At 37.9% G+C, this 244256-nt stretch overlaps 3 protein-coding genes and 1 long non-coding RNA gene across 5 annotated transcripts; all 4 read left to right on the forward strand.

Moving 5' to 3' along the window:
- Positions 1-9060: 9060 nt before the first annotated feature.
- Positions 9061-42201, forward strand: RNF125 (ring finger protein 125). Of its 2 annotated transcripts, none has more exons than XM_072604484.1 (6): positions 9061-9149; positions 18261-18414; positions 23908-23999; positions 26385-26475; positions 38284-38391; positions 41989-42201. In XM_072604484.1, the coding sequence occupies exons 1-6, from the start codon at positions 9076-9078 to the stop codon at positions 42073-42075; spliced, it is 606 nt and encodes a 201-aa protein (XP_072460585.1). In that variant the 5' UTR covers positions 9061-9075; the 3' UTR covers positions 42076-42201. The 2 variants fall into 2 exon arrangements, with proteins under 2 accessions (XP_072460585.1, XP_072460584.1); XM_072604483.1 differs by lacking the exon at positions 9061-9149 and adding an exon at positions 9211-9481.
- A 37920-nt stretch (positions 42202-80121) lies between these two features.
- Positions 80122-131217, forward strand: RNF138 (ring finger protein 138). The gene is given in 9 exon segments (XM_072604485.1): positions 80122-80221; positions 80224-80298; positions 80301-80484; positions 107372-107537; positions 108639-108754; positions 116284-116340; positions 117276-117387; positions 122244-122351; positions 128714-131217. Coding segments are annotated over 9 exon segments (972 nt in total). The 5' UTR covers positions 80122-80136; the 3' UTR covers positions 128783-131217.
- Positions 122358-125876, forward strand: LOC140501182 (uncharacterized). The gene is made up of 2 exons (XR_011966083.1): positions 122358-124575; positions 125115-125876. It is a non-coding gene; the product is annotated as an uncharacterized lncRNA (long non-coding RNA).
- Positions 131218-153948: 22731 nt separating the features above from the next.
- On the forward strand, positions 153949-238380 carry LOC140501183 (meprin A subunit beta-like). The gene is made up of 19 exons (XM_072604486.1): positions 153949-156482; positions 162102-162213; positions 175854-176017; positions 178171-178215; positions 182794-182876; positions 187127-187145; positions 188254-188304; positions 188393-188436; positions 189951-190026; positions 197160-197277; positions 200544-200722; positions 205517-205735; positions 207019-207171; positions 210699-210914; positions 213402-213842; positions 225199-225384; positions 227692-227827; positions 230794-230998; positions 236856-238380. The coding sequence occupies exons 5-19, from the start codon at positions 182814-182816 to the stop codon at positions 236871-236873; spliced, it is 2124 nt and encodes a 707-aa protein (XP_072460587.1). The 5' UTR covers positions 153949-156482; positions 162102-162213; positions 175854-176017; positions 178171-178215; positions 182794-182813; the 3' UTR covers positions 236874-238380.
- Positions 238381-244256: the final 5876 nt, after the last annotated feature.

Genomic DNA, 244256 nt, shown 5'->3' on the forward strand with positions numbered 1-244256 from the left:
GACAATGAGCTTCCTAGTGTTGACCTGAAAACTTGGTTAGAGAAAAGGCAACATGGCTAAATGCATACATTTTATGATTTAATTAATTAATTGATCAATTCCCCATAAAGAAAACAGTTACATAGCACTATGGAGTCAGAGGTGACTCTGACTATCTAGTACAGAAATCATCTGTCTTAAGTACATTTTGCCATGAGAAAGAAACTCTCCTAATTAAGCAAATCATAAATTCAGTAAGACAGGACAATTAGCAAAGCAATGTTAGTCAGGCCTTGAGATTCCAAGCTGGGTAAGCATATGTCTCGGTGATAAGGAAAGAAACCCCACCACTAGTAAGTGGCAGGCTTCCTCCCTTAAACAGATAATTGACATAGGAAAGGGTAAACAATGTTCAATAGAAATTATGATCTAAGATGTCTATATTTTCTTTATCATTAATACGCCATAACATAGTATATGTCTATAGATCAAAGGAAAGTCCCATTATTCAAGATATAGTGTCTTAGGTTAAAGGTCTCCTTAAGGAGTGTAGAGTCGGCCTTGGCTGGCTTTTGCTGACATAGGAAGAGGCACTCTCTGAGTTTACTTCAGAGAGAACAGAGATTATTCCAAAATTTTATATTAAACATTATCACTAGTTAGCTGAGGAGTCAGATAACTCATCAACTAGAACTGAGTATGTATACAAAAGCCTCCTCAATTGGCCCGGTTTCTTTTATTTTTCCTTCCTGATAGGTGAGGCAAAACTGGGGAGAAGCAAGAAGGTGCACTTCCCAACCCTGAGTTTGTTCTTCTCTAATCTTATTTGAATGAGCATTCCAAGAGAGGAGTGTCCAGACACTGGAGAGACCCATCAGTGCTGTTAGAGGTTTCTTCAGCAACTGGAGTCCATAGCAGTCATTCAGTCTGATCATGGCAGGAGACAGAGAACTCTCTGCAGACTGAGGATCCCCCCGCACCCCAAGGGTTCAGGACCCCTCATGATTGACAGACACAAACAAACAGAGATAGAAACTCCTTTGCCCTTAAGATCCAGAGGGAAGAAGGAGTCAGTGGCCCTCTGGGGACCCAACCTACTAAAGTGAGTGGGAGTTACAAGAATGACCCCTGAGGGAATGCTACATGACTCATTTCCGTGAGAAAAGAAAAGTAGGTGGATCCGAGAGATCAGCCCAGACAGGTGCAGAACATTAATTAGATGCATCTGTGTTAGGTTTTACCTGGTACAGGGAACTGGAATTTGGTGGGAGTTGCAAAAGGAAGTACGATTTTGGTTTAGTATGAAACGGTTCTTACAGATGAATCAATCACTCAACAAATTAGAATTTTTTTCCTGATTTTCCTAGTTGCTAGTGATCTGAAATTACATTATACTTATTTGGGTATTTGTGATATTCAATTAAAAGAAAATCTTCGTTCAGGCCTTGTCCTCAATAATGAAGCAAACTCGGAGAGAATTAAAAGGAGCTAATAAAGCATCCTCAGTGCTGAGCTAGAGTGCTGGGCCTGAAAGCAGAAAGACTCACTTTCCTGAGCCCAAAGCTAGCCTGGACACTTATTATCTGTGTAACCCTGGGTAAGTCACTTAACCCTGTTTGCCTCACTTCTTTGCCTCAACTATAAAATGATCTGGAGAAGGAAATGGCAAATCACTAAGGTGTGTTTGTCAAGAAAACCCCACAGGGCCACGATAAATTGGATGTGAAAGAGAAGGCCTGAATAACTAAGCGTAGAGAGCAATGAGGCAACCTTTCAAATCATCCACTGGTTTTCCTCAGCTCCTCCCCCATGGCCAAAATAGTAGGGAAATGAGATTAGAGATAAGGGAGTTGGGATGAAAGTGAATGTGACTACGTGCCGACTAAAAGGCAAAACCTAGGACTAGCGGGGTGGGATCAAAGCATTTGCTGTCTGTTCCAACAATCTCATTGATGTTTATCCAGAAAACTAGCAATACTGGAAAGCACCAGGTCACTTGGACTGACTCTGCACAAATTTTAACACTTACAATAGATTGTAAACATCTTGAGGGCAAGGATTATTTTGCTTTTGTCTTTTTTTATGTCTAGTGCCTTAAAGACAGTAATCCTTAATAAATCTTTTTTGCATTACTAAATTTAATTTTAAAACCTTTAAATGATGAAATAATTTAGAACCAAGAGGCAGATCTAGTTAGAAAAGGAGTTAAGTTTTACCTTAAAAAAAAAAAGAAACAACTTAATCTTTCTTTACCTAGGGGAGGATATCAAACTGCTGAAGAAGACGTAGAGAAGGTTGAGAACCGGAATACTGAGACAAGATCAGACATGATAACTAAAGATATCACTCTGTCTTTATAATTCAATGTTATGGTGCTTGAGAAAATGAATGCACAACTTGGCGGAAGGAGTGGCAGATGGGCATAGATGAATCTCACTCTGGAGAAATGGACAAACAAGGTTTGAATACACATTTATACACCCAAAACAGTTTGTATTGTATAGGAATATATCTTTTGGGGTAGAGGACAGATTAAAGAAGGAAGATAATGCCAATGGGGAAAAAGCCACAAGCAAAACAAGCTTCTTATTCCTGAATAAGAAATTAAAAGACAAGAAAAAAAAAGCAAAGAACTAGGATCTAAGGAGGTACCTTAGATTGCCTATTAGATAACTGGGGAATGACAAAACAAATTGTATGGGGATGTAATATAATATTATTGCACCAAATGAAATGATGAAACAGCTCATTTCAGAAACTCCTGGGTAGTATCCATTTGATATAGAGTGAGTGAAATGAGCAGAACTGGAAGAATAATTAATATAAAGACAAGACTGTAAAGAAAAACAAACTGTAAAAGATCTAAAACCTCTGATCAAAATTATTGATCAATCACATTTCCAGAAGACTTCTGAAGGAGCATTTACTCTCTTCCTGATAGAAAAGTGATTGATATAGACATGTTTTAGTGAATGTCCAGTCCATGCATTCATTTTGCTTGATCACATGTATTTGTTACAAGGAATTTTTTTTCCCCTTTCTTACTCTCAAGTAATTGGGGAACTAGTATTCAGGGGGGAATTAGCCCCCCAAAAGGACCCTTGTAACATTTTCCAAAATGTATAGAAGAGAACAGAAGGAAGGTCAGGAGGAAGCCCAGGAAAGCAGGCCAGTTTTTAAAATATTGTGTAGAATTTACATTATATTACATTTACATACTATTTTTTAATTTTTATTTTTCAACATTCATTTCCACAAAATTTTGAGTTACAAATTTTCTCCCCATCTCTCCCCTCCCCCCATCCCCAAATGCCATGCATTCTGATTACCCCTTCATACTGTTTAAAAAAAAAAATAGTGTACAATGGAGATTCATGGTTTCCCATAAAATCCTCTTTTATGTATTCTGCTGTATGTATGGGAATACACTTTTTGATGTTTGAGTGCAGAATAAAAAAGATAAAATTAAAAAACAACTCAATGTTATGTTTTTGTACATTATTTTTGTTTTATTTCACTTTTGCTTTAATTTTTAGTAAAACTTTTTAAAATGCCAAATAGGCCTGAAATCAATTCAATCTCATCTGACAAATATTTATTAATATTGCCAACTATAAGCAAGGTGCTCTGAGTCTTTGTGTGTGTTTGCTCCGTTTAAAAAAAAATTTTTGTTTCACCTCCAAATTCTTTCCCTTCTATCTCGCTCCCCCTCATTGAGAAAGCAAGAAAACAAAATCTATTACACATGTGCATGGTCAAAGCAAATTCCCACATTAGCAATGTCCAAAAAATAGGCCTCTATCTGCACCCTGAGGCCATTGCCTCTATCTGAAGTCCACCTCTCTAGGTGAAGATGGGCAGCATACATCATCATAAATCCTCTGGAATTGTGTTGATCAGAGTTCTTAAGTCTTTCAAAGTTGTTTGCCTTCCTACTATAATTATTATATAAACTGTTCTCCTGTTTCTTCTCCCTTCACTTTGCATCATTTCGCATAATTCTCAAATTTCTCTGAAACCATCCCCTTCATCATTTCTTATAGCACAATAGCCTTCCATTATATTCACATACGACAACTTGTTCAGTCATTCCACAGCTGGGAGTGGAAAACTCCCTCAGGTTCCACATTTGAGTCTTAAAGGGAGGTAGGGATTCTAAGACGCAGTGGTGTAGAGGTAAAGAGTTCCAGGTCTGGGAGACATCCAGTGCAAAGACAAAAAGGCAACAGAAGGGATGGCTTATATGGGAAACAAGAAGGCCCATTTTTCTGAAACATAAAGTAGGTGACAAGGAGAACTGTAAAATCAAGACTAGAAAGAGGGAGTAGAGTCCATTAAAATAAAGAAAGAGTTCTTTCAAACTCCAGACCAAGTCAGGGAATTTGGGTACAATGGCTCTGGAAACCCCCTTAAAATTTTCCTTGAATTTTCCTACTAGATCAAGTCTCTGGCATTCACCTGAGGCTATAATCCTCTCAACTGGCCTTTCATGGTCGGGAAGCCTAAGCTCCCAGTTCTAATTACCCCTAACCTTCCTAGCCCTTCATTGTCTGTTACTTCTGGCTACTTCCACCCTTGATCCTATCTAGACTTCATTCTTCCTTAGCCATGGGGTCCAGGTCCCTGGTGTTCCAGGCCCTTCTCTGTTACTTCACAGTTATCCCAGCCTATTGGCCATTCCCATCAAGATCGTCCCCAAAATAAAAAAAAACAAAACAAAACATTTAAAAATTAAATCTATTTTTCCATGAGCAAAGATTTATTTTCTCTCCTACTGCTATTAAAACAAATACTAAAATAAAAACAAAACTCTTCTAACAAAAAAAAAAAAAAAAAAAGATCGTCCCCAGACCTCTCCTCCAGGCACTCCAGACTACTTGGCCCCTCCTAGATCCCTCCCAAAGTCTTTCTCCTTTCCATTGAAAGTGCTCAGATTCAATCTGACCAGCTTTCATTAACAAGTCAAAGAATGAGTTTCCTTAAGAGTCCGGATAATGTGGCTGATTTTTAGAATCATGCCAACCTTGGACAGCGCTTTAACAAACCTTGTTTTTATTTGACTGAAAGAAAGTTTGGGTCAAATTCATTTGGGCAGGACTTGAGTGTTGCTATTTCGGGGTCCCAGTCCCTTTAAACTTCAACAGGTAAGCTGATAAGGTTGGGAAAAAGAAAAACAAGAAAATTTGGCTTGGGGATATGCTGTAAAAGTTTTTCATGGCCTTACAAGGACTTATTTTATTTTATTTTTAGAGGCTAATCCATTTCCAAGTAAAAAATACGGTTTGACCTCAGGAGGAATAGGGAGAGTAGATGGTTTGGGAACTTTGGGACAATGAATCTCCCCTATAAAGTTCCACTGGTGAAATTCATCCATCAGAAAAATGCATGAGCAGAAAAAGAAAAGCAGACAAAAAACATTTTAGTCACTTGGCAAGAACAAGGGATGACTAGATTCAATGACATTCACAACATGGATAGATAAAGATGGATTGCCTTTTAGGCAGATGGATGAGAATACAGATCTATTGGAGTATTTGAGAGATTTAACAGTTTGTATCTTCACTGCTTTTGGTCAGAATTCTTTATTAAAAGACAAACCCTGTCAAGTTGGGGTAACATCTTAAACTAGCATTCTACTACCTACTGCGCTGACAGTTTGCCCTTTAGTAAGCAATGCCTCTTAGACATGGGATAGAGACACAAATCAATCTGAAATCAAGAGCCCAGAGGCAGAAAAGAAAGGTGGGAAGGAAAACTTGTATGAATGATGCAAAAAAGACTTCACTTGGAAGCATAACCAGGAGAACAATGTATATCATAACAATACTGTAAAGATAATCAGCTTTGAAAGACTTAGGAACTTTGATCAACACAATGAGCAACCTCAACTCTAAAGGATGAAGAAACAAGTTCTCCATGACCACACGCACGCAAGCACGCACGCACGCATGCATACACACACTGACTTTGTTCTTCTTGCCTTGTCAATGGGTGGGAGAGGGAGAAGGGAGGGGAGAATTCAGATCTTCTCTCCCAAAGATGGAAGCCAGAAGTCTTCACCAACTCTACCCCTCAGATGGGCATGAAGCATTGAGTATTCAGTCTCCACAGATGAACCCCATATAAATGGGCTTTGAGATTTGTGTTACATACATAAATAAGTATAATGCAAAATAATTTTGAAAGGGAATTGGGAAACTCAGAGAAAACTTCACAGAAGAGAAAGCACCAGAGGTACACCCTAAAGAAATACAAGGATTCTAAGAGGTAGAGGTAACAATGGTATGTGGTCCAGGTATGGTGGGAGGCAGGGCTGGATAGAGGAAGAAATGCTGGAGATGAAAGGAAAAAACAGTCCAGTTTGGCTGGGACAGAATTTGTGAAGGGGAATCATATGAAATAAGGCAGAAAAGACAGGTTTGATACAGACTGTGGAGAACCTAAAATGCCAGACCAGGAAATTGTATTTTGTCCTATAGGTGATGGAAAGCCATTGAACATATTTGGCCAGAAGTGACATCTTCAGATCTATGCTTTAGGAACATTATTTTGACAATTGTGTGGAAGATAGATTGGAGAGAGGAGAGGCTAAAAGCAGGGAGATCAATTAGGAGGCCATCATAATAGTACAAACAAAACACAATGAAGTCTTGAACTAGAGTAGTGGTCTTGTAGTTAAAGAGAAGGGGAGAGATGCAAAATATGTATCATCTGGGGGGTTTGATTAACTACAAACTCAATATACTTCAACAGTGTGATGTGGCAATCAAAAAGTCCATATGCTCTTTTTTTTTTAACTAGGTCTGTGATTTCCTCCATATGGGGAATTCCTGGCGGCCTCCACCAGTGCAGGCCTCCACCTACCCTACAACTCATTGTTTGGAGAGTTGTTGGTACACTGAGAAGTTAAAGTGACTTGAGGAAGATCATATATCTAGTGTGCATTAAGTATCATAGGAAGGACTTTAACCTGTTTTCCCAACTGACTCTGAAGCTACCTCTATCTACTACCCCAGGTGTGTGCTGGAACAGGCTCTTGAGAGTTGGAGGTTAAATTTTCAGGATGGGTTAGTTCATACTCAAATAGGAAATGGGCAAATGCTACAAATCAAAGCTAGATTTATTACTGTATTGATAGACTAGACTTAAGAAAACGAAGGAGAAAGTTATAACCATAGAGATTACACTTCAAAGTGTGCCTTTCATATTTTTCCCCCCAGAGTCAGCTGTTTAACATTGGTGAGTGCACCCCTGACTATACCACACTACCTTCCAGGGTCAGAACCTTTTTGAGAGATACTTCTTATAAAGCAAATGCCTTCAAGCAGGTTTATAATTTAAACTATTAATTAACTAATTGTAATGAGATATCTGGCTGCTTTAAAAGATACATGTTCCAGCATGTGGGATGTGGTATTATACTGTACTCTGCACTGATCACACATCATCAGGATTGTGTTCAGTTGGTTCTTGGAGACACATTTTAGGAAGGGCAGTGAAAACTGGAGATCAATCCAGAGGAGGATGGCTAGGATCAAGCAAGCAAACAAGACTCTATGAAGGAAGAAAACAAGCCTTACTCTCAAGGAGTCTACATTCTAGGGAAGTGTTAGTGGGGAGGGAACAGAAAAGAAAGTAGATCTCTAAGCTCATGGATCAAGGGAGCTCTAGGTAAGAAACTGGTGACTTTGCACAGCCCTCCCTCACTTAAATCCAATTCATTTGCATGTCCTGGCATCATCTCCCTGATGTTATGGTCCTCATGGAGAAACAGCAACAGAAGCAGCAGAGCACTGAGAAGTTGTGATTTGTTAGGGTCATTGAGACAATATGTGTCAGAAGGACTCCAAAGCCTTAGCCCATACGGACCACTGCGGCCACGTTTTTACCAATGTAGTCAAGTAATATTGAATAATATTGATGATGAAAAGGAGGAGGAAAGAGAGGAGGAGAAAAATCACTCATAAAATGGTATCTATGTGTAAGGCACTGTGCTAAGTGCTTTACAAATATGCTATTTTGATCCTCACAGCAACCTTGGGAGGTAGGTACTATCATTAAACCTACTTCACAGTTAAAGAAATTGAGGCACAGAGGTTAAATAACTTTCCAGCCTCACAGCTAGTATCTGGGACTGAGTTTGAATTCAGAACTTCCTGACTCCAGGCTTAGAGTCCTATTCCACTGTGACACTTAGCAGCCTCATGTATGTATGTGTGTGTTCTCTGGAGAAGAGAATCAGTCAATAGGTAGCTAGCTTTTATTTAATACCTATTATGTGCCAGACACTGTGCTAAATATACATATTATTTCATTTTAATTAGGCCCGATATAGGGGGAAATATCCTAACAGTTGGATTCAAAAGTAAAACAGAATGCCCTGGGAGGGGTAGATTCCCCCTTATTTGGAGGTTTCCAAATATATAGTTGTCCGTTTGATGGCTGTTTTATAGACGGGGTTCTTGTTTAGACAGACTAGGATCAATATGATTGTCCTCTTTAAATTTATCCATTACTCCTGCAGATCTGATTCAAGAAAATTTACAGAACATACAAGGGAAGGTGCTAAGTGCTGAAAATACAGCCCCTCTTCACCCCCTTCACATCAGTCCCTGCCCTCAAGTAAGGAGCACTTTACTGTGCAGTTAATGTCGTTATTAAGAACTGTATTATATATGGTTCTTATATTTTAGGCCTTATAATAAATATCTCAGTTAGTTGCAGTCTACCCTGATAGATCCCATCTAGACTCTAAATTACTAATACCTGTCATGGTTTTGAACTCCAGTTTCAGGAGTATTAGAACAATTAACTGCTAAAAATTGTTTGCCTCAACCCCCCACAGTGGTTAAGGACTGTATGCAAACACCCTGAACTTTGCTTGAATAGGGTTCCTGATGTATTGAACAGAGTAATGGCAAGTAGAAACCCGAAGGTTAAAAAAAGCTTCACATCCCTCCTTCCTCTTGGTTTGGGAGAGGAAGACCTAACAGTGGGCAGCTGCTATTCCTCTGTGCGGTTCGGGTTTCAGGTTTCAAGCCTCCTGGGAGCGGACGACACTGCAGTGCTCGCGGCTGCGGCCGCCGTCTCCTCCCCATGGTTGGGGGTAGCTGGAGGAAGAGGATAACTTCTGACTGGCGGAGTTACTGGCGAAAGTCTCGGCTTGGAAGGTTAGAAGGGGCGGGGGTTGGCTCCGGAGAGCAGGACTGTGGGGGCAGGGAGGCGGCGATCCCAGCTGGGCTGGGACTTCCTTCCTTAACCGCAGGACAACAAAACAATTGAAGCGAAGGCACCCAGCTTAGCAGCAGCTGTCCGGGCTGGAGAGGAGGCAGGCGATGGGTTCCGCGCTGAGCAGTGACAGCGGCCGAGCAGCCCCGGCTGCCAGGGCCACCCCGTCCGCCCTGCCCGGGAGGGGCGAAGTGGAGCTGCCGGTCACCTCCTTTGATTGTTCGGTCTGCCTCGAAGTGCTGCATCAGCCCGTACGGACCCGCTGCGGCCACGTGTAAGTGAGGGGGAGCGGCCCGGGGTGCGAGATCGCTGTGGCCGGTGCCCGCCGGGCCAGAAAGAAGCCAGGTGGAAGAAAGAAGGGGTCTGTCCTAGGTCAGTGGAGAGCATTAAGAGCTGTAACTTAGTAAAGCCGCGTTCTGCGATGGGGAGCTTCTGCTGGAGGTGTGGTATTGTAAAACCGGGACCCGGCGGGCCTCGGCTGCGGGAAAGTGCCTTGTCTGAAGGTGGCACAAAGATTGGGAGAAAGAGGGCGAGCCAGATCGACTACTTGCTGCGTCTCAGTCAAATCTGAGCGCTCTGAGGACGTTAGCGGGTCGGTGACCAGTCCGGTCCCGCTAGACGGTGCTCCGGGGCTAGCCAGGATGCTCGCGGTAGCTACTCAGCCCAGCCCCGGGTGCGCGCTCGGTTCTGGGTCCGCATGGAGTTGCCGGTGTCTTCTGGACCCCCCAGGGCAACCGTCTATCTAGGGCCAAGCCTAACTAGACCTTGCAAGTAGGAAGTGGCTGGCTGAGGCCAAGCGCAGTTCTCCAAGTAAACAGAGCCGGGCTGGCGCTGTGCCTCCCTGGGCCCCCGACACCCAGACGGGTCGCGTTTTGTTGGGGCTGCGCACGTGTCCTGAAACGCCCCCAGCGCTTCCTCCTGTGGCGAAAACCACTGACGGAGCAGACCCCAGCCCCCGCCGCTGTCCCCCCCTCCCTCCTGCCGAAGGTGAAGTTACCGGAGTTGTAGCGCCCGGGTGTCTCGCTTTGCTACTTTGTTAAAGTTAGGCTGCGGTTAGTTTCGAGTTTGGGAGCTGGCGTAAACAAAAGACCTCCTGCTGGGGATGAGTCTTTTTAAAGGAAACTACCAAGAGCCTGAAAGGTCAAGGTCTTCTAGCAGTAAAGAGAAAAAATATGATTAATGGGAAGTAGGGGTTAAATGGTGGGTTTTTTCAAACCACTTACTCCGACTGAGCTTTATATAAGTCAGTTGTTCTACATGATTTCTAATTCCTTAATGGGTAATCTAAATAAGTGTATATATGCATATGTAAGCATATGTGTGTATATCTATATCTATGTGTCTTATATCTTGCTTCAGTCGTTACAAAAAGCTTTACAGATATCCCCCTCTATCTTCGGTACAACCCAGGAACGGAGATGCTGTTATTATCCCCCTTTTACAGATGAGGAAGCTGAGACGAGAGGGATGGAGGTTTAGTGATTTGCCGAGGGTCACACAGTCGGTAAGCCAGCGTCACGTTTGAAGTCGGGTCGTCCTGACTCTAGGCACTGCGCCACCTAGCCGCCCAGATCGGAAATGCAGGTTAGAAGTTCTTGGCCTTTAGTAGGCTGTTTAGCGGAAAGTAGGTGGCATAGTGGATAGAGCACCCGGCGTAGAGTTCAGATTTGACTTCAAACATTTCCTAGTAGCCCTGGACAAATAACTTAATCCTGTTTCTCCTTCAGTTTCCTCATCTGCAAAATGAGCTGGAGAAGGAAATGGCGAATCACTCAAATATCTTTGCTTAAAAGAAACTTCCAAATGGGGTAATGAGTCAGACACCACCGAACAACAGGAATTAGTGGCCAGCTCACTTGGTTTGGAGCCAGAGAGTGTGACTTCAAATCCTGGCTCTATGCAACCTTGGGCAAATCACTGCATCTCAAATTCTTCATCTGTATGGTGAGGGGACCTTCTAAGGTCAATCTCTTCCAGCTCTAAACTTATGATCCCTACTGGTGCTTAGATGCACACAGCTCAGCAGTTGTGCCAAGTATATTATTTGATTCTACCATCCAAACTCCACTATCACATTCAATCAGAGAGCATTAATTTTAAGGGCCGTGCCCTGGGAACACAAAGAAGGATGAAAACATACTCTGGCCGTTTGTTTTAGCTAGAGGGGTATATGCAACCAACTGATCTTGCCACATAAAGGTCTCCAGATTGGATAGGAACTGTGGGGTGGGAGTGGGAGTGGGCTGTATTCTAGTCCAGCCCATTCCTCACAAGAATCCTCTCTTCAACTAGATGTAGCCTTTCCTTGAAAATCTAGTGAGGAAAAACCCCAATCCATTTTGGGATATCTTAACTTAGCTCAAGTCACTGTGGGTTTCTTTGCCACACCCACCCATTGCTTCAGTTATGATGGTATGAGATGTTTTTGTTTTTAATGAATCTAATCTTTTTTTAAAATAATTTACTTTTTTAGCACAAGCAATGGGTGGAGAAGAGGGGGAGAAGTGCTTACTAATTACCTAAAGATCAAGGAAGTTTTCATGGAGTAGCTGGCATTTAAATTGGGCTTAAGACTATGGATAGCAGTTTACCTTGGGAAGAGGCAAGGGGGAAAGCATTCTAACTTCAGGAAACACAGCCTGAAAAATAGATGCGAAAATGGAAAATTGGAGAAGAGTGTAGAAGAAGACAGACTGATTTAATTTGGCCTATTATTGAACTGATAATTTCTAAGCAAAGTTATGATATGATGTAGATAGAGATATGTAGAATTAAATTACTTTTTAAAGGGCATGTTCCATAGAGTATTTGATTTGTAAACACAGAAGTATTTGAAATCTCTGCTCCCTCCTCCCTCCTCCAACTTATAAAAACAGGCTGAAGAGATTCCCAGGGTTTGGCCTGTAGATATAGTAAGAATCTTTTTCACCTTTGTATATGGTGTCATGGGCATGTATTCCTGAAATACTAGAAATATTATGCTTTCAGCTTGGGGGGAGTAGGGGTGGTAGTAGTTAAAAGTTGTATAGTATATTGAAAGTATGTTTATTGTGAAATGCCATCTTTAACCATAATTGAGATATAACTATTTCCTGATGCCAATATTCTATTTGTGATGGGAAATTCTTCATCACTAGTAGGGTGAAACCCATTTAGAAATCTTAAGAGAGTTACCTGAGACTCTAAGACCGACCCCCAAATGATTTGCCCAAGGTAACATCACAGGTAGTATCTAAAGCTTTTAATTATAATTATAGCTGGCATTTATGTTTGCCTTATGATTTGTACTTTACAAGTACCTTACTTTGCCCTTAGAGCAACCCGTGGAGGCAAGTGCTATTATTATCCCTATTTTAGAGATGAGAAAACTGAGGTTGAGTGACTTGCCCAGGGTCACATAGCTAATAAGTGTCTGAAACCAGATTTGAACTGGTCTACCTAACCCCAAATACAGCACTCTTATCCACTGAACCACCTAGTAGCCACAGTTCTTACTCATCTCACGTGTTCTTGGGCAAATTTATGTATAAAAAATGAGATAATGAGCAATAAAAGATAACTTTTTTACGAGACTGAATTTGTGGGGTTTTTTTAATACTTTCAAATGTATTATATGTAAATGATCCATCTAGGCTTGGAGGTTACCTTTTGGACTGGATTGAGTAAACTTGGAACTTCCATAGATGTTACCTAACTGCCCATTATTATCCTGTTTTTTTGAATGACTGGATTGTGTAAAGCTTCACTTTTGGCAGTATTTCTCTTTTGTTGGTGGTGTTTTACTTGAAAAGGTACTTTCAAATTGCAAGATTCTTGCTGATTCCTTTGTAAAATGTTCATTTTTTTTGTTTAGTTTTTCTCTTTGTTCTATTCTGGTTGGGAGGAAGCCAAGCAACTGGAAAAAGTCATAAAACTGCCCACTACCCCCGGCACAATTTTCCTTCCAATCAGCTTTCCCATCCTTTGTTTTGACAAATTTGTGCTCATTGTTCTGGTTTTGAACAGAATTTCCATATCCCTCCTTTTGGCAAACTTATTTGGTTCCTTTCCACTTTAAAAAAAATTTTTCACCAGAATGAACAACTGCTTCTGCTGCCTAAAAGAGGTGGTTTCTTAAACTTAGCTTTAACTTAACTTAAAACAGAAAGTATAGAAGTGCAAATGAGACTTTTCTTTCTTTTGTTAATCTTTTTTGTTATCCATCCAAATCTGGTCAAAGTTGGTTGTTTCTTACTTGGGGTGCAAAGAGGAAATGGATATTAAATTTCTACTGGTGGCTATGAGGCAAGTCCATTGTTGTAACGAAGGCCTGTCCTAGTCTACAGCTGCATTGGCTTTTATTGTTTGAGGGGAGGAATGGTGACCAGCACCCTGCTACCATGTCGTTATGCTTCCTTGGACTCATTCTTTGTCTGGAGAAATTTGTCCCTAATCCAGTGCTCCTCCTTTGACTCTCTGTGAACCTCAGTGGGCTTTAGATCCCCCACTCAAATTTTCCTGCCTAGGTCCCTGATTTATTTATTGTGGATTTCTGACTTTTACCTTTACATTTCTTCATAGTTCCTCATTTAATCCTCAGAATGGAGCATTTTGCTTGTTGGCTCATCAGGTAACCCCCAGCACATCCAGATCTCCTTCTGCTAAAAATAAAACATCTGATACATTTTTGGCTTGTTTTCAAAGCAAGCATTGAGAATGGCTGTTAAGGGCCTGATTCTGCTCAATAAAGAGAAGATTGCTGATAAAGTGAAAGTGGTGAGAACATTGAGAGAAAATGAATGTGCTGTCATAGGGTTATTAATAACAAAGGGAAAGTTGAAAACACAGCCTAAATTTTAGGAGACTCGGTTTCAAAGAGTTCAGAGAAAAGATAGGTAGGCTCTCATAACCTGAGATACTTAAAAAAAAAAGTTGAATCAAGAAGGATGACAAGCTTTAAGAAAAAAATTCTGGGGATACAGAATTCTCTGAGGTTCAGCTTGTATTTGAATAACCCTTCTGAAATGCTCTCCCTGCCCCCTCCCGCAGCCGTTCCCCCTTCCCAATCTGTTGTTATCTAGCTACTGCTTGTAAACTCTTAGTGATAGGGAACTCATTGCCAACCAAAGCAGCACATTCTACTTTGGTAGGCTTCTAATTGTTTGGGAAGTTTTTACTCCTATCCATCCTGAATCTGCCTTTCTGCAACTTTCAGTCATTGCTCCTAATTCTGCCCTCCTGGGACAGAGCCCAGCTAGTTGAATTCCTCCTCTTTCAAGTACTTATTTATCAGCTTCTCTTCTCAAGGCTGAATGTCCAAGTCTTGATTCATCTTGCTTTGACAGTCCACTAAAATTCTCAAATCATTTTCATGTGAATTTTTATCTACCTGAACTTCCATCTCATATTTCTGAAATGGATTTTTTAACCCAAATATAGGACTAAATGTTCATCTGATTAAATTTTCATCATGACAAACTTGTCCCAAAGAAGAGAGATGAGCAGACACCTTTCACCTCCCCCCCAGTTCCTGTGCAAAGGTGGGAACACTGCAGATATTGTTGGATTTTTTTCAGTGTATTGACCTGGTTCGTTGATTCCCCCCCCCATCCTCTTCCTCTTAAATTTTTTTATGTGGAAAAATTAATAACATCATTTTTAAAAATTTAACTTTTTGTTTTAAGTTTTCATCATTCACTTCCATGAGATTTTGAGTTCTAAATTTTCTCCTCCTCCTTGCCCCCTCCTTTCCAAGATAGCATACAATCTGATGTATACATATACATTCATATTAAATGCAATAATCTCATTTTTAGTTCAGCTGGAAGTATTAAGATATCAATAATTCTCTGGTCTCAAAACCCTTTCCAGATGTGTCTCCTTAGATAAAGTTAAGAACAAAAGACCATTTCTTAAGGAAATAGATTAAGGGTAGAAATTAATCCAGATATGAGAAGACACCTCTCCCCACCACCTTTTGTAGATTGGAGATTCAAGCATTACATATACTTTCAGATGGTTTTGAAATACTGCTCAGTTTTGTAGAAAAAAATTTTCTTCCTGTTTTTAAAAATTACTCATTATATAGAATGGTTCTCTGGGATAAAAGAAGAGAAAGATTTCTGGGGAAAATTTAGGCAGTGCAGAAGCAAGATATTAATAAAATTTATGTTTAAAATATAGAAGATGAAAAAAATAACATTGCCTTCTTAAATCTCCCAAAGTGGGCTATTTAATCATCTAAGAAAAGTCTCCCCTTTCCTTATTTTCAGAAGCCTACGGCCCACCCTTCTCCTTTCAGAAAGGATTATGATATTGATATTAACTTACATAGTACTGTTTACAAAAAGAAGTTTCCTTTCAACCTTTGAGGCTAATGGTCCAGGAAGAAACGCAGTAATCACAATTGCCAGGCAACTGTTCTGAAATGTTAACCTCCAAACTGTATTTTAACCTTGTGGTTTTATTTTATAAGACTGCTATAAATGATACCTCCAACTCTCTTGATAGGAGGGACATTTCCAAGAACATAGGACTATTCCAGTTTGGAAAGCTCTCTTTCTCCTCCTCCCCCCCAGCTGGAAATGCTTAGATATTAGAATAATGATAAATTAAACAAATCTGTTTTTGACAGACTTGTGCCTAAAATGCAAGGTGTGATATCGGTGTTTTCTTCTTTTGATGATTTTAAAGTCTGGATCTCTGGAAAGGAAGAGACTTGGGGAAATTTAGGTGATATTAAAAAAATTAATAAAAATTTACTCAAAAGAAAAAAAGTCATCATAGACTCAGTCCATTCTTTTAGCCTGTTAAGATACTTTTGGATACCAATTTTGTCATCCAAAATGTTAGCTACCCTATTCAGTCTCATGTTGTTCACACATTTTATAAGCATATCATCTATTTCATCTAAATCATTAAATATCTTGAGTAGCACAGGTCCAAGAAGAAATGGCTAAGGCACTCTGCTAATGTCTGGCTTGACATTGATCTGTTGATCATTATTCTTTCAGTTTTGTTATTCCAATCAATTAACAAGCATTTATGAAACGCCTGTTGTGTGCCAGGCAGTGTGCTAAGCAGCCTGGACATAAGTGCAAAAATTGAAACAATTCTCTAGGGAATTTTACACACACACACACACACACACACACACACACACACACACACACACACTCTTACAAAATAGATACAAAGTAATTTAGAGGAATGAGCGAAAACATAATGTAGAAAGAAGGTAGCACTTGAGTTGAGCCATGAAGCTGAACCCTTGAAAAAGAATGAACACAATTAGAGTCTAAGAGGCAGGAATGAGGATGAAGATGGGCATTGTAGGGATGGGGCTTAGCCAATTTGAAGGTACAGAAGTGGGATACAGAATATCATGTGTAAGGAATGATAAAAATGTCAGTTTGGCAGGAAGAGTGTGTATAATAGGAGGTAATAGGGAATAAGACTGGAAAAGTAGCATGGGCCCAGATCAGTAAGGGTTTAAATGTCAAGCAGATGAGTTTATAATTGATCACAGAGGTAACTAAAACAAAAAACCAACAACATTATTAGGGGTTATGCAATAGGGAAGCTATTGAGCTGTGGAAAAATCATTTTATGATTTTCTGTGGAGGATGGATCTGAGACTTGACTCACAGAGACCTAGTAGGAGGCTATTGTTACAGTACAGAGGAGAGGGGATAAGGATCTGAACAAGGGCCATGGCTATGTGAGTAGAGAGAAGTGAACAGATAGGAGAGATGTTGCGAAAGTAAATAAGACAAGATTTGGCAACCCAGTGGTTATAGGAGTTGGATGACAACATGGTACCCAGACTTGATGACTTAGAGTAGCAGTCATCCCTTAAATAATGTATTCTAGAATTTTGCCAGGAATTGTGTTGTCAAGCTCAGTGGACCACAGTTGGAAGAATCTACCTTTCTATTTTTGAAAATCCAGGTAACAACAAGGAAAATGACCTTTAAAAATATCTATGTTGGTCTTATATTGCCAAAGATTAACCCAGTATGTAATTCCAAAAATGGTATAGATTCTGTTCCTCTCTACAGGGTAGTTTAAGATGCATCATGCCATGCATTCTAAATTATATATCTGGTATATAATAGAAAAAGGGGCTGGACTTTGAGTTAGGAGAGACTATGAAATATATAGCTATTACCTACAATCATCTATATATAATGTGTACTATAAATTATATATGCCTACTTGTTATATAGTTATAGCTATCTATCTATATGTGAGACACTTTACAAACTTAACTTTAAAAAGGCTATGCAAATATCAACTGTCATTCATAAGTGGATCTAAATTTTATATTCTTTCACTGTTTAGTAATGTGATAAGATTTTCTATTCATTTATTCCTTGATTCTAAGACTTCAACAAGGGTTACTATTAAATATTAAATCTGGGTAAATATTTCTTTAAAACATTTTAATAGAGATTATTTTATTAGCTTACTTTATGATTTGGGGCACAACTAATTAAAAGAATTATATTATCTATTTAAGTCACTGTCAGTAAGCGTTTATTAAGCACTTACTATAGGCCACACACTGTGCTAAATACTGGACATACAAATAAAAGCAAATAGATAGGTCCTGCCTTCAAAGAGCTTATGTTCTGTAATGGGGAACTTTTTATTTATTTATTGTAGTGTTCATGGTATTAGGGGCTTACATTTTCTCATACCCAAAATAAAAACCCACAGAGTAAGGAGACATCTCGCTACCTAATGTCTTGGGTGAAGAGAAGAGAGAAAAGTTAAGTCGCAATGAAATAGCTTTGGTGTTAAAGCTCCCCATTTGACTGTATTTCTTTTTGACCCTAGTCTGTGCCTACTCTTGGCTTTTCATTCAGTTTATACTTAATGGAGTCTAAGAGATGTTAGGGTTGGCAGGGTTGGCAGAAGAGGATATTTTCTTCCTGGGAGTCTAAAATGCTATGTGAAACTTTTAATTTGTGAGTCTAAGAGTTTGGAAAAAAATAAAAGACTGCTGTAATTGTGAAAACTTTTCCAAGCCTTTTGAAGAAAGTGATATGTTTTGGTTTGTTTGGGGATAGATTCTGCCGTTCCTGTATTTCTACAAGCCTAAGGAACAGTAAGTGGACATGTCCTTATTGCCGGGCATATCTTCCTTCTGAAGGAGTTCCTGCAACTGATATAGTGAAGAAAATGAAAGCAATATACCAGAACTGCACAGAGTGTAACACTCAGGTATGTATCATAGAATAATTCCTAGCTAAGTACTTCCCAGGTGTCCTTTACATAACTCCTTATGTTTCCCCAGATCTCACTCTAACCTCCTTATTTCTGTTGAAGACACTACCATTCTTCCAGTTTTCCAAGCCAACTTTACCTGTCCTTATAACCTACGTCCAATCAATTGCCAAGTCTTAATTCCACCTCCACAATAGATTCACATCTCTAGTCATATGACCACAACTTCAGTTGCCACCCTCATTGTCTCTGACCTGGACTTTTGCAACAGTCTCCTAAATAGTATCTCCACTTCTGGTCACTCCCATCTCCATTTCATACTCCACACAGCTGTGAAACCAGCATTCTCAAAGCAGAGCTTCAGTCATTCCACTCCCCGCATCAAGAAAGGGCAATGTCTTCTTTTTATCTCTAGGAAATAAGACACACTCCTCTATGTGTGGCCACTTAAAACTTTTCACAGTTTGGCTTTATCTTATCTTTCCAGATGTATTGATTGCACATTACTACCCTTCATCTACTCTGTCTTGTAACCAAACTAGCCTATTTGCTCTTTCTCATACATGAATTCTGTCTCTTCCTTTCATATTTTTGCACATCTCAGGCTTGGAATGCTTCTTTCCTAACTGCTAATGATTAGCCTACCTTCAAAACTTACCTCATGTTACCTCCTACCCCAGGCCTTTCCACATTCTCCTATTGGCTAATGCTTTTCCTATCTCTCCCCCAAAACCATTTTGATAATAACATATGTGTGTACATACATATTATACATACTCATTTGTGTTTATCAACTTCTTTGTCATTTATTCAAGTAGAATATAAGCTTCCTGAGGTATGGACTATTTAGCTTTGTGTCACAGTGTTGGACACATAGTATTTGTTTAATAAGTGTTCATTGAATTGAATCCTTCTCAGTTTCTCCAAGCCACCTGGATTAAAACTGAAATCTCCTAGCCCAGATGAAGTATACCCTCTAGTACAAGTGTGATTGCCAAGTCACTGTTAGTGCTACTTGAAAGATCTGAGAGAAAGGGAAGAGAACTAAGGAAGGGCAAATGTTCCAGTTAAAAAAAAAAAGATAGAGGATAGAGTGGGCAATCTATAAGCCAGTAAGCTTGACTGATGGTTTGGGAACACATGGAAAAGGAAGCAGTGACATAAAGAGCAAGCATGGCTTTATCAAGAACAGGTCATGCCAGACTAACCTTATTTCCATTTTTGACAGGATTACTAATTTGGTAGATCAGGCATATGGTATAGATATTATTTATCTAGATTTTAGCAAAGTATTTGGTAAATATCATATTTTTCTTACAAAAAAAGATGGAGAGATATGGGCTAGACCAGAAGTGCCAAATTTGTGGTTCTCCCATATCCAGAATCAGATTAAAGTGTAATTAGGAAATTTTTAATAAAATAAAAATACAGTACAATACAAAATGCTAATTTGTGGTTTTCTAAGTTAACATGCAACCCTCAGGGAGTTTTTTCTGTATGAGTTGGACTCCTTCGGGCTAGACAATCATGAAATCTGGTGAATTTGAATTGGTTAAATAGACGGACCCAAAAAGTAGCTATCAATGATTCTGCATCAGCATAGCAATAGGTCTCTGACCGAAAGCCCCAGAGATATCTGTGCTTTTACCTTTTAGTATTTAACATTTTTATCAGTAGTTTGAATAAAGGCACAAATGGTGTACTTAATAGATTTACTGATGACACAAAACTGGGAGGAATTGCTAACAAATTGGATGACAGCAAAGATCCCAAAAGATCTTGACAAGCTGGAGCACTGAGGTGAATCTAATATGATGAATTTAAAACCGTATACTTGGGTTCAAAACATAAATTTTACAAGTATAAAATGGAAGAAGCATAATTAGGCAACAGTTGGGAAAAGCCCAGGAGGTTTTAGTGGACTACAAGCCCACTATGAGCTTGTCAGCAGTGTGATATTGGTGATCTGGGGCTACGTTATGAAAGATTATAGTTTCCAGGAATAAGAAGGTGTTAGTTTGCTATACTCTGCCCTAATAGATATACCATATGGATATCATATTTAGGAAGGACATTGATAAGCTGGAGAACAGCTGGAGGAGGGCTGCTAGAATGGTGAAGATCCTTGAGTCCTTGTCATATGATTATCTGTTGAAGGAACTAAAGTGAGGGGTGGGGATTAGTTAACCTGAAAAGAGAAGACTCATGGCACAGTAGGATAGCTATCTTCAAGAATGTGAAGGACAGCCATATGGAAGAGATGAGAGATTTGGTAGAAGTTGCAAAGAGGAAAATTGGGGCTTAATGTTGGAAAAAATTCCATATTGCTGCTAAAGTAATTTTTCTAAATTACAGGATTGTCCATGTCATTTCTCAACTCAGTAAACTCTAAAGGTTGTATATTTCCACTAGAATCAAATATAAATTTTGACTTTGACTTTCTAAACCCTTTATAACCTAACTCTAACTTACCTTTCCAGCTGTATGTGTGTGCTCACTCTATAGTCCAGCCAAACTGGCCTCCTTAATGTTCCTCACACATGCTACTTCATCTCCAGCCTCCATACCTTTGCACTGGCTTTGAAATGCACTCCTCTGTAAGCTTCACCCCTTGTAATACCTTATTTATTTCAAAACTCAATTCAAGTGCCATATTCTTCATGAAGTGTTTCCTGATTCCCCTACTGTCCCCATCCACTTAGGAGTGCTGGAGTCAGTTTCAACCGCTTTAAATTCAACTGGTTGTTAACCTATCAGCGTGAGCGTTTATACTTTCATTTCTCCAACCACCACCTGGACATTTCCAGTTGTGTGCTGTCACACTTTTAAAATCAGCAAATCAGGGCTTGGTTTCTTCTTCTGTTGATTATCTAGACTTAAGAAAATGATGGGGACAATGGTAATAATGCAGAATAAACTTAGAAATATGTCACGAGCACATTTCCCCCCAGAGAGCCAGCTGTTAGACGCTGACCAGAATGCCCCTGCCTCCCTCCCAGCAAGCGACCTTTTATTTATTTTGTATGTATTCTGCATCCATTTAGAGAGCACAGGTTTTCTCCCTGCTTAGCCTAGAAACTCCTTGAGGCCTCACTTTTGCCTCTATATCCCTAACGGGTAATAGTGACTGGCATATAGTAGGTGGTTGATAAATACTTTGAGAAAAATATTTAATGTGTGCCTCTGTTTTTACATGTTGTCTTACCAGATAGAACATAATTTTTGGGGGGGAACTGATGGTTTCCTTTCTGTCTTTCTATCCCTGGCACCTAGCACGGTGCCTAGCACATAGTAGTAGCTTAATAAATACTTGTTGATTGATAACAATTAGCTGTCCCAAATTGGAATGCTTCCAGGTGGCCGCTGAGATCCATACTGCTTCTGAAATTCTGCGATTCTGTGAGCTTCCTCGTTCTTTCTTCTCTGCTTTTCGACCATGGGAAGGTTTCCCAATCTTGAAGAAAAACCTTTACTCAACCTTAAGAAATTATTATAGATTTAAAATTTTACATGAAGTAGTTAGCATTTAATAAGATAGAGGCAACTAAAGTTTTAAAAAAGCAAGCAAAAAACTAATGCTTTTGATTTCATTTTGCAGGCTCATAGATTTATTATTTTTTGAATTTTTTTATTTATTTCATTAAATATTTCCCAGTTACATGTAGAAAAGATTTTAACTTTGATTTAAAAAAATTTTTGAGTTTCAAATTTTCGCCCTCTCTTTCGCTCCCTCCCCACTCCTTGAGAAAGTAAGCAATTTGATACTGATTATATAGGTCCATACTAGCCATGTTACAAAAGAAAACAGAATTTTAAAGAGGGAGAAAAATAAAGTTCTGATAAGTATGCTTCAGTTTACATTCAGAGTTCATCAGTTCTCTCTCTGGAGGTGGATAGCATTTTTCATCATGAGTCCTTTGGAATTGTCTTGGATCCTTGTTTTAATGATCATAGATTTAGAAGTAGAAGGGATGTTAGAAGTGATCTAGTTCTCTCTCAAAGAGATTAAGTGATTTACCCAAGCTCATACAGTCAGAAAGGTCAGAGGTGGGATTTAAACCCAGATCCTCTAATATTACATTCAACATGCTGTCTGCTTATACCATTTTCATTCATCTGAAGTTTCTCTTTTCCCCCCTCCCCATCACTCATCTCTTTGTATTCCTGTCTTTCCATTTTTATTTTTATTTTTTTTTGCATAGTGCAGTGAAGTTTTAATACCATTGTCCTTTGTGTTCTAATTTTGTAAGAGAAGAATTGAGGGGTATTGAGGTATATGGTTGGGTGTTGAATGTTCTAAAGTATATATCTGTTTTAAGGCAAGCAGATTCTCCCCTTCATACCTCCCCTGCTTTTATAGCCATCTCTAAGATGGATATTGAGAAAGCATGAATCTGTTTTGTCTTTATCATCTCTTTAATTCAGCCTTGTCCGGAAACTGCAACATCCTTTGACATCATGGATTTGGGGTTTGAGGTTTAAATTCTGTAGCTTTGACGAAAGAAAACACAGAATCAGCCCGTCCCTATACCACAGCTTTGTGTACAAAGTTTCCTTTGACATAAGATGTTATCAGTATCTAATGAGACATTTATCCAAATTTGTGTTATGTAACACCTCCCTTGCAGTTAGATTGCTAAATATCCGTAATAAAAAATATTCTTTATTGTTGATGGGTGCATATGTAACATACTAACCATTTTTTGAGTATAATCTTAATGGAGTTATGGCACATGTTGTGAATTCATATGATGATAATGAGCATGTTTTGAACCCACCTTATTTCTATCTTGCCCAGGAGTACACACACAAAGTTTCTGTCCACTTATTATAGCCCATTCCCAAATTTCACTAGCTTTAAAAATCTGTTCTTGGATAATGAAATCAGAAAAAATATAAAATGACTACATAATTTATTAAACTTCAAGTGACATATGAACAAGTCAAAGTAGTACATTGAGCATCAGGCCATTCTAATTTTTAAGCGAAGTTTTCAAAATTTTGGTAGTATATTAACTCAGATTATACTTTGCATTCTTTTAAAGACCTGGCCTCAAAGTAGTTCATCGAGTTCAGTCAATTCATGGAGCTCAAAAGGGCCATGGAGATAATTTAGTCCAGGGGTGGGGAACCTGTGGACTTGAGGCTACATGTGGACTTCTAGATCCTCAAGTGCAGCCTTTTGACTGAATCCAAATTTTTCTGTAAAGGCTGCAGGTTCCACACCTCTGATTTAGTCCAACCCTCCATTTTACAAAGGAAATGGGGGCTCAGACAAGCAAATGACTCATCCATTGTCATGTAGCCAGACAGCTGCAGAATTGAGATTCAAACCCAGATCTGATGCCCAAAGCTTTGTGCTTTCTACTCTACTGGATGACTTCTTATGAGGCAAAATGAAGACAGTCACAAATTGGGCAGAAAGAACATGATCTGTAGGAAATTACTTTCAATAATGGACTTATTTAAAAATCTATTTTTTTAATGTAGGTATGTCTCAGTGAAATGAGAGCTCATATAAGGACTTGTCAGAAATATATAGAGAAATATGGACCACTTCAAGAGCTTGGAGAAGTAACAAGGTAAAATGTTGCAGAAATATGAAGCTTATTAATGAATGTTATATTTATGAAGATTTTAATGAACTTAATTTTTAAAATTTCAAATCTTTATTTTTAAAATGTTATGGCAATTTGCATTCTGTTAAGTAAGCCTCACTTTCCTCATCCATAAAATGATACCTGTAGGAGCTTCTCCTTTGGGAAGATAGATGGCTCAGTGGATAGAGTGCCATGTCTGGAGTCAGGAAGACCTGAGTTCAAATTTGCCCTTGGATACTGACTAGCTCTGTGACCCTGAGCAAGTCACTTAACCCTGTTTGCCTCAGTTTCCTCATCTGTAAAATGGAGAAGGAAATGGCAAACTACTCCAGTATCTTCGCCAAGAAAATGCCAGAAAGGGGTCATAAGAGTCAGACACGACTGAAAACATCAACAACAAAAGTCTTTGTGGGGTTGTTGAAAAGTTCAATGAAATTATGCAAAGTAAAACTTAAGGAGTTATATGAATGTTGGGCAGTATTACTAGCAAGTAACTATAATGTTTGCTGTTAGTAATCATTTGATTTAAGTTTTGGTGGGGAAGAGAAAGGAAAAAGAATTGATATAGCACTTACTGGGTTTCAGGCTCTGTGCTAAGTGCTTTATAAATACTGCCTCATCAGATCCTCACAGCAGCCTTACAAGGCATCTGTCATGATTAACCTCATTATACAGTTAAGGAAACAGGCAACCTAAGTGTCCAGGGTAGGGTCACACATATTTGAACTCAGTTCTTGCTGACTTCAGGCCTAGAGCTCTATCCGCTGTGCCACCTAGCTGCCAGGGTCCCGCATCTAACAAATTTTGTAGACTCCCTTGTAGGATTGTAGAGATTGGATCTATTTCCCGCCTTGGTTTATACAAGAGGAAGATGTTACATTGAGGAAGAACCAGAAATAGAATGCAGAACTGAATCTTCTGACTAAACATATATTTTAACCCAGAGTTTAATCTTGCAGATCATAGTTTAAAATTTCTTCTTCTCTTCTCCTAATGTCCTCATTTCCCTAGACACCTCTCTTACACTTTGCTTCCTTTTCATAGAAAAGCCTGGGAAGTGGTTGGTATCCTAGATGCCATACAGTACTCTTAATATTAGGGAAATACTTATTCCTATTGGAACATTTTCCCTTCAGGCAATTTTTTGGCAGTTGAGATGGTAATTAACTGTAGTATAGTTTTCAATGAAAATCCATCTCTTTACTGTGTTAATTGGAAGAATGGTTTAGAGTCTGTCAGAATAATTGAAAACCCTGAACTCTTTCACCATTAAGGAAGTGGTACAAACCATAAACCTTCTGTGCATATTATGCTCTGTTGAGAAGTCATGAAGCAGTGAAGTCAGAACATTAACTCAGCTCCTTTTTTGATCCCACTCATACCACCTAGGGAATTTAGCTGAGTTCTGGTTTTAAGAAAAGCTAAGCTTACAATACTCAGAAATTTAAGAGTGATTATTTGCATTACAATGGATACTTCCCTTTACAAAATGACTCGCCTTTGGATTTATTTAAATAACAAAAACCTTTATTCATTTTACAGAAATTTACTCTATCTTTTCAACAATGTAACAGTCTTGTTAAAGAATGAATTCTGTGTACGGCAGGGCATGGTAGCTGCCAGTTTTAGCATTCGGAAACTGAAGTAAATTGAATTTCACTTCTTAATGAATTAATAATAAACTAAATGAGTTTTTAGAATAAAAGTACATTTTGTCTGCATACCACCTATGAAATTCTGATAAATCAACAGGGATAGATTGCTAAAAATGGACATGTTTTGAGAACAGTGTACTTTTGTAGCATAAAGAATATTAAGTCCCTTCTTGAGGAGAGGGGTTAGGGTTCCCTCTTTGGTGTCTGGTTTTGTGCCCTGCTGCCATTTGGAATGTGGTCACTGTATTCTCTAAGTCTTGATCCATATTATTCATTATATATTTAAATAATGATGATATAATTTTAATTTTCCATGTGAAGGAATAATCCAGAATTTATCATGGAATATTTGGGTCAGGGAAAGGTAACTCAGCTAAATAGTATTGGGGAGGTGGTGGGGTGCATTGCTGGGTTTTGGGGAGATAATCCATATATAAACAGCACTTTTCTTCTTGGCAGATTAAAATACTTTAACTGTATTTCCTTATTTTCTGCTCAAAATGCCTATGGAAAATTTAGGAAAGAAATTTCATCATGTCTATTTTGCAGATGGAAGAACTGAGTTACTTTAAAGTTTAAGTGATTGATCAGTGGTAATATCAAATCAATGAAAGGGCTGGGACTAGATCCCAGATTGACTGATGATGCCAGGTTACTTTGCTGTTTCTATTTGTCACCACTACATTATAACTGTATTTATATCTTATTCCAGATGCGTGTGTCCATTTTGTGAGAAAGAGTTGGATGAAGATAATTTGCTGAACCACTGTCTCACTTATCACAGATCAGAAAGGAGACCAGTGGTATGTTGTGGAGTTTTTTTGTTGTTGTTCTTTTATATACTTATAATATCTAAATAGAAGACAACTATTAGCAGATTCATTAATGAGGGTTGTTTTGTGATTTTTTTTTGTGGTGAGGGGCTGTCTATAACTGATTTCACTGGTGTGAGGAGCTCTAGGTGTAGAAACACAAATCACTCATGCAATGCAGATCAATAGCTGCTGTGCCATTTGTAATCTTAGACTCCTTCCTGAGGCATTGAAAGTGTTCACGAGACCAGTATGCATCAGAAGCAAGATTTGAACCAAGGTCTTCCTGACCTTTTGATAGGCGCTCTGTCCCACTGAGTCATGCTGATTGCCATATTTAATTATTGGCTTAAACAAAATTCTGTGCACGATTACTATCCGTACAGTGTGTCCTGCATGAGCCCGGACCTCTATTAGGAGAAAATTCATTCTTAATCTGAGTAATAAACTAAGAAAGTCTCAGTACAAGTAAGTTATTTCACTTAATAATTGACATATAAATGGGACCCTGATTAATTATTTGCTAATAGCTATTCTATTTAATCGAAGACACGGTTCCTTTTGAGGAACAAATTTCTTTTTGGTTAAAGATGTAGGTAATCCAAAGGAGTATGGTTATGTTAGTTGTGAGAGCACATGTAGTGCAGATCTAACTTTCATATGCAAACATCCATCGAACTCCCATTTCTTCAGTCTTTTAACATAGAATCTAACAGGGCAGCTAGGTGGCTTAGTAACGAGCACTAATTCTGGAGTTAGGAAGACTAGAGTTCAGATCTGGTATCAGACCTGGTCAAGCCCCTTACTCTCTGTTTATCCTAATCCACTTGATGGCAGATCACTTCAATATCTTTTCCAAGGAAACCCCACAAACAGTAAGGTCCCAGGGGGTCATCAAGACTTGGTCATGACTAACCAACAACATAGAGTCTGAAGACATATTTATCTTGTCAAAAGGCCTATATTCCCTTTTTTTTTTTTTAAAGGAGCATATTTTAGCATTTTTTAACTTGAGGGTGACTTTTCTCTACATGAAGAATTGGTTAGTCACAAATCTGTGCTCTATTATCTTGACAGGTCATCTCTATGCTTCCTTCATAAAAAGGCTTAATTATAACAACATTTTTAAAAAGTTATACAGCTAGAAAAATAGTTTTAAAATTTCCTTAGATATCATCTTACACCTTTCAGATTGGCTAAAATCAATTGCCCTTCAATTGAGAAATGGCTAATCAAGTTATAGTATATGATTGTGACATAAGAAATAATGAGCTAATTGATATTAGAAAAACATGGAAAGACTTGTACCTATGAAGGAAAATGCTGTCCACTTCCAGAAAAAGAACTGACAAAAGAAATACGTATAGTATAGTGTATGGTCTTGTGTGTGCAAGTGTATAATTGAGTGTATATGTGTGTGTGTATTTTCATGTTTAATTACAGCCTTCTCTAGTGCAGAGTGGGGAGGAAGGGAGGAAAAATAATAAAAAGTGCACAGGAGGGAACAAAAAAAAACTTAGAAGGAAGCACCGAAAATCTGGGTAGCTTTGAAAACAATGTGTAGTATTACGTAATTTTTTAAAGAAAATAAACAGTTTGAAATGGAAATTTATGGTTGCGTATTGAGTCCTTTCATGTTCTGCTGTGCACATGTACTTTTTTCTCTCTCATTTTATATTTATGTTTAAAATGAATTTTTTAAAAAATTTTCCTATAAGAGTTTCCAAAAACAAAATGTGGTGGAAAAGGAGCTATAACTTTCTTATATCTTCAAAAGACTTGCTGTCATGACTCCTCCATCCACCAGAACACTCAGATATTTGAGAGATGAGTTGTCTTCTTTGAAGGGTGCTAGTGCAGGGGAATTAAGCTTAGAAAGCTTTATGATGAAAGAGCTCTCAGTTTCCTGAGCAGTATGGTAGCTGGGAAAGAGGACTGCATTTGGAGCCATAGAAGCTAGGTCAAATCCGGCTTCTGCCATTTTTAACTGTGCAACCTTGGACTAATCCCTTTAACTCTTTAGGCCTCAGCTTCCTCATGTGTAGAATGAAGGGGTCATATTAGACTCTTAAGGTAGTTTCCAAAGTTATAGCTATGTATAATCCTGGTGTACTTGAAGGAATGTTGAGTATGTAATGTGTTAAAACAATTTCATTCAAAATTCACAGGTTTGGCTCAAAGAATTAGTATTCAAATTACTGAAAGAAGCCAGAAACAATTCTTAGAGGGTAATGGACCTTAGAAATAGAGCTCAAAGAGACCATAGAGCCCACCCAATCCAATCCTCTCATTTTACAGATGAAAAAAATGACATGAAGAGGTTAAGTGATTTGTTCAGTCATGCAGCTAGTTAATATCTGAGGCAAGATTTGAATTCAGATCATTATATGATGAGCCTTGCACTCTATCCACCACTCCACATTGCCTCAATTCAGATGGAATTGTGAAACTATCTTTGAGAAAAATTTGGTGTTAGGTGTTATTACAGTTTTAACTCCAAATATATTTGTGAAGTTATTCTTTTATTTTAACATTTAGAGCTTACCTCTTTTTCAGAGTGACTATAATATGACATGGATGTGTTTTGGAGGAGGGAATGTTAATTGAGAATCCTAGTTTTGTATCTAGAGAAGTTACAGTCAAGATAATGGTTTTGGAAACAGATTACAAGCAATTGAATGATTCCAGAGCACTGAGAGTGAAGCCTGCTACCACCTTTGAGAGAGGCAGTTGATGGTCTGAAGATGCAGAATGAGACATAAATCTTTAGACAAGGCCACTAGGGGATTTTGTCTTGCTTGACTATATACATTTGATACCAGTGGTTTGTATTATTTTTTGTTCAGTTGGGAAAGAGGTTGAAAGAAGAGGGAAATAGAGATAGAATTTTCCTTCACTGAAAGAGAGGAGAATAAGGCAGGAGGAATCAAGCAGGGCAAGCAAGGATAGCTTTGAAACTTACATGTTGAATTTATTATATACTTAAAAAGAAGAGCAAGGTCTGATTAATAAAGACTTGCAGGTTGGTGCATAATCCTTTCCTATGCTTATGTATATGGAAATGCCCATATAGAATTTTAAAAAATGAAAGTGAAAATAAAGTGAAGGCAGTAGCAATAGTAATAATAACTAGCATTTATATTGTATTTTAAGGTTTGCAAAGCATTTTGTCAACAATATCTCACTTTAACCTCAACACAATAATCCTGGAAGGTAAGTGCTAGTAGTATCCCCATTTAGCAGATGAAAGAACATGAGGCAGACAGATCATAAGTGACTTAATTGCCCAGGGTCACGCAGCTAGGAAGTGTTGGGTCAGGTTTGAACTTGAGTCTTCCTGACTCCAGGTCCAGCATTCTAGTATGAATAGATTTTTCTTGTTTCTTTTTAGAGTTTTATGGATGTCTTTTTACATCATGCTCATTTCTGAAAATATCTCTCCCCTATATTGCAACCCATGTTATTACAGACTTTTCAAAAGTTACCCATTATTTCCTATTACTTCAGTTAATTGAGAGGGGAACTATGGTCTCATCTCTTCTTCAGGACCAAACCTAATCATTATAATTTCACACAATTTGGTTTCATTTTATTGTTTTTTCTGTTTACATTGTTGTACTCATCTTGTTTCTTGCTTATCTTTACTTGGCATCAATTCATATGAATCTTCTGGTGAATTCTTTGACTTTCTCACAGTCATCTTTTCAAACAAAATAATAATATTTCATTACATCCATGTACCAGTATTTGGTCAGCCATCCTCCAGTCAGCAAATACCTACTTTGCTTCCAATTCTTGACTAACACAAAGAATTCCCTTTCAGCAATTTTCAGGGTATAAGTTTGTATCTATTTGATTTCCTGCATTTGTGATTTGGAACAATATTTCATAGGATTGTTGATAGTTTGCATTTCTTTTTTGAAGAACTGTTCCCTTTGACCACATTAATTATGGAATGGCTTTTGGTCATATAATTTGTATTTGTTCTTATACATCTTAGATATCAGACCTTAATTCAAATATACTTGATGCTGAGATTTTTGCCTCATCAACAGTTTTTCTTATCCTAGTTTCTGTATTCCTTTCTCCTGTATTATCATCCAGATCTTATCTTTACAGACCATAGTTTCATCATAAAGCTCATGAGAAGGGATTCTGGACCACTAATAAAGGAAAAATGGAACTTGAAGTACTAGGTTTTTGTCATTGTTTCTAGGTAAATCATCCATATCCAAGTTTCCTAAATAGATGGTCAAATAATTTTATAGAGTCTATAACATATTGCCTATTCATGATAAGGGTCTCCATCCCACCCCTGCCATTGATTTTATTTACCCATTTAAAAGGATGAATGGCCTCTTGAGGAATCTTAAAAGAACCCAGCATCAGAGAACAGAATAGTTCCAGGATTCTTACACAGAGTTGCTGCCTTATTTTTGCCTGGTGTATTTGATTATATAGAACATTAGGAATTTAACTTGTTACCCCTGCCTTAAAGTCATGTACTCATTTTATATACACTTATATATGCCAAGGGACACTATGGTTTTTTCACCTTTTCTGTTTTGTTTACTTGAGTTCCCATAGTTACTGCTACAGTGATTTCTGGATTGGAATAATTTTGCAGTAATATTGTACTGTCATGTTGCAGCCTGCTCACTCCTTCCCTTAATGGGACCTAATGCCATTTCTGGGTATGAAGAAATATGACTGTTCGCGCTAAACAACCATGAGTAGTGTAACTACACTCTCATGTACTTTCAGTAAACAGAGTTAATACATTCTTCTCCCTGGAACCTTCATAGATGTCATAGAATTGCTGTTTTAGAACCTACTGAAGGGTTAGTCAGAAAGGGTCTGACAGTTTCTTCTCTCCTACTCAGTAAACTCTAGTCCCTGTCAATGACCTCTAGTCTCAAGCATACTTGTTATTTAAATAATCTGGCCCCTTACTATCTGTTTAGTCTTCTTAAACGTTACTCCTCTTCCATGTACTCTACAAGCTAGCCATATGGCCTCCTTGCTGTTCCTTACTGGCTACCCTCCATCTCCCATCTGCTTGCCTTTGCACTGTCTATCCCTCATGCCTGGAATCTACTCTCTACTCACCTCTACATCTTAGAATCTCCAATTTCCTTTAAAACTTGGCTTATGCACCAACTTTTCCATGAAGTCCCCAGCTTCTGGTGCCCTCCTGCCCCAAACTACCTTGTACTTACTTTGCATGTATTCTATAATGCTAGGTGGTGTAGTAGACAGAGTGCTGGGCCTGGGATCAGGAAGACTCCTCTTCATGATTTCAAATCCAGCCTCAGACACTTCCTTGCTGTGTGATCCTGAACAAGTCACTTAACCCTGTTTGCCTCATTTCTTCCTCTGTAAAATGAGCTGGAGAAGGAAATGGCAAATGGTTCCCACAATCTTTGCCAAGGAAACCCTACATAAGGCCACAAAGTCAGGCATGACTGCAACAACAACATTCTGTAATATGTATCGAACATGCAAACGTTGATGTCTCTTGCATTAGGATAAATGCTCTTTGGCGACAGCAATGGTTTTGCTTTTGTCTTCATATCCCCAGCAATTGGCACAATACCTGGCTTATATTAGTAAGCACTTAATAAATGCGTGTTTATTGACTAGTTACATTACATAGAGATTTTGCTTCCTCCTAGAAACAAACTAAACAGAAGGCCTACCTTAGAAGCATTCTGGGTTCCTAAGCATCTCCAAACATGTCATATTAAAATAACTCATCACCCTTGCCTGATCCAGGATGAGCATATTTTTTGAGTTTAGAGATTTCATTGAAAGGTTGTCCCAGAGATTTTGGTTTCATGAATGTATTCAACGTAGGAGGGCATTGCTGAATTGCACTATTTGTCTCAAAACTATAATTTGGGGGATTTCTTAAATGATATGCTATGAGATCAACTTATGTGATATTCATGAGGAAGCCCTTTAGGAGGGCTTCTTGAGGTAATAAAATTTGACATAAATAATGGCCAAAGACCAAGTCCTAAGCATCCCACAGAAGTTAAGGGAGCAACTTCTCATTTGACCCGTTGCCAAGCACAACTTCTCATTTGATAAACATATTAGCAGGTCCAATCAGATGTCTACTTTTCAACATCTATCACTCAGTCCATCAACAAGAGTTTATTACATACCTATGTTCCAGGACCTAGGAATACAGAAACAAAAATAAAACAGTCCTGTCTTTAAGAAGCTTATATTTTATTGAAAGGAAGTAATATGTACACATTCAATTCAGTTCAATTCATTAAACATTTATTAAGCAACACGACTTTGTGCCATGCACTGGGGATCAAAAAGAGACAGAAGATAGTCCCTGCCCTCAAGGAGCTTGACATATAATGAGGGAGACAATATGCAAACCAATTTATTCCAAGTCAGCTATACACAGGATGAATAATTAACGGAGGGAAGGCACTAGAATTAAGAGGAGTTGGGGAAGGCATCCTGTAGGAAGTGGGATTTTTTTGTTGGGTCTTAAAGGTAGCCAAGGAGTTCAGTCATTGAAGCAGAGGAGGAAGAGTGTTCCAGGCCATGCAGACAGCCAGAGAGACTTCCCAGAGCCAAGAAATGGGGTGTCTTGTTAGTGGAACAGCTAGGAGGCCAGTATCGCTACATTGAAGAGTACCCATTGGGGAAGGGAAATAAGAAGTGAGAAAACTGGAAGGGTAGGAGGGAGCTAAGTTATGAAGGGCTTTGAATGCCAAATAATGCACTTTGCATTTGATCCTGGAGGCAATGGGAAATCACTGGAATTTATTGAGTAGAGGGGTGATAGGATCAGACTTGCATTTTCTAAGCAAATAGAGAATATATATAAAATAAACACAAGCCAGCTAAAATGACTGCCTGACAGGAAGGTAGACTGCCCAGTTAGCCAAAAAACTAAAATTTAAACCATCCCAAATGATGATCAAGAAATCCAATGAGAAACTATTTCTTCCACCCCAGAACTGGAGAATAAGTCAGCCAGAGGCCTAGAGTAATAGGAAAAGGGGCCCTGCCAGCAAAGTCAGTGCAGGAAAGCCTCTCAGCCCAACCAAATACAGGCCCAGGGGCACATGTAGCCTGCAAGGTTTTGGATCCAGAGACAGCAAGAGTGGAGGGCTCCCATGAGGAACCACCGAGGTAGTCAGAAGTCCTAAGGGTTGGGATTTGGAAACCCTATGAAGCAGCTCAGTGTGCAGCAAACAGCATAGTGTAGAAGTGCTTAGAGCAGGGCTGATATCTTGGGCCCAAGGGGTTGGAGGTCTCTAACACTCTTTTCTGAATTACCAAAGAGGACCTTGAAAATCTTGCATCAGGGAACCCAAAAGATTAAGAAAGGCTGACTCTGGGAGGTGGATGTCAGAATAGGAACCAGATGACCTAAGATGAGTCCACGCAGGGCTGACCACTATTCCCAAAAGGGAAGTAGGAGTCAGAGCATGGCCCTGGCATAAAAACTTAGTTTAGGAACTAAAGCTAAACTGAAAAGGACACTGACTGGTTATAGATGTAGAAATCTCTAAACAGAAGAAACAAGTAACCCCAAAACTGTAATCAGATATACAAAGGGGCAAAGAAGATTTTGCACAAAGACCATATGAATACATAGAAGGAATGGAGTAAGGGAAAAAATTTTTTTATGAAGTAAAAGCTCTGGAGGAAAGAATTAGAAGGATAAATAGTTTAAAAGAGGAGGTAGGAAACATTAACCAAGAAGTGGACTCCCTAGAAATCGATGACTCCATGAAACAACCAGAAATATTAAAACAAAATTAAGATATTTAGAAAATGTAAGATGCATGATATTCAAACAACTGATCTAGAAAGTATGTCAAGGAAAAATAAGTATCATTGAATTTGTTTGTGGGAAGATGATGATATGCTAGGATATAAAAATCCCTTGCAAACACTCCAGTGAAGCTAAAATAAACAACAAAATCATCTAAAAATAAAATACTTCTCTATAAACTCCTCTATCCAGGCCAGGGATCCACAGAAGACCCCTAGGATCCAATGGAGACCCTGAAATTGACAGGCTGAAGTAGACAGGAAGAAACCTGGAAGGGCAGGTGGGGAGAGGTGCTACAGGGAAAGGATACTACTAAAAAAAGCTTGACTAATAATAAAAAAATCAACCCCCCTACTGAATAATAGAAAAATGAAAAACGATAGGAGAGATTAGTAAAATAGAAACCTAAAAAACATTGATTTGATAAATAGAATTAGGAACTCATTCTTCGAAAAAACTCTAATAATATAGATAAATATTTAACTATTGAGATTTTTTTTTGAAAGAGGAACACCAACTTATTTGTATCAAAAATAGAAAAGGAGAACTCATTGCAATTAAAGAGTGAATAAAGGAAATTATAAAAAAAATATTCTGCCCATTTATGTATTAGCAAAACCAATAACTTAGAGGAAATAGATGAATACTTACAAATATCTAAAATATCCAGATTTTTAAAAGAAAGAAAGAAACAAGCTCTTTAAATAACTGAACATCAGAAAAAGAAATTGAACAAAACATAAGTGAACTCCCAAAGGGGGAAAAATACTCCAGGAACAGATGGATTGCAAGTGAATCATACAATTCCAAGAACAATGAATTCTACTACTTAAACTGTTTGCAGTGATTAGGAGAAAAAAGGATAATTCTTCCAATCCCTTTCTAGTATACAAATATATTAATACTTAAACCAGAGAAAGACAAAACAGAAAGAAAAGCAACAGGCCAATATCATTCATGAAAATTGATACCAACATTTTAAATATTAACACATAGACTATAACAGAGATTGGCAAACTGTGACCTAAGGGCCAAATCTAGCCTTCTGCCTGATTTTTTACAGCCCATAAGCTAAGATTGGTTTTTATATTTAAAAAAAAAAAATTTTATTTTCATGTGAACCATATAAAAGTAGATGGTGGGGCAAGCTCTATTTTTGAGGGCTTGAAAAGAGGAAAGAGAAGGGACGATAAAAAAAATTTGCTAGTAGAGAAAGGAAGAAGGAGAAGGAATTTTCTATTTCTTATCTTTGGGGGCTATGAGGGAGAGAGAATAAGTGTGTAGAGTAGACATTTAGATAAATCTCACTTTTATCTAATATGGACAGAGGAGGATATTACTTACAGAGTTTGGTGTAGAAATATTTTAAACTCAATAGAAAAACACATGGGGATGGGACAGGTAAAGAGGGAGGATAATACTGCAGAAGGAATAGTCACTAGCAAAACAGACTTTATTTTTTCCCCCACATACACACACTTAATAGTATTTTTTTTTCCAATTACATGTAAAGATAGTTTTCAACATTCACTTTTGTAAGATTTTGAAGGGTGACATGGTGTAGGAAGGAAGGGGCAGGGTGAAGAAAGACTGGCATCTAGGTGAATCAGGAAAACCTTTCTGTAGGAGGTAGTTCTTGAGCTGATCTTTAAAGGAATCTAGGAATTCTATAAGGAGAAAGTGAAAATGAAATGATTCAAGACAAAGCATAGACACAGAATGTTGTGTCCTAGGAACAACAAGTAGCCTGGTTTGTCTACATCTTAGAGGGTATAAAAAAGACTAATGTGTAATGAGTGTGGATAGGTTGGTTGGTGCTAGATTTGTGTAGGGTTCTAAATGCGAAACACAGGAGCCATGAATTTGAGTGACTAGAATGATAATGGTGGTCTTGACCCATATGGCTCAGTTAGGAAGAGAATAGTTAGGAAGTGGGGTGAGTTTTAGAGGAACAGTTATTGAATTCTGTTTCAGATACATTGAAAACCTCTGGGACATCAAATTCAAAATGTCCAGTGGACAATATGTTATGGTGGATGTAAAACTTGGGAGTAGATTTATCAGTTTGGAAGTCTTCTACATAGAAATACTGATTGAATACTTGGGCCCATGAAATCACCCACAGTGAAGGAGGAGAGGGGTAGAGGGAGGATAGAAAGGTGACTAGGACAACTAATCATAGATCACTTCAAATAGGGTGGTTCCTACTCAGCCTGTTCAGTGTAGCATCAGCACCCTATTTGCAGGATCAGAGATATAGCTTAAGATTCTCCAATAAAGAGGGCCAGTTGGAGAGAGTTTCCTATTCAGAATCTTTCAGAGCAAACCTTATAATTGCTTACCAGATGATCTTTACTAGTCACATGACATCAAAATTCCTCTATTGTGTGGCATAAAAAAGATCAATTGCAAGATTCCTCAAGAAACTTCCGAATTTTCAATAGTATTTATAAATGGTTCCAAGTTCAAGATAAAATTCAGCTCCTGATGTGGTATGTCAGTAATCGAAACATAGTATCCCCAAGATTTTTTCATAGGGTCTGTTACTAAAGTTATTGAGTCTATAATACATTATTAATGATTAAAACCTAGCCCATCCAATATTTCTTGACAGTGCTTTAAATTTAGGTGAAAATGTTCAATATGGTTCACAAACAAGTTTCTTTGAATGTGGAGGTGATTCAGATCTACCCCAATAATGATAGGATTAGCATCACTAGACACTAGTGTCCCGGGTATTTATGCCATATCATTAGAACAGAGCAGCTGTAAGAAGTTGTCAGTAGATTCTCCCAGAGTCAGTGTCGTTTCATCATGCCCCGTCAGTGTAACTACACTCTCATCTACTTTCAGTAAGCAGAGTTAATAATATGTTCTTCTCCCTGGAATCTTCACTGATGTCATAGAATTGCTGTTTTAGAACCTACTGAAGGGTTAATCTGGACTGACAATTTCTTTTCTCCTACTCAGTAAATTCTCCCTTAGGAGACCTTGTCGGTTAGGGGGTTGCCTCCCTTAAGGGACTGCCACCTCCTTTAAGGAGGAGCCTGGTTGGTGTGTTACCTGGAATAAATGTCTTTACTTGGGGTAAAAATAAACAAGTTCATTACATTATGAATGTGTGGCCTAGAGTAAGAGTGGAAAGAAGGCAAAACAAGTACATACATACCCAGTAGAGCAAAAGGAGAAAAAACAATAGCCAAAGGAATTGGAAATTCAGGTACCTGTAGGGAAAAAAAGTAGCAAAATGAAAGGTTTTCTGAAAGAACTTGAAAGAAAAGAGGAAAAAGAAGAGAAGAAACACATAAAGAGAAAAAGAGCAAGAGAAGAATGTTATGGAAATAAAATGAAAAGAAGGTAGGAAAAGAGGAGGGATAGAATTGGGAGGCAAGGAGACAGAAGTGGGTGGCAGAGAGGCAAGATGTACATAACATTTTTCTGAAATACTAATCTAACCTACCAGGAATTTTGTTGTCCGTTCCCTCAACCCTTCACCATCAAAAAAAAAAAATTAGCAAGTTTGAGTTTTATTCTTTTGCTGTAAAATGTTCAAAGGAAAGGCAACTTGAAGTTATAATAACAACTTGAATTTAGGAAGTGTTTTAAGATTTGCAAAGTGCTTTTTTTCCACACACTCATCTGAGGTAAGTAGTAGAAATTTGATTATTTCTGTCTTATAGGACACCCTATCTATTTTTGTTTAGAACCAGAAAGCCTTTCTGTTACAGTATTTTCAGATACGAACTCTTCACTCCCTCGTCTCTCCGTCATCACTTGCTAACTGCCCATGGTGGGGTAATTAAGTGTGACGTTCGTTGAGGCATAACTGAAATGGACATGCTGTTCTGATATCAAAAATCATAAATAAAGTGATCCCAAAATAGACTCAGAATTAAAGTACATTTTGTTAGACAGTTTCATGTTTCTCAAGCCTTGCACAAATGGCTATTTCATTTCCCAATATTGCCTTCTGTGTTTATTTACAGTTCTGTCCACTTTGTCATTTTATACCTAATGGCGATTCAAGCAGCTCCAGTGACAGTTTGATCCGGCACCTGCAAATCAGACACACAATGTTTTATGATGAATTCATTGTAAGTAAACAACCTCATCTTTTTTTCTTAAATTGTTATGGTAATTAATTCTTTTTTTTTTCTAAGTCAGGCAAACAAAATTCAGGGAAGAAAATGATTTGAAGTCGTAGAAGCTAGTATTTACTGGGACCTTATGAAAACATTTCATCCCCAAATATTTTAGCTGGGCAAGAGCTTCCTTTTTGTTTTTTTTAAAGGTTGCAAAGAGGCTTACAGGTTTCCTCATATATGAAATGGAAATATTCATAGCATCTGCTTCACAAGGTTGTTGTGGGGATCAAATGAGATGACACGTAAACTGCTTTGTATACTTTAAATCCTAATGTAAATGCTAGTTATTTTTGCAAATATTATTATCTCATCTTATTTTTCTAATCACCTCATTTTTTAATTAAAATTAATAAATATATTCTTTTAAAAGATTTCCTTCATTTTCCAACGATTTCCCACTTTTCCTCTACCAGTAGAACTCTCCTTCATAATAAAGTAAATCTAAACAAAATAAATCAACGTTGGTCATATCTGATGATATACTATGTACCTTGTTCTATAGCCCACCACTTCCCTGGTGAAGGGAGGAAAGCCCGTTTTCACTAACAGTTCGCTGAAGTCAGAATTAGTTCCTACATTCTAAGATTGCTGTCATTTTCCTTAAACATCATTGTGGTCATTGTGTGAATAATTGTTCTAGTTTTGTTCACTTTGCTCAATATTAGTTCATACAAGTCTTCCCAAGTTTCCCTGAATTCTTTATGTTTTTAACTGCGTAATAATGTTCCACAAAATTAATATATATTAGTTTGTTCAGCAATTTTCCAATCGTTGGTTACCAGTTTTGTTTCCAACTCTTCACGTATCATGAAAAATGCTGTGAAACTGTGGTTTCTTCTGGTTGGTCACTCCACTAATGCAGACCAGAACCCTTCTGAGCCTTACCAAGACTTCACGGGGTGCAAGAATTCATTGTTGATGAACTTTCTAGTTTTAAGAGGATAGAATGCATACTTCATCATCAAGCCAGCATATTTAGCCTTTCTGGTAGGAACCCCCAGAACTTACATTGTTCTGGCAAACCGTGGAATAAATCAAGGTCATTTGTACGCCGAGATTAGGCATGAACAGGACTTTCACAGAGGTGTAGAAGTATAATATTAAGCACAATAATTAGCAATATTGGACAATGGTTGTTCTCCAAAACAGGGGAAGGGGGGGAATATCCCTTTCCAACTTAGATAAAATCAGAGGTGAAAATAATTCACTGTATGACAGAATAACATTTTTCAAAAGAAAAAATAAATACATGTATGTAGCACTCTAGTCCCTCAGTTGGGGACTGGTAGGTGGTAGAGTGGATAGAGTGCTGGACCTAAGGTCAGGAAGACCTGCCTTCAAATCTGGCCTCAGATAATGGCTGTGTGATCCTGAGCAAGTCATATAACCCCATTTGCATCAGTTTCCTCATCTGTAAAATGATCTGGAGAAGGAAAAACACTCCAGTTATCTTTGCCAAGAAAACACCAAATGGGATCATGAAGAGTGAGACACAACAACCCCACAATATGTCTCTTCTTTTTTTAATGATGATATGATTATGTTTTCTTATGAAATTAAAGTCAGAGTTATAGTTATCAAGTCTGGTGAGAAAGCTTATTGTGTTCTAGTCATTTAAAATAATAAAGGTAACTTTATCTGCTACGCATTAGCCTAGCATTTTGTCCCTTATCTTAATGGAACACAAAATTGACTTCATTTCATCTTATAGTTGCAAACATCCAAAATACTAAGATTTGAGATGATAGAACCAAAATTAGTTATTAGTACAATTCTATATTCTTTAGGCATATATACATATATATATAGAGAGAGAGAGAGAGGGAGAGAGGGAGGGAGTAAAGGAGGGAGGGAGGGAGAAAGAGAGAGAGAGAGAGAGAGTCTTCTTCATCAGTAATGGAAACAAGAAGCCCAAAGTAAATAGGATCTTTCTAATTCTGCCTAGACACATAGAGTATTGTGTGCAGTTTAGATATGAAGAAAATACTTATAGCAGAATTAATATATTTAGATAGAAAAACCAGTTTGATTTTCCCTTAAATATAGGAAATAATAACAGCTTGTGTGTATGTGTGTGCACTTGTATGTAACATAGCACCTACTGTGTGCCAGACCCTACTAAGTGCTTTACAAATATTAACTCAGTTGACCCTCACAACAACCTGGGGAGGTAGTTGCTATTATTATCACCCCTATTTGACAGCTGAGGTAACTGAAGCAAACAGAGGTTGTGATTTGCCCATTGTCACACAACTGGTAATTGTCTAAGATTTGAACTCAGGTCTTCTGCCTCTACACCCAGGTTTCTATCCACTATGCCACATAGCTGTTAGGGGAATTCTAAAAGTAGATTTATATATATAATTTTTCAAAAGATAATGTCAATGTAAAATCTATCCTCGTGTAATCTCCAAGTTAAAATTTTGATTTTTGCTCCCTTACCATTGTCATTTTAGAGTTTTATCTTTTTCTAGGCTTTCAGATCTACTTATTATAATTATCCATATATTTTGCAAAAGGAATAGACAACAAGGATGAGATATGGATGTATAGTATACCCAAATCTTAGGAAGGGATTCAATGGAAAGGCCTGGGATTACTGAAAGAAGTATGTAATATAAGAGAAATTGAACAAGGCAAATCATTTGTCTCTGTGGGATTACTGGATAGAGCGTAAGGCCCACTTCATTTTGGCACAGAATGCTACAAGCCTAGAATGCGAGTGAGCTCCAGTTAGCCTCCTTGGTTCCAAGGTTCAGAATGGGTATGTGTGTATGTACAGGGGTGTGTGTGTGTGTGTGTGTGTGTGTGTGTGTGTGTGTGTATTTGTGTAAATACATCTGTACATATATACATATTTATTATGCTTGCACACATTCTTTTTTTGTTTTTTAACTAGTGGATTAGCAAGGACTAGCCTTGGAGTAAGGCAGACCTGGGTTCAAACTCTGCTCTGATGCATACCTTCTTTTTAATCATGAGTCATTTAACCTCTAGTGAAGAGTCAGCTGTCTGAAGATTATGGGTGCTATCAGTGGGAGGAGTTTCCAGACTAAGAAAGTCAAACATTGAGACCCAAAACATTATTTTGTGTTTTCACTTGTGGATTTTAATTGAGATCTTTTGGCAGCTGATGAACCCCTGGACTTCAGTTTGGGGGTCACTGACTTAATAGAATTCATTTCCAGCTTTGACTCATAATAGGGCATATGTAGAGCTTGGGAGATTGTTTTCTTTTGAAATTGGTGACAGTAAGGCAACACAAAATAACATTCAGTAGTACAGCTGAGAGCCAGCAAATCATATTCCAGCTTCTGCCTGGTCCCATTGATTGACTTAGTGCATAAGTCACATACACAAATGTATGTGGAACCCAGTGAGGTCTTATTGGCTGCTAATTGGCTTGATAATGATTATGTCTGTCACTCTGAATTGATAGTATTCACAGGACAGATGGGATGAATTTAGAATTGAAAGGCAAAGCTATTTTTTAAATACCCAGTAACTGTCATTTTGCTTATCTAAAAGTATCTTTCTCTATTACAGGACTTTAATATATTAGAGGAAGCTCTGATCCGAAGAGTCCTAGATCGGTCGCTTTTAGAATATATGAGTCATTCAAACAGCACCTAATTCTACGCGTAAGAGGAAAGGTTTTCTATGGATTCCTTTGCACAGTACGTTAAGATGCTGCTTTGACAATTAAAGGGGAATCTTCAGCCTTTAAAAAAAAAAAGCACAGCTGTAACAAACCTTTAATGTTTGTATGTGTCTTTATTGTGTTTATCTGGAAATTTAAAAACCATTATCCCTTTGGTGATTTATAACCATATTCTCCTGTCGAGATTTTCTGATACTTAGTAATAACAATTATCTATATCAACCAGGAGGTTTAGGGTGTGTAGCAGTAGAGGGCATGCTTGAGGGATGAGTTCTTGTTGGGAAATCAGACAGATTTTGGGGGGGACAGTGCCATAGATTAATAATAAACTATAAGACTGACAGTAATAAACATCAGATTGCTATATATAAAAAGAGAATATGAATCAACAACTTGTGGATATTTAAGAAGAACCTGGAAATAGTTTCCATGCTTAATATTCTAGCTTATAAAATACTATTATGAATATGTAATTTGATGGAAATGAGGAAAGGAAATATTGTGGTAGTTGATAATATCCTTTTAACTAAGTTGTATGCTGTTACTTAGTATTGTAACAAATACTGTAATAGGAATGTATTCTTAATGCTTTCATTTTAAAAAATATGTCTACCACAAGCAGAATATTTTTTCAAATACTGGCAGTTAATTTTAATTACTAAGAGATTTCTATAATGTAAAGAAGTTCCAAAATATTACAGCCTGACATTTTACATGTAAAAATAACCTTTGACCATAGAATTTCTTGATGCAAAGCTCTTAAGGATTGATTTTTCAACTAAAATGGTATATGGAACTATGCAAACAATCCACTTAACTCCTGAGGCTAAGTTTTAGTTCAGTAATTCTAATCAGGAGTGGACCTTTCTGTTTATTCCTTTTGTACAAGGGCTATTTATAGTATGGAAACTGGAAAAAGAAAGGACTATCATTTCTTTAGAGTTCTGGTTACTATTTTCCCATCACCTTTAGACCTAATACATATTTGAAAATATTGGAAGAATATGTAGGAACTAAGGAATATAGAGAAATGAAATCCAGGAAATCCAAAATGTTCATTTGGGGAAATTAATTTTTCTTTACTAAAGAGCCTAGTTGACTTTTACAACCTCTATCTTTTCTTTTATGTAGAAGTATTATTAAGATAGATTGTAGAAAGAAAAGAAAGGATTCTGAGTTATCCAAAACTGGATAATTAGTTTTAAATCTAATTAGCTTAGGAGAAAACTTAGAGATGATCCAATTAAACCCCCAATTTTTACACAAGGGGAAATAGACACAGAAAAGTGACATGATCTGCCTAAGGTTATGTACCTCCTTATCTTTCTTTCATACCACTCTTATTAAGAAAGAAAAGACCAGTATTTTCTAGTATTGACTAGACTGCTTTCTAAGTTTTTAAGTTGTCACATCTGTAAAATGGGGGTTAAAAAAGTATTAAACGATACCTTCCCTGCCTACCTCATAAACCATTGGGAGGATCAAATGAGAGGATGCATGTGAAGGTGCTATAAACTATAAAGCACTAGACCAATGCAAACTGTCATTAATTTGGACTAGTGGTGAGGTCATCCTCAGACTTAACAAAAATGTTAAAGCTCAAATTTTTAATTACATCAAAGTTTTTAAAAAAGATAACCTTATAAGCAATATATTTAAGCTTAAATATATTATTTTAAAACCTCCCACATCTAAATTCTGCCTCAGATCCCTTTTTGTAATGTTTTTCCTCTATGATCACAGATTAGGAACTATTTATCAATGAGCCTTCTGTGTTATGTAATGAACTCTGATTTAGCAGAGTCTAAAATTCTAGAGTTTCACACCAAATTAACTACAAACAGACAATTTGTTAAGTCAGCATTAAAGTGACTTTAAAAATGAGAACAATAACAAAAAAATGTCCCTTGTTAACTCAGTACCCTTCCAGCTGCCCAATGTGCAATCCAGAAGAGAAAACTCTTCTTATCTGTTTCTTTCAAGAATCAGATTATCCCACCCCTATGAAAAAGCTTTGGATGGGATAAAAATTCTCTGAGCTTATGTCAGCCTGATTGTGACAACCTAAATTATGGGTTGGAGGTATAGGTTGAGTATGAATGAGTAACAGAGATAGGTCTAGAATTTCAGCTTCCCAGGTCTTGTCCAGATTCACAGAGTCACACTGCTCTGATGGAAATGAAGCTTACCATCATAGATCCAGGAGGCAAATAAACTTATTGTTACTGATGTTAATGAAGGGTGATAACAATGTGGTTTGTGTCCATAAAGATAGAGGTGCTAAGAAGTCTTAAGAGACCTACGCTTGTTTCATTCCTCAACAACAAAATCTGTAATTGTCAGAATTTAAAAGTTAACAATTATTGATTGATTTTCTTTTGTAAAGATGTCTTATTATGAGCAACAAAGGATGGCAGGACCATTGCTTTTGTTTAAAGAGTCTATTCATAAATGCTGACCTTCAATAAATGGTCTTCCTAAACCTAACCTGATTTTTGTGTTCTCATTCAGAAACATCTACAACATAAATTCCTATAACTTAAAGTGACCACAACTGGAGACCTTGCATACGTAACAGCTCAGTGGAAAAGGGTGGGAAGGAAATGAGGAGTTAGTAAAGAATGAACTTGGTCATCTAAGATGATTTGTTGCTTTATTACATATAGCTCTCAAGATTTTCCCCTGACCTCTGTCTGCAATCCTCCCAGAGACTCCCCTATAGAATCTCGGATAACATAGCTATTACTTCCAACCTCACGTCTTTCTTTTCGTTGTTTGGTACCCTAAAGGGGGGAGTATATTTTTCCTCTCTCCCCTAGAATATCTTCATGTTGTTTTATCCTTCATTCTTGAAGACTAGAGAACAAGTTATCATCTGCTGTTACCAGCCTGAAAACTACTTAGAGAAAGAGAACCTTGAGGTCCTATGGTCATAGAAAATTAAGCATTTATTAAGTTTCTGCTAGTACCAGGCCCCGTGTTAATGTGTTCTTCCCTCCTCGGTGCACCATTCATTAATTTATTATAATTACATAACATTAAAGTTTCCAAGCAATTCCTCTTAGTTAATATTGTTAAAATGATGTATGCATATTTTTTGCTCTGTTTACTTCAGTCTGCATCAGATCATGTCTTCTCATGCTTCTCTGAATTCTTCAAATTCATTGCTTCTTATAGCACCCAATATTCCACTATATATTCATGTACTAAAATTTGTGTAATCACTCCCCATTTAATGAGCACCTGTATTATTTCAAGTTCTGTGCAATCCCAAGAAGTGAACTATATCTCTCGAAGATACTTGCAGTGCACTCTGCAGACATTAGCTCATTTGATCCTTTAATTTTCCCACTATGCTGTGAAATGAGTGTTTTTATTCTTCCCATTTTAAAGTTGAAAGAACTGATCAAATAACATATAAGTGTCTGAGGTTAGATTAGGATGACCAAAGGACCTTGGAAATAACCTTTTCTAACCCTTTTGTTTTTTTTCTTTTCAATTTATCGATACATTTTATTTTGACACTTCCCAACAAACACCTTAAGCAAATGTCCTTAAAAAAAAATTCCATGAGTTTATAAATTAACAGAAAGATCCTTTAACTTTGACATTATAGTACTAACATTGATCTTGTATTTAACCTGAATCTTGCTGTCTCCTTATTTCTGTTGTAGTAGTCAATATGTAAATTTCCCTTCGGGTTTTCTTGTCTCTGCTGTATTATAATATGTACATCTTCCCATGTTCCTCTGCATTATTCCTGAGTAGAAGTATTTTATTACGTTTATATGGCCATAATTTGTTCATCTGTTCTGTAACTGTATGGTATATATTTAGTTTCCACGTTTTTGTCATCATAAGTAACGCTATTGAGAGAAATAATTATGTTTCTCTTATATCTAATAACCAAATTTTTCCTTTCTGTTTTCCTCATTCAGGGACCAGTGCTTATAGGTCAGTCAGTCTCTGAAGGACTGGGCTGATAGTGAGATTGGCCTAATTCTCCAGGTACATTCTCCTCAATTTTGGGCAAGACAGCACCCAGCTAGGAGAGTTTATTTCTAATTAAAGTGTAAAGAGGATCTAATCTAGGGGAATTTGCAACCTTAAAAACTTTAGGTTCACAACCTTGAAACCCCCACCCCCCAATCCCAGCTCCACTGGAAATGGATTCTTTTTTCTTGGGTGCTTAGAGATGCTGGAGGCCTGAGTCTCATGATAAATCACCATTTCAACAGAAGTAGCTGAAGACTTTTAGTGCACCCCCTCATTCAAAAAGGAGCACCCATCCATTGATTGATCACAGATCAGGGTTGATGTCCCCTGTCGAGGACACCCACTTTTTCCAAAGGTATTTAAGTATTTGATAAGCTCCATGGTCCTCTTTGGTTACTAAGAGAGACCCATGATATTTGATAGTCTGATACATTGATTGTTAAGTACCCAGAACCTCTGTCTCTCAGGCTTTTCATTTGTCTCACTACTGTGAACATTTTTGGTCATATGAGATTTTTCTTGATATCAATAACCCCCTTGCAGTTGCTTTATTTTAATGATGGAGTACAGGCTCAGGAAACCCCCTTGAACTCTCCTTCCCACTTGTCCAGTTGCCTCTAAGTATTTCCCACCCTTGATCCAATCAAAATACCTATGCCCAAATCTGTTACCCTTAAAACTGGCCTAATCTTCCATTGTCTGTTCCCATCTAGACCTCTTCCCTAAACCCCTCCCCCCTCCTGTTACCCCTGACTACTTGGAGAGAAGAGAGGAGGGGAGGGGAGGGAAGAGGCAGCTAGGTGGTACAATGAATGGAGTACAGAGCTTGACAGTTGGGAAGATTCAATTTCATGAGTTCAAATCTGGCTTCAGATGCAACCCTGTTTGGTTCTGTTCCTCATTTGTAAATTAAGCTAGAAAAGGAAATGTCAAACCACCCATCCAGTGGTAAGAGATAATGGAGGGCCAGGCTAGGCTAAGTGAGAAGGTTCAAGGAGGTCCCCAGAGTCTGTACCCTATCGCTAGGGCCCTTGTTTTGGGGAAATGTCCAGGACCTCCAACCTTCATTCTCTTCCTGACTCTGCTTTTGATTTTTCTAGACTTCAATATTGTTCTGATCCTCTCTCCAAATACCTTCCCACAGCCACTTTTCAGCTCCCTTTTATGTGTTTGTCTTCTGCTACATTAGAATGCAAAAGTGCTTGAGGGAAAAAAAATTGTCTTTCTTTTCCCTTATATTTGTATTCATAGCACTTAGCACTGTGCCTAAAACATAGTAAAGCTTATTAATAAATGCTTGTTGCCTTGCTACATCTAGCTGTTGTTCTGTAGTTTTCAATCATGTTCAATTTGTGACCCCATTTGGGGTTTTCTTGGCAAAGATACTGGAGTGGTTTATCATGTCCTTCTCCAGTTCATTTTACAGATGAGGAAATAGAGGCAAACAGTTTAAGTGATTTACCCAGTCACAAAGTTAAGCTAGTAAGTGTCTTGAGGCCAGATTTGAACTTAGGACTCTTATCTATTGCATCACCTAACTGCACACTGTGCCTTAGTATTATACTAGTTAATGTTTATACATATATACACATACACAATATAATGTTAAGGAATTTCATGGATAGATTCTACATCGTTTTTCTAAACTTGCTAATGGAAGGGCAAGTCTAACTTTTTCTCAAAAAGAGTAAGATAAAATCATTTCTTCCCCCACCCTCATCCTGAAATACCCGGTTCCACTCAATAAAATGGGGGAAGCAGAAAAGAGGATAGTTTCTATCCTTTTGTTATTGGCAAAATTCTCCTCTCTGAGCTCATGTGGTTGGTAACTGTTGCCAAATATATACTTACTACAATGCAGAAATTCTAGTAGTAAAAACCTAAATTTTACTTTTATGCTACAGCATAAATTCAAGCTTCAGAGAAAAACTGAACAATTGTGAGGATTCTGACAATGTACCTTATAGATAAAATTATGTTAGAATGACAGAGAAATAATTCTTTATCATATTGCAATCTTTTTTAGGCCATCATTTTTTAAATTAATTTATTTTTACTAGTCAATATTCACTTTTATAAGATTTCGAGGTCTAAATTTTCCCTTTCCCCCTCCCCAAATCAGCAAGCAATCTAACATAGCTTATACATGTACAATCATATTAAATATATTTCCACATTAGTCATGTTGTGAAAGAATCAGAACAAAAGGGGAAAACCATAAGAAAAAAAAGAGAAAGAAAATAGTATTCACCAAGATCTCTATTTTTTTTCTTTTCCTCATCTCACATAAATCAGATATGTTCTGCCACTATTTCCTCTTTCACCATATAAAGAAGTGGTTCTTTTTCCCACCAAAGCAAATCACTCTACATGCAACCTTAAGTCTGTTTTATCCCAATTCAAGCAATTATCCTCTTTATCATCCCCACCCCATAAATAGCCTTTAACCTCTTCCTGTCTGGTGGATGTTTTTTTGCTGCCTACAAATATATTCCTTTTTCTCCAATCATTAAAAAAAACAAACAAAACCAACCCATACTTGATACAGTCATCCCCTTAAACTATCATTTTATATCTCTTTCCTTTTATGATTACAATCCCTGAAAATGCCATCTACAGTTATGGTCTTTAATTCCTCCTAATCTGACTTCCAAACTATTGCCCTGAAAGTATTCTCCTGAAAATTATCAATGATCGCTTAATTCTCAAAACTGTGGCCTTTCTTATTCCTCATCCTTTTTGACCTTTCTTTGACCCTGTTGTTCATCCTCTTCACCTGCATATTATATCTCCTCTCTCCAAATTGTTTTTTTGTTGTTTGTTTTTGAGACTAGATCTCCCTCTCCCATGCAGGCTAGAAGTATGGTAGCCATTCACATAAGTGTCAACCTGCTTTATTTTTCCCCAGCCTGACAGCTGGTGGCCATCTGCTTACTGGGGCTCATTATATTGCTACTGGACTTGGCAGAGGTGTATTTGACTTTAGCCCTAGTGCAACTCTGACCTCCACAATTCGGTGGATCCGCCTGTCTCAGCCTCCTCTGCAATGAGGACTACAGGCAGGGGCCACCATGCCTACCTTTTCTCTAGGTTTTTGCAATTCTGCTCATTCCTGGTTCTCTTCCTATCTGTAAGATTGGTTGTTTTTGGTTTTTTTTTTCCAGTCTCCTTTGCTAGGTCTTCCTCTGGGAATATGTAGTTAGTAGGTCACACCAACCAACTATGGGTGTCCCAAGGTTCTGTCCTAGGTCTTTTTCTTTTCTCTTGCTATATTATCACATTCTGATTGGTCCAATTATCATCTTTATATAGATGATTCTTAGATCTGTTTTGTAAATCATAATTTCTCTCCTGACCTCTAGCCTCCCATCAACAGGTGCTTGTTAGACATCTCAAAGTGAATGTCGTATAGCTAGATAACACAAACTCAACATGTACAAAACAACAGTCATTTGTCCCAAAACTGTTTCTACTTCTTAATTCTTTTATTACTATCAAGGATAGCATCATCATGCAGGCTCCCAATTTTAATGCTCACTCACACCCAACACATGGAGTCTGTGGCCAAGTCTAGTCATTGCTACCTTCACAGCATCTCCCATATATGTCCTCTTCTCTCCTCTTATAGCCATATCCTGGGACAAGTCCTTATCACCTCTCCTTAGTCTCCCTGCTTCAAGTTTCCACTTCCAGTCTATCTGCTCATACAGCTAGTGTCTAAGGCAAGACTTTAACTTTATTCTTCCTGAGTTTCCTCAGAAAGTGAGTTCACTTAAAAAAAAAAGTTGAGTTCACTCACTCAATTCACTTATTCCACTTTATTCAGTTGCCAAAGGAATCTTAAAGTGCAGGTCTGATCAAGTCACCCCCTCAATAAACTCCAATGACTGACTCCCTATTACTTCCAGTACCAAATGTAAAATCTTCTATTTGTCTTTTAAAGACTTTTGCAATCTACCCCGTCTCACCTTTCTGGTCTCCTTTGTCAGGATGCCCATGCCAAGACCACTTCTCTCTTTTTTACTATTAGTGACGAGGTTGAGGGGTGATGGGGAACCCCAAAATACCAACAGTGCGGGTCATGCTCGAATGAATTCGACTCAAGCCTTCTTAAAGCCAAAGAAAAGAAAGTTTATTAAAGATTCCGCAAATTGGGTTGCCTCTTAAGGAGCCTAAGCATTTGTAATGCTTGTATTCACAAGCGGGCCAGATACAATCCCAGCTAGACAGAGTCTGAGCTGGATTGAATCTGAGCGCCTGCATGGAGGCAAGATGGAACTTAAATACAGAAAAGAGTATAGGAGGGATCTGGGGTGGGGGGTGGGGGTGTCTGGTAGTCCAGGGTGATGGGAGGAGGGGTTTAGGAAGGGTCTGGAGGGGAAGTCCAAGGAGGGAATCCCAGGAGGGTCCAAGGCTGGAAACAGCTGGAAGCTATCAGGAGATATCAGACAATGGAGGGTTTGGGTGGGAAGCAGGTGAGGCAATCCAGCGATCTTGATTGGGGCAGTATGGGAATGAATACAGATCTTGATGAGCTTCCAGAGACTGCCAGAACAAATGGGAAGACTAGATTTGAGTAAGAAAGGCCAGATTAAGTGGGAAGATTCAAGGGGAGCTCAAGGAGGCTCCCAGAGTCTGAACCCCATCATTAGGAGACAAGCTGTTTTTCAGAACTAAGGCCCAGCAAGCAAGCTGTGCCTTAGCTTGGCATAACAACAATTCTTTGTGCTCCCCCTCTGGATGATCTCACCCTCTGGATGAACATTGCTGCAACTAGATCACAGACCTAATGGTTCCCTGAGCTCAAGCAAGCACCAACAGGCCCAGACACATGACTTTTTGTCACTATACAACCTTGCCTCTCTGTGGCTGTTATGCCTCACTACTGTTGCTACACAATACTTTGATTCTTTCTCTAGCCACAAATATATAAATCAAAGTTTAGCCCCACTGCTATGGGTTTCCTACTAGAGGAGGCCCTGACACATGTATCTAACTTCTCTACCCCAGTGGAATAAAGAAAGCTTTTTATTTATGTGTGAGTTCTTTGGTATTTTTAGAGTTAACAGTGGTGGCCAAACCACTGTGACTCTTTGGTCCTTTGTTACCAGAGTGGATACCTTATTTTCCTCCCCTCCACTCAGCACAGGTCTCCTTGATGTTCTTTACTGGACATTCCCAGTCCCACTTCTCTTCTTTTTTACTGGCTAATCCTCTTATCTGGAGTACTCTCCAGATTCCCAGGCTTCCTTCAAGAAAGACTCAACTCAAATCCCACCTTCAGCAAGTAGGCTTTCCTTTTAACTGCTGGTGCCTTCCCTTTATATACCTTGTATCTCATGTAGAAGTGAATTTGTCCTTCAGCTTTCTAATTATCCAGGTAGCCAAGAAGGGCTGTATGAGGACTGGCTGTATTAGCTAAGATTAGCTAAGATACCAAGAGTAAACCCAGCTGGAACCTCATATGCGCTTTGAAGCAGATCCTCAACCATTTGGTAGTTTATAAATCTTCAAGAGACATTTTTATCTACAGAGACTCCCCTAATTGTTGGTTATGAAGCTTTTGGACATATCTTGTTTTACACCCTCTTATCTTATTATCTATGCATAAGCCTTGAACTGTGGGCATTCTGGGTCACTGTTCAGATACCTGAAACTCCTCCTAGATCTTCCTACCCCTCCCTTTGGGGATGGGGCTTACTGACATTCCTTTCTAGGATTTCCTGCCTTTCTCCCTAAAATTCTCTGCATTCCTTTGTTTAAAAAGTAAATAGCCTCTCCCCATCTATTACTCGGCATCCTGTTCAGCACTGACTGAATAGTTCCTATGCTCGTTTTTTCTTCCCTGCTTAATAAAGAGAGATCTAAATTCCCTAAAGAGAGCTTCTGCCTTAGTTTTCACTATAAAGTTGTTTTCACTTGTTTCTCCCTTTAGAATGTGAGTTCCTTGAGAGCAGGGATTGGATTTTTGCCTCCTGGGCGTCAACTTTCTCCTTTGTAAAATAAGGGCTTTGAACCAGATTGCTGAATGGAAAATTCTTCATTTGGCTTTCACCCTGATTAGGCAAAACTCTGGACTAAGAGAATTAAAGGAATTTTATTATAAGTACTTCAGGGTAGCAAAACATAGACTGGCTAATCACTGCAGATCAGCAATGGCTTCAAGGTAGGGACAGTTCTTATAGAAATAATGTTAAGATAATGCAAATTTGTCCCCTTCTGCAAAAGAGGTGGGGCCCTTGAATCTCAGTACTCAACAATTCAACAGCTTGCTGGTTTGGGTACTGACAAAGAGCAGATGATACAAAACTACAAACTTGGAGTATCCTTCTCCACCAACACTGGTAAGCAAGGCTGGGAATAATGGGGAGCTGAGTCAACATAACTTTCAACAAAGATGATTTTTCTAAGGTTCTTTTTCCTAAGATTTTATTTCTTAAACTGCTAATCCCAGCACTAAGCTCATGTTAGATGCTAAATAAATACTTCATTGATAAACATGAAATGAGGAAACTGAGGCTCAGAGAGAATGCGTGATTTGCCTAAATTAATTAAAAGTAGTATGTAGCAGAGCCAGATCTTGAACCTGCGTCCTCTGATTCCAAAGCCAGTATTCTTTCCATTATAGCATGCAAACATATCCATTTTCTTCCTTACAAAACAAAACAACAGTCTTCAGTTTGTTCCCAAGTCTTGCAAAGCACCAAGGCTTAGAGGCAAAAGCAAAAATAAAACCATTCTAATTACTATCACTGATTTGTAGCTTTACTGGGCCTGGTGCCCAGAAAGGGAGAATTTAGAAGTGGTCATTTTCATAGTCTAAAAATGCTCATTTGGATTCTGTCTTGGAGGACTAGGAGTGCCCTTTCCTGAAATCTTTCATTTTATAATTTTTCTAAAGCACATAATTATTCTCTACCCAAATGAAAGTATCTTAAAGAGGGAATGATGGGGTTCAGACTCTGGGAACTTCTTGAATTCTCCTTGAATCTTCCCACTTAACCTGGCTTTTCATACTCAAATTGAATTCTACTTTAATCTCCCCACTTAACCTCACCTTTCATACTCAAATCTGTGGCCATCATCTGTTACCTTTTGATTGCCCCATCTGCTTCCCATCCAAACCCTCCATTGTCTGATATCTCCTGATTGCCTCTGGCTGTTTCCAACCTTTGCTCCCCAAGACCCTCCCTAAACCCCTCCTCCCATCACCCTACACTCCCTCCTATGGTCTTTTTCTGTACTTAGTTCCATCTTGCCTCCATGAAGGGGCTCAGATTCAATCCAGCTCAGACTCTGCCTAGCCGGAATTCTATCTGGCCTGCTTACAAATACAACTCTTACAAATGCTCAGGCTCCTTAAGAGCCCATCCAAGATGGCGAATCTTTAATAAACTTTGTTTTCTTTGGCTTTAAGAAGGCTTGAGTTGAATTCATTAGAGCAGGACCCTGCGTGTTGGTATTTTGGGGCCCCCAGCACCCCTAAACCTTGTCAGGAATGCAAATCACTAAATGATATGTTTGAGCTAGTGTATACTAATGACACTGTCCTAGAAGATGGGAGATTTAGATTTTATTTCTAACTCCATTTATAGTTTTGATGGGGTAAAGACTCTGGGAACCCCCCTTAAACTCTCCCTGAATCTTCCCACTTAATCTGGCTTTTGTGCCCAAATCTGTGACTTTTAACCTAGCCTAGTCCTCCATTGTCTGTCCCCATTAAGACCGTCCCTAAACCCTTCCTCTGGTTACACCAGACTACTTGGCCACTCCTAGTTCCTTCCCACAGTCTTTCTGTATAGAAGATCTTCTTGTCTCCATGAAGGATGAATCTCCAGATTCAATTTAACTCAGATTCTATCTGGCCTCCTTGTCAGTACAAGCATTGCAAATACTTAGGTTCCCTAAGAGTCTACCTAATATGGCAGGCAGATCTTTAATAAACTTTGTTTTTCTTTGGTTGAAAGAAGGCTTGGGATTGGGGGGTGGAGCCAAGATGGTGGAGAAGAAAAACACACATACTCTAGCTCTTCTCCCACAGCCCATAAAATACTTGTAAAAAAATGACTCTAAACAAATTCTAGAGTAGCAGAAGCCACAAAATGACAGAGTGAAAGAATTTCAGTCCAAGGTAGCCTGGAAGGCTGACAGGAAAGGTCTATTGCATGAAGTGCAGAGCGGAGTGCAGCTCACAGAGCCCAGCCCAGCCTTGGCCAAGGCACCTGCAGGAACAGCACAGGAACAGGCCTCAGGGGTGGAATCCCCAGCAACAGCTGCAATTCTCAGATCCCTCAATCCACAAATGCCAAAGATAGCTTCAAAGGTCAGTGAGAAAGCTTTTTCACCTGAGTGAGAAAGGAGCAGGATCCTCCCCTAACCCCAGCCCCAGGCAGCAGTGGCAGCAGCTGTGGCAGTAGCAACAGTGTCCATTTTTGGAGCCCTTGGCCTAAAGCCCCTGGGGGCACTGAGTCACTGATCTGGGTCTCAGCCCTGAGTAGTGTCCAGGGGTGAGGAAGAGTGCTGGCTGGTGAGGTGGAGCTGGTGGAAGCTCTTGAAAGGGAATTCTACTTGCAGATCCTGGGCAGAAAAGCTTTGGTAGCTCCCAGACCAGAGCACAGGCCAGGAGAGGAGTAAACTCCTCTCCCTTGATTGTGCCACTTTAGAGGAACTGAGAACTTAGCCCCCCCTCTTGGCAAAGGACTCAAAAGTCAAGTAACTGGCTGGGAAAATGCCCAAAAAAGGGAAAAAAAATAAGACTATAGAAGGTTACTTTCTAGGTGAACAGGTATTTTCTCCCATCCTTTTGGATGAGGAAGAACAATGCTTACCATCAGGGGAAGACATAAAAGTCAAGGCTTCTGCATCCCAAATCTCCAAAATAAATATGCAATGATCTCCAGCCATGGAAGAGCTCAAAAAGGATTTTGAAAATTAAGTAAGAAAGGTGGAGGAAAGATTGGGAAGAGAAATGAGAGCCATTCAAAAAAACCATGAGAAGTGAGTCAACAGCTTGCTAAAGGAGACCCAAAAAAATGCTGAAGAAAATAACACCTTTAAAAATAAGCTAACTCAATTGGCAAAAGAGGTCCAAAAAGCCAATGGGGAGAAGAATACTTAAAAAAAAAAACAGATGGGGATAAGGGAAGGGAGGGGTGTTAGAAGGGAGGACAGATTTGGGGAAGGGGTAATCAGAATGCATGGAGTTTTGGGGTGGAGGGAGGGGTGAGATGGGGAGAAAATTTGGAACTCAAAGTCTTGTGGAAATGAATATTGAAAACCAAAAATAAATAAACATTAAAAAAATTAAAAATAAATTTGAAAAATGGAAAAAGAAGATTTGGGTCAAATTCATTCAGGCAAGACCTGGAGTGTTGGTATTTTGGGGTCTCAAGCACCCCAAACCTCAACATATGGTTCCCTGACCTCAACAGTTCATTCCATGATCTTGATTAAGCCAATGAATGTATCAGTAACCTCCATGAAATGAGGTGATGAATCCTCACACCTGCCTGTGGCTCAGTTGTACTCTCTCCATCCATGCTTAAGTCTGTGAGAAAGCTGCTAAATATACAGTGGGGTCAGGCAGGGCAATAAGCATTTATTAAATCCTTCAGGCTCTGTGGTAAGCATTCTGCATACACAAGGGAGCAAAAAAAAAAAAAAAAAGACAGGCAAACCTCAAGGAGTTTACATGCTAATAGGAAAAACAACATGAAAAATGTGCCAGGCCTAGAGGCCTGTGGGCTACCTGAGTCTTCTTACCTCACCTCCCGAGGTCTTCGGTTGGCCAAACCGGATACTCGTATGAGAGAAAGGACGTTCCAGAGTCAAACAAGGGTTGAGCTTTATTTCAGGGTCTCGGTTACAAGTGCAGGGGATTTCTTCCTTAGGAGGGATAGAAGAATCTCCCAAGGAGGCAAAGATCTTACAATAAGAGATTGGAAGTAGAAGTACAAGCGGGGAGAGAGGGGGAGGGGAGAGAAGGAGAAGAGGAAAAGCGGAGCCTTGTGTCCTCTTTGGCTCCTCACGTGCTAAGAGCTTTCAGGCTTCCCTGATCCTACTTAACTCTCCAGCAGCATAGTTTGCATCTAAATACCGTGCTGTTAGGTAACTAGGTGTGCTCCAATCCGGGACAATCTCGAGGGCGGGGAGATCTCTCTCCCATCACGTTTCTCACGGGAAGAGGCAGAAATACATGAGATAGCTCGGTTCACCTCGATTCCCAGCCGTTTCCTGGGGGGGTCTCGTGAGAGCTCTAAGATTTAGAAGTTCCCACCTTTACCCGCCCCAGACTGTCCACACGGAATTGAGCTTCCAACCCCAACAAAAATGGAGTTGAAAAGAGAGTCGGGAATGAGCATACTTTCCAGGGTGCCATGGTTTTGAAATCCAGAAAGAAGCCTGGCTAGCTTCAGCCTCTCCACAAAATAGAAGTTCCAGGAGATACTTAAAGGGAGAAGGGGGCCAGCCTGATGGAGGGATGTAAACTCCAGAAAAAGGAAGCTCCTCAAACAGAGGGGGGTTACTGGATGACACAGCAGATAAGGCATAGTTTTAAAGTCCAGTAAATTATGGAGTATGTTGTCAGTCATGTTCTACTCCTCATGATCCCCTTTGGGGTTTTTTTGGCAAAGATATTGGAATGGTTCGCTATTTCCTTCTCCAGTTCATTTTACAGACGAGGAATTGAGGCAAACAAGGTTAAATGGCATACCCAAGGTCACATAGCTACTAAGTCTGAGATTTGAAATCAGGAAGATGAATCTTCTCCAAAGGTATCTTTCAGGAAAGGGGAGCTAGGGATGGGGAAGATATACTTCCAAGATCCTAACAAGTCTGGGTGCTGCTAGATCTCTGGCAGTGGCTGAGATGGAGAAGAAGGTAACCAATGATGACATGCTTTTAAAGTTACTGAAAAGCTCCCCTGGCAAAAACAATTAATTCCTACCAGATGCCCAATTCATGAAAGTCATTAAATATTTATTTTTTTGGGGTGTCCATTTTTATTCTAGTAGATCCCTCAATCAAAATGAAAATAGTCCTGGAAGAACAAATTATTAAGCCAACTTCAATCACTAACTCTTTAGCATGAATTAATTTTCTTGAGAGTTATGAAGACTAGGAACCTAAGGAAATGGGACTTAGGAGGACAAATACTGACGGAAGGAATGGGCTAGAGAAAGGTCCTAAGAGTTACTGCTTGAGAGGACAGACATTAGGTAAACATCCAAGGGAGGCTTATTGAAGGACTGACTGAAAATTTTACTTAGAGGCATGAAGGTCAAAAGCTGTCCACTCCACAACTTTGACTCAGAATAAAACTAACATGAAACATTTTCAAATAGATTTTCCTCCACCAAATTGGTGAGAAAAGAAATGCCTAATTTTGCTCAGATTTTTCTTTCTTACTGTGTCTAAAATAATCCTAGCTGAAATTATCCTACTAGAGGAAAGGCAAGAGTCTTCAGTGTATACAAGAGATGTTATAAAGGTAGAATCTACAGGACTTGGAAATAAATTGAATTGGGGCAATGGGGGAGTGAGAGAGAGTGAGGAGTTGAAGATGATACCTAGGTTGTGAATCTGAATGACTAGGAAGATGGTGGTACCTCCAATAATAATAGGAATGAGTTCAACTTTGGACATGTTGATTTTAAGCTAGCCAGAGGACATTCATTTCTAGATATCCAATAGGCAGTTGGAGATATGAGATTGGAAGTAAGTATAGAGATTATGGCTTACAAGTAGATGTGATAATCCTCAGCATAGAGATAATTATTGAATCAATGAGAGCAGGTGAAATAGTATAGAAGGAGAAAAGACGAGAGACAGGACAGAGGTTTAACCCAAGATTAGTGGGTGTCACTGAATGAGGACCAAGCAAAGGAGACTGAGGAGTGGCTAAACAGATAGTTAGAATATGTGTGTATATAATATTTACATGTAAATATTACATATATACACATCACATTGTGTATTTATAGGAATATGTAGCTATATGTTAGTGTTAGTATAATATATGTATACATATACCATATGTTATGTGCCATTGCCATATATCAGTATAATATACGTATATGTATGTGTGGATATTTTTATTGTATCCTTCAGAAAACTTATTATTATACTGTTTAATGTATATAGAGCTTGTTTGAACCTAGAATGTTGTCTTGACCTCAGTAACTCTTCAGGAATGTTAGAGATGCTACAAGAAATTTTGAGTTCCCCCAGTTCTTAAATTCACCCAAACAAAACATTCTTGTTTTGAGTCTACTCAGATTTGTGCTTTTCATTCCCTTTGTATTTTTGCTGAACCCACATTTTATTGAATGTTCACATTTACTGATTTTCATCTCAAACTATCTTGCTTTTAAGCTGTCTTAGAAAAATTATTTAGCTGTATGGTTCATGTTATGGGGAAGAGAAAGTGGGAAAGGACTCATCTTACTCTTCTCTACCAAACAACCTAATAAATTTCTTTCTAACAGTATTTTAGATTTTGAGGTTTGTTCTCAGGAACAACAATATGGTGTAAAAAGTTGGATTTCCTAGTGAGTACCCTGAGTTAAACCAAAGACTGAGACCACAGAAGCTGAGTAAGTCTCTGTGATTTTAGGACTGAGCAGGAAAAGGACATGACCAACACAGGATCACATCAAACACAAGAAGAACCTGGTGAGTCCCCTTACCAGGCTCTGGTTGGACACAGTCCAGGCCTGGACTCTGAGCGTCCAGAAAATTAATGTTCTATGCTTGACTTTAGTCTTGTGAAAGACTCAGCTGAGGTTCTAATTAGCCCAGGCTGTTCTAATTGTCCAAATGTGTAATCCCTTTGACTTGATCATTCAAGGGCTTGGTAAACAGTGGCTAAATTTTTTTTGTTTAAAATTAGGTTGATTTGGTCCTTTGGTAGAACTTTGTCCTTTACTCTTTCTCTTTCTGTTACTGTTTGGTAGCTGCCCATATATCCTGGTGAATGTGGGCATTGGTTCTATACTCATTCAGTTAGGATGAATTTAGGTTAGTGAGGGAAACTTTTATTTATCAGGAAATGAGATGGGCTTTGACAGGGGCTTCCACTTCAGAAGTTCTCTTGTTTACTTTGAAGAAGACATCTCCTGGAAAATAAAAGAAACATATAAGGCAATCATTTTAATTTAAAATAAAAAATTTACATTTCTAGTCAACTTGACTTTCCTCTCTTCTTTCTTCTCTGTCTAGCTCCAAATCTATCTTTTTACACTTAATTACACATTAGTCTTCTTTACATGCTTGATGTTCCAGCTAACTGCCCTCCTTGCTGTTTCCTGAATGAGGCATTCTCATTTCCCGCCTCCATGCCTTTGCACAGACTCTGAATCTCCCTCTTCACCTCTGCCTTCCTGAATTCCTAGCTTCCTTCAAAGGTCAGCTCAAATGTAATCTCCTAGGAAGCCAGATAACCTGATCCTTGACATTGCTAGTGTTCTCTCCCAAGAAACTACTAGGTCTGTATTTTGTATTTCTTTGGTATTTGTTTCCTTGCCCTTCCTCCACAATGTATGTAAAGTCCTAGATGACAGGAGCTGTTTTTATATTTGTTTTTCAAATGTCAGCACTCGGTGCCTACATCACTTAATAAATACTTGCTGAATAAAATGGTCAGAAAATGAAGACAAAAGAATCTATTTTGCTGTCATTGCAGATTGCTTCTCCTTCATTGAGACAAAGGAAGATTAGCTAGTCCTTCCTGACCTGTTCTTGGGCTGAATATCCTCTGTCTGAATATCCTTGGTATGGATATATTTAGTGTACATAGGGAAAGTTCTTCTTGGGCACTGGGAGCCCTAGAATATGTTTGGAAGAATCCCATGAAGCATACTCTCTTGGCTCAGCTCCCACTGGAGCCATTCCTCCTTTTAGGGCTGGAGGCCAGAGGTTTTGCATAAATATTGTGTTGCCAGCCCCAGCTCACATTTATAATCATCATTTGCATAACTATGGCTTCTGTAAAGCCTTCAAACACAAGAGCACCCAAAGCAAAAACTGATATCCAGAAGAACAATTATCCTGGCAGTCTCTCAGGGCTGATGGCTCAGGGAGCTGTAGACATACTGCTCTTTTATGTTGAATTATCTGTTCTTCACACTGGAACTGAACTGAAGGTGAAATGATCTGTTGGTCTTTTGAGGGACACAACTCCAAGCTTTGTTAGACGTCTAGAAATTCTGTTTACACTGCTGTAAGTCTTTCCCTAGTTCTCTACAACCTCCCATTCTCTACAGAAGACAACTCGGGATAATTTTTTTAATGATAACATAAGAGACCTCTGCATTAATAGTTCTGTGACATTTTATCACAACATATGCAGAGACATACAGATGTATGTCTTTGCATACGTTGTGTTTGCCCTTCATTCTCGAAGACGACTGTGACATCAAGATGATGACATGACTTGCAGTTGACTTTAATTTGAGTGAGGGAGGGCTGTGCAAGGTCACCAGCCTCACTTTCTTCTCCTGAGTCATCTGGGTCCAGTGGCCTGATATTCATCAGGATGTCTGGAGATGACCCAGGATGCAGTGTGAGACCCTGATCCTTTCAGGCTAAGTCTTATCACATTCTCAATTTCAGTGAGATACCATGTTTTGCATGACTACACATAACCTATATTGAACTGCTTACCTTCTCAATGAGGGGGTGTTGAGGAGGGAGAAAACTTGGAGCTCAAGAGTTTTAAAAACAAATGTTAAAAATTGTTTTTACATGTAACTAGGGAAAAAAATTAAAATTTAATTTGAAAAAGATTCAATAGACTGAGCATTAACTTGTCAAAAGTGAGGGAAAGTATTGTTAGATGTTCTCAAAGATCACGATACAGTAATTAATATGTATATATGTAATAGGGGTCTAGCATTATGGATCCCATATGTCTAATGCATCTTCCCCACATGCAGAGGCTTGGACCCTGCTTCTGGGTAAATCACGATGATATACAAAGGGAGAGTCTTGGAGAGACTGTGGATCATGATTGGACATTCTACAACTGGTTCTAGTTGGTTAACCATGTAGTTAAAAGGAGCTTTTAAAAACAAAAACTCATTTATTTTTCCCCTTCCCAAGACAGCATGTAATTTGATATAGGCTATACATGTATGATTATATTAAACCTTTCCACATTGGTCATGTTGCGAAAGAAGAATCAGAAGCCTTTTTCCATTGCTTGTCTACTCAGAACTGTTGGCATCTTCAAAAAAGAGCCTGAGTCAGCTCCAGCATGGCTTCATTTAAGACTGGGGGAAATCCAAGATTCTTCTTGGGAATCTGATGAGAGATCATTTGGTAAGGAGAAAAGCCTTAGGGCCTTCTTCTCGGTTTTGAGGTCATTTGGCCCCAGGGAAATAGGCCTTATTCTTGTCCTTATTCCTTTAGTCTGTTCTTTTCTGTTCTAGGTGTAGGGAGTCATCCTGATTTATATCTTGCTACCCTACCCAGATGGTTCTGGAGGAGAGAGTGAGGCTGGTAACTTTGCACAGCCCTCTCTCACTTAAATGCAACTCACTTGCAAGTCACTGGTCTAGATTCTCTATAGGAAGGAAGGGCAAACAACAAAGTAGAGGGAGAGGAAACTTGGGTGGGAGACTGTCACACCATCTGGGAGTCAGTATCTAAGCTGGATCTTACAGAGAGCCCAGTATAAATGTCCTAAGAAGCACAGAGTAGTTTTTAGGAGCATCTTTCTAGACTCACACCAGCAAAAGCTGAAATGAGAGCTTATTTAGCAGTATTGGGTATGAATTTGATGGGAGTGATGCTATCTGTGTCGGAACTGAGTTAAGCTTTGAGCCTACTGTTGTCCCAGGGATTGAGGTAGTATAGAGAAGAGTATGTTCTGGATATATTAGAGGTGGGAGAGGGGGTGAAGAGATGTTTGTACCTATATTCTTACTATGTATCTTTTTAGTGAAAAATTCCTTTGTAAAAGACAATTGATGTAAAGTGGTTAAATGAAATTGCAGTGCTAGTCATTGTGTCCCTTACAAATGGGGAAATAAAGCCAGTGGGAGCTTGATTTTATAGACAGTAGAGATTCCCTAACCCCTCAGGATTATCTCAGGAAATCTGAAAGGAGCTTACTTGGCTCTGGGGGAAAAAGTCAGAGCATGCGTTTTATATACATAAACACACATGTTCAAACATACATATTATCTATCTATATTTATATCTATATCTATCTATCTATCTATCCATCCATCCATCCATCCATCCATCTATCCATCTGTCTATCCATCTACATACATTGGTTAATTTTTTAAAAAATCAATCTTGTTCAGTAATATTTTAATGAATTCCATCAGATTACTCTAACCAGAGATTTAAGAGTTCTATTCTATAGTTAAATTGGAAGAGTAAATTGTAAAAAATAAGAAAATATGTAAGAATATAATCTCAAAGATCATTTTCTTTAAGATAATCTTGGATCTATTAGTACTTCCCCCCAAATATTTACAAACTAAGGTAGAACATTTGAAAATTTTTCTTTATCCATCATAATATTTGGCTAACTTTTTGAAATATATTTCATGGAAGGAAAGATTCAGTAGTTTTATCTATAAGGATATTTAAATGAAATACTTTATAAGAAATATTTGCCATAAAAAGGCAATATTTGGCAGTAGAAAATTATCATTCCAATCAATCAATAAACATTTATTCTATATTTACTTAATAACTTTAAATGAGTACAAATTAGGACCGTTTGTTTTGACTTATCTAAGTTATTTATTTATCACTAAAGACTGTTACCACATAAAAGTCAAATTTAAATACTTTTGAGAATGGGAATCATATAAAATAATTAGATACAAACTTCATTCTTAATTTGATTTTTGGTGAAAGGAGTGAGAGAGTGATCAGGAGCTCTAAGAAAGGCAGAATAGACATCTTTAGCCTCTCCTTTCCCCTTGCCTCCCCCCTGCCAAGAGGGGAAGTAAGAGGTTAAGGATAGAGGATACTACTCTGCTCTATTTAGAGGGAGGGGGTACTGGGTTAGAAGTATATCTGTCTGGTCCCTTAAATATTGTTAACTTAGGAAATATGATTGTGTTCCATCTAACTTTTGATCTCTTTATTATTTTGGGAGGAAGGAGGATCCCAAATTCTATACCCAAGGTTTGACTCCTTCCCCACCTAATACTAGTTCCACAATGAACATACATAGCAAATAGCAAAAAAGCCCATTTATCCAAAGCATAGCAAAACAGAAATCAGAGAAGGTATATATAGGAGAATACATACCAGTCAATGTAGGATGAGAGAGTTCTCCCATTGGGATCAAGATAACTCAATAAAGACAGAGGGTCCTGGATTTCACCCAGGGGGAATCTCTCTGAAGTCTTTCCAGTAGCAAGCTGGAGAGGGTCATAATGGGGACTGTTAGCTCCTCTTATGTCTTCTTAGTGTCTTCTTTAACAATTGAAAATGGGGTTGACCTCTTCCATTTTCTTTCTCAAAGCTGGAAGCCATTTTGAGGCTACATTTGAAGAAGACTCTCCTTTAGAGAGTGCCAAAGGGGGACTCCCACTTGAAGAGTCCCCAAAGTGGGGACTGGCTGAGACCTAAAGTTCTTGCTTCTCATCAACTCTGCCCCACTCTTTTGTATTGATAATGCATTTTTGCTGATTGTTAATATAATTTTTTGCTTGATTTGAAGATCTTTCCCATCCATTAATAGGCCCATGTGACCTGCTTAAATCACATGGAAGCCTAAGTCACATGTGATGGGAGAAGCTTGCTAGACAGGTGGAACAGGAAGGGTAGAATAGGAAGAGGTAGAGCTAGAGCAGAACTGACAAGTTAGTCAGAGAGCAATCAGATATGGAAAAGGCAGCTGGCTAGCATGAGTGAGAGCTTGTTTGTGATTTATTTAAGGGAGCTGATTTGTGGGAAGCCTAACAGAGGGAAGGTTTGGGGATGGTATTTCCCTCTGCATTGTTATTGTATAGAGAGTTCTTTATTACTATGATGGATTTGACTTTCTGGTGTCTGAATAAATGTTTTGGTTCTGTCTTCCACGTAGAGAGCCTGTTGTATTTTGAGATTTGGAATTGTGTGGGCATATTCATGGCCCCCGTAGGCACTGTGAATATTGTGTTGGTGCTACATCTTTATATAGGGTAGGGACTTCATCTCCACCATTAAAGAGAGAGCTCCGTACGAATGGACTTTGGAACAAGGGTTTTATTTTATTTACATGAATTACATTTTTATTGTAATATGCTATATTTATTTGGAATATATTATTACATTTATACAAATATACTTGCAGTTGATACTGTTACCAGCTAATCCCTATAAGTCAAGGATGGAATGTCAGTTTTCTGGTTGTGTCATTTCTATTTTAATTATATTCTTTAAATGATGCTGTTGTGATGAAATTGTTACTCTTACTACAAATGTGATTATAAAGCCATGTAAGGTTTGAAAAAAATTTAAAAAGCTAACAGTTTTTTAATTTAAAAAATGATCTAGTGAAATCTTTTATTTGTGCTGTAACCAAAGATCAAAAATCTTAAATATAAAACACAAGAATGAGAAGTGTTATTTTAGATTAATATTGAGGAAGTGAAAAATACCATGCCTTGGTAAATTCTTCTTTCACTTTTAGGTATGTGGTAAGCAACATTTGCATTGGAGTTAGAAGATTTGTTTGAAATCTGGCATTATCATTTATTAGTTATGTTAATAGATAATTTACTTAACTTCTCTGAACTCCCATTTTCTTATCTGTAAAATAAGCCTCCTAATACTTATATGAATTTCCTTATGCATTCTTGGGAGGATTGTAGCATTTAGAGGTGAATTCAGAGGTGAATTAGATTCTGTGCTTTTTTCATAATCAATTCAGCAATCTAATTTTTTAAACATGTTATCAATATTGGGGCAGCGAAGTTAGAATTTAGATTATTCACTGGAAAGTGAAATCCTACTATACTCTGCCCTGGTCAGACCCCATCAACATGACTGTAGTTAATTGTGGGCTGGTTGATTGGTTGTTGTCCTTTGTTCTTGAAGGGGACCAAAATGACATCACTATATTGGAGTCAAGATATAGTGTGTTCAGCTATGACTGATCAGACCAATATGACGAGGCACAAACATTTGGAGTAGAGATGTCTCTAAATTTGCACATCTCACATTTCTTTTGAGTTACTGCAATTCTGCTTTGCTCATAGAGCACAGTGCCTTCTTTGATGTAGACATGCCATTCTGGGTAGTCCTTTGCCAGCATCTCCTATGTCAAGCAATCAATTCCAAGCTTCTCCAGAGAGAACTTGAGAATGTCCAAGATAAAATGGTATGGGTGATGTCTTTTGATTTGTGTATCAATTGAATTTAAGTGAGGCAGTATTGGCCTCATTCTCTCTTCCAGAGTCATCATAGTCTAGAAAAAGCAAGATAAAGTCAAGACAACTGGTGATGACATGGGATGCAGTGGCTGACCTTGGTGTCTCTGATGTCTAGCCAAACTCTAAGCACTCCATAGAACCTGCTTCAGCCACCTGCATTGCTGTTGGAACAAATTGTTTTCATCTGCTCATTCTATTGGGGAAGTTTTTCCATGCTTTGGGTGGACACCCCACTAACTCACAGAAGGGTCTGAGATCCCTAGGTTACCCTCAATCTGGTTTTTCCTGTCTGCTAAAATGTTTACCGAGGATGAGGTCACTGCAGCTACTTGGAGCTGCAGGTGACAGTTGGGTGAATCAGATGGACACCAAAGGTGGAAAGCAGCTCTGAAAAGGGTTTGGCAGCCCTCGGACCAGAGGTACTAGTCTTCCTTGAATACATCCTATACCTCAATTTGTTGTGGGCACCATGGTTTATAAGAAAGGATATTGATAAATTACTAAAGGTCTCTGACTCTATGCTAGTTGTTGTTGGTGGTTGTCCTTCGTTCTTGAAGAGGACCAAAATGACATCACTAAGCTAGAGTCAAGTTTCAATGTGTCTGACTATGGTTGACCAGACCAATATGAGCTTGGAATGCTCTACTACAGGTCTGGCACAAACAATCTGTGTGAACATTTGGGGTAGATACTCTAAATTTGCGCACCCTGCGTTTCCTTTGAGCTGTTTCAATTCTGCTTTGCTCAAAGATCACGGAACCTCCTCTGATGTGGGCATGCAATGCTGAGCGGTCCTGTGCCAGTGTTTCCCATATTACACAATCAATTTCAAAGTTCTTAAGCGAAACTTTGAGAGTGTCTTTGTATCACTTCGTCGGACCACCAGGTGAATACTTGCTTTGTGTGAGTTCTCCATAAAACAGTCTTTTTGGCAAGTGTACATTTTGCACTCAAACAACATGGCCAGCTCATTTGAGTTGTGCTGTCTGAAGCAGAGTGTGAATTCTTGGTATTTTATTTCAAGTGCAGACCTAAGTGTCTGGGAGCAGGTGATCTTCAGAATCTTTCTAAGACAATTCAAATGGAAGCAACTCAGTTTCCTGGCATGGCATTGATAGACTGTCCAGGTTTCACAGGCATACAGCAATGAAATCAGCACAACACATCTGTAGACCTTCAGTTTGGTAGTCAGTCTAATACCTCTTCTTTCCCATACTTTCCTTCAGAGCCTTGAAAACACAGAGTTAACTCTGGCAATTCGTGCATCACTCTATCAATGTGTACATACATCCCTGGAAAGTACACTACCAAGGTAAATGAACTTATCCACAGCACTCAAAACTTCTCCATTTGTTGTAACCGATGATTCCATGTATGGATGGTGTGGTGGTGGCTGATGGAACACCTGTGTTTTCTAGGTGTTTATTGTTAGGTCAAAATTTGCACAAGCCAAAGAGAATTGATTCATACTTTGTTGCATCTCAGCTTCAGAGGCTGCATTGGGTGCACAATCATCTGCAAACAGAAAATCATGCACCAACACTCCTTCCACTTTGGTCTTGGCTTGTAGCCTTTTCAAGTTGAAGAATTTACCATTAGTGTGGTAGGTGACCTTAATGAGGTGTTCATCCTCATTGAAAGCATTTGACAATATGGGTGAAAACACACACAAACAAAGCCAATGCAACCAAGATTAGGAGGGAAGCAGAAAACTGGGAAAGAATCTTTACAACTAATGTCTGTGATAAAGGCCTCATTTCTAAAATATATAGAGAACTGAATCAAATTTACAAGAATACAAGTCACTCCCTAATTGATAAATTGTCAGAGAATCTGAATAGCAGTTTTCAGAGGAAGAAATTAAAGCTATCCATAGTCATATGAAAAAATGCTCTAAATCACTATTGATTAGAGAGATGCAAAGCAAAACAACTCTGAGGTACCACATCACATCTATCAGACTGGCTAACACAACAAAACAGGAAAATGATACATATTAGAGAAGATGTGGGAGAATTGGAACACTAATTCATTGTTGGTGGAGTTGTGAACTTATCCAGCCATTCTGGAGAGCAATTTGGAACTATACCCAAAGCGTTATAAAAATGTGCATACCCTTTGATCCAGCAATATTGCTTCTAGGGCTGTGTCCCAAAGAGGCTGCAAAAATGGGGAAAGGACCCACGTGTACAAAAATATTTTTGTGGTGGCCAAGAACTGGAAATTGAGGGAATGCTCATCAATTGGGGAATGGCTGAACAAGTTGTGGTATATGGATGTAATAGAATACTATTATGCTATAAGAAATGATGAACAGGAGGACTTCAGAAAAACCTGGAAAGAGTTATATGAACTGATGCTGAGTGAAATGAGCAGAACCAGGAGAACATTATACATAGTAATAGCCACAGTGTGTGAGGACTGTATCTGATAAATTTAGCCCTTCACAACAATGGAAGGACCTAAAACATTTTTAAAGGACTCATGATGCAAAATGTCATCCACATCTAGAGAAAGAACTATAGAGTCAGAATGCAGAATGAAGGAGACTGTTTTCCCTTTTGTTATGTTTTGGTTTGTTTCTTCTCATGGTTTCTCCCATTCATTTTAATTCTTCTATGCAACATGACTAATGTGAAAATGTGTTTAATAAGAATGTGTGTGTAGAACTCATATAAGATTGCATGCCATATTGGGGAGGGAGTGAAGAGGGAGGGAGAGAAAATTTAAAACTTATAGAAGTGATTGTTGAAAACTGAAAACAAATAAATTGATTATTTTTAAAAACGGCTGAAAACATCATGCTAAAAAGCATGGGAGCAAGCATACAGCTTTGTTTCACAATGCACGAGAGCATTGTCCATTATCTAGAACCCAGGCAAAATGCCATCATGAAACTGACGTATAATGCTGATGAACTTCTCCAGGCAACCAAATTTTGATATAATTTTCCATAAGCCCTCATGACTAACAGTATCAAAGGCCCTGGTCAGCTCTACAAACACTGTATACAGATCTCTGTTCTACTCCTGGCATTTCTCCTGAAGTTGTCAGGCAGCAAATACCATATCAACTGTTCCTCCACCCTTTCTGAAGCCACACTGGCTCTCAGGTAGATGACCATCTTCCAAGTGAAGGATCAGCCTATTAAAGAGGACTCTGGCAAGAACCTTGCCAGCAATGACTAAGAGACCCATCCTGTAATTGTCACAGGACAATCTATCTATTTCCTTTACCTTTATAGAGGACAATAGAGGCATCCTTGAACTCTTGGGGGATAACCTCTACTTGCCACATAACCTGGAAAATTTCAGTCAGCTTTTGTATGAGCAATGGACCCCTTACCTTATAAATCTCAGCTGGAATAGAATCAGCACCAAGTGCTTGCCACATGAAAGGAGCCTGGTGGGCCTCAAAACCTCTTCTTCAGTGAGAGCTTCAGCTAGGGAGGGACTGACTTCAACCTGAGGTAAACGGTCAATGGCCTCAACATTGATTGATGATGGTCTATTGACAACACTATAGAAGTGTTCAGCCCATCTTTCTAGGATCATATCCTTATCAGTAATCAATGTGACTCCATCAGCACTGAGTAGTTGAGATGCACCATAGGTCTTTGGCTCATAAACAGCTTTCAGGGCATTATAAAAGTGCTTTGGATTGTTACTATCAGCATAAAACTGAATTTTATCTGCCTTCTTACAGAGCAAAGAATCTTGCATCTCTCTAAGCTTTGCTTGTATTTTACTTCTGATGGAATTAAATGCTGCCTTCTTACAGATGAATGAACTATCCTGGTGGTAAATCCTGTGGAGTTCTCATTTTTCATTTAGCAGCTTCTGAACTTCCCCATCATTTTCATCAAACCAGTCTTGGTGTTTGTGAGTGTTCTGACCCAGATGAACAAATGCAGTGCTGTATACCAGATCTCTGAAAGCTGCCCACTCCTTTTCTGCTCCATTGTTGCCGACTGTGTGTTGGCTCAACTTTCCCTCCAAATTAGCAACAAACCATTCCCGCTCAGAGAAGAGCCCTCATTTTTTGACATTAATTCTTCTGGTAGTTATTTTGCTTGGGAGAGGCACTTTTGTTGAATGCAAACGTTTAGCTTGGAAAGGATAAGTCTATGATCAGTCCAGCACTCTGCACCACACATTGCCTTTGTCACTCTTACATCCTGTCTGTCTCTTCTCCTTATAATCACATAGTCTATTAAATACTATTGTTTGCTGTGGGGGTACTGCTGTGAAGTTTTATTGTGTTTAGGTAAATGGAAGACAGTGTTGGTGATGAGGACATGAGATGCACAAGTTTTCAGTAGTAAATGACCATTGCTGTTGTTGTTTCCAACTCCATTCCTTCTTAGGACTACCTGCCAAGTCTGGCAGTCTGAGCCTACTCTAGCATTAAAGTCACCTAGAATTATAAGCTTGTCTCCTTTTGGCACATTAATGATAAGGGACTCCAGGTCTTCATAAAATTTTTCTTTAACCTCATCAGGGTTCATCATGGTGGGAGCATAGGCACTGATGATGGTGGCATGGAGTTTTCCTGCAAGTGGCAATCACATTGTCATGAGCCTATTGCTTACTCCTTTTAGCAGGCATACCAGCTTGTTGACTAGATTTGTTTTGATTGCAAAACCTACATCAACTTCACCTTCACTGCAGCCACTCCAGAAAAATGTCTATCAAGCTCCAACTTCAGTAAGCTGGCTTTCATTTGCCAGCCTTGTTTCACTCAGGGCTGCTATTTGGATGTGATATTTTACTGAGCTCTCTTGCAACAAGACCTCTTCATCTTTCAGGTCTACTGGATTTTGTGTTGTCTATAAGTGTGTGCATGTTCCATGTTCCCATTGTGAGTGGAATCATCTTTGTAGACATTTTTGTACATTTTTTTGGGTTTTGACCACAGAGCAGGAGTCCCTGGCTGTCAGTGGTGATCAGGCCAGGACTGGGTAAGCAGGCAATTTTTAGGGCACCTTTTCTAGCCCCTTCCTCACACCAGATGGTGAGGCTTAGATACTCAGATACTCAGGGGGCTGCTGAATCCCACTGCTGATTCCAGTGAGAAACGACCCTATGTACTGGGCTGCCTGCATGCAAGATTGTGACTACAGTTCCCAATGTATCTGCACTTGCTAATTTGTCACTTGCCTGTTGCCACAGGACTTTGAGATAGACATAATAGTAAAATGGTATGGGTGATGTCTTTTGATTTGTAAATAAATTGGATTTAAGTGAGGCAGAGTTGCACAAAGTTTCCAGCCTCTCTCTCTCCTCCAAAGTCATCACAGTCCAGTGGCAGGATAGTATCAAGACCACTGGTGATGGTTCAAGATGCAATGGATGACCTTGGCATCTTCCATGTCTGACCAAGCTCTAAGAGCGCCAAAGCATCTATTTCATTGGAACAAATTGTTCTCCTCTACCTATTCCACCAGGAGAAGTCTTCACATGCTTGGGAGAGATACTCCCCTAACTCACCAGTGAGTTTGAGACCCCTTGGTTACCATCAGCCTGGTTTAGCCTGTCTGCTGAAATAGTTTCATGGGGTGTGACCTCTGTGCATGCTACAGCTTCTTGGAGCTACAAGTGAGAGTTGGGTGGAACAGGTGGACACCAGAGGTGGAAAGCATCCCTGAAAAGGGCTTGGCAGTTATCACACCTGAGGTACCAGTTCCCCCTGAACACATCCTACACCACAATGCCAGTTGATGATCTGTTGAAGGAACTGGGCATCTGTACCCTGAAGAAAAGAAGGCTCAAAGAGGACATGATAGATGTCTTAAAGTATTTGACATGCTGGCATATCAAAGAGCAGTTACGCTTGTTCTATTTGGCCCCGGAATGCAGAACCAATAACAATGAGAATTTGGAAAGATAATATTTTAGGCTTGATGTCATGAAAACAAGCAAACTTTTCAACAATTAGACCTATCTGAAAGTGAAAGGGGTTGCTTTAGGATATAATGGGTTTCCTTTCATTAGTGCTCTTTAGGCAAAGGCTGAATGAACATTTATTGGTTGGATATATTATAGTGAGAATTTCTTTTCGAGTATGGGTTAGATAAAGTGACTGCTGAATTTTCCTCTAATTTTGAAATTCTGTGATTCTATTAAGAACCTGTTATGTGTTAGGGACTATTCTAGGCAATGAATATACAGAGGAAAGTAAAAACAAACAAACGAAAAGTTAAAAGGGGCTACGTTGTCAAAGGTTTTATGTTTTATATTTGGATCTGGAAGTAATAAGGAGCCACTGGAGTTTATGGAAGGAAGAGGATTTATATAGTCATATCTCCACTTTAGGAAAATCATTTTGGCAGGTGAAGGGAAGATGTATTGTGTGTGTGTTCAACCTTCATTGTTGAAGAAGACCATGCCATCAGAGAAATAATGACATGACTTGCACTTGACTTTTGTTTTGAGTGAGGGAGGGCTGTGCAGGTCACCAGCCTCACTTCTCCTCCACAGCCATCTGAATCCAGTGACCAGTTATTCACCAGGATGACTGGAGATGACCCAGGATGAGGCAATTGGGGTTAAGTGACTTGCCCAAGGTCATACAGCTAGTGAATGTCAAGTGTCTGAGGTGAGATTTGAACTCAGGTCCTCCTGACTCTTGCACTGGTGCTCTATCCATTGCACTACCAAGAGTAGAGAGAGAGCTAAGGCAAGCAGATCAACCATAAAGTTCTTGTAAATAGTCCAAGTGTGAGACAATGAGAGCCTGGGAATATATTTGAAAAATGTTGCAAAACTAGAAAGGACAAAACGTAACTACAGATAGAATATGTTAAAAAAAAAAAACTTCATTTTTTAGTCCAACTGAAAATTGTAAACAGATAATTTTTTTTCAGCTTAAAATTCTTTCAGATTTTTCCTTTTAGGAAGGTGTGTAAAAGATCAAGAAAAAGCATTAAAATTCTAGGAAATGGATCAAGGTTGAATACCAAATTTAACTCTTTGTAGTTAAACTCATTGCCTCCCTTCCCCTCTGAAGTGAAGAAATATTTATTAAGCACCTACTATGTAGCACTGGGTATACAAAGAAAGGGGGAAAATGTCCCTGAAGTGGTAAGTACCAAGGAATGTTCTCTTTTCTATTTGAGGCTGAAGATACTGATCACAGGAAAGAAGCCAGTCCCTTAAGAGGAGTGGTCAAGGTAGGAAACAATCAGTCTAGAAAAACGTGAAGAACCTTCTCAGCTGTCTGGCTTTTCAAATACAACTGAAAAGGTGGGAGGTGGGGAGGGGAGGGGAATGGAACATGAAGATACCTGGATAAAGTCATACTGTTTTAGTCTGTAAAGTTCGAAGCACAGATGGGAATGAAGGTTGGCCTGTATGAGCTTCTCTGCAAAATGGAGGCTCTGAGAGGAATTCACCAATGTGAAAAGAGGGTCAGCATGGTGGACTGACATTCCATAGTGAGAAAGCCCCAGGAGCTATTGGAGGTATTGAGGTAAGGTTATAATAAAGGCATGGTGCTGAAGTTATCAGAAACAGCCAGAACAAGTGAGGGGTTTTTAAGGATGAAGGAGATGAGGATATTTGTAGGCATCATAGGACCTAGCAGATAAGGTAAGACTGAAGATGTGAATGGGGATGAGAGAGAGTGAGTAATCTGCTGGAAAAGACAAGAATGGATGGGACCAAATGTGTATGATAAGAAGAGTTTGCTTGGCAAGGAGAAGGGTCATCCCTTTTTGTGCGACAGGGAGGAAGGAGAAAATGGGGAAGATGTATGACTGATGTGAGATGAAGAGGGCAAGAAAAGGACCTTTTGGTGAATGGCAATTTTTTTTATTGGTGAGAAATAAGGCAAGGTCTTTAGTTGAGAAGGAAATGGGAGAGAGAATTGGGGTGAGGCCTGAGAAGAGATGAGAATGTTTGGAACAGCCTTTGGTTAGGGAGGTGAAAAAATTACCTTGCTGCAGTGAGGGCCCAGTTAAGATTATGTAACATAAATTTGTAGTGGATTCAATCAGCAGTTTATTTTTTCCATCCTCTTTCAGCAGCATGAAAATAGGAGAAAAGAAGGCAGATATTGGGTAGAATACAAGGTTGAAATTTTTAGAAAAACATAGTTAGCAACAGGACCAGGAGGAAAAGGATTTGAATTGAGAGGATTGTGTAGATTTTAATTAATTTACGACTAAGTGTTCAAGAGAGGGAAGGGAGGACATTGTAGCCAGAGCAGGGGTAACAGTCTATAAAATAACAATAGGTAGAAAGATGCCATGGTGTGGGTGAAGAAAAAAGTTAGGAGTCATAAGGCACAGGGAAAGTTGGAAGATAAAAGATAATTATCAGATAAAGGAATTTTGGAGTTCCTGAACATATATATGGAAAACTTACAGATGATCATAAGGTCAAGGGTGTGATGAGGCAAAGGGAAGAAGCAGTTACTAAGTGTTTTCTGTGTGCCAGACATCATGCTAAGTACTTTACAGATATGTCTTATTTGTTCATCTCTATGTGTAGTTGAGGTGGAGTGGAGGAGTAGGGCATGAGAACTGAAGAAAATGAAGAACTAGGTGTAATAGGCAAGGACCCCGGCATACACAGGAGGGCCTGCTGTACAGGTTCTTAGATCTGCTTTTCTAAAAGGAAAGCAACTTTTGAGGGGTCAGCAATCTACTTTAATCAAGCATATATATCATACACTTAGTTCAGGGGAAAAAGTCATCACCCTGAACTTCAGAGAAAAAAAGATCAACAGACATGGCTTTCTCTGTCTGACCATAATCAATACACACAGTTACCAGAGAAAGAAGCACCAACATCTGGGTTTTCAAGGGGGAAGGTGGGCCCTTCATGGTTGCCTAGACTCCTCTGGCTAAACAAACACTTCCAATGAGGCCCAAAGTAAAACCTCACCTCAGAGTATTTACACACTGTTCAGAGCTGGAGGGCAGGAACTACTGACCCAGTGCCTTAGTAGAAATTAACAAAAGATACTTGAGGCCTATTAATGCCCTGGAAGGATCTAATTAACATTATACTAGGTTAGAATATTTGAGATAGTTTCAATGTATTATGCTGAAGTACCCTAGTTGTGATGAACGGAAAGACTGTTTGCCAAACACTCAACTCTTTCTGGAAGAAAGGGAATGTCTTGAGAACTGATAAATGATAACCAGGATCTGGATTGGGTGATAAATTTGAATAGTGCTGACCTCAAAGGAGGAAGTTATTGAATGGTGGTTGTAACGGGAGGTTCTGGAAGTGGCAACTGGGAGCTATTTTCCAATTCTCCTATCATGACCAGTGAGGGGTGAGGGGAATGAGGAAATATGCAAACTGTACTAGACAGAGTAGACTAGGAGTTTCATCAATAGAGAGTCATGTCTCAGGAAATGCCAGAACAAGGAGGTTTAAGATATGTATTAAACTAATTATGAAGCAGGCATTCCAGAAAATGCAGTGGAAGGAGAAGATAGATTTGGACTGAGATATTGCAGGGGTAGGGTTGAGGGAAATGGGAGTAAAGGAATTGGTAAAGGATGGAGAATGGATTTTGTATATTGGTAACTGGGTGTTCAGAATCACAGGCATGTAAAGGCATGACAATATGCTAACCATTGAGGACAGGCAAATCTCATTCATGGCTAGAGAGGTGCCAACTTAGAAAAGCAGGTGATTATCCTGTTCAAGGCCCTTGTTGACCTGAAAGTTTGGTTAACAAAAGGCAAACAGGCTAAATGCATATAGTTCATTCCCTTGAAGTTAGCGGTCACATGATCATATGCAGCCAGAAAACTTCTAACTGATACAAGAACGACCAGGCTTAAATCTGTTTAGGACAATCCAACGTGGTCTGTGTCCTTCAAATTTATGGTCCCCATGAGTGATTAACTAGAGCATGAGAAAGGAAATTCTTAATTACATAGGTTGTAAATACAATAACAGAGTTGACAAAGTTTCAATTGAAATTACGACCTAGGATATCTGTGTTTCTTTACCATTAACATGCTGTAGCATAGTATATGTCCACAAAATATTAAGATATGGAAAAAGTCCCATTATTCAAGATAGTGTTTTGGGTTAAGTGTCTCATAAGGAATGCTAAGTCAACTCCATCTGGCTTTGTTGACATAGGAAGAGGTATTCTCTGAGTTTATTTCAGAGAACAAAGAGACTGTTAGATCCAGGCTCTTCTTAATTCAAGCTCTGGCCCTTATTAATAGTCCAAAATTTACATAAAATGATTATCACCCTCCATCAAGATCCAGTCTTGGGGAGTGTGTCCTGAGTAGGAGGAAATTCTGACCTGGGGGACAATGCTGGGTAGGCAGTAAATGCTTAATAAATACTTTTTCATTCATTCATTCCTTTATTGAACAGTGATCTTCTTACCAAATCGAGTGTTTTCTTCTGATCCTGTTCTTTTTAAAAAATCAATTTTATTTTCAGCTCCAAGTACTATCCCTCCCACCTCTTCTCCCCCACTTTGAGAAAGCAAAAAAAACAAAACCCATTACAAACATATGTAGTTAAGCAAAAAAAAAAAAAAATCCTTATATTATCCATGTGCAAACAAAAAATAACAACCTGCATTCTGAGTCTGTCACCTTCATCTGGAGGTAGGTAGCATGTTTCATCATTCATCCTTTGGAACTGTGATTGGTTATTGTGTTCATCAGAATTGTAAGACTTTTAAAGTTGCTTATTTTTACAAATTGTTGTTACTGTATAAATTGTGGTCCTGGTTCTGCTTACTCCACTGTTCATCCTTCTTTCTAGGTTTCTCTGAAACCATATCTTTCATTATTTCTTATAGTATTTCATTATATTCATATGTCATAATTACTTCAGATTGTACTTTTTCAACTGCTTCTTTGTCTTTTCCCAGACTTTGCTTCACCTAAATGTATTTCTTTGCTCTTGGTTTCTCTCTCCCTCTCCCACACAGAACATACATGCTTTAACCTGTGATGTTGGTAATTTCTAGAGGCTATGTGACTTTAGATCAATGACTTCACTTTTTCAGGTTTCAATTTCCTTGTTTACAAAATGAGGGCCTGAACCCCTTTGTTAGTTTGGTGAAGGCTTTGAACCCTTTCTTGGAATGTTTTTAAACACATAAAACAAAATATCTAAGATCAAAAAAAAGAAACCAATTACATTAAAATTGTTATTAAAATATTTTTTGTTTTAAAAACAAATTCATAAATACTAGGTTAAGAATTGTGGTTTCATGGTGTGTTGTGGCAGCACCATCTCAAAGAATTGAGTTACACTACTTCTATTCCAAGTACAGGCATTAATTAAGGATTGAGGCCACTTAGAACTGGGCTAGGTTCTAAGAGGAACCAGCAATTTAGTAAGACAACACTGGCAAGTTTATAGTGGACACACAATAGAAATTATGAATGTTAAGAGGCAGGAGGGATTGTTAAGGGATTAGGTAATGGGAAGGGGTCCCTTCTATGGTTCAGTGGTCAAACATCCTGGCCATGCTGCCCTCCGATTGGCTACCTATTGTGGTCCTGTCTTGGTCAAGATGGATGATGTGATTGTGGTTAAGTACAAGTATGCACCTGTTCAAATACGTGAATTGGATCTGGGGGCAGTGGCTAGCTAGGGGCAGTGACCGTATTGAATCTGGGGCCCTGTGGTGTGGTTAAAGCCAGATTATGTGATTAAATCAGGACATGCCTGTTATTCAGTGGGACCCACAAGGAAGCTGGAATATTGGGGCAGGGGGCAGCTTCATTAGGATTCCATCAGAATTCTCTGTATTAGAAGATCTTTAAAGACCCTTCTAGCTTTATATATATATTGGCATCTTAAGATGCCAAATCTCCAATCCTGATCTCCTCCTGAGCATCCACTCCCCCATCTCTAATTGCTTTCAGAGAACTTCTGTGTGGATGTACCAATGTCCTCCACTATGCCATCAACCACCAGCCCCATGGTATAGTGGTGTGGAAAGAATAATGGTCCCTCAGGAGAGCTAGGTTTGAATTTTAGCTCTGCTGCTACCTGACTAGATTAGCTCAGGAAAATTATCCATACCTCTGGACCTCAAGCTCCTCATTCAAAACAGGAGAGAAGAGAGTCAGGCTAGATGATTTTCAAGTTCCTTCCACTGATAAAGTTATATCCTCTTTGCTCTGTTATTGCTACACTTGTAGAGATGGTCTCTATTTGATGTCATAGAGGCAGTTACTTTCCATATTTTAGAGAAATAATTGTGACCTGTAGCAATCGTATACCTCTTAGGCGATAAAAGCTGAACAAACAGAATCATAATCTCACCCATTCCCTAAGGAAACAGACGCTATAGATAAACTAAAGAGTCACAGATTAAACTACCTTTAGATGGTTAGCCATGGGGTGGAAGGAGAGGAGAAATTTCCATGCCTCAAAGAGAGTTAATTAAGCCAGCTGGTTTACATAATTCTCAATTGCATTTGTACTAAGCAAGGGAGAATACTGGGGAAGTTTAAATTACTTTCATGCATCTTTAAGGCCGCTTCCACCCTCAGGTTTCCACATTTTTCAGGGAGAATCCCTCACACTTTCATGGCATCATTCAAACTTTTGCAAGTTTAGAGCGGAGGTGTCAAGCAGGGGGCCTGTGGGCCTGCCGTATTCCAAGGTGCAGCCTGAATCAGATTAAAATGTAACCGGGAAATGTTTAACAAAATTAAAAAATGCAACATAGAAAACACTGCATTTTAGACACATCCAAACGCAGTCCACAGGGATCCTTATGTACGGATAAGCGATTTCCATTTCTGAGTTTGACACCACTATCTAAGGACCCCCAATTTCAGGGCTTTGTCTAATTTCCTATTTATCCTGCACGTACGTCGCTTTGTAGGTATTTGTGTGTGGTCTTCCTCAACGGACGGTAAGCTCCGTTAGGGCAAAGACTGTCTTTTGTTTCTTTCTGTACCCCCAGCTTGGAACAGTGCCTGGAGCTTAGCAGGTGCTCAAAAAGGTGCACTGATCGATGAATCTGGTCTAAATCTTTCTTCCTCGCAGGTAACAGCCCGTTTAAAGAAGGAAGCCTTCTTTGGCTGTAGGCTACTCTCCCGGTTCCTCCCCCCGTCAGGTTCCTGGTTCTTGCTCTGCTCGGCCTGGCAGATCCCAAAGCAACCTAACCGAGGCGCAAGGGACTTTCTTAAGCACCCCGAGGCCTCGCGTGGTAGACTGTCACCTACACACAAGCAGCCGTGGAGGCGGGCTGCGTCCTTAGGGCTCTGGAATCCTCGGCCCGCACGTAGGTTCCAAAGCGCTTCTCCCGGCTCCGCCCCCTGGGGTGCACCCCGGGCCAAGGGGAGCGCCTCTTCCTGCTGCATCAGGAGAGAGGGTCTTCCCTCCGATGCCCTTCTTCTCGGGGCTTGCTATGAACTGAAGAAAGGGGAGGCTCAAAAGCAGCTCCAGAGTGTGTTTACTATGTCACAACCTGCTGCACAGCCAAACAAGGGGGTTGCCATGGAAGCCCTGCCGGGGGTCTCCCCCTCATTCCCCCTTCCCAGCCCCTGCTTTCTTTCCCGTCCTTGCCCTCCGGACAGCGGCCCCACAGGCAAGCAGCAGGCAAGGGGCAGAGCCATGGGAGAGCCGCCGGCGGGGGGCGGGGGAGCCGTGTGCATCATGAGCTTGGGGACGTCCCTCCTGCAGGGTCGGTGAGCGGCGGAGACGCAGCCCTCCCTGCTTTCGCCTCTTTCCTAGCCTCGGCGGTAGCGGCAGGAGGAGAAGCAGCGGCAGCCCAGGTCCGGGCCGCGCCTCCGGAGAGAAGTGACGGGAAGGGAGCGCCGGCCGGCCCCGCCACCCCTGCTCCCGGCCTCCTAAGTCAGTGTCTTCAGCTGCAGGCCCCGAAGAGCCGAGGCGGCCGGGGGCGTCGGGGGCGGGGGGTGGGACGATGGAGGTGGGGGGGCGATGGAGGAGGAGGAGGTGGCGGGGGAGGGTGGAAAAAAGCGGGGTTGGAGGGAGAAGGTGAGCCCGAGAACGGGGGATAAAAGGACTGAGGGGGGACTTTGCAGGGAGGGGGTGGGAAGAGAGAGCTGGAAGAGAGAATGGGGGAGGAGCAGCAGCAGGAGCCGCAGCCGGAGGAGGAGGAGCGGCGGCCACGCTAATTAGCCAGGTACCGGGCGGGGCGAGAGAGGCTCCCGGGCGAGGTGGCTCACAGCCCGCGGGGGCAGGAGCAGGCCGGGGGCGGGGAGGAGGAGGAGGAGAAAAGGGGGGAGAAGAGCCCAAATGAGCCCCTCCCTCTGCCCCGGGGCGGCGTGGGGGAGGGTGGCTTCCGCCCGGGGAGGCGGGGGCTGTGCGGAAGAGCAGGACCCCGCGGTTTCCCGGCGCCCCCTGCCCCAACAGAGGGAGACCGCGCGAAAGCGAAAGTGAAACCCTTCCTCCCGCTCCCCTCCTGCTTCCGCTCCCCAGGCCGGGCCGGGTCGGGCCGAGCCGCGCGGACCGAACTAGCCGCGGAGCAGCCCAGGTAAGGCCGGCTCGCGAGGGCCTCTCCCTCCCCCTCCTTCTCTTCCCCGCGGGGCCGGGACCCGGCTGGGGGAGGGGCGGGGTGGATCCCCGGGCTGGGCCCCTCCCCCAGCCGGCCGGGGAGGTGGTTGTGTTTATATGGGATGGGGGAGGGGTCCCGTCCTCATCATAATCATCAGCCCCAGCAACAGACATGGGGCTAGCGGCGGTGACTGCTGCGCCCGCCCCCTCCCCCACGACTCCTTCCCCAGGGCCCACCTCTTCTTCCTCCTACTCCTTCTCCCCCTTCCCCGCCCCCCCCTTCCTGGCGCGAGCCGCTTCCTGACGCCGCCGCCGCTTCCCTCTCCCCCTCCCCCTCCCCTCGGTGCGCGCAGGGAGCCAGGCCCGGGGCCGCCGCCGTCGCCATCGCCGCCTCCCGCCAGCCCCGCATCATGGCCGAGACGCTCTCCACCGCCACGTCCTACACCGAAGACGACTTCTACTGCCCGGTCTGTCAGGAGGTGTTCAAGACCCCGGTGCGGACCGCGGCCTGTCAGCACGTGTGAGTAATTGCGCGCCCCGGGCTCCTCCCCCTCCTCCCCGGGCCCCGGGCCCCGAGCCCGAGCGCCGGCGGCACGCACCCGCCGCTGCGGACCCGGGGGTGCTCCTCGCGGCGTGGAACGGGGCGACCTTCCGCCTCCCTCGGGTGGCCCCCGGGACTGTGGGACCCCAGGCTCGCGGCGCGGGGCCGCTGGCTTCCTTCCCCTGCCCGGTCCTTGGAGGGGCGGTGGGCGGCGAGGTTTGGATCTCCATTAGAGGCGGTGGTGCAGGGGCTCCCATTCTCAAGGAAGGGGGGCGGGGCCCTAAGGGCCCCCCAGCCACCTTTGTGGGTGCCCCCCCTTGGGTGGCTGGCTGGTGTGGAATGGTTTTTTTAATGGAATCTTCGGAGGGCATGGCCATTTTTTCATTCTTCACACCAAAAAAACTGATAGTTTTGTCGCTGCCTAGGGTTGCGGTAGCAGTTCTTCCCCTTGGTTCCAACCCCTGTGGTTTCCATTTTGTCTTGTTTGTGAAGTGAGGGAGAGAAAAAAGGCAGCCGTGTCTGAAATGTTGGGGAATGTGACCTTAGGGAATTGCAGTCCGGGAAGAAGCTTTGTCTGGAGCTTCTTGAATGGAGGGGGTGTGCTGGTGGGTGGGAGGAGGACCCTTCTAGCCACTGCTCCTGCCCTCTTGGGGACCCAGAAACCTGGGCTGGAGCTGAGGAAGGGCCGAGAGCATCTAGAGCTCGAGGGTAGAGGTAGAAGGGGCCTTAGAACGTGCCTGGGTCTCGCCCCTCCCCCTCCCCCGTTTCTCATAGGACACCCAGGCCCAGGAAGGCTGGGACTTGGGGCCCGGGTAGTGTGAGCGGTGGGGAGCGGAGCGTGGGTCCGGACGCGCGCTCCTGGTCTGGACGAACCTCCCCGCTCAGCGCCCTCAGCCTCCTGTTCCTCACTTGTAAGTAGGGGGGTGGTTCTGGATGTCTCGAGGTTCCTTCCAGTTCTGGAGCTAGGATCCTAGCCCAGTCCTTAATTTTTTTCCTTTGAGTAGGATGTCTGATACCTCTTGTAGGCCACTACAAAAACGCATGTGACACCTATTCGTTTGTAATTCAGTCTTAGAGTTGTAAGGATGATGAAACTATTGAGAGTAAAGAAAGGAATATGGATGGCAGAGGAATTAACCTTATTTAATAACTTTCTTTTATCAACTGAAACAATCCCAGGGTCTTTTAAAAAAAAGTTCACCTCATCTTGGACAACCTTAGTTCAAGGGTTGTGAACTTGAAATAAACTTTCAGTGTAATTTTCTTTATGTTACGTGTTTTTTTATACATTTCAAGACATTCTGAGAATGGGTTTCATCTTCCAAAGGGAGTCCATGACGAAAAAAAATTAAGAGCTTCTTGCCTGGCGGATCTTGTTGGTTCTGGAATCTGGTAGACCTGCATTTGAGACTTAAAAGTGCCTTTGGGTTAGTCACTTAAGATTTCAACCTGTGCCAACTCCAAGACATAAATAGGTTTTTGTTGTATCTCTGCTTCCCGTTGAAGCATCTGACCATCTTTGCTACCAGGGGCTAGGAACTAGGCCTTTTTTGAGGATTAAAAATGCAGAGCTAAGAAACCACTTTGTTTCAGTTTCATTGAAATATGGGATTCCCTTTAGAGGAATGCCTTGTTTATTATTTGATTTAAGGCTCTCTAAGTACTTTTGAAAGGAAAAAAAGTCATATGCAGCACAGTTTTATTTCTATTGCTTCTACTATTGCTTTCAAATGAAATTTTTATTTTTCTATTATGTTAATTATATCATTATGTAGTATATTATTTATATTAATTAATATTTATAATTCTATTTAATACTGCCTTTCCATTTTCTCCTCTTAGGCATTTCCACCTCCATGATTTTACAAAGACTTGAAAACAAAGCAACTACTAGCTTTATACTTTAGCAGTAGGCTTTCATTTTTTTTTTATTTTGTATATTTTTAATTTATTCATCTTTTTATTCATCTTATCTTTATATCACATTCATTTTTTCTTTTTCCTTCTATTCAGTGAGCTGTCCCTTTAGCAAAATAGTTCAGAAGAAAGGAAAAAAAGCAAATTCAGTAGAACTAACTACAGTATGTTGAATGTGTTTGACAATATATAAATTTTGTCCCCATAGTGTCTTCCACGTCTGCATTGAAGGGAAAAGGAGATTGAGTTTACAATTTCACGATGTATGAATTTTGCCCATAACATAAGTGTTGATGTTCAAGCACAACAGATTTTAAATAGAATTCTGTTTGTATACACTTCTCAATACAAGTGTTTTTGAATGGTTGCTTATTTACCCTACTGAGATTACTGAACCCTTTAAATTTCAAAGCTTGAGAAGTCAGTATCCTTACCATCACTCATCTTCTGAGAAGTATAGCCCCTATATGCTGAACTCCTTTAACTTTTCTCTTGGCTTGTCTGAAGAAGTGTGGTGCTATAATGTTCTTTAAAGACATACTATCCAGTCATAGGATATAGGAAGATAAAAAAATGCAAGATTTATTTCTTATTTTTTAAATCTAAAATCATATTTTATATTTATATGTAAATATATAACAAAATACAAAATTTTAAAAATAAATTTATTCAGATTTTTAGATTTTTTATTCAGAACTTAAACACCCAATAAATTGAACATATGCATAGTAGAACAGAAAGGATTGTACATAAAGTTACGAATCTATTATACATGACTTCCTTTTCAAGTATATAATATTCAACGTGTAACTTTCAAAGCTGTCTTGTTCATGATCCTTCTGTTCTCTTTGGGGGGGAGGGGAAATCCCTGTCTCTAGCCTCATATCCTCCCTCTTAAACAAAATGAAAAAAAAATGAAAAAAAATAGAATTTTGTAACAAATGTGAATAGTTAAGCAAAACAAAATTGCACATGGCCATATCTGAAAATGTATGCTTTGTTCCGTATTTGAGTCCTTTACCACTTTGTCATTGGATAGCAAGCTTTTTCCGACTGTCCTGTGGAAATTGTGTCATTATGTTTGATGATTGTTCAAGTCTTTCAAAGTTATTTGTCTTTAAATGTTATTATTGTATACATTGTTCTTGTTCCCACTTTATTTAGCATCAGTTCCTGTAAATCTTCCCAGGGGTCTCTGAAACCATTCCTTTCCTCTCATTTAGAGCAATAACATTCCTTTACATTCATATACCAAAATACATTCATCCATTCCCAAACTGATGGATTCCCCTTTAGTTTTCAGTTATTTACCACCACAAAAAGGGCTCTTATAAGTTTTTTTTTTGGATTCTTTTTATTTTTCTTTGTTATTTTTGAGGTATGGGCCCAGTTGTAGCATCCTTGGGTCAAAGAATAGGTATATATAGTTCAGTGACTTTTTGGCCAAACTTCCATTTTTTTCCCGCATAACTCCACAGTGTATTACTTTTGTTTATTTTCCCTCAGGCTTTCTGATAATTGCCATTTTTCTTTTCTGCCATCTGATGGAAATGAGGAGGAACTTCTGAGTTTTAGTTTGCATTTCTGTAGTGATATAGAGCACTTTTTTTCTTGTGGTTGTTGACAGCTTGAATTTCTTGACTATGTGTTGAGGAATGGCTCTTGTTCTTAGGAATTTGAATCAGTTTCTTAGGTAAGTCATTGAAACTTCCTACAAAGATTTTTTCCCCCAGTTACCTGTTTCTCTGCTGATTTTAACTGCATTAGTTTTGTTTGTGCAAAATCTTTGATTTCATTTATTTGTTTATTTATTTATTTTTGTAGCCATTGGGAGCTTTATTGATGCAAAAGCAGTGGGCCTGAGATTTAGCCAGGAGCTAAACAAAGGCAGTGACACAGGAAAAGGACTAGACTCATATAGGATGAATTTAGGGTTTCCTTATAGGGGTTGGAGACCTAGGGTAACTCTTACAAGATAAAGGCACAGGGTGAGGACTGTGAATGACACAAGATAAGGAAATCCCATTCCCCAGGATGAGGGTTGGGGACAGGGAATTGTATGATAAGGAGAAGTTTTGTGGTAAGGGGAGACTAGGGTACCTTCAGGTTAGAAAATAAACCAGGGACTTCACAAAGTCAACCCTTAATATTGTATTCATATCATTTCTCCACTCAACCACTAGGTAGGAGAATTCTTTTGGGGGAAAAGAGGCGAAGGTCATTGTCTTCAGTAGCTGCTTCCTGCTGAACAGGGGCTGAGAGTCCACTTCAGGGTCCAGAATAGGTTGATTGGGGTGGTGATCAGTGTGGAGTGCAGAATTGCAGTGCCATCTGAGTCCAGGGTGGAGAGAGGCAAGCCACTCGGGGTCATCAAGAGAAGGGGTTGGTATCCTAAAAGTTGCTCATCTGCTCAGTTCATTTTGATCTTTGGAACTCCTTATACCAGAGGTATTGATGGGGTTCAGATTCTGGGAGCCTCAGTGAGCTGCCCTTGAATCTTATCACTTAATCTGGCCTTGCTTACTCAAATCTAGTCTTCCCATTTGTTCCGGCAGTCTCTGGAAGCCCATGGGTTTTTCATTAACATTCTGCCTAGGTCTCTGTTGCAAAATCTTTGAGATAATGTAATCAAAATTCTCCACTTTTTCTTCTGTAGTCATCTCTATCCCATATTTCAACATGAACCTTTCATTTCTCTATCCATAGTTAACAAGAATTTATTAATTGCTTACTGTATGCCAGGGACTATGCTAAGGTCTGGGGTTGCAAAGACAGTCCTTGCCATGAAACTCACAATCTAATGGGGATGGTGGGAAAGGTATTTGAATTGCTTCTCCAATTTATTTGTGACATGACCTTGTCATATATTCATTTGGAGTTTATTTTGGTGTGAGATGTTTTAAGTCTACCAGGGTTCTTAACCTGGTGCCCATTTTTTTTTTTTTACTATTTTGATAACTATTTTTATATATTTAATATATTTAAAAACATTCTGAGGAGTCCATAGCTCTTATTGAGAAAGGGGTCCATGACGCAAAAGAGCATCTTGCTCTATATCAAATTTTTGCCAAACTGCTTTCCAGTTTCCTCGGTAGTTTTTGTCAAATTGTCAATCCTTATCTCAGTAGTTGGGGCCTTTGGGTTTAATTGTACACTAGGCTACTGTGTTCATTTGGTTTTATATGTGATGTTCAATAATGTTTTTTAGACCTCTCCATTTTTAGACCAGTTTTAATGATACATTGCTTTGTAGTGTGGTTTGAGAAGTGGGTATTGCTCCGCCTCACTTTTTTTCTCTTGAGTTATTTGACCTTTTGTTTCTCTAGATGAAGTTATTTTTTTCTAGTACTATAAAATAATCCTTTATTATTTTGGCAAAGGCATTGAATACATAAATTAAGTAAAAATTGTCATTTTAAAAATTAATTGGCTCTGTTTATTCATAAATGGTGTTTCTCCAGTTTTAGATCTGCCTTTATAATTTTATTTTTTCATTCTGAACTTAAAATAATTAAAAAAATTAATTTCTGTATCCACAGAACCAAAAAAAAGGATTGTATATGATGCTTCAAATCTTCATTTCATATTGCCCTTTTAGAAAAGTAATAAATTTAACTTTATTTTCAAAACCATCTTGTTTGTGCTTCCTTCTATTCAGAGCTTTATTTTAAAAAAATTTCAGTGACCCATCTTTTTTTTTTTTTTTTGCTTCAATGTTGCTAACTACCTTGAAAGCCCCTCCTTCTGAATTAAAAACTGAGAGTAAAAGGGAACAAAAGTCCTTGTAACAAATGAGCACAATCCAGCAAAACATATTAGAAAATGCATGTTTCTTTATATACTTTGGACTGTCTCACCTCTGCCAGGAGGTGTATGTAACATTCTTCATCAAAAGTCCTCTGGAAATATATTTGGTCTTTGCATTTATTAGAGTTCTTAAGTCTTTTAAAAGTTGTTTTTCATTATGGTGTAATCCTTAAGTAAATTGTGTTTTGATTCTGCTCACTTCCACCCTTCATCCTTTCATACTACTAAAGACTCTCCAAAATTGTCTCTTAATTACATTCATATGCCACAATTAGTTCAGCCGTTCCCCAATTTGTGATATGATCTCCCCTCTCCTCCCCTTCTTCCCCTCTCCTCTACTCTATTCTCTTCTCCTCCCTTCCCCTACCCTGCCCTTTTAATACATTCTCTGGATCAAGAAATTGGTTTTTGTTTCAGTTATTCCTTCTCTAGCATTATTGATCCTCTTGACTCCCCTGCCCCCCAGTCCTTATCCTATCCATCCACCTTCTTTCTTTGTTGAGTCTGATGGATCCCTCGTGGGAAGTTGTCTGTTTTTGATTCCCCTTAGTCTGAAGAGTGAGGTTCATCTTATGTTCTTCCATGTTTTTGTGCATGTTTCCTTTCATGCGTGCCAATATTGAGAAATAGTCTCCACTTTTTCCTCTTTTATGCATTTCTTTTGCTCTCCCTTCTCTTTTTCCTCTTCAGACTCTCAGAACAAAAGCAAAGCCAGCCCCAGAATCCTCCCTTATTCTTAATATTCTTTGAAGACATCAGTGTTCTGAAGGGGTACTTGTTTCTTCTCTCCTTGTTAGAATGTCGGCACTGCATCATCATACATGTCCTTTCAGTTGCTCAAATAAATTTACTATTCTAGGTTTCTTTTTATTTATGCTTCTATTTAAAGTTCCTACTCAGCTTTTTTTTTTTTTTGTCAGAAATGCAAGTCCTCTATGCCTTTAAAAGTCCATTGTACTTTCGATTCTGGTAGAGTGCATTTGTAACTAAAAATCTCATAATAAAAACCATAGGGATTCTGGGGGGAAAACTTCATCAGTGATGCCCCAAAAGAGATAGTAACCTAATAAAAAACAGCACAGTTTAAAACTTATTAAACAGTTCAGAAATACATAGTAGTGAATAAATAGTAGTGAAGTCTGTGGCCTTGGACTCTGCTCTGGCTGTGCCTGTGCTCCTAGCAGTTGGATTGGGTTGGCAAAATTGATGTCTGCATGGTAGAGGGAGTTAACCTCAGTGACTCTGAGATTCTGCCTGTGGTACCTTGAAAAAACCTGAAGTTTTCTTGTGGAAAGTGGGCTTTGGAAGGGTTGCAACTTGTGAGTTATTATGAAATGGTGGAAGGAGGATTATCTGTAATCAGATAAAGTTGTAATTTCAAATATGAGTAGGTATAGCTCTTTTTCCTCTTTTTTTGAACAGGGTACACATGGGATTCTATTCAGTGACCTGCAGATTTCTGATCAGCTGTTTTCTCATGGAAAAAATTTACATTATGCTTTTATTCCCTAATATTACATTGGAGAACAAATTCACATTTTCAGAGTAAATATTATAGCAGAACTTCACTGTATTCCACTTTGCAGGGTAAAATATTTTTGGTTGTTTAACTTTATATCTTGCCTTTTAGAATATTCTATACCAAGATTGCTTGATTAATATATCATAGAAGCTATCAGATTTTGATCTTGGTGGTGGTTCCTTAATACTTGAACCTAGTTCCTTGCAGTATTTTTACTTTGCAGGAGGATTTCTACATTTTGCTTATGACATTCCTGGGACTTTTCTTTCGTTAACCAGACCAGAACCAGTTTCTAATCTGTGGTGGCCAGAGCTGAACAAAGCAGGGTAGAGATAGGAGAGTCAGGAATCAAATAGAAGTTTAATTGCAATATGGGAAACAGGTTTGCAAATTGAAGTTCTCCTTGGAAGGATGACTTTTAGCTTGTGATAGGGGTAGGGTTTTTATGCATGAAACCACAAAAAGGCGGGATCCAACATAGTCATTCTTAGGTCTAGAGTAAACAGTTCTCATGGCAGGCCCACATTGTGGGCATTTTGGGGACAATGCAGGCATTCTTGGATCCTGTGGGAATAGGCTCTAAATTATTAGAATCTTCAAACCTTGTGATTCTTTCAAGTCTTTAGGGACATTGAGCCTTGTGTACTTTCAGTGGGTAAAGAACCAGAGTTAGGGTGGCAGGAACCAAGTGCAGCACCTGGTTCTGTTCAGTTAGCGGTTACAAGCACAAGAATTGTTCAGAGTGTCTGGAGATGTGATTGATTGCTTTCTGCTGCAGCGCTTTGGCTGTAACTCCAGCTTTCAGGCCAGAATCTCCTGGGTAATAGGAGGGCTCCAAGAAATCTAAATAGTTATTGATTAATATGAAAATCATAAATCCCTCAGTGAACATACCTGGTGCTGGTCAAAGCAATACACATTTTGTCCCCAGTGAGATCATCTAGAGGGTGAGTGCAGAGGATTGTTGTTATGCCAAGTCCAGGGCATGGCTTGCTTGCTGGGCCTTAGCTCTGGAAAACAAGGTGTCTCTTAATATCTTGACACTTTTTAAGAATCTTTCTGTGAGGTGATTGGTGGGTTCCTTTTATCTTTACTTTCCCTGCTGATTTAATAGATCTGGACACTTCATTTATGATATCTTGAAATATGATGTCTAGGTTTTTTTTTAAATCATGGTTTTTAGGGAGGTCTAATTACTAAAGTAGATATCTCTCCTTGACCCTTTTACCCCCTGTATTTTCAATATTTTGGTTTTGTTGTAAATTTTCTTCCTCTCAGGGTATCAATTGATTTGTTTGCTATATTTTAGTATTGAGGGAGTGCTTACTTGGTAAAATTTGCCATTTTCTTTTTAAGTTACTTAATCTCCTTCCAGTTCTTTCCTCCATAACTTTTGTTTCATCTTTTATCTCTTCATTAATTTTTTTTTTATTTAACTTTTAACATTTATTTTCACAAAATTTTGGGTTACAAATTTTCTCCCCTTTTATCCCCTCCCCCCCCCCAAACCCAAGCATTCTGCTCTCTCTTCTATCCTCCCTCTCTGCCCTTGTCTCTGTCTTCTCTTTTGTCCTGTAGGGCCAGATAGCTTTCTTTACCCCTTAACCTGTATTTCTTATTTCCTAGTGGTAAGAACATTACAGTTGATCCTAACACTTTGAGTTCCAACTTTTTTAGCTCCCTCCCTCTCCACCCCTTCCCTTTGGAAGACAAGCAATTCAATATAGGCCAAATCTGTGTAGTTTTGCAAATGATTTCCATACTAGTTGTGTTGTATAGGACTAACTATATTTCCCTCCATCCTATCCTGTCCCCCATTACTTCTATTCTCTTATGATCCTTTCCCTCCCCATGAGTGTCGACCTCAGATTGCATTCTCCTCCCCATGCCCTCCCCTCCATCCTCCCCCCCACCCTGCTTGTGCCCTTGTCCCCCTCTCTCCTGTATTTGTGAGATAGGTTTTCCTATCAAAATGAGTGTGCTTTTTATTCTTTCCTTTAGTGGAATGTGATGAGAGTAGACCTCATGTTTTTCTCTCGCCTCCCCTCTTTATCCCTCCACTAATAAGTCTTTTGCTTGCCTCTTTTATGAGAGATGATTTGCCCCATTCAATTTCTCCCTTTCTCCTCCCAATATTTCTCTCTCACTGCTTGATTTCATTTTTTTTTTATTAAGATATGATCCCATCCTCTTCAATTCACTCTGTGCACTCTGTCTCTATGTATGTGTGCGTGTGTGCATGTGTGTGTGTGTGTACTCCCACCCAGTACCCAGATACTGAAATGTTTCAAGAGGTACAAATATTGTCTTTCCATGTAGGAATGTAAACAGTTCAACTTTAGTAAGTCCCTTATGACTTCTCTTTGCTGTTCACCTTTTCATGGTTCTCTTCATTCTTGTGTTTGAAAGTCAAATTTTCTTTTCAGCTCTGGTCTTTTCATCAAGAAAATTTGAAAATCCTCTATTTCATTGAAAGACCATTTTTTCTCCTGAAGTATTATACTCAGTTTTGCTGGGTAGGTGATTCTTGGTTTTAGTCCTAGTTCCTTTGACTTCTGGAATATCCTATTCCATTCCCTTCGATCCCTTAATGTAGAGGGTGCTAGATCTTGTGTTATCCTGATTGTATTTCCACAATACTTGAATTGTTTCTTTCTAGCTGCTTGCAATATTTTCTCTTTGACCTGGGAATTCTGGAATTTGGCCACAATGTTCCTAGGAGTTTCTCTTTTTGGATCTCTTTCATGCAGTGTTCTGTGGATTCCTTGAACATTTATTTTGCCCTCTGGTTCTAGAATCTCAGGGCAGTTTTCCTTGATAATTTCATGGAAGATGATGTCTAGGCTCTTCTTTTGATCATGGTTTTCAGGTAGTCCCAGAATTTTTACATTGTCTCTCCTGAATCTATTTTCCAGGTCAGTTGTTTTTCCAATGAGATATTTCACATTATCTTCCATTTTTCCAATCTTCTCGCTATGTTCTGTGATATCTGTCTTTCTCATAAAGTCCTTAGCGTCCATCTGTGCCATTCTAGTTTTGAAAGAACTATTTTCTTCAGTGAGCTTTTGAATCTCCTTTTCCATTTGGCTAATTCTGCTTTTGAAAGCATTCTTCTCCTCATTGGCTTTTTGAACCTCTTTTGCCAATTGAGTTAGGCTAGTTTTCAAGGTGTTAATTTCTTCAACATTTTTTTGGTTCTCCTTTAGCAGGGAGCTGATCTGCTTTTCATGCTTCTCTTTCATCCCTCTCATTTCTCTTCCCAGCTTTTCCTCCACCTCTCTAACTTGATTTTCAAAATTCTTTTTGAGCTCTTCCATGGCCTGAGCCCATTGGGTGGGCTGGGACACAGAAGCCTTGATTTCTGTGTCTTTGCCTGATGGTAAGCATTGTTCTTCCTCATCAGAAAGGAAGGGAGGAAATGTCTGTTCTCCAAGAAAGTAGCCTTCAGTAGTTTTATTTCTTTTCCCTTTTCTGGGCATTCTCCCCAGCCAGTGACTTGATCTCTGAATATTCTCCTCACACCCACCTGGCCTCCTGGTCCTCCCAGCCAGTGTTTGGGGACTGAGATTCAAATGCTGCTTCCCGACTTAGGGCTTTTGGCGGGGGCAGGGCTGCTATTCAGTGTGAGAATTAAGTTCAGGTGGTCAGGTTGGGGCAGGGCTGCCTCTCAGGCTCAGTTCCCTCAGGGGGTTTATGCATAGACCTTCCACAATGGATCCAGGCTCCCACCAGCCCCTGGTCTGCAGCTGCCTCTCAGCTTCTACCTCCTGGGGGGGGGGGCTGAATCATGGGGGCACCCCACTCCCCTCTCCACCCGCCAAAGAGACTCTCACCAACCCCCGTCACCTGTGGGCGGAGGGACTTGTGCGGCCGCTGGAGATCCCGTCCCTGAAGCCTGCTAGGGTCTGTTTCTCTTGGTGCCGCGGCCGCCGCAGGTCTGCGCTGGGCTCCGCGTCTGCAGCTTGACGGACCTTTTGCGAGAGGTTTGCAGGTCCCTCTGTGGGTGGAGGGACTCGCGTGGCCGCTGGAGATCCCGTCCCATCCGCTCGGATCTTTTCCTCACGGTGTCGCGGCCGCTGCAGGGCTGCCCTCTGCTCCCAGTCCCGGCGCCCGCAGCGCGAAGGACCCCCCGCGAGAGGTTTGCAGTTGCAGGTCTCTCTGGAACACAAATCTCCCTCGCTCCAATATTCCGCGGCCTCTGGGTGCAGAATTCACCGGGAGTTGGTCCCTTCTAGCTGTTCTGTGGGTTGTGGGTTCGGAGCTATGTGTATGTGAGTCTTTCTATTCCGCCATCTTGGCTCCGCCCCTTCTTCATTAATTTTAATCCTTGTAGAAAATTCATCATTCCCTTTGAGACTCTGCGGTTGTTATGGGCTTAAAACTACCTACTTTTTAGGAATCTCTAGATCTTTGATAAAATAGAGATCCCTAAATGTATGCTGATTGATGCCTATGTTTTATTTCTTTCTCCAATCTTATTTCTTGAATTGGATCTTTGTGCCTGTTTTCTTTACATGTTCATACAAAAATCCTTTTTTTCTTTTTAGAAGAGGTGTTCAACTTGATTTGATCTTTCTCTGTGTACCCCAGTACCTTTGTTAACTTCTACTTCCTGGGGTTAGACCATTTTGTTAGTTTCAGATTCAGGTGCATGTTCTTCAGGGCCCCTTTGGCATCTCAGAACAGTGCTTAGGGACCTTGGGCTCCCTGATTATTTTTGCTAGCTGCCATTTCCTCTTGTGAATTATCATCCTTGTGCTTCCTCTGCTCTTGATGCAACTGGACTGGCTTGCAGGTTTTACATGTCTTTGACCTGTCCCTCCGTATGCTTGGATGCTCCTGGCTTGTTTATCTCCATTGCTGATCCATCTCATTAAGGGAGTGTGTGGCACATATGGTAAAAAGTACTGGATTTGGAGTGAGAGGACATGAGTTATATATGCCTGGCCCTGACTTAGGATCATAGACTGAAAGCTGGAATTTAAGCAGTCAATAATTCCAGTTCCCTCAATTGACAGATGAGATCTCACAGATTAAGTAATTAGTGGAGTTGAGATTTGAGCTCAACCTGTTTCCTTATCCATGCTTCTTCTGAATTACTTATATGATCTTGATCAAGACACTTCTCAGGGCCACCCTATTTTAAAAAGGAGAGATGTGGACTAGGTAATCTAAAATCCCTTCTAGTTATAATGGTGGTAGCTAAGTCACTTTATCTCTGTGGACATTGGTCTTCTTGCCTTCAAAATGACGTCACTTGTTGAGATGACTGTGCATTTCTCTCTAATCTCTACTTAGAAAGCATGAAAATAAGGGTTTATTTAAGTCTTTATTTCTGCTCTCACTACCCCTCTCCCACTTTTTTTTGGGGGTAAAAGTCAGTATTTCTTCAACAGTGGAAGAAGTGTGTGTGATACAGTTCTGAAGTTGAAGAAAATTTTTTTGAAAGGGGAAGTGGGAATAACAATATCAGAGGTCAAATAATGTGGAAATGTAATTGCTGTTCACTGTAAATATAAGGAATATCTGTCTAGTTTAGCTGTCTTAGTACAAAGAAATTTAGCTTCTCTATGGTATTTTGGGATGTTTATAGCTCTAGTTAGCATAGCACAGTGTCTTGTACATAGGAATAGCTTAGTAAATATTTCATTGATTTTTTTTGTCTTGTTTGGGGCATGTATCTTTGGGAAGATTAAGGCATTTTATTAGTAGCAGCCAAATAAAGGTAAGATGCTGTTCCAACCAATGGTGGAGACTTTGTTTCTCCAAAGCACTTCGTGCTTATATGAGTGGCTTATTCTACTTGATTATTTAACAACCAGCAAAGTACCAATTTGAGTATCATCTGTGACTTCAGTGACCTGATGGGAATCCTATGGACAACTTCAGTTACCAAGTAAGACTCAAGGGTAAATGGGGGATGGTTTTCTATACTAGTTATTATATTCAAGCACTTATGTATAGAAGGGTAGGTAGGAAAATTTTGGAGGTAAATTATTCACTTCCTCATCCTAGATAGATCAATTATTCATCAAGTATTTAAGCTACTATGTGGTAGGCCTTGTGCTAGACCTGTGGAGATAAAAGTATGAAGAATGAAATGATCCTTATTAGAAATGAACTTGCATGCTAAAATGCAATGCTGCAACTATCTAGTTATTTGCTTTGGTACCCATATCTCCTCTATTAGATTATAAAAGGATAATCTGCGTTTTAGTAGGCATTACTCAAGTGCTTGAATTGAATCTAAATAAAACAAAAACAAAATGTGAAATAAGAATTATAGACTTTTAAAATTTTAATTTAATGTAAAACTTTATTGAGTTGGTTAATTAGTTGAAATTATTTTGGGACAGTTAACTATAGGAGTAATCTAGGATTAAACAATGTCTTGAAGCTGTACTAGACCTAGATGTTTTTGTTCTCCTTGTCATGCATTTGTAAGCTTAGCGTAACGCGACCAGTATGGGTTTGGCTGTAGTATGGGGATGTTATGTCTGTTTTGGTAACTCAGAATTCCGGGTCTGCTAGGTGGCACAGTGGATAGAGTACCAGTCCTGGATTCAGAAAGACTCATCTTTCTGAGTTCAAATCTGGCTTCAGACTCTTATTAGCTGTGTGACCTTGGGCAAATCACTTAATCCTTTTTGACTCAGTTTTCTCATCTTTAAATGAGCTGGAAAAGGAAATGGCAAACCATTCCATTATCTTTGCCAAGAAAACCCCAGTGGGGTCATGGAGAATTGGACGTGACTGAAACGACTGAACAATTCAAAAATCAGTATTAGAGATAGGTTGAACCTTAATTTACCTTTCATTTACCACTCACTAGATTAGTCCAAGGTCACCAGGCAGTTTGACCAGTTTAGAGTAATAATCTTACTTGCTATATTATATATCCCACATCAGTTTTGGTGATAGTAATAACAGTAGCCCCTTGTCCACTGGCTAGGCATTAAGGAATTGCAGATTTCTTTCCCAGGCTACACTTTCTTTCCCGGATAATAATAGGGCTTTTGAGAAAGGGGCTAAACCATATTTCCTTAATTGGAGAGAAAACTGTAAGAGAAGAGCAGAAACACTTAAAAGTTTCTTGGTAATTTGAGATGTACTCTAGAGGGTTAGGTGTCAGCCAATAACTGACAACAACAGTGTTGTAGCTTGTTTGTAGTAGTAGCTGCATCCTCTATTATGGGCTCATTCATGACCAAGAGGATTGAAGACTTGAAAAAATGTTGTTCATATCAGTAGCTTGGGAGAATTTTACCTTTTTTTTAACTCTCCAAAAATTGGAATTCCTTATTATTGTTGTTGTCATTGACATTATCAACCAATCAGAAAAACTGGGACTGTAGGCAAAGATCTAGTGTTTCCTTAATCTGACTATAGGTACCATTCCAGGAGCTCAAAAAATTTCTTACAGAAGAGTCTTAATAAAGTTCATACACAAGGGAAATAAGGCCTAGAATCTCCGATAAATATACCCTGTTCAACAGATGTTTCCAAGGCATGAACTTTTACAGTCCTAGGTGATTTTTTTTCCTAATATCTTTTCTAAAATGTGACACCTAGAACTGGACAATAATATAATACAAATGTAATCTGGCCAGGGCAAAGTTCTATGTGATCATCACCTCTCTACCCTGGATTCTAATACATCTTGATATAATCTAAGATTGCATTAACTTTCTTGGCTGCTGTATTGTGTTGTTGATTGCCATTAGAGTGCAATCCACTAAAACTCCAACTTTTTTTTTTTTTTAGCTGAACTAGACTGTCTAGACACCCCTTTCTTTTGAAGTTGATTTTTTAAAAACCCAAATACAAATTTCTAAATTTAGTAGATAAATGTGATTTTAATAGATTCAGCCCAGTGATGATGATGTTAAGCAGTACTTACATAGTGCTTAATGGTTTGCAAAGGGCTTTACAAATAACTTATTTGATCTTCACAATAACTCTAGGAGATAGGTGCTATTATCCCCATTTTAGAGATGAGGAAATTAAGGGAGAAAAGTTTTTTGATTTACTGAGAGTTATACATTTAGTAAGTGTCAGAGACTTAATTTGAACTTGGGTCTTCCTGACTCTACTTCCTGACTAATAGAGTTGTCTTCTGTTTCACTTAGCTGCCTCAATATCCAACTCATCAACATCTATTTGAGTTATGAATCTGTCATAGTGTGTGTTAACTGTTCTTCCCAACTTTGTGTCTAAGGTAAATTTGATAACTATTCTGTCTCTTCCAAGTTGTCAGAACCTTTAATGACTACTCTTTTGTTCAACTAGTTCCCAGTGTATCTGAGTTATCAATCTTTTTTTCCCCTCTTCAAGTTTTCTAACACTATTCATTTGTCTGTTTTATCCCTGTAATAAGCCTTAGCTTGCTTCTTAAATTGAAATTATTTTGTGTCTGTTAATACTTTTACATAGTAGATACTTTATAATGTTTGTTGAATTGAATTGATACAGACCCATAGGATCACCTTGTTCTTTTGGAGGTGCAGAAGACAAAACTAATTTGGTTCCAGAAGCATTCCCTCAGAGGGAAATAAACCAACATACTTTTCTTTCTGGGTTTTGTATGTGCTCCTTCATGGACACATACTTTAAATAACTTCCTAACGAGGTTTGGGAGATAGTAGTTGGGTAATATGTCACCTAGTAAAAATGAATTTTTAGGTGGTGAAAGATATTTAATGTATGATTGCTCAACTACTATTAATGATTGTAGGAGAGGCTTCCTGGGACTAGAGAGAGCCATATGTCCCAATTTTGAAAAGGGAAAACAGCATGAAGTTCTTCACCTGTAGACTAGTGAGCTTGATGTTAATTCCTGGAAAAATTCATAATTTCAATACTCCATCTATTTGGGGTTCTACCCCCACTGACAGGACAGCACAACCTTTTTACTACCTGGGAGATTGTCTTTAGAGTTATTTCTGAATAATTCATCACCCCATAGCTTGTGTGATGATTATTTCTTTCCCAATTTAGCTAATCTGGTCCTTGGCTGACAGATAGTAAAACATTGCCAAGTTCATACTTGAAACATTTTTAACTGGAAAGACCTGGCAGAGCCTTGCAGTTTTGGAGGGGGTGTACTTAAGCTATTTCCAAACTAGGAGGAGGCATCTGAGTAGAATTTTAATGGAGGGAAAATTTTTAAGATCGGTTATAAAATAGTGGGAGACTTAGATCATAGACGACCAGCAGTGTGTTCTTTATAAAAACATATCGTGGCAAACTAATCTATTATTTTTGACAGGATTGCTAAGACCTGGGATTAGGGAAATATTATAGACCTATCATACTTGAATATATTAGCAAGGTATTTGAGTTGGTCACAGCAACTTTATGGAGATGAAGAAACAAAAATAAATTTTAGATAATTTCAGAATAAGTTGAACAACTATTAAAAAAGAATGTTAATTGAATGTCAACTTTGAGGGAGGTCTCTAGTGGAATACTTCAGGATTTTTGCTTGGCTTTATTTCTCTTTAGTAGTATTAAAATTTTCATTCTCTTGAATGAAGATATACATGACATACTTAGCAAGTTGGTGGGTGTTATAAAGCTTGGAATGACAAGTGGATTAAAAAAAATTGACAGGTTGTGATGGTGGGTCAAACCTAAACATAAGAAAATGTAATTATGTAGTTTCTTTGTACAACCTAGGCAAAAGAATTGAGAAGATATGATTAGATAGCAGTTCATATGAGAAAAGGTCTGATTGTATTGGAAGGATTGTCATAATGGGAAAATGGTTAGACTTACTGTTTTACTCTGTAGGACAGAACTAGGATCCATAGGTAGAAGTTACAGGGAGGCATATTTATGTTTAGTTAAGATAAGGAAGAATGAATTACCTAACAATTAAAGCTATAAAAAATGGTAGTAATGAGTTTTCCCTCATCACTGGAGGTATACAGGTGTAGGTTTTGCATGTAGGTAGCATATGATGAATGGTTATAGAATAAATGAATGATTGATAAAAAGATTCATGAATGAATTTAAGCTAACTGAAATATCAGTGAGTCAGGTAAGAGTTGGAGGATATGAACCTCTAATCTCCCTTCTAGCCTTAAAATTCTAAGGATTCTCTGACAGTGGGGGATGTTGGTTTTAGGATGCTCCGCCTACCTGAGAGGGAAATGGGCAGGAAATGATGGATGTTTAGATGTAGCTGTTGCTGTGATGTAGGCAGGAAGTGGCTGTTTTCTGGTATCCTGCAGAACCAATAACTGTGAAAGTTTTCAGGCAGATAATAAGAATCCCAGTAGCATCTAATCAGTGTGATGTGAAATGTTTCTGTTCCTAGTATATCTTAATCTTTTGGCTTTAAATACCTTTGACCTTAAGGGTAAGTAAGATGGGTGAAAATGCACACTGACCAATCATTTTTTCTATGCTAATGGAAGAAAAAGCCCATTTCTTTCTCGGTCAGCTGACATTTATTAAGTGTCTACTGTCTGCTAGGCACTGTGCTAAATGCTGGGGAATGCAAAGACAGATAAAAAGATAGCCATTGCTCTCAAGTTTTCAGTCTTACAAACCACGTTGTACACAAACAAGATATTTACAGGATAAATTGGAGATAATCAAAAGAGAGGGAAGGCAACTAGACTAGATTAAGAAGAGTAGGGAAAGGTTTCTTTCAGAAGGTGATATTTTAGCTGATGTTTGAAAGAAGCCAGAGAAGTTAGGAGATGAAAGAGAAAGAGAGTTTTAGGCATAGGGACAAGTGAAAATCCAGAAATCAGGAGATGGAGTGTCTAGTGTGTGAAACAGCTTGGAGGCCAGTGTCACTGGTTATGGAGGGGCTTTAAAAGACAACCAGCCTCCATTATCTTTGACCACACAATTTCTCTTAAAGGTCAGTCACTAACCAAGCATAAGTATTTAACATGTTCTGTTTCCTGGAGATAAAAGAGAAAAATAAAATGTCTGTGATAGGGAGCCTACATTTTTACACCCATAAATATATACCAAATAAATACAAGATATTTTGGGGGAGAGGAGGGAATTGATTCTCCCTTAGAATTTGGAGGGGAGATTAGAAGTCCATCTCATATAAACCTGACACATGAATCACCTCTGTAACAATAATTTTACTCACTCTGCAATCAGTCATTATGTGCCACTATGTGCAAAGAGAGGTTTGTAGGAAGTGTTGGTGTGGAAGATTAGGGAAGACATATTTTGTAGGAGATCGTAATTGAGCCAACCCTTTGGGAAAGAATTTCAACCATAGGGGACTGTGTGTGGAATATAGTGTGTACTGGAAATGTCAAGAAGGCCAAATTTGACTATAGCTTAGAGGGAATGGTAATGTATAACCAGCCTGGAAAAAACAGATTGGAGCCAGGTTGTAAAGGGCATGATGAATAAGAGACAAAGTTGTTGTGATCAGTGCTTTTTTGTTCTATTGCTCTATAGGAGTACAGACAGGTTATATTCCAAATAACTTAGGGAGAAAAATAATCTTGGTCCCTACTTTTTAAAAGTTTTAAAGTGGTATGTCCTTTGGCAACACAAGGAATAATTCTCAAGTCTCCTTCACTTGGGAAGATAATTTCTAGAAACAGTGAAAGGGAACAGAGAAAGTAAGGAAAGCGAGTTTATTGTTTACCTATGTGAAGATAGAATTGGCAAGTTGTCCTCAGTTTTTTCCTAGTGATCACATTATGTGCTTAGATTCAGACTTTCATGTTTGGAAATTTCCATTGGATGTCGTCTTTAATTTTGTCGAATACTCAAACTCTCATTGTTTTCTCTTTCAAACAAGTAACTTTGACACCGTGTTTACTGCCAGTGCTACCACCATTATTCTAACACTTTGCCTGGCATTCTTCCTTGAGAACCTATTGAATTATTAAAAATCTTTGTTAATTTGAGGTTGCTTGATTCTCTCAGTTGAGATTCCCTCAATCCATTTGTAGCATTTAAGGCCTTTCCTCATTGGCCAATCAGCATGCTATTTATTCATTCATTTATTTATAGTTTTAAAAAATTAAATTTACTTTTTCAAATGATGATCCTTCTTTCTAATCCATCTCCTTCTACCTCTCTACCCCTGAATTGAGAAAGAAAATTCCCAGTTATAAGCAGGTAATAGTCAGGCAGAACAAATGCCCACATTATCCATGTCCCTAAAAATTTGTCTCTATTTCTAATTTTTAATTGCATTTATTAGAAGGGGGACAAGTAGCTTAGTTCATCATGAGTCCTTTGGAATCTCCTTTGCAATTATGCTTGGTCATTGTGTTGGTCAGAATTCCTAAGACTTTAAAAATTTTCTTTATGAAAATATTGTTATTGTATAAATTGTTCTTTGTGTTGTGCTTACTTTTTCATCAGTTCACATAAATCCTATCAGTGTTCCCTGAAAGCATCCTTTGATTTCTATCAGCTCAACAGTATTTCATCACATTCATGTACCACAAATTGTTCAGCTATTTCCCAATTCGTGGTTGCCCTTACATTTTCCCATTTTTTGCCACCTTCAAATAGAGCTACTATAAATATTTCTGTATACGTGAGTCCTTTTCCTCTTTGTTCTCCTCAGGACATAAACCCAACAGTGGTGTCTCTGGGTCAGAGTATATACAGTTTAATAGCTTTTGAGGCATGATGCCAAATTGCTTTTGAGAATGGCTGGACCAGTCCACAGCTCTACCAATAGTACATCACTATAACTCTTTTCCCACAGCTTCTCCATTATTTATTTGCCATTTTCCTTTTTTGTCAGCTTTGTCAATCAGATTAGTGTGATGTGGAACCCCCAGAGCTTTTTCAGTTTTTAATTAATCATCATTAGTCAGCATGCATTTGTTATGGGCTAGGTACTAGGAATGGAGATATAAAAATTAAGAGATCCTTACACTTGAGAAACTTACATTCTACTAAGGGGATGAATCATGTTCAAAGAGATGTAAATATATGACAATACATATATATGTACATATACATGTACGTATATATATATATGCATATACATATGTACACACACACACACACACACACTCTGGTATGTGTTTGGATGTGTTGATTTTGAGATGCATATAGGACACCCGTGAAAGTTATCAAGCCAGCAGCTGCAATGAATGCAGTGTTTATTAAGTACTTACTATATGTAAAGCTCTTGTGCTAAGCACTGGCAATAGAAATAGACAAGTAATATGGTCCCTGTCTCAAAGAACTCATGTTCTAATGGGGAAGACAACTCATGGAAAGTTTCAGTTGTCTCCTTTTGAATGTCATTGTCACTAGTAAAACCTGTTATGAATTTGTGATGTTGAATCGTTTGACAGTGAAAATTAATTTCTTTTTTGTAGTCTTCAAATGATGGGCTGGAGCATTTCCAGGAGCATTTAGTACCAGGCTTGGCATCTCCACAGGGTTTGTTTCCCAGAATGATGGCTATAGACACTGTCCTGGAAGCAGTTGCTGTTCCCAAGATTTTGGGGTTCAGGGTTTTGGGCTGTTTCCATCATGGTCTGAGGGATGGTGAACAAGCTAAATAGGTGGTGGTTTGACTTGGCTGGGCACATGATACTTCCTGTCTCCCCTTCAATATTGTCTTGCTGCTTCAGCCAGGCTGCCTGCCTGGCCTATAGTTGTTTGGTGGAAATGGCAGGACCCTTTTCATAGGAGCTGCCTCCCAGGTAAAGATTATTAGAGCTGTGGAACTCTGGAGTTTGGGAAGAGAGGTGAGGGTTAGAAGCTATTTGCCTTGAGATATCAGGTAATTCCATGGGAGGCTGATACAATCACCAAGAAAGATGATGGTGATATCCCTCTTTCCCTTTTTAGAAATTCTTATCTTTTTACTCCACAATTTAGCTTTTTCTCCTTAAGTCATACAAATCTTTTTTTCTTTCTTTTTTTGAGCTTTTATCATTTTTAGGCTTTCACATTCATTTTTGTAAGATTTTGAGTTTCTCCCCCCTTCTCTTCCCTTCCTTTCCCCAAGAAAGCTAGCAGTCTGATAATAGCTTATACTTGTATAGTCATGTTAAACGTGTTTCCATATTAGTCATGTTGTGAAAGAAGAATCAGAACAAAAGGGAAAAACCACAAGAAAAAGTGAAAGTAGTATGCGTTCGTACTCCATTGTTCTTTCTCTGGATGTGGATCATGAGTGTTTGGGAATTGTCTTAGACCATTGTGTTGCTGAGAATAGCTAAGTCTATCAAAGTTGGTCATTGTACAAGGTTCCTGTAAAGTTACTATGAACAGTGTTCTCCTGATTCTGCTCACTTCACTCAACATCATTTCATTTAAGTCTTTCCAGGTTTTTCTGAAATCTGTCTGCTCATCATTTCTTATAGCACAGTAGCATTCCATTGCATTCATATGCCACAACTTGGTCAGCCATTCTCTAATTGATGGGCCTTCACTCAATTTCCAATTCTTTGCCACCTCAAGAAGAACTGCTGTAAATATTTTTGTACGTGTGAGTCCTTTTCCCTTTTTCAAAATTATTAATTTACTTTCAGTTTTTTTTGAGGTTTTGAAGTTTATTTTTTTAAATGAATTTGTTTTCAATTTTCTACAATCACTTACATAAGTCTTAGATTTTTCTCCCCCTCTCCCCAAGATGACATGCAGTCTTATATGGTTTCTGCACATACATTCTTACTAAACACATTTTCGCATTAGTCATGTTGCATAGAAGAATTAAAATGAATGGGAGAAACCATGAGAAGAAACAAACCACAACAAAACTTAACACGAGAAAATACTGTACTTCATTCTGTGTTCTTATTCTATAGTTTTTTCCTCTGGATATGGATGGCATTTTGCATCTAGAGTTCTTTGGAAATGTTATAGGTCCTTGCATAAACAGTCTGATAAGACTGATAACACTGGCTGTTATTGTGTATAATGTTCTGATTTTGCTCATTTCACTCAGTATCAGTTCATTTGTCTTTCCAGGTTTTTCTGAACTCTGTCATTTCTTATAGCACAATAGTATTTCATTACATTCATATACCACAACTTGTTCAGCTATTCTCCAGTTAATGGACATTCCCTGGATTTCCAGTTCTTGGCCACCACAGAAAAGAGCTGCTGTAAATATTTTTGTTCATGTAGGTCCTTTTCCCATTTTTATGATCTCTTTGGGTTAGAGCCCTAGAAGCGATGTTGCTGGGTCAAAGGATATGCACATTTTTATAGCCCTTTGGGCGTAGTTCCAAATTGCTCTCTAGAGTGGTTGGATCAGCTTACAGCTCCACCACCAATGAATTAGTGTTCCAACTCTCCCACATCTTCTTCCTGTTTTGTCATGTTAGGCAATCTGATAGATGTGATGTGGTACCTCAAAGTTGTTTTAATTTGCATTTCTCTAATCAATAGTGATTTTTAGAGCATTTTATCATATGACTATAGGTAGCTTTAATTTCTTCCTCTGAAAACTGCTTATTTATATCCTTTGACCATTTATCAATTGGGTAATGACTTGTATTCTTATAAATTTGACTCTGCTCTCTATATGTTTCAGAAATGAGACCTTTATCAGAGACACTGGTTATAAAAAATTTTTTCCCTGTTTTCTGCTTTCCTCCTAATCCTGATTGCATTGGCTTTGTTTGTGCAAAAACTTTTCAATTTAATGTAATCAAAATTTTCCATTTCTTCATAAATCTGATAGGTAAATTGTTCTTGGCTCTCCCACTTTGCTTATAGTATCAGCCTTTCTATCTACATTGTTTACCCATTTTGACTTTATTTTGGCATATGGTATAAGATGTTGATGGATGCCTAGTTTCTGCCATACTGTTTTCCCAGCAGTTTTTGTCAGATAATGAGTTTTTATCCCAGAAACTGAGGTCTTTGGGTTTATCAAACAGTAAATTATAATCATTGACTACTGTGTCTTGTATACCCAAGCTATTCCACTGATTGACCACTCCATTTCTTAACCAGTACCAAGTAGTTTTGATGATTGCTGTTTTTATAGTACAATTTAAGATCTGGTATGGCTAGGCCACTTTCCCTATCATTTTTTTCCATCAGTTCCCTTGATATTGTGGACTTTTTGTTCTTCCAGATGAATTTTGTTATTTTTTCTAGCTCTGTAAAATAATTTTTTGGTAGCGTCTCTTATAACATTTAAAAAAAAAAACATTCACTGTGTCTGAATATATGAAATAATAAGTGACATTAAAATTGTACACATTCCTTTACTCTTTACAGTTAAGCTCATAGAAGTTTTCTTAAAACTATATTGCAGAGGTAGGTAGTTAGAAGCACCATCTTTTTTTTTTTTTTTTTTAAAACAGATGAGGAACCAGGTTCAGAGATGCTGTCATTTGCCCTTTGGTACTAGGCTGATAAGTGCCAGAGACATGAAAGATGTTCTGAATCTGTTATATCACATTGCTCTCTTACCTATTCCATTATACCACAGTTTTGAATATACATTGTTTTGTCTCCCTTCTATGTCTTTATATAAAATTTGAGTGTGATATCTCTGATCCCAATGTCATTATCCTTCCCATGTTCCTTTCTGCGTAGAAATGAAAATTATTGAATTATCAGTTAATATTTAATTAATAGAAAAAGACATGAAGCTTTCATTCACCTGAAAGTTTTACACCCTTTCATATATATCTGTGAAATGTTTACATATATTTGTGTGTTTACTCTCACAGAGATCAAATTTTAGGGATTCATTTTATATTTGGGTACCTTGTATTTGAATCATTATGCTATTTTGACAGTTTGTAGGTAGTACAGAAAATAAATATTATAAGGAATGATAATGAATCAGAAATTCTTACTGGGGGTCATATTGATCTTAAATTGATCAATATTTCTTTAACCAGGGTCTGGGAAAATAATTTTTGCATTTTGTAACTAAATTTTTCTTGACTTTGAATACCTAATTTCACTTCTGGGATTAATTGGTATTATTGTTTTGGTAATCATTTTATGCTGTTTTGTTTAACAGCAAAAAATGAGCTTGATTATTCCATAGTCTTAAGTTTCCCTGGATTTCTCCTTTAAACAGATGACTCCCAAATTCATATATCCAATTCTAATTGAGTTCCAGTGGTCATCTGCCTTTTCTAGTAGTTCAAATCTGTTGTTGCATAGGCATTTCAAGTTCAACATGTGCAAAACTGAATTCTTTCCCCTTCCTGATACCTTTCCTGTTTCAGCCATGGGCAATATCATCCTTTTCTAGTCTTCTCTAGGTTCACAAACTGAATATTATCCTTGACCCTTTTCTTTAACCTACGTCTTCAATCAGTTGCCAAATCTTGTCTCCCTTTATAGTGTTTCTTGATGTTGTCTTTGCCCTTTTCCTAGAGCCACCAGCCTAATTCTCATCACTTTTCAGCCTGGAGTGTTAAAATAGCCTCATTTGACCCTGTCTCAAGTCTGAACTTTTTTCCAGTTCATCCTCCATAGCTGCCAAAGTGATTTTCTTAAAGTGCATGTTACCATGTCACACCTCTACATAATAAACTACAGTGGCTTCTCATTGTCCTAGTTTACTTTTTAGAACCTTGTACAAGCTGATTTCAACCTACCTTTCTAATTTTATTATATTACTCTTTTCCTGGCTCTTTTCCTGGACATTGTGATCCAGCCAAACTGTCTTTCTTGCTGTTTTTCACACATCACACTCCATCTTGTCTCTGTACCTTTGCAAAGGCTGGTCTCCTTGTCTGAAATGCATTCCCACTTCACCTCATCTTAGAATCCCTTGCTTTCTGTAAAACTCTGCTCAGGTGACATCTTCTACATGAAACCTTTTCTGTCCCTGTTTTCCCCTCTCTTTTCCCCTCCTCCCCCAATTGTTTTTTTTTTTCTATATATTTATTGTGTATATACCTCCTGGTGATTATCTTCTGTAGGATACAGATTCCTTGAGGGTATTGTCTTTATGTTCCCAGCATCTAGTCAGGTGCCATGTATGTAGGTGCTTAACAAATATTCATTAATTGGTATTTTGAAGATTATCTCAACACAACTCTGGGTTCCATGTGGCAAAAATGCACACATGGAAATAATAGAAGATAAGTCTCCACTGCCCCTTACATTCTTTATATACCTAGACTTTAGTGTTTTCCAAATATGGGATAAAAGCATAAGTATATGATCTATGTAGTAATTTTAAAATAGAAATTAGATGATGGAAGAGGAAGGAAATTTTGGTGATTAGTTATTCCGAGCTTCTCCTACCATCCCATCTCTGACCTTTTTTATTTTTATATATATATATATATATATATATATATATATATATATATATATAGTCTGTTTAAAAACAAAAGAATTTTTATATTTTTTGGTAGGGGTAGAAGGAAGTCACTGGAGTTTTAGTGAGTGCACGAGTACATGTGGTCAGAATTTCTCTCTTATAGTTGTAGAGGATGAATTGGAGTGGGGAGACTGTGTAAGTAGACTCAAGTAAGGTAACATGAAAAATGTGTAGAGTTTGAAATGGATGGGTTTTGGCAGTTTGATGGGTTAAGTGAAGTTAGGAGATAGAGGAATTAATCGTAAAGAAAGCTGTGAGTATAAGAACTTGCAAGTCCAGAATGGTGATGCTTCCTTCCATAGAATAAGGAAGTTCACTGGTGGGGAGGCATGGGGGTGGCTTGGAAAATTACTGAGTTCTGTTTAGGATATATTGCCTTTTAGATATCTAAGGCTGGTTGTATAGATCTGTGAATTATCTCCATACATTTGGAAGATATTTTAGAGATAATACAGTTCAGTCTCATTGTTTTACCACTGAGGAAAATTGACAGATCCCCCATGGAAAAGTGACTTCTTTCCTAGGTCATCTACATATATCCTGTTACTCCTGAAATGCTTTTTTAATTATAATGAAACTTTAATTGGCCAGAATTCTCAAATAGTGGGTATTTTGATTAATTTCAAGTAAACAAACTGTATTCCAACCATAAGAGGACCTTGCAGTGTGCCTTAAGGGATTTCTTTTTCAAACAAAGTTTAGAGTATGGGATAAGAATAAATGTATTATAAATCCTATGGCACATGTGTAAAAGTTGATTAAAAGAAAATCCAACCATCCTATATCCCTGGAATGAGTTTATTTTGTTGAACTTGCCTACTTGTTGCTTTCTTCCCAAATGAATAGACAGACAGTGGTGTAACAGCGTGTTGGACTTGGAGACAGTAAAACTTGGGTTTGAATCCTGCCCCAAAAACAAATTAGATGTATGACCATCAGCAAATCACTTAATCTTTCCGAGTCTCAGCTCATCAATTTGTGAAGTAATTATAATGCCTGTAATACCTATCCCCCATGGTATTAACATGATCTTCAAATGAGGTAATGTGTAGGGAAAGTGCTTTACAACTCTTGAAGTGACATAAATTTCAGCTATTGTTATTAATTGGGATATATACATGCTGCAGTGATGAATCTGGTACTGGTTAAACTTGAATGAATCTGTTGAACACTTTTACATAAATAAACTCATTCTAGTTTTTAAAAGTGAATTAGAATATAATAAATGGTAAAATTAAATGGCATAAAATATTTATAACTATTCATATCTTTAACATACAGGATGATGACAAACATTTTATCCATTCACTAGATGATTTATTACTTAACTTTTGCTTTAGTTTTTGTAGAAAATGTTTCCTGACTGCTATGAGAGAAAGTGGAATACACTGTCCCCTCTGTCGTGGAAATGTAACTAGAAGAGAGCGAGCATGTCCTGAGCGGGCCTTAGACATTGAAAATGTCATGAGGAAATTTTCTGGTAGCTGCAGATGCTGTGCAAAACAGGTAGAGTAAAATAAGCTGTATTTGATATTTGAAAGTCAAGTTTTCTACCCTAGATGATAGAGAATTTTCATTTGAACTCATTTATTTTCTGAGACATAATTTGATACTTTATTGATGGTTTATTTTTATTATGATAGTATTGTTACAACTTTATAGGTTAATATCAGAGTCTTAAAAGTTAGAAGGGCCCTCAGGCCATCTAGAACACCCCCCCACCCCCCCAATTTCGTTTTATAGATGAGCAAACTGAAGATTGGAGAAATTGTGACTTGAACAAGATCTTGACAAGTTATACGTGGAGTTAAGGAATCATAGTATGAGAAGAAATTCCAGTTGCTCACTTACAACAATGACAAAATATTTGACAACATTAACAACTAGCTTTATTATTTATTGCTTTCTTGCTCATCATAGAAAACCCTAAAGTTTCAGTCATATGGAAAATGAAATAATAGAGAATTATGATAATGTATCTATGGACCCATTACAAACATTGCTTTATTTTAGTTGATGAATTTCATGAACAAAACCAGATTCTATTTCATGCCTTTATCCAAGTCAGATATACCACTCCACCTTTCTGAGAGAGTTGTATAACTGATGGAGAAATAGAGTGAAGCTAGGTACACTTGAAAGATGCTGGTTCCACTTCTCATTGCTGAAATGAAAAATGTGTATGCTGTTAACCTGACAGCTTTCATTTTTCAATCTCTACATTGATAGTAGAAGACTAAGAAAAAACTTGATGGTGTTAAGTAGTAATGTAGGTAATATGCAACTAATAATTCTTGAAGCTACTATATTAATAGTTAAGATATAGTAATGGCAACAAAATACATTTAAAATTATTAGTAAAATGTTTTGGTAATTATAATGCTAGCATTTGGCATTGTTGATATTTTACTCATGCTTAGTATGTTCAGCAGTTGGAAAGAAGGAACCATTTTTAACAGTTAAATTTCAATAGGGGAAGAATTCTTTTAATTTGGTCGGAGTGTTTATGTTTATCTTCACCTTTTGCTTAACTATTATGCCCGGAACTGTTTTTTTCTTGTGGGAGATTTGTTTCAAATGCAAAATTGTTTTGGATTTCATTTACAGATAAAATTTTATCGCATGAGACATCATTATAAATCTTGTAAGAAGTATCAGGATGAGTATGGTGTGTCCTCCATCATTCCAAACTTTCAGATCTCTCAAGATTCAGTAGGGAATAGGTAAATAATTTTTGTTTATTTAAAAGTAGCTAATGTATTATAATTTGGTAACTACTTAGATGAAAGTAGAAGTAAAGTAAAATCTGAAACTCAGATTTTTAAAGTAATAGTATGGAAATTGTTTTAAATAAATTGCTATAAATTGGCTAGGGAAATGACTTCAGAATTATATTTGGCATACATATGTAGATTAAATTATGGCCCTCAATGTTATAGCATGCATCTGGAGCATAGTTGATTTTAAAAAGTCTATAGACTTTTGAACTTAGAGCTTTTGCTCAGGAAGTAGTTAGACTTATTTCTGTTCCTGGCATTACAACTGATTTGTTTTGTGACATATGGTAAAATAAAATGCCCTTTTTGTTTGTCAAGTTGGAATCAAATATCATCTTTCTTTTATAAAATTCCTTATTAAAGGAATGAAACCAATGAGTTGTATATTGATTAAACTTTACATATAAGCTAATTAACATATTGGTGATATAAATATTCTTCCAGTGTTAGAAAATTTTATGTAGATTTTGACTTGGTGAAAATTCTTAATTATTACATTATTAAGACCCCATGTTTTATTTCTATAATTGGGATTAATGTTTATGAGTCTGGAGCTCAGTCTTTTTACACAGTGCCAATTTTGAGTAGGTATACATTGGAAAAATTTTAGAAAAAAATTGAGTTTTATAATAGAGAATTGAAAAGGACATAGTTCATATAGTCTTGTTCTCTCATTTGATACATTAGGAAACTAAAGCTCAGACAGGATGAATGCCTTTTTAGCATGAGTACTAGGATCATAGAACTGGAAGAGAGCTTGAAGTTCATTCCGCTTAACTTTGTTCATCTCACATATGATGAAATTGTGGCTCAGAGAGGTTAAGTGTTGTTTCTACGCTTACTTAGATAGTAGGGGTGGCAGAACTAAGGTTAGAACTTAGGTCCAGTGATTTTGAATTCAGCATTACAAATTCTGTATGGTTTTTACTGTACCACTCTGCCTGTAAGAAGTGCTGATTTCAGTCTCAAACTCTTTGGGTTATATTTGATGTAACTAGTGATGAATTTTTTTTTATTAATGCTTTAGTAGATTAAAAAAGACCCATATACAGAGGTCTAGGTTTCAGGTCTAGTGTGTAAAATGATGCTGGTGTTCAGAAGGGCAGGAGAAGCTGGACAGAGGCAGCAGGCAGATGGTTGGATGGCTGGATGGAAACTGAAAGCTGGTCTAACAAGTAGGTGTAGTAATCTAAGTGGGCTACTGAATCACCAAGGAACCATGGTTGGCCCTGGGGGTTAGGTGGGAGCTCCAAAGTTGAGTAGATTAATTTCACGAGGTATGGGGAATTCTTGTATGCTCAGGTTGAGAGTCTAAGGTCTCTTATGGAGAAAGGGTACTGGATAACACAGGTAGGAACACTTTCAGAGGTGGCAGGTAAATAGTGAGAATGATCTGGGTAGATGATTGGTTGGGATGTGAAGTTCAGTACATATTTCTGAACATGCCATGATATCTTTACAAAAATTGATCATTTGGTTAAACATCATAAACATATCAAAAGTCAGAAATAATAAAATACAGCCATTAGGGGCACAGTAAAAACAGTAATATATAAAGGAAATGTGACCAAAAGAGTAGTACACATGAATGAAGAATAAATAAACACATTATGAATAATGAGTGAGTTGCAGATTAAATTGTAGAGATGAAAAATAACTTAAATCATGAAAATGAGGCAGCATATCAAAACTTAGAGGATACAATTAATGGCAATCTTCAGAGGAAGTTATGTGTCTCTGAAAACTTAACAAAATAGAAAAAAATCTAAATGAAATGAGCATGTAGTAAAACTGACTAGAAAATACATTAGCAAACCTAAAAACAAGTGTAAAAAAGACGTTTTGGGTGTTAGGTAAGTAAAAAACAACCTTGAAAAACCCGTAGAATTGATAAACAACTGATTCTTTGAAAAGATTAGCAAAATAAATAAATCCTTATCTGACCTGATCAAGTAAAAGATAGGAAAATAAAATGATCGTCATATAAAATAAGTCATTAAAATTTGTAATGGAAGGAATAAATAAAATAAACTTCCACAAAACTGGGAGCTCAGAGGAAGTTGATGACTTTACAAAATATATAAATCTGTTGCCATGTTAACAGAACAATAATTAGAAATTCCTAAGCAGCCAGATTTGAGAAAAAAAAGTCGAAGCAGACATAAGTGAATTAAGAAAAACCCATAGGCTGTTTGAATTTTTGGTGAATTCTGTCAAACATTTAAAGAGTAATTTATACTTAAACCACAAAAATTATTCTTGGGAAATAGAGGCACTGTACTAAATATCTTTTATAAAACAGATACGATCCTGGTACCAAACCAAGGAGGGAGACAAAGTAGAGAAAAATAACTATACAACTGTGTCACTAATCCTTGTTGATGCAGAAATATAAATGAAATCACAGGAGATCACAGCAACATATCAAGAAAATAACTTCCTACGATCAAGTTGGATTAGTACCAAGATCTTAACGGTAGTGCAGTTTTAAGGAAAATTAGCATAATTAATCATATAAATGATCACAAGATTATTTCACTACGTGTGGAAAGAACCTCTGACAAAATATATCACTCATTTATATTGACAATTCTAAAAAGTGTAGGTGTGGAAGAGATCTTTTTATATGATGAAAAACATACGTTCAAAATGAAGACTTAGCTTTGTTTGCAGCAAAGAAACACTGGAAGCTTTCCCAGTACAAACAGGAGCAAAGTAAGGATCTCCTATCTCCAGTATTATTTTTTTCATAGTTCGAGAAATAGTAGCTATAGCTTTCTTAGTAAGGTACTGACATCATAGTATACAATCTAAATCTTGTTGACTTTAATTGTTGTGTTTTTTACGTTGTTGTAGTCATGAAGTATTTGGTGATTCTTACTATGCATTTCCTCATTCCACACCACCTCAGAATCTTTAATAGAGGTCATTCTTTAAGGCACAAGTTTATAGTATTTTTATGTTTCACAGTTTAGACATTCCTAGTCTTTGGACACAGTTCATTTTCATCTTTTTGAATCATAAATAATACTGCTATGAATATTTTTGTGCTTATGGTCTTTCTTTGATTTTATTTAAATTCTTTGGGATAGAAACCCAGCAGTGAGACAGCAGGATCAAAGGCATATGAACACCTTAGTAATTTTTCATGCATAATTTTAAGGTTACTTTTTTTAAAAGCCCAGTAACTCCCTGCCCTAATTTTAAAGTAAATGTTACTTGATGCTTTACCTCCTTATGTAACTCATTTCAATACTCTTCCCCACCCTTACTCCCTTTTTCTTTTTGACAAAGAAAAATAAGCAAAACAAGTAGGGCCAATCTCAAATAATAGACAGTATTTTGCTGTCTGGGTTCCTTGTTGTTTTTTCAGTTCTTGAGAATTCATCTTTCTTTTTGTGATTTTTTTTTTTAGTTTACCTTGTTGTATTCTTTGTGTATATGATTTTTTTTTTGTTCTGCCCATTTAGTTCTGCATTTGTTCACCTAAGTCTTCCCATGTTTCTGATTTGCTCGTAACATTTCTTGCTTCATAATAATATTCCAGTATATTTATATACATATATTTTTCAAATATTTCCCATATTATGAGACTTTATTTGTACTTAATTGCTACCACAAAGAATGGGCAGTTAGATGGCACAATGGAGAGAGTGCCAGATCTGGAATCAGGAAAACTTTTCTTCGTGAATTAAAATTTGGCCTCAAAAACTTAGCTGTGTGACCCTGGGCAGGTCACTTCCCTGTGTTTGCTTCAGTTTCCTCATTTGTAAAATGAGTTGGAGAAGGAAATGGCAAACATTCCATATCTTCTCCAAGAAAACTCCACATAGGGGTTGTGAAGAGTCAGACATGACTGAAAAAAAATGAACAACAAACACAAATCCATGGGACAAGTGAGATCATTAAATAGGTCAAAAGGTGTATAGATTATGTAGTCGCTTTTTGCATAATTACAAATTGAAATTTGGAACAATTGAGCCTCTTCAAAACTCTATACCAATGTGCTTTATTGTGGTTGGCTCCCAGTAGCCTCTCCAATATCAGTTGTTTAGTTTTTTGTAATCTTTACAAATTTGCGTTTAATGATGTATGAAACTTTAAGGTTCTTTTAATTTCCATTTTCTTGTCATGATTTTGAGCATTTTTTCATTTATATAGTTTACAGTTTTATCTTTTGGTAGGTTTGTTTTTGGAGGTTTGTTTTCAGATTTTGGAAAATTTGCTTTAAAATACTGCAGCACTCTTAAGAATATTGGTATAAAAGTTTAATTTTTCGTTTTAGTATTTGTCAACTTTTTGTATTTTAAAATTATTTAGTTACATTTTTTTTGAAATTAGACCATGAAAGAAAAGTTGAAGCAGATTTGGAATTTTCCGTGTCTGGGAAGGGACTAGTCTGAAATTTATAGAATTTCCAAAGAAAGAAATTATTAAACAAATTTCATATTGTAAGCAGGAATTCAGGATGATAATTTAATACTACCTCACAATTATATTGTGCTATAAGATTTATGAAATAGCCCCTATGATGATATTTGCTTGCTATAAATGCTTAAGTATTTCCAGGTTAAGTAATTTGCCCATTCCACGCAGTTAGGATTTGAACCTCCACGTCTTGTGGTGCCATAGCTACTCTGCCACCCTGTATCAGAAAACTTAAAATTTACCGAAAGAAAACAGGGAAGAGACTTTTCAAGTAATCCCAAGGCCTTAGTACAGTCAGATTATGTACATTTAATATGTTCGTTCAGAATTTTTCTTAATAATAATTATAATTACAACTCACATTTATATAGTGCTTTTAGGTTTTCAAAGCACTTTACTCACAACAACCCTGTCAGGTAGGTAGACAACCCATATCTAAGTGGAAGGACCACTGGCCTTAGAGTCAGCACACCTGAGTTGTAGCCTGGGTTCTGCCGATAACTTGATGTATAACCTTGGGTAAGTCAGTTAACTTTTATTTTTTTAAAAATATTTTTATTGCCGCCCTTAAAACAACAACACTGATGAACATTACTGTCACCAACCAGACTAACGCAACTGATTTTAGAAAGGGGGGTTAATTCATATTGAAAAAATAATTTATTGTTTGCCTTGGATAAATTGACCATGCCCACTTTAAATGATTTTGTCTGAAGTCTAAAAGACAAAAGCTGACTTTGAAAAATATTAATTTTTGTTACTATTGGAGATCTTCAGGCTTAGAATCTCAACTGTAGAACATTCAACTCTAGTTCACACAGAAAAAGGAGAACTTGAATTATAGCTTGCCAAGAAAATCAACATTTTCTGCACTCCCCTTTTATATTATTTCTCTTCATGCATTTGGGTTTAAAGGAAATTGGGAGGGGAAGGAAGTGTCTTTTTAACTCAATTCAAATAACATTTTATAAGGGAAAAATAATTAGATTTTGAAAGAATATTGAGTACATATCATTTGGGTGGGAGTTACAAGAGAAGTATAAGATGTAGTCCCTACCCTCTTGAGAACTTACGGTCTTATTAGGGAGATGAATTACATGGGTAAAATAATTAGAGAAATACACATGGCAGTATGTTTTCCCTTTATATCCCCAGTACCCAGTACAATATCTTGTATTTAATAAACTTTGTTGATGAATTAAATATTACCAAGAGCCCAGCATGTAGCAGCCATCTTGAATTATAAATAGTCAAGCAGGGGAAAGATTCAGTTCAACCTTATCTGTCTGTTAGATGCAGAGATTCCATGAGATCTAATCCCTGCCCTCCTTTAGTTTATAATCTAGCAGGAGGATATTACATTTGCACATAATTATAGCATAAAATAGAACTCAGAGGTACACTATAGTTTTTAAAATGCTTTCCTCACAGCAATCATACATTGTAAGTCTTATATATCCACTTTTTACAAATAAGGAAATTTAGGTTTTACAGTTAAATGGACTTGCTTATGGTTGAATGCATGTCTTCTGAATTTGATACAAGTGTCCATGAATAAAATAAGTCTAAACCTCCAGCCATTTGAAGTTTCTCCATTTATTGGCCCCATTTTCCTATTCTTATCCCCTATAGCTAACTTCCCAGCTGTATTCTCTACTGTGTTCAAGTCAGCCTTGTCTCTTTTTTTCTATAAACATTCCATATTATTTTTTTCTCTTTCCATATATTTCCTCCCTTTCCCATTTGTTCTCCTCCAGCTCTCCACATAATCTTTGCTGTTCTACTATTCAGATTTTAGCAATTCTTTAAGACCTTCTTCAAGTTCTGTCTGTTCCCTGATTTTTTTCCCCCAATAAGTACATTGTATACTTTTGTACAGAAAAGATTCTAAGGGAGACCTCATGTGACCTGAGGAAGGGAATCTCATGCTCAGAAGTTCATATGATTATCTTAATCAGTGTTGGTCACCCTAATTGTTAAAAGCTTCATGAAAGAAGTGGAACTTGAGATGAGTCTTGAAGAGTAGGAAATGAACATGGAGTGTTTGAGGGACAGCAGGAGACTGACTCAAAGCAGAAGCTATGTTGGGGAGTTGTTCTAGGTAAGTGTAGGAAAGGGAGGCCATATCATGGAGAAAAGAGTCTTTGAATAGCAAAGAGCAAAAGTTTATACGTTAGTTGGAAGTCAGAAGATATGTGTTCAAATTTTGGCTCTAGAATTTTATGAGCCATGGGACTGGCCAAGTCACTTAACCTCTCAACTTTATTTTCCTCCTCTGTAAAATATGGATAATAATACTTGCATTACCTAATTCATAAGGTTGTTATAAAGAGATCATTTGGAAAACAGTAAAAGTATATCAACATGTAAGCTGCCATTGTGGGTTTTTGAGTAGAAGGAGTGACCTGAAGAAAGCTGTGTTTTTGGAAGGTTATTCTGGCACTAGTATGGAAGACATTTGTAAGGAAGCCCAGTTAAACCGTTATTTTGGTCCAGGCATGAGGTAATGAAGACTTGGATGAGCTAATGGAAATGAGAATGGAGAGGAGTGAGGACTTACAAACACATTTTGAATGAGATAAGAAGAAAAAGTATGCATTGCCATAAAAATACTTTAAATCTTAACCTACAGGTTGCTAATGTTGACATTCACAAAGTTTTATTTTTCTCAACTTTCAGAGGAAAAAATCATATTCTTTTATTTTACTCTTGAGTAGTGCGAATGGGCACCTGATTTTAAAACATCAGGTATCTGATTTCATTATTTTTGTATTTTTTAACTATAAGCATAAATGAGCCATTCCTCCCACTCCAGTGATATATTTTTATTAAAGCAAGTGGCTAAAGACCTTTGCTGTCTTTCTTGTTGGTTCAAGTTACTAAACTATTTTTTTAATTAACATTCTGAAGTCCAAAGTTTCCATTCTCATTCAGGCTCTTCTACTCAGTAAGTCAAAATAATGAGGTTTTCCTGTACTTTGAGATTTTAATTTGACCACTTAAAGCAATTAATTTTGTACTTAATTTTCTCCCATGCTTTTCTTAAGTAATAGGAGTGAGACATCTACGTCTGATAATACAGAGACTTATCAAGGAGATGCAAGGTAATATTTTTAAAAAATAGATATTTTTTTCGTAAGTGGTATCTGTTTTTTTACTAAATAATGACATTATTTTTGATTGGATTAAAAATTTTAAGCCATAGTTTACCTGAAATATTTAGAGTAATTATTTTACATTGATAATTTAACTTTTAAGTTTTTTGATCCCTGTATATCAATGATATGTATATGAATACCTAGTTTGAACCATATATTATTAGTAAATAGGTTGTATAAATTGCCAGTGAGAGGGAGGTGACAGTGTAAGATTGCAGGAGAACTGACTTTTGACAGTGTAGTTGATGACAACTACCAATATGTTAACCTTTTAAAATAGGTTTTTTTTCATCCCTTGGACAATTTAGTATCCTTGCTAACTAATTCAGAGAGCATAGGAGTTTGTTATAGTTTCTAGCAGTGAACTTTTTCTTGAGGAAATTAATGTCCCTAGTAACTTTGTTTCATTTTGAGCATGAAGGAAAGCTTTTAATCAGAACATACTAAATTTAAACATCAGGGAAGTCATGTAATTATGGCAAAATGGCTAACTATAGCCAAAGTATTACAATATAAAATGGAAAGATCCGATAATTTATTTCTTGGTGTTTAGAATGAATCTGTTTAATCTAACACTGTTGTCTTTTAAAAGATAAATATTGGTATCTTTTGTTTTTACATTGCCATTCCAAATATATACCTTCTTACTTCTTGACTCACTTCTTTTATTTCTTGGAATAAAATTAATAAACCCAACCAACATATCAGACTTAGTTTACATATCAGCTTAGTATGGCATTGAATACAATATTTCATACTAATTGTCCTCTGCCTCTATAAAAAATGGAGGTAAGTATATTTTCTTAACTCTTCTCTAGAACTAAATTTCTTGGTTATTATCATTAGATGTTGTTTAGTTTCTTAACATTATTGTCTTGCAGTTCTACTAGGCATCCCACATTTAAGTGTCCCTTGTGTCAAGAAGCAAACTTTACAAGACAACGTTTACTGGATCATTGTAATAATAGTCACCTCTTTCAGATAGTCCCTGTGGTAAGTATGTTTGAGGCAGTTTGAGTCTTAATTAATTCTTAAAGTTTACAAAAAGAAAATAATAATAAAGTGCCATTTACTTCACTTGTCTTTATCATTGTTGATTCAGTCTTTTATACACATACACATTTCTTTCTACCATAACATTTAGGTATACTACCATAAGGTTGTTTTTTAAAATATTGTTTGTTTTTATGTTTTTCTTAAAACTATGCTTACAATTGAGTTTTTTATTTTTAATTAGGTAAAACAGTATTCCTGCCTCAAGAGTTTTTAATGGCATTTCAAGCGTCGTTCATTCCTATTATAAAATAAGGACTATTTTGCGGATACAGTAGAATGGGGTGGTGGAAGGAAAAGGCAGAAACAATAGATATATCTGTCCTCTCCTTACCATTCTCAGTGTCTTCACCCTAGTTAGTTAATGCTGTTATCACATATTGGGTAGGCTAATTCACTTTCCACCTAACCAGGCCTCCCTATTTTTACCATTTCTGTCCTCCAATCCATTCTCCCCACAGCTGCCAAATCCATCCTCCTGATTCATTGATCCCTCAATTGTTCAGGTACCTCCATGGTTCCCAATTGTCTTGAGAACAAAATCCCTTAATCTGACATTTTAGGGTTTTTACGGTCAAGCTCCAACCTACTTATGTATCTAGATCTTTTTACCACTCGATCAACAAGCATTTGTTAATTCTATAAAACATAAAGTTAATAATCTCTGCCCTCCAGGGATTTATTCTCTTGATAGTGGAGAAAATTTGTGTATATTCAAGATAGTTACAGAGTAGCCTTAAAGCAGTCACTTATAGCTAGTTGTCCCTTGAGTTTAGTCTTGAAATAATCCGTTGATTCTAAGAGGTGGCGGTAAGGAGGCAAAGCATCCCAATCATGGGGCATCGCTTCTTTGTAAGAGCAGGGGGACAAGAGAGGAAGATAGCATCATTGTAAAGGCAAGGAGATGATGAAGTATTTATATGTGAGGACAACAAATATTCTAATGTAACTAGAATAATCCATGGAGGGTAGTAATGTGTAAGAGTAGTAGAAAGGTAGGTGCCGGGTTTAAATGCCCAAGAGAGTATTTGATGTTATTGGTAATACAGAGTCACTGAAGTTTATTCAGTAGCCATGTGACTTTGGTCATAGCTGCACTTCAGTAAAATTACTTTGGTGTCTGGATTGAGGTGAGTAGAGACATGAGGACAGCAGAACGAATAGAAGGCTGTTGCAGTATTTTGCAGGTAGGAGGCAATGAAAACCTGAACTGGAGTGGTGGCTGTGTTAATGGAAAGAAGGAAATGTATAGGACAAAAGTGGAGGTAGAGATGGCAAGATTTGAAAATGTGTGACATAAATGAGTAGGGAGTTAAGACTGAGGTTGCGCATCTGCATGACTAGAAACATGTTTGCGACCTTGACCATGAATAAAAAAATAGAACTGTTCTGGATTTGAATGCAATGACTCCAAACCCAGCACTCTTTTCATGCCTAAATCTAGTTCTAGTTCCATGCTTGCAAAGTAAACCAGACTAGTAATAATGATGCATAAAATGAATTTATATTGTGTTTGATGTGTACTCGTTTTATTACAATCAGCAGTTGAAGTAAAATGATCCCTTTTAATCTAGAAGTATATATGGATTCCAAATTTTCTCTAATTCTTCCCTCTGTTCCTACTCAGTTTTTAAAATCTTTATGTTCTCATACAATTTTATATTCTTCAAATGTACTTGCTCCTTTTATTACATAAAGTTTTATAGATATTTTATAATCATCCTTACTATGCTGTAATTGAAGATGTCTTATTTGTTAGTATTTTGCCTAGGACAACTGAATTACAAATAGTAAATACATGCCGAATGAATATTGGAGCCAGTTGGAGTGGTAGAAGTTTGAGGGTTTTCTTTTTTTTGAATTAGTCTTATTTTTTGAATTATGAAACACTTTGTAATAAATATGCTTTACTCAAGCAAAACAAATTCCCACATTGGCCATTTTCACAAAATATATCTCATTCTATAAATTGCCTTACAAAATGGTTGAACCAATTCATAATGTCACCAGCATTTCATTTGCCAGTGTTGGGGAGTGAGATAGTACCCAGAGTTATTATTAGTGACTTGGAGCACTTTTTCATATGGCTGTTCGTAGCTCTCATAATTTGAGAGCTTCCTGCTCATATCCTTTGACAGTTTCTCTGTTGAGGAATGGCTCTTGTTTTAAAATATTTTGAATTCATTCCCTAGACATTTTGAATATCAAATCTTTATCAGAAGAACCTGTCCTAGTTACTATTTTCTCTCTTAACATTTTTCCCCACTTAGGAGTAGGTACCCCAGTACCCCTGGACCCAGCAGTGTCACTAGTAGATGTGTTCTAAGATTAAAAAGAGGGAAAAGGATGTATGTGTATAAAAATACTTATAGTAGCTCTTTTTGTGGTGGCAAAGAATTGGAATTTGAGGGAATATCTATCAAATGGGGAATGGCTGAACAAGATTTGCTTTGTGATTATGTTAGAATACTATTGTGCTATAGGAAATTATGACCAGGATGCTCTTAGAAAAATCTGTCAAGACTTGTGTGAACGGATGCAAAGTGACGTGAGCAGAACCAGGAGAACATTGTACACAGTAACCAGAATATTGTATGATGATCAACTGTGAATGACTTAGCTATTCTCAGCAGTATAATGCTCCAAGACAATTCCAAAGGACTTAGGATGAAGAATGCTGTACACTTCCAGAGAAGGAAATGGTGGAGTCTAAATGTAGATTGAAGCATACTTTTTAAACTTTTTTTTTCTTGGTTTTTTGTCTGCTTTCATAACATGGATAATTTAGAAATATGTTTTGCGTGACTGCAACTGTAAAATCTATATCAAGTTGCTTGTCTTCCCAGGGAGGATGGAGGGGAGGGAGGGAACTCAAACTTTTAAAAAATGTTATTTTTACATATAATTGGAAAAAAGTTATAAAAAATTTTTAAGAAGGGGTGAAAAGGAAGGAAGTGATCAATACTAGTAATTCATACCTGGAGCAGTTTTCTTCTTTATGATTGTCCCCTTCTCGTGCAATTTTTCCCCCTTTATTAATTTGCTCTTCAACATCTACCCGCTGAAGCTGAAGTTAGCTTTAGCTTAAAGTTATTCCTTCCTCAGTATTATCATCCCCTTTACTCTCCTAAAGAGCTTTGCCTATTTCCTTGTTGAGTTTATGTGTTTCTTCATTAGATTCTCACTCTGTATGTTTTCAGCTTATCCAATTTAGATGAGTGAGGTTACCCCTCTCCTTTCTTCTATGTTTGCATAGTCTTCTTTCTCAATCCGGGTAATGGGAAATGTGTTCCACCTACTTCTTCCTTCCTCCTACATGAATGTATCATTTTAATCTTCACCCTTTTTCCTAGAGCCAGTTCACCCATAGATCTTCTCATTGTCTTATTTTTGAAGATATTACAATTCTGAAGGGTCATTTGTTTTCCCCTCTTTATAAGAATGTTAGCATTTAATCATTCTGTATCCTCTTCCAGTTCAAATACATTTATTTATCTTTCTAGGTTCAAATTTCTATTCAGCTCTTACCTTTTAATTAGGAATGCTTGAAAGTTGTGTGTTCTCTTAAAGGTCCATCATCCTTCCCCCCCCCCCCCCCCGCCTTTTTTTTTAACATTATATTTATCTTTGTGGAACACATTTCTTTGTGATTGTAGTTAAGTAAGCCTGTTTTGCTTCCTGATATATTGTATTCTTGTTTATAGAAGGTGCTAGGTCTTGTGGAATAGTTTGACTGTGATTCTTTGGTACTCTTTATTTCTGGTGGCTTGTAGTTTTCTTACTTTGACATGAAAGCACTCTGGATTTTGGCTAAAATGTTCTTGAGGCTTGCCATCTCTCCTCAGACTCTAGCTATTATGACCCTGGGTAAGTCACTTTGGTCTTTCTCAGTTCTATAAAATGGGAATAATAATAGCCTGTACCTTACAAGATTGTTGTGTAGATCACATGAGTTACTTTTTAAAGCTCTTTGCAAATCTTAAAGAGCTATGTAAATAATAGTTATTACTTCTGTCAAAGTCACTATCATCTTTCTAGTAAGAGAGAAGGAAAGAAGCAATTTATTAAGGCCCTATGTATCAGACACTGTCCTAAGTGTTAGTCTTCTGTGTTTGTAACTTTGGCAATACCTTGACCTCAACATTTCTCACTCCACAAAACCAATTAGTTGCCAAGTCTTGCTTTGTATTTTTTAATGATGTGTTACTGAGTGTGCCAAAAGTCTTAGAGGAGCTTCAAGCTTTAGCAGTTTGAAACTTTTGGGACACCCTGTATATTTTGATATGTACGTCTCCCCCATTAGAATGTAAGTTTTTGGTGAGTAGGGATTATTCCTTTAAAAAAAATTTTTTTTAAACTTAGATTCCTGGCACATAAACAGTAAAATGACTCATCATTGTCCCTGGCACATAGTAGGCCCTTAATAAATATTTGTTGATTGATTCATTGTTTGATTTGTTGGTTAGTGCTTACTCACTGGATGTGTGATCTACTATAGGATAATTCTTTTCATGGGAATATTGTAAAGGAAGTGGTTCCTGTTCCAAGTAGCTGGTAGGATAGGTGATGATTCCTTATATCTTTTTCAACTCAGATTCTATGATTGTACTAAAGTAGAAGTATAAAATGGATGGTTGGGAAGTGAGCCAATGGAATTTGGTTGTAAAAAGTATTAACTGTGTTTTAGCATTGTTATTCAGGTGTCAGGTAAGTGGACAGAGTAATACCATTGTTAACAGTGTGCGAGTATTCATTTTCATGATTGGATTTAATTCTGTTATATGTTTCTCTTTTAGACGTGTCCTATTTGTGTGTCTCTTCCATGGGGAGATCCTAGCCAGATTACTAGAAATTTTGTTAGCCATCTAAATCAAAGACATCAGTTTGATTATGGAGAATTTGTGGTAAGTTTTTTCTTCAAAAGTAATAAAATTCACTCTTAAGAAAATTAGATGAATATTTTCTATCTGAATTATATGTTTTGAGTAAACTGTTGTGACAGTGATGCTATGGAGCCCTTATTTTGACTTTTAAAAATAAACCTTATATAGAAAGTGACAGAGGCCCAGTTTCATCTGTTTTTTGCAGGTGGTGATTATATTGTATTAGATATAAAAATCACCTACAAATTGGTGGAATATTATTCTTTTTTATCAAGAAAGATCTCAAGGCCTTCAGGATTTAAATATGCAACTGATGAACAAATTTGGTAGATAATTCTTTTTTCAAATCTAGTAATCCCACATAAATAGTATACTTTCTAAAATGACAAAGCTTATCTTGTGTGTCTAAGACAAATGTCTCTTAAGGGAGACTTGGCTTTAGTTTTGGTGAGAACTGAGATATTCAAGTAGTATAGAAGAGCAGATCTGTATCTTGAGTAAAATTTTACTCCTCTTGTTAATGCGGTTAGTAGTAATTAATAGTTATTCTCCAAATTTAAATTTGAGATACAAAATTAAAATGTGCAAAGGAATATTTTTAGAGAAATTAAGTTACGTTTATTCTGCTAAATACAAAAGGTTTTTCAATTCAACAGCCTTTAAAATGGCCACAGTCTTAGCTGGTATCTCTGCTAACTTATAAAGGATTGGTAATTGATGATTAATTCCTTAATTGTATGTGAATGTAAAAAAAAGATTCCTTTTGAAATGTACAGTAGATCTTTAGAATAACATTTTTTTTCTGCCTTTTAAAAATCAGTAAAATTTCATGGAGTAGTGGAGTTAAAAATAGAACTATAAGGTAATCATCTTGATTTGATCAACACTTAGTGGATTTATAGTGAGAAGACTTAAGTTTGAATTTTTTCTCTTTTCTTTACCTTCATGAGCAAATCATGGAACCATCTCTGGACCTCAGTTTTCTTATTTATAAAATGGATTTGAAAAAAATTTTCATATAGGTCACTTGCAATTCAATTCAAAATCCTATAGAAGTTGAAGCAGTGCAGTTTTCACTTATTCATATGAACAGTAAATGGAAATTATAATCCTTATTAAAAAAGACACCTATCAAAATTAATTCATATTCATTCATCAAACATTTATTCACCCTCCACATTTGTTCAGTAAGAAACAGGTAATATTCGAAACACTTGGAGTATTAAGCTAAAATTAAACAGTCTGTGGTCTGGTCCTCCTGGAACTTATAATCTACTATTATGGTTAGAGCACATTACACAAACAAATACAGAGTTCTTTGAGGGTAATGTTAAGAACTGATAGCTAGGGGAGATTTGGGGAAGACTTCATGGGGGAGGTGACAACTGATCCTTGAAGAAAGATACATATATATTAGGAGGAGAGGAAGAAGATAGTGACTTGGTAAAAATGCAAGAAGATAGAAGAAGAAATGTTGAATTCAGGGAACAACTTGTAGTGTGTATGGGTGGTGATGGTGGTGGTGGTGTAGTGCAGTAATATGAAATATGGTTGGAAAGATAAATGGGAGCTAGATTGTGGAGAACCTTAAATTCCAGACTGAGGAATTTATCTTTTACCTTCAAGGCAATAAGGAGCCACACAAAGTTGTTCTTGTTTTTGAATATTTCTCTTGCTCCTCCTCCCCCCCATTACATGTAAAAATAGTTTTTGACATTGGTTTTTTAAAAATTTGAGTTCCAAATTCTCTTCCCTCTCTCTTCACTCTCCCTGAGATGGCAAGCACTTTGATAATGGTTCAGTCATGCAAAACACATTTCCATATTAGTCATGTGAAAGAAAACACTGGCCAAAAAAACCCCAATTCACAAAAATAAATAAAGTGAAAAATAGTAAGCTTTTATCTGCATTCAAACTCCATAAGTTCTTTCTTTGGAGATGAATAGTGTTTTTCATAATGAGTCTTTTGTGATTATCTTGGATTGTCAGATTGCTGAGAATAGCTAAGTCGTTCACAGTTGATCATTGTACAGTATTGTTGTTACTGTTTACAACATTCTCCTGATTCTGCTCACTTCATTTTGCATCATTTTGTAATTCCAGGTTTTTTTGAGAACATCCTGGTCATCATTTCTTATAGCACAATAGTATTCCATCACAACCATAAAGCACAACTTGTTCAGCCCTTCCCCATTTGATGGACATCCTCTCAGTATCCAAAAAAAGAGCTGCTATAACTATTTTGGTACAAATGGGTCCTTCCCTCTTCTGCCTCTTCCTTTTATTTTTGATCCCTTTCATATATAGGCGTAGTATTGTTGGATCAAAGAATACGCACATTTTGATTGTCTTTGGGCATAATTCCAAATTGCTATCTAGAATTGTTGGATCAATTCACAACTCCACCATCAGTGCATTAGTGTCCCAGTTTTCCCACATCCCCTCTAGCATTTATCATTTTCCTTTTCTGTTATATCAGCCAATCTGATAAGTGTCAGATGGTACCTCAGTTGTTTTAATTTGCATTTCTCTACTCAGGTAGTAATTTAGAGCATTTTTACCTTCCTGTAGATAGTTTTGACTTCATCTGAAAACTGCCCATTCATATTCTTTGATCACTTATCAATTGGAGAATGACTTGTATTTTTATAAATTTGATTGAATTCTCTATATATTTGAGACATTTTTGTAAAAAATTTTCCCCAGCTTTCTGCTTTTCCTTCTAATTTTGATTGTATTGATTTTGTTTATACTGGTTTTTTTGATCTATGAAATGACATGAAGACCTGCCTCAGACTGTTTTTGCACCTATGTGAAGGTTTGATCAAAGAGGAGAGAGACTAGGAGCACAAAGACCAAACAACTAACTGATATATGAATCCAGGTGAAAGGTGAAGCTGTTCTTAAGTTAAGATATTAACTTACACAAAATGAATGTGAGAGATGTTTGCAGGTGAATTGGTAGGGCTTGACAACTGATTGGATATGGGGGTGAGAGAGAAAGGAAAGAGTCAAGGTTAAGTAAAAAAATCACTGAATGTGGTATCTAAGATTTAGGTTCATAACTCTGCTACTTATACTACTAGTTACTAGTGTAACCTTGGACAAGTGAGTTTTCCTTTCTGGACCTTACTTTCCTTATCTCCATGATGATGATTTAGGTGATCTTTAAGGTAATTTCCCATTCTTTGTATACCTGTGACTCCAAAGTTCTGAACTTGGTGACTAAGAGGTTAGTCCTTGATAGATGTTTGAGGAGGGGTGAGATTAGGAAGAAAACTCAGTGAGTTGAGCTGCCATTATTAATGCCCATTTGAAGATGTCTAGCAGGCAATTGACAGCGTGGGGCTTGAGTTCTTTTTGCAAGAGTAGGGGCTGAATATGTAGATTTGAGAGTCATTTGGTTAAAAATAATTAAAACCATGAGAACTGATGAAATTGCTTGAGGATAGAATGAAGGGATAACAAGGCCCTGAAAACTTTCTTGGTATGGATACTTACACTTAATGTGTGGGAAATGGATGAATAATGAAACAGCAAACAAAACTGAAGAGATTAAGAAAAGAGTGGCTAGGCAGGAGGAAAACCAGCTTTATTAGTGTTATGGAAGCCAGTGGAGGATGATATTAAGGAGGAAGGAGGTAGCCTAGTATTGACTCAAGTTGCAGCGTGATCAAGAAGAATGAGGACTGAGGAAAGGGATGTATTTTTAGCAGTTTATATTACTAAGAGAATAGTTTGAGTAGAATGGGTGAGGGTCACAAACCACATTTTCAAGGGGGTTGATAAATGTGCATTGGTGTCACTGAAGTGGTGGGAGACATTGAGAGAAGGGCAATGAAAGGATCAAAGAATGATAGATAGGCTTGTAGTTGGAAAGGACCTCAGGACATCACCTTGTTCATCCCCTTCATCTATAAATGAGGAAGCCAAGGTCTAGAGGTTTGACTTGTCTGCTGTCACATAGGTTGTGGTAATTGTAAGAGGTTTTACTTGAACTCAAGTCTTCTGAACTGATGTTCAGAAGCTGATGTACTTTCCACTATACTGGGAATTTGAAATAGAAACTTGAAAAGATGGTGAGGTCAGAGGAAGACTTTCTAAAGAAAGGAGATCATATAGTTTTCAGAACGTATCTGGTTAACTAGTAGTATCTTTAGAATAAGGATATATTTGCCGTTTAAAATTGAGTAATTCATAGGATCATGAAATTGTAGCTAGAAGGGAGGGCCCTTAGGAAATTGTTTATCCAGCCCTCTCAGTTTTATACATGAAGAAACTGAGACCCTGAAAAAGGTAAAGGGACTTGCCAAAGCCACACAGATAGAGTTAGAAATATAACTGGAATTCCATCTTGAAAATCAGAGCTTTCTCCACTTCACTATGGTCTTTTAAGAATAAGTTCTGTTATGTGAATGGAATGGAATAGTATTATTTCATAAGAAATGATGAGCAGTCAGATTACAGAAAAACCTGGATTTACATGAACTGATGACAAGTGAAATGAGCAGAACCAGGAGAACATTTGTACACAGTACCAGCAACATTATGGGGATGACTAGCTTTGATAGACTTAGTTCTTCTCATTGATGCTGTGATCTAAGATGGTTCAGAAGACTAAAGATGGAAAATGCCATCCACATTCAGAGAAAGAACTGTAGAGTCTGAATGCAGACTGAAGCATACGACTTTCTCTTTTCCGTTTGCTTTTTTTCTTGTGTTTTTTCCCTTCTGTTCTGATTCTTCTTTACAACATGACTATTGTATAATAGGATTGTACATGTACAGCCTATATCATATTACATGCTGTCTTGGGGTGGGGGAGGAGAGCAAAGGAGAAAATTTAGGACTCAATCTTTAAAGTGAACGTTGAAAACTAAAAATAAATGAATCAGTAAAATTTAAAAAAACAAAAAAAACCCCATTCAATATGCCATTGCTCTTAGATGGTTTTGTAGGTGTAACTAAATCTTTTTATCAGATGTTACGTTTTTAACTACTGTCAACTATTAAATAAATTTTCAATATCTAAAAGTATAAAAAGCTGCTACAAATGCTTAATAAAAACTAAATATATAGTATACTAAATAAATAATATATAGTTTTCAAGGCCATCATCTGTTTATCTTTTCTCTTGAATTATTGAACAGTTAAACTCTGCCCATTTGATAAAATAGGTATTATTGATAAAATTAGTATAATTTAAAGATAATTAAAGAGTAACAGATACGTGTTCCACATATGTAAATTCAAATCTTAAGCTGGTATATGATTGTGAAGCTATTTGATAAGTGAGCACTTCAAAGTAAGCAATTTCATTAAAGATCTTTCCCCAGTAGTTATTTCCAGACTGTGAGTTACTTGAGCAAGTTTTATTTTTTATTTTCTGCCTTTCTTTGTATCTGCAGGGATTAGCAGAGTGCCTCATACGTAATAGGCACTTAATAAGTATTAGTTGACTTAACTTTTTATTATATTTCGAAATGTTGTAACAGAAATGGTAATAGTATATATAACTCTGATGGCCGAAACATTTAAAGCTACATGTGGCAAAACTAGAATATATTTGCTTTTACTTATCTGACAAAATAATATAGTGAAATTTTATAATCAAGTGTGTTTACTGTTTAGTTATGAAAGTTAAAAAAAATTCAAACTTTACCAGCTTCAAAAATAAACATTGCTTTCTTTTTTTAATAGAAAATTTTTATGGTTTACATTTATATTTTTGTTACATTTTTTCAAATTACATGTTACATGTAAAAATAATTTTTAACTTTTTTTTAACATTTTGTGTTCCATATTTTCCCATCCTGCCTCTCCTCCCTGAGACAGCTACTAATTAGATACTGCTTAGACTTGTGCAGTCATGCAAACAAAACATTTTCATATTAGCCATGTTGCAAAAGAAAACACAGTCCAAAAAAACCCAAGAAAATTAAAATTGAAAAAGTATCCTTTGATTTTCATTTAGGCGCCATCAATAACATTCTTATTTCTATGTGATAAACTAGTTGAATTTAAATAATTTCTTTTTACACTAGAAATGATTTTTTAAAAATTAAAACATTTTTTAAAAAGTGTAAATTTCAGTCTTGCAAATATTGGGTATTTTACTGGTGTAATTTGATAATTTTGTAGAAGATAATGACTAAAATTCATTGATAAAGAATAGAAAATAAAGACTGGAGTAATGAACCAAATGTAATTTTATTTGTGAAAGATAAAATTTGCCCTCTTCCATCAAAGCTAAATACTGGTGTATTTATTTAGCTGAATTTGACTAGCATTAAAAATCCTTATATAGTTTGAATTGTACAGTTGAATTATGCCTAAACGATGCTTTTCTTATTTTAAGCTCCAGTTTTTCTTTTTTTCTTTAGAATCTTCAGTTAGATGAGGAAACACAGTATCAGACTGCTGTTGAAGAATCTTATCAAGTAAACTTCTGAAGGTTGTAGTCATCTGCATTTTCTATCTGCAAGTGCCATCTTTGAGGGAAAAGCTACGTGAACTCACGTTTCAGTAACCCGATGTGTATATTAATAAAAAGGAATTCAGTCTACTCTTTTGTTTTTATTGTAAAACAAGGATAGACTTTGAGAAACATTGTCTTTTCATCCTTGAAAAATGGAGGTTATAGTATTACGTAAAGCATAGAAAGGAACTTCCATGTGGTGATGGTAAAAAATGGAGTCGGCTGATGTAAATGTTGTACCTTATTCTTTTCTATGTTAAGCTTTCTTGAATTTGTCATTTCTCAATTTTTAATTTGATGCAGTTTTTCCACTTTATTCATTGTGCAGTAAATAATAGTAACAATTTTTTTAAATGGATTAAACCCTTATAAATCTGAGCCAGTTATTATTACTACTATCAAAATGGAAATTTTGAGAATTAAATGGAAAGGCATCTTTTTGTGTGATTTGTAGCTGAAAAATTAATCTTAAAATTATATTTATAGATTTTAGTATTTTGAAGAGTAGTGAGATTTCTTTAGTAATATTAACACTTAAAGAAAGGAAGGTGAATGTTGCCAATCTGTTTCCTTATGTTAAAAATGTGGAGTATTGCATAGCTGTGTGACTTCCTTTTTGTCATTGGGAAGAAATTATATGCTATTATCAGAGGAAAATTAAGTTTTATTTCTGTGGAAGACAGTTAAAAGTGGGATGCCCTAATATTTAACTGTCAATGACCATTAACACTGAAGAAAGTTACTTGAGCAACCCTTGGTCCCAGAATTTTAATAGTAGTGATTCTCTAAGTAGTTTAAGACAGCAGTGAGTTTAATGGAACTTTTTTTGAGTTGATGGTATTACATGCTGGTAAACAGGTATTTAAATGAGGTATATCCTCTTCTATGTATATAAGAAATTTTCTTTTATTCATAAAGGCTAAGGTGTATGCTATATATTTTTGGCACTTTTGCAGGTGATATACATGCACCGTTATCTGCTAGATATGAAAAAAATGAAAAAGCAATATGGAGGTCAAAGGGTTTTTATTGAATTAGTTAAGTATTGTCACCAAAATTTCCAAAAACCCACTCAGAAACCAAATGCTAGGTTGTCCAGTTGGCTGCTAATACTTTTTTGTGGGAGATGGAGGAGGGGGTGAGGTCACATGCATGTGTAGCACTCATGGTTTATGTCATAAGGAGTAAGTGAGACTAAAGCAACTAAATTAAGCCAGAAAGTCTGTCTCAGGACTTTGTAGTGACAGAATTACTTTTTGCGTTTTTTTTTTTTTCTTTTTTTGCTTGTTGGGAGTGAGTGCTAGCACATGCATAATAAGTTATCTTGCACTGGAAGGCCTAAATCACAGAATTAGGATAAAGAGTGGACTCTGACATTCCATGCTAATATGTATACTGTTTACGCTATCTTAACAGCAGAAAATGGAAACCTCAAAAGTAGTTTGCTGCTAATATACATATTGTGTAAAAAAAAGTCTATTTTGATTTTGTTAAAACCCTCAATGTTAACTTTTCTACAGTGAACATTTCTTAACTGATTTAATAAAGATGTTAATTTTGGAAGTGGTATTTTGTAAAAAAAAAATTTTTCAGTCAAACAGAAGTAACTTAATCAATGGGTGTCCGCAATAATCACATAGAAAGCCATACACGTAAATGAGCATAGCCTCTGTTCAGTCATTCCAAAGAGAGAAAGTTAACGACATACTTGAACATTATCATTTTGCTTATGTACCCTTGGAATTACAATTATAGTTTTTAAAAAAGACTGACATAAATTTTTTTTCCCAGTTTAAAGCAATAAGTTTAATAGTTGAATAATTTAAATATATCAAAGTAATTAGAGACTCGGAGAACTTTTAAGGCCAGCTGGCTGTGGTGTATAAGTTGGCTGGTAGTTTTATTTGATAGAATTGCCTTTTGAAGCACTGTAGCCTTTTAGTTTGTGACTAAGTTAAATATCTGTAATGCTTGAGGTGACCTTGTCTCTTTTTATATCAATAAGACTTTTACATAAACACAGTGTTAATGTTTTATGTTTCTATTTGACAATACAGAGCTAATAATATCACTACCCTAGAAGGTTTATTCAGGTACAGAATCCCTGGGTATAGAACAGAAATTCTAAGACTGGGAATAAGGGGACTGAAGCAATCAGAAATCATAGTTTCAGAATGCCTTCCATTTGTTAATGAATTAAGGAAGGACTGGGGCTAATGGGTTTACAGTATAAGTTCAGGATGGAAGTTTTTACTTGAGTTAGGGGGAGGGGGGACACAAATGTTTAAATTTCACCATACCACTTAGGAAAACCATCTTCTTCAACTAATTACGTTGTATGTTGTAAAACACACTGTCTTATTTGAGATGTATGATTTATTTTTCAATTAAAAGCTTTTCCCCCTTCTATTCTGGTGTTCATTGAATCTTGTTTAGAGACAAAAATGGCAAAGCAACAGCTTCTGTAACCATCCTTAAAAGAAGTCAAAAAGATAAAATTTCTTTTTTTCCTTAAGAGAAGTTAATAGCCATAATGCCTCCATGAAACTGGATTTAATTAAAAAACCAAACTCAAAGGACTCATTCTTTCTCTCTCTCTCCCTCTCTAGCAGATTTGGAAAATCAGCCACTTTTATATGAAGAAATTATCTTTAAGATGTGAGGGCATGAGGAGAGTATTTTGCCTAATACAGTGTGATTCTCACATTGGAAGCTCAGTAAATATTTCTTGATTACTGTCCTTTTTTATTATTATTTTGCTTTCAGTGTTCTACAGTCACTTCCATATATTAGATTTTTCCCTTCCCTCCCCGCCTTCTCCCCTACCTCCCCACCCCCTCTCTGAGACAGCGTACAATTTTATATAGGTTCTACACATACATTCCTTTTAAATACATTTTCACCTTAGTCATGTTGCATAGAAGAATTAAAATGAATGGGAGAAATAAAAGAAACCAAAAGAAAATGATCTGCTTCATTCTGCAATAGAGTTCATAGTTCTTTCCCTGGATGTGGAAGGCATTTGGCCTTAAGAGACGATTGGGAATTATTTTAAGTCCTTGCATTGCAATGTAGTTATAAGTCTATCAGAAAAATTCCTCGCACACTGGTAGTTGCTGTGTACAAAGCTCTCCTGGTTCTGCTTCTTAAACTCAGCATCAGTTCATATAAGTCTTTCCAGGCCTCTCTGAAGTCTCATCATTTCTTATAGCACAATAGTACTCCATTACATTCATGCAGCACAATTTATTCAGCCATTGCCCAATTGATGGGCATCCCCTTGATTTCCAGTTTTTGGCCACCACAAAGAGAGCTGCTATAAATATTTTTGTGCATGTGGGACCTGGGACCCTTTCCCATTTTTATGATTTCTTGGGGATACAGTCCTAGAAGCGGTATTGCTGGGTCAAAGGGAATGTTCGTTTTTGTAGCCCCTTTGGGTGTAGTTCCAAATTGCTTTCCAGAATGATTGAATCAGCTCACAGCTCCACCAACAACGAATTAGTGTTCCAACTCTCCCACATCTTCTGCAACATTTATCATCTTCCTTTTCATGTTAGCCAATCTGATAGATGTGATGTGATGTCAGTTCTGATTTGCATCTCTAATGTGTAGTGATTTAGAACATTTTTCATATGACTAGGTGGCTTTAATTTCTTCTTCTGAGATTACTGTCCTTAATAAGTTCTTTGGGAGAAACCCTTAAGGCTAGTTGTAAATAGTATGCAAATCAGCCTCTGATCTTATCATTGGGCCTTATACACAGAATTTCTGAAGTGTTCCTGCCATAACTTAAAATGATTATAATTTTCACTGTTCCATAAGCATGGAAATACGCATATACATTGTAATGAATTTTCAGTAAGATTGGCCTTAGGAATCTGTTTGACTTGACTGGATACTTTCAGGGGGCACTTATTTTTCTTTCATGTTTGGGCTCTTGTTTGAAGATCTTAACAGATAAAAGACTGTTCTTCCTCAACTGCTTAGATCTTAAATGTGGTTTACATTTACATTTCCTTAAGAGGAAGGGGGACTCTGTCTTAGGATCCGTAAGTCTTTTGAAAAAGGTATAGAAATCAAATTAACTGTTCATATTTGGTTTTATAACCCTTATGCCTAGTTCGTGCATGTTGACAAATTGAAATTAAATGAATCGAATTGAAATGTAGCTTGGTGGAGTTGACGTAGTCTTAGATTTATAATCAAAGGCCTTGGGTTAAAACCCCATGTGGTATTATTTACTACTTACATGGTTGGGAGCAAGTCCCATCTTCTCTCTGAGTTTGTTTCGGTTGGTCATGTCGTAAAAATGTTCACTTTTAAAATTCAGGTGGAACTAATAAAGGTTTTAAGAAAGTTGAGATAATGAAGGATAGAGGAGATTACAAAATACACAATATTTACTGCGTATAACTAAATTGTTCATCAAAATCAGGACAAGAGAAATTATAAAATGGGAAAAGTATGTTAGTTATCAATGATAAAAATCCAAAGTATGCAGGAAATTGTCTCAAAGGTGTAGTACCAGGGGCTAGACCTGAAAATGTGGTCAAATGACATGAAAAGGTTTTTTTTTTTTAATTAAAAAAAAAATTTAGTTTTCAGCATTCATTTCTACAAGATTTTCAGTTCCAAATTTTCTCCCCATCTTTCCCCTCCCCCCATCCTGAAATAGCATGCATTCTGATTTCCCAGTCTGACTTTCCTTCATTACCCACCACTCTTATCCACTCCACCCTTACTTGTAGGGCAAGATAGATTTCTGTACCTCATTACCTGTCTTATTTCCCAGTTGCATTTAAAAACATTTTTTAAATATTTGTTTTATAAACTTTGAGTTCCAAATCTTCTCCCTTCTACCCCCAATCTCCCTCATCAAGAAGGCAAACAATGCAATATCGGTTATATGTGTGTAGTTATGCAAAGGACTTCCATAATAGTCATGTTGTGAAAGACTATATTTCACTCCATCCTATCCTGCCCCTGATTATTCTATTTTCTCTTGACCCTGTCCATTTTCTTTTTTTTAATTTAATTTTATTATTATTATTTTTAATGTTTTACAATCGCTGCCATAAAATTAAGATTTTATCCCCCCCACACCTACCCCCGTCCCTCCCCACGACAGCATACAATTCTGTATAGGTTCTACATATACTTTCCTATTGAGTACGTTTTCATTATAGTCATGCTATGTAGTCGAACTAAAATAAATGGAAGAAATCATATAACAAATCAAAACATGATACACAAAAACACACACACACAAACATGATCTGCCACATTCTGTGAATGACTTCCATATTTCTTTCTCTGAGTGTGGAAGGCATTTTGCCTTAGAAAACCACCATTGGGAATTTTTTTTTTTAATAAGTTCTTGCGTTATTACGAAATTCCAAGTCTGCCAGAAAAAACTCTCACACACTGTGGTTGTTGCTGTGCACAAAGTTCTCCTGGTTCTGCTCCTTTCACTCAGCATCAGATCATATAAGTCCTTCCAGGCCTCTCTGAAGTCTTCTTGTTCATCATTTCTTATGGTGCAATAGTACTCCATTAAATTCATATACCATAATTTATTCAGCCATTCTGCAATTGATGGGCATCCCCTTTGACTTCCAGTTTTTGGCAACTACAAAGAGTGCTGCTATAAATATTTTTGTACATATGGGACCCTTTCCCATTTTTATGATCTCTTGGGGATACAGTCCTAGTAGTGATATTGCTGGGTCAAAGGGTATGCACATGTTTGTAGCCCTTTGGGCATAGTTCCAAATTGCTCTCCAGAATGGTTGGATAAGCTCACAGCTCCACCAACAATGAGTGTTCCAACTTTCCCACATCCTCTCCAGCATTTATTATTTTCTTGTTCTGTCATGTTTGTCTATCTTATAGGTGTGATGTGGTACCTCAGAGTTGTTTTGATTTGCATCTCTCTAATCAATAGTGATTTAGAGCATTTTTTCATGTGATTATAGATATCTTTAATTTCTTCCTCTGAAAATTGCCTCTTCATATCCTTTGACCATTTATCAGTTGGGGAATGACTTGTATAGTTATACATTTGAGTCAGTTCTCTATATATTCTAGAAATGAGGCCTTTATCCCTGAGCTTAGCCATAAAAATTCTTTCCCAATTTACTACATCCCTCCGAATTTTGGTTGCATTGGGTTTGGTTGTGCAAAAACTTTTCAGTTTAATGTAATCAAAATTATCCATCTTGCATTTCATAATATTTTCTATCTCTTCTTTAGTAAAAAATTCTTCCCTTCTCCATAAATCTGATAAATACACTATTCCTTGCTCCTCCAGTTTATTCATGGTATCAATCTTTATACCTAAAACATGTACCCATTTGGACTTTATTCTTGTGTACGGTGTCAGGCATGGGTCTATACCTAATTTTCGCCACACTCTTATTCAGTTTTCCCAGCAATTTTTGTCGAACAGTGAGTTCTTATCCCAGAAGCTGAGGTCCTTGGGTTGATCAAACAGGAGATTGGTACATTCCTTGCCTACTGTGTCTTGAGTGCCAAGTCTATTCCACTTGTCTACCTCTCTGTTTCTTAGCCAATACCAAGTGGTTTTGATAATTGCTGCTTTATGGTACAATCTGAGATCTGGTAGAGTTAGGCCACCTTCCCAAGCATTTCTTTTCATTAGTCCCTTTGATATTCTGGACCTTTTGTTCTTCCAAATGAATTTTGATATTATTTTATCCAGCTCTAGAAAATAATTATCTGATAGTTTAATTGGTATAGCACTAAATAAGTAAATTAATTTAGGTATTGTCATTTTTATTATATTAGCACAGCCTACCCATGAGCAACTGATGTTTTTCCACTTACTTAAATCTGACTTTATTTGTGCAAAAAGTGTCTTGTAATTGTGTTCATATAATCCCTGTGTTTGTTTTGGCAGGTAAACTCCTAAGTATTTTATAGTGTCTGCCCTAGCTTTAAGTGGGATTTCTCTTTCTATCTCTTGCTGTTGGACTTTGTTGCTAATATATAGGAATGCAGATTTGTGTGGGTTTATTTTGTAACCTGCAACTTTGCCAAAGTTGTTTATTATTTCAAGTAGTTTTTTACTTGAATCTCTGGGATTCTCTAAGTAAATCATCATATCATCTGCAAAGAGTGATAACTTAGTTTATTCTTTGGCTATTCTTATTCCTTGAATATCTTTATCTTGTCTAATTGCTACAGCTAACATTTCTAGTACCATATTGAATAATAGTGGTGATAATGGACATCCTTGTTTCACCCCTGATCTTATTGGGAATGCATCTAGCTTATCCCCATTGCATATAATGCTTGCTGAAGGTTTTAGATAGATACTGCTTATTATTTCATGGAAAGTTCCTTTTATTCCTATGTTCTCCAGTGTTTTTAATAGGAATGGGTGTTGCATTTTGTCAGACCCTGTCCATTTTCAAGTGTTTGCTTCTGACTATCCCCTTCTCCAATCTGCCCTCCCTCTCCCCTACCCCCTGTTCCACTTGTCCTCTTCCGTCTTTCCTGTAAGATACCCAATTGAGTGTGTATGTAATTGTCTCCTTAACCCAAATCTGATGAGAGTAAAGTTCACTCATTCCCTCTCACCTCCTCCATCTTCCCCTCCATTGTAAAAGCTTTTTCTTGCCTCTTTTATGTGAGATAATTTACCCCATTCTATCTCTCCCTTAATCCTCCTAATATATTCTTCTCTCACCCCTTTATTTTTTTAGATACCCATTCATATTCAACTCATCCTGCTGTGAGGTGTGCTTTTGGTAATGGACAGGTTTGCTACATTGATCAGTTATGTGGTCTACTTACAGGTTATGGATAGAAAGCCATTATGCTGGATGGTTTAGGCAAGTGAATCACTCAGTGGTCATACTGGCTTCTATAATGGTCTTGAATGTTGCTGGACTGGGCCAGGAAGGCTACTTTGGTGCCAAACAGATGCTACTCAAGCTATTCCCTTGACCTTGGTCACTTGGTTTCGCAGACTCAGAAATTCTTCAATTCAGTTGAATAAACTTGTTTCTATGGTGTGCATGACTTGGGCCAAAAATAAAATAATCTTTTCCTCCAAGGAGTTCTATAAATCCAAGAGTCTACATTTTTTTTACTGAAGGATGGATGGATGGATGCAATTTGTGCGCAGATAAGAAAATATGAGGTACTGTGAGCAGGAAGAGAACATTAAGAAGCGGTAAGACCAGGAGGGGTCTCGTGGAAGAGGTGATAACTGAATTGAACCTTGAAAGAAGAAAATAAGGATTCTGGGAGTTAGTGATGAGTGCATCTCTGCCATAGGGTTAAGTTGAGGATGCTTGTGCAAATTCTCAGAGGTAGGAGTTGAATTAGAGAATATGTAGATAGTTGAATTTGGCTAGAACTTAGAATTTATGAGTGGAGTAATATAAAATAAGCCTGTAAATATGGTGTAATGGTAACTTAAGGTTAATGGTGGGTGGAGGAAAGAGTTAAAGATCTTCCCCGCCCATTAATAGGACTCCATATCTTTTGCTAATTTCTGTTGAGGCACTGGGTCAGACGGTCCTGCCCTCCAGCTCTGAAAAGTGTATAAATACTCTGAGGTGAGGTTTTACTTTGAGGTTTATTCATCGGAAGTGTCTGTTTGGCCAGATGAGACTCTGAGTAGCTGCTAAGGAGCCCCCCAGATTTGAAAACCCAGATGTTGGTGCTTCTTTCTCTGATAACTGTGTATGTAATGGTCAGAGAGTTGGATCTCTCTGTTGATCTGTGATGTGTGTATTGCTTATGGTCAGGTAGTTGGAAGCCCTGTCAGTTTTTATTTTTCTGTTTTTTCTCTGAAGTTCAGGGTGCTGACTTTGCCCCTGAACTAAGTGAACAATATATGTGCTTATTTAAAGTGATTGTTGACTCCTCAAAAGCTGCTTTCCTTTTAGAAAAGCAGATCTAAGAACCTACACAACAGGCCCTCCTGTGTATGCCGGGGTGCTTATTGTTACATATGGCTGGAGTCAGATTGTGTAAAATCTTAAACGGAAGCCTGAGGAATATGTATTCCATCTGAGCAAAGATAGGACTCTACAGAGGACTTTTGAGCAAGGGATTGACATGGCCACACATACTACAGGAATATTATTTTGGGTCGCTGTGTGGAAGGTAGAGATGATTGAAGAGACCGTAGAGTGGAAGCAGGGAGACTAATTAAGAGGTTATTATAATAGTCCAGGAAAGAGATAATGAAAGCATTAACCAGAGTGTGAGTGGAGAGGAGACTGATGTTACGGAAATAAAATCATTAAGACATGGCAACTAATTGTGCAGGTGAAGAAGAGAGAAGAGTAAAGGATGGCTCTGAAGTTCCAAACTTGTATTATGGAAGGATCTTACAGCTCTTAATAGAAATAAGGAAGTCGAGAGGATGCATATGTTTAGAGGGAAAGGTGTTGAGTTCCATTTTGGACTAACGCACCACCTTCCAAAATAACTCTTCTTTTGTACATATATGTATTGGTTGGTTGGTTATTGTTCTTCATTCTCAAAGAGGACTAAAATGACATCACTGATAAAGTCAAGTTTCAGTGTGTCTGACTGTGGCTGATCAGACCAAGACAAGCTCAGAATGCTGTACCACAGATTGGGCACAAATAGTCCATGTGAACATTTGGGATGGATACTCTAAATTTGCGCATCCTGCATTTCCTTTGAGCTGTTTCAGTTCTGCTTTGCTCAGAGAGCACAGCACCTTCTGTGATGTGAGTACACCATGCTGAGTGGTTCTCTGCCAATGTCTCTCATGTTACACAATCAATTCCAAAGTATTTGAGAGAGACCTTGAGAGTGTCCTTGTATCTCTTCTTCTGACCACCATGTGATCACCTGCCCCATGTGAATTCCCATAAAATAGTCTTTTTGGCAAGTGTACATTTTGCATTCAAACAACGTGACCAGCCCATCAGAGTTGCACTCTCTGAAGCATAGTTTGAATGCTTGGCATTTTAGTGCAAGTAAGGACCTCAGTGTCTGGTACCTTATCCTGCCAGGTGATCTTCAGAATCTTTCTAAGACAGTTTAAATGGAAGCGATTCAATTTCCTAGCGTGGTGCTGGTAGACTGTCCATGTTTCACAGGCATACAACAATGAGGTCAGCACAATGGTTCTGTAGACCTTCAGTTTGGTAGTCAGTCTAATATCTCTTTTCTCCCATACTTTCCTTCAGAGCCTCCCAAACACTGAGCTAGTTATGACTATATATGTGTGTATGTGTGTGTGTGTGTGTGTGTGTGTATATGTCCATTTTATCTTTCCCCTGTGTATATATATATATGTCCATTATATCTTTCCCCTGTATTACATTACATTCTCATGTACGTTCCTTGAGGGCAATGACTGTTTTATTTCTATTTTTGTCCCCAGTGCTTGGTCCAGTACCTGACATGTTATGGGATCTTAATAAGTATTCATTGATTATAGTAGAATTTTAATATGATTAGATACACCCCTAGACATCACATTCTCAATCTACAGGATCTACAGATAAACTAAAGCTTAATATATAACCTCTATAGAATGAATCAATTTAATAAAGATAAAAGAAGGAAAATGCAGTGAACATGGTGGCTTTCCTATGCCCAACTTCTTGGATTTAAAAATTTTTTTTTTTATTTTTTGCCTTTTGCTTTGGTGAGTGCCCTGGGAATTTAAAAGGGACCTCTGATTGGGGGTTTTGGGGACTTTGAGAAGAAAAAGGAAGAAAACTGAAATTGAAACAAAAATATAGTGGACAGCTCAGTTCTTTCCTTAGCACAAACGAAAAAAGATCATTTGGAAGAATAAGAAGGTTAATTGGGAACAACATCTGGTTCTTTCTCATATCACCTGCTTCCTTGTTTTTCTGATGTCCAGGTTCTAACCCATGGCCTCTTTTCCTACCTGGCATTTCCTTCTTTTTGAATTTTCCTGGAACCTACAATTGTAGGCCTTTCCTAAATTAGGCTTAGCTTTATAATAGATGCCATATCAGAAACTTCCATTTATCATGTCCATAACTCAAAGGTGGGAAACTAATGAAACTGAGCAAGACACCACCTCTCTAAAAGACTACGTTATCTCTAAAAATACCTCTTAAGGATTTCTGAGCTGCTCTGGTGTATGGAATGATGATTCACCCAGAAATCCTATCTACTAGATCCAAGAGGAGTGTTGATAATCGAATTTCCTATCTCCTCATTTTCAAAGTTCTGGGGTCATCATTGGCAGTGTAACTTCCCTGTATATCCTCTTCTCATTTTGGAGAAATTATTTGCCACTGTAGTTGAGAAACACTGTGCAATGGCACTAATGTGGTACATGTTGGTCTAGTTTTGAAGGTATTTACTTGCCACCTGGGTTAGGGAACAGGTGCTGCTCTAGAGACTTGTCTCTGCCTTCCACCTCCCAGTCTTCAGTGACTCCAATTACTCAAACAGGGCTTTTCCTTAATTATACCAAATAAAAGGATGTATTGCTTTCAGTACTGACTGGCTCATCTAATTTTCTTTCACAGTCCCCTTTTTAAGTCCCAACATGGGACCAATAAAGAGGAAGAAGGCAATGAGTTTGTCAGGCATGTTGCGCAACACAATAAAGTAGATTGGCTAAGACTGTTACTTAGTGTGACCTGAGTTACAAAGAATTGTTTTCCTAGACATATGGTCTCCACATTGAAGCACATACTGGATTTGATTTTGAAAAGCAAAAAAGTGTTCCCCTAGCAGAAATTCGTCATCAACTTTTTGAAGTTTATGAAAAAAATGTTTTCAGTAAACAAATTGTATTGAAGTGGTATTCAAGTTAGTGAATGTTTGCCTGGGAATCATATGTCTAAGAGAGGGGCCTCTGCTGCTACGTAAGATCAACAGATATAGCCAACTTAAGTATCATATGATGCACAACATCAGGAATTTGTCTTGTGAACAAACCTCTTCCTTTTATTAAGAAAGAGACACTGGAACATGGATAAAGACCAAAGGAAGTCTTTATTATAATGGATGAGTCGCCATAGAGATTTCAGTGGCGCTAAAATTAATGCCAACTATTCAATATTTTAAGAGTTTACTGTTTCTTCAGCAGGAGTATTCCCTTTGACCCATCTACACTTTATGAGATAGTCTTAATAAGTTGCTCTGGTTGGAAAAGTAATAACCTAGCATCTATCTTAGTGTTGATGAGCCTTTCTGACCTTAACCTAGGATGGCTGTTGAATGACAGACACTTGGGTCTATTGCAAGAGGCTTTGCTTAAAGCTTCCTTATTAGTTGGACTTGTTAAAGCTTGTAATCTATTGATTTCAACTCCAGCACCTAAAGTCACCTCAACATGACGAGGCATGCCTTTACCTAGTAGATGCTTATAAAGATTTGTTGAATTCAATAGAATTAGAGAGTGTGAGGAAAAGCAGATACTTATATTATGCACTTCATTTTAACTGTCTTTGTTATAATGGGATTGTCCAAATCCAAGCCACTGTTGCTGTTATAGGGTCCTGGAAATTTTGCCTCTGTAAACCTCAGTTTATTCATTGTGAAATTGGACTAGATTATCTCAGGTATCCCTTCTGTTCTAAATCCTAACTATTCAATGACTCTAAACATTTTGATACTTTTAAGAAATCAGGAAACTTTATTAAACTATGAGAGAGAAAACTTTTTCTTCATTCAAATCCTAATGCCTCATCAGATGCCTCATCTGAAGACATGCAGTTGGAGCCTGAGTACTGGTATATTCTTTCAAACTTGAAAAGTTTTAATTTATTCTAGTGATTTAGACTAACAAGTACATTCAGAGAGGCTTTTCACCAGAACTGACCATTAATCAGAGGATTAATTTTTTTTTTGGCCATAAAAATTTGTGAAGATTTCCATCAAGGCATAGAAAGGCTGTGGCCAGCATTAGTGGAAGGAGTATCCATGTATAAGAATTAAGAATGAACATAAGTGAATAATGAGCATGGGGGAGCTGACCCCCAGGGAGGGGAATAAATGAAGAGAGTCTTTCACTTTGTAAATTCTCATCCACTACTATCTTACTGAGGGATAGCAGTAGGTGTAGGGGAACGACAACATGTACACTGACATAAAAAGCCAAATGGAGTTTCATATAGTGCACATATAAAATACCTTTCTTCCCCACCAGGCCTAGGCTGGCTTGCAAAACATCTTCTTTTATGTCTTAGAGAGACTTTTTATTCATTTCAAATTACTAATATCTGTCTTGGCTTATCCTGTCTCCTGTAAATTAACTTAGAATTGACTAAGCAGTCTGATTTCAGGGTGATTATAAGGTTTCCTGAATGGGCAATTGACACTCTGCCATTCATGTTTTATATTAGAGGATAGATGTGTCTCCCACTTTTGAATTTCCCATTCTTCCCAAATATCCATCACTTTGGCTAACATCAAATATGCAACAAAGGTTAGTAATAACTATTTTCTTTTTTTTTAAATTTTTAAATTTTAAATTTTTATCACAGAAAACAATTCCAACTTTTGGTCAGGTGATACTTCTCTTAAAGAATTTACAATATAGACCATAAATGAATTTTTTTTTTTTAACATTAACCAACTGAGACACAAATAATAACTATGTATGCTAACTTCACAAGCCCTTGACCTGATTGTCTCCACGCTAAGAATTAAAGGACCTTAACTTATTGTTGTTGGTCTAAAGTCCTAAGCCTAATAGCTTAATTTTAGACTTACCCTCAGATGTTCCCCTACCAACAATCTATAATTTAATGGATCTGATATTAAGCTTACAAACCTTTTGACTATAGGAAATTGCCACTAGGAGTAGGGACATTGCAGGGAAACAATATCTCCCCAACTTCATGCCAATTTCAGGCAGGAGTGGATTCTCAACTTGCATTCGGTCAGGCTTAAAGTCTGCCAGGTGTCAGTGGGGAAATTGAGTCAGGAGAATCCTACCTCAGCCCAGGATGAACAGCCACTCTCCCACCGTTCCCATGAGATCACCTTTTGCAGTTCATACCAGCATCTAACAGGCTTACTGGCATTATGGATTGGAGGCTCAAACTGCCTTTCTTGCTATCCATACCTGGAATTAGACTTAGAAGAACAGTCACTTAATAGTCCCATAGAATCTTTTTTTTTTTTTTAATTTCACTTTTAACATTCATTTTCACAGAATTTTTGGGCTCCAAATTTTCTCCCCCCTTGTCCCCTCCCCCCCCAAACCACCGAGCATTCTAATTGCCCCCATCCCCACTCTGCTTTCTTCTCCATCATTCCTCTCTGCCCTTGTCTCCATCCTCTCCTCTGTCCTGTTGGGCCAAATAACTTTCTGTACCCTTTTACCTGTATTTCTTATTTCCTGGCGGCAAGAACAGTACTTGACAGTTATTCCTAAAACTTTGAGTTCCAACTTCCTTTCCTCCCTCCCTCCCCAACCCCTCCCTTTGGAAGGCAAGCAATTCAATATCGGCCAAATCTGTGTAGTTTTGCAAATGACTTCCATAATAGTCGTGTTATATAAGACTAACTATATTTCCCTCCATCCTATCCTGCTTCCAATTACTTCTATTCTCTCTTTTGATCCTGTCCCTCCCTGTGAGTGTCGACCTCAAATTGTACCCTCCTCCCCATGCCCTCCCTTCCATCATCCCCCCCACCCTGTTTATCCCCTTGTCCCCTACCTTCCTGTATTGTAAGATAGGTTTTCATACCAAAATGAGTGTGCATTTTATTCCTTCCTTTAGTGGAATGTGATGAGAGTAAGCTTCATGTTTTTCTCTCACCTCCCCTCTTTTCCCCCCAAACTAAAAAAAAATCTTTTACTTGCCTCTTTTATGGAGATAATTTGCCCCATTCCATTTCTCCCTTTCTCCTCCCATATATTTCTCTCTCACTGCTTGATTTCATTTTTTTTTAAAGATATGATCGCATCCTATTCAATTCACTCTGCGTACTCTGTCTCTATGAGTGTGTGCGTGTGCATGTGTGTGTGTGTAATCCCACCAAGTACCCAGATACTGAATAGTTTCAAGAATTACTAATATTGTCTTTCCATGTAGGAATGTAAACAGTTCAACTTTTATAAGTCCCTTATGACTTCTCTTTGCTGTTTACCTTTTAATACTTCTCTTCATTCTTGTGTTTGAAAGTCAAATTTTCTTTTCAGCTCTGGTCTTTTTATCAAGAATGCTTGAAAGTCCTCTATTTCATTGAAAGACCATTTTTCCCCCTGAAGTATTATACTCAGTTTTGCTGGGTAGGTGATTCTTGGTTTTAGTCCTAATTCCTTTGACTTCTGGAATATCCTATTCCATGCCCTTTGATCCCTTAATGTAGAAGCTGCTAGATCTTGTGTTATCCTGATTGTATTTCCACAGTACTTGAATTGTTTCTTTCTAGCTGCTTGCAATATTTTCTCCTTGACCTGGGAATTCTGGAATTTGGCCACAATATTCCTAGGAGTTTCTCTTTTTGGATCTTTTTCAGGTGGTGATCTGTGGATTCTTTCAATATTTATTTTACCTTCTGGTTCTAGAATCTCAGGGCAGTTTTCCTTGATAATTTCATGAAAGATGATGTCTAGGCTCTTTTTTTGATCCTGGCTTTCAGGTAGGCCCATAATTTTTAAATTGTCTCTCCTGGATCTATTTTCCAGGTCAGTTGTTTTTCCAATGAGATATTTCACATTATCTTCCATTTTTTCATTCTTTTGGTTTTGTTTTGTGATTTCTTGGTTTCTCATAAAGTCATTAGCCTCCATCTGTTCCATTCTAATTTTGAAAGAGCTATTTTCTTCAGTGAGCTTTTGGACCTCCTTTTCCATTTGGCCAATTCTGCTTTTGAAAGCATTCTTCTCCTCATTGGCTTCTTGAACCTCTTTTGCCAATTGAGTTAGCCTATTTTTCAGGGTGTTATTTTCTTCCACATTTTTTTGGGTCTCCTTCAGCAGGGTGCTGATTTGTTGTTCAAACTTTGCTTGCAAGTCTTTTATTGCTCTTCCCAGTTTTTCCTCCACCTCTCTATCATGATTTTGAAAATTGTTTGGGCTCTTTAAGACCTTTTCCCAGAACTGATCCCATTGAGTGGGCTGGGATGTAGAAGCACTGACTTCCGTGTCTTCCCCTGATGGTGAGCACTGCTCTTCCTCATCAGAAGGGAGGGGAGGAGAAACCTGCTCACCAAGAAAGTAACCCTCAATAGTCTTGGTTTTTTTCCCTTTTCTTGGCATTTTCCCAGCCAGTGACTTGAGCTCTGAATATTCTCCTCACACCCACCTCACCTCCAGATCCTCCCAGCCAGCACTTGGGGTCTGAGACTCAAATGCTGCTTCCCAGCCTCAGTGCTTTGTGCGGGGGCAGGGCTGCTATTCTGTGTGAGATTAAGTTCAGGTGCTCAGGTGGGGGCAGGGCCACCTCACAGGCTCAGTTCCCTCAGGGGGTTTATGCAGAGACCTTCAACAATGGATCCGGGCTCCTGCCTGCTTGGGGAGCCCCGGTCTGCTCCCGCCTCCGCTGTTGCCTTCCGAGGGGGCCTGAGTATGGGGGCACCCCACTCCCTTCTCGACCCACCAAAGAGACCTTCTCACCGACCCCCGTCACCTGTGGGTGGAGGGACCCGTGCGGCCGCTGGAGATCCCATCCCTGAAGTCCGCTCGGATCTGTTCCTCTCGTTGCCGGGCCGGTGCAGGGCTGGGCTGGGTTCCGCGTCCGCAGCGCGACGGACCTTTTGCAAGAGGTTTGCAGGTCCCTCTGGAACAGAAATCTTATCCGCTCCACTATTATGTGGCTTCTCCTGCTCCCGAATTTATTGGCGGCTCTTTACTACGGATATTTCATGGGCTGAGTTCGGAGCTAGCGTATTTGTGTGTTTCTACTCCACCATCTTGGCTCCGCCCCAGTCCCATAGAATCTTAAAATAGCAAATTCCAATAACCAGGTTTCAGATATGACTATAATTTCACATTGACTAAGAAACATCTTTTGAGGGATGTCTTAAGTGGCTTAAATGCCTTTCTACACATGTTCTAGTTCCAGATTAAATAGCAATCATAAAATCAAATTTACCATTAAAACCTTGACTTTTCCATCAATGCCAATTTTACCTGAGGTTACCTTCCTCTAGGAAATTTAGACTAAAATCTTTTCCCGAAACTAAAGATGTCATTGATTTATTCTCAGTAATTAATTGAGTCGGTTTTAATACTAATTGCTTTTATATCACTCTGTAATATGTCCAGTTTTTCTCCCCATCTCATTTCTCTCCCCTTCCCCACCCCCTAATACCTTGCATTCTGATTACCCCTTCCCTCAGTGTACCCTCCCTTCTATCACACCCCACCCTTCTCTTATCCCCATCTTCTCTCTTTTCTTGTAGGGCAAGATAAATTTCTATACCCCTTTACCTGTGTTTCTTATTTCCCAGTTATATGCAATAAAAATTCTCAACATTCATTGCTAATACTTTGAATTCCAACTTCTCTCCCTCCCTCCCCTTCCCCAGCCCCACTGAGAAGGCAAGCAATTCAATATGGACTAAATATGTGTCATTTTGCAAAAGACTTCCATAATAATCATGTTGTGTAATACTAATTATATTACCCTCTATCCTACTCTATTCCCCCTTGGTTTTTTTCCCCTCATTTGACCTTGTCCCTTCCCAAAAGTGTTTATTTCTAGTTACTCCCTTCTCCCATTTGCCCTCCCTTCTATCATTACCCTCATCCCACTTGTCACCTCCTCCCCTATTTTCCTGTAGTGTAAGATAGATTTTCATACCAAATTTAGTGAGCTTGTTATTCCCTCCTTAAATCATATGTGAAAAGAGTAGCTTCAATTTTCCCCTCTCCCCTTCTCCCTTTTCTCTTCCATTGAACAAGGTTTTTCTTATCTCTTTTATGCGTTATAGTCTGCCCCATTCCATTTCTCCCTTTCTCCTTCCAGTATTTTCTTCCCTCATCCCTTGATTTTTATTTTATTTTTTTGTGGATATCATCTCTTCTGATTCAGCACAACCTGTACTCTCTGTCTATATATATATGTGTGTGTGTGTGTGTGTGTGTGTGTGTGTGTGTGTGTATGTGTGTATACACAATCCCTCCACCTGCCCAAATACTGAGAAAAGTCTCAAGAGTTGCAAATATTTTCTTTCCATATAGGAATGTAAACAGTTCAGCATTAGAAAGTCTTTTATGATTTCTCTTTCCTGTTTACCTTTTCATATTTTCTTGGTTCTTATATTTGAAAGTTAGATTTTCTCTTCAGTTCTGGTCTTTTCATCATGAATGCTTGAAAGTCCTCTATATCATTGAATGACCATTTATTCCCTTGAAGGATTATACTCAGTTTTGCTGGGTAGGTGATTCTTGGTTTTAATCCCAGTTCCTTTGACTTCTGAAGTATCCCATTCCAAGCCCTTTGATCCCTTAATGTTGAAGCTGCCAGATCCTGTGTTATCCTGATTATATTTCCACAATACTGGAATTGTTTCTTTCTAGCTGCTTGCAGTATTTTCTCCTTGACCTGGGAACTGAAATATTCCTAGGAGTTTCTCTTTTTGGGTCTCTTTCAGGAGGTGATTGGTGGATTCTTTCAATATTTATTTTGCCTTCTGGTTCTAGAATATCAGGACAGTTTTCCTTGGTAATTTCATGGAAGATAATGTCTAGGCTCTTTTTTTGATCATGGCTTTCAGGTAGTCCCATAATTTTAAAATTGTCTCTCCTGGCTCTGTTTTCCAGGTCAGTTGTTTTTCCAATGAGATGTTTCACATTATCTTCCATTTTTTCAAATTTTTGATTTTGTTTTTTAACTGCTTGGTTTATCTCATAGACATTAGTTTTGCTGAACTCAGTTCTCTCTTTCAAAGAACTATTTTGGTCAGTGAGCTTTTGAACCTTCTCCTCCATTTGGCTAATTCTGCTTTTTAAAACCTCCTCCTCATTATCTTTTTAGACCTCTTTTTCCAATTGAGTTAGCCTCTTTTTAAAGGTGTTCTTTTCCTCAGCATTTTTTGGTTCTCCTTTAGCAAGATGCTAACTCGATTTTCAAGCTCTTCTATTGCCTGAGCTCAGTTTAAGTTCCCTTTGGAGGCCCTGAAAGGCAGGGGCCTTGACTTCCTATGACAGTATGCCTTGTTCTTCCTCATCTGAAAGGATGGGAGGAGACACCTGTTCACTAAGAAAGTAAACTTCTATGGTCGTGTTTTTTTCCCCCTTTTCGGGCATTTTCTCAGCCAATTACTTGACTTCTGAATCGTTTGTCAAGAGGATGGTCCTATTCCCCCTCCTCTTTCCAGTATCATGTTCAAAGCTGAGATTCGACTCAGCTGCTTAATTTTCCCCGGGGCTTTGAGTGGGGATGGGGCTGTCACTCAGGGCTGAGGATTAGATCAGCTGCTCCCTATCACCAGAGGCTTTAAGCTGCCTGGACAATGGATCCAGGTTTGTTCCCAGCCACTGTAGCTGCCTGCAGTCTGCTGCTGTTGTTGCTGCCATCACCTGGGGCTATTGCTGGATGAACCCTGGTCCCCTCTCGCCCAGCTGGGAAAGCCCTTCCACACTGACCTTTGGAGTTTTCTTTGTTACTTGTGGGTTGAGGAATCTGGGACCCTCCCTACTGAGAACTCTGTCCTGGAGGTCTATTCAGGTCCTGTTCTTCCCAGTGCTGCATGGCCAGGGCTGGGCTCTGCTCTGCTCAGCATCCCGTGACATAGACCTTTCCTGTCAGCCCTCCAGGTTACCTTTGGCTGGAAACCTCTTTTGCTCTGTTGTTCTGTGGCTTCGGTTGCTCTAGAATTTGTTGAGTGTCATTTTTTACAGGTATTTTGTGGACTGTGGGGGAAGCACTAGGGTATATGCGTCTTTCTACTCCGCCATCTTGGCTCTGCCCCAACAAATATTTTCTTTATATAACAATGGGAATAAATATTAGTGAGAGAAAGAATAGAGGGCACAGGGAAGTAGGTAGTTTGTAGGTAATTGCAATTAGTACTGAGTATTGTTAACTGCAGCAGGAATCATTTATTTCTGCTTTAACTCTTTTGCTGTCATGACTCTTGTCAGTCAGTCAGCAAACATTTATTAAGTACCAAAAGCTAAAGATTTCACAATCTAATGGGGGAAGATAATGCATAAAAAGAAGCTGAAAAGGGACACCCCCCTCACCATCCAAAGCAACATCTGTAGCATCTTCCAGAATCTTTGTAGAGAAGTACAGATGGCCACAAACCCTGGGACCCAAAGAGAGTGCTCAACTCTGAAAAGTCCACATTGGTACTAAGATTAAAACTTCAACTTTTAACTCTCAATTCCTTCCAGAATTTTCCTCACAGAAATCTCAGGAAAATATCAGAACCTCTAGGTGCATAATGTTAGAAGGGAAGCACCTATCACCTCCATGGTGATACCAATGTAAGTTAATACCAAATCAGTGAAAATCACAGATTTTTTTGATGTATTAGAGGCAGCTGGTCCTGAAGTCAGGAAGACCTGAGTTGAAATCAAACTCATACACTTACTAGCTGTATAACTGGCTGGGAAAGTTACTTCTGTTTGCCTCAGTTTCATCAACTATAACTTGAGGATAATAATGGTTGCTTACTTTATAGGATTGTTATAAGGATCAAATGAGACATTTGTTTGAAAATGTACAATTCCCACCACACAATAGGCATATAAATGCTTTTTCCCTTCCCTAATGAAAAAAGAGCAAGATTCTAAGCTCATGTCCATGATTCTACGAGAGGAAAGCATATTTATTTTATTAGATAAGGACAAAAAAGGTATGTTTATCAAGCTTCTAGAGGACAAAAAGTTGGAAGGACTATCTAATACATTGGATAATAGAATTGGGTTAAAAAAAGATCTTGATATTCTTCAGACAGATTGAATTAGATCAAATTTAGTAAAGATAAATGTAAAGTTTTATAAAGTTTCAAAAAAAATCAAATGGACAAGTACAGAATGAGGGACACACATTTACACAATAGCTTGCTTGAAAAATCCTGAGCATTTATTTGAAGGTGAACTCGATATGAATCATAAACGTGACATGGCAATTTAAAAATCGATACAGTCTCAGCCTACATTAAAGATGGCTCTGTATTATATCCAGAACCATGAAGGTAACACTTCTCTGTCATGGGCAGACCACATCTACAATATTATGATCAATTATGTGTGTTACAACTTGAGGATGAAAATAACAAATTGAAGCATCTATCAATCGATAGTTACTAAGTGACTACTAAGTTCCAGGCACTGTGCTTAAGCACTGGAGATACAAAAAGAGGCAAAAGACAGTTCTTGCTCCCCAGGAGTTTACAGTCAGATGAGGGAGGCACCATGCAATCAAATATATATAAAGCAAGTGATATAGAGGATCAATAACAAATAATTAACAGAGGGAAGGTACTAGAATTAAGATAAGTTAGGAGAGGCTTCCTGTAAAAGATGGAATTTTAGTTGGGGCTTAAAGGAAGTCAGGGAAGTCCGTAGATGGAAGTGAAGAGGGATAGAGTTCAAGGCATGTGGAATAGCCAGAGAAAATGCCTGGACCTAGAGATGGAACATCTTGTTCTTGGAACATCCAGGAAACCAGTGTCTTTGGATCAAAGAGTATGTGTTGGGGAGTAAGAAGACTGGAAAATTAGGAGGGGTCTAGGTTTTGAAGAGCTTGGAATGACAAGCAGAGCATTTTATGTTTGATATTAGAAATGATAGGGAGACTCTGAGGTTTATTGAGTAAGGTGTGTGATGTAGTTGAATCTGTACTTTAGAAAAAAATCATTGGTGGCTGAATGGAAGATATATTGAAATGGAAAAGAGATTTGAGGCAGGCAGACCCACCAATAGACTACTGTAATAGTCCAGGCAATGGGCTATGAGGGTGGTTCTAGGGTGGTTCCAGCATCAGAGGAGAGAAGGGGGCATATTTAGCAGATGTTGCAGAGGTGAAAATGACAGGCCTTGACAACACATTGGATGTGGGGGTGAGAGATACTGAGGAATTCAAGATGACTCCTAGCTTGTGAATATGAGGGAATATGACAATAGGGTTGCTCTCTGCAGCAATAAGGAAGACAGGGATGAGAGGAGGGTTCAGGAGAAAAGATAATGAAATTTCTTTTGAACATGCTGAGTTTAAGATGACTCTTGGACATCTAGTTTGAGATGTTTGAAAAGCAGTTTAAGATTCAAATGGAGGTCAGAAGAGAATTTAGGGCAGGATAGGGAGACTTGAGAATCATCAGCATAGAAATGATAATTAAATCTGTGGGAGTTGATGAGATCACTAAGTGAAGTAGTACAGAGGGACAAGAGAGGAAGACTGAGAACAGAACTCTAAAAGACATCTATAGCTAAGAGGGCATGATCTAGATAAGGATTCAGTAAAGGAAATGGAGGGGGGTAGGGTAGAGATAGGTAAGCAGAGAAGCAGGAGATAATGGTATTGCAGGAAAAAAACCAAACAAACTCAAGAGACGTATCAAAGAGGAGAGTGATCAATAGTGTCAAAGGCTACAGAGGAGTCCAGGAGAATGAGGACTGAGAAAAGATCACAGAACTTGGCAGCTAAGTGTCTGGATTCGGGATTATAGGGGTTAAGAAGAGTGAGGGGAGAGTAAGTAGGGACACCTATTATAGATGGTCTTTTCAAGGAATTAGCTACAAAAGAGAGCAGAATAGACCTAGCACAATAGTAAGTAGGAATGAAAGGATCAAATGAGGGTTTTTCAGAATAGGGGAGACATAGGCATATTTGTAGGCAGCAGGAAATAAATCAGTATAAAGGAAGACTTTGAAAACAAATGAAAGAGCTGGGATGACAGAAGGGGCAATCTGTTGGAGGAGATAGAATGGAATGGGACTGTTTGAACAAGTAGAGAGGTTAGCCTTAGTAATGAGAGCCACTTCATGTGAGACTGAGGAGACAAAGGAGATAGTAGCAGAAGGTAATAGGAAGTGAGGAAGAGGGAAAAAGAAAGAGCCCATGGCAAATGGGGCTTCATTTTTGCCTTGAAAAAATATGAGCCAAAGTTATGAGCTGAGCAGAGAATGGGAAAAAGGGAAATCACAGGAAGTTTAAGGAGGGATTAAAGTGTTTGGAACAACCATTGTGGGGAGTGGTATAGTGAGTTGATAAGGGAGGTATATATAGTAAGATTGCTTAGCAGTAATGAGGGCCAAGTTGAGGTTGAGTAACATAAATTTGTAGTGGACCCAGTTAACATGGCTGTATGATTTTCTATATCTTTGTTCAGTGCATGTGTATAGGAGCAAAGGCAATGAATTGTGGGAGTGATCCAAGGCTGAGGCATGGCTGGGCACAATCAGCAATATAATGAGGGGAGTGGGAATTCAAGAGAGTGTAGAGTGTAGAGTTGAGTTAGTTCACCAAGGGGTCAAGATGGGGAGAAGAGGAGAGAGTGGCTAGTGTAGGGAAGATAGTTTGGGAGAGAACTGAGGGGTCAAGGCACTGAGGTCACTGTGTGGAAGAAGAGTCGGGTTTTGTAAGGGAAGGCAAAGGAGAGGTAAAAAGCCTATAAATATCTGGTTAGATAAGGGAATTTCAGAATTCTTGAACATAAATATGATACATTTGTGAGTGGTGGCAAGATCAAAGCTATGGCCGTTGTTGTGTGTGACTGAGGTGGGGAGTAGTAGGAAGTAAGCAGACTGAGGAATTGAGTGGTTAGGTTAATTGAAGGGGAGCCAATACGTATATTGAAGTCCCCTAGTATAAGGGCAAGAGTTGAGGAAGAGAGAAAAATTGTGTGTTAGGTACTGAACTCATTGAGGAAAGGAATGGGGTAGCCGGGGGTTTATAGACAACAGTCACCAGGATTCTGTGTGGTGGTAGATAGGAACAGCATGTACTCTAAAGGAAGAGTGATGAAGAAAGAAGGAAAAGCTGAAAGTGGCAATGGAGAGTAAGGAGGGTTCCAACTCCCCCTTCTCAAACAGTGAGTTGAGGAGAAATGAGTGAAGGTGTAGCCAGTACTTGAAAGGGCAACCAGGGAGTCTGTAATCATAGAGGAGCCTGGTTTCAGTAGGAGATGGAAGGTAGGAGTGGGAGATGAAAAGATTTAATATGAAAGGAAATTTATTGCTCAGGTATTCCAGAGGGTACACTGGAAGGGCTGAATGGAGCTAAATAAAAACTTTAGGGTAGGAGGGTTGAGGGGGATGGAAATGAGGAATTAGGAGCTAAAGGCTAGGAACTGGCGTGTGAATGATGATCTATAGGAATTCAAAGTCACTTGAATATGAAGGGTATGTTCCTCATAGAGTAGAAGCTAGTACTTTTTTTACATAATGGAGGTTGGAGATTAGGATGATGATGAGTGCAATATGATTAAACATTTGAAGTAAATATTTCTTCATTAAAACCAGTATTACTGTTAATGGCTCAGTAGAACTGGGGTGTAGGGGAATTACCCACTAAAAATTGAGGGAAAACCATTGGTGGGGCCTAAAATCATTTTCAGAGTACCTAAATATCCAGTCCCACTGAAGCACAGTGGAGGCCCTTGGGGAAGGGTGAGATATAACATTCTTGGTCTTCAGGTAGAGGGGACAGGGAAAGCAGCATTACACTTGCTAAACCTTTGTTACAAGGGATAGTCCCCTAATAGTCCCGGACAGTCATCTTAATCTGTGTCTTTCCACTAGACCCAGATGGCTTTAAAGGAGAAATGAGGCTGGTGACCAGGCATAATCCTCCCTCATTTAAATCCTTGCAAACGATGGCATCGTCTTTATGATGTCATGGTCCTCTTCAAGAACAAAGAACAAATAACCCTGGCTAGGGGGAAAAAAGACAGATTTATTCAGAAGTGAGTGATGTAAAAAACAAATATCAATAAAAATAAAATTTTAGATTTTAAAAAAGAATCCCTTCCTACTATGGTATCTCTTCTTGGCATGAAGGTGATCCCTAGGTTCCTGAAAACTAACACTGTGGTGCACACACCGTATCTGTAACTTACACTGTGTCTATTCACTGAGGACCATCTAGCAAAGTACAGAGAGTCTTATTGGGACTAGGTTAGCTACCAAGTGTAGCTTGGTCAAGGTAATCCAAGAAACAAAGAAAAATTACATGTGGTCTCCTTAGGTTTCTTCAGTGACAATGACAGAATGACTGAAAAGCGATATTATCCTGTTGTCTTTGGATTATTTGTAAATATTAATTTAAGTATCTATATTCTAAATATAAAATCCTCATCCAATGATCAGAGAATCAACATGTTTCTTTCACTGGGTATATAGTTTGGCACATAGTAAACATTTAAAATGTGCCTTTTCTTCCTTTGTTCCTTCATTTGTTTGTTTGTTCATTCCTTCCTTCCTTCCTAGAACTGATCTGTCTAAATATTGAAAACAGAAGAGATTAGGAAGTAGCTTCTTGGAGAGCTAAAAGAGGTGTTGGAGTTGATTGCAATGTGTACTGTACAATAAATAATAGTGAGCATTTGCATAGCATTTTAAGGTTTGCAAAGCATTGAACAAACATTATTTCATCTGATGTTCACAACAACCGTGGCAGGTAGGTGGTATTATTATCCTCATGTTATAGATGAGGAAACTGAGAAAGAAGGTAAGTGATTTTCCTGGGGTCGCATAGTCAGTAAATGAGGTTGAATTTGAACTTGGGTCTTTTGGACTCTACATCTGGTGCTCTAATACCCCACATAATTAAAAACCAACAAAAAAGTAGTATTGACAAGCTTGATTATATTCCCTAGAATGATAATAATGACTACATAAACAAAAAGAAACAAAGATAACTACGGCTTATATGTCAACATCTGGAGAGAAGGTAAGAGAAATTCCATGAAAAAGTTGGTAAGACCCTCTAATTTAAATTAGCACATATTTTTAATACTTGTTGACCTAAATGCATAAGTAGGAATAGAGGAGGATGGTGAAAAAAATGTGTTGGAAAATATAAAAGAGGCTACAGGCTGAGGAGCTACCTCCCTTACTCTCTTTCTGAGATGAGGGATCCATGGATGTGAAATATTGCATATTATTGTCAGATTTTTTGGAATGATTTTACTGATTTTTCTTTTTCTTTTGTTTTTTAAAATAATTCTTCATTATAATGGAGGCTATGGAGGTGGGGAGATAGAAGGATACACAGAGAGGGATGCAGGTGTTAAAAAATATCAGTAAAAACGCATTTATTTATTTTTTAATTAATTAATTTATTTATCCATTCATTCATCCATCTATTTATTTGTTTGTTTATTCATCCATCCATCCATCCATCCATCCATTCATCCATCCATCCATCCATCCATCCATCCATCCATCCATCCATCCATCCATCCATTTATTTTAAAAAAAGAGGCCAAAGACTTAGAGACTGCTAGGAAGCCTCATGCCTATATACCATGGACAATTTCTTCAACAAGAACTGAATAGCACTGGGAATGATCATGAATAAAATATATCTTGATAGTAAATGACTGGTTACTGAGTAATATTCAAGTCAGCTATCTGTGTTCAGTCCGACTGTCAGCATGTTAAAGTTAAGATAAAAAATCAACAAAACTTGTTGTGGAAATGCTTGTTTTATTTCTTAAGTTCAGAATAAAATAAATAAAAATTCAACTATAAATTAAAGGAAAGGACAAAGACCAGATGAAGATAAGTTTTTGAGAGGATAGTTTTGAATACCAAAAAGGTTTCCTGACACATCCCATAGTACTGCCCCCTACCTCCCCTCCCCCTTGCCAAGCTGCACATCACATACATTGATATGAACATGGATACCCTCAGCTTCTCTGGTTGGGTTCAGAGTGGTAACGTCAAAAATTTGTACTTTTCCATGTCTGCCAAAAACGTATATTTTATTCTCTCTAAACACAGGGAATTATTAGGACCTGCCCCCATTTCCCTCCCTCCCCTCATTCCAAAATCAATTGTGTTGGTTACTAGTCTTTCAGGCAATCTGGATTTGAATTATAGCCCTGATATAGGGCTGTAGTTCTTTCATACTGGGGATTTTTTTTTTTAGTTAAGAATATTGTAGTTTTCATTTCATTTCCTCAGAGTCAGCATAGACTTGCGAAAATTTGTTAACACAGTTTGTGTGAAAGTGTCTACCCTCACTATATATTTTTCATTTCAAGTATGAAATGAACACCCTTTATTGCATTTTATAGTAACTTGGTTTGTGGGCAGTCAAAAGAGGAGGAGAATTTGAAAGCTGTTGTATACTGTTGATTGTAGCCCATGTCCTTCCTGAATTACCATGATTGTTTATGAGAAGTATCTTTAATAAGCTGGATACAGTTTTGTTGGGGGACAGCTCTGGACCGGGGTCCCCCGTGAGGACCGTGAGACGCCTGAGGGTCCAAACCTGCTTACGTGGCAGGCTAGCTGGTCTAGCAAGCCACGAGGTACTGGGATGGCCCTGGTAACAGGCTGGCTCCACCCACGGGGAGGCACTTGGGAGGAGCTTGCCCGCCCATGGGAGGTATGGGGGAGGAGACAGGGGATAATAAAAGGGGATGACCATGAGAGCTGGAGAGAGAGAAATGGAATAAAGCTTGCTGGCTGCAACTCCTTTCGGGTGCTCTGCCTGTTTATTCCCCTTCCCCAACAGGGAGAGGGAATTCCCTCCCCCGAACCAGGAGGAGGGCCGGAGACGTCCGAGGACCAGGGATAGGTAAGTAGAAGGCGAAGGCCCGGGAGTCGCCCTGGGCACAGTTTGACCAAAATATATAAGTAAATACATTTTAAAAAATTGCCAGAAGTCCTGGAAGGAAAAATGAGTTATCAGAAAGCCTGACAGTCAGATCAAATTAAATCAGATTTTCTTAAGTATTTAGAGATGAAACTGAAAGGATAACAACTGAAAAATGAAAAGATAATTCAACATTTCTATAACCAGTTATTTTCTTCATCAATTATCTTCTTCATCTTTTCAACGAACCCATGAAATTTGGAGCAGCTACATCAGACTAAGTATTCATAGAGAACATCTATGCTGGAGGCAATACAATTTTAAGAACATTGAAGTATTAATTGTCAAACTACTATGGAAGTTATCAAATGGATTGTATGTGTGTGTGTGTGTGTGTGTGCGTGTGTGTGTGTAAATCACAAGTGCTATTACTAGCAACAAAAAGTGATCAGGAGAACATCAGTAACCACTGAACCATCTCTCTGCTTTCTCATTTTTGTAGACTATATGAGGAAATTTTTTTACTTATAAAGAATATCCTCAATAAAAGCATGAGAATATAACAGGCAGGCTTTTGCAAATAACTTCCTATAGTAGAACATGTCTACAGTTGTATCATTACCTTGTAAGATATAGAATACAGGATCTCACTGTCCTTTTTATATATGGATTATTTAAAAGCCTTTGATGGATTAGAGTAATATACAACCTTAGAGGTTCTCCTTAAAGAAGAAAGCTAAAATGGTTAAAGGGGAAAATATGTTGGAAGGGATGTGGAAAAACTGCTGGTGGAACTGTGAACTGATCCAACCCTTTTGGAGAGCAATCTGGAAGTATGCTGAAAGAGTTATGAAATTGCCTATTCCCATTGATCCAACAATACCACTACTAGGTCTATCTCCAAAGATGATTAGGGAAAAAAGGGAAAAAACCTACATGTTCTAAAATATTTATAGCAACTGTGGTGGCAAAGAACTAGAAATTACAGGGATACTCATCAGTTGGGGAATGTCTGAACAAGTTGTGGCGTATGATTGTGATGGAACACTACTGTGCTCTAAGGAATGATGAGCTTGATGAGCTCAGAAAAACCTGGAGAGACTTGCATGAAGTAATAAAGAGTGAAATGAGCATAACCAGGAGAACGTTGTATACAGTGACAGCAATATTATTCTGAGAACAACTTTAAGCAAATAAATCATTTTGACTATTATAAATACCCAAATTAACTACAAAGGACATATGAATAAAGACACTATCTGTATTCAGAGGAAGAAGTGATAGATAGAAGTATGTATAGAATGGTTTTACACCCACACATGTACACAGAGACACACCAATTTGTGTATAATGGTAGCCATCTTTAGGATGGGAGGGAAAAAAAGAAAAAAAAGAAAATCACATGATCGCTTTATTAGATGTATAAAAGGGATAGCCAGTTGTACATAGTAGATTTGCAGTTTCATGTACAATCACCTTTTTCATTCTACAGTGCTATTGAAATGCTTGTTTTATTCCATAAATTGAAAATAAATAAAACATAAAAAATTTAAAAATGTCTCTCATTCTTATGTTAACATCATACAAAATTCAAAAGTAGATGCAACAACAAATATAACTTTGCTAATCCTTTGATAATGTTAAGAGGGGAACAAAATAGGTGTATTTACCATAAGTGTTTTTTTCCATTGCAATGAAAGATATTCAGTGCTGAGTCACAATTGAGGAGGAATATAGACAGGAAAGTCCCATGGATTTTCCTGTTTTCAGATGGCATTGTGTTGATTTCATGAAGTTCAAGATACTACTGAGCCTTCTAAATGAAATCTAGAGCCACTGAAAAGAATTTGACTTATTAATCTTCACAGGAGATATGATAAGCAGTTGGATGAAAGGTTCAATGAGCTGGTTCATCTGGGTTAATAAGCAGAATTCATATTTATAGAGTGTGCTAAGGCTTACAAAATGTTTTCCTCAGTAAGGTCAGCACTCTAAGTTAAACAAATGCTTATTTACTTGACTGATAAAGAAATGTTTTTGCATCAAAGCAATTCAAACCTATGCTGCTGTTATATGTAAAAAATAGCCACAAGGTGGCACATCAGAACTATGGTATGACTTTGAAGACAATGCCTGAACGTCTGATGCAATGATGCCACGGAGTTATCTGAGTGCGTGAGAGAGAAAGAGAAAGTGACTTGCAGAACTCACGGCATAGATCTATCCAAGACTGTATAATTACAAGAAACAAATATAAACAGAGAACCAAAGAACAAAGAAATGGGGAAATGGGGGAAAAGCAGAAGCATAAAGAAACCTGTGATGCAAAAGCAGCAAATATGGACAAGAGGGAAAACATTCAGAAACATTTAAGGAATTTATAATCTAGTAGGGGGTGATTACCCAGGTACACAAATAAATGTAATACAAATTAGTGTATAAGAAGTACATAATAAGAATGACATTTTGAGAACCCAGATGAGGGATGATCAATTCAGGATCTAGGGAGGCTGCAGCATGAAAGAGGTAGCATTTGATTACAAGTTGTGTGACCTTGGGCAAGTCACTTAACTCTCATTTCCTGACCTCTTCCCTCCAAAAAAAAAAAAACGACAGAAAGAGGTGGCATTTGGGCTGTGCCTTGAAGGACAGCTAAGAGAAGAGCAGGTGTAGGAGAGCAGCTGTAGTGAAGATTGTTTTTCATTTAGAGAATACAGTGAGTAAAGGAATGGGTGAATGTGTGACGTGTTCAGAGGATGGGTAGGTTCTTTCAGCTTAGTCCTAATGTTGAATCAATGAGTAGTGGCGTGAGATGAGTCTAGAAAGATTAGCTGCTAAACTAAGGACAGCCTTAAATGTCAGGGTAAAAAGGTTTGGATTTTTATACATTGGACAATGGAGAGCCTTTGGACATTTTTCAGCAGGAATATGATATGATTGACATTAGGAATTACAGAAATTTAAGCTTGAAAACTAATTCGATGTGGTGGGACAGAGTCAAATGTGACTCCAAGGTGGTCAGTATGAATGACACCAGATAGTACAGAAATTCTACTTCTATCTCTCTGACCATTCATTCATTCATAAAACTTCTATTGCGTATCCACTCTATAGAAAATATGAAGCTCATTCTGTTTTCTTTTTCTTCTTACTCTCCCTTGTCTTCTTACTCCGCCCATTCCCTAAAATGGTGTGTTCTTATTTTACTTTCTCTTTTAGAAAATTAATTCATTCTCGCATTTCATCTGTCACCTATATGCTAATGTCTCTCAAATCTTGACCTTCAGGCTTGTCTCCTTACCACAGCTCATCCTCAGTTACCTACAGGATGTTTCACAAAGTTTCAGAAATAAAAGGGGCTTCAGAGACCATCTAATCAAAAGCATCCCTGAATGAAAATTCTGTCTCCACACTCCCCCCTTTTCCCCAAAGTGGTCATCTGGCTTTGACTTGAAGACCTCCAGTGAGGGAGAATCTACTGTATTCTGAGATATCCTATTCTACTTTTGGACAGATCTCATTGTTTGGAGGTTTTTATTTATTCTCTTAAACCTATGCTTGCTTCTTTGCAGCTTTTACCCATTGCTCCAAATTCTTTCTGTTCAAGGCAGCTAGGTGGTGCAGTGTATAGAGCACCAGTGCAGGAGTCAGGAGGACCTGAATTCAAATCTCACCTCAGACACTTGACACTCACTAGCTGTGTGACCTTGGGCAAGTCACTTAACCCCAAATTGCCTCATCCTGGGTCGTCTCCAGTCACCCTGATGAATATCTGGTTACTGGATTCAGATGACTCTACAGGAGAAGTGAGAGGCTGGTGACCTGCACAGCCCTCCCTCACCCAAAACAAAGTCAAGTGCAGGTTATGTCATCATTTCTCTGATGGCATGGTCTTCTTTGGCAACGAAGAGTGAACACACACTTTCTGTTCAAGCAGATCAAATCTAATTTCTGCATGTGCAGTTTTTCATATACTTGAAAACAACAACAATCTCTAGGAAGAACATCCCCACTTCCCTTAATGTCTCTCCACACATCATGATCTCAAGAACACATATCATTTTGATTGTGCTTCTTTAGAGTTTCTCCAGCTTGTAAATGTCCATCATCACATGAGGGGCATGTTGTGCTGTGCTGATGCCTTTTAAGTTATGTGCGTCCACACAGGTCTGACTAGACGTGGTTTTCAGAGAGGCATGACTAGATATATCCTCCTTTCACCCTTCCCTGAAGAAAACTGATTCCTGGCAAGAAGTTGGGGCCAAAGGCTGACTACTCTGCTCCTTTCTGAGAGAATCATATCTATCTCCTCTTTTAAATACAGTTAGCCTAGGGAAAATGATTTTTAGGTTCAAATTGAGCTCCTGATTGCTGTCCTTTAATGTGGACAGAGTGCCCTCAAAGCATTCCCTCCTCTCTAAATGCCAGGTCCACAACAAACACACATATAGCAACAAACACAAATAGCATACAAAACAAAACTATACAAACTGTTAGCAAACAGAAATTAGAAAAAATATTCATATGAGAATGTATACTACACAATACACAGGATGACTGAACTCTCCCATTGGAAACAAGATTATTTCAGTTCAATTAAGAGAATTGAGAATCCCTGATTTCACCCAAGAGGACATTTTCCAGAGTCGCTAATGTAGTGACAGATCACTGAATAATCAATCTCGACCTCATGGAAATAAGATTTGAGCCATGTGTTATACTTAAATATGCTGCCTCGAATTAAACATAATACAACAGACTTGATCTGATCAGGGCTGAGAACAGTGAGATTGTCACCTTTGTAATGTTGAGCACTAGACTTTTCTTAATGGAACCTTTAATTGTATTAGGGCTCTTGGCTACTATATCATAACTAGTGACTCATATTAAAGTTTCAGTCAACTAAAACTCCTTAGATTTTTTTTTGAACTTCTCCTAGTCTTTCCTGATCTTCCCAACAGCTAATACCCTCCCCTTCCCATCTTATACTTACTTGTATTTATCCTGTTTTATTTATTTATTCTATTCATATTTATTATCTTTCTATTTGTACATATTTATATATGTACTTTTCTCTCCATTTAAATGTAACCTCTTTAAGAATAGGGACTTTTTTACGCTTTACATTTGTATACTTAGTGCCTAGAAAAGTGCCCGACACACCGTTGGTACTTAATAAATGATTGTTGATTGAATGATTTTGTATTGCTTTTTTGTTGTTATTGTTACTTTTTTATTCAGCCTACTAACATCTGCTATATAAGTTCCCATTGCTTCTGATTGATGCACATTTTAAATTCTTTGAAGACTGTAGTGTTCCATGACTTACAGTTGTATAGCATTTCTAGTATAATATTTATTTTAAAAATATGGGCCTTTGTACTTGGAAGTTTGCCATCAGTAGAGGAACTATTATCCTCCTGCTTAATTCAGGAACCAATTAATTAATTGTCTATTTGTACTGTTTGTCCTAGATAGCTTTCTAGATGAATGATGTATATAGATTGTCCATGTAACTGCATATTAAATTCTAGACAATAAGGATTCTTCTCTCTGTCTTTTTTTCCCCTGTGTGGATAATTGGGTCATTTTTTTTTTCAGTGGACATTGATCTTTCCCAGGAAGCTCTGCAAAATTCTGGAGATTAATGGATATAAGAACATATGGAGGATTTTGTGACGGATCTCTTTCATGTCAGTGGCAAACAATTTTGGTGAGTATATTTGCTTCACTGTTCTATATCTCACCTGCTGTTAATAGAAGATTGCCAGATTTTTTCGTGTTATATTTTTCATGGAATCTTGAATATTTTGATGTGTTTATGGGAAACATTTTATTGCAAGAGAATGAATATTTTGCTATACTCATTCAAATGCTTTTAAAAAAATCAACAAATAAACACAAATTGAATCTGGAATGAATGAAAGAAAAAGAATTTGCTAAACACAAGCCACGTATAGAGTACTGGGCTAAATTTTCTACTAAGTTGTACAAATAGGAAAAGAAAAACAGACTGTTGTCAAGGAGCTCATGTTCCAAGGGGAAGACTACATATATAATGTGATGATGGAAGACGAAAAGTCTGGCACAGAAGCATGGTCAGGAGTCTGGGAGGCACTGTTATTTCAAGGATCCTGAGTTCAGTCCTGAGCTATCTTTATTCAGGTCTTAGGAGAGGTGGTGGTTGAGGTAATGGAGGTGTTTTAGTTTGCTTGTTATGTGTTGTCTTTTGTTTTGAGTATATTCTATATCTTTCAGTGAATTGTGAAATGTTAAAAATATGGTCCACTGTGGAATATTACTTATATAAATTCACCTTTTCCTTATTAATATCCTTGAATGCCCTTGGTACTAATATCGAGACTGTCCCTGGTGCATATATAGATTGATCTCATAAAAATTTTGTATAGATGTAAAAGTAGGTATTTGGACTAGTAGCTGAAGTTCTCAACTGAGAAGAATTGAGAGAGGCTTCCTGTAGAAGATGGAATTTTAGTTGGAACTTAAAAGAAGACAGGAAACCCAATAGGTGGAGATGAGGTAGAGTCTTCCAGGCATGAGGGACAATCAGGAAAGATGCCTAGATAGAATCTAGAGTCGTAATGTTTTGTTTTGGGAGAGGGGAAGGCAAGGCAATTGGGGTTAAGTGATTTGTCAAGGTCACATAGCTAGTAAGTGTCAAGTGTCTGAGGCTGTATGTTAAACGCAGGTCCTCCTGACTCCAGGGCACATTCACCACCTAGCTGCCCTGAGATGGAATGTTTTATTTATGAACAGCCAGAAGGTCAATATTCCTGTATTGAGGAGTGCATATCAAGGAATAAGGTGTGTGAATATTGAAAAGATAGGAGGGGTCTAGTTTATAAAACTTTTAAATGCCAAAAATAGCCTTTTGTATTTACTCCTAGAGACAATAGGGAACCAGTGTATTGAATAAGGAGGTGACATGATTGTATCTATACTTTAGGAAAGTCACTTTAATGGCTGAATGAAGGATGAGGCAGGGGAGAGAAATGAGGCGGGCAGACTCTCCAGAAGACCATTACACTGGTCCAAGCATGAAGTGATGAGAGCCTGCACCCAAGTGGAGGCACTGTCAGAGGAGAGAGGGGGGCATCTTTGGGAGTTGTTGCAGAGGTGAAATTGACAGTTCTTGGCAACAGATTGGATATGATGTGTGTGTGTGTGTGTGTGTGTGTGTGTGTGTGTGTGTGTGTGTGAAAGAAAGAGAGAGAGACAGAGACAGAGAGAGAGAAGAATTAAGGATGACTTCTAGGTTGTGAACCATGTATTAAGAATGTCTTATAGAAAAAGCAACATGCTAGGCACTGGGAAAAGAAAGTTCCCTCATGTAACTTATAGCTTAGTATAGTTTTGAGAACGTGACGAACTGCTATTTAAAATGCAGTAATATTATAGGGTCAGCAACCTTCATACAAGATTCCTCTGTTTCAAGTCATTCTTTTTAACAGTTGTCATTCCTACCACACCTTACTATGTAATTGACATCATCAGTAGTTTCTTTAGCAGATAAATTAATATTTACACTTGGTCCTAAAAACTCTGATTTTTAGCACTTTCTGCACCATTTCAGTTACTTTACCACCAGAACTGCAGAAGAGTAATGAAACAAAAGAAGACAAGGACCACTTTGTATTTTGCTTTGCTTCATTGATTGCCCTGGCCACCCGATAGACAGACGACTGGTAAGGGGCCTCTCTGCATTTGGAGAGGTTGGGTCTTAGACTGGGACTGTATGCTAAGCCCTTCTGGCTGGGCAGAAACTTCTACAGCCTGTGTTTTATGGGCATAGCCTTCAAGTATCCAGTCTTGGCTCCACATCACAATGAGGCATTGGAATAGGACTTTGGTCCTACTTTTTACACTTTAGTATGAAATAATTTGTCAGTTCTCATCTAAGTAAGTGACAAGGTAGATTTGAACATAGGTTTTGATAAGTGGCAGAAGGCAGGAGTGAACCTAGTGAACAATATGTCTTCAAGAGGAGGGTGTCAGGAAAAATAAGATCCTATAAGAAACAGGAGAAGAAATTTAAGTACATGGTGGAGGGGTTAGTTTAGGAAAGGAAGTAGGTCACCTAATTCTTTGAGGTTAGCTCTTACTGATGAGGTCTTCCCACCAACTAAGTGAGACAAACACTCATTAGCCATAATTGGCTTTATAATAGGAGTAAAGAAAATATTTATTCTACTCTGTAATCCCAGCAGTAGCTTCATGGACAGCTTGTGAACAGTGTAGTATAATGGTTTATATAAAGGGACTCGGATTTAAAAAGACCTAATCCCACCTTAGATCCTTAGCACTCTGGCTCAATATTCTGGGGAAGAGACTTACCTTCCTTGTGCCTCTTTATCTGTAAAATAAGAAGTTTGGACTCTGTGATGACTACAGAGTGCTTGGCATATAGTAGGCATGAAACAAGATTTTGTTGAATGAGTTCCTTGTCTTTCTTGCATTATAGAGCAAGGTCAAAAATTAGAGGCCACATCACCCACAACAGCACCTGGCAAAGCACGAGTCAGCACAGTTAAATGACCCTGCAGTACCTATGAAATCTAGGGAATGTTGACTAAGACTCCATAGAAATGCTAATGTTTGCCAGAGACACACCCTTCACTTAAGACCAATGTATATTTCATAGCCCAGGGTTCAGGGTACTTCCCCAGGAGCTAGGATATTAATAGCACACATTTATATAGCTCTTTAAGGTTTATAAATGGTTTTCCTTAAGAAAGTCCTGTAATTTAGTGTATACTATCCCCATTTATAAATGAGAAAACTGAGGCTCAAAGAAATTAAAAGACTTACTTGTTCAAGGCTACAAATATAATAAATATAAGGAGTCAGGACTTGGGTTTTCTCACTCCAAGAACGGTGCTTATTTCATTAAACTATGGCAATTTCTCAGCAAACAGAAGATCTCCTACCAAAACATTGGGTTCTGTGTTGTTGTTGTTTTGTCGTTTTTTTCAGTTGTGTCTGACTCTTCAGACCCTGTTTGGGGTTTTCTTGGCAAAACTCCTCAAGTGTTTTGCAATTTCCTTCTCCAACTCATTTTACAGTTGAGGAACTGAAGCAAACAGGGTTGAGTGGTTTGTCCAGGGTCACAGCTAATAAGTGTGTGAGGTTGGATTTGAACTCAGGAAGATGAGTCTTCCTGATTGCAGGCCCAGCGTTGTATCCATTGTGCCACCTACCTGCTCTTTTATTTTTAGTGCAAAATGCAATCGTTGGCCCCATACCATATAGTTCTGCTTACATATAGGAATTCTATATGGGAATAATAATCAAATACTCTACTGTTTTTTCATCAAAAGTCTTCGTGTTAACAGTCACAATTTTTCAACTACAGGTGACTAATTTTACATATAGGGTTTTTTTTTTTTTGAGATACGTTTAAGTTGCTAGTGTAAGTAGTTCCCTTGAATGGAATAAATTGTGTATTTTCATTCTCTTTCATTATTTCTTTATAAGTACCATGGTTACAGTGTAGAGCAGACGTGAACAACCTGTGGCCTGCCAGAGGATATAGAGGGAACCTCTACATTTTTCGGGGGCTGCCCAAAATCCTTTGGTATGGCAGGCCACAGGCTGTGCAGATCTGGTATAGAGTTATCAAACATGGAAATACAATAGTCCTGTGTCCAAACTGAACCAGATTGAAATATAATTGATAAGTATATAGAAAATTAAATAAAAATGCAACAGAACATAGATGTTAATATGTCAGTATGTAGCCCAAAGGGATTCTTTTATAAGGTTTAGTGCCCTTAGTTTCTATTGGAATTTGGCATCATCCGTGTAAAGGACTGTGGACTTGAAATCAGAAGAGCAGAGCTTGAATCTCAGCTGTGATATTTATTAGCTATTTGACTCTGGGAAAGTAACCTAAACTCTCCAAGTCTCAACTTCCATGTGCATGAAATGGGTTAGTTATAGTAGGAACAGGGATTATCCATGCCACAACACATTTGCTTTTTTAAAATATATAATTTATTTATTTTCAGTTGTTAACATTCGCTTCCACAGGAATTTGAATTCAAAATTTTCTCCCCATCTCTCCCCACCCCCGACCCTAGGACAGCATGCACCCCATGCACCCCTTCCTCCAGTCTATTCTCCCTTCTACTATCCACACATCTTCCATCCCCCTCCCCTCTATTTTCCTGTAGGGCAGAATAGATTTCTATATTCCATTGCCTGTATAGCCTAATTTCTAGTTGCATCCTAAAACAATTTTTAACATTAATTCTTAAAGCTTTGAGTTCCATATTTTCTCCCTCCCTTCCTACCCACTCTCATTGAGAAAACAAGCAATTTAATATAGGTCATACATGTGTAACAATGCAAAGCACTTCCATAATAGTTACATTGTAAAAGACTAACTACATTTCCCTTGGTCCTATCCTGCCCTTCATTTATTCCATCCTCTCCTTTGACTTGTCCTCCCACAATAGTGTTTGCTTCTGATTATCCCTTTCCCCAATTTGCTGTCCCTTCTATTATCTTCCCTCTCCTATCCCCTTCTTGTCTTGCCTTCTTGCCTTCCTGTCTATATCTAATTGAGTGTGTGTTATTCCCTCCTTAGAGCAAATCCCATGAGAGTAAGATTTCCTTTCATCTCCCCCCTCTTCCCCTCCATTGCAAAAGCTCTTCCTTTACTCTTTTATGTGAGATGATTTGCTACATTCTACCTCTCTTTTTCTCTTACTCCTAGCATATTCCATTCAACAGTAAATTTTATTTTATTTTTTCAGGTATTTTCCCTTCATATACACACAAAAAGTAAATAAATAAAAAATAAATACAATATTCAGCATTTTCATAAATTCATATTCAGTATTTCCCCTTCATATACACACATATATGTATATATAAACACACACACCCATGTACATATACATACCTACACATGTAATTTATACACATATACATACCCATATCCTCCTACACACACACACACACACACACACACACACACACACACACACACATATATATGTATATATATATTCCCTCTAATTACCCTAACACTGAAAAAGGTCTCATGAGTTATAAATAGTATCTTTCCATGTAAGAATGTAAACATTTCAAGTTTAATGAGTTCCTTAAGGTTTCTCTTTCCTGTTTACCTTTTTATGTTTCTCTAGATTCTTGTATTTGAAAGTCAAATTTTCTATTCAGCTCTGATCTTTTCAACAAGAATGCTTTGAAGTCCTTTATTTTATTGAAATTCCATTTTTCCCCTGAAGTATTATACTCAGTTTTGTTGGGTAGGTGATTCTTGGTTTTAATCCTATCTCCTTTGATCTCTGGAATATCATATTCTAAGCCCTTTGATCCCTTAGTGTAGAAGCTGCTAAATCCTGTGTTATCCTGATTGTATTTCCACCATACTTGAATTATTTCTTTCTGGTTGCTTGTAATATTTTCTTCTTGAACTTGGAACTCTGGAATTTGACTACAATATTCCTATGAGTTTTCTTTTTGGGATCTCTTTCAGGAGGTGATCAGTGAATTCTTTCTATTTCTATTTTACCCTCTGGTTCTAGAATATCAGGGCAGTTTTCCTTGATAATTTCTTGGAAGATGATGTCTAGGCTTTTTGTTTCATCATGGTTTTCAGGTAGACCAATAATTTTTAAATTATCTCTCCTGGATCTATTTTCCAGGTCAGTTGTTTTTCTAATGAGATATTTCACATTGTCTTCTATTTTTTCATTCTTTTTGTTTTGTTTTGTGATTTCTTGGTTTCTCATGAAGTCATTAGCTTCCATCTGCTCCATTCTAACTTTTAAAAAACTATTTTCTTCAGTAAGCTTATGAATGTCCTTTTTCATTTGGCCCATTCTGCTTTTTAAAGCATTCTTCTCCTCATTGACTTTTAGGACTTCTTTTGCCATTTGGATTAGTCTATTTTTTAAATTGTATTTATTTTTTGATTTTGACATTTATTTCTATAAAATTTTGAGTTCCAATTTTTCTCCCCATAATACCTTGCATTCTGATTACCCCTTCCCTCAATGTTCCCTCCCTTCTATCACACCCCACCCTTCCCTTATCCTCTTCTTTCTTTTCTTGTAGGGCAAGATAAATTTCTATACCCCATTACCTGTGTTTTTTATTTCCCAGTTATACACAATAATAATTCTCAACATTGGTTTCTAATACTTTGAATTCCAACTTCTCTCCCTCCTTCCTTCCCTGCCCATTCCCACTGAAAAGGCAAGCATTCAATACAGGCTATATATGTGTCATTTTGCAAAAGACTTCCATAATCATCATGTTGTGTAATACTAACTATATTGCCCTCTGTCCTACCTTGTCCCCCCTTTTTTTATTCTCTCATTTGACCTTGTCCCTTCCCAAAAGTATTTACTTCTAGTTACTCCCTTCTTCCATTTGCCCTCCCTTCTATCATCCCCCTCACCCCACTTGTCACCTCCTCCCCTATTTTCCTGTAGTGTAAGATAGATTTTCATACCAAATTTAGTGAGTGTGTTATTCCCTCCTTAAGTCATATGTGAATAGAGTAAGCTTCACTTTTCCCCTCTCATCTTCTCCCTTTTCTCCTCCATTGAACAAAATTTTTCTTATCTCTTTTATGAGTTATAGCCTGCCCCATTCCATTTCTCCCTTTCTCCTTCCAGTATTTTCCTCCCTCACCCCTTGATTTTTATTTTATTTTTTTGTGGATATCATCTCTTCTGACTCAACTCAACTTGTACTCTCTGTCTATATATATGTGTATGTGTGTGTGTATAATCCCTCCACCTACCCAAATACTGACAAAAGTCTCAAGAGTTACAAATATCTTTCCATGTAGGAATGTAAACCATTCAGCTTTACAAAGTCTTTTATGATTTCTCTTTCATGTTTGCCTTTTCATGCTTCTCTTGATTCTTGTGTTTGAAAGTCAGATTTTCTCTTCAGTTCTGGTCTTTTCACCATGAATGCTTGAAAGTCCTCTATATCATTGAATGACTTTTTTTCCCTTGAAGTATTATACTCAGTTTTGCTGGGTAGGTGATTCTTGGTTTTAATCCCAGTTCCTTTGACTTCTGAAGTATCCTATTCCAAGCCCTTTGATCTCTTAATGTTGAAACTGCCAGATGCTGTGTCATCCGGATCATATTTCCACAATACTGGAATTGTTTCTTTCTAGCTGCTTGCAGTATTTTCTCCTTGACCTGGGAACTCTGAAATTTGGCCACAATATTCCTAGGAGTTTCTCATTTGGGGTCTCTTTCCGGAGGTGATTGGTGGATTCTTTCAATATTTATTTTGCCCTCTGGTTCTAGAATATCAGGACAGTTTTCCTTGGTAATTTCATGGAAAATAACGTCTAGGCTCTTTTTTTGATCATGGTTTTCAGGTAGACCAATAATTTTTAAGTCGTCTCTCCTGGATCTATTTTCCAGGTCAGTTGTTTTTCCAATGAGATGTTTCACATTATCTTCTATTTTTTTCAAATTTTTGGTTTTGTTTTCTAACTTCTTGGTTTATCTCATAGTCATTAGCTTCCCTGAACTTGATTCTCTCTTTTAAAGAACTATTTTGTTCAGTGAGCTTTTGAACCTTCTTTTCCATTTGGTTAATTCTCCTTTTTAAAGCCTTCTTCTCCTCATTGGCTTTTTAGACCTCATTTTCCAATTGAGTTATCCTCTTTTAAAGGTGTTATTTTCCTCAGCATTTTTTTGGTTCTACTTTAGCAGGCTGCTGACATGCTGTTCAAGCTCTTCTATAGCCTGATCCCATATCATATTCATTTTGGAGGTGCTGGAAGCAGAGGCCTTGACTTCCTCTGACAGATGAGGCCTTGTTCTTCCTCATCTAAAAGGATGGAAGGAGACACCTGTTCCACAAGAAAGTAACCTTCTGTGGTTTTATTTTTTTCCCCTTTTTTGGGCATTTTCCCAGCCAGTTACTTGACTTCTGAATCCTTTGTCAAGAGGAGGGTCCTAGTGCTCCTCCTCTTCTCAAGGCTGAGATTCAGATCAGCTGCTCAACTCTCTCAGGGGCTTTGGTTGGGGGTGGGGCTGCCACTGAGGGCTGAGATTCAGATCAGCTGTTTGATTCCTCCAGAGGCTTTAAGCTGTGCTGCCTGGACAATGGAACCAGGCTGCTTCCACATAGCTGCCCACCACCCACTGCTGCCACCACCTAGGGCCAGTGCTGGGGGAACCCTGTTCCCTTCTCTGGGAAAGCCTTCCCACACTGACCTTTGGAGCTTTCTTTGTCACTTGTAAGTTGAAGGATCTGGGACCCTACAGGCTGGGAATTCTGCCCTGGAGGTTTATTCAGGTCCTGTTCCTCCCAGTGCTGTGTGGCCAGGGCTGAGCTCCACTCCACTCAGTGTCCCGTGAGATATATCTTTCCTGTCAGTTTTCTAGGTTACCTTTGGCTGGAAACCTCTTTCACTCTGTTGCTCTGTGGCTTCTGTTGCTCTAGAATTTGTTGAGAGTCATTTTTTACAGGTATTTTGTGGGCTATGTGGGACGTGCTAGAGTATATGCATCTTCCTCCTCCACCATCTTGGCTCCACCCCTGGTTTCGTCTATTTTTAAAGGTGTTATTTTTTTCAGCATTTTTTTGAGTCTCCTTTAGCAAGCTGTTGACTTGCTTTTCATGATTTTCTTGCATCGCTCTCATTTCTCTTCCCAATTTTTCCTCCACCTGTCTTACTTGATTTTCAAAATCCTTTTTGAATTCTTCCATGGCCTGAGACCATTGCCCCCTTATTTTGGAGGTTTTGGATGCAGAAGCCTTGACTTTTAGATCTTCCTGTGATGGTATGCTTTGGTCTTTCTTATCTGAAAGAATGGAAAAAAATACCTTTTCACCAAGAAAGTAATGTTCTATGGTCTTATTTTTTTCCCTTTTTGGGAATTTTCCCAATCAGTTACTTGATTTTTGAGTCCTTTTTCAAGTGGAGGGTATACTCTCGGGACCTGTAAGTTTCTCAATTCCTCCGAGGTGGCACAATTAAAGGAGAGGAGTTTACTCCTCTCTTGGCCTGTGCTCTTGCCTGTGACCAACCACAAGTACTCTGTTCTGCCCATGATCTGTCATAGGTTTCCCTCTCCTCTATCACCACCAGCTCTACTGCCAGCACTCCTCCTCACCCCAGAATCTCCACTCAGGACTGAGACCTAGATGAGCTCCTCAATTCCCCCAGGGTCTTTAGGCCAAGGATTCTGAAAGGTCACACTGCTGCAGTAACTTTTGCCCCACCTGGGGCTGGTTCTTGGGCCAGACCCACAGCCCCCTCTCACTCAGGTGAAAGAGCTTTCTCACCTACCTTTGAAGCTGTCTTTGGTGTTTGTGGGTTGATAAATCTGGGAACTGTGATTCCATGTTCTGAAGCATGCTCCAGTCTTGTCCATGCTGTGCCTTGTGGCCAAGGTTGGGTTGAGCTCCACTTTGAGCCTGGTGCAATAGACTCTTTCTGTTGGCTTTCCAGGCTGTCTTGGGCTGCAAATCTCTTTCACTTTGTTGTTTTTTGGCTTCTGCTGCTCTAGAATTTGTTTAGAGTCATTTTTTACAGGTATTTTATGGGCTATGGGGGGAGAGTTTCTACAGGTCCATCCTTGTACTCCACCATCTTGGCTCCACCCCTGCCACAAGACATTTGTGAAGAGAGGGATTTGTAAACCATAAAAACAAAATATGAAAGTGAATTATGTAGAAGAGATGACATTTTAGCAGGTTGGAATTAGCGAAGAAACAGGTTGATAAAGAAACATATTGGAAGCTACAGTGAAATAATATGGAGAAATGGGAACATGAGTCAAATGTACAACATAATTTCTAGCATCCATATAAAAAATCAACTTATCTTAGTGATCTTTTACTTTTACTTACTTACTTTACTTACTCTACTTACTCATATATCCATATATGTCCCCGATTCCCTTCTTAGCAAGTTTTTTCTTGTAATGATGATGAGAAAAACAAAAAGGAATAAAAGCAGTACAGCAGAACCCTCCAACACACTGACTATGTCTAATAGTAGCTGCAGTGTTCAATACTCATGATCCTACCTCTGCAATGAAGGGAAGGGAGGATACACATCTATTTCCACAAGAAATTAGTCTGCCAGTCAGTCAATAAGCATCTATTAAGGGCCTGCTATGTGCCAGGCACATGGGCTAAGTGCTGAACCTAAGACTATAGTGAAAACAATCTTGCTTCCCAACCTATTCAGTGTAATGTAACAGAAAGAACACTGCTCTTAGGGTCAAAGGGCCTATTTTCCTTGGCTCTGACACAGACTGTGCTACAGGTCACTCAGGCTGTGTGACATCCAGGTAAATCATTTAACTTCTAGAGTTTCCTTATATGTATATAAAATGGGGATAATCATAGGTGGACTGCCTGTCTGATTGGGTATGTATAGAGTGTTTGGGGTATTCAGAGAGGACTAGCACATCTGGTGTGAGGGCTGGCTGAGCCCTTTTCATGGCAGTTCATCCACCTGTGGTCTTCACCTGCCACTCAATTCTCACCTGTGGCTCCAAGAAGCTGTAGCATGCATAGTGGCCACACCCCTGTAAGACTGTCTCAGCAGGTGGGCTAAAGCAGGTTGAGGTTCACCAACAAGCCTCAAATTCCTCAGGGAGTTAGGGGAATATCTACCCCAACCATGTGAAGACTCCTCCCAGAGGAATGGGTGGATGAGAACAAATTGTTCCAAGGTCCATTGAAGGTGACTAAAATAGGCATTGAAGACAGAGTTTGAACCTAGGTCTCAAATCCAAGGCAAGAGCATTTCCCACTACCCCATGCATAGGAAAGCACCTTTCCTCAAATAACATATTCTATGTGAAATGATGCATTTGAAAGCAGTATGTTTTCATTAGTGTTGGGCACATTCTAGGTGATTCGTCAATCATAGTTGGCTTGGGTTGCATTGAATTGTGATCATCACATGTTCACTTTAGCTGGTCAAAAGGATCACTGAACAGCAAGTCTTTCTTTTTTATGGAAAGATATTCCTCAAAATTCCCACTAAAGGTGAAGATTGTGAAGGATTTCATAAGCCATGATAGCATGGGACATATGTAATTTCCTTTTCAGGGTGAGCATGTATCACTAAACTAGGCTTATGGTTTTGGATTTTAAGTATAAAGACTAGTTTTTCATGCCTCTGTGGTAGGAGAAATTAGTACTGAAGTCCCCCACCATGTGGGCTAAACTGGTTCTTTTTCTTAAGAGGTATTGAAACTGTCCTGAGGTTGAATTATCTCAGGACACTAAAGGTTTGGGCTGTTGATGTCACTTCCCGGTACTTTAGGGACAAGTATAGTCACCTGACTCTTCTCTTAGGCTTCTAACAGATTGGTAGCATAACCAACACTGATGCTGGAAAGTTGAGCTCAGTTGAATCAACATGGTATTTTCACTAAATAGCCTTTCTTTGCTATGCCCAAGAGTTAGCTTTTACTAACTCTTAGATGAGATATAAGTGTTTTTTTTCATTCTATTCTAGAAACTGAGCTTTCAGACCAGTTTTGTAATTATTGATTCTCTATAATGTGGGAGTTGAGAGCTCCATTCCAGAAGATGACAACAGAGCGTCGTGGCTTAACTTTGTATATATATATTCAAACACCAGTGATGAGTAATAATTTATGCTCAGAAATGACAAAGATTGTTGACTGTACCTGTGTAATTGTTGGAGGGAGGAGAGGTGGGCAGGTAGGTGACAATATTTCATAAATATTTCTTTGTGAAGATGCTATAAAATCACCTCCTACATACATTGCTGGGGCCTACCTCAGGTCAGAGCACTGGTAGCAACAAATAGTCATCACTGGATCTGAGACTTTGTACTTATGTTGTGGAAAATATTTATACAGTGATGAAATTCATAATATACTTAAATATTTGCAATTCCCACCTTAAGGGCCCAAGCATAAGGGTAGTTTGTGGGAGGCAGGACTTATGATTCAACTGCATGGAAGAAGCAGGTGCCAGTCAGTCTTTTGGTTTTGAATTATGTCCTTTTATTTACCTTTCTGTTTGTGTCAGCAGAACTCTGTCAATATGATATGTTCCTTCTGGCTCGAATAAAATATCCTTTTAATATCCAGTTAGTCTACAACTCTAATCCACAAAAGGGATTTTGAGGTGGCATAGATCCATACCTGGACATCCAAGTAGGTTTATGTAGAAGTAGGAGACATGGACCCCATTCCTACCAGCTTTATTCCCCTCACCCTTCTCCCTGAGAATGACAATTGGATGGTTTTTCATTCTTTATGACTCCAGAGAATACCTTATTGCATCTAGTTAACTAGACAAGAGTCAACCTGTTTCAAACAAAAGAATCTGGAAACAGAGAAGGTGGGAGGTGAGTCAAATCTCAGTGCTGTCATTTAATGCTTGTGTGATCTTGACCAAATCATTTCAACTTTCTAGAACAAAGTGTGGCCCTTTGACTGAATCCAAACTTCACAGAACAAATCCCCTTGATAAAAGGATTGTTCTGTAGAACTTAGACTCAATCAAAAGGCTGCACCCAAGGACCCAGAAAGCAGCATGTGACCTTGAGGCCACAAGTTCCCCACCCTAGTCTAGACTTTGGTTTCCAGTTCCCCCAAATGTCTGCCAGACTTTTGAAGCTATCTATCCCATCCCTGCTCTTGCCATGAAAGTAATATATTCAGGATTGTGAGAAGACTAAAATTGATTCTGTATCTTTTTTATTGATCCTATTTACAATTAATTGATTTTTGTCTTGTAACTGCTTAAGTCATGGTTCTTTGTCTCTGAACTTAGTTCAGAATTCAGCTGGCTTGTAATGGATTAAGTTCAGAAATCTAGCTCTCCTGCTGAATTATTCTTCTATCCATGCCTCGAGGAATTTTGCTAACTTTGAGAGTTTCTTGTTGACATAAAGGAGTCTGGTCTAATAACTTTACACTACCAGCCTATCGTTCAGGGATATCTGGTTTGCTATCCAAAGAAGTCTGGACCATTGTCTTGTGGGTGGCCTAAAAAAAGAACACTTCTTAGTCCCAGGAGAGAAGGAGGGGCGTTATTGCTAGACCCCATTCCTAACTTCCAACCATTGATATTGTTCCTCATGCCTCACCTATTAACCAGTCATGTTACTTTCAAACCCATGATGCCCTTTATCCTGTTCTCTTCTTTGTTCTGTACTCCCCCAAACCCATTAAAGGGTAGCTCTCTTTTGGCTGGGGGTGTTTGGCATCAATGGAGGCAAGTAACTGATTCTTCTTATTCCCAGGTTTGTACCCTATAAATAAAATGCTATCTTGCTTGGAGAAACATATCTCAGTTTTTGTGAAATTTCACTCATGACAGATGGAAGAGGCCTCATTCATGAGAAGAACACCAGGTTGTCCTTCAGCTTCCTCAACATCATGGAAGCCTGTCAAGCCCTGCTACTCACATGACAGTACTATAAACTTGGGCCTGGAGAAAGAGAGTGCTAAACATTGAGATGCCTCTGGAATACTACAGGACAGGTATAGAACCTCAGATCCCATCAGTGAAGGCTCCATTATTGTACCACTATTCTGCAGGCCTGAATAAGGGCTCTTGAGCTTTTGTATAATTTTTGTATAATTTTGTATAATTTTTGCAAATTTTACATCATTTTTGTGAACTTTTGTCTAAGGAATTTCTTCACCTTTCCCCCCAACCAGTCTATTCTAACCTTCTTCCTACACTTATCCATAAACACCAAAAGTAAGTGCTTAATTCAGTAGTATATGCTTATCCTAAAGAGGGAATTACATGTGTCCAGTGCTGTCATGGCTTAAGAAATCTTCCATAATTATCTTCTTTAGAGAGTATTTTAAGACATATACTCCCATTAACAAGAGGTACTCTGAAGGCACTCCTTTGGCCACCTAAGACTGAAGTCTGATTGAAAAAAAATTATATTCGATTCATTTAATATGTGCTCAACCCTGATAAACATGCCTTGCTTTTAGTTTCATCATTTTACCTAGTAAATGAAGATTGAGGGAAGCATCAGTGTGGTACAGTGCAAGGAGGATTGGCTCTGGAGCCCAAGGGCCTGGGTTCAAATCTTATCTCCAATGCTTATTACCTCTTTGATCTTGGTCATTTAACTTCCCTGGGCCTTAGTTTGCTCATGTGGAGTGTTGACCTGTTATAGGAGAAATATCTCCTTCTTGAGTTCATGTGGTAGGTAACTGCTGCCAAAATAAATCTATCAAAATGCAGAAATCATACAGGTAAGAAAAACCTACATTTTCTTATGCTTAAACATAGATCCAGATCTCAGACAAAAAAACCAAGCAAATAAAAAACAAAAAAAACCTGAGCCCCAATTAAGATTCTAATTAGGCCTCTTATAGACAAAATTATGTTAGAGTGAGAGAAATAATTCTTTTACAAATATTCTAATCTTGTGCATTCTTCTTAGGCCATCAAAGTTAAAGAAAGGAAAGATTCATAATCCCATGCTTCCTACAATGTCATAAAAACTGGACAAATTTAGTTAAGCAAAGTCATAATCTCACACATCCTTCAATGAAAGAAACATAGTTAAATAGTCTTCATAGGAAAACTAAGTCAGATTACAGATTAAACTACATTTATAGGGTTCATAAATAGGCTAAAAGAGGGAGAAGGGATTTTCCTTTTGCCAAAGAGTTGGGGACAGCTGAGAATTTTCTTCTGGCTTCTTATCTAAGGAATGTTTAAGGCCCCAAGTAAAATTTCACATTCCGTGGGAGAGGTTTCAGTTATCTCAACAATTTTTTATCTAGGAGAAATAACTCTGACCTTCCCTTAACATTATTATTGGTTAGGTGAGGTTAACTTTAACAAAAGACAACTTTTTAGTTGACTAAAAGTTGTAGGAGGAATGATCCTGATCCCTGAATAAAAAAAAATTAATAAAAAGAAATAAAAAATTCCTGACAGACCATATGACTTTATGAAGTTTTTTTTCCCTAATTTTTGGTCTATGATCCTATAACCTGAGCACACATGCTATATGCAGAATCCAGGAAACTAATTTTTAATGCTTATTATATGCAATAGTGGGGCTCTTCCATGGAGTCATTTTTTCCTAGACCTGAGATGGGATGGCCCTCTTATTTGAATAGCACTCATGTTGACACCAGGTTTTTGGGGGTGGAGTTGCCTTGACTTTATTTATAAACAGTTCTTAGGAGCCCAGAGACTAGTTACTTAAGCAGACAAGCCTGTGTTGCCTAGAAAAAGAGGAGAGAAGCAGGTTTCGGAAACAATTATATTCTGGGAGATGAAGGCAAGTTTTGATGATGAATGGTAGGTATTGGAACTTAGGGACAGAGCTGAGGGAGCTGTGCTTTAAGTAGGTGACTAAGACTTTCAGCTGATACTGGTCTGGGGAAGGGACTGGTTAAATTAATTTAAACCCATGGCTGAGAAACCTGCCCCATTTGGTATAACCCTCTTCTCCTAGCCTAGAATGACTCCCATAGTTAGACTCCAAAATTTCCCTCTCCTTTCTTCTATTGGCCTGTTTAGCAGATTTGACCTTGATCTGGCCCCATGGTTATTGATTTAAGAAGAGCCAAAATCTTGTGAAATAAATAGAAATGCCTGCTTCTGATCCTGGCTCCTTTCTTTGTCCTGGATTCATTTTGTTTTCTTTCAGTTCAATTTATGAGGCATCTCCAAGAAGCGGAATTCTTCCTAAAAGGTAATTTATTTTAGGAAGCTCAAAATACAGAAATTCGCCAAGAATCAAAAAATTTTTTCTCTGTGAGGGGAATAAAAGTAAGGAATGGATGGCAATGGTTGGGAAGTCCTTTGACCTCTTTCTTGAAGTCTTTATGATGTCAGAGAGGCAGAAAAACACAGTGGATATAGAGCTAGCATGGGCTGGTTTCAAGTCTTTTTTTCTGACATAATGACTATAGGACTCTGGGCAGATCACTTAATCTCTCAATGCTCTAGGGCACTAGTGTCAAACTCAAACAGAAATGGGGGTCACTGAATCATATGTAAAGATTCCTTTGGGCTGCATATTGACTTAGAAAACAACATGTCAACATTATCTATGTTCCATTATATTTTTATGTATTTTGTTAAATATTTCTCAGTTACATTTCAATCTGGTGCTGGTCAATGTTGCGTTTGGAACTGTTTCCAGTGCAGTACATTTGACAACTCTGCTCTACACCCTAGAATCCCAGAGAAGGTCTCAACCTGCCTTGGTAGAAGTCATGTTTGGGTTTCCTAAATAAGTGAAATCACAGGTCCAGTCTCTATCCCTTTTTATTGGGTTGCTTGACTGAAACTCATTTGCAAGTCAGACATCATTTTTGCACAAAATATCATTGCTTATTTGAGTCAAAGTCTATAGGCATGCTTAGAACAACTGTTCTTTCCCTGGCAGTCTGGGCCATTTCCAGAGTGACTGGCCTTTGAGGGTTAGAACTTGGTGCATTGGACTTGCCAAGGAGTTTGCTTCTCTGTCTATACTCGTGGCCAACCTTGTTGCCTTGGGTATTAAGATCAGAGGTGGCTTTATAACTTGGCAGCCAGCCATAGGAAAGATTGCCTGGTATCTTATCACAGATGTTGTGGAAGCATAGTGGTCCATTGATAAAGGTTTTTAGCAGTCCCTAAATGCATTTAAGTATCAGGATATATGTAAAGAGAGCTTTTTGGTAAAGTGGATATGGCTTCTGGAGGATTTTCCTCTAGTAAGAAATTGCTTTCCTATCTACTCTAAACGTAATGAACCTAGAGAAAACCCTTCAGTCATTGCACTGTAAAATGATTGTGATTTGGTTTTTAGCCATAGTTCATCCAGCTCTTTCATTAGCCTCCTACCAGCTACCACCTTAGGTCTTTCAGCAACATTTTTATTTTTGAATTTGTTTAAGAATGATTTTTGGTCTCTACCCTCTCCAGGATATTGCATAGTATATAAAGTAAAACAAGTTCAAAGTTCATATTTATTGTCATTAATTCTTTTTAGTGATTCAAGGTGTCCCAGGAATGTCTTCCTTCTACGCTCCCTGATGCCTCTTACCACTTTTCCAGGTCAAGAATATAATTAGATTTCTTCAACTCAGAAAATGGGGTCAGTAAAATTAAGACAGATGTGATTGTAGATGCATTAACCTGGGGGATCTGTTAACTTAAAAAAAACAACCACTGTGTTTCAAGAGAATTGATTCCCTTTGTAACCATATCTATCTTATTTCATCTATTAAAAATATTATTTTGAGTAGAAGTCCAGGGGCTTTACCAGACTGCCAAACAGATTAGAACACCTGAATTAAAGGATGGGTAGTAATGAGCAAAGAGGAAAAAGATGAGGTAAAGAAGAAAGGTAAAGAATTGTGAGGTATTTAGAAAACTCACCGGTTGCCCTGCATTGATGCCTTTGTGTCTGTAGCAGTCTGCAATGGGAATGTTCAGAAATGAAATATGCTACTATTTGCTACCCCATATTCTCAAGCTCTAGAGACTCATTGTGAATTATTGAATTTTATAACTCAGTGAGTAAGTAATGAGCATAATTGGAAATATCAAAGCTTCATGGTGTTATGCACACAGTAGGTGCTTATAGAAGGGGTTGTTCTGGGAGTTCCCAGTTCAACTTGATGAGGTTACAAGGAGGTGGGCCTCTGTTTGGGATTTTAATTGATTATTCCTGTGGAGTCTGTGTGCATGCATTTATGGTGAATTGACTGGTATGAGTTTTTGTGAGTTTAAGCTTATAAAAAGGGAGAGGCAAGCTTTTGTGAGCCAGAGTTTATTAAAAGTGAGGAGGAGGACCAAGTGCAGAGTCAGACATTTTCCTCTTTGGAGACATCTGAAGGGGCAGTGGGTTTATGGGGAGACGCCCATATAGTGGCATAGAGGCAGCTAAGGGGTCACAATGGATAGAGTGTGGGATGCAGAGTCAGTAAGACCTGAGTTTGACTCTTGCCTCAGATATTTCCTGACTATGTGATCCTGGGCAAGTCACAACACCTTTTGTGCCTTGGTTTCCTCAACTATAAAACTGGAATAATTGTGTTTACCTTACAGGGCTGTTGTGGGTATCAAATGGGTAACATAAGTGAAGGGCTTTGTAAACCATAAAGCAAAGTATAAATGCTAGCTAACATTACTATATTTGTTCACCAGGGGCAGTGCAGACTAATTCTTACCCTACTCCCTCAGTTCTAGAGATGGTAGTCTTTTGGCCCCAAAGATGGTAGCATTTGGGGGCAATACGCGATCAATTCCTGGATACAACCATGGATGTTGGCAGTGGCAAAGATAAATTGTAGCTGTATATCTATGCTGTCATGGCTCTAGCTTTGCAGATTAGGGGGCTGGTGCTGTCCAGGAGCTCCTCCTCTTCTAAACAGGAGGATGGGTCCTGAATATCTCAAGAAGTTGATAGTGGCAGGGAACACCCTTTCCCCTTTATCTAAGAGGCTGGAGTTCAGGTACTCTAACCTTTTGGCCAATTGGTTTCCCTATCCTGGGAAATGTGGTTGAGTATATATGCAACTGCAATAGATCTCACTTGCTACCTCTCCACAGCTAGGTGCAGACAGTAGACATGTATTCTACATTCATTCTAGAATTGCTCCCATCTACAGCTGTCTCTGGGATTAAAGGAGGAGGAGATGGATAATAGGCCCCTTAGTCCCCTTCACACTAAGTCTATTCTCAGATTGAGTCCCACTTCCTCTGGAGATCTTCCCCAAAAGGGAAAGAAAGGCAAATAGCACCCTATCCTACTTTTCACAGTTCCAGGGCAAAGAGATGACTCTGGCCCACCACAGCTGATGCCAGCCAATTCATCCTGAATCAATCCATGCATCCTCTATCAGATATTAGATCAAGGTCTCAAAAAAAAGTTCTGCTTATAACACCATCAAACTGATCATGGAGATTTCTGATCATCCCCCTCTATCAGCACCTACTCTGTGCACAGCATCATGCAGCTTTCATATTCTGAATTATGTTCATTGCTTACTGAGTGATAAAATTCAGCAATGATTTGACACAATGGCCCATTGGTCTCTAGAACTTAAGAATGTGAGGTAGCAAAAAATAGCATGTTTCATTTCTGAAAGTTCCCATAGGGTAACAGGTGGCACAAGACCCATCTAGACACAACAAGTGAGTTTTCTAATCACCCAGTCATTCCTTACCTTTCTTTTCTATCTTATTTCTCTCCTCTTTTCCCACAACTATGCTTTTTAGAGGCTGGATCTCTTTAGAGACCCAAATACCCTTTCAGAATTTGGAGTTAGTGGACTTGGGGTTGATTCCCAGCTCTGCTACTTACTATTTGTGTGACTTTGGGCAAGTCACTTAATCTCTCTGAACTTTACTTTCCAAACTTGTAATATGAGACATTAGGACTGGCCCCTAAGCTTTCTTCCACTCTAACTTTATGTCTTTGCTTTCATTTCTCTCTCCCCCTGGATATCCCTGAAAAAGAAAAAGAAAGACCAATTTTTCAACTGATTTCTTTTTTTTTTTATTTTTGTGTTTGTCCTTCGTTCTCGAAGAGGGTCATGACATCAAGATAATGACATGACTTGCAGCTGACTTTGATTTGAGTGAGGGAGGGCTATGCAAGGTCACCATCCTCACTTTCTTCTCTCCTGAGTCATCTGGGGCCAGTGGCTTGATATTCATCAGGATGACTGGAGATGGCCCAGGATGCAATGGGAGACCCTGGCCCTTTCAGGCTAAGGTCTTATCACATTCTCACTTTGAGTGAGATACACCCATTCAATAAATAGGCCTCTTTATAAGCCCAGTGCAAAGGAAGTCTAGAAAAATCAATGTGTGGCTGAACCCCACAACATCCTGAGAGAAGTAATTCATCCATAGTGGACCGTACAACCTCTATAAGAAGAAGTAAAAAAAGTCCCTCATGGGCTCACCTTCCCTGTAACATCATCATTAATCAGTCAACACATATTTATTGGACACTCTACTTATCATCATATTATCGTGACTTCCTGAATCAAAGAATAGATACACAATTTAAAATTAATTGCTGACTTTTTTTTACTGTATATGATTTACTGTCATTTACTAGGAAATAAAGATTAGGTATTTATTTAACCTCCCAGGCTGGCACCACCCAAAGACTAGTCTCTTGAAAACAAATAGGATTAACTGTGCAACTTCAGAACAGTGCTAAATTTGATGGACTTTAATCTATAGCATGCCTTGCACAGGTCAAAGGCTACAATTTATGATGCTTGTCTCTTTATAACTAAAATCCATTTGGAATTTCTTGCAGGTCTCTGCTAGGAATGCAACATGGATTCAAGGTGTTTGCCTTGGCTTCTGCTGGGTGAGGTTTTCTTTGTGCTTTCTGGCCTGGTAAGCAATCAAAAGGCATAGACTGCAAGATATATGGAAAGTAAAGCAAAACTAACAAATATACTGGTGGGCAGGTGGGGCAGTGGTACTATTTTAAGTTGTTTAATCATTGGTTTTCTTTCACGCAAATCAGGCAGGGTTAATGAAATGAGCACTTTTTCAGGGCAAGTAGGGAAAATTTGCGATAGATTGGCTGGTTACAGGGGAGTGAGGAACAGGAAGGGATCTAAGAGGACAGGGCTAAGAGACTTTGGTGTGGTTGATTGGCTTTGTTTTTGCTTCTGTTTCAAAACTAGCTTTTATTAATATAGAAAAAAGGGGAAATTTATTTTAGCTCAAACATTGGTATTGACTGATGACATAGATTTTTTTTTTTTTTTTTACCATTACTTGAGTAATAATCTCAACCCGAGTGCATAGACTGCAGACTGTGAAGGACCAGCAGAGTAAGAATTCTTTTCTGCTCCCTCACTAACTTTAGTCCAACTTTGTGCTGGTAGAGAGGCACCCTGTATCAACTAAATACGGACAGACAAAGCCAAAGCACTAAATTATATTTCAAAGGCTTGGAAAGAAGCCTGTAGTTCTTCTTAAGTACAAATTTAAAATAGCAACCAAATTGACAAATGGAATTCACAGTCTAAAACCTGTCATTCTAGCATTGAGAAGAGTGGGTCTTTTTATGACCATAAGCAGGAATTAAAATACTGTAGCCATTTAAAAAATGGTAGATTGGCATTCCAGTGTATTTGCTTGTATCAAGGTAAAGCATGATACAAACATAAATTATCTTCTCTTTTAAAAGAAGTATTATATCAAAAGAAATGACTGCCTTAAAACCTAAACCCAACATGTATTGCACATGTGTATTTGCGTGGTTGTGTATTTCTACATACGCATAGGTTAATGAGTGAAACATGTTAGTGTCAAAGATGATATTTTGTGTGCAATGGACAGCCATTTTATAATATTAACCAAAACTTCCAACTCTTTTCTTTTACTCAAAAAAGCCATAGGTTGACTATGGTTCTATATTTCATATCATGTTCATATGAACCAAAGAAATAGACTGAGGCATAAGCAATTTGCTTAGGTTGAGATGTTTTGGGACATCTCAACAACTTGAATTAATACATGGTCAAGCTAATTGTGACACAATACTCTAAAAAGTACTCTGATTTAGTTTTGATTTGTTCTCGGCTTTAGGCTTCCTAAAATTTCTTGGCAGGTATCTGGGTGATGTGTCCTTCTTGACACCTGAAATTGAATGGGAGATCTCAACAGTGGTCACACTTGATTCCATTCAGATCTTCCTTATGTCCCTATCCCTCATTTCTCCCTCATCAATGGATTCAGACTATTTTTCATCATTGATGCTTTTGATGGCAGTGATTTTGTCTTCCTTCAAGGCTAGTTCAACTGCTGCTACTTCCACTAATTCAAGAATTGTTTCTCTTTTACTCATCACAGCAATCAGGTGAAGTCACTGCTCTTTCTATTGTCTTGGACTACCTGGAGAATGAGCCACAAGGCTTTTTCTTTGAATGATGTTAGGGTCAGGGAAAGGAGAGGGAGGAAATTTGAAGCTGAAAATGGAAGAAAAGTGGAGTGTGAGAAAGAAGGCAGTGTGAAGGAATGAAAAGTAGATGGACAAACAGGATAGACTAGGTGAGGCTAAAAGAGCTATCACTACTGTCCCAGCCCTGAAAAACTCTGTGCCTATAAAATCAATACAATTCAACAAATGTTTATTAAACTTCTAGTATGTCCAATATACTGCATTAGCCAATGGAGATGCAGAGACAAAAGTTGAACAGTTCCTTCTCTCAGGGAGTTTATGTTCTGTTGGAGGGATGCATGTTGTCAAGTAGGAAAATGAAAAGTTTATACCAGGTATTATTAAAGTAAGCCCCACTCCTTCCCTCCCATATTCACTTGTCCCATAATCTGGCATCATCAACATTTGTCTGCTTTGCTTCAGGAAGGTAGTTCAATCCCCAGTCTAGCTCTTATCTTTAAAACTTAATTGATGGGCGAAATAATGCTCAAAACATCTTCCCAGTTCATGTGATTTTTGTCTATTCTGAAATGGGTCTGGTCTTCACTTGGCATTTTGAGCCTGTTTTCAGAAATCTCATGTTACTCTGAAGCATATTAATTGGTAAAAAAAGATTTGTTTGTTTATCTAAAGAAACAAAAGACCTGAGAAAAACATGACTGCAAAATATGCTGAGTACTGGGTTTTGAGACAATCATTACTTTTATGCATAGGATATTTTTTTTAAAAGGAGAGGAATGAATATCTTTGATATGTGCATATAGTACCTTACTGATTACAAAACTCTTTCACATATCTTATTTTGTTTGAGCCCTGTAAAGATCTTGTGGCAATAGGTAGATCTAGTATTATTATTCCATTTTCACAGGAAACTGAGCTTCAGAGAAGGTAAGTGACTTATCCCCAAGGTCTCGCAGGTCATGAGTAGCAGAGTACCAAGTCTTCCAACTTTACATTTAATGTTCTTTCTTCACTATATTTCAATTTCAGGAATGAACCTGTTGGATTATTTAGCCTTACATGAACCTATTAAAAAAGACCTCCTAATAGAAGTGACCATTTCTTCAAGCAGTATTGTATTTATTGATTTTGTATATTTTTGTATATTATGTACATTTATATTTAATATATTTATTTATTTTGCTTTTGGATAGCTCTGATTTTTGGAAGTCTGTCCTTAAATTTAGCTGAAAGATGCCTCTTTGCAGTTTCCCCCTAATGCTCATGTTTCTGTTAATTTCATATTGTTGCTGTGATTCTCATGCTCGAAGACGACCATGTCATCCCACCCACCTAGCATAGACTGATTGTAATTACTAAATAGTAATTATTTCTCTTTTATCCAGGAACGTTGAGGGTCTTCCCCTCCAAGTTTAATTTCATATTGTAACCCTTTAAATACTTCAGGGCAAGCTTTCTTTCATGTCCCCTGAAATACCCATCATATTAATTATTTCCATTTCTTTCAATGAGTCCTGGAACAAAGTCATTTCCAGAGCTTTCACCATTCTGGTCACTGTTTTCTAGAGTCTCTCTATGCTGTCAGTGTCTTCCTAAAATGTGTGCCTCAAACTGGACTTTAAATGGTGTCCAAGAGCAGATGAAAATGGAGCCATCACCCCTTTGTTGTCCACTCATTCTTACCTAATGAGACTCTTTTTTTAATTTACAGCATTAATTTTGATTTCTTTACTTCCCTAATAAATATCTTTTATGCTACATCTTTTTATATATTTTGTATTTCTCCCTGTGAGAGACATCACTTATAACAAAAAATAAAGATGAGAAAAAAAAGAAAAATTTATTAACCTCAAACAACACGTCAAAAAATTATGATGTCATATGAAGTTTTCCACACCCGTAGTCTCCCACCTTTGCAAAGAAAGAGGGGCTATATCTTCTTATACCACTTCTTTGGGGGCAAGGTTGCTCATTATGATTTCACAGAACTCAGTTTCAAATGCTTTTGCTGTTATGATCTTATATTATTTCACAAACATTATGAATATTGTTTTCCTGATTCCACTTACTTTACTTTGTCTCGGTTTATAGAAATTTTCCTATATATGTCTGTAGTTATCATATTCAAAAATTTTTAGAGCATAGTAATATTCCATTCCATTACTATATTATGACTTGGTTAACCATTTTCCAATATATGGCTATTGATATCTTTATTCTTTGCCATTACAAAAAGTGCCGCTACAAATATTTTGATGTATATATACATACATGTACACATGCATGCACATGCATATACATACATACACACACATATACATGCACATGTGTATATATATAATATATATGCCTTTATTCTTTCATTCACCTCTTTGGGTTATGCCTAGCAGTGAGATCTCTGGGTCAAAGGGTATGGACATTTTCACGCTTTTCTTCACATTATTCCAAATTGCTTTCCTGAATGGCTGGATCAAGTGATTACTCCACCAACGATGCATTAATGTGCCCCATGGATTAACACTTTTTTAAAAAAAAATGATAATCATTCAAGTAAAAGTTCAGATTCTCAAATTTCATGAAGATTAGTTATCAAAAGGCAAAGAATCAATACTAGTAAGATAACAAATGAATGCTTTTATTACTATATATAGAACAACAGTACAACCAAGAAAAACACTGATAAATCTTGTATATCGTGATAATACGTTCTCTTCTCTTTTTTGTTTTTTAGCAAACCTCAGAAACCTTTGGTGAGTCATCTGTTAACTCATGTTCTTATTTAGCACTTCCAATGATGCATGATTTCATGTAAGGTGTGGATGCTGGATGATACAGTTGGTAAAGTACTGTCTGACTTTTCATGACCCCATTAGATCTTTTCTTGGCAAAGATATTGAAGTGGTTTGCTATTTCCTTCTCCAACTCATTTTATAGATGAGAAACAGAGGCAAACAGGGTTAAGTGACTTGTCCAGGGCCACACAGTTAGTAAGTGTCTGAGGCCAGATTTGAACTCAGGAAGATGAGTCTTCCTGACCCATTGTGCAACATAGCTGTCCTACTTGTTAGGTAAATGCTATTATTATCCCATTTTTACAGAGAAAATTGAGGTGTAGTTTAAAGAACTTGACTAGGTCAAGTGTCTGAGGTTAGATTTAAATATAGGACTATCCAATTCCAAGCCTTGTGCTCCATCTACTATATACCATGCTGCCCCCTTGAAATCATTGGCAAGTCTTGTAAATCACGATAGTATATTTTCTTGTATATTAATTAGTATATGAGTTTGGTGGGCTGTTTATCACTCAACTCTCACCCCTCTACCAAAAAAAAAAAAAAAAAAAAGAAACTGGAAAAAAGGGCTCTGTCAGATAAGATAGACCAAATATAACATTCCACTTCTATTCAGCTGTACTCATGTAGAGTCATCAGAAAAATTGTTATTCCCTCTAGTAATTTAGAAGGCAATTCAGGCTTATCCTGGAAGCTTTGGTTTCTATCATTTACCAAAAGCTCCAGTCTGTATTGAAGTGTTCACATATGGACAAGTCAAGGCTGACTGAATCAGCTTGCAGCACTTGGTTCCAACTTGGTTTCAATTCAATGCAGCCAGTCTGTGTCAATGGAACCTCTTCCAAATCTGGCTTCCATCTTGCCCAGAGGGATCCATTTGTTATCAACTGTATTGATTTATTCCTAAAGTTAGTCAATGCTCAAGGGAAACAGAAAAACAGAGTATATGATGTGGCCCTAGTAGGATGAACTACAGTTTTGTGATTAGGTGACCTAAAGTTCTTCTCTCCCCCTAAACACATAAGCCAAAGTTAACCTTTGCTCTTCTGTTTTTTGGTCTTTTTAGTAATAGATGTAGATGGTGGCAAGGACAAGGACATATTTGACATCAATGAAGGTTTGTAGATTTCTTTCCTTTGAAAATCCCACATGCTTGTGTAGGGTTCTACCCATTTGCTAACGTCAGGTATTGTCTTGCCACTCAGCTTTGGGACTGAACCTTTTTGAGGGAGACATCAATCTTGAGGGGGTGAGTTGGCATGATGCAATTATATTAATAATTCTTTTGACCAATGCAAGCTAAAATACTACCTCTCTGAAGCTAATCTGCCAGTGCAAGGATATGTTAACCCTAATCATTGGAGGTGGCACAGAATAAAAGGGAATCATTTAGTAGTGCATTTGCACAAGACTTCATAAACGAATTGTTCTGGGAAAAATGACTTGATTCATATTAATGGCAACATCTTTCCCTTATTGTGATTTGCTGTAAATTATTTCCAAGGGCATTATCATTAGCCATATGTAGTTGGACTGTATTGATCTAGACTTGATAGGCTTATTTTTTTTATTGATAGCTTGTATTTTTACATTGCTTTTATTTCCCAAAATACACCTTTCCCTCTCCTTTGCCCATTGAACCATCTTTTGTAGCAAAGAATAAAAAAGGAGGAAAAAGCAATTCAACAAAAGTAATCGATAGTTGTATGCCATGTGATAGGGCTCCATCTGTGTAAGAAAGGGAGAGAGAGGAATATTTTCTCAACTCTCATCCAGGACCAAGCTTCTTCGTCATAATAATTATATATAAGCTTGATGTATTTATATCAGATTGTCAACCTGGAAGGTTTTACTTATACAATAAAACTTTACCAATTCAGATGAATTAAAGAAAGGTCAGTTCAAACTAGTTTTTTTAAAAAAAATCTAAACATAAAAATATTTTTAAAGGGCATAGTTCATTAATTTCAATAATGTCTGTCAATTAACAATCATTTGTTAAGTCTCCATATATGTAACTCATTGTGCTAGGAATTAAGGCTACAAAAACAAAAATGAAAATGTCTCTGCCCTCACGGATTTTATGTCCTACAATAACAACAATTAAGCTAATAAAATGTTGCTTCATAGAAATCCTCCCAGATCCTGCAGTGAATAGGCATGAATAATAATATAATAGTTAGCCAATCAGTAATTGGCATATTGTTTAATTAAAACAAGAATAACTATAGTAGGGTTTTAAGAATACTTCAAAGTGCTTTATTTACTTAACCACTGTTAATACACAACTCTCTCTCTTTTAAATATTTTTGTATTTATTTAGCACACTCCATTTTCACAGTGCAGTGATAGACTTTAACCCAGAATATGTCTGAAGTATCATGAATTCTAAATAGGGTAGCTTAGATGAATGTGCTTTTGCTACTTGCATTTAATTATTTAGCTTTACTGGGTGCAATAAACTTCATCATAGCTTTTTTGCCAATGGTGATTGGATTTCTCCCATAATCATTGCTAGATAAGCTTTGCATTCCTCTTTTCCAAACTGTCCTACCCAAAATCAGTGCTACAGATGCCCTATTCTGCTCCTGACATCTTACTTAATTGCTGGAAAACAACACTCATACATGCACAGATGATTTGTTTCCTTTGGTGCTTGAGAGATTCCTAAACTGCCTTTTTTCCTGGAACTAGCATCTATCCTTTCCCAAGTTGCTGCCTAATCTCAGGATAAGCACATTCTGTGTTTATTTTACTTTTCAGAGAGAAAGAAATTCCATTATTGGTGATCAATATAGATGGCCTCACATCATCCCTTATGTCCTCGAAGACAGTCTGGGTAGGTATATCATTTTGGATAGAGTTCTTGTCCTTTCACCCTCTATCCCAGACTCTGGCCTTATTCGAACTCCAGGCTGTAGGTGACAGGAGCTGTTGAGTGTTGACCCTCTTTAATTGAAGACAGAAATACTTTTATTTTTTTCACCCCAGAATGGAGGTGGGCTGGAGAGAGAAATGGAAACAGGCACACAAAAGATAGATCTAACTCTATTACTCAATTTCATAAGAGGAAGCTATGATCGCCAAAATCTCTCCTAGTCCTAAGATCTCTAAACCCTATAGGTACATGGCCCCTCTTTAGAGTCAATTAAGTGGAAGATTTATATGACTGGGTCAGATTGTGTTCATCCTTCATTGCTGAAGAAGACCATGCCATTTGAGAAATGATGACATGACTTGCACTTGACTTTGTTTTGAGAGAGGGAGGGGTGTGCAGGTCACTAGCCTCACTTCTCCTCCAGAGGCATCTGAATCCAGTGACCAGATATCCATTAGGATGACTGGGTCAGGTACATTGGATATAAATACCTAGAAGCACAGCTACAAATGTATTTCTCTTTAAAATTAACAAAATTTTTTTTTATTACTCTTTCAAAGCAACTACCAGAAAAGCCTTTTGGAATACCCATCTGTTACTATTATTGATGGAACTTTCTAAAATTGGAGCAGTTTGCAATAATTTTCCCCTTCCTAGGGAATCAGTATATACAGTGGAAAGAGCACTGAATTCACAGGAATTCAAGGACATAAGTTCAAATCTTGACCTCTAGTTTTTGCTGCTAATGTGACCGTGGGCAACAATAATTATAATAGTTAGAATTTATATGTTACTTTTAGGTTTTCAAACTGATTTACAAATATTATCTCATAATGGTGGAAATTAGAGAAGTTAGAGAAAGCAAAGGAATAAAAAGCTTATTTTTCTGGAGAATTTATGTTGAAGTTTGATCCATCCAGGGATAGTACATTTATACCATTTTTAATTGAAATAACATAGTTTGGATTCCATGAGTTCACTATTGTGAGTACTAACCTAACTATTCCTTCCTATTCTGTGGGATTGTTGCCCATGGCCTCTCATTCGTTCTACACAATGAAACTATCCTCTGGAGACTAGATGCCTTCCTCTAGATCTCGTAACATTGTATAGATGTTAAGTGCAACCCTTGAGCTGTTCATATGGTTTCTCTTCCTTTTGACACCTGACAAGTCATCCTCTTTTTCCAGTTGGACATTTTCTGGATGATAGTATCTTAAGCAAAATCTTTTCCATAAGTTATCATTGGTAATATATTGCAGCCTACGTACACACACTTTTCATCTCTCTGTTGAAGTTTAGGTCACTCACAATTTCGCTTCATTGGAGACCTTGGCCCTTCATGATTATTAGCCATATAGAAACACTGATATGCTGCAAAAATGTGGTGCCAAAATATTCATTTTAGTGTCAGGGAGAAGGTTAGGATAATTGTAAGTACTTCATAATCTCCCAAATTCAATTGTTTGCTATTTTTTTTTCTCTTCAGTTGTAGACCCAGCTCACTTCCCATTTGCACTAGGCTTTAAATTTAACTACATAGATATACATAGTTTTTCTGAGTAATACATAGTTTTTCTTGTGTAAAAATCAATAACTATTCTTTTTGGAATAGCTATGGATCTCATTGAATCCATATGTCAAGAAATTTTTTTTATCTTAACTTTTGAATGTGAGATACTTTGTTAGAAGAGAGCCTTTTAGGTTGAATTTGCATTACCAAATGAGTGTAGAACAATTTTTTTTTGGGAATCAATAAACAAAGCCAGATCATGTAATCTCTTTACTTTTCCAACTATTATGAGACTGAGAAGGTGTAGTCTCCTGTAGAAAATAATCTATGAAAGTCTGCCTGTTCCTGTTTCATATTTCTAACAACGATGCCATCAAGGAGCATAGCTTATTTTAATAAAGATTTTATTGAAAGAAGAAAGCAAACATACAGGTCAGCTGTTGCTAATACCTTCTTGGTTGTCTTTGGTGGGGGTGAGAAGATAGAAAGGTGAGGTTGGTAGCAATACCATTGATTTGTATTTTTTCTTTTTGCATTGTCTCCCATCTGAGATATGTTGAATATTGGTTTCTTGGTGCTTTCAAAATTGTGTTGTATTCAGCAGGAATTTCTTCTATATATGTTTTATCTGGTTTAGACACTCTTCATGACTTCGTTTTCTTAAGTGCTATTACTTATGTGCCACATTGGGTCCCCAGATGTTAAAGTCCAAATGTGGTGGTTCTGCCATCTTTGATTATGAAATACAATATTATAGAAATATTGTCGAATCTGTACCATCTGTACTTATTGTCCTCCCTCCAAATTAATGTTGGGGTTCAGTTAAATCCCATGCCAAACTTTCTTTGGGTTTGTTTTCCTTTCCACTGGTTTTCACTGTGCTCTAAATTTTGTCCTATTTTGTTCCATTGTATGTTGCAAATGAACTTAGAGTCAAAAATATTTTTACCCTCGTTACTAAATCATTCTGCTCAGCAAAGAGATCACTGTTTGCTAAGTAGCTTCTGGGGAATCTGTGAGCAGTCCTTCCATTTAGCTATGACTTCTTTATGTTTTCTATTTTCATTCACAGTGATATTCAGTTCCTCTAGTAGTCTATCATCTCATGGCTCATTGACAAAGTTTCCTCTTTAGCCTTCTAATAATTCAGACCCAAACTGTTTGTGGATCATCTAGAAGCTTTGATTATTTTCACCCTCTGCCTTGTTTTTATGCCCTTATGTCACCATTAATAGAGAAAGGGAAAAGGTTGGACCAGGATGAATAACCACTTTGTATTTTTGTTTGTTTATGAGGTGCCATATCTAGTTACCAACTTGTTGGTGATGAACCATCTATATCCAGCCAGTCTGGTCCATAGATAAATACATTTTGTTTCCATTACTATAGTAAATATTTTTCTAGCTTGCCAGATCATGCCAAGATTTGTGTTCCATTAGTCATCATTTTCCATTATTGTATCTTTCAAAAACTCATGGCCACTTCCGTGTCATGAAGAGGTATTTGCTGGACCTTTTTCTGTAGTCTAGAGATGAGAATTTAACTTTGGAAGAGTTCTCTTTCTCAGCACATTTTTAGTCATTCAGATCAGTGACCTTGATTCTTCTTAATTTCAACAACAGTAATGGTTAACATTTATAAAGTGCTTTAAGGTTTGCCAAGTTTTTTCCAAATAACACCTCATTTATCCTCACAGTAATCTTGGGAGGTAGGTTCTACTATTATTTCCATTTTTATAGATGAGGAAACTGAGGCAAATTGAGCTTACTAGGATTCTATAAGACTAAAGTGATACTTTAAGAAGAAGAGTACTCATGGCATCTTTAACCCTATGTGATCCTAATGGATTGAATTATATTCATTTATGTAGACCAAATCATAAGTTTTTAAAAGTGCTTTAATCTTTTATTATTCAAGGCATTGCATTGGAATTAAAATCCTTTAAAATTTTATTGATACCTTTTTTATATTATTGTCATTTCTGTGATTTTCTCCCTCACAATTCAAAATAAGCACCACCCTCAAAGAAAAACTGATTATACAAAATAACACACAGACCTTGTCTAACAGTTCATGCAGCATTCTACATCTGCCACGCTTCCCCCCTACAAAGAGGAGAGCAATGCATTTTATCACCTATTTTCTATATAGAACAGATATAATAAATAGAAGAACTGTTATGGGTCTATAAAGTTATATAGAATAGATTAGCTATAATATATACCTACAATAGTTATACAATCACTCAGAGTTGAGAAAAGATATTTATTGAGAAAAGATATTTATACAGCACCTGTTGTGTTCAATGAGGTAATGGGGGAGAAGAATTTAATAATAAGTATTTAATAATAATAAGTATAAGTCAATAAGTACTTATTAAACACTAAGTATGTGCCAGTAAGTTGATAAAAATTTATTAAGCCCTTACCATATACAAGGCATTGTTTCAAACACTGAGGAAAGGTAAAAATGGCCATTCTTGTTCTCAGGGAACTTAAAGTAGAATGGGGAAGAATTGAACTATACACAGTTAAGCTCTATGTAACATAAATTTGAACTAATCAGTAGAGGTAGGGCACTAGAATTAAGGAGATGGATACAGTGTTATGCTCTGAGGATACAAAGAAGGAGCTCATATTTCAATGGGAGGAGTCATAATATTAAAACTAAATCTACATGCAAGGTATTTTTTAGTATAAATGGAAACCAATCTCAGAGGGAAGGCACTAGTCCTGGATGGGTTGGGGTGGGATGGGGAATTTAGAAAGGGCTCTTGCAAATGTTGGATTTGAAAACTGAGTCTTTAGGGAAGCCAGGGCAGCTGGGAAATGGAAATGAATAAGGAGAGCAACCTATGTTCAGTTTGGGGATGGGGAGGAAAGTGTGGGAGAAACAGAGAAAAGGAGATGAGTGCAACAAGGTCAGTGTGGCTGAATTTTAGAAAATGTAGATGGTGGTAAAGTATGAGAAAACTGGGGAGGTGGGAAAGGGCAGGTTTTGAAGGGAGACACTGGAGGTGACTTGGTTACTTCTGTGCTGTAGGAAAATCACTTGGGCAGCTACATAGATGATGGATAGGAACAGGGAGAAACTGAGGCAGGTAGACCAACCAGCAGGCTATTGCACTAATAACTTGCATTTTGCTAATTATAGTCTATAAGCCATTTATTTATATACATTATCCCATCTGATCCTCATAACAACAGTTTAAGTACTGGCGATGTTATCATTCTAATTTTGTAGGTGAGGAAACTTATCCCCCCAAAATTTAAGTGTCACACATCTGAGTCCAATCTGAATTCACTTCCTGCTACACCATTATTTAAGTGTTCTGGGCCTCACTGTGTTTATGATCTACTGGAACAGCTCCTTGTCTATTAGCCTAAAGTAGGAAAATAATGAAAGAGTGAAAAAGCAATATTTACAAGTAAACTGAGAAGAAATATTGATCTGAAGGAAGGATGAGTTGGAAAGAGCAGCAAGTAGAGAGTGTAAGAACTGTTAGAAGTCACTTGTCATACATAGCATATTAACCAGAATTTTTGCAGGGTAACTTGGTACATAGGTCTGGTGGATGGAGTGCTGAGTCTAGAGTCAGGAATACCTCAGTTCAAATTTGACCTCAGACATGTACTGGCTTTGTGACCCTGGGCAGGTCATTTAACCACTGCCTGTCTCAGTTTCCTCAACTGTAAGATGGAATAATAATAGTCCCTATCTCCCAGGGTTCTTCTGAGGATCAAATGAGATATTTGTAAAAGCACTTATTCTAGTATCTGACACATATCAGAGACTTTAATAAATCCTTTTTCCCCTCCTTTTTATGGAGGTAATAGTGGTAAGAGAGAAGAGTAAACAGATTTGAGACAGGTTTCAGGAGTGAGATTGACATCACAGGGATGGGGATATGAACTGGATCTGTGATTTCATAAGTACAGAGAATTTCCAAATTATGAAGATCTCACTATCAATGCAGGCTGATACATTTTTTTTTTGCAATTTGTAGCTTTAGAGAGTTGATTAGACCACTGAGAGGCTATGTGACTTGCTCAGGGGCCCTCAGATAATACGTGGGACTTAAAAACAAGTATTCCTGACTTTGAGGCCAGCTCTTTAGACACTATTGACCACTGTCTTTCAAAGTAATCAGAGTTGAGAGTAGGGCAGCTAGGTGGCACAGTGAATAGAGTGTTAGGCCTGGAGTTAGGAAGATTCATCTCCCTGAGTTTGAAACTGGCCCTGGACAAGTCACTTGTCTGCATTTACCTCAGTTTCCTCATCTGCAAAATGAACTGGAGAAGAAAATGGAAAACCACTTCAGTATCTTTACCAAGAAAATCCCAAATTGGGTTGCAAAGAGTCAGAAATGACTGAAAAAAATGACAGGAGTTGAGAGGTGAAGAAATCAAGGATAACCTCAAGGTTATAAAATTGGGAAACGAGTGGAGGATGGTACTGCTGACAGATATAATGATGTAAGAAGGAGGAATAGGTTTTGAGGGAAAATGACAAGCTCATTTTTGAACATGTTGAATCTGAGGTGCAGGTGAAACATCCAAACAGAGACATCCTGTAGACAGAGATATGAGTCTTTAGCTAAGAAGAAGGGTTTAAAACAGTTTCTGGCTCAGTGAATAGAGCAGTGGGCTTCAAGACTTGAATTCAAATCTGACCCCAAAACTATCTGTGTGATCTTGGGCAACTCACTTAACCTCTGTTTGCTTCAGTTTCCTTAACTGCAAAATGAGAATTAGAACAGCAGCTAACTCTCAAGGATGTTGTGAGGATCAAATGAGATAATAGTGAAAATGCTTAGCACAGTGCTTGGTATATAGGAAGCACAGTATAAAATGATGATGATGATCATGTTTAGGTCTCAGAAGCAGAAGTTAAAGCTAAGGAACTGAAAGAACTGTGAAAGAGAGAAGGAGAAGAGGCCTGAGGACAGACCATTGAGGAATACTCAGGTTAAAGGATTAGGATGAGGGTAGAAAACAAGCGAAGAAGACAGAGAAGGAAATGTTGGAGGTAGGAGGAGAACTAGGAGGACGTGGTAAATCTGAAAACAAGGAAGAGAAAGTATGAAAGGGAGCCATTTATAGTGTCAAAAGCTGTAGAGAGTCCAAAGACGAGACCTGACAAAGGACCTTTGGTGTTGATCATTGGTGGCCTTCGAGAGACAGGTTTTATTTTCTTTTTCAATTTATTTTTATTTCTCAACATTCACTTCCGTAAATTTTAAATTTTCTCCCCCTCTCTCCTGTCTCCTCCTCAAAATGGCATGCAATCCAATATAGACTCTACACATACATTCCTATTAAACACATCTTCACATTAGTCATGTCTCCATGGTTCTTTCTATGGATGTGGATGGCATTTTGCATCATGAGTCCTTTGGAGTTGTTTTAGGTCCTTGCATTGCTGAGAAGGGGTAAGTCTATCAAAATCAGTCATCACACATTGTGGCTGTTTCTGTGAACAAGAGAGAAAGGGTTTTGGCTCAGGGGAGAAAGTCCAGCTCTAAATGCAGGATCCTACTGGTGTTTAACAGGCACTGTTTTTGTCTCCTCTTTTTTTTCAGAAATCAATGCTAAAGGAGTTATCCTGAATGCATTTGAACGGTACCGTTTGAAAACCTGCATTGACTTTAAGCCATGGGAAGGGGAAGACAACTATATTTCAGTGTTCAAAGGAAATGGGTAAGAAAAGGATCTGACATTTTAAGTACTTTCTGAAAACTGAGGGTCTTTATCATGTTGTAAATCAGAACAATCCCTTCCCCTGTCAGCCCCCTGGGCCTTATTGGCATGTGTTGCCTATATTCGACTTGGGCAGCTAGGTGGTTCAGTGGATAGAGCGCCAGGCCTGGATTCAGGAAGACTCATCTTCCTGAGTTTAAATCTGAGTTCAGACACTTACTAGCTGTGTGACTCTGGGCAAGACCCTGTTTGCCTTAGTTTCTCATCTGTAAAATGAGCTGGAGAAGGAAATGGCAAATACTCTAGTATCTTTGCTACGAAATATCCAAAAGGGATGATGAAGAGTCAGACACAATTGAAAATAAACAAACATCAAAAAGTTTTTGGCTTGTATCTGGAAAGTGGCATAGGGAGACAGGGAAGGAGGAGTGATACAGTTCTTGTTAAACAAACAAACAAAAAACAAGGCAAAACAAACAAACAAAACCCGAAAGTTTATTATATACTTGTCTCCAGTACCTACAGCCCCAAACACCCAAATTGTCAACAGGGAAACAAAGAGGAGGATTTTCCCTCCTCTCTCTTATATATGTATCTCTTTGGTTGCCATTGATGTTTACTGTAACCTGATTTTGCCCATTTATTAAGCACCTACTATGTGTACAACACCATGTTAAATATGGGAAGGATGCAAAGATGATGAAGATAGAATCTATCCTTTCATGAAGTCTGACATTATTCCATTAATTGATACCCTTAGGACTTCTCATTCAACCAGTTCCATACCACAAAATGCTTCTCAGTCCAAATTCCTCAATTAAATTCAATAATTGTCTGTTGAATTAAATGGAATCTTTCCATATTTTGTCCACGAGAGTCAGTGTGATATAGAAGTGACCTTGAGGCCAGGAAGACATGGATTCAAGTTTTGCATATGGTTTGAGACCTTGGGCAATCACTTTACTTCTAAGTGCTCTAGCCCAGAGTTTTCAAACATCAAGTATTTCGACCATTCCTAGTGCAGTCTGAACCAGATTAAAATGTAATAAGGTAATATGTAGCAAAATAAATCAAAATACAATAAAACATGATAGATAATATTGATATGTGGTTTTGTAAGTCAGTTTGTGCTTATAGAGATACTTATGTATGATTTAGTGGCCTCTGTTTCTACCTACACTGGTGGAGAATTTCCTCACTTGGGAGTTCCCTGGATAAATGAGTCCAGTCCCTATCCCTATCCCATAATCATACTTTGAGAGACTTTTTCAAATGACTTGCTGAAATTCAGGATACTAAGTCCATTTTATTTCCCTGATCTACCAGTTAATAAAAATTTAATCCAATATGTGCCAGGCACTGTACTAAGTTCTGGTGATACAAATAAGAAAAAGAAGAGACCGTCCCTTCCTTCAAGGAACTTATGAAGAAGGCAACACTGGAAACTGGAAAGGGGTGAGAGGTTGTCTCACCAGGAGGCAGCCTGCACAGGGTATAATGGGTCTTGTTCAAGCAATCAGAGCTGCGGATGAAAAATAGAGAGTAGTCTGGCCGAAAAGAAAACGAGGTTATTCTTGCATTTCTTGGTTGTAACAAGCCAATGTTGGCCCATACTCATCAAAGTTTCTCTAAGTTCTCTCAGACCCCACATTTAAAAGTTCATTCTAGAACTGCATCCATTGTTGATCTTGATGTTCAGCTCATTAGTCTGTAGTTTTAACCATCTGTTCTCCATCCTTTAGAAGAAGAGAAGACATTGTTTTGTCTCTAGTCCAGTGTCCCCTTTTCTGGTTTATGAGAATTTCTCAAAGGCTACTCCCAGCTGTTGATCACTCATATCTGTAAAATGTTTCAGTGCTCTAAGTGATCTCACATAATAGTCTTGCTTATCTTGAGATTTAATTTCTATTTTAAGTGTTTTTGTTCTATTGTCTTCATTTAGAAGATTAACCTCCCTAATAGTAAAAAAAAAATGGGAGCAAAGTAGAAAATGAACACTTTCCTTTTCATCTCTTAATTGTTCTGCATCCAGGCTTCCTATCTTGCTTTGCGATTTTTGAAAGACTCAGATTGTTATGAGCTTAACCATCCTGGTAATTCTTTTTTTCTATTTTTTTCAATGTTCACTTTTATGAGACTTATAAGATTATAAAATCATTCAATTCCCACCTACCCCACGGTTGGCATGCAATCTGGTACAGGCTATACATGTACAATTATATTACACATGTTTTCATATTAGACATGCTGTGAAAGAAAAATCAGAACAAAAGGGAAAAACCACAAGAAAAAAAAAAGGAGAGAAAATAGTATGCTTTGCTCTGCATTCATACTCCATAATTCTTTCTCTGGATGTGGATAGCATTTTCCATCATGAGTCTTTTGGAATTACCTTACATCATTGCATTGCTATCAAAGTTGGTCATTGTATAATATTGTTGTTACTGTGTACAATGTTCTCCTGGTTCTGCTCTCTTCATTCAACATCAGTTCATGTAAGTCTTTCCAGGTTTTTCTGAAATCTGCCTGGTCATCATTTCTTATAGCACAATAGCATTCCATTACATTCATATGCCACAACTTGTTCAGCCATTCCCCAATTGATGGCCATCCTCTCAGCTTCCAATTCTTTGCCACCACAAAAAGAACTGCTATAAATATTTTGGTACATTTGACTCCTTTCCATTTTTTTAATGATTTCTTTGGGATACAGACTTAGTACTGGTGTTACTGGATCAAAGGGTATGCACTGTTTTATAACCCTTTGGGCATGGTTACAAACTGCTCTTTATTACCTCTGAATTACCCCAGCCTACTTCCCACCCTAGTCCTCCCTTATCTGTTGCCCCCCATTGCTTGCAGCTATTTCGTACCCTTGATCACATCAAAATCCCACTGTTTTGCTTCTGACCTCTAGTCACCCAAGTTCCATCAAAAGTGTCCTTAGACTTCTCCTCAAGACCCTCCCTAAACCCCTCCTCCTGTCACCCCAAACTACTAGACCACCCCTAGTTCCCCCCACAGTTTCTGTATATAACATCCTTCTTGTCTCCATGAAGGTGCTCAGATTCTATCAATACAAGCATCACAAATTGTGAGGTTTCTCAAGAGTCAACCCAATATGATGGATCTTAAATAAACTTTGTTTTTCTTTGGCTGAAAGAGGGCTTGAGTCCAACTCATTTGGGCAGATCCCAGAGTGTTGGTATTTTGGGGTCTTGAGCACCCCTAAACCTCAACATGACCACTTTGTTCCTTGTTTTTAGGTGCTATTCTTCAGTAGGGAATAGACGTATTGGCAAACAGGCACTTTCCATAGGATCTGGCTGTGACAGGATAGCGACAGTTCAACATGAATTCCTCCATGCCTTGGGATTCTGGCACGAGCAGTCCCGTTCAGATCGAGATGACTATGTCATAATAGTGAAGGACAGAATTCAGTCAGGTATGGTTTCCTTTCTTGTTTTTGTTTAAGAGTGTTTGTGACTAGAGTCAAGGGATGGTACCTCCTTTCAGTCATTAGTGGATCCACAGGCTTTTATTAAGCACTTATTATGTGCCAAACATTCTGCAAAGCATTAGCAATACAAAGAAAGACAAAAAGGTGGTACCTGCCCTGGAGAAGCTCATATTTTAACGGAGGAGGCAACATGCAAACAACTATTTGTATTCAAGGTATATACCATGTAAAAGGGAGGTGCTCACATAGAGATGGTGTTAGCAATGAAGGGAAAGGCCAGTTATAGAAGGTAAGATTTGAACTGAGTTTTGAAGGCAGCCAGGGTAGCCAGGAGGCTGAGATAAAGAACATGAGCATTTCAGACATGGGGAATAGCCAGTAAAAGCATGGTGTCAGGAGATGGAGAGTTATGTTCAAGAAATAGCAAGGGGATCATTAGTTCTAGATCATCAAGTATACAAAAGGGAATAAAAAATAAGAAAATTGTAAAAGTAGGAAGAGGTCAGATTATGAAGAGCTTTAAAAGCCAAACAAAGGATTTTGTATTTGATCCATTGGTAATAAGGAGATGGATAAACAGATATGGGAATCATCTGTTTAGTGAATTATTTATGATTATGGAACTCTTATGAGCTGATGAGATCACCAAGCAAGTTAGTACAGGTGGCCAATATGAGACCCTTGGTGACAATCAGTGTTGGTGGTCATTATTTGGATGATAGTCCAGCGAAGGAGACTAAGAAGAATCATTCAAATCAGCAGGAGGAGAGCCAAGAGAGACGAATGTCATTAAATTCCAGAGAGGAGAGAGTATAAAGGAGAAAAGGATAATCAACAGTGTCAAAAGCTTTGAAGAAGTCAAAAAGGATGAAAATTGAGAAAAAAATCATTAGATTTGAAAATTAAAAGATCCCTGATAACTTTGGAGAGAATGGTTTCCATTGAATGATGAGGTCAGAATCTAGATTGCAGAGAGTTACGAAGAGAGTGAGAGGAAAGAAAACAGAGAAAATTTATAAGACATTTAATGACAAAAGGAGAGAGTGATATAGTTGATATAGGAGAGGTATAGGAGCTAGTGAGGATAGTTAGATCATGTGAGGGTGAGATATAGATGTATTTGTATGTTGTAGGGAATTGTCTGGTTGACAGGGAGAGATCGAAGGTTAATGAGAGAATGGAGGTTAAAAAATTCACTTTGACATCTGTATGGAGAGATGAGGGAATGGAATCTCAGAGAGTTTAATATGTTTAGTGTCACATACTCCACTGGCCAGGGCAGAGACAGAATTAGAAACTAACTGTGGCCCTTTCTACTATTCCATGTTGCCATATGTAGTTAGTATCTTGATATAATGTTTTGTGTAATATAGCTATTATATATTCTATATAAAAATAATATCCTATATACAGTGTAAATATTAAATAGATAAATGTAATGAGCATGCATTGTGTGAAAATGTTCTTGTCTTTCTTGCCCAGATGGCAGGGGGAATTCTCTCTTTGGATGACAGAGAACAAGGGCTAGCTAGGACTCTAAATAATATGCTCAGTGAGATGAGTGTTAAACTTTATGCTGGGGCCTTAGGGCTCTGCCTGGTTTATTTTTGAGGAAGCTTTCTGTCATTTCATGTGGATATTACAAGGATTATGAATGCCATGAAATTCTCATAAAGAATCTGATTCAAAAATTAAATTTTTTGGCATGTCAGATTTTAACTTGATATTAACAAATCACTTTTTAGAGACTTTAAGACCTTGAACCATCTGATCCCTCTTCAAATGTAGTTAATTTTAAATTTTTTTGAGAGTTATGAGAGTCCTGCTTCAATACTTCTTTGTGAGGTGTTCACCCTGGGATCTGGATGGCTATGTCAGTGGACCACAAGTTCTGGTAAGATAGCCAGACAGTTCTTGAGTAGGTCCTTGGTAATGGACTTGTGTCACCTATGGAGCATTTGAGCTAAGTATCATCAGAGGGTTTCCCACTGGGAGGTGAGTTTTTAAAAACCACAGCCATTCCTGAAGACTGTTTGCTTAGATAGTTATGGGTTTGCAAGCCAAAGTGGTTGAGGGAGAATCTAAATCAATGAAACCTCACTGAAGCATTGAAGTAAATATATCTGTATAGTTCATATTTTGGAAATTGTTATTTACTGTAAAATTCTCCTGACTGTCATTTCTTTCTGATATACCCTCTTTTCTTTATCCCCTCTGTGTTACATATCCCATCATTGCCTCCTCATACTCATTTTTATCTACCAATGATCCAAACTTTTCCAATGTAACTTTTCCAGTATATTCTCCTTTCCAGTTGTTAATAACTCCATTTGCATCTTTCACCATTAAGTTCCAAGGATTATACTTCTGTTATCATGTCTTGCTGGACTTTCCTTTCACAGGATAGGTGCTACCTGGGAAAGAGAGAACTGAGATATTAGAATTTCCATAGGGTCTGGAGCTAAAGGATGGACCTCTGTTTCACTACTTCTAGGGCTGGGTTACCTTCACTCCTGAGTATCTCAGAGCTTAAAGTAGCTCTGCTGTCACTCAGTGACTCATGGTACTGGCCAAATATAACTTTCTTTTAGGAGTCAAAAGATGATGGTTAGGACTTTTGGTTAAGTGTGATGAAAGTCAAGATATCCTTATAACACCACAATCTTAAACTTTACATAAAATTACAAGATTTTTTTTTTTTGGTCAGGATCTATGATTTTGTCATTGTGGGGAAATCCATCTACTGATGCAGATCAGTAACTTGTCTACAACTTACTGTCTTAGAGGTTTGCAGGGGACTCTGAGAATTTAATTGACTTGTCCATTGATACATAACTAGCCAGTGTCAGCTAGGGTTTGAACTCAAGTCTTCCTGATCTCAAAGCCAAGACTCTGTTGTTGGGGTTTGGCAGCAAGTACGTGGATATAATAAGAATCACAAAACCTTGGAGCTAGAAATGATCTGAGAATGGTAGTGATAGAATAGAAAGATCATTGGTTAGAGAATCAAAAAGACTTAATTTTAAATTCTAGCTCTGCCACTTTATGGTTGAATAATCTTTCATGGATTGAACCAGACTGTCACTGAGGTCCCTTCCAACATTCCAATTCTGTGATCTCTGGCAGTCATTTAACTTCACTGAACTGTAGTTTCCTAATCCAGAAAATGGGAATAGGTATTATACTGTATATGCCACTGGGCCATTGAGGATCAAATGAGATAATGTATTGAAAGTCCTCTGTAATTGTAAAGCACAATATAGATGTCAGTTAGTCTCAGAATGTATCCTTATCACACAGTTTATTTTTATTTTTAAAATAGATTTTTTATTATAAACTTAGTCATCAAGAAACATGAACATTTTAATATGCAAAGGACAGAAAAAGAGGTTTGCATATAAAACTGTAAATCTATATTGTAGATATTAAAATTATTCTGTATCATTTAATAATTTATTCTGTTCTATAACTGGCCCTATTTTATATTATTTCCCCATTTTGTGTAATTGCTCAGTCCACATTTCTCCACCCCTGAATCAGCTTTTCCTCTGAGTTAGTTGCAAGTTAACTTGCTGTCATCCCCCAAAGATATATTGTCCATTCTTGCAACATTCTTCTCTTTCTAACAAATCCTTCTAGGTGCCAGGGAGTCTGCTAACTCAGGTGAGCTAACAGAGCCTGCAAGATGCTGATGGGTCCTATAAAGCAATTAACATTCCTTAATTAGCTGAGAAGGGTGGTTGCTAACCCCACTTACATACTTTTTAAAAAATAGCCAGTTATGCTGTCCTCACCTCTAGGATGCTATCTACCCTGTAACTAATTGTTACCTTTTCCCTACCTACCCAAATCTGTCCTTCCCAAAACTATATTAAGCTGGTAAGTCCTTCCTTGGGATATTTGATCATTGAGAGAGTCCATTGATCCAATTTTATTAGTTACTGCTAGCCTAACAAATAAGGTGTTCGTGGTCAGATCATTGTCTCTTAGTTTATCTTAATGTTCAAATGTAAAAATTAAAATTAAAAAAAAAGTATACATTCTATTTAACATGGTAGTAACAACTCTGCCCTTCTTGATTATAGCCCTTTCTGAATTTTCTCCTGATCTCTTCTGCATATTAAAAAATATTTCATTGATTTTCTTTTCTTTCTTTTTTTTTTGTGTCATTATCATTGTCCCCTCACGACTTTTACTATTTCCACAACACTTCAGTCAGTCTATAAACATTTATCGATCATCTGTTATGTGCCAAGAACTATGGAAGCAAAGAAAGGAAAAAGATAGTTTCTGTCCTTGAGGAGATTCAATCAAAACCCTATCTTGGTAACACAGAGGTACAGTAAAAAAAAAAAAATCAACACATTTATGTTGTATTGCATAAGAAGTGTGTGTGCATACCATATACTTTGAAATGTTGTGCCATACAGTACCATGCCCCGCAATATAATGGGGAAAGTGTGGGCCTGGGAGTCAGGAAGATCTGACTTCAAGATCAGCCTTTGATGCATACTAGCTCTATGACCAAGGACACGTCAAGCCCCCAAGTAATTCTTTAGGGCCTTAAGTTACACTTATGCTGCTGATCTGCACTGGTGGGAAGAGTTTTCTCACTGGCAGCACCTCACAGTGATGAAATCAGAGATATGTATCAAATAGAACTAGGTAAGATAATATTATTCACAGCACCTTGCATTTGCTATAGGATAACTTAAGGTTCATAAACTCTAAATTTAAAAAATTTCATATTATTTATAATTTATATAATTTTTATTTTAGGTAGAGAGCACAATTTCAATACTTATGATGATACAGTATCAGACTCTCTGAATGTTCCCTATGATTACACATCTGTGATGCACTACAGCAAAACTGCTTTCCAAAATGGGACAGAACCAACAATTGTGACCAGAATCCCTGACTTCTTGGACGTGATTGGGCAACGAATGGATTTCAGCGACTATGACCTGGAAAAATTGAATCGGCTCTACAACTGCTGTAAGTATCCTGGTCCCTAGGGAACCATGACTGTGGCTCCCAGCTCAGTTTGAAAAAGTTTCAGCTTGCTTGGTTCTTGCAATTAGGAAAAGTTGAGTCAGAATGAAAAAAATGGAGAAAAAATAATTAGAATTACCTAGTGTTTTAGGTTGGCAGTTTGGGGCAGAGGGCTTAAAGTCAGAAAAACAAGAACCAAGTTGTGACTCTGCCATCTCTGCCATTTATCAACAATGTCATTTTGGAAAGCCATTTATCTCAGTTTCCGCCTCTGTAAAATGGAGATATTTGTACCATAAATTCACAGGTTTATTGCGAGAAAGGCTGTATAAACTATAAATCACCACGTAACTGTGAGCTATTACTGGACAATTCAATTGGAATGAGATTTCGTTGGCAGAGGGAACTCCTAGTGAAAAAACTACCAGTGTAACTTGATGTCTGTTCTTTGATTTATAGTCTTATAGTGCTGTCATGGGGTACTGAGAGGTTAAATGATTTGCCCTGGGTAACTCCCACTAGACTTGAGATCAGAGAACATTTGGGGTTTTTCGGTTTCATTGTGTTCCAAGTGCTTAGAACAGTGCCTTACATTTAAGAGGTGCTTAATAGCAATCAATTGCTAATTGATGATTGACTAACCCATGTCTTAAGTGCCAGAAGCAGGATGTGACTATAGACACTTCTGATTTCCAGACTAGCTCTTTAGCAACTACCACACTGACTCCCATAAACTCTATGTGCTTACATGGCAAACTCAAAGGTATTTTTCTGAATAGATCTTTCTGATATGAAAACACATCTTGTGCTTTGTGGGACATATAGATTTATATTTGCTCTTGCAAATGTAAATTTGACATCAGGATCTATCAGGTTCCGGAAGGACTGCTCCTGGACACTCTGAAAACTGTTTTCAAATAGTACCTGGATGTCAATGAAATGTACAGATTCCTCAGGAGGAATAATGAAAGAAGTTGGGCTATTCCTCAGCCAGCTCAGTAATTTGAAAAGTACTGAACGGAGTATGCCTTCATTCAACCCATCCCTTAATGAACAGCTCCGAGTTAAGGCAGCTCTTTCTAGCTGTGAGATGCCTTCCTATTTTGGCAATGTGGGGTGGCATTAATCAGAACTCCTCAGGAAACTCACTACCCAAGACTTGCTAGGCTGCCTTCCTTCTTCCTCAATTCAAGTTATACAATGAACTAAAAATAAAAATAGAATAAAAAATAGAATAAAAATTCTCTCTGACTAGAGAATTATTCAATGATTTTTATCTTCTCTAGCTTCTTCCTTAACCTTTATGGACTCATGCGATTTTGAACTGGAAAATATCTGTGGCATGATTCAAAATTCTGAAGATAACACCGACTGGCAGAGGGTTTCACAGGTGCCTGGTGGGCCTGACACTGACCAGTCAAACCTGGGCAAGTGCAAAGGTAACTACTATGGGTGGGACCAAATGGCTCTTACCTTGCTTTCCAGTAGCTCTCTCAGTCTTTGCTTTTATCAGCATAGTCATTATATCCTATCTATGATATGATCATAAAGTTAGAGCTGTAAGCGATCTCAGGGGGCACCCAGTTCACCTCTTCATTTTACAGATGAGAGAACCAAAGTTCACAAAGTTTGAGTGACATGCTCAGGGTCACAGAGATACCAAGAGCCTGAAGCGTGATGGAAACTTTGGTCTTCCTGATTCCCGGTCCAGGAAGTTCATCTTCTACACCAGGCTGCTACCCTAAACGAAGAGGCTGAATGTTGTCTAAAGAAAGAATGGGGTCCTATCTCAAAGTTCTATATGTGTTATGAGACTTATTGTCTACTTTAAAATGCATACTAAGAGTAGTTTGAGAATGTGACTTGTCACTGTGATAAATTAAGATGATTAGGGCCTTCTTCCTTACCCTCCTGCATATGTAACATTTCACTGAGTTTTGACTATGGTAAGATTAAAAAAAACAACAGTGGTTCTAGCTTTAGAAGGTTCTAGGTTCAAATCCTCCTGTGATTTTGATGGGGTGCTTGGGTACATGTGCTTGGACCCCAATTCTAAAATCACATTTCTCTCTAAAAATCACATTTCTCCCTAGCCTCAAAACACCATCCCAGGCAGTTTCTCCCCAGCCCAAGGGCATAGTCTGTCCCAGGAAAACCTGTTATCTCCCTTCCTGCTACAATAGCAAGCGGCACCTACAAAATTTATTAGTTTTAGCCAGTTGTGTACTGGCTGAACTGGCCGTATATTGGGTCATAACAACTTTTACTACTCACTGACCAATCATGTGTATCCTAGACTTAGACATATGTAGACTGCCATACATTGATCTTGTGTAACAAGACATTGGTAAGAGCAACCTGGTATTCCTTACTCAGTCCTGACCGTTAGTTGACTTAGTGACGTTTCAGACCTACAACCACACCTCCATGTAGTCCCCCTGCCTTGGGCTATTTCCCAATGAACTCTGAGTAAAATACCTGTGCAGTAGATACTAAAAGTGCATGTTCCTTTAAGAACTAATCACACTTCACCCACTCCATAATCCTGCTCTAAATCACCTAGTCATCATGACACTTGCCACATGTTATACTGTAGAATATACTATATAAACTTTCCCTGTACCCCTCTAAGGTCGCAGTTTCCCTTAGAACTCTTGCCTGCTGAAAAGCGTAATAAATCTTTACCTTGACCTCAAGAATGCTTGAGTCCCCGAATTCATTCCAAATGACCTGCCCTTGGTACTCTGGTTTTTGGGGGATTTCAGAATTTCACCCATCCCATCCCCCTTTCCAGTTCTCATGAATTTTACTATCTATAAGTCACTTAGAGGCAGGTAAGTGGTGCACTGAATAGAGCACTGGACCTAGAGTCAGGAGGACCTGAGGTCAAATTTAGCCTCAGATATTTGACACTGACTAGCTGTGTGACCTTGGGCAAATTGCTTAATCCCAGTTGCTAAAAGATCCATTTATAAGTCACTTAAACCCTTTGAATCTCAGTTTCCTAACTGGTAAAACCAGGGAGTTGGACTTGATAAGACTTGATGCCCTCAGAGGTCTAGATTTTTGATCTATAGTTCAGATCTTAGGATTCCAACCTGAGGAGTGATATGTTCAGCAGTTTTGTGTGTGTGTGTGTGTGTGTGTATGTGTGTGTGTGTGTATGTGTGTGTATATGTGTAAGAAAGTGTGTGAGAGAGAGATTAAAATGTGTATAGTTTTTGTCCTTGAAAAATCTGACCTCAGATGATCAAAGCAAGTGAAAAACCTTGGCAGAACATACTTCATTTATTTATTTCATGTTTCCCTTTGCAGTTTGGTTTGGGCTAAAGTGGTATTAAAATACCGCTTTGCTAGTTCCAAACTTGATGTCTCTGTTATTGGTAACAAACATAAAACCAGATGCCAAAACTTAGGGCTGTTACATTAGTTCAAATGATTAGGTCAGGATACTAAGAGAGAGAGAATCCTAGGCCTGGAGGTTCAGAGCTAGAAGGCATCCAGAGGCCCTCTTGTTCATCCCCCTCATTTTACAGGTGAGTAAACTTTGGTGCAGGAGAGGTAACTGATTTGCTCAAAGTCACAGGGGCAGTGACTTAGGTGGAATTTGAATCCATTGTCCTCTGACTATTGAGACAATGTTCTTTCCACTGTAAAGTCATAAGTAATTATTACTTTCTAAATTATAAGCTATCCAAAGAGAGGTTCTTAGGTACTCCTATTTTTAATCTCAGGGAATGATTTTGGGTAATTAGGGGAGAATATGACAAGTGAAAGGACTTTGCTCTTGCATGGAGAAGGTGGGGAAACAGGAAGCTTAGGGAAGGGGGGACAGACTGAAGCAAGGATCTGAACTCGTGTTTTTTTCTTTTGTTTGAGAATTGTTATCTTTTGCAATCAGAGATAATTTGATAAGACATTTTTTACCTTCTACATCTATATGGTCTCCAACAAAAGATGCGAACTTATAAAGGGCAGGAATCATATTTTTATAGGTCTCAGTCTTCACTTTGAACATAACAGATGTGGAACCATGAAGAAATCTATACTTAGTTAAGAAGCAAATAACCTACTCTGACTAGCCCCATGATCTCTCTGAGGTAACGTTTACTCAGAAGTGTGAGCAATTAGAATTGTAGTGATAGGACATTAGAGCAGAAAGAAACTTAGAGAAATCTAGCAGTTTTATAAACCTGAAATTTTTTACTGATGACAAAACTGAAGCTCAGAAAGTAAAACAATTCATGCAGATTGGACCCTTCTGGAGCCACCTTCCTGATTTGATCTTCCTTCCTCATATTGCTGATATGTATGCATCCTTGGGGGCACACTCACAGGCACTTCTTTTCCTGCTGTGGAGGGATTAGGGTGTATTTGTGTGAAGATTTGGAAGGAGCTTCACTCTGGAGCCTAATTTTCAATGTGAACATTTATGCTTCAGAAATCAAGAAACACTCCCAATCAGGACTCTATTTTTTTTTTTGTTTGTTGATTGTCTAGATTTAAGAAAGTTAATGGAGAAAAACGTTAATGCAAATTAAACTTAAAAATATGTCATGTGTATTGGATATTGCCCCCAACATTTACCAGCACACATCTGAACCAGCCACACTCTGCCATGTAAAATGATACTAGATTTTTAGTGTGTTGGTACTTGAGATTGTCTTTTGTCTCAGTTTTCCCTCTTGCCAAATGTGGTTAGGCATGGAGCCATGTAAAAGCAGTGTTTTGTTATTGTAAATGTCTTTTCCCCCTCCCCACATATGTGACTGACTAATATTTTATTTAGTATTGACTCAATGAGGTAATTTTCCAAGTTTTGACTGTACCTTAGGTTGTAGGATATGAAAAAAAAGTTGAGCTTTTGATGGTTTCATGCATTCATATTAAGTATACCTGCCTGTGAAATTTTTTCTTCTAAAGTCAGGGTCTTCAAGCGTCTAATTTTTTCTTTGTCTTCTTGCAGACTCAGGTTTCTTCATGCACTTCAACAGTGGCTCTGTGAACGAAGGGGAAAAGGCAATCCTGGAAAGTCGTATATTTTACCCCAAGAGAGAATTTCAGTGTTTGCAGTTCTTTTACTATAACAGCGGTAACAGAGATGACCAACTCAAGATCTATGTCAGGGAGTATACTTCAGAAAATGTCAATGGCTCTCTTATTCTGGTGGATGAAGTGAAAGGTATGAGAGTTCATCCTCAGATAATTAAGCTTGACTGATTTGAGACCCTCTGTCACTCTTTGCTTCTCTTTTTCCAACACGTCCCTGCCTTTCGTCCTTTATAACACCGTGCTTTGGTTTTCTGATAGTTTGAGATGCCTGTGGGATTCTCAGCTGGAAGTGACCCTAGTGATTACCTGGTCCAGGATTTTCATTTTTTCATTCTGCCATCTCTTTTCAGACTTGTGATACCAAACATCTGTTTCTTTGCCTGACAGCCATTTTTTACAAATCAGAGAACAAGCAATTGACCTAAAGGTCTTGCGATTAACAAGAGGCTAAAGGAGTCTTTCTAGAATTTTTCCTTGGAGGGCTTGAGGTTAAATCTCAAACTGCTGCCTCTTGAATAATTCAGTGTTCAGGATCACTGAAACCTAATGGACTCTGGAAACCCCTTTCATCTAGTATACTGTGTGGCTAGGTAGTAATTTTCTATAGTTGAGGGAAATCTGTTCTGCCAGTCAAGCATCCTACCGAGTGCCAGTTATGCCCCCTTGATTTTATTTTGGTCTGCACCTGCGGTTTTGCTGTTTGTAGGGGATTCTGGTAAGGACACTTCCTCTTTCTCACCAATTCAAATCAGCCACTGCGCTGAATTTCTTATCTTAGAGAGTTGTCTTGGCACATTTCAAAGACTTGCCAAGGGCACATATACAAGTATGCATTAGAGGCAGAACTTGAAACCAGTCTTCCTGACTCCAAGGCTAGCTCTGTGGATAAAATGCCATGCTGCCTTTCCCTTCCACTCATTGTATGGTGGTCATTTCTGTTTAATGCTTCACTGATATGATGAGTTCCTTAGTTCAGATCTTGACTGGCTAGGGGTTTCTGGGAGACCTTTTTATAAATCCTTCCCTTCCTCCTCTTGGATGTGATAAGAGGGAATGAAGTAAGAGGGAATAATGTATAGTGGTATCCAAGGGAGATGGGCATAGTACACTAGCAAGAAGTGGTTTTATGAAGAATCAAAGGAAATTTTTTTTTAACAATTAGGAAAGTAAAATAATAGATTGTATTGCCTTGGGGAGAGGGTGTCCTATCACTGTAGATCTTGAAGTATCAATTTTGGGGATGTTGCAGCTAGAATTAATGATTTGGAGAGGGGTTGTTTTAGACCTGAGGCAGGGAACCTGTGACCTTGAGGCCACATGTGGCCCTCTAGGTCCTCAAGTGTGGCCCTTTGACTGAATCCAAACTTCACAGAACAAATCCACTTAATGTAAGGATTTGTTTGGTAAAACGTGGACTCAGTCAAAAGGCCACACTCAAGGACCTAGAAGGTCACATGTGGCCTCCAGGCTGCAGGCTCTCATTCTGGTCTAGAAGATTCCTCCTCTCCTTCCTCACTCTGTTTATAATTCTATATCAAGGTTTTTGTTATTGTTCAGTTGTTTCAGTCATGTTTCACTCTTCATGAGCCCATTTGGGGTATTTTTGGCAAAGATACTGGAGTGGTTTGCCATTTCCTCCTCCAGCTCGTTTTACAGATGAGGAAACTGAGGCAAAGTGTTCAGGGTTCAGTAACTTACCCAGGGTCACTGTTAGTTAAATGTCTAAGGCCAGATTTGAACTCAGAAAGATGAGTCTTCCTGACTTCAGATCCTGTACTCTATCTACTGTACCACCTCAATGCATCTTATATCAAGATATCTACTTCTATATAGATAAATTTAGAATGAGTGGTGGAACAGTGAATAGAGCACTGAGGCTGGAGCAAGGAAGACTTGAGTTTAAATCTAACCTCAGATACTTATTACATATATGACCCTGGGCCAATATTTTGATCTCCATCTGCCTCAATTTTCTCAACTATAAAATGGGGATAAGAGTAGTTGTCTTCCAGGGCATGTAGTAGATGCCTAATAAGTGCTTGCTCCCTTCTACCTTGTGACAATAGGCCAGGTAAATTGCCCAAATACCAAGACATTGAAATGAGTTTCTAGGGAGCAAGATTTCAGAAAGTAATCTTTCTAAGGGTTGATATCAATCTGTGTATTATCACTGGGTAGCTGGTAGTAAACTTGCCATATTTTTTCCCTAGGAATTTGTACATTTCTAGGACTTTCAACTTAGTAGGATCTTAGAGTTCTGTATAAGCCCAAAGTCTCATGGAATGTTTAGCTAACTCTGGACAAAATGGGCCTACAGAGAGGGATCTAGGAATATTCTGATTCAAATACTGGACTTTATTTATTTAGCCCTAGAAATGTGTAGGCAATTTCATAGATCACTAGAAATGTGCTCAAGCATTCTCTCAGGTCATGTGATCTGGCCTGACTATCAGGAAGTAAAATATTTGAACCAGGGAGTAGATGGAACCATGACATAGTACATTATTGACTTTTGAGCTATCAGTTGGTCATGGAGGCTATGAACTATTCTTATTCATTAGTATATGACTCAGTAATTGTCTATCTTTGAAAAACCAACAGTTTTCTCCTATTACAGATGCATCCATTGGGAGCTGGGAACTCTATCATGTACCATTGGCAGTTACCACCAAATTCAGGGTGGTATTTGAAGGAACTCGAGGTACTGGAGCATCAGCTGGTGGTCTCTCCATTGATGACATCAACCTTTCAGAAACACGCTGTCCTCATCACGTGTGGAAGATAAGCAATTTTACACAACTCAGTAACTCAAATGAAGCCATAATTAGCCCTCCATTTTATTCTCCTCTAGGCTATGCCTTTGAGGTTCTTCTAGATGTTAGGAGTGATACTAATATAGGAGTATATTTCTCCCTGATCTCTGGAGCCAATGATGAACAATTACAGTGGCCATGTCCATGGCAACAAGCCACAATGACACTATTGGATCAAGATCCCGATATTCGTCGGCGCATGCCCAACCAGAGGAGTGTGACGACAGATCCATTTCTGAGAAGCGGTTTGTGAATTTTATATTCTTTATACTGGGAAGCTAAGGAGGGAAGAGAAAAGAAAGGAGGAAGGAATGGTTGAAAATGGCATTACTTGCTGATCAGTTAATAGGAACCATCAGTTGGTTTGGTATAAGATTCCAGAGTCTTTGGACTAATGGATCTTGTGAACAAGTATTGCAGGAATTATGCTAATGTGGGTGTCAAGAATGGTGGGCAGCAGAAGCTCGAATAGAGAAATTTGGAATGAGATGAGTGGCCACATGAGAAGTATGAATTAGGAAGGAATAGATGCAAAGAGTAAACCACTCTCCCCAATTGATTCTCAACCTTTGATTTGTGTCTCGCTCCTGTTTCCTGACTCCCCTACGTGTCACCCAACTACCATGGTTAGTACATGGACATGATGGTAGTATATTTCAGTTCTTGAATATAAGAGACTTGATTAATAAATGTTTGTTGAGTGAATGAATGAATGAATTGGGTTAAGCAGGGGCAACAGGAGAAAGGATGGTATTGGGGGTAAGGAGAATAATTTAGTCATTGAAAAGTTCCTAAGGATTGCTCCATGTTGTAGTCATTGTGCTTCTTTTTCTAGTTCTTAAAAAGAAGAGTATTTAGAGGGTAATCTTCTGACTTTATTATTTTTAAATTATATTTTTATTTTTATCTATTTATTTTTAACATTCATTTAAAATTTTGAGTGTCAAATTCTCTCCCTCTATCCCACTCCTAATCCATTCACTGAGAAGGCAGGTGATATGGTATCAGTTATACATATAAAGTCATGAAAAACGCATTTTTGTGTTAGCTATGTTGCCAAAAAATCATGAAAAGTAAGTAAAGTGGAAAAAAGTATGCTTCAGTATGTACTCATACTTCATCAGGAAGTGGATAACATTTTTCATCATGGGTCCTTTGGAATTTTCTTGGATCATTATCTTGATCAGAGTAGCTAGGTCCACTGCAGTTGACCATTTTTACAATATTGTTGTCTTGGTACAGCTCACTTCACTGCATTAGTTCATAAAGGTATTTCCAGGTTTTTCTGAAACCACCTCCCTCAATATTTCTCACAACATAGTACTATTTCGTCACAATCACATACCACAATTCATTTAGCCATTCTCTAATTATTGGGCATCCCCTCAGTTTCCAATTCTTTGCCAGCACACAAATAGTTGCTATAAATATTTTGGTACAAATAGGTCCTTTTCCCTCTTTAAAAAATATCTTTGGGATACAGACCTAGTAGTGAGTGTATTGTTGGATCAAAGGGTATATACAGTTTTATAACTTTTGGTGGTTGTAATTCCAAATTATTCTCAAAAGTGGTTGGACCAGTTCATAGCACTATCAATAGTGTATTAGTGTACTTATTTTTCCACATTCCCTCTAGCATTTATTATTTTCAGGTGAGTTGGTACCTTAGTATTATTTTAATTTGCATTTCTCTAATCAACAGTGATTTAAAACATTTTTACTATAACCATTAATAAATAGCTTTACATTATTCTTATGAAAATGGCCTGTTCACATCCTTTAACCATTTATCAGTTGGAGACTGGCTCTAATTTTTATAATTTTTGGATCAGTTTCCTATATATTTGAGAAATGAGGCCTTTATCAGGGAAAATTGCTGTAAATTTTTTCTCTCCATTTCTTGCTTAGGTCCTTCTAATTTTGGCTGCATTGGTTTTCTTCATGCAAACCCCTTTTAATTTCATGTAATCAAGATTATCCATTTTACTTGCAGTTATTCTCTATATTTCCGCTTATTTATAAATTCTTCCCTTATATGAAGATCTTACAGGTAATTTTTTCCATGCTCTCCTAATTTACTTATGATATCACCCTTTATGTCTAAATTATATATCTATTTTGATTTTATTTTGGCATATGGTGTGGGATATCTATGCCTAATTTCTTCCAAACCGCTTTCCAATTTTCCCAGCAATTTTTGTCAAGTGCTGAGTTTTTGCTCCCAAGGACTGGATCTTTGGGTTTACTAAACACTAGATTACTGTGGTCATTTGCTATTTTGTATTTTGTGCAGCTGATCTATTCCACTGATCCACCACTCTATTTCCTAGCCAAATCCAGATAGTTTCGATGACTATTACTTTGTTACATAGTTTGAAACCTGCGCGGCTGTCTTTTCTTATATTTTTTTCATTGATTCCCTTGATATTCTGATCTTTTGTTCTTGCAGAAAAATTTTGTTATTTTTTTCTGTTATTTATTACTTAAAAATAATTTGGCAGTTTGGTATGGAACTGAATAAATTAATAAATTTAGACAGAATTGTCATTTTTACTATATTGACTCTACCTGTGCACGAGCAATTAATTTTCTCCAGTTGTTTAGATCTGACTTTATTTGCGAAGACTGTTTTGTAATTATGTCCATATATTTCTTGGGTTTGTTCTAGCAGGTAGACTCTCATGTATTTTATATTTTCTGCAGTTGTTTTAAATGGAATTTCTCTATCACTTCCTGCTGCATTTCTTTGATAATATGTAGAAATGCTGATGATTCATGTGGGTTTATTTTATATCCTGCAACTTTGCTAAAGTTGTTAATTGTTTCAACTAGTTTTTTAGTTGTGTCTGTATGATTTTCTAAGTATAGCACTATTTCATCTGCAAATAGTGATAGTTTTGTTTGTCATTTCCTATTTTTATTCATTTTTCTTGCCTTATTGCTATTGCTAGCTTTTCTAATACAATATTGAAGAATAGTAGTGAAAATGGACATCCTTGTTTCTCCCTGATATTATTTGGAAGATTTTAAGTTTATCACCATTACAGATAATGGTTGCTCTTGGTTTTAGGATAGATATTACTTATAATTTTAGGAAAAGCTAATTATTATTATGTTATCTTGTGTTTTTAATAGGAATGGGTGTTACATATTGTCAGAAACTTTTTCTGTATATACTGAGATATGATTTTTGTTGTTTGTGTTTTTGATATGGTCAATTATACTTATAGTTTTCCAAAGATTGAACCAATCCTGCATTGGTGGTATAAATCCTACCTGGTCATAGTGTATGATCTTTGTGACATATTGATATATTCTCCTTGATAATTTTTTATTTAAAATTATTTAATTTAATTTTTATTTTATCTTATTTTTTATCTTTATTTATTTATTTAATTTTATTCAGTTTTTTCATTTTATTTATTTTAATTTTTATTTAATTTAAATTTTATTTAAAATTATTTAAAATATTTGCATTGATGTTTATTTGGGAATTTGGTCTATAGTTTTCTTTGTCTCTTTTTGTTCTTTCTGGTTTAGGTAGCAAAATCATATTTGTGTCATGAAAGGCATTTAGTAAGACCTCTTTATCTTTTAAAAAAATAGTTTATATTGCATTAGTTTATATTGCATTGGGATTAATTGTTCCCTAAATGTTTGGTAGAATTCACTTGTAATTCACCTGGCCCTGGGAAGTTTTTCTTGGGAAGGTCATTTATAGCTTCTTCAATTTCTTTTTCTAAAAGAAGGTTAAGAATTCAATTTCCTCTTTCACTCTTGGCAACTTATGTTTTTGTAACCATTTATCCATTTCACTTAGATTGTCATATTTATTGGGATATAATTGTACAAAATAATTCCTAACAATTTCTTTAATTTTATCTTCATTGGGGTACAATCTACCCTTTTCATTTTTGATAGTAGTTATTTAGTTTTCTTTTTAGTCAAGTTAACAGATGATTTGTCTATTTTATTGTTCTCCCTTGACAGCCATCTACTAATTTTATTAGTTCAGGGATTTTTTAGTTTTATTAATCTCTCTTTTTTTTTTATTTTCAGGATGTATATTTTGTTGTTTAATTGGGGATTTTTGATTCATTCTTTTTCTAGATTTTTCAGTTGCATGCTCAATTAATTGATCCCTTCTTTCTCTCTTATAGAGAGAAGTGTTGTATACATTTATAGATGTAAATTTTTCCCTAAGGACTACTTTGGCTGAATCTCATAAATTTTGTCATGTTGGCTCATTTGTTGTCGTTCTCTTCAATGAAATTATTGATTTTTTGTATGTTTTTTTTTGATTCACTCATTCTTCAGGATTAGAGTATTTTCCAATCTTTGCTTCCAAGGTTCTTTGGAATGTAATCTTTTATTGTATTATGGTCTGAAAAGGGTGCATTTTATTTATCTGTTTTTCTGCATTTGGTTGTGAGATTTTTTTTGCCCTACTGCATAGTTTTTGTGAAGGTACCATATACAGCTGAGAAAAGATATATTCCTTTCTATTCCCATTTATTTTTTTCCAGAAGTCTATAATTAACTTAAAAAAAAATCTATTGGTCTCTTCTTTCTTAATTATTTTATGTTTAAATTTATTTAGCTCTCAGAGGTGAAAGTGCCCCACCAGTAAAATTTTTACTCTCTATTACTATAACTCATTTAACTTTTCCTCTAGGAATCTGGATGCTATGCTATTTGGAACACGTTTTTAATGTTGACATTTGTTAATTTTCTATGACATCTTTTAACTACATGAAGTTTCCCTGTTTATTTACTTTAATTAGTTCTATTTTTGTTTTATCTGAGATAATGATCACTACCTCTACCTTTTTTTACTTCAGCTACATAATAAATTCTGCCCTAGATCCTTATTTTAACTGGATGTGTATCTGGTTTAAGTGTGTTTCCTATAAGCAACTTATAGTTTAACTCTGACATCTGGTCCATTCTGCTATCTGCTGCCATTTAATGCATGAATTCATCCCATTCACATTCACAGTCTTGATCAGTAGCTATACATTTCTCTCTATCCCTTTGTCTTCTTTATCTTTCTCTCTTTTTACTTTGTCTCCTCAGAAGTCTGTTTTGCATTGGACTACTGTTGTCCTTAATCTACTCTCCTTTTTAACCCCACCTTTCTCTTATTTTCCTTTTCTTCTCCTTCCCTATTGGGTAAGATGGATTTCTGTACCTAATTGAATGTGAGTATTTGTGTGTGTGTGTGTGTGTGTGTGTGTGTATACACATTGGTTGTTGTCCTTTGTCTTCGAAATGACATCACCATTGTAAAGTGAAATTTCAGTGTGTCCAACTGTGGCTGATTAGACCAATATGAGCTCAGAATGCTCTACCACAGGTTGGGTACAGATAGTCTGTATGCATATTTAGAGTGAATATCCCAAATTTGGGCATTTTGCTTTTACTTTGTGCTGTCTCAATTCTGCTTTGCTCAAAGAGCACAGCACCTTTTCTTATGTGGGCACAGCATGCTGAACTGTCCTGTGCCAGTGTCTCCCATGTTGCACAGTCAAATCCAAAGTTCTTGAGAGAGACCTTGAGAGTCTCCTTGTATCATTTCTTCTGGCCACCATGTGATTGCCTGCCCCATGCAGGTTCTCCATAAAAGTCTTTTTGGCAAGCATATATTTTGCATTCAAACAATGTGGCTAGCCCATTGGAGTTGTGCTCTCTGAAGCACAGTTTGAATACTTGGCAGTTCAGCTCGAGCAAGAACTTCAGTGTGTGGTACCTTATGCTGCCATGTGATCTTCAGAATCTTCCTAAGACAGTTCAAATGGAAGCGATTCAGTTTCCTGGCATGGCACTGGTAGACTGTCCATGTTTCACAAACATGCAACAATGAGGTCAACACAATGGCTCTGTAGACCTTCAATTTGGTAGTCAGTCTAATACATATATGTTTACATATGTGTACATATATATGTACATGTATCTATATTATACATGTGTACACATACGCATATACAATCATATGCATACACACATGCATATATGATATATGAATATGCATACACATATGCATATATAAACATACATATGCATACGTATATGTGTATATATGTGTATATATGTATATATGTGTGTATATCTATATCTATCTATATCCATATCTATATCTATATATATACATGATGTGTTGCCCTTTGAACCAATGTGGATGAGAGTAAAGTTTAAACATTGCCCATTCACTTCCCATTATTTTCCCCTCCACTATAAAAGACCTTCCTTGTGCATCTCTTTTACGTGAGATAATTCCCCTATTCTTTCTCTCCCCTCCTACTTCTCTCAGTACATTCCTTTTTCTCACCCATTCATTTTTTTTGGAGATTATTTCAACATAATCAACTCATACCTATGTCCTCTGTCTGTGTAGAATTCTTCTAAATGTACTAATAATGGTAAAGTTCTTAGCAGTTACATGTATCATCTTCCCATAGAGTAATGCAAATGGTTTTACTTTATTGAATCATTCATGAGATCTCTTTTATGTTTACCTTTTTATGCTTCTCTAGAATCATGTATTTCCATTTTTCTTTGTTCTATTCATTACAAATGCTTGAAAGTCCTCTATTTCATTAGGTGTCCATCCCCCGACCCTGAAGGATTATACTAAATTTTCCTTGTAATCCTAACTTCTTTACCTTTTAGGATGTCATATTCCATACCCTCTGTTTCTTTAACATTTAACATTTCTTTTACATGGTAGCTGCTAAATTTTGTGTGATCCTGACTAGAGTTACATGATATTTTAATGATGTCTTTCTTGCTGCTTGAAGCATTTTCTTTTTGACCTAGGAGCTCTGGGATTTGACTATAGTATTCCTGGAAGCTTTTATTTTGGCATCTCTTGCAAGAGGTATCAAAGAATTCTTTTAATTTTTATGTACTCTAGAATATCAGGGCAGTTTTCCTTGATGATTTCTTGGAAGATGATGTGTAGGCCCTTTTTTTGATCATTGTTCTCTGGTAGACCAATAATTTTTAAATGATCTGTCCTGGACCTGTTTTACAGATCAATTTATTTTTCAATGAGATATTTCACACTGTCTTCTATTTTTTCATTTTTTTCATTTTGTTTTATAATTTCTTGGTTTCTCATAAAGTCATTAGCTGCCATCTGTTCCCTTCTAATTTTTAAAGAACTATTTTCTTCATTGAGCTTTTGAAGTTGCATTTCCATTTGACTAATTCTGCTTTTTAAAGCATTCTTCTCCTCATTGTCTTTTTGGACCTCTTTTGCCACTTGTGTTAGTCTATTTTTAAAGGTGTTATTTTCTTCAGCATTGTTTTTGGATCTCTTTTAGCAAGTTGTTGACTTGTTTTTCATAATTTTCTTGCATTGCTCTCATTTCTCTTCCCAATTTTTTCTCTGCTTCTCTTACTTGATTTTCAAAATCCTTTTTGAGCTCTTTCATGGCCTGAGAACATTGCATATTTATTTTGGAGGTTTTGGATATAGAAGCCTTGACTTTAAGGTCTTTCTCTTTTGATATGCTTTGTTTTTCCTCATCTGAAAGAATGGAAGAAAATACCTTTTCACCAAGAATGTAACTCTCTATAGTCTTATTTTTTCCCCTTTTTTGGACATTTTCCCAACTAGTTACTTGACTTTTGAGTCCGTTGTCAAGAGGAGGGTATACTCTGGGGACCTGTAATTTCTCAGTTCCTCGAAGATGGCACAATCAAAGGAGAGGAGTTTGCTCCTCCCCTGACCTACACTCTGGTCTGTGAGCAACCACAAACACTCTTTTCTCCTCAGGATCTGTGAATCAGATTCCCTCTCCAAGGCCACCACCCATCTCCATCCACTAAGCCCTCCTCCTCATCCCAGAACCTTCACTCAGGACTGAGACCTAGATCAACTACTTGATTCCCCCAGGGTCTTTAGGCAGAGGCCTCCAAAAGTGGATGCTGCTGCCCTGGGTCCAGGCCTTGGGCCAAACTGCACTCCCCTCTCACCCAGGTGAAAACTTTCTTATTGACCTTTCAAGATGTCTTTGGCATTTATGGGTTGAGAAATCTGGGAACTGCAACTGCTACCCACGATTCCATACCCTGAAGCCTGCTCCAGTCCTGTCCTTCACATGCAGCCTGGCCACAGCTGGACTGTGCTCCTCTCTGAGCCCTGGTGTGATAGACCTTTTGTGTTGGCCTTCCAGGTTGTCTTGGGCTGGAAATCTTCTTTGACTCTGTCGTTTTGTGACTTCTGTTGCTCTAGAATTTGTTTAGAGTCATTTTTTTTAACAGATATTTTATGGACTATGGAGGGAGATCTACAGCAGGTCTGTCTTTCTACTCCACCATCTTGACTACACCCTCCAGGGCAGTTTTTCTTAACAATTTCTTGAAATATGATGTCTAGGCTCTTTGTTTGATCGTGGTTTTAAGGTAATCCAATAAATCTTAAATTATCTCTCCTCAATCTATTTATCAGCAAATTGTTTTTCTAATGAGATATTTCATACTTTATTCTATTTTTCATTCTTTTGACTTTGTTATTGTCCCTTGATATTTCATAGATTTATTAGCTTTCACTTGCACAATACTAATTTTTAAGGAATTACTTTTTCAAGTGAGCTTTTGTACTTCTTTTTTCTTTGGCCAAGACTGCTTTTTAAGGGGTTATTTTCATCTTTGAAATTTTCTACCTCTTTTATCGTTTGGCCAGTTCTGTTTTTTTAAGGCTTTATTTTCTTCAGCATTTTTTGTGCCTCTTTTTACCATGCTGTTAATTATCTTTTCATATTTTTTTTTGCATTTCTGATTTTTTTCTCAATTTTCCCTCTCCCAATCTTAATTCTGAAAATTATGTTTTATTTCTTCTAGGAATTCTTGTTGGATTTGTGTCCAATCCCCTGACCCCCCTTTTGAGGCATTGCTTTTAGCTGCTTTGACCTCATTGCCTTCTTCTGAATTTGTTTCTTCATCTTCCCTGTCACTACAGTAGCTTTTTATGATCAGCTTCTTTTTTGTTTGTTTGCTCAATTTCCATCCTATTTCTTGCCATTGAACTTTATGTTAAATTGGGCTCTGTTTCTGGAGTGAGGGGCACTGTTTCTTGCTTTAGGTTTTTTTGCAGTGCTATTTTCAGAATTAGTTCTGGATGTCTGGAAGTTTTTGGTGCTTCCAAGGTAGTGTGATAAAGGGAGAGGTGTGTTCTGCACTCTGGTTCTTTTCCAGGAAAGGCCCCTGTTTTCTTGTCACTATAAGAAAAACTGATTCCCTATTCCCTTGGGACTGGTTGAAAGTGATGCTGTTTCTCAGGGTCCGTGCTCCCTTAGGGACTACCTTTTCATCCTGGAGCTAAGACCTGGAAGTGGATGTGGTTACTGCAGTTGCCAAACATCACCTGGTCCTGTGTTCAGTGCTAGTAAAGGGATCCTCTGTGATCTCTTTTTGATCAGTTGCCTGATCCTCTTACCATTTCTGGCTTGAGGGCTTCTGAAATTGATTTGTGGTTGCTGTTGCAGGCCACCTTCAAGTCCCACAGCTAATGTTTACCCTCACGTGGGCTCTGGGTTGTCTCCCACCACACTGTTTCCTTCTGACTTCCTAGGTTGTGTTGGGCTGAAAAAATCTTTCACTTAGACATTTTGTTGTTTCTGCCACTCCAGAATTAGATTTGAAGCATCATTTTAAAGTTGTTTAGAGGGAAATGTTGAAAGAGTTTGTCTATTATGCTTTCTATACTCATCATATTCAGGGGTGATATGACTTTTCTATTTTTAATGTACCTTGTGGAGACTTGATAAAGAGAAAGAGGGAAGGTATCCCAAAGAATTACTGTTGACCTGAAGTTTGAAATTTATTGTAAAAAAGACTGAACTTCTGTGACAGAGATAATAATATTAGAGGGAAACAAATGCATAGAACCCATGTACAACAGTCTCCCTCATCATAGAAAGATAAGGTAGATAAATAGAGATCAGGTAAGCACTTATTATGTGCCAGGCACTGTACTAAGAGATGGGAATACAAATACAAGCAAACAAGAAAATCCTTACTCTTAAGATGTACAGTTCTAATGGAGAAAGACAATATAGAAGGGGGAACTAGAGAGTGAGGATGAGAGGAGAAAAGTGTGCCAGGCAGATAAGATGACTGGGGAAGAGACAGAGAAGTTTGGAGAGATAGTTGAGTGAAATGAGCATGGCTCAGGCCTCTTAGGAAATAATGCTCTGGAATAATTTTTTGAAAATCCTTCTTGCCCAAGTCACATGGAAGAATGACTCCAAGATACTGAGTGGCCACATTCCTCCAGAGAGCAGTGCCTCCTCCATATTTCTCCAATGACCCAACAGTAATGAGCATTGGACTCGGTACAGGGCAAGAAGACAGGGTGAGCTGGTAATCTAAGCAGAATGTGCCATCTTTAGAGCCACAAAGTAGGGAATGGAACTTTCTTCTATGGAATGAGTATTGATTCCTCTGCGATTTCCTCAACCCATTTTGAGGGGTGCTAAGTAACTAAGAAATGTCACATTGGAGTCAGAACTTAAGGCATAATGGAAATAGCACTTCCTCTGTGATCCTGGGAAAATCATGTTACTTCCCTGGACCTCAATTTCCCCATTGTTAGAATGTGTGTTTGGAATAGACCTTCCCTAAAGTCACTTCTGATTCTAAATATAGGAGCCTCTGATCCAATACTAATTAATAAAGCATTTGTTCCATGCTATAGGGATGTAGATGGGGCTAGTCCAGTTTGAAAAAAAGATCCAACCAGAATAAAAAAAATTTGTTAATTCCTTTTTGAGCATCAGGGTATATTTTGAAATATCCTCAGATGGATCGTAAACAGGGAAACAAACAGGAAATAGTTTACTTTCATCTTTTCAGTAGACTCCATAGAACTCACTGGGTTCTGTGTTTTTTTTAAATTTTTTTTAATTTTTGAGTGAATGCTGTGGGAAATGGAGTTCAGCATTAGAACAGGCAAAAGTGTGAAGTTAAGCAAAGTTCATTTTTTGAATAATCTCTTTTTCTGTTCCCTTTCTCCCTGGCCCCTTTTGGGTTCTACTCAATATTCTATAAATGCCCCTGGCTAACTTGGGTCTTCTACTTTCAAACCTCATTCGCATATGGTACTTTTTTCTTGTTGTCAGATTCCCTCAGAACTTTATTCCCTAGTAAGTGACAATCAATTAATCTGACTAATTTAGTAAAACAAAATACATTAATAAAATAAAATAAATTAATATGATACCCTAACAAGTTATCACAAGTCCTTAACCCAGTTAAAATGAGCATGTCTCCCTAAAACTCCTAAAAATCAATTCCAATGGCGGGAATAACAATAGGTCAGTGCAGTAGATACTTTGGGATAGGATTTTTGGCACCTCTCCAGTTATGTTGCACTGATGATTACCAGCTCAAGCCATAGTGTGGGTCAGTTCTGTTTACTATGCCTTCCTTTAGCCTCACTGCAGTAACAATCTCCATACATCTGGCAAAGAAAGTATCCCACTCTGTAAGCACTATTTAGTTGCTCTATCTCCATCCTAACTTTTGTTTGTTTTTACAGCCTTGCAAAAACCTGACCTACTGGATGTGACTTATAAATATGAATTGCTTTTTCAGAGAGTAATAATGAAACCTTTGTTTGGGACAAGCCCTCCAAAGTAGGAGTGACAGCAACTTTCCCTAATGGAACATCATATAGCAGAGGTCCACAATATGGAACCAGTGTCTACATAACTCATGAAAGGATGCGAAGCAGAGATTTTATCAAAGGGGATAATGTTTACATGCTTCTGACTGTGGAAGGTATGTCAATACAAGGTGACTCTCCTGTAGAGGATGCTTTTCTTTATGTGCAATAGGCAATTTATTGTGTAGTTTCTATGTTCAGATGTCTGAAATGTGGTCTTGGAGAAAAGGTTAGGGTAGGGAAGGGGAGGGCAAGAGAAATTTCTGGACCCTCTTGAGATGTTTATGATGTGAATCAAATAATTTAGCAGTACCACAGTGAAGGTTCTTAGAGTAAGGAAGAACATATCCAACTTAGATCTTGCAACTAACTGGGAGACCAGGCTGTATACAGGAAAGATCCCTGGTCTCAGAGTCAGTACTTCTGAGTTTTAATCTCAGCTCTGCTATTAATTCTCCATGTGACTTAGTAGTACACTTTTTCAGCACTCAGCCTCAATTTCCCCATCTACAATGTGAAAAAATTAGACTAGATTGGGGGAGGGGACATGTGGCCTCAAGTGTGGCCCTTTGATTGAATCCCAAATTCACAGAAGAAATATGTCTTCACATATATGTCAGTGTATTTTTCTTTGCCTATATTTCTAGAAGTAAAAGAATTATCCATTTACCTCTTAAAACAGCTGAGTTCTGACAGTTGATCAGTGTAGATCTGTGACCTTAGCCTGACAGGGCCACTCTCTCCATTGATATAAAAGATACCTCTTATGTGCCCTATTAGGTAATTTCATGAACTTCTGTTCCCAGTAAAATCATTACTTGGCACTTGGTCTTCTGATGCTGAGCTTCTCCAAGTTTAGCTAGGCTGGGCTTTGCGCAGTGGACCCACTGGTAACCTTTTTTTAGCTGGGTAAGAGCAGTGGTGTGCTGAGTAAATGTTTAACAACTGGCTCTTCAGAAAATAAATGTATGTAAAACATATTTCTAAGTTTAATCTGAATTATTAACATTTCTCTATTACTTTTTAAAAGCCTATACAATTAACACATCAGTAAATCAAGTCCTTATTTGTATCATTTGCTGGTTTCTGAAGTATAAATACTCAAAGTAAAAATTTAACAATCACCTCTTATGAGACAGTTTGACCTGCCAGAACTTATACTCTTGATGTTGCCTTTGATTACCATGATGAGGCATCAGATTATATTTCCTATTTCAATTTCAATGGTTCTCATGTTTTGTTAATTAGAACCATAATTTATTTCATTTTATGTATAACTTATGAGAAGACATACAGGACAGAGAACCGGCATGTGAGTCAGGATGACCTGGATTTAAATCCTGCATCCTACACACACTGACCATATGACCTTGGGTAAGGTCCTTAACCTGTCAGTGCCCCAGGGATCTCTCTAAGACATTAAATTAGAGAATAGTTGTAGATCTGTGCTGGTAGAGGGAGTTGAGTCACTGTGAGCTGCGCACACTAATGAAATTATAGGTTTATGCCAAGTTACCCACCATACCTTGAAGAGTCCTCTCTGGTCTCAGTTTCCTCATCTGTAAAATAAGGGGGATGGGATTGTCTGTTGTTTAAGGGCCTTGGCTCTAACATGTTCTAATCTTTGATCTTCCTGACTTAAGATTTGATAAGAGTAGGTCTTGTGATAGCAAGTGGCCCAGTTCATAGTATTGGAGCATTTTGACCTTCTTATGTTTGATAGAAGCAAAGCTAGATTATATCCCTTGACATGCATCCCTTAGCAGCATTCTATTTTCTGGAAGGAGATAAATATTGCCATAAGCACTAAAAGTGACAGTTTCATCAATTTTGCCAGATCATGTATTAATTTCTCATTTATGACTTTATTTTTGCATCCCCAGTGCCTGGCACATAGTAGGTGCTTAAGAAACAGGTTCTTTGTGATTATTAAAAGAAGGTAAAATATATTAGCTCTGAGCTCACACAGATATAGCTTTACCAATTTCCCCATTCTGAAACCTCCTGAAACACATAGTGTAGTATGACTTCCTTCATTGGAATGCCCATCTTTCCCACAACATTCTCATCAAATGCTCATCCAGTCTCCTCTTGAAAACCTCCAGTGTTGGGGAACTCAGCTGCTAGTGCCTCACCTCTCAGTTGACCTCCTATAGATTCTGCTTATATCTTCTCTGTATCTAGTTACTTACATGTTGTCTACTCTTTCTCTTAGAATGTATATTCCTTGATGGTGTTTATTTATTTCCCTGTCACTTAGCACCATGGCTGGTACATATTAAAATACTTAATAGGTGCATGTTGACTAAGTGACTAGGTCTCAGTTTCTCAGTGGCTCAAAGTGTTCTGCCATAATCTTAATTCAAAAACTTAAGATTTCGGTTCAAAACCAACCTGTGTTCATGAACCCTTTTCTCCTTTAGATATATCAAATCTCATTTCTACTGAGCCATCACCTAACCCTTCAAAAGAGTCAGTCATTCCAACAAATTCCTGTGAAAACTTCGTTTGTCAGAATGATGGCGTCTGTGTTATTCGCAATGACAAAGCAGAATGCAGGTAAAAAGACAACTTGTACCTTTAGGCATACTTTGATTTATATGGCTTCTTTGTGAAATGTCTCCAATTGTTAAAAAAAAAGAGGTTTGGAAGTTAATGAAAGGTATGTTTCCATGCCCATATCCCTCACAGTGCAGCCCACATAATATTTATAGAATCTTAATATCATAGATTTACAACTGGAAAGCACTGGAGGTGTCATTACATCCAAGACTCTGATTTTACATATGAGGAAACAAGGCTCATGGAAGTCACACAGGTAAAAGAGGCAGAGTTAGGATACGAACCCAAATTCTTTGATTCTGAATTCAGTATTTTCTATTGCATATGCCTTTGTCCCATAATTCATATTATGTCCTTGTAGTGCCAACTCAATATTCACAGTGCCTTTGGTGACCATGAATCGGCACAATTCTGAATCATGAAATACAACAGAATCTTCACAAGGAAGACAGAACCAAAACATTTATTCACACACTAGCAAGCCAAATCCCTTGTAGTAACAAAAATCTATACACAGTAATAATGCAGAGGGCAATACCAGCCCCAAGCCTTCCCCCTGCTAGACTTCCCACAAACAGGCTCCCTTAAACAAATCACAAAGAAGCTCTCACTCATGCTAGCTGGCTGCCTTTCCCATCTTGGATTGCTCTCTGACTTCCTTTCAGCTAGGCTTTAGCTCTGCCTCTTCCTGTTCCACCCTTTTTGCTCCACCCCTTCCTGTCCACATGACATAAGATTCGTGTGACTCAGGCTTCCATGTGACTTAAGCAGATCACACGAGCCTATTAATGGATGGGAAAAATGTTCCCATTAAGAAATAAATTTATATTAACAATAAGCAAAAATGCATTATCAATACAGTCCTCCAAGGGCTGGTAATGAAGAGAATGATATTGCTTATTAAATAATGAAAAATAGTCCACCAGGTTTTAATTCAAATGGGTTCTTACTTTTTGCTTTATGAAGAAAATTTATTCGTTATTGAAGCAAAATTGTGGTTTTTACCATATTGTTTTGAAAAAACATTTCTTCTCATTGAAATAATTACTTATTTTTTTTGAAGGTGGTGGTTATGGAAGGTGGAAGAGTTATGGAAGCATAGTCCCAGTACTTTTAAAAAACTTATCATTCTCAAATAAAATGAATACAAAATTGTGAGTTAGTATAGTTCAGTAACTGTTACTTCCTTTTACTTCTTCAGACATCTTTGTGAGATCTTCCTCTATGTCTTGCCCACTAATTGTAGGTGTCTGTGACCGTGCAAGGCTTTATCCTGAGCTCTCTTTTCTTCTCCCTTTTTATCATCTCTATCAGTAATCTCATTAGGTCTTATAGGTTCAATTAAGTCCCTATTCCGATGGCACTAGATCTAATTATATAGTCCTGTCCTCTGTCCTGACTTCCACTCTCACATCACTAATGTGAGATATCTCAAATTGTATGTCCCATAGACAGACATCTCCAATTCAACATATTAAAATAAATAGAGCTTATTATTCTTTCCCCCAAACTCTCTCCTCTTACCAACTTTCACATTACTGTGAAGGACAACGTCGCCCTCCCAGTCATCCAGGCTCTCAACCATGGTGTGGTTATTGACTCCTAAAGCACAATCCCCCCAAAGTGAAATGGGCAGATCGTGTTCAGGGCAATGAACACTTCATAGTCTTTATATATACTTTTGGGACAGTTCAATGGAAAATGAGAAGCGCAATGCCTGTTGGATGAAAGCCAGGAAGACTGGATTGTTTCAAGTTCTCTCTCAGATGAGTACTGTCTATATGACCCTTGAGAAGTTATTTGACCTCTCAGGGCTCTAGAGTCTAGATAACAGATAACTCTCTGAGTCTTTAAGTTCTAGAGAAGGTGTTGGCCTGGATCAGTAAAGATCTTCATCTTATTGGGACTTCCTTTTATCAATAAAATTTAAATAAAATAAAAAATAAAATAAAACATTAGTTACTATCCCTATCCTAAAAAAGTATAATTATATATTTAGAAAATACCCCAAAACCTCATATTTATATGATGTTAACAATATAATTCAATATTAACAAAACAATGGGAACATTACCCTAAGGCAGCTATAGAAAGATGAATACTTCCTTGTCAAAAAGGAATAAGAGTGATAGATGTTCTCTAGGGCACAGGATTAATAAATTAATCAACAAATATTTATTACTATGCATCAGGTACTTTGCTAGGTATGTAAGTGCACATAATAAAACAATTCTGAATCTTAATAACTTTATGTTCTATGTATAAAATATACATAGCAGAAATATACAGTGAATAAATAGAAGTATATCCCAAAATATTAAATACAAGCTCTACATTCTCTGATTCTACCCATGGGATGAGTTCTTCTGGGTATACCACTTAAAGGGAACTATACTGTTGCTCTCTGTATATAACAATATAACATATACAGCATGATAGGTGTATATGTGTATGTTTGTGTATGCATGTGTGTAGGAATGTCCTTGCTGAGTTTGCTACAGATAACAGTCCCATTCACTAGCTAATTTCATTTGAGGCTTGGAGTTTTTTTAGTACCAGCTGGAGAGTAGTTTCATTCTCTGATTCACTGTATCCCTATGGTTTCCATAATAGAGTCCAGGCTATGAAAATTTGGGACATGTCTTAGGTTCAGATCTATTCACTGATTTCCCTATTGCTGGCTGCTCTGCCACCATCCTATATCTTGTTGCTTCTTTCCACAACTCAGGGGAGGGATGAAAACATAACTTTCTTTCTCTTGAGGATATATTTTAGCCTCTCAATATCATAGTCAGACATAACACAGTCAAACAATTTCAACTCAGCAAATGTTTTTTTTCCAGTGATCTTTCCTGCTGTGGAGTTACTAACACTCTAAATGTAAGCATGTTGAATGCTAACCAAGTAACTATTGAAGTTATATGTTGTTACAATATTTCAGAATCCAATTTCTTATTCTCTAGGTGTCAATCAGGGAAAGACTGGTGGTATGTTGGAGAAAAATGTGAGACTAGAGGCTCCACCAGGGACACCATCATTATAGCAGTTTCATCCACTGCAGCTGTATTTGCTGCTATGTTGATTGTGACTCTTGTGAGTGTCTACTGTGTTAAGAAGAAGTACAGAAAAAGGAGCAGGGCTGCTACATCAGATATGACTTTAGAAAATGTAAGTATGCAATCATGTAAAAGAGCACAAATGCTAAAAGAAAACTGTATGCTGAGTCATCATAATAAAGTACAATCTTAGTCCCAGAGAATAGTTAACGAAATATGTGTCCCCTCTTCATGGCACAGATGTGAGGGACTATGGGGGCAGGAAAATACTTGTGGTCATCATAGTATCTGCTTTTATATGATTGTTTTTCTTTGTTATAAGTGAGGGTCCCATTTTGGAGGGTTCCATAAATGGAGCTCATTTTTAAAAAGAAAGACACAGATTGTAAGCACAGGACTCCAAGGATTTCTTTCTATCGTCTAAGACTTTTTTTTCTTCTATGTGTAAGAATTTTGACAGGTGATATTATTATACTTATTTAACAAAAGAGGGAAATGACACAGATTGAGATTAAGTGACTTGTCTAGGGTTACACAGCTAATAGGTATCAGAAGCAGTACATGAATCTAGGACTTCTGGCTCTATCCTCAGTGTTCTATCCTCTATACCACTTAGATGCCTCATAAGGACGTAAAACCAGCTCATATTATAGAACAAGGGTCGAAGGTTGGATTTGAACCTAGGTCTTCCTGGTTCCAAGCCTACAACTCTATGTTACTGAAAATACTCTAAAAACAACTGGGAGCCATTGGAAATTTTTGAGTAGGGGGAGGCAGCATGACATGTTTAGTCTCCATGTTAGCAATATTAATTGAAAACCACATGGTAGATGGATTGAAAAGAGAAGAAAATGAAAACAAGTAATTAGGAGGCCCTTGCAAGAGTCCCAGTGAAAGATGGCTATAGTGGTATAGGTGATACAGTCCTGTAATCATTTTTCAGTCCTGTCTGACTCTTTGTGACCCCATTTGGCATTTTCTTGGTAAAAGTGCTGGAGTGGTTTGCCATTTCCTTTTCCAGTTCATTTTACAGATAAGAAACTGAGGCAAAAAAGGTTAAGCAGCTTCGCTAAGAGAACACAGCCAGATTTGTACTCAGAGAGATGAGTCTTCCTGACTCCAGGCATACTACTCCATCCATTGTTCCACTGACCTAAATTCAAATCTGACCTCAGATACATACTAGCTGTATGACCCTGGGCAAGTCATGTAATCTTTCTCTGTTTTAGTTTCTTCATCAGTAAAATGAGAATAATTGCACCTACCTCCAAAGGTTGTTGTGAGGATTAAATGAGATACTCTTTGTAAAGAGCAATATAAACCTTAAAGTTCTATCTATATAATATATACCAGGTCTTATTGTCTTATTGTTATGGTGATGAAGGCTTGAATTAAGGTGATTGTCTTATTGTTATGGTGATGAAGGCTTGAATTAAGGTGATGGCCATGTAAATGAGAAAGGAAAGTCAACCATTCAAGAGATATCATGAAGGTAACACCAATAAGACATAGCAACTTATTAGACATAAGGCAATGTGTAGTTTAGGAAGGTTCCAATGTTACAAGTCACAGTGACTGGAAGGATGGTGGTGGCTTCAAAAGAAATGGGGAAGTTTGGAACAGGAAAAAAATATTTATCTTATTTTAAACTTAAATAAAAAAAACCCAAATGCACAATAAGAAAAGATAAAGGAACATATTATAAGCTCAAATATTAAAACTTAAATACAAAATAAGAAAAGAAAAAAACATTCTTATGTGTACCGCAGAACACGAGAGGATTCAAAATATACAGCAATACATTTCTATTTCAAGAAAGCCTCTATAATAAATACTTCCCATTGTGTTCAGAGCTGTGTATCTTTTCTTTGCTTCCTTGTAAGTTTTCTTTTGTTCTATGCTGCGCATCTTTTGCTTTGTTCTTTTTTCCTTTTCCTTCTACACCCCCCCCACTCAAGGTACAATTAAGCATATATATATATATATATATATATATATATATATATATATATATATATACACACACACACATACACACACATGTATATACATATACATATATACATGCATTTATATACATACAAAGATATATGTGCATACATACACATACATATATTTAGATATCTATAATTACACTCATGAATAGGTTGTTGTTGTGTTTGTCCTTTGTTCCAGAAGAGGACCATGACATCAGGGAGAGGATGACATGACTTGCAGTTGACTTTGATTTGAGTGAGGGAGGGCTGTGCAAGGTCACCAGCCTCACTTTCTCCTCCTGAGCCATCTGGGTCCAGTGACCAGATATTCATCAGGATGACTGGAAATGGCCCAGGATGAAATGGGAGATCCTGGCCCTTTTAGCCTAAGGTCTTTTCAGGTTCTCACTTTGAGTGAGGCAACCCCCATTCAGTGAATAGGCCTCTTTAAGAAGTGAGTCAAGGGATGGCCCCTTTAAAAAAAAAATCAAGCTGGGAGGGGAAGACCTTGAAGATTATTGGCCAAAAGAGAAACAGTTACTACTTACATTCACATTCACTCATATGCATCCTTACCATACTTATTTGTCCCCTGAGGGTGGGTAACCTCTTCCTTCATAAGTCTGAGTCTTTCCATATTTTTCTAATTCTACTGATTCATCATTTCCTACACAACAGCAATATTCCATCTTTATACTGTCTACATATTTTAAATAGTTTAAAATGATATTGATTAACATGACTGGCAAAAAGTGTAGCTTCCCGATTTTTCTCTTACGATTAAATCTATTTTAGCTTTAACTTGGTCTGAGATCATGAATACTACCCCTGCCTTTTTTCCCTAGTAAATTCTACTCCTGGTCTTTATATGTTTGTGTGTATCTCTTATTTCCTATCCCTCCTGATTCCTCTATTTTACTTCTACCAGCTACCTTGCCCTCCTATTACTTAACCTATCCCTCCCCACCAGGATCCCTTCCTTATCCTCTCCCCACTCCCTATTCTCTTAGCCTTTTATTTTTTTTTCTGAATTTAGAAGACTTTTTTATCTTGTGTATGTGTGTATACATACATACATACACACACACACACACATATATGTATATACATATATTTTTCCCTCTTAAACTCATTCCTGATGAAAGTAAGATTCCAGAACTAACAGCTCTCCTCCCCCATCTAATTCTTCTGTGATAGTTCTTCCTCTAGCACCTCATTTGTATAAAATAATTATTCTTTTTCCTTGTTTCTAAACAGTTTTACTTTTTAAAATCATATCATACTCAGGTCTACCCAAATCTTTCTGATAAATTACCCAATTACTAATAACAAATTTAGATATATATTTTATATTTCCTCATATAAAAGGTAAACCAATCTGTCCTTATTGAGTATTGTGTATGTATATATGTGTATATATATATATATATATATACACACACACACACACACACACACACTCACCTATATGTATATACACATATATATTACATATTTGGAGTCATCTGAACAGAAATGATAATTAGACAATAGGAACTAAAGAAGTCAACATCAAAAGAATGTAGAGAGAAAAGCCCAACCCTGAACCTCAGGGGACACTTATACATTGGCCAGAAAGGCAGTCATATTTCTTTATCAGATCCCACTTTATAGTTGATTTATCTAAAGTCATGGCAGAAAATATTTCGAAACTTATCAAAAAGCAAGGCATGGCAAAACAACCAGTTTAGTAACAGACTTATCACTTTAGAGATAAAAATGTACCTGAAAGTTTTATGGAGTCTACAAATTATTTTATGGATGTTAAATCTGATGCCAAGAGATTTCATATGAGCTGAGACCAGATCCACTGGGTAAAGGTCCTGAAACTTCCTCCTGCAGCTGTTGCAAGGTTGGTAGGGTGGAATGGAATCAAGGTCAAGGTCGAGGAATGGGACGAAAGAGGAGAGAAGAGAGAACCACTTATATTATGCAGATGGGGCAAGCCAAGACATTTTCCAGTAAAAGTGCAAGTATTACGCAAGATACGGAAAGGCTCTAGTTTAGACAATAAAACAGATCATCATCATCACCACCATCATCATAGCATATATGTATGTACTTAACTAATTATCTTTCTTCCTAAACTTTCCTCTTCATAATTCTCCTGTTTCTATGAAGGGGGACCACTATTCTCCCCTTCACCCAGTCTTATAACCCAGTTCCATCTAAACTTCTTACTCTCTTACTCTCCATATACTTTCATCTTGTAGGTTCTATAAATTCTACCTTTTTAATATCTTTCCTATACTCCCTACTGTACTCTAATATTGCCACTACCATGGATAAGGACCTCCTTAACTAACTCCTGGACCTTTGAGTTGGTTTCCTGCATTTAGTCTCTCCCCATTCTAGCCAGCTGTCAAATTGATTTTCCTCAAGCATAGGTCTGACCATATCACACACACACACACACACACACACACACACACACACACACACACACACACACACACACATACACACACACACATCCCACTACCACCTTCATTCAATAAATTTCAATGACTCCTCATTACCTCTAGGATCAAATAAAATATCCTTTGACTTTAAAAGCTCTTCATAAACTGACCCCTTCTGACCTTTCCCATCTTATTATACCTCACTCCCCTCCCAGTACTCTATAATCCAGTGACTTAACTCCTTGCTATTCCTCATACAAAATACTCACTCCATCTCCCAACTCTGCATTTTCACTGGCTGTCCCTCATGCCGGGAACTCTCCTTCCTCATCTCAGTCTCTGGCTTCCCTGGCTTCCTTCAAGTGTCAGCTAAAAAGCCTTTCTCAACAAAAAGCCTTTCCCATTTCTCTTTAACGCTAGTGCCTTCCCATCAGTTTATCTTGCGTTTGTCTCATTTGTACGTTTGCATTTTGTTTCTTGACATTAGTTCCTTGAGAGCAGGGCTATTTTTTTGTCTTTCTTCGCATCACTAGCACTTAGTACAGTGCCTAGGACATAGTTGGTAGGTGCTTAATATAAAATGCTTGTTGACTTGACTTGATATAGTTATTTAAGGTAGATAAAGCACTTAACATATGCCGTCTCATTTTGATCCTCATAATAACTCTCCAAGGTAGGTGTTATTATTATTTCTTTTTTACACCTATGGTAGAAAAGAAGGGGAAAAGTGAAAATAATTTTTTTTTTAAAAAGGAAAGGATAGTTATTTATAGTTATGTGACACTTTATGGTATACATGGGCCTTTTCTCATAATAACCTTGAAAAAAAGGTAATATAAGTAGTAATATCCTCATTTTAGTTGGGAAATTGGACCTGGAAAGAACAAAATGTGTTAAAGAGGGAGATTCAGGGGGATGTTTAATAGGAGATGGTAAGCTAACACCCAGGACCATCCTGCCAGATGAAGTACATCTATTTTAAACTTAATTATTTTTCTACAAGTAAGGGACCATTTTAATATTACCCAATCTTTAAACATTCATACCATCTCATTGTTAACAGTGAGGAATAATTAGATTAGAGCTTAAAGTGATCTGCCAAAACCCATGCCTACCATAATTTTTCATAAGCTATATAAAGTGAACCCAACAGGTCAGAACAATCATTTGGGCAATCTCTCCTGCCTCACATTTTCCTAGAGCTCTTTTTCTTTGTTTCTTCTTTGACCCTTTCACATCATGCTTGTTTCTTATATGCTGTATTGGATCATAAGTCCCTTGAGGGTAGACACAGGGTGATTTTTTCCATCTCCGTATCCCCAGTGCCTAGCACATTGCCTTGCTCATAAGATTTAAGAAATGTTCCTTGATCTCAGTCAATGGAATTTGGTGAATTTCAGAGGCAGTGAGTATTGCTAGATGCTATCTTGGAATGATTCCAGAAAACCATTGATAAGGACTTCATTTAAAAATGAGATCATTTCATTGGGATTCATTCAAGTTATAGCTTCCACATTTATGAACTCTGTCATGTATTACTCTCTCCTTTTAGCCGCACACATCTTTCTGAAAACATTTTTGAAGACAGTAAACAGTAACAATGCTGACAAGAAAAAGAAACTGGAAAATGCTTTGCCTACTCATCATGGATTCCCCCAGGAACAAATTTCAGCTATGAGAAATGATAGTTTTTGTAACTTGTAATCATTTTTATTCTGCTGAAAACATGCTCTCAGTCAATAATTGAAAGTATTATCAATGGATTTTTCTTTTGTAAAAGTCATTCAATTTCAGTGTGATTTCAGTTATTTTGATGTGTTTGGAAGAAATAGCTCAGGCTGTTTGTGAGGGAACACCCTGCCCATCCCTGAACTTTGTAATCCTTCAGAATTGATTTATTAAGTCACCAACTCCTATTCTTGAGGTGTCAGGAATGACCATTCCACAACTCCAGTTACTGTGTGATTTAGAGTCATTTTCTGTTCCGCCTTTGGCCAGGGGCAGCCTATCTCTCTGACTGAGGATTTGGGATTGTGCTTAGCAATAAATGGAATAAGCACTGGATTTGGTGTCAGAGAAGCTGGGTTTGAATTTTGGTTCTGCTACTTTGTTTCTTTATAACTTGAGCAATACTCCTGGGGGTGGGGTGGGGGGGCTCAGTTTCTTTGCCTTTAGAATGAGAGTATTATACTCTCTTCTACCTCATATCCAATTAGTTAATATGTCCTGTTGAATCCTCCTCTGCAAAATCCCTTTTGTTCTTCTCATCCTCTCCATTCCTTCTGCCCCAGCATGGGTCCACACCTAGAAAAGCAATGAGAGCTATAGAACAAAGGATTAGAAAGGAAATTCATAGCTTGGCACAAGTTATTAAACCTTACTCAAACAACAGACTCCATGAAAATTAGAATCGACCAAAAAGAAGCCAATTACTTCATGAGACAACAAGAAATATTAAAACAAAGTCAAAGGCTGAGAACATTGAAGAAAGTGCAAGATATATCTTGGCAAAAAGAATTGACCTGGAGAACAGATTGAAGAAAAAAATTTCAGAATTATCAAACTTGTGACCAAAACAAGAACTTATGCATCATATATTAAGAAATATTTTTAAAGTAACAGTTGCTTAGATCTGCTAGAACCAGAGGGCCAGATGGAAACAGAGAGAACCCACTAATCCTCTCCTGAAATGAAAACACTCCAAAATGAAAACACTCAGGAATATTGTAGCCCAAATCCAGTACTTCCCAGTCAAAGAAGAAATATGCATGCAGTCAGAAAGAAAGAATTCAAGGTTCAAGGAACTACAATCGGAATCATACATGACCTAGCAGTTATCATTATATAGGAGTAGAGGACTTGGAATGTGATATTCCAGAGGGCAAAGGATATGGGCTTACAGTCAAGAATAATTAACCTAGCAAAACAGAATAGAATGCTGCCGGGGAAAAATGCATTTTTAATGGAATAGAGGACTTCCAGACATTCCTGATAGAAAGACCAGAGCAACTAATCTTTTTTCATACTTTCTATGGAGAACCTTTGAAGTAAAGAAAATTACTCTCTTAGTACCTTAATTGTACTTTATATGCCTTTCTCTTGGACTTTGCTGGGAATTTCCTATAATTTATTATTTCCTTGGTTGTTTGTGGGGCAAGGAACTTGTTTAAGAAAAAGTGCATCCATAAGGATCTTTAGTCTCTCCAATTATATATGTTATCAGTTCAGCAATAAAATAGTGTCAGCTTCCCAGGCTTGCTATTCCCTTCAACTGGGAGAAACCGTCAAACCCTGCCACATTCATGGTGAGGGGTGGGGAATCATTGACAGGAAAAGTCCAGATGATGGTTCATCCAGAAGGAGGCAAAGGAAATAAACCAGGTGGTTGTACATTTGAGTTTAGCTAATACTCATATATGTGTGGTCTGAGTAACTTGTATATTCCTAGGTACAAATGAACACAAACTCTGAAGATAATGGATCAATTAATGGGTCATAATATGTCTGAAGTCTTGGGCAAAGCTGATCAGTTCTTAAGTTGGTGGTGTGCCTTAGTGTGAGCCAAGATCAGGACAAAGTCTGGCATGCAGGATTGGCTGTCACATATATCCTCAGTTATAGCTAGAGAGCAGCAATCAATCAATGAGCAAGCCTTTATTAAGTCCCACTATGTGCCAGGCACTGTGCTAGGGACTGATGCTACAAAAGCAAAAATAAACAGCCCCCGATCTCAAAGAGTTTACATTTTATTAAACACTACAAGGACCAGGCTCATTGGTTAACACAAAAATTTGCTTGTTCCTTTGAGGTATTCTTAAATTCTAGTTTTTCTTTTATGTTGATGGGGCTTTATCCTAGGTGCCAAAATCTGGTGAGGGGTGGTGTGATTCACTTCCCTAATGCTAGAGTCCAGAGCCTACCATCCCCATACTTTACTTCAGTTTCCCATCAGCTCATGCACCCAAATGGGCTGTGCCATGAAAGAGGTGAAGGAATTGCTGATGGCAGAGACTAGAAGAGAAGAAAGGAACAGGTCACCTGTTCTTCCCTGACAACTGTACTCTTGCCCACTTGCCCCAAATTGCTTCTCTTCACCCCAACACTTTTCCCCCCTACTCTTACCCCCATGTAGCTCAATTTTACTTGAGCTAGACCAGTGCTTTAGAGTGATTCCTTTATTTGCTTATGAGCTCTGGGCATAGACTTGCTCTCTTGTAATGTGGCTTTTGATAAATGGCAATAATGAAAATAAAAATACAAATAACAAAAATGAAAATAACTTTCAACTTTATAGGCAAGTTTTGATTGCTTAATGCTCAGCAGTTTTCAACTTGAACATGAGATAGAGTTAATCTTTAGGAATTAGATTTTAGGTTCTATGATCATTAGAGAAAAGATTTCCAGTTTCATGCATATGAATGTACCCACATAGACTATCAAGACACATATGTGAAAACTAATGAATTTTCACCAGTTCATTTTACATGAATACCTGGAACCAAAATTTTTTGGTTAATGGTTAGGGTCAAAGTTTCAAATTGTTGACATTAAACTTCTTTTTTTGGGGGTGGGGTGGGGGAGGAGAAGGGAGAGTAAGAATATTTATTTGTCTTTATTTAAATAAATTATATTTATTCCTAGCCAAACAGGCCTATTTGCCTTTGTGACAATTACTTTGAGACTAAGACTGCACCTTCAGTTCTAAATCATCAAGGCAATGAGAATGAGCAGAAATTAGAGGTTTTAGGTCTAACAAAATATAGGATGTTACCAAAGCTTATAGGGATCCGTTCTAACTTTTGGCAAAGTTGTGGGGGGGCAAACAGCATTGTAGACTTCCCAGACTAGACACTTGGCCTTTATTCTTTGTCAGAAACTTACTTTCAAATTAAATTAAATTGAACTGAATTCAATAAGCAGTTGTTAATTATCTAATCTGTGCTAGCTTCAGTGCTAGGTGTAGGGATACAAAAACAAACAAAAAAAGGAAGACTTCCTTGTCTTCAGGGAACTTCTTTTAGCTGAAAAGTGAAGCAGGTACTTAGACAGTTAAATGTAAAATACATGTAAGAAGAGTAAGACTTAAGGACTCCTACATGGGATATGATTTTTGGGGGGACCTTAGGCTTGCCTCTAGTCTCCCGTATGTAAATTTTACACAAATTAGTTTCTTTGGGTGAGACATATCATTAATTCCATGGGAGGAAGCCTACATCTGTAATGGAATGCTAGTGAAAGGTATAGGAGAAGTACTGCTAAAAGGGGAGATATCTATAGGAGGGGAATGCAGGGATATACCAGCAAAGCATTCTAGAACAGACAGATTCCTCTATCTCTTTACTGGGGTAGATTTGGAAAGAAATCTAGTCTTAGAAATGTTGATTCCCATGAGATTAGAATCTCTGTCTCTCTCCCCTCTCCACCCCCCCACTCCTCCCCTCTCTTCCTCCCTCCCTCTCTCTCCTGCTTATTTTTTTTAATTTTTATTTTATTTTTTAAAAAAATTTATTTATTTATTTTGTTTTCAGCATTCATTTCCACAAAATTTTGAGTTCCAAATTTTCTCCCCATGTCTCTCCTCCCTCCACCCCAAAACAGCGAGCATTCTAATTACCCCTACCACCAATCTGCCCTCCCTTCTAACATCCCTCCCTTCTCTTATCCCCATCTTCTTTTTTTGTCCCGTAGGGCTAGATAAATTTCTATACTCCATTATGTGTATTTCTTATTTCCCAGTTGTATGCAAAAACAATATTCAACAGTTGTTCCTAAAACTTTGAGTTCCAACTTCTCTTCCTCCCTCCCTCCCCATCCACCACCATTGAGAAGGCAAGCAATTCAATATAGGCTATATATGTGTAGTTTTGCAAATGACTTCCATAATAGTCATGTTGTGTAAGACTGACTATATTTCCCTCTATCCTATCCTGCCCCCCATTTCTTCTATTCTCTCTTTTGACCTTGTCCTTCCCCAAGAGTGTTGACTTCTAATTGCTTTTTCTCCTCCCATTGCCCTCCCTTCCATCATCCCCCCCCACCCCTATGCTTATCCCTTTCTCCCCACTTTCCTGCGTCGTAACATAGGTTTTCATACCAAAATGAGTGTGCATTTTATTCCTTCCTTGAGCCAAATGTGATGAGAGTAAGCTTCATGTTTTCCCTTTTACCTCCCCCCCTTTTCCCTCTATTGAAAAGTCTTTTTCTTGCCTCTTTTTATGAAAGATAATTGGCCCCATTCCATTTTTCCCTTTCTCCTTCCAATATATTCCTCTCTCACTGCTTAATTTTATTTTTTTAGACATGATCCCTTCCTATTCAGCTCACCCTGTGCTCTCTGTCTTTCTCTCTCTCTCTAAATGTACGTGTGTGTGTCTTTCCCCTGCTTATTACCTTGAGCTAACTAAGGAAGACCAGAGCACGGTAATCCAAAGGGTTTGGGTTCTTCTGGGGAAGAAATCATTCCTCTGCAAAGGGAGGGAAAAGGATGTTACTCAAGAAGACATTAGTCTTTAGCCTTCAGGGAGGGAAATGCTCTGGGGAAAATAAACCCTTAGCAGATACAGATTTTGTGAACATTAAGCTCACCACAGCACTCACTTTGGTCCTTTCTGTCTCCAGATTCATGATTATATGATCTTATGATGATTAAAAGAAATGAAATTTGAGATGTATTTATTGGTTATGTTGAGTTAGAGATATCAACAGGAAATCCAGATGAACTTGCTGATAATATAGAAATTTAGTTTAGATGATATACATATACATACATACATACACAATATGTATTTTATATTTATGTATTTCTTAATGTGTATACAACCATCTCACCTTAGTTATATTTATATACACATATATATTCACATATATAGTGTGTTTGTATGTTTCTGTGTCTCAGTGTATATCTGGGAATAGTCATCTATATCAGAGATGCTAGAAATATGGGAGCTAAAGAGATCACCAAAAGAAAGAATTTTGAGAGAGACAAAAAGCCCAGCCTTGAGCCTCAGGGGACACTCACTCAGACTAGAAGGAAGATGAGTCACACTTATTCATCAGACTAGATTTATTCATCATTTTATAGTTGAAGGGTGAGGCATAACAAAATAATGAATTTAGTCAACTGGCTTATCATTTAGAAGATAAAGTGTATCTAAAGTTTTATAGAGGTTACAGATTGTTTTATGGATGTTAAAACAAGAGATCTCACATATGCTGATCTGGAATACAATGAGTAAATGTCTCAATGTTCTGCCTACAGTTAAGGTTGGAATGTTGTTGGGCTCAATAGAATCGAGGTCATAGCTGAGGAGGGGAACTAAATAGGGGAGAAACGTGACCAGGAGAGGACCAAAAACATCATATAAATGGGGCAATTCAAGATATTTCCCAGTTAAACTGCAGATGTTATTTAAGACAAGGAATGACTCTAGTCTAGGCAATAAAAGAAGACACCATCATCACCACCATCATCGTAAAACATATTAACTTGCGATGCAGGATGTGGAAACAGAAAACCTGGGATCAAATCCCAGTGCTCTCACTTAATGTCTGTGTGATCTTGGCCAAGTCAGTTCAGCTCTCTAGGCCTCAGTTTCCACATCCCTAAGATGATTGTCACATTTTTGAAGCCCCTTGTCCTGTCCCTGTTCTTACTACCTCTTGCTCATTTTATGGAGGTGGGATTGAGGGTGGGATGAGACCTCATTGACAAGATGAGCAGCAGGTGGCAAGAGCAGAGATGAGATAGTCGGCTTCAGAAGGCTGGCAGGAGTTCACTTCAGCAGCCTCCTCAGGGTGACAGAAACTGTCAAATGCTGCCACATTCATGGAACATCACTTCTATCAGTGCTCTAGGCTACTGGTGTCAAACTCAAATAGAAATAGGAACCCCCTAAATTATCCATAAAGATTGCTTTGGACTGCATATTGACTTAGGAAACCACATATTAACATTATCTATATTCTGTTGTATTTTTATTTTTTTGTTAAATATTTCCTAGACACAGTTTAATCTGGTTCTACTCAAATTCTCATTTGGTAGTGTTCCCCTTGTGGCATGTTTGAGGCTTCTGCTCTAGGCAGCTCTAAATTGCAGATGTGGTTTGAACCTGTCTTGATAGAGGTCATGCTCAGGCCTCCTATATCAGTGAAATCATAGGTCCAGCCCCCATCCCTTTTTATTAGGTTGCTTGACTGAAATTCATTTGCAGGTGGGACATCATTTTTGCATATAATGTTCCTTATTTGAGGTAAAGGCTACAAGCTTGCTTAGAGCTTCTCTGGCAGCCTGGGAAATTCCCAGAGGCTTTGAGCAGTGAAATTTGGCATATTGAGCTTGCCAATGAGTTTGCCACCCCATTCCTACTTGTTGCCAAGCTTGTTGCCTTGGATATTAGGATCAGAGGTATCTTTATAACTTGACAGCCAATCGGAGAGAGCAGCTAGGTGGAGCAATGGATAGAGTGCTGGGCTTGAAATCAGGATGACTCAACTTTCTGAGTTCAAATATGGTCTCATACACTTACTAGCTGTGGGACCCTAGGCAAGTTACTTAATCCTGTTTGCCTCAGTTCCTCATTTGTAAAGTGAATTGGAGAAGGAAATAGCAATCCACTCTAGTATCTTTGCCAAGAAAACCTCAAATGGGGTCATGAAGATTCTGATACAACTGAATAACATCCAGTCGTAGGAAAGATTAGTTGGTATTTTATCATAGATACTATGAAAGTTGAAGGGATTCATAGTAGTCCAGAGACAGACATTTTAACAGTCCCCAAATGCCTCCTATTGCTAAGATACATGATTGGTTGGTTGGTTGGTGTCCTTTGTTCTCAAATCAGACCAAAATAACATCACTGTATTAGAGTCAAGTTACAGTGTATCCAACTGACTGATCAGACCAATATGAACTCAGAAGACTCTAAGACAGTTCAGGCACATGTGAACATTTCAT

Source organism: Notamacropus eugenii, chromosome 4, assembly GCF_028372415.1.
Source record: "Notamacropus eugenii isolate mMacEug1 chromosome 4, mMacEug1.pri_v2, whole genome shotgun sequence".
Classification (NCBI taxonomy): domain Eukaryota; kingdom Metazoa; phylum Chordata; class Mammalia; order Diprotodontia; family Macropodidae; genus Notamacropus; species Notamacropus eugenii.

Excerpts from the sequence above, each read along its gene's own strand:
- RNF125 (XM_072604483.1), top strand. The coding sequence starts at position 9,315 with ATGGGTTCCGCGCTGAGCAGTGACAGCGGCCGAGCAGCCCCGGCTGCC. Across the intron at positions 18,415-23,907 it reads GCACAGAGTGTAACACTCAG|GTATGTCTCAGTGAAATGAG; the intron begins GTATGTATCATA and ends TTTTTAATGTAG. Across the intron at positions 24,000-26,384 it reads GAGCTTGGAGAAGTAACAAG|ATGCGTGTGTCCATTTTGTG; the intron begins GTAAAATGTTGC and ends ATCTTATTCCAG.
- LOC140501183 (XM_072604486.1), top strand. The coding sequence starts at position 182,814 with ATGGATTCAAGGTGTTTGCCTTGGCTTCTGCTGGGTGAGGTTTTCTTT. Across the intron at positions 190,027-197,159 it reads TGTCCTCGAAGACAGTCTGG|AAATCAATGCTAAAGGAGTT; the intron begins GTAGGTATATCA and ends CTTTTTTTTCAG. Across the intron at positions 210,915-213,401 it reads TCTGGTGGATGAAGTGAAAG|ATGCATCCATTGGGAGCTGG; the intron begins GTATGAGAGTTC and ends CTCCTATTACAG.